The sequence below is a fragment of the Canis lupus genome, chromosome 21 (genome assembly GCF_048164855.1).
Source record: "Canis lupus baileyi chromosome 21, mCanLup2.hap1, whole genome shotgun sequence".
In the NCBI taxonomy this organism is placed as follows: Eukaryota; Metazoa; Chordata; class Mammalia; order Carnivora; family Canidae; genus Canis; species Canis lupus.
In genome coordinates, this window is record NC_132858.1 from 35,800,027 (window position 1) to 36,061,458 (window position 261,432).

At 37.6% G+C, this 261,432-nt stretch overlaps 1 protein-coding gene across 2 annotated transcripts; it reads left to right on the forward strand.

Moving 5' to 3' along the window:
* Positions 1–8,773: 8,773 nt before the first annotated feature.
* On the forward strand, positions 8,774–190,462 carry SEMA3C (semaphorin 3C). 2 transcript variants are annotated; one of them, XM_072791375.1, is made up of 18 exons: positions 8,774–8,832; positions 12,589–12,730; positions 95,694–95,854; positions 96,982–97,044; positions 105,563–105,682; positions 112,264–112,354; positions 116,669–116,788; positions 118,194–118,336; positions 120,043–120,157; positions 122,450–122,519; positions 124,352–124,496; positions 133,786–134,008; positions 165,794–165,882; positions 169,613–169,654; positions 172,836–172,993; positions 181,581–181,648; positions 183,865–183,995; positions 187,666–190,462. In XM_072791375.1, exons 2-18 carry the CDS (start codon positions 12,628–12,630, stop codon positions 188,074–188,076), a joined length of 2,253 nt encoding a protein of 750 aa, XP_072647476.1. In that variant the 5' UTR covers positions 8,774–8,832; positions 12,589–12,627; the 3' UTR covers positions 188,077–190,462. The 2 variants fall into 2 exon arrangements, with proteins under 2 accessions (XP_072647476.1, XP_072647475.1); XM_072791374.1 differs by lacking the exon at positions 8,774–8,832 and adding an exon at positions 10,232–10,419.
* The last annotated feature ends 70,970 nt before the right edge of the window (positions 190,463–261,432 follow it).

Genomic DNA, 261,432 nt, shown 5'->3' on the forward strand with positions numbered 1-261,432 from the left:
GTAGCCTTGTGTATTCCTTGGCTTTTGGGAGCTTAATACTAATCTCTATCATCACATTCTCAAGGTCTTCTTCTTTTAAAGATACCAGTCATACTGGATCTAATGACCTCCTGATTTGGTTATCTGCAAGGAGTGTTTCCAAAAGGTCCCATTCACAGGTATAGGGGATGAGGACTTCAACATATCTTTTTGAGGAACACAATTCAGCCCACGATTCCTCCTGAGTGATGCTGATATAATTCAGAAAGCCACTGTAACTGTAGTCAAGACAATGTAATCATGGTCTGCATTGAGAGAGGACATCCCAGAGGATGGAGCAGGGCTAGATGGTGGTGACCTAAAAAGGGTGGGGAGGAATGGAGAGTCTGTATCTCCTGTATTTCATTCAGATTTATTTCCTTACCTAGCTTTCATTATTTTCAAATCTTGATTGAGGTATAGGAGGTAGGATATGCTAAAAATATAAGCTGTAAATGCTAAGAATTGTTCCTTGCAAAATTCTTCAGTACAATAGGATGCAAACTAAACTAATATAGCTGTTAGAAAGTGTCCGAGACAGGGAATAAAGTATTTCCCTGAACCTCCAACCTTCTTTGGAATTGTATGAAACAAAACTTTGATTCCCTAAATGCTTCCAGTGTTTCAGCAGCAGGCATGGGAGTTCTTGACTCTGAGATGAGGGAGAGATGTACACAGTACAAGAGGAAAGAGATGTGTGATGCCAGGGTAGTTGAGTCTATTTATTTGTAACACCACGTAAGAAACATTTCAAGAAATGCTATTATACTGTATATTATTTGGGTTAAACTATCGTACAAATGGCAAGTTGATAAAATATAGATCATAATAAATGTGATTTTATTAGTCACCAGGTTGTGATGCCCAAGGAAAGTAGATTTCCATTTAAGTTTATGTCAATCTGTGATGTCTTTGCCTAAAAATGGTGAAACTGAGCAGTGAAGAGATGATTTCTTTCAAGTCTATATATGAGGAAAACATTAAACTTTAAAAGCAAAGGCCATTTGTTTCCCATTCCAAATCTGAGAAGATTAAAACACGGCACATTCAAAGCTCCACTGAATGTTAACAGTGCATTGTTTAATGGCTCATTGTTTAAAGGTTACTTTCTCCATTAAAAGTCATTTCTTGTGTTTAATTTGTAAATACTCCCACCATATTTTGGTTTCATTCAAGTCATTACCATAAAAAAATTTATAAAAGGCTGGTAAGAGAGGGATTGAAAAAAAGAAAGAATGAAAAACGACAGACGATTATGAGTTTAGAGAGCTTCAAGTGAAAATGGAAGCCAAAAAGAATCAATTCTGCACATTTTGTTATAAATATGTCACATATCCAAGTTGTACCCTAGGATATACATAAAGTAAGGCATATAAAGAACATAAATTCCATGGAGAAACAAAGGGCTTATACACACTCAAGAGATAAATGGAATTCAAATAATAAAATATTTCCTACTATAAAAGACTATTGAACTGTAGAAACATTTCCAATGGTCTCTTTGTACAAACATAGGCAAATGACAACATTGACAAATGGATGCACAAGTCTAATTTGTACTGTCAAAATTGAGGTGATGTCTTTAGTATACTTATGTTGTAATAGAATTACAGTATATTTTCATGTTTGTTCTTGAACACTGCAGACCCAGAGTCACAATATTCCTAAAAATGTTTAATAGGACACTTTTTCAACATATATGCATGTGTATTGGGGATTTAGGGGTGGGCTTCTTAAAGTCAGGAAGAAAAATAGTTCATATTGGAAAGAGAATTTCTTTAGATAAAATCTTACCCATGCAGTGAATTTTCTGGGGTTACGGGTGCACATACTATGCCTTCTAAGGTATCAAGGAGAAAAAATATCCATTAATAACACTCGATTCTATGGTCACAGCTCATTGCTTCTCAATAAGGCTTACGTTTATAAAATTTTCATATTTTCTATAATTGTGAAGTACAAATGGGCTTTTCCTAGTTAATATGGATTTGCTGTAGATGAATACAGAGCATACCATATATTCCTGAAGTAATATGCTGATAGTTATGAAAGTTTTGCATGAATTTCTTCCACTGCATTTAAAACTGAATATTTAGTATTATTGATGATATGTATTATAACTATTTATTTATTTATTTATTTATTTATTTATTTATTTATTTAAGAGAGATCACGTGTAAGCAGGGGTGGGGGTTGGTAGAAAGAGAGGGAGACGGAATCTTAACCAAACTCCACGAGCAGAACAGAGCCCAACACAGGGCTCAATCTCACAATGCTGAGGTCACGACCTGAGCCTAAATCAAGAACCAGACACCTACCCGACTGAGCCACCCAGGCGCCCCTATAACTCTTTATTTTTAAATCATTGCTTTTTATGAAAATCAACGTATTTTTTAACTTGAATGTATTAAGGGAGCATGCTTATTAAAGGAATCTTTTGGATAAACTGAAGAATCCCTTGGTAAAGCAAGTTTTTAAAAAACCATGCTATTATTAATGCATTATTAACTCCAGATTTCTGATATATAATTTCAAATGATATATACTTTAAAAAGAAAGAAAGAAAGAAAGAAAGAAAGAAAGAAAGAAAGAAAGAAGAAAAGAGAAAGAAAGAAAGAAAGAAAGAAAGAAAGAAAGAAAGAAAGAAAGAAAGAAAGAAAGAAAGAAAGAAAGAAAAAGAAAGAAAGAAAGAAAAGAAAGAAAGAAAGAAAAGAAAGAAAGAAAGAAAGAAAGAAAGGAAAAAGAAAGATGGAACTCTATAAATTGATAGGCCAAAATATGAAAATACAATTAGAAAATTGATTTCTTAAAAGATGATATTCCTGTTGCTTCAGATGAAGAACTTGGTAGAAGAAAGCTGGAATGAAAGAGATCTAGAATGAAACATGAGAAGAAACAAAATTATATCCAATTTCGGGAAACAGATATTTTTTCTCCTTCTATGCCAAGAATTGCTGCTAATAGTTTCTTTTTAATCTGCTTTATTTTTACGTTTAATGTGACAAGATTTTCAGAGAATCTTGTTCTAAATTTTAAATGGAGAACTCAAAATATATTTTCTGAATTTTAATTTTAAAACTTAAATGAAAAAAGAATTTAAGATTAATTCATACCACCTGTTCCTGTAGCAGTTGATTATCAAGAATCAGCCAGATCAAATGTTCCCACAGGTTTTACAAACTCAAATGAAAATTAAAATATGGCCTAAAGGGGAAAATACAACATAATTACCATTGAAAGTAAAGTTATGAGCTTTGGAAAATGGTTACTTAAGCCTATAAGAAATTGCATGTGTTTGAAGGCAACACCAACAGTGACAATAAAATAGCTTTTTAAGGTCCACAGAACATCACTGAAAGAAAAATTTGGTTTAATTAATTGAGCGACCATTTGTCTAGCAGTCACTATGTGACAGGATTTGGCTTTGCTGCTGGCTACAAAACATCTAAGATTCCCACATCCTCCTCTGTAGAGGTTGGGCATCAACGGACAAAAATGTCCACACAACTACAACTTTGGCGATTCAGCAGAGGGATAAACAAATTTTGGGGAATACAGTAACGAAGGAGTAGGTGTTAACACATATTACGGCATCTAATTAACCAAGCAACCTAACAGTAGTTGTTACAATTCTCACTTTGCAAATAACAAAACACTGGCAATCAAGCAATGTTCAAAATGAGAAGAGTCAGCAAGTCAGGTATTATCAGAGATATAAGTAAAAATGTATTTGACATCAAAACTGAGAAGGTCACCAATCAATATGAAACATCCAGGGCTTAACTGCTTTTGCCTAGATTATAGAAAAAGGAACGTTCTACAGAAAGGACTTATTTGAGGTGAGTTTCAGTGAATAAGAAAGAATTTGCCAGGTGGGTGAGATGGAGAAAAACAGGGAAGATAGCACATGCAAAACCACAGAAGTGTGAGGAGGCATGGTGTGATCAGAGGATGGTAAGGCAAGGCATTTGATACAAACGGAGTCTGAGATGCCAGAGGAAGGAATGGGTAAGAGAGAGTGAGGGATTAACACCAACAAAGCAGTGAGTGGGAAAATAAGAGCCATGAAAATAAGCTGGGACTTTATCCTTCAGTAAATCAACAAAAGATTTTTCGATAGCCGTTGTGACAATCCCTGTAATGGGTAATCTCTGGCTTGTAATTTTAAAATCAGACTTGACCTTCCCTGATATTGATGAATTTCATGTTACTTAGGCTTGAATCCAGTGTGCAAATTTGTGTCTGGGTTAGCATTTACTAAATTTATGTGAGTAACAAACTAAACATCTGAAAGGAATAAAACCAACTTATATAACTATACAAGTGCTCGGATGGATGATGAAAGACTTTGCACGAATTTTTGTTTTATAATTATGTGGCCTTTTGCCTAGCCAATTCATTATTGATTCCCTCTTCTTCCGCCTATAGTCCCTAAATCCTCTTCCATCTAGGTGCTGATCTGTTCATTCATCATCAGAGTTGTAGCTATCCTAATAGATACCCAGGCACATTCGGCAGTGGTTCTGCTCTCAAGCTGTCTAGAATTTCGTGATGGAGATGGGATTGTCTGCATTCATCATTCAGATCTCTGGGATGAAGTGTTCAGTATTCAACAATAACAGAAAACATTCTTCGGGACCTGAATAGTTTAGAAGAGGTGGGGGTCTCCACTCCCCTTTCCTATTTATTGGACTATATTTTGATGCAGCAAAGGCAGTGAAAAACAGGAAGTACATGGACTCTGGAACGGCCAGATCTGAGGTCATCGCCTCGGGGTAGGCCCAGTAAGGGGAATGATGCCTCAAATGTCTCAACTGGCTTTCTTGTTCACACAATGGAAATCCTTACACCAACTTTCTAGACCATAGGATGTACTTTTTGTAAAATATTTATTAAATAATGCATGCTCTTTCAAGCACATCCCCACTGTAGTACACTTCTGCTCTGAAGTTCAGTGAACCCATTGCAATGGACGCAACCCATCAAGGAAAATTAGTTCATTGAAATGCACCCCGAGAGTTGCATATTTGAACATATGTTTGTTAAAAAAAATACAAAGTATAGGGGCACCAGGGTGGCTCAGTTGGTTAAGCATCTGCCTCTGCTCAGGTCATGAGCTCCGGGTCCTAGGATCTGGCCCCACATGGGCGGGGGGGGGGGGGGGGGGGGGGGAGGTGGTCCCTGCTCAGTGGGGAGTCTGCTTCTCCCTTCCCTTTCCCTCAGCCACTCCCTCTACTTGTGCTCTCCGTCTCTCTCCAGTAAATAAATACAATCTAAAAATATAAAATAAAAATTACATATTCTTCTTTAAAGTTATTAAATGTCATCTGAAATTTCAGAGCATTAAGTATCATGACAAATAATAAGTAAGTAAAATAAGGAGTTGATGCTTTTCAGATTTACTATACAGCTCTCTCTCCTGGAAACCACTGGTAAGAGAAGACAACTGAGTTTACCATACGATTTCCATCATGAGAAAGCCTCTGCTAGGATGTGAAAGTTGCTGTTTACACAATTTAATTTCTCTACTTTCTAGCCAACCATTTAAAGTCCACAAAGAGTAGAAAAATGGTAAAATCTGAAGATTACACGGAAAAGGCCTTTGACCATGCTGAAGGGCTGTAGATGGAAGTCAATTAGCCGGAACTAACAGTCCTGAATTCATTACTCCAGCTGGTTATTATTTTTGAGCCTCATTACACACATCTGACAATCAGAGGCACTTACACGTCCTGCTCCCGGCTCTCCTGTGAGAATAAATATGGAAAGGCTTTTATACTCCCAGGTGAAGAGAGAGCTTTAGATACAAGAGGTCCATAAATACAGTTTGCCTTTCTTTAAAGAAATCTGACTGGATGCATGGACGTATATATTCAACTCATAAACACTATCTATTAAATAATAGTTACTTTGCAACTGTAGTTGTACAAGGTTCGTCTTAAAGATATATATTCCCCTCATAGAGGTTTCACATGAAATATTACAATGAGGACAAAAAACAGAGTCTCCATTTAACCCCTGAGATGAAAGCATGAACTATCACAACACTCTTAGGACTTTGTCAGGTGCAAGTACTAAAACAGGAAAATCACTAAGAGACTTTTCTACTGAAATTCCCTACTTTTACATTTGAAAAACTGTAATATACAAACGTTAGAGATGATGTGCTCTTCTTTTGGTTAAGTTGGAAAATACGGCACTTTGTTATGTTCGAGATGCTGAAAGGCATTAAAAAATGATGAAGAATTAAACTTTTAATTTTGTTAAGACCTTATCCAATCACCTAGTTTAAAATTACAAAGGTAAAAAGAGGCAAACAATGAAAATTCTCTCTCTGGCCAGTTTTCCTCTCCAGGGCAAACCACTCTGACTGTTTAGTTTGTTTGCTTAGTGCCAGTGACCCTGCAGGTCGAGAAGCCCAGTCTAGTACCTAGAAACAGAAAAAGAGGTCAAGGGTCAGGATATAGATTAGCAATGTGTTAAGAATGAACGTAGAGATACACTCATCTTACTAAAAATTAAAGAAGGATTTTAATGAAGGAAATACTAAAGCCCGTCAACTCTGCAGAGAGTAATTGCACACACGGATTTCTAGGCCAGACCTGTTTGACCGGCTTGGTCCCAGAGCAGCTAAGGTAACCCGAGGAGAAGAAGGGCTGATGCAAACAAGTAAGTAGCATTTGAAGAAGAGACTTTCAAAGATATAGTTCAGGAAATTTAAAGGGTTAGCATCTGGAAGTCAAGAAGAGGAGAAAGATCCAGAGGGGAAGAAGCTAGTGTAACACTTGCTCAGGTTCATATTCAAGACCCTAAGGTGGCGAGTTAGTCACACTTGAGTTTCTCTTTCTATCCCAATATTTACCATCCAAGTGTGACTTCAGTGTACATCAGTGTTCTCATTTGTGAGATAGTAACGTCATTAAAGAATGCTGTTCATAGAGTACACAAGGCGCTCGGAATAGTTATGGTCTGTCTTGAGACAAATCTTAGTCATGACAAGAAGAAGACAACTGTCGCTCTCTGGAGGGTTGCGATTCTCTTATTAGATAAAGTTGATTCATATAGCTCATCTATATGATGGAGAAAGATCTGAGAACAGTCTATTTTCTTTAATTTTGAAATAAGAGAATTCATAGCTGCACAACTCATAAAGAAGACAAGGTTGGGTGGCTCCGGTGGCGCAGCGGCTTAGCGCTGTCTGCAGCCTGAGGTGTGATCCTGGAGACCTGGGATCGAGTCCCCTGTCGAGCTCCCCGCATGGAGCCTGCTTCTCCCTCTGCCTGTGGCTCTGCTTCTCTGTGTGTCTCTCATGAATAAATAAATAAAATCTTAAAAAAAAAAAAAAGAAGACAAGGTTATGTCCAGGAGCTTAAGGGAAATGGTTTTTTGCAGGATCACCAAAAATATACAAAATAAAAAGTAAGGCCACGAAGCAGAGAAACCTCAGTGTAGAAACCTCAGTGTAGATGTCACACCATTTCTTTGACATTTTCATGAAAGTGATTCAAAGTATTTTAACTTGGATGTTTTCCCCCAGACACCCTGATGAGGGCAAACTGTAATTAGTGGTCTCTACATTGAGTTCTATCATTACTTCTGTGGATTTTTTTTTAAGATTTATTTTATTCATGAGACACACACACACAGGCAGAGACACAGGCAGAGGGAGAAGCAGGCTCCTCCCTGCGGGGAGCCGATGTGGGCCTCGTCCGGGGACCCCAGGATCCCGCTCAGCCGCCGAGCCCCCCGGGCGCCCCCCTTCTCTGGACCTAGCGGCCTTCCCCAGACTAGCTTACTCAATCAGCTCCAACATTTCCCACCTATCAGGAAGGAATCAAAGACTCATCCTAGACAAGCGTCTTGTAAAGGTGCCGTTTTGTTAGGGTTGTTTCAGGTTTCTGAGCGGTTTGGAGAAATGGGGGCAGAGCTGAGTCTTCCTGGGTAGGGGCACCTATTGCCACCCCGAGGATGTCACTATGCGGCCTAGGTTGCGGGCAAGCGCGAGCACTCGATGCATCCCCGTGCTTGAGTCTGCCGCGGCGCCTGCCTGCCAGCAGCAACCTTACAGCGTCTTTGGGGGGAGGCCCACGGTGAATGTTCCAGGCCTAAGCAGACGCCCCGTAATGCCTCGGTATTGAACAGAGAGCATTCGGTTAAATACAAGGATACGTTTATTTAGACAAGATAGAGGGGGTCACAGCACAGGGTACACAGACTGCGGCTAATCCTAAGCTGTCACAGCTTCCAAAGCCGTGCGAGTATGTGTGAGCCGGAGGGTCCATTCCTGGGGTTCCTGGAGGCCGGGACAGGTGGCGGCCCTCCCTGTGGAACCGCCGTTTGACTTGCATTTCACCTTGCATCGGTTACCTTGGTTCCCTGGAACCTAAAGGTAAAACGCACGAGTACGTCGCCTGCCGTGGGTTGCAGGCCAGTGCCCGGTGGCTGCACGCTTCCAAGTGAAGGGTTCTGTGATTTGCGTGACTGATCCCAGCAACCTCAGGGACGCGTCCTCCGCCTCCCGGAGGGCGAAGCGCTGACTCCGGCCTCGGCCTCGGCCTCGGCAGGGAGACTGGTGCTCAGTCCGCAGGGTCTCGGGCGGTCCCAGAAGTAGCTCAGAGAAAGGTGTTCGGTGCTTCTCGCCGCCTGCAGCCGCTCGGTGAAGCTGTCAGGTGTTCTGTGGTGCAACTCGTTACTCTCAACTTAGGTCAGGAGCTGCTCACGTCTTCGCGGCGAGTCGTCCTGGAAGTAGTGCCGGGAACAAGCGGCTCGCGTCGCGCCCGGACGCCTCGAGCCCCGGCCCTGCGGGCGGTTCAGGTGCGGGCGGCGCGTCAGGTCCGGGACCAGGGCCCGCGAGGCGCCGGGGCAGGCGGGCGGGGCGGGCGGGGCGGGCGCGGGCTGCAGGGGCTGCGGCGGGAGGAGGTAGGTCCCGCCCGTCACGGCCGCGGCTCCCTCCCCCGCTGGGCGCCCGGCGTCCTCCCCGGAGCGCGCGCCCCGCCCGGGCTACCAGCCGCGCCCCCGCTCCCCGCCGCCCTCCCGCGCCGCGCGCTCCGGGTGGGGCCCGGCTGGGTGGGGGGAGGGCGCAGGGGTGCGGCGGGTGGTGGGCGGGGGTGCGGGGGGTGCTGGGCGGGGGTGCGAGGGGTGCTGGGCGGGAGTGCGGCGGGTGCTGGACGTGGGTGCTGGACGGGGGTGCTGGACGGGGGTGCGGGGGGTGCTGGGCGGGAGTGCGAGGGGTGCTGGACAGGGGTGCTGGGCAGGGGTGCGGCGGGTGCTGGACGTGGGTGCTGGGCGGGGGTGCGGCGGGTGCTGGACGGGAGTGCTGGACGGGGGGTGCAGCGGGTGCTGGGCGGGGGTGCTGGGCAGGGTGCTAGGGGTGCTGGACGGGGATGCCGGGCTGGTGCCGGGCGGGGGTGCGGCCGGCGGGGCGGGGGCAGGCGGGGCGGGGGTGCGGGGGGTGCTGGACGGGGGTGCGAGGGGTACTGGGCGGGGGTGCGGCCGGTGCTGGACGGGGGTGCTGGACGGGGGTGCTGGACGGGAGTGCGGGGGGTGCTGGGCGGGGATGCGGCGGGTGCTGGACGGGGGTACTGGGCGGGGGTGCGGCGGGTGCTGGACTGGGGTGCTGGGCGGGGGTGCTGGACGGGGGTGCGGGGGGTGCTGGACTGGGGTGCTGGGCAGGGGTGCGGCGGGTGCTGGACGGGGGTGCTGGACGGGGGTGCGGCGGGTGCTGGACGTGGGTGCTGGGCGGGGGTGCGGCGGGTGCTGGACTGGGGTGCTGGGGGGGGTGCGGCGGGTGCTGGACTGGGGTGCTGGGCGGGGGTGCGGCGGGTGCTGGACGTGGGTGCTGGGCGGGGGTGCTGGACGGGAGTGGTGGGCGGGGGTGCGGCGGGTGCTGGACGGGAGTGCTGGACGGGGGGGTGCAGCGGGTGCTGGGCGGGGGTGCTGGGCAGGGTGCTAGGGGTGCTGGACCGGGATGCCGGGCTGGTGCCGGGCGGGGGTGCAGCCGGGGGAGGCCGGGCCGGCGGGGCGGGGGCAGGCGGGGCTGGGGTGCGGCGGGTGCCGGGCGGGTGCCGGGCGGGGGTGCGGCCGGGGGGGGGGGGGCGGGCGGCGGGCCGGCGGGGCGGGTGCCGGGCGGGGGCCGGGGGGCGGGGGTGCTGGGCGGTGCGCCGGGGCCGCGGGAGCCGCGCGCCGCGTCGCTGTAACCGGACACCCGCGCGCCCGCCGCGGTGCCGGCCACTTTCCATTCACTGCGAGGGGCTTGGCGGAGCGGCGCCCAGTCCGCGAGTCCCCTACAAAGAGTCGCAGCGCCGGGAGGAGGCGCCGCCGGGACGCCGCGGACGGCGGGCCCTGTGCGGGAAGGGCTGGGCGGCGGCGGCCCCGGCTGAGCCCGGCGACCCGGCCTCCTCGGTAAGCGGGCGCCGCGCCCGGGACAACGGCCGTGCGGACCTCGGGGCGCCCGCCGGGACCTCGGGGTCGGGGCGCCGCACCTGCGGGGCGCGGGCGGGGGCTGCCGGGGGCGCGGCACCTGCGGGGCGGCGGGGTCGGGGCCCCCCGCGGAGACCGGGACCTCGGGGTCGGGGCGCCGCACCTGCGGGGCGCGGGCGGGGGCTGCCGGGGGCGCGGCACCTGCGGGGCGGCGGGGTCGGGGCCCCCCGCGGAGACCGGGACCTCGGGGTCGGGGCGCCGCACCTGCGGGGCGCGGGCGGGGGCTGCTCGGGCGCGGCACCTGCGGGGCGGCGGGGCCTCGGGGTCGGGGAGCAGCGCGGTGCCCTGGGCGCCGGGGCGGGGGACGGCCCCGCAGGGGCGCCCCGCCTTGCCCGTGGTCACTGGTGTGACCTGGAGGAGAGAACAAGCCGCGCGCCCCGGGGCCAGCTGCGGGGAAGCTGCGATGCTGGGGGGCACGTGCCGGACCCCGTCGGGCCACCCCGCTCTGCGGACTCCGCTCCTGCGACCTGTCAGTTCGCCTCCGCTGTTACTCTTGGCAGTTTTTAGCAAACGTTGCTTTGGGGGAGACCCGCCAGCTAGAATAGAACACCAGTGGTAGCAGGGTGTGTGTCAAAATTGTAGATATTGTCTGCCTGCTTAATAAGGGGACAAAGGTCAGGCATATTTAGAGGGTTTTTTTTTTTTTTTTTTTTTTTTTACTGTAAAGTCAACAAAACCAGGGAGCAAATTACTAAGAGACAGTAACCCCATAAAACCAATTTTCTTCTAAGTTAATTTAGAGATGACAAGGTGAAGAGGTTGTGGAAGCAGGAAGAAACTGTTTCGTTTGAAAATTACCAACACAAACATCTCCAGGGTTTCCTCCGTCTGTGTTGGGAAAGGCAAACAGTTTTGTCTCTATGTCTCATAACACGTGTACCACCCAGGAAGTCAACTGTTTAAAACGTGTAGATTGTTTAAAATGGCATGTTCCGTTTAGTTGCGCCTCTTCTTCTGCATTCATGAAGCAGCCTTTTCCGTTCTTCATGGCATCCCTTTATTGAATAAAATGTTAAGACTTTAACATTAAAAGACACATAACAGTGAAGATTAGCATTGCTGTAACCTGTAAAAACAGATTTCTAGCTTTAACTCTGTCATTTTATTGTAGAATAACATCACACTCAAAATGATATGATTTCTTTCACGGTCCGGGTGGGTTTATTTTGCATATTGTGGCCACTGGAGCCGCTGTAGATCTCCGGTTACCCCCTTACCTGGTCCTGCTTGGTACTCACACATTAGGTAATAGTACGTATCAATTTTATAGCCACAGTTTCCAAAGGTAATGCTTTTCTCTCTGATTTATCTCTTGGAATTTTGACAGCCTGCTTTCTGCTTGATTTATCTTAAATATGCATTGCGGGGTACATGGTTCACTGGATTGCTCACCACTAAGTCATTGGTTTGAATTTGGCACCCGTCCATGGTTACCTCATCTGCATCATTTAACAGCTGCATGGTCATCTGTGTAAATTGGCAGATAACTAATTTGAGTGATTTCAGTGGTCAAGGATTGAGCACACATATATTTATGTGCAGAAACACCATTTCAGACATGATTACCCCAAAAGAGCTAATGAGGATGGGAGTGAGTGGGTGTGCGTGAAAGTTCATATGGCGTTTTCCTGCTATTACTGTATTTATGGTAGAGAGAGAAGTTTTCAGCCACTCATGCGGATTGGTACCATTCTCAGGTCTTTTCAATGCTATGTGATCATTGGAGGATCAAGTTTAAATATCGGGTTTTCCTTTAGGAACACGTTTCCTGGCTGCTTCGTTCTGCTTTAATATTAGCATTATTTGCTGGAAGAGAAAGCAGTTTCTTTCTTTCTTTTTTTCTTTTTTCTTTTTTTTTTTTTTTTTTTGCAAAGACTTTCAGACACAAATGAATCAAATCCAAATTTTCACATCTAAGAAACAAAGTCAGAGCACCTCCTACTGTTTGCATGACTGTAAAAGTCTAGATATGTCTTTTGTGAATAGGTGCTCTGTGGATGGCTGGGTTTGTGTGTATCTGTGTGTATGTGAGGGGGTGTGCTCCTAAAATGTGAAATGATGTATCACAAACTTGTTACCTCTCTTTTAAAGGTATTCTCCCTTGGATATTAACTTGCAAATCTGGAGAAAATGGCCTTCCGGACAATTTTCACTTTGGTTGGAGTATTTGTTTGTTCTATCTGTGTAAAAGGATCATCTCAGCCCCAAGCAAGAGTTTATTTAACATTTGATGGTAAGAAAAGTTGATAAATACTCTGGGGGAAATGTCATTTGAAGTCTTTTTTAAAATTTCACATCCAGATCCAAACATTAATAACCAATTAAAGATAGTAAAATATTATCAACTGTTGATTAATTTTAAAAATTTTACTGGACTGCTTTTGGGATGACATGGCTATTTTAAATTATTGGTTTATAGGCAAAAACCCTCTGTTGCATTTGCTTATGAAAATGCTTGAAGTATATCCTGTCCCTTTGCAATTCTCTTCTGATGAGTCACCTGGTGTTTGAGAAATACCCTCTATGTGCTACTCCTCATTAGCAGACACGTCTATGCAGGTTTAATTTACTTAAAATTTTTCTTAATAAATTTTAGTCTTATCCTACAGACTGATTTCTCCATATGTTGTTCTGATGGTCCTTCTTCCATGTCCAAAAGGAGTTCCTGAGATTGGCAGAGTCTCCTACTTAATTGAAAAGGATCTAAAAGAATAGGTTGGGATTATGGTTTTGATTGCTGTTGTGTACAAATGTTATCTTCAGATGCTCAGGAAAATGGATGCGATTTCAAATTTGCACAGACATAAAAGGTGTAAGACGCTCTGAAGGAATGGTTTGCCAAATGTATGCATAAGCATTAGTATAGGTAGTTCGGTCAGTCATGTAACCCATGCTAACTGGACAGATAGAATAAGAAATGGATCAAGAAAGTCATCTTGCCAATTGGGGTTACTATATTTTTATGACTTCTTTCAACTTACTTTCTGTATAAACCTTAGTGTCATTGAGCATATTTTCATTTAACTTGAGAAACAGTACACTCTCAGACCTTTCTATAGCAAAGTGTCTTTGAAATCCTCTGTTGTCTTGAATTTCAAACAACAGTATGATGGACACTTATCAGTCAAATGGATATCTTTTTTTTTTTTCTTTTCTTTCCTTCTTAAGTCACCAAGGGATTTCCCCAAGGTTATCATAAGCACTGAAGGAACTTTATGTAGAACTTAGAGTGTGTGAGCTTCTAATTGCTTCCTTAGCTTCTAAGCCAGGCATTCTCCCTTAAGACCCATGGCTATTCAGTTAAGTAGTGGGAAAGGCCCCTGGAAGTGTCTTTTAAATACTGTGACATCTTGCAGTCTACTTATACCTCCTCTTCCAAGTTGAGAACTATGAAATATGTAATCAAATGAAAACTAAAGGCATTAGGTAGAAGTACAACTTGTCTCCTCTTTTCTATATTTCTCTCAATATATAGGAAGATGGAGTGGTCTCACAGATTAGTTATCTAAACTTGTTCTCTCTATTACATCAAACTAACCAACCTTGTTTTTAACCCAAACTTAACCCAAAATGTGTAAATTTTAAAGACAAGTATTTCACCAGAGATAATCAATCAAGTCCGTATTAGAAAAGACTTTTTTTTTTTTCAAAGATTTTACTTATTTATTCATGAGAGACACACAGAGAGAGGAAGGCAGAGACATAGGCAGAGGGAGAAGCAGGCTCCATACAGGGAGCCTCATGTGGGACTCGATCCCAGGACTCCAGGATCACGCCCTGGGCCAAAGGCAGACACTCAACCGCTGAGGCACTCAGAGATCCCTAGAAAAGACTTTTATAGAGGAAATTAAGTAGTATAATTTTTAAAAACCAAACTTCAATACTAAGTAAGACAGTAACTGCTATGTATAGAGTGACTAGAAGTTATGATGGACTTTTTAATATACTCTAATGCTTTCAAATTCAAAGCAGATTCTTGCAGAATAAGACTTATCTTAATTTATAACATGTGTAGAATACGGCAATGTAAGATAAACTATTGATCTGAGAGTTCTAAAATTTTATTCTTCCTAAAAGTCTTGCTAGAAAATAATCAGAAAATATCACTTAAGTTGTTTTAAAGAGATATATCACCTGGGAGAACAAATAATGAAATTCCATAATTTCTAAATTAATACAAAAAATTTCTACAGGCAACTATATTTTAGACATAGTAGCATAGGAAAAATGCCTTGGACAAAACAATTGTTCAAATGTATAAATTTTAATCATTACTTCATAATCATTTTCATAAGAAATTTGACAGTATAGTTGTTTTAGATGCCTTTTCTGAATTTCTTATTGTTTTAAGTTTCTCTTTGATTTTGTGATGATTTTTCTGTGTCACAATGAGTAAGTAGCTGCATTTCTTCCAAAATTATTTACTCTTGACATTACAATATAGAACTTTATACAAGGTTGACACATATATGAATATATATTAATTAAAATACATATTATATATACTCGCTTTCCTTTATTTCAAAATTTCTATCACTATTTCTCAGCCAAAAATTGTGAGTTGGAAAATGATCCTGAGGAAATTCAAGTAATATCAGGCTACATGACACAGAGGTCATTTGCATCTTTATATTCTTTCATAATGACCTTGCCTCCTGGCTCTTCTGTCTTGAATTCTTTTCCTTCACTATTACTTGGTCTTCCGCCAGTCTCTTTCTGGATGGGACATTAGAAGAATCCTCTCAGTGTTGTCTTACAGTCCAATTGACAATCAAAGTCAATTTAGAAATGTGTGAAACAAGAGATCTTTTCTCTCATCCAAGTTTTATCCCTTCTTCTTGTGGTAGAATGATGGAGTGATAACATTTGGGGAACAATGATTTACAGATTTGCCTTCCCTCTTGATCTAGTGCAAGGTCAACCAGATGGTCATCAGTCCTATAGGAGAATGCACTTCAGATGTTATTAATTAGTTACATTTGTACAAGCTAAATCTTGCATGTTAAAAGAACTGTGATTCCTATTAGATACTACATTTTGTAATTATTATCATTCTAATTTTAGGCCAAATAGCATTTTAAATAAATATAAAGTCATGCAAACACTTTTTGATTAAGTCAAATTTTTGTTGAAAAAAAAATCCAGTATTTTGACAGATTCACATTTCAAAGCATTATGGACGTTGTGTCATTTTTCTCAGAAAATCTTGGAATCTATAACAGTCATAAGGAAAATCAAGGCTACTTATGTACAATAGACAAATTGGTTTTGCTTGTTAATATAAAAGGAAATGAAATGATTTTGCCCTTATCCAGTAGAGACTTTAGCATGTAGTATTTTTATGAAGCCAGGAATAAATACTGTATAATTTGATAAAAGGTATTGGTTGATGTCATTTTACAAAAAGTTTTTGAGCTTGAGCAAAATGGAAATACTGTTTATATTTTAAGATATAAAATGTGATTACTGAGTTAAATGTGTTAAGTATTGTTTCTGTTTAAAAATGAGGTATATTCTTACAATAAGATTACTTTTTCACTTGGTAATTTAGCTTGTGAATCAAAGATATTCAATTTTTTGACATGAAGTTGTATAATATTTTCTCACTATCCTCACTATGTCTGTAGGATCTGTAGTAATGTTCTTTACTTCATTTATGATATTGATAATTTGTCTACTTCCTTTATGTTCTGACTGAACCATGTAGAGATCAGTATTTTCCTTTTTATTGATCTCTTTAATCAGCTTTTGGTTTTGTTGGTTTTTTATTATTATTATTATTCTGTTTAATATTTCTTTGGTTTATGCTCTAGAATGAAATTATCTTATTTCTTCTTGCTTTGGTTTAATTTGCTCTTCTATTTGAAAATTCTTAACATGGAACCTTAAGTCACTGATTTGAAAACTTTTTTTTCTTAATATAACCAGTGATGCTACAAATTTTCTTTGAAACACTGTGTAGCATTGCTTCACATATTTTAATAAAATGTATTCTGATTTTCAGTCAGTTCAAGGTGTCTTCTAATGCTCCCCTTATTTTTTCTTTTAGTCCCAAGTTATTTAGAAATATGTTGTGTAATGTGAAGATATTTGTGTATTTTTTATATATTTTTGTTGTAGGTCTTTGATTCAGTCTCTTGTCAAAGAACATACATAATATGCTTCTGATTCTTTAAAAAAACTATTAAAACTCTGGCACTGAAAATAGCCTACATAGAAAACAATGTATATTTTGCTTTTGTCACCTGCAATGTTTTATTAATGCCAATTAGATTCAGTAAGTCTGTTTTCTATATTCTTGCTGATTTTCTATTTGTTTTTTTTTTTTTTTTCAATTACTGACAGAAGAAATTGAACTCTCCAACTATAATTTTGGATTTGCCTATTTCTCTTTTCAGGTCTATCAGTTTTTACTTCATGTTTTTGAATTTCTGTTATTGGATAACTGACATATTTAGGAGTGTTATGCCTTCTAATGAACTGACCTCTTTTCCATTTTGAAATATCCCTGATTATTCTCAGTAATAATTATAGTTCTAAAATGTATTTTTGTCTGAATATAACACTTTTATCTTTTTTGTATAATGAAAAATACCAGCAAAATTTTAGTTATAAATAAGTGGGAGAAAATGTCTTGATTTCCAGTGGTCTCTAGAAGGTTTTTATTAAAATATTAGGAAATATGTTTAAATACATATATTTTTGATATATGTGAAAGTATGAATATTTGATCGGCAGTGTAGTGTAATGAGAACAGCATTTATGCGGACTATCAGGATTTTCAAACTTTCATTCCTTGCTAATTAACTCTGAAATTTTGTCAGACCTCAATTCTCCCAAACAGTTAAAATATTGGGGGGCTAACTTAATTCTTAAGATCCTTTATTAACTAAACTTATATGTTGTTTTTTAATATCATATCTTTTGAGGAGGTGTTCTATAATTATTCCTTTCAGTGCTTTCAAAAACATTTTGTAAAGGGCCTGGGTAAGGGAAAGAACAAAACTAAGCATTTTTTTTTTTTTTAATTCATGGATTTTGAATCCAGAGCTGCTTTTAAATCATAGTTGCCTGCTACATTCTAAGGATGCTACATTGGGTTATTACTTAATCCCCCCCAATCCAGAATTTTATCATCTGTAAAGTGAAAAATAACACTTCATAGAATTGTTTTGGAAATGAAATGAATTTCCCCCCCAATCCAGAATTTTATCATCTGTAAAGTGAAAAATAACACTTCATAGAATTGTTTTGGAAATGAAATGAATTAAGTTTGTAAAGTGTGTTATGAGGTATATAGTGTACCTCTTATTAAAATAGATGAAGACTTGCATTAAAATTAATATTTATAAATTCCTTTAGGATAGAATTATGATATTCTTTTGTACTATCATTACTTCCTTTCCACTTATGTAGAGACTTCCATTTGGTATTATTCAATAAATGTTGAATTAATATACATTTTGATGCTTCTTAACCACTCCACCTCCCCAACTAATACACTCTTAGTACCCTACAGTCACACTTCAGTGAACCTTGGTTTATTTAAAACAATGACAGTTACTAGCTAGAATGCAAAAAATTCTTCATTATAGCATTAAGACACAAATACTATGAGAGGAGTTTTTGTTACTTTTTGCACAGATACCTTTAAACTCATATCTGGTACATAGCTGATGGTCAAATATTTTCTATCTACTTTCAAACTTTTCCCATATTATACACTAAAGATTCAACATAGTCTGGGAATTCAACTTTTATATTTACTCTTTCTAGTTAATTCTCAAATCCCTTTATCTATTTTCTTCCCACATAGACATTTCATCTCTATAAATTTTAGATATTTTCTTCCAGAGAGTTTTTTTGTGTGTTTTGATTAGAAGCCCAATTTCCTATATTAAAGGGAAAAGACCTTATATATACACAGCTCTCACAGGGCCTTCAGTGCTGGCCTGGCAGGAATATTGCCTTATTAATCCTTGATACTGTTGGGGTGTGTGTGTGTGTATATATATATAAATATATATATATATATGTGTGTGTGTGTATATATATATATATAATGTCTAAATATATCTAGACTTTTAAAGTAATTCACAAATGCATTATTTTTTAAGATTCTGGTTTTATTTTATTTTATTTTTTAAAGTATACCACTTTTTTTTTTTTTAAGATTTTATTTATTCATTCATGATAGAGACAGAGATACAGGCAGAGGGAGAAGCAGGCTCCATCCCGGGAGCCCAACGCGGGACCCGATGATCCCGGGACTCCAGGATTGCGCCCCAGGCCAAAGGCAGGCGCCAAACCGCTGAGCCACCCAGGGATCCCCAAGATTCTGTTTTTTTAAAGTGCAATAAGCACGATAAGCTTGAACTTAATAGGAACCCTACCTACTGGGATAACTGGGTGGCTCAGTAGTTGAGCCATCTGCCTTTGGCTCAGGTCTTGATCCCAGGGTCCTGGGCTTGAGTCCCACATCAGGTTACCCACGGGGAGCCTGTTTCTCCCTCTGCCTGTGTCTCTGCCTCTCTCTGTGTCTCTCATGAATAAATAAACAACATCTTAAAAACAAAAAAGAACCCTATCTACTTAGTTTACTACTTATGATTATCATGGCATAGTGCATGGCTTGAAATTGTAGACAACTACTTACCTCTTTTGGGACATTTAAGAATACCATAAAACCTCAGGAATGTGGGGGCATGTAGGATAATTTCTGATCTACTTCTGTACCATGATATGAAATATATCTATAAAAATGTACCCATAAAATAAGACATATATATATATATATCCATATAAATATCAAATATAGGTTATATACATACTCCTAAACTGTTAAATAGTATATTAGATTTTTCCCCTTTTTCCTTTGGTGAGTAAATTGAAATTTATTCAGGAATATTTGGTCTTTGAATGCTTTTTCTGTGTGGAAATTATTAGATCCTAAAGTCAGTATTTTAATTGAGATTTATTTATTGAATTAGTTGATCTTTGAGCCTATGAGTATATATATTTTAGGTTATTTGAAATACAAAATTCCTTATTTGTTTAAGATTGGATGTCAACTATAATTCAGGAGTTAACCAAAATTATACAGTAGTACCACCTCTGTTACCATAAAGCCAATAATTCAGTCATGTGCATGTTTTATTTCTCCAGTACAAACCTCTAAGATATCAGACATTGTTTTTTTAAGTAATCCTGATAAACACTGGATTATCATTTGTATTTACATGGTTTTTGATCTAGAAACATAATATCCTGAAATAAAGAAGTAGGATGTCCCCCCATCTCTCATCACTTTGCTCTTAAATAAAGAAGCCTGGGACACACATCCACCCCCCCACACACACACACACCCACCCACACACAACACAACACAACACAAAATAAAATAAAATAAATAAAATAAAATAAAATAAAATAAAATAAAATAAATAAAATAAATAAATAAAGAAGTAGGATGCATTCAATATCCCATAGGTTTCAAAAGTCCTGAATATCATTATACTGAATAGGCAGCTGTCTGACTCTACTTCAAGTTTTCTTTTGCTTCAAAACTCATGAGTTATAAAGGTGTCTGTGTAAATATATAAAGCACTTATAAAGCTATGAATACTCAAAAATAAATTCACTGATAGGTGCATGGCAAAAAAGTCAGTTATTTGTGTTGGCTATTAATTTTCTGCTTGTGTTCGCTAAAACAATAAATATTCCATACTACTAAATGGCCCACCATCCATTGAAGCCTGGGAATAATTGCCTTAACCTCAAAAGGAAAATGACGATTAAAAGATTAAAACTATAAAAAATTTCTACTATTTGCATACATTTTTCCTTAGCTTATATTTTCCAATTTTCCAGCCCAGGGTTGAATTTTACATTTACATGTACATGACAATGGTTTAAAAACATAAACATGTCAGTTTGGGTTCTGTTGGGAAATAAGTATATTAAATGTAGAGACTAAGCTTGCATAGGATTATCAGTTCTTTCAGTTATTTGTGATTCTTTTTTGCCTTCTTTCACTGCTGAATTTTCCATTAATAAAATTGTCAAAGTCTCCAGGTCATCAATAGTACATAAGTGAAAGATGATGGAATTTTACAAAACATCTTTTATCTTTTAATATCTGCCTCATTTGACAAGAAGCTTAATTAAACAACAAATAAAAGGACCCCTGTGAACTAGTGAGCTAAACCTGAAAGCTGATGAATTGTTGTTGGACAATAAACTCAAAATAATAAATTGTCTCTTTATGAACTCTGGTAGCATTAACATTACAAGGCACATTTGTTGAAAACAGTTTGTCTTATGGTTGCCCAAGAGATAAAAATAAAGCCAATTGTTCTTGATTTCTCCATTAATCTTGGAGAATGTTCATTCTGGTTGTATTGAATCTTCTGAAATATTTAGTTCTTGGGAAAACTTGTGTTAAAGCAGTTTGTTTTCAGTCTCCTTCTGGTAGTTTCAGTTAAATGACAATTAAACATCTTTAATAACACCTTCATATTTTAACAAACCCAAACTCAACGAGGAATGCTGCATGAATAAGAAAGTCAGCATTCTTCCCCCTGTGAGAGTGTCTTTGAAATCAGGAAGGGATTGATGAATACAATTGTGAGTGGGACACTACCTAAATCATAAAGAGTTTTAAGTAGAGGAGCACTAAATTTGCGTTATAAAGAGCAAGTTAAAACTGTTTTAAATACAATGAGGACAGAAGATGAGAAGAAATCGCTATGAAATTTCATGTCTATTTTTCCTTAATATATGTTGATATAAGATTCTAGTAGTTAAAATAAAATAAAATCTCTTTTACTGGTTTTAATTACAGACGTTTTAAGTAGTACAAAGAATGCCCCTTGAGAACTATTAGGGTACATAGGTTACAATGATGTGCTCTGTTAACGATTTTTGGGAAAAAAAAAAGAAACTCTATTTTCTTGTCATAAAAAAGTAATTCCTATTCTCAATGAATTTTATCAGATTCTAATAAGCTTAGTTCGGTTGCCAAATGATGATGCTGTGATGTTAAGCCATTTCTAAAGGTACACGTTTCCCGCAACTGCGAACAAAGATGGGATGCTCCACTGATAAGAAATTAAAAGGGTGAACTTTGGCACTGTGTTTATGTTTATTCAGTCATGTCACCAAAGCAATTCCATGAAAAAAAAGAAAAAAAAAAAACCTGTGTTCTAGTCCATGATTATCCATAGATATGTGTAAACAATTATGATTGGACTCTATGTTGAATGAAGATAGCTTGAGTTATGAATGAAGATAGCTCAAAGAAGAATGAAGATAGCTCAAAATTTTTTGAGTTTGAGTGATGCTAGATGGCTTAACATATAATGTTATTGAAGTATATTTGATAAATTGATATACAATATTATATTAACTTCAGGTGTACAACATAGTGATTCTATAATTCTAAGCACTACTCATTGCTCACCATGATAAGTGTAGTCCCTATTTGTCACCACAAAACGTTATTATTGTATTATTTATTATATTCCCTACACCATACTTTTCATCTCTGTAACTTATTTTGTAACTGGAAGTTTGAACCTCTTCATCTCCTTCACCTGTTTTGCCCAACCCTCCATCTTCCTCCTCTCTGACAACCACCAGTTCTCTGTATTTATGAGTCTGTCTCTGTTTTTTGTTTGTTCACTTATTTTGTTTTATAGATTCTATATGTAAGTGAAATAATATGGATTTTGTCTTTTTCTGACTTCTTTCACTTAACATAATACCCTGTGAGTCTATTCATATTGTTGTGAATAGTCATATGTCATTTCTTTCCATGGCTAAGTAATACTCCAGTGTGTGTGTGTGTGTGTATGTGTGTGTGTGTGTGTGTCTGTCTATACCACATCTTCTTTATCCATTCATTTATTGATGAACATGTAGGTTGCTTTCATAGGTTGCTTTCATAGTCTGGCTATTGCAACTATTGTTGCAATAAACATGGGGTGCATGTATCTTTTCGAATTAGTGTTTTTGTTTTCTTTGGGTAAATACCCAGAAGTAGAATTACTGGGTCATATGATATTTCTATTTTTATTTTTTAGTGGACCCTCCATGCTGTTTTCCCTAATGGCTGCACCAATTTATATTCCCATCAGCAGTGCGTGAGGATTCCCTTTTCTGCACATCCTTGCCAATACCTACCTGTTATTTCTTGTCTTTTTGATAGTAGCCATTCTGACTGGTATGAGGTAATACCTCATTGTGATTTTGGTTTGTATTTCCAAGATGATTAAGTAACGTTGAACATCTTTTTGTATTGGCCATCTATCCATATGTGTTTGGAGAAATGTCTATCCAGGTCTTCTGCTCATTTTTTATTGGATTTTTTTTTTTTTTTTTTTTGGTGTTGAGTTATATGAGTGCTTTATATATTTTGGATATTAAGCTCTCATTGGATATGTCATTTGCAAACATATTCTCCCATTTAGTAGATTGCCTTTTCATTTTGTAGATGGCTTCCTTCATTGTGCAAAATTTTTTGAGTTTGAGAGGGTCCTAATTTTTTATTTTCGTTTTTGCTTCCCCTGCCCCAGGAGAAAAGCCCAGAAAAATATTGCTAAGACTAATGATGTTCAAGAGATTACTGCCCATGTTTTCTTCTAGGAATTTTATGGTTTCAGGTCTCACATCTAGTTCTTAATCCATTTTGAGTTTATTTTTGTGCATGGTGTCAGATAGTGGTCCAATGTTCATCTTTTGCATGTGGCTGTCTAGGTTCCGCAACACCATTTATTGAAGAGATTGTCTTTTCCTCACTGTGTATTCTTGCTTCCTTTGCACAGATTAATTGATCAATCTGGGTTTATTTCTGCATTCTCTATTCTGTTTCATTGATCTATGTGTCTAGTTTTGTGTCAGTTCCATTCTGTTTTGAAATCTAGGGTTATGATACTTACAGTTTTTTAATTCTTTTTCAAGATTTCTCTGGTTATTCAGGGTCTTTTGTGGTTCCATACTAATTTTAGGATTATTTGTTCTAGTTCTATGAGAAATACTATTGGTATTTTGATTGGGAAACATTATTATTGATATTTTGATAAGGGATTGTGTTGAATCTGTAGATTGCTTTAGATAGCTTATTTTAAATTCATTCACATGTTGATCAAATATTTTGATATGTTATTCACATAGATTAAAAGTATATGTTACATACCTTTCATTGCAATTTTTATTTTGGAGAATATACTTAGAACTAAAGATACATGTTTTTCCATTCTTCATAGATGTATGCTACTTTGTCTTCTGTGTTTCAAAAATACTTTGGTAACTTATTTGATTTTATTATAATAATCAGTAATGTTAATATTGCCTTTGTACCAGGCATTATTTTTAATTCTCTAAACAACACTGTGAATTGGGCGCTATTTTTATCCTCATAAAATGGAGATTCCAAGAAAGTAACTGCCTGAGGTCACAGGGATGGAAAAGGACATGATTAAAGCACAAGCAGTCAGACTCCAGAGCCAGAGCCATTTTGGTAGATGCTGCTAGAATTAGTTTTAAGACTCACAAAATCACAATTAAAAGAAAAGAACTTTTCTCTAAGAATGAAATGAAATAAAATTCATTCTTTATGCCATCCCTAATTACCCTTTCAATTCTGGATTCATCAGGGTGAGGATGAGGGAATTACTCCTATGGAACTTGCTTATTCCATTGAGGTAGGTAAGATCTCCTTTGTGGCTGTGGGAGTAAGTCTGAGCTCAGACAAAGGATAACTATAGAAAAATTTATTATTCATTCCCTTCAGCTCACTGTGCAGATATATCAGAGTAGTGTCTTCGTAAGTTCAATATAGCTTAGGTTTTCTTAAAGAAAAAAAATGACTCAAATGTTCTTTTTTATGGATACCATTGCAGCATTAACTAAATATAGCACTGGATATGCTCAATTTTTCCATTTCCTAGGTATCTTTTATATGACAAGGTATAAAAAAAACTATCATTTTGGTTTTAGTTCCATTACTGTCAAAAGTATGGAGAAAGAGAGCTGTGAGCTTTGGCAAATTCCAGCTTTCTTTTGCCTTCTGTGTTTTCATTTATATGTTCCTGAGGACCACTGTTGTTAATGAAAGCAAATTTAAAAGCAAGGAACAGAAAAGTTAGACATTTTCTAACACAGAGTATGAGTTGGCAAGAAGGGCACAAAAAAGCAGAGCTAAGTGCTGAGCCATGTGCTATTTTAGGGTAGCACTGGCCCTGAAACAATGTGCTGAGCTGTAAAAGATGGCAAGTCCATTCTACATTTCCAAGGTGCATGCTTCTCAAAAGCAATCTTTTCAACCTTCCCTTCTTATTCAGTGGGAATTAACTGCCTTGGAGAACTCAGTAGTGAAATGTCACTGTTGCAGAGTACTTTTAACTTTTTGGAGAATTTCCACTAGTTGTGTCATTTATTATAGAACACCTATGAAGTAGTTGGGCATGAGGGCCCAGAGAGGCTGTCGTGGCTGGGGACCTGTAGCTTGATGGTGCCAGAGACAAGACTAGAAGAGAGGGTATGAGAAGAGAAACGCTAATTATAGCAGTGCTTGTAGAGAATTCTACAAATGTGTATCATAAAATTTGCAAAAATACCAAGCCATTAATATGAATATTAACAAATTTGCCTCATGTTATTCGCTTCCCAAAGTATGTGCAACACTCTACCTTTAACACTCCCCAAATCTTCAATTAACTACTGTTTTTTTTTTAGCAATAAATTAAGGATTCTTATGTCAAACTTTCAATATATTTAACCCTATATTGGAATTGTTTCTGAATTCTCTTTGGAAAGATTGAGGCTATACATAAGTATCAAAAATTCAAATTTTTATTTGTGTCTAAGTCATGTAAATTGATGAACATACTTTGTCTTGCCTTTCCCAATTACGACTCCTATAGCGAAGAGTTTTGGTTGTTGCGCTGTGCATCAGGATACCGTTTTCCTCTTTCATCAGCCCCTGGAATAGAGAATTCTATTCTGCTCACTTACATGCTGCCTTAGAAGGAAAACAATGATTGATCTGATGTCCTAGTCTCAAGTGATGTCAGTGAAAATGCCTAATGTTTTTGCCTTTCTCAATTTTGACACTTGCTAGCATTTAAGATTCTTGATTAAAAAGTATGAAATATTTAACCTAGTTAATTCTTAAGTTACTAACTCACTGAAACTATTTTCTTATAAAAAAAATAAACAAGTACCAGACTTTGAATATAAGATTGTTCATATTTAACCTTCTATATAATGTAAGGGCTAATGTCCAGTCTCTAGTCTCCAAGGACTTGACAGACCAAAGGAGTAAAAGCAATATAATTTTGCAAAAGATAATTGTTATTCCTCTAAGAAATGGGTCAGACTGCTGATCTCAAAACAAAACAAAACAAAAAACACCTTGATTCTCTGCTGAAGTAAGAGCACTAGTGAAGCAGTTGCTAAATTCTTTCATGAAATACATCTTATTTCCCTAGGATGGAGTTTCACTTTCTATTTTTTTTTCTTTTTCTATTGTGTTTCACAACCGAGTAGGACCTTCCCAAGTGTACACTGTCTTGTAAATACACAAACAGAAATTGAAAAGTCAGGAAAAAAAGCTCTTGTATTCTTAGTGTCGTTTTAAATGTATTATTTATGTTTTCTTATGTTAAAGTTTCAAATACCACAAATTCATATTTATATAATAATTAGGTGGCTAGTTTGGTAAACACTTCAGTACTTAACATGTTGCTGCAACACAGGTGTCCATACAGTAACAGCTTGGTGTGACCGAGCTGAGGAGCAGAGCAAGAAACTCTGGTGACTTCAGTCTCTGAGCCTGGCCTCCTTCCCATCACTGATGGTTAGTCATGGTGAGAACAAAAGGACTTGCTGAACCTACCAGAAGGAGGCAATCCATTTGTACTGCAGATAACAGAAACGGGAACCTCTAAAAGGAATGAATGGGGCAAATCATATGTAAAGACACCACAAATACCTAAATTTGTTCCCTACGCTTGCTGCTTTTCCAGCCAGTAAAGTCTTGCAAGCCATGTTGCTAGTGTTACTATAGTTAGTGTGAATTGCCAGGCGTTAGCAGATTTCCAATCATAGCATGTGAAACATAATCTTTCATTATGGGCTTTGTTTTCTAAAATCTTCACAAAATTTAGATTAGAAAAGACCTCTTTTGGACATCATTTTGTCCAAACTGTGTGAAGTGTACCGAGCTGGTTCATTCATTGCTGAAATTTGATAGTGGACACAAGTCTGAAGGTTTTCAGACAGCACTAACAAAATTAGAAACCGAGAGTAAAGGGAGTCCAATACCCTCGTGTTCCTGACCTTCCTTATTTGGGTCAGGAAGGGGTGGTATGTGTTCTCTCAAGTGTTCGAGACCATTCCATGTAAAACACAATTCCAACAGAACTGTAATTCTTAACACAAGGACCTTTTTTGTTTAATGAATAAATGAATAGCACCAAAGTGATTATAAAGGTGGCTTGTGTAAAATAAATAATATTTGTATTGAGTTTCATTATGAAATTAGAGTTCTGTCTCTAGGTATACAAATCACTCAATAGACTAGCTTGAAAAGCTTTCAGTAATGAAACTTAAGATGATGACTAGGCATGTAAAAGTTCTGATAATATGATGCAGTGAGTATTTTGGAGCTCTTTTTATAACTTTCCAACCTCTTAAATACACGCTAGTAATTACAATTCAAGCAAAACCAAACCTCATGGCTTAAATTATCCCTTGATTTGAAAAGACTTACTGGATAATTTATTTTGTGTCAGTTGCTAGTAAGAGCCTTAAACATTCTCTAAATATTATCAGCCTGGCTCTGTATTTACATATAACTGCTATTATGCAATAATGATGCAAACAGTGGGAAGCCATTGGAGTCTCATTGGTATTATATACAAATCTAGGTCTAAATAGAAACTCTTTTTCTGGCATCAAAAACTTCCAACTTTTGCTGGTCCATCCAGCTAGATTGTTGCTACATAAATTCAGAATCATGAGCTTTCCCCCACCCTCCCAACAGTAATACAATATTCCAAGAGACCAGAACAGTAAGCTGGAATAAAACAATGGGTGTATTGTCATCACCAAAAGGAACATTTTGAATTTTATTAGAAGAAACCAATTAAGATGTTATTTTCAAGCACAGGGCTTGGCATGGCTTCAGAAAGTTACTTCCTGGAATCAGGCAGGGGTTTAGCTGGCACAGACAGAAGATCTTTAGCTTAACGTCTTGACAGGTTTAATGCACATGCAACTGGGATTTTTTTTTCTTTAAGCTTATTCTCTTAAAAGCATGCTTCCTGCCACTGTTCAACGTAATTGCATCAATTCCATTTTCCATTAGGACTCAAAACCTGCTGATATGACTGGAGTTGTAAAACCTTTGTGTGAAAATCTAATTATGCCTCATCTGTTTTTCCAGAGGATCTTATAATGCATATGTTGTAGGCAGTTGTATGTTTTTTATTTTGATATCTAAAGTAGGATAAGCAAAGAGACCTTTATGCCAGCATTACATACTTTCGTTACTTGTTTAACTGGATCAACAAGAGTGGTGTAAACAATTTTCTATTACAGGAGGAAAGGAACATTCAGTAGGCTATTTTTCGTGGAAGAAGAAAGAACACATTCTGATTTGTTACAGAATAATAAAATATGCTCATTTCAGGTGAAAGGAAATAAATGATAGCTTCTCTTCTCATTTATTCCTATCATAGCTATGTCTCTTTTACAATTTATTTCTTTTCAGCAGTTTGTCTTTAGAGAATCTTGTATGATCACCTGCATTCATTGATTTAGCTCATCTCATATCTGTCTACTTTCCTGATGTGTATCTGACCCTTTTCTATACGTATTCAGTTATGTGTAGACATTTCAGATATATTTTTTTTGACATTTCAGATATTACATTAGAAATTTAAAGGGCAAAATATACTCATTCATACAGCACTTTATCACCTGCTTTTGTTTTCCTCATGTCCCCTCTTTGGTTTTTCTTCTTCTTTAATTGAAGTAGAAAAAGATTACCAAGCTCAGCCTGAGAGTATTCACAGAATGGTGAAAGCCTCAGAGCCCAGGCTGCTGATGGAATGTGTAACAGGAATGGAGTTAAAGGTAGCCTAGAGTTAGGACATGTCATTTACTCATGCTTTGGAAATGAAATCCAGTGTCCTAAACACTGAGGTGAAATTGTCTTTAAAACAAATAACCAATAATAATAATAATAATAATAATAATAATAATAATAAATAACCATCTTTGGCTTCCAATTTTTACAATAAATATTTGATACTAAAATTAAATGTTAAAACCTTTTCTAAAATTGCTTCTGGATTTTAAAAAAATGGATTTTTTTATAACTAAAGCTAAACTTGATGAAGTCGGTTTTGAACTTAGATCTTTTCCAAGACATGCAGATATCTGTATTAAGTGCCCGCAGTCTAATTACATTCACCTGAAAGTGGAACCTGGGAGATCAACTGATTGTTGGCAAATTATGGGTCAAGAGGAGAAAAAGCTTTTAGGCTTTTATAAACTCTGTTGTGTCCATCTGTTTCTTCTTCCTTTGTTTCCCATCCATCCTCCTTACTTTAGGTAGATTCCATTAATACATCATTTTAAATTAAAAAAAAAAAAGACTCAAAGAACTGCGCCGAATTCCAGGAATATTTTCGAGCACCCACCTGCGTGGTGCTGTGTGCTGTAACTTTCTGTACAAAAAAGAAGGATGGCATGAATCCTCTCTTCGGCGACCACCTGTTCTGGTCAGCAGGCTTAGCCAACAATGTACAGAACTCCTATACCAGGTGCAGCAGGCCATCAAAGAGGCACAAACGACTCATAGAAGAGTCCAGTTTTTAAATAAAAACACGATCTTAAATTGTTTTAGAATATTGGCTCTAACCGCACTGTGGATATTATTCATTCTGCTCACAGGGGTTATAGTTTCATGGTTATAAACTAGACTGAGAGGGAAGTTCATAGGAACACCACAGAAGAGGTATTTGCCTTTGACTAAAGATCTCCAAGCCTCTGAGGCAAAGCACTTTTGCTTGATTTTATTTTGTTTTATTTTATTTTGTTTACCTCCGAACTCCCAATGTTGCCTGTAACTCTGCAGAATCATCATCACTGCCTGACTGATCCATTGGCAAACAGCTTGACTCCAGGTTGCCAGATTGTCTTTAAGCGCCGCGCATTGAAAATCTTCAACTGTCTATGGAGGTGGTAGGGATGGGGATTGATTTTATCCTCTCCATTTCTTGATTTCCAAATCTCTCCTTTGCTCACTGTCCAGCACACGTGGGCATGATCTCTCGCCTTTCCCCTTCTTCCCCTCTCCTCCCCAACACCCATCTTGGTCATATTCCAGGGATGAAGGAGCCTCTCTTAAAGACCGGAGGTCCAAAATAAGTAGGTCTTCAGGAACATCTTCCATGCCCCAAATGAATTCCATACCAGAGGTCATGCTTTCTCTGAGCTTTCATTCCCATCAGCAGTTTGCCACTACATCATTAGGCTACAAGACAGAAGAAATTAAGCCAGGGGGGAAAACCAATAATTCTGTATTTGGAGAATGATGGCTTGTGTTAAACGTAAGGCCTCAGAACAATGATTCTCAACATTGGCTACACATCAGAGTCATCTGGTAGCTTTAAAATCCTGATGTCCAGACCACAGCCTGATCAACTAAGTCAGTATATTTGGGGATAAGGCATAGAAACTAGTGTTTTTAAACTACCCGAGGAGATTCCAGGCTGTAGTCATGTTAGGAATCATTGTCTCCAAATCCTTATGGTTCACTTTCTGTGAGAGAACATGAACTCTCTGAGGAGTTTTTAACAATGAAAGAGAGCTGTATTCAACCGATTGTTCTAATGGTTTCCAGGATAATGCTCAACAATAACGTTTGGACCCTTTACCCAACGAAGATTTTCAATGCCAGAGAGATCATCGTTAGTGTAGCCATGATGCAGCTTGAGTGTTGACAACCCATTAAGAGTGAACAGCTATCCTTCACTTACTTCTATGTGAAATGCAAAGATCCATTTCAAAGCCATGACCTGGAAAATTAGGCTCTATTTTTATTTCCTTTATATTTTGAAGCATGGTGACATCCCAGTGAGGTTCTCGACAATCTAAGCTAGGACTTGATTTACGTTACATCCCTGGTCATAGAGTCTGCTGCTAAGAAGGTTAAATCAAGGTCTGTGCAATGGATACTCCCTCCTGGACAGTTTCATTTATATGTGCTTTGTGTCTAATTGCAGGATAACAGACCCTCTAGAAGGTGAAGAGCTTATAGTTGGTAATGATAGAGGTAGGGGGGAGGGTGAGAGTAGGTGTAAGAGAGAAAGAAGTTACCCATAGCAATGGGAACAGGTTCTATTGTTTTTTTCCTATATCCTTCTTTTTCAGCCTCTTCAATGAGCATGATGCATAATAGACGCTTAATAAATACTTGAAAACCAAAAAGCAAATGAATTATATCTGCATTAGCAACGTAGAGTACTGGAGGGAAGCAGAAGCAGGTCAGAAAGTACAAAAACTGAATCAAATTCTGTCTGACTCTGAGTTGCAGGATCATAAAGGGCCAATAATTCAGAGAGACCTTTCTTAATACACTTTTAACCTTCTTAGAAAATTATCTTGATTTAGGTCTCTGGGCTTAGTAGTGTCATCCTACTATTGTTATGAAGGCAGGAAGGACATGGCTTTTATTAGCTTAGGAAACATATCTACGTACTTACAAATAAAAATATTTCTGAAGCAAAATACCATGTATAAGGGTAATGAGAGAGAAATAAAGCAGTGTTATGAGCGTGTCAATAAACAACACAAAACAAGTACTGTACAAGTACAAGTCTGTATTGACTATAAAGGATATGTAATATTTACTTGTTTGTATTAAAACAACATGAGTTAAAAACTTGGCCAATGTCAAGAGCTCTACGGTGTATGTTTCAATGTGCCAATATGATGTCTTTCATTAAAGCGAGAAAACTTTGTGCCTTTGTGGAAGAGAGAAGTTTAACACTTACATAAAATGGACAAATTCCGGAAAGCACATTTTGCTCCTTGGATGCAGTTTAGGAAGAAGAGCATTAGCTATTTATTAAATGAAAGAGCAGCAAATGATATTCTGGGACATTGTGTGTTTTGAGGATTGAGTCACGTCAAACTAAGATACCATTTTTTTTTCCTAAGCTTCTACCTTAACTTTATTGACCTTTAATGGAAAGATATATATTTTGCCTTTAAAAGAAATGATTAGATTTGGTGTGCTCCTGTTATTTAGGACTTGGTAGCAAGTCTTGCAAAGTATATAAACAAAGCAAAGTAAATGAAGACCTAACAAATAATAAATCCTTAAGATATTTCCAGGAATAAAATATCAATATCTGGCTTAGTAGACTTTAAGAATACAACTTGATGTGTCAAAATGAAAATTTCACAAATGGAAACTACTTTTGTAAGATACTAAAATAGCCATATTGGTAAATTTTAGGGTTATGAATCAAAGGAATATTTCCCCTATTGCTTTTTTGTTTGAAAGTATCATTGATAAAAAAAATCATCATTTAATTCTAAAATGACAAATGGAAAAATTGCTTGACTTTTTTAATAATATTCAGGTTCCCTATTTATTTTTGGAGTTTATCCACCAAAATGAAGTGCAGTAATTCCTTGCAGCACTCTCTTTAACAGGTGAAACTGTGACTCATTTCCCCATCCAATTACGCCAGGTTGTTTAGTGCAAAGTACAAAATGAGGTATTATAGTGCAGTATTCTCCAATTTATTTTTAAGCCACTTAGGCAGTATATCCAACATCTTCTCTTACAGGGACCACATACTAAAATACAAATTGTACATTGTCCATATTTCATTCTTGTGTCTGTGTTATCTCAGTAGTAAAGAGGAAAAAGTGGTGGGGAATTTATAGGGTAATGAATGCAATGAACTAGTCATGAAAGAACTATATTTTATACTTTCACTTGTTACATAGAAGGATTTTATTTACTTACATTTAATGGACAATTTACAGGATAGTAGTCAATAGGCCCTATCATCTTTGTTTGTTTAAACCAAAATGGGACAACTGTTTCTGTTTCGTACCAGCTCTAGAGCTAAGGCAGGGATCCCTGGGTGGCGCAGCAGTTTGGCGCCTGCCTTTGGCCCAGGGCGCGATCCTGGAGACCCGGGATCGAATCCCACGTTGGGCTCCCGGTGCATGGAGCCTGCTTCTCCCTCTGCCTGTGTCTCTGCCTCTCTCTCTCTCTCTGTGACTATCATAAATAAATAAAAATTTAAAAAAAAATTTAGAGCTAAGGCAAATAGGTCAGGCTTAGGAGCAGAGCCTGGGCTTGAAATATTCCTCCTCCACTTAGGAGCCATGTAAGTCATGGCAATTCCCTCAACTTCCCTAGACTTTATTTACTAGGCTATAAAATAATGATAAATTAGTTATTGCCTAATACTTTCATTATGAATATTAAATGTGGTAATGTATGCAAAACACTTAGCAAGACATGACACACAGTAAAAATATACTAAGTGTTAGATGTTATTTTTATAATTTTGTATAAAGCTGAGGGAACTAAAAGATGACTAGCATATACTCCACACCCTTAAGAAATATGTTGCCTATTTATATTAAGAAACATTATTCTAGATGTGGAAAACTTGTGGGTCCCTGGCCTGAAAAAGAATGTTCTTGGCTCCATAATATTTAAAAAAGAATTAGCTGCTAACATTGACGAGTCAGATTTTAGCTGATGGTATGTATTTCTCACTGTTCTTGAAAAGTCAGAGGATTTAGCAAGGATAGATGGGCGCTGAGTAGGGCTGTCCCCTTCTAGCCTGGTTTCCTTTATTCATTTATGTTCTCCTGTCTAAACTTTGCCAACATTAAATTTTCTACTCTTGTTCTAGAGTTGGGCACAATGACAAATAAAAAATCATTGCTAGGCAAAGCAAGAGGTCTTTATAAGAATGCTGTCTCCTTGGTGGCATTGGGTATAAAAGAGAAAAAATAGAACTCTTTCTTTCAAGAATATACAATTAGAATAAAAGGAAGTAAAAATAATAAAACAGAGTTTGTATCATATCTTCCTAAAAAATACATACCATGTTCCTGATACTGAATATGAATGGATCCAAACTGAACAAAATAATGCATTTACTTTTGTTCTTATGAAAATACTAGTTATGAAAAAGAATGTTGTGAAAGGCACGTAAGAAAGTTTAGTGAAAGAAATCAAAAACAGTACAACTTTTTTTTCATAAATATGTAGGTATATATGCATGTGTTGAAGTTTCCAGGAAGGCACAAATTGTCTGTAAAATAACATAGGCTATGTGGGCAGGCTCTGGGATAGAATTCATCAAGGCACTATGATCAGCAGAGGAAGTTAGGGGAGTTATAGGCAAGATGTGGTTAATGATGTGATCATATAGGCTATTATTTTGTATCTAAAAAAGTTCATTAAACTTTTTATTCAGCCATTTCATTGAAAATCTAGTGCCAGATATCCCAGCTTCATACATATTTATTTAGGGAGAGAGATATCTGACACTCAACACAGTGTTATTAGGGAAGTATGACCCCAAGTACAAGCTGCAGGACTGATGTGATTTTGTTCTGCCCATATTTTGCTAAATATTGACAGAAAACATTACCTGGAGCATATATATACTAATAATAATTCTTATTTTATTTTTATGATACATATCTCTTTGTTTCTATTATTCTTATACATGGAACTCAATGTTACTCATCTTTAATGGGAATTCTTTCATAGTGAATCCCTGGGTTCATATATTTTTCATTTTTTAAATCTGGGAAATTATTTAGAAAAATGAATCTTCTGGATATGGTCTACATAAACTATATCTAAATTCTCTGTTGTTATTCTTTGTGTCATTTTATTGACAATTATGTCAAGATATAAGCACAAAGAAAAAAATATTTCCAAGTTCATAGTTTAGAAATTTATATTATGTATTCATTTCAACATAGTTAATGATCCATTGTCCTGTGCTTTCTGACTGTACCATCAATTGATAAAGGTACTGCATAACAAACTAAAAAAAAACAAAAACCTTAATTTAAAAATTATAGTTAAGCCAAATAGCACAATAGCTTTAATTTTTGAACTGTCAATGCAACCTTATTCTCAATCTTCTTGGACTAAATTTCCATTCAATTCTTTGTTTTCCCCAGTATCAAATCTTGCACTTAGTTCAACAGCTTCAGACCGTTGTCCTGCATTTTTCCTCAGCTGGTTACCTTTCTGCTCTTCGGGTTTTTGATTCTCCTTCTTTCCTCTTCTGCACCTCTGAGCACTCTTTTGTATCTATGTGCCCTACACGCACACCTCCTCTTTTTTTCATTTAACTTTCCCTTTGAATGGAGGCCAGAATTGACTTGGACAGGTCTGAAGATTGTGGTCTTCCCTAAGCACCCCTTTTACTGCTAACCATTTCCTACAGTTCCCAACCTTAAAAGAAGACACTTCTTCTCTCTAGAGATCTGCTTATCCCATAAGGAACAAAAGAAAAGTGTATGGAGTTTTACTGGACTTTCTGTTGTTTTATGTTTTGTTGGAAATTCCCAAATTTATTATTTCTAGTCACTGCCCCACAGCCCAGAAGACAAGAAGGAATAGTTTTGTCTAGCTCTAGTTCATTTTAGATGCTTATTTTCCTAATAATTACCAAAAGGAAAGTTGGAGAAGAAATGAACAGAATTACTGATTTCCAGGACATGTAGTGGATTAGGCAGGCCATGCACGCTGCTGGACAGTTCCACAGCCCCATGCTGTCCTAAGGGGTTGTGTGGTTCTCTCACTGCCCTCTCTTTCCCAGGGTGGTGCTGCATGAGCCCTACCACCCTGCCACACACAGTCTCATCAGCTTTCCTTTATTGGGAGTTTGATTCAAGAAGCAGAATATTTAAAAAGTTGGCACAGAAGGAAGAGAAGCTAAGATGCAGGTTAGCTGAGTTGTGAGATGGCAGGACTAGAATAGAGCTCAACAGACAACCATGTGACAGCCACTTGTGAAGGAACAACCCCTATGGTTAAAGGAGCATCATTTGAGATCCTATTTGACCATTGGAGGTACTGGTGTACACCAGCTGAGGTTCCAGTTCAGGAATTAGGCTGATCTAGGTGGCTGCTAAGATGGCTTTTTGTTTCCCTTTTTAACTTTTTTTTGTTGTTGTTTACTTTTTTAAGTAAACCCTTTTATGAAGATATACCTGTTCTTGATAATGCGCGTATGATTGAGGCTTAGTTAATTGATGGTTTTGGGAGACAGTAAACTGAGGAAGAACTCCCACAGTTGGTATGACCAAAGGTCAGATGACAAGAGTTTTTACCGTTACCTTGATGATACCAATGGGTACCTTGAGGGGTCACTTTTAGATGCTGATTTTATTGTGGTTTGAAGCATTTTCAAGTTCTCCACAATTGCATTGTTACTATAGATTAATGAATGAATCTAATGTTTGTAGTTGTAGGAATATTTAAAATACGATTTAAAAATCATAATGTGAATTGTAATGTGATTATGCTAAAAATTGTGTGGGAAATACTGAGTATGATCGATATAAAAAGCTAAACACAATTCTTATAATCACCTTATTGTAGTCTCTGTGTTTTTATTTCATAGTATTTTAGAAAATATTATGAAAAGTATTAATTACAGAGTGCCTCCAAATTTATTCATATAGTAGTATCATATGCCTAAAGATCAGTCAGTCAATGTTAAGTATGGATTGTAGGGGGAAAAAAACTCTTAAAAATGAGAACAGTTGACATAACTAATTTATGTAGGATAAAGGTTATTTTAGACAGACCTAAATTGAATCATCAACTTGATTTTTCCAGATCACAGAAATATTTTAGAAAATGAGGTAACTGTTTGGATGATTCCTAAGCAATTTTTGGAAGCCTTCTCCTCTGTGTGTTTTTAAAGTAATCATTATTTCTACGTAGATGATTACTAGATTGCAAATATTACTGAGACCCTTTTATGTTTAAACTTACAAATCTCTGCAGTATTCTAATCATGCTATACTAATGTATAATTTGAGGTGTGTATTAGGAATTGAATTTGTTTTATTTATGAAGGCTTAGGGTTTCTGCAGATTTTCAGTCAACATTTTTATGAAATTTGGCCACTTTGTTAAGCATCGTCAAGAAATATATTTTAAAAATTAAAAGATTACTGTATCTCAACATTGGATTCAGGGAACACTGCCCTGCATTGTCAGTTTACATAGGGAAAACTAATGAGGCTATAAAGAAATACTATCTGTTTTATTAGAATTTCTTTTACCAGTGAAACAGCTGGAAAAACAGAGTTAGTCGGCTGGCTTCCATTTTCCATTGCTTTCTGCCCTTTAAATTCAGATTTCCTCTTGTTGGTGACCACATGCTCACCACACACAGACTCCTTGGTTTGTTACTTTAAGCCACATGGAGATTAAACACCATTAGTAAAGACTAGTTTAGGAAAAATTTTAACTAAAATAAATGGCACTTTCAGAGCATGGATTTATGGAGAGTATGTATGTGTGTGGGGGTGGGTAGATGGGGGGAATAAATCAATTAGGAAGAAATCAGGTGGTTGGGTTGGGTGCCATAAGCGATTGAGACATATTTTATGTTGCAGCCTCATTTCTAACAGTCTAATTGTAGTAAAATGCTAAGTGGCATTCTGGTAGCCAGAAAGAATATGCATCACTTTCCTATATTTAGAATCAGAATTCTGTTGCTGAAAGAAAAACTAGAGGTCATTTAATCTGGCCCTTTTATATTACAGCTGAGGCCTAAGAGATTAAGTGTCATGGCCACTAGGCAAATATAGAACTTGGGTATATTTGTTTCTTATCCACAGCATTCCCACATCATCATCACTCTCTTCCCTGCCTATCCACGTGAGGGGTATCTGGAGAAATTAGAAATGCAGTGTGAAGGCGAAGGGGGAAAGAATGGATCTAATCAGGCTTTAAAAAGACATAATTAATCATAAAAGATAAATTGAGTACTGTGAACTAGGAGAGTTTTTGGACCAAAAACATAAAAAATTTGTTGTTTTACACCTACAGTTTACAGTTGTCATCTAAAAAGAGAGAGAGAAAAAAGAAAGCACTTATAGTCATCTGCCTCAAAAACTCATGAAGTGCTACTTAACTAATATTGGAGAGGATCTAAATCCTTCTGCTTTGGAAGTGTGTTCTTTAGGGAAATAGGTGAATTTTGTTTAATAAAAATCATTGGTAGAAACATACATCCATAACCTCTATATTTCTACAGAGTGACCATAATCATTGTTGTAAGCAAATATTTAAAAAATACATCATGTAAGGATTAATTCCAATGAACATTCTACTAAGATGACAGTGAAATAATTGTGTAAGATATGAAGAAGGATTTATGTTCTACTTTATTAGGGAGGCAGAAGATGTTTAAATTGGACGTATGCAAATCTAATTCACTGGGTTTCTGGGTTTTTTTATACTCTTTAGCAATAGATACCTCATATTTAAATAAGAAAAAAGTAGTATATCCTAACACACTCTCTTATGCAGCTGCAACAGTTGAAGCTGTAATTCACTATATTCAGGGACTAGTTTGAAGTATTGTCTATCAAGGGAAGAATTATCTCATTGCACTATAAACTGGGTATTTATTTCAGGATAGTGACAGAAATAGTTTGGGCAGTGGTGTTAGTTTTGTCAGCATTCATGTGTGACAAAGTTTAAAACCGAAGCAAGTTATAGCAATATATTCAAAGAAGAGAATGTCTTCACTTACCCTTCAGTCATGACAGACACAGCATTAAAATCCTTGTTACTTTTAAGGTTCATTTGCATTTTTTAAATGCTTATCTGTTTCATAATGGCTGAAAGGCAATTTCAGTTAATTTTTTGGATAAGGTCTGTTCTTTTTTGTTTTCAGGAATTATTTGATATACCTTGGAAATATCCTTAATATAATTCCCTGCATTATTCATGTAATCTCGGAGCTAGAATCTACATAAACACAGGATGACAACTAATACAAAATACACAGTGCTACGTATCAGGGCAGTCCGGGTGGCTCAGTGGGTTAGCACCGCCTTCAGCCCAGGGCACGATCCTGGAGACCCAGGATCCAGTCCCACGTCAGGCTCCCTGCATGGAACCTGCTTCTCCCTCTGTCTGTGTCTCTGCCTCTCTGCCTCTCTCTCTCTCTCTCTCTCTCTCTGTCTCTCAGGAATAAATAAATAAAATCTTTTAAAAAATACACAATGCTACATATCAATACGACACCATCATTAACCTTTCAAGATATTTCCTAATTAAAAAGTTTTCTGATATTTCTGATTGAGAACCTACCACATTTAAGGCATCCTCTCCTGTATTGAGCAGAACAGTAAATGATGGACTTCTTGCTTTCCAGGGATATGCAATCCCATCAAGGAGATGAAGAGAATAATAACCATACAGCAGATGACACTATCAGTGATTAGTATGGAAGGGTAAAGAGATGAGGAAAAAAACCAAAGAGGTGGGGTGTAAAACCTGAGTTTTATCTGAAGAAAGAGTACAGTTTAAGAATATGCATCCAAGAAAGAAGGTAGAGTCTGTCTAATACAGCAATGACGTAAACATCAATTCTCCAACTCCATTTTGTTTGAGTTTAGACATTGTGTGATGGATTTGAACAATATTGATTATAGGGATTAGGATGAAATGAGTCTAGAGAAACTAATCTTGCTAATGTGTTTCCCAAATGTTGAGGCAAACTGATTGTCATGGCAAGGCAGTTGGTTGGAGAACAACATTAAGGAAAAGGGAGAGTCAGACAAGGAGACCAAAGTAAATAAACTACCAAAAGGGGATGATTATGATTTCAAACTAAATAGAAACTCTATCACATTTTCTGCCTCTTTTTCATTAATCATCCTCTGATGAAAGAGTTCAAGTACAAGAGGTTGAAGTACAACTCTAATTATCTAATACAGCACCATTCCTGACTTCCATTCTTTTCTAAAAAATAGGGATATACTCTAAGAATAGTCAATGTCCTATATTCTTTTAGAATAAAATCACAAGAAACAAAATATTTTCACACTAGAGCAATGAAAAATGGAGAAAAAAAGATCATAATACAACCACACATCCCAAATTTTAACAGAGGAGTCAGTTATTCAGAGTGGAAGTTTATTTAGGAACTTGAGTAGATCTGGAGCAAAATACTTACTCCTGAATCTTTAGAAACGGCTTGTAAAAAATAAATAAATGTGAGAGAACATGTTTTTGAAGAATCTGTATTTGTGAAAAATGACCTGATGGCTTATATTCTTCAATTCAAAAAATATGAGAGTGTCTACAGGATCTGTTAGCCAAAGGATGCTCGGTCTCTTTTTCCCCTCTGGTTTCAAAGCTTTTTAGTGCATCATTTTCCTATAAATGCCTGAGGCCTACCTCTGTCTCCTTTTTTAGGCAATGTACACACTGAACTTAATCACAGGTCTGTAATAATGAAGTAGAAAGCCCTATGAAAAGAAGAAAATATCATGATTGTCTTTGAAGTATTGTACGTGTAAGAATCTCTATAACTCTACAAATATAGAGGACCTTGGTATTAGAATAATTTAAAAAAAAGACCCCCATTAACTGATGAAGTGGACAATGGTCTCTTTGTAAATATATTTCAGTAATCTATGCTAAATATCCCATTAAAACGTTGGTATGTATTCAACCTTTAACTGTGAAAGATTACAGAGAACTGCAAGATAAATCAAATGTCACAGTGACCTTAGTCGATTTGTAAAACAATAGTTTATTGTCTCCTGTAAAGAGACACTATACAAGCCCATGATTTTGTATGTGATCCTAAGATTTTGACATTACGCAAAATTACCAAACTGTGTTTCTAAATGAAGCAGCCTATAACTAATAGAAATATAAATGGTGGAATATATGTTTTTTTAAAAGACACTTACTATTTCAAACTTTTGCAGAGGTTATTATCCTAAGTATATCCTAAGCAGGTATGCTTAGAAGAATCAGAGGGAAAAATTAAATTTTCCTAGATCATCATTCTTGTTTGAATCCCACGATTTAAAATGCTTTTTACATTTAAGAGTAAATGTCATAGTAATACAATTTTCTAGTTAGCATAGGAAAAAGAATCATGATTTAGGCAAAGTGTAATAGTTCCGTAGTCTGGAGAATGTATTTTAGTTAAGTGGGCAAAATTACTAGTCCTTGTAATTTTGTAGTTTCTAGTTTGATTTTGACTAAAAATATTTAGCAGAAAAGACAGAATATTTTTGCCCGGGACTCAAAATAATTTAAATTTTGTTTGTTCTTTAAAGAAATTTGGTATTTCCCCTTCAAAAATTTTAAATTAATCAATCATTCTCATGTATTCCATCATTTTAAACAAGAAAAAAGGTATGAAAGGCAGCATAGTGTCTTCTTACTTTTCAGTTCTCTTTCCCTCATTCTCATTCCTCTATATGGGCCCCGAATTATTTGAAAATTTTTGTGTGTATGCAATGCAATGGATAAAGTCCATTTATCAGAATTTAAGGGGGCCTGAAGAAGATGAACTGGCTTTATAGGCTATTTCTAGTACAGAAACAGTAGTGGTGTCTTGAGGAGGGGAGGACAGGGCTGGAGGGGGTTGGACCCACTGCAACAGATTGGTGAGGAGATTGTGCACATACCAGGAGTTTAGGCTCAAGAAGGGACATAGAGGAAAGATGGCAAAAGTGCCTTAGTGACTGATGAGACACTCCTGTCTCACTCATGGACCATCTTTAAATTAGTTGAGTGTCACCAAATGCTGAATGTGTGAAATTCCTGTGGAAATCAGCAGGAAGGTGGAACAGCCAAGCCCTATCTCACATGGGACAGTAGTATGTAGAAACAACAAGTGAAATAGGCTTTGAATCGCACCAGACCCAGAAGCGGGGTCTCGGGCAAGGTTCATTAAATCTTGTTAGTTTTGAGAGGCCTCACTCAACATACAGATTACACGTACATGTGCTTTGTAAGGAAACACACTACAGTACTCCAAAGGTCATAAAATAGTAGCATTATACCTGGATAATGCATTTATTTGATACAAAGGATATTTGTTGTTTGGGTTTTGGAGAAAATGATAATACGCTAGTAATATATGGTCCAGGACAGTATTTAGAAACAATACCAAAAACAACTCTGCTAGAATCTAAACTTTCTCTGTAGAGATATTACTAAGCTCTTGGTGCTCCTTTGGTGTTTTTGGAGTTCCCATGAATTGGACAGTTGGTTCATTTTGTGCCAGGCTAGTTGGGGGAAAGTCCAGTCACCACTGAACGTGTGTGTTTCAGCCTTCAGATCAACAGATTTAAAAAGTAGAAAGTATATATAATAAAATAACTCAGGCAAACCTCAAGTGAAAAGCAGCCTTGGTCATTTCTGAGCCTTTAGGTTTGGTTGTTTAGAAGTGGTTTCAGAAGTTTATTTTACCAGGTACCTTTTCAAGATTTTAAGCTTTCTGATGCTTTCATGTTCCTTTATACACTCTTCACCTTGTCAGGAGTCTTTGTATTGAGTTTTACAGTCCGTGTTGAAAGGGTGTGGCAGGTAGAGGGTACCTTTGGAACCTTGGAAGATCCTCAGCTTCCTTCCAGAAAAGTTTGCCCATATCAGCTGCTGAGGAGAGCAAAACTAAAAGTAAGCTTTCCTTTTTCTTGCCCTTGATTGAGCTATGGTAAAATTTTGTCCAAAAGCGAGAGCAATAAATGTTAAAGATTTACATATTGAAAATGTGATAGATTAAATTGGACAAGTGCCCAGACTGTCAAAGACAACAGACTTCTTAGCCACAATGTCAGTGCCTTCAATATGTTAGATTTCTGAAAACAAATGGTTTCTCTTAACACACATGTCTCTGATTCACTTCTACACATTTTAATTAGTGTCTTCAACCATGAGAACAATAGACAGCATAGGAGAACATTGAATATCCTAAAAGCTGGATAATATGGTTGCTGATTTGCCATCTCCCAATTCCATGGTTGACTTGACTGAATTAGTTATTTGTGACTGTGTAATTAAAAATGATCAGAGATGCAAAACTGTTTTTATCATTGGGTATTATTTAGGAGGGTGCCAGACAAATGAGTCCTTTTTTTTCTTTTTACAATGTATGATGTGTCATTATTTCTGTCATCACATTTATGCTTAAGATAACTACATCTCTACCTTTATAGCATACCTCTCTATTTGGAAATGTATACAATTACTTGATTTGTTGTATTTATCTAAAATAATACAAATTTTTAATAATAATGCTCAATTTGCTCAACCATACCTCTTTAATAAGAATGTTATTTTATTTTATTTATTTTTAAGAGATTTATTGGGATCCCTGGGTGGCTCAGCAGTTTAGCGCTGCCTTCCACCCAGAGCGTGATCCTGGAGACCAGGGATCAAGTCCCGCGTCAGGCTTCCGGCATGGAGCCTGCTTCTCCCTCTGCCCGTGTCTCTGCCTCTCTCTCTGTTTCTTGAATGAATAAATTTTAAAAAAAAAAAAAACTGTTTAAAAAAATCTTTAAAAAGAGATTTATTTATTTATTTATTTGTATTTATTTGAGAGAGAGAGAATAAGAGAAAGCATGAGAGCAGGGTGAGGGACAGAGGGAGAAGCAGACTTCCTGTTGACCAGGGAGCCTGATGTCAGGACTCTGGGAACACAACATGAGCTGAAGGCAGATGCTTAACCAACTTAGCCACCTTGGTGCTCCTAGGCCTCAATATTCCTAATCTTGTATACTTCTTCTGTCCCTCAAACTAATATAGACTATTTACTACTTATGTAGACTATCTACTATTGTTAAACTAAAGTCAAAATATACTCTTTGGGATGTCTAAGATAACATAAAAAGTCAATATTTATAAGGCCTCTATACTAGACTGTTAAATATTTCAGTATCACTTTAAAGAGATAAATATATTTGGAGTCTTCTAGGATTCTTTTCCATGATATGCAGGTTGATATCCAGTCTCAATTTTCTGTATACTAAGGATAGGCGGTGCTTTCAATTCATAGAGCAAATCTGTTATGATTAAGTTTAAGAACTATAAAACCTGTAACCATCCTCTCAAAACTGGTTTGGCAAATTGAAGGTAATATTCTTTAACCTGTGCCTTGAGGCTACTATATTTTTTTAATGCTGTAATTTGTTAGACATACTTCCAATGTTTTGATTCGAGAATTGATTCACCCATTTAATCTTGGTTTAGGGAGTTGAATCATCAATTTAATCTTTCTGCTTTATTTTAAATTCAATGTTTACCGAAAAGATAAAAACCTCAGTGAGAGGCATTCAGTCAGTGGGTCACTCTTCTCTACTTATTGACATTTGTTTTCTAAACCTATTTCTAGTATACCAAATTGAAATAATTGTTTTGGTTGCTATCTAAAAATTGGTAAGCTCAATCTGTTTAAACATTTAATGACTCTTTTCATTTAAAACTTCATCAACATGGTAAATAAGGATTCCATGTGAGAATGCATAAAGCTTCCTTGATTATGCCTTATTTTTGGATCTGCTCTATAAAACTACAGAGCTACATTAAAATAGAAGTCTTTTCATGGGATAATTTAGCTATCTAGTAACTGTATCTGTAAGCTAAGCACTAAGAAGCTGCAGAGATATGCCATAGTTTAATTAACATAACCTATTAGTGATTTTACACGTACATGGACACATTTAGGGATCTTGATGGAATGAGAGAAAAATTGACCAATATCTATTACCTAGAAATATCTTAATTCCTTTCCCATTGATCTTGTTATAAGTAAATACTGACCAGTGATATTTTTAAATGTTAATGTAAATTCAACCATATTATTCATCATTAAGGACTAAGACTACATGCTGGTTACTTTTTAGCACAAAGCCGACTTAATCAATTTTAGGGTATTACATCGACTAACTCCTAGAATTCTGAATCCTTGCTCACCAAGCAACTTTTAATAGTCACTTGCCATGGGTGACCTTGTGAATACAAGTAATCCCTTAGGAGTTTAATTTCTGACTGTACATACATGCTCAGCTGAGCCTTTTTTTCAAAAATACATGGACATATGAATATATACTGCATACACAGTGTATGTTTATTGCACAGATGTCAACTGAGAAGTACTTTACCTGATGTTAGAAATAAAATAAACTCATGAGAGTAAAAAGAGAAAAAGAGTGACTTGATATGTGTAAAGCTATAATGAATTAATTTGCTGATTAGTCTTTACTGTTAGCATCTTCAACAGGAGATGCATTCACCAGTGATTAACTATCCCTCTATTTGAATTACTTTGAATGGATAAAGTTGAGTATGCTTTGGGCTCAGTGGGATCTTACAAAAAACACAGCTGCTCTAAAGTCTCAAGGGAGACAACTGAAACTAAAAAATCAATGTCACCAGCAGGGTTGTTGTTGTAGATGCTTAGCACAGCAGGTTTATATAAACTAATGGCTCACTAGGCAGGACAAGACAGTTAGATTAAAAGACTGCAAAGGCAAATCACGGGGGCAGAAAGCATGCAGATACATAAATGCGGTATTTTTGGTGGTGTTGCAGGGGCAGCGTGGCTAGACGTCGTAGGTGCCTCTGCTGGGATAGAGTACTGAAAACAGATTTTAAATTTAACAAATTTACGTCATTGTAACACTTTTAATTGACTCATGAATTTAAAACTCATTATCAAAGAGCTGTTACATCTTTTTTACTTATTGGAATTTTATATGAATTCATCAATGTACAGGTTTTGTTTTTTTGGTAAAAAAAAGACAAAAATTATTCTTTACACAATTGACCTAAGCATTAAAGAAGGAAAAATGAGAAGAGTGATGCTCCCACTATCTGAAAACATAAAAAGAAACTATATTTACCTTTCAGACATCAGGTTATACCCTGCTTAAGAACTTAACTATAGGGGGAAATTCCAAGTTGCAAAACATTCAACAAGTCAACAAATTTAAACATAAGGATCATCTTCTTCTTTCATTCTAAAGAGAAATGTCACAAAACTGTAATCTTATGAAAGTTTGCAATGGAAATGACTTCATAAAATGAATGACTCCAACTGAACAGTAAAATATTTTACTTGTACCTGTGGGAACCAAAGATTTTCTTAGACTCTTTTTTTTTTTTTAATTTTAAAGAACATCTAATTTTTTTTAAACTCATATAGCAACCTTAATGTTTATTATTCTTTGGGTCTTTACACAGTTTTCCCCAACAGTCAACATATTATTACAACCTGGTTTGCGATGTGTCATCACAATCTTGTGACCTTTAGGCAGAAATTTATGATGTACATCAAAGCAGTAATAAACACTTGAAGAAATTCTTCTACAAAGAAACAGTCACTTCAGTACTTCTGCTGAACATGTGGCAGCAGCTCCCATCTCAGTCGTCTTGTACCAGCTTCCATGAAAAACAACGCCAGAGTCTGGATGAGAGTGGACAGCTTCTGTTGCTGCAGCCACTTTTCCTGTGAATCTGGAGTTTCTCTCTGCCTGGCTGTTTACTCTGCTGGATATTATTTGCTGCTCATCTTCACTGTGGCGTTGACCATACAATAATCTGGAAAACATGGGTTTCATTCATTTCTTTGCCATTTTGGAACATAGTGGTATTATTAAGATCAGTATTTGGGATTCCCTGGTGGATCAATGGTTGAGCACCTACCTCTGGCCCAGGGCATGATCCTGGAGTTGCAGGATCGAGTCCTGCATTGGGCTTCTCCCTCTGCCTATCTCTCTCTCTGTGTCTCTCATGAATAAATAAATAAAATCTTAAAAAAAAAAGTTTAAAAAAAGATCAAATATCCTTAGAGCCTCTCTCATATTTGAAAAGTTAGATAAAGAAGCCTTAAATTTTTGAAGCAATTAGATAGAGGCTAGTTATGTAGTTAAAAGTCTATGGTGGAGTCAAAAACCTTTACCTTGATTCTTTCTTTTAATAGCCTTTTGATCTTGAGCCAGTCTCCACTTTTTACCTGTAAAATGTAGAAATTCAATTGTATCTTTCTATCTAAAATATTTTAATTTTTAAAAATTTATTTATTTATGTGAGAGAGAGAGAGAGAGAGAGGAAAAAAAAAAAACAAGCAATGAGAAGGGGAAGAGGGAGAGAAAAGGAGAAGCAGACTCCCTTAATAAGCAGGAAGCCTAATGCAGGGCTCCATCCCAGGACCCTGGTATTATGACCTGAGCCGAGGGCAGACGCTTAACTGACTGAGCCACCCAGGCACCCCAAAATATTTTCTTAATATTTTAGGGGAAATGGGCTTGTCGTATATGAAATTTTACTGAGACATGTTCGTATATAAAATTAGAGATACATTTCTTTTGCTTAGAACTTTTTTATGTCTACTAATATATTAACTAAGCATTAAAATGCATTGAAGTGGGCAATGTAACATAGAAGATGTTTTTTACTGGACTGAAATTTCTGCTCACAAAGTGGCTGTGATACTAACTTTACCCCAGATGAGGTACAACCTCTTGCATTTACCCATGTGCCTCACACTTAGTGTGGACTCTGGAACATTTCTTGTAGGAAACCATGACTACCGAGTGAAAATGAAAGATGAGTGATGATTCTTGCAAACTATGGTTAATTGATGGTATGAATTCATTGTAATGACATCTTTGGTCTTTTCCTCATGATTTGAGTCTGTGCTTTGATACTCTGAACAGCCACAGAGCAGTGAATCACCGTAAAGCTGCTTCTGAAGCATGTTTTAGGGCGAATTGTGAGCCCTTATTTGTGTGCAGGGTGGGAGGAGCAGCAAGAAGCTGCTCATGCATGCATGAGTCATAGGACAAAAAGTCAAAAATGTCACTCCAAGGAGAGGGTCAGAGACCATATGTCTGAGTGTGCAAAGACTACTGGCCAAGTGAGCGGCCTGTTCTCAAAAGTTCCTGTAATGAGAGTAAAACCCAATTTTTCTTTTAGAAGTTTATTCCGTTGGGTCATACAATTACTTTTATTTGATTTTCCAAGTGAGTTGCCTCTGATTCAGTTTGAAACCCTCCCAGGTGAGGCAGAGCCCAGACACAGACCTGCCCGGGCCTAGTTCTGCTCTTCGTCATGATGTGGAACCAGGAGACCGACTGTAGGGCTGAGGTTTGGGCTCCTGCCCACTGAGATTTGGAACCGAATCTAAATTGCGCGGATGCTGTGATGTGATTGCACAGAATCAACCTGTCTTTTAATTTGGGAAAGACGTTGTTGATTTATTAGACTTACCATTTCTTAATTTGCACGTCTTGTATTGATCACAAAATAGTAAAAGCATTGCTTATAGAGTGGGTTGTGGCGTATTAACCAACATTTGAGAGAACATATATTTTTCTCTCGAGAGTATCAGAGTAGTAAAATGTGAAATAAGTCACTAAAGCTAACTTATACCTGATGGAAGAGACCTTCTTATTTCCTCAGAGGATCTGGTGTTATGGAATATCACGCCATGGAATCCTCTTTCTTTTCATCCATTCCTTCTGTTTTATACATGGCTTTAAGTGAATGTCACTGTCTCACAGGAGCCTCCGCTTCAGAACCTTCTCTTTTTTAAAAATTTTCATATGTGGGTATCCATTTTTTATGTAGAAACTCTCCAAATTAAACATTTGCGTCTAAAAATTTTCCAGATAACTCTGAGACTTCTATTGGATGTCCTTACTGTATTATAGGGCTTATACCAAAAAAAAAAAAAAAAAAAAGGAACAAAGAATATATCCAATTAAAACAAGGAAAGAACTCTTGAACTCAGCCATGCATACAAGAAAAATAAATTGTTTGAAGTGAGACATGAGGTAATCGTGGCTTCTCAAGGGGGAAGCCAATACTAATCTGGTTTCTAATGTGCCTGTTGGAGATGAAATGTTTCATTGACATTAGTGCTTAACAAGTCACCAAATGTTCAGTGAATGCCTACTATGAGTCAGGAGTTCTATTAAATGACTTTTTTTTTTTAAATATGATTGCGTTCTAGCAAATATGTAAATTATAGGAGGCCTAGTGGGCGTGTAAAATACCAGAAAAAAATGCATTTTTAAAAAAAAATTCCAGAATCTATTTTGAGGTTTCACTTAATGCTCTACAGTGATTCGAAGTTCTTGCTACAGTCCAGCCTCTGAGAAAACTGCCAGAAAGTATATTGCATTTCAGGCCAATAGCATACCTCCCAGGAAATAAGGACTGTGTTCATAGACAGGATTAACACATCTCATTTTATAAATCATTATTAATTGAGTTTTGGAGGTCTAATCCATACAGTATGGAATCATAGCATTTGGGGAATAGGGGTAGTAATCTATACTATCAGTTATAATGACTAAAGTCCATGGTAACTGGAGTTGCTTTTCATAGGATCATGGTAAATTTTATCCTGCATATATGACACTGAAAAAGAACCCAGGCCTTTCCTGTGTGTCTAATCTATTTGCTACTCTTTTCCTCTTACTGATATATTTATGTCTTATTGAAATAAGAGTGCATTCTAAAAATATTTATTATTAGGTTAAATCAATGGAATCCCATGAGTACTGTATTTCAGGATTTTTTTCCCTAATAAATGGCATTTGTATCCATATATGGATGAACTTCCTCAGCCATTTATGATTTTCAGCAAGCCTTCTTTGTCACTACAAACTCTATATGGCTTGACATTTTCTGCTCACACTGTCATCATGTTAATGCACTGACTGATTAGAGGATTTCAGCCCTAGTCATTGGTTATCTGCACAAGGAACAGTATGAATCTAATTCTCTAACCTTATTTCAACTCATTGCTGCTGCTGCTGCTGCTGTGAAGCCAATTGTAAATGCAGATAATAGTTTCCATGATTACTAAGATAAACACCATATGTAGGAGAGGTTTGATTTTTCCATATTACAAAAGATAAGCTCTGGGAAGAATGTAGCAATTGTAGCATTCAGTTTCCTAATCTATTACATATGCAAAACTCTTTCCATGGTGCCAAAACTAGTCTATTATTTCTTATAAGCACTGGATAAAACTCAGGGCGTGCTTAGAGGAAATATCAACCTACTTTCTTGGAAGCCAGTGCTCTTACGTTTGTGGTAAAAAAAAAAAAAAAATTACTTCATCATAAAGCACAGCATAAAGCATATCTTATAGGTTGCTTCTGAATATAAAAATGATACAAGATTAGCTAAGAAACTCTAGATAGAGCAATATTTAAATTTCCTTAAGAGGAATAATCATGTCAGTCTTGTTGACTTCTTGTGTAAAATGATTGATACACTTGAGTATCAATCAAGGGTAGGATGTGTGTCTCCTTCCCCAGGAAACAAGAATAACAGGCATGAAATTTTTGGTGGAGGATCATTCTGTATCAGAAACACCATTGCACAACATCTTAGCAATCAAATTAACTTTACCTGTTTGTCATCAAAATTATAATTCCATAACAGTGATTATTATTGAATATTTACAATGTAAGAAACTTCCCCAAAGGACATACTGATTTATTTCTCGTTGTAGTATGATCTACTTTTGGATAAGAGCATTGTTTATAAGTGCAGGTAAGATTGAACACTTCAATTGCATTTCTCCCCCCAATACACTAACGACACAGATCTTTGGGTGGGTTTCTGTCAATGATGTAGCATAAATTTTAGGATCAGAAACTATTATGGTTTTTAAGCATAATAGATTGCAATGTCATTCAAATTTACTTATTCATGTAACAAATACTTATTGATGCTTATTATGTGGCAGATACTATTCTAAGTGCTCAGAATATCATTGAAACGAACAAATGCCCCTACCATAGTGGAGCTTATATCCTTGTGGAAGAAGACATAAAAAACACTAAACATGATGAATAAATTATCAGTGTTTTAGACTGTGAGAAGTATTATGGAAAAGAAGACATAGGGTAGGATAATGGTGTTCCACAGGGCTGAGGCAGCACAGGCTGTGTGCAGTATCACAGTGGCAACCAGCGTAGGCCTTCTTGAGACTGAGACTGAGCAGAGATTTGAGGGAGATGTGGGATAATCAAGGGGACATCTGGGGGAAGAGCATTCCAGATGGAGCAAAGAACCAAGGCAAAGGGCCAGAGGTATGAGGGAGCATTCCTGGCACATTCCAGAAAGGCCAGTGTGGCTGAAATAGAGCGAGTGAGAGAGTAGCAGGGGATAAAGTCAAAGGGTGTTGGCTTGAGGCAGGCGCAGGGTTGGTGCGGATGCCCGTAGTGCAGTACCCTGCTGAGCCGCCTACAAGGAGGACAATTGGATGTTTGTAAGTTGGATAGAGACGCCTCGGAGCCTTCTGGCTCAAGGTCAACCTGGATTAGGTTTGGCTTCGTGTCCAAACTCATTTTATATACCAGTTAACCTCTCTGTGGTTTGTCTCTTTTATTCTTATCCCACATTTCTGTTTTATACTATGGATTTTGCTCAAAAAAAGGAAAAAGTAAAAGAAAACTATCTATACAAAAAGAACCCAAGGTAAGGAGTAGATAAAATTCCATGCATCACTTAATGCACGGCCTGAAAAGGGTTGTCCCTAAGCGTCACGCGTGTTTGGAATCTGTGCTCCTCGGCCTCCCCTGCCTCCCCTGCCTCCCCTGCCTGTGCAGCATCTCGAGGGCACACTCGGGTCCTTGCACTCTTGCCGCATCCATGTCTCTCTCTGCCTCTGGCCTCCTGACTGAAAAGAACCGAGTGGCCCCCCCTCAGTTGATTCCCTGTGCTCTGGATTCACATTCCTTGTCTCTGGAGGGACTGTAAGCATTACATCACTTACTGTCCCTGTCCTGTATCTCCAGCAAGTCCTGCTTAAATTACCATTTCCACGAATGCATGCTCATCATTAAAAAAAAAAAAAAAAAAAAAAAAAAAAAAATCCCTTTCTAGTTCCAGGCTTTTCAGCCCTGTCTGCTGCTGCTCTTGTTCAGTAGCAGGCTCTTTGGATGCATTTCTGTACTTGCTGTTCTCGCCCTGTCAGGCTTCAGATCTCTGCGGTTGGGACTCTTCTTCCTCACCTAACCCAAGGGTCACTGGTCTCTTTCCTGCTACATTAGGCGACTTTGCACTCATATCTGATTTGCTCTCTTTATAACATTTGATTCACACTTTGGGCTACTTTTCTCCTTAAATATTCTTTACTGACTGTATTCTTTCATTTCCCACTTCTATGGTAATTTCTTTCTAATCACTTCAAATTCCTCCTTTTGTGCCTACTTTATAAACATCAGTGTCCCTAAGGTCACACTCCATACTCTCGGCATTCTCACTCCCTGGCAGTTCTTCCTGTTACCATCTTCATGCTACAGTCCTTTCCAGATAGATCTCCAGTTGAGGTCCCTTTGAACCAGACACCTGTAGGAACATCCACATCCTATAGGTGCCCTGGAATCAAGATGTTTAACTCCGAACAATGATTCTTTCCCCCAGATTCCTTTCTCTTTCTTCTGTACCTCCTAAATGACAACCTGTATATCCCAGGGTCCAAGCTAGAATCCGGAGTCCCATTATTGTTGTTGTTGTTGTTATTGTTATTCGTATCATCAGCATCATTTTTTTTTTAATTTTTTTTTATTTATTTATGATAGTCACACAGAGAGAGAGAGAGGCAGAGACATAGGCAGAGGGAGAAGCAGGCTCCATGCACCGGGAGCCTGACGTGGGATTCGATCCCGGGTCTCCAGGATCGCGCCCTGGGCCAAAGGCAGGCGCTAAACCGCTGCGCCACCCAGGGATCCCTCATCAGCATCATTCTTAGAGCAGTTTTAGGTTCACAGCAAAATTGAGAGGAAGGCGCAGATTTCTCCGTAAACCTTCTACCCAACACGCACAGCCTCCTCCATTATCAACATCCCCCACTAAGGTGGCACATTTGTACATTGACCACCCTACATTGGCACATCATAATCACCCAAAATCCATGGTTTATGTTAAGGTTCACTCTTGATATTGTACATTCTATGAGTTTGTACAAATATGTGATAACATGAATCCATTAACCATAGTATCATATGGAAAATTTGCCATGGTGGGCACCATTCTTAATTCCTTTTTCATTCTCTCCATTCCTCTCATATAATCAATTACCCTGTCCTTCCTAGCTTACAACATAAATCTTCCTAAATTACCCCAGTGTTTCAATGTTGATTTTCTTGAAATTATATTCATTTTTATCCTATAGAACTTGAAGGAAACATAATAAATTCCATTGTGAAAATAAAATTCACAGTAATGGAAGAGGCTGTAATCACAAAAAGTTATTACATTTGAATGAAGATTATAAATTTTAAACTTGTCATTACAGAACTCTAACCAAAAGTGTGATTTAGGTTGAAAGAAATAATTTCACCCTGAATGGGAATTCAATACATAGGATCTATTGAGAGGAACTTTGCCTTCTTTATACTTAGACTGCTTCCAACTCTACTACATCAAATCTCACACATCATAAATTATCTCTTACATTTCAAAGTTTGCAGAAAAGTGAATTTGGGGAAATTTTTAAAAATACAAAATACTCCACTACAATCAATTTTCTAATCAATATAGAACAAAAGACTAAGACTAGATAGGGAAATATATATATTTAAATTATATACATACCAAAACTGCTTAAAGATGGAATTTAATTTTAAAAAAAGAGGAAAATGTCTGGTGAATATGATTTCTTTAGTTGCATCTCTCAACTAGTAAGTGTATTAAGGAGAAATGGAGTTACAATACTTTTTTGAAATAGCAATGGCTGTTATCACCAAATGGCAGGAAAACATCGACACAAAATTAGATGATGGAGCATAGGATAATTAAAATCACACTTCAGATTAATATTTACAGGGATCCAGAAAATAACCCTTCAGTCTGGAAGAGAGTATTCTGTTGAAGTTAAAGGACTTCAGCCTACAGAGAGTTTGGCAGTTGGAGGAGAATGAGGGAGACCATTCCAATTTTGAAGACTTTAGTAGGGTATGACTAGCAAATATCATATCTTGGAATACATAATAAATTAGGACATTGGTTTAAAATATATGGTAACCACCGTAAAGAAAGTGTGTAGTGTAATTAAGAGTGACCTATGCATGTTTCTTGCGACCCCGTGCTCTAAATTTTGTAACTGTGTTTTCAGTGCATACTCACAATCTTGCTATGGTCTTTTCCCAAAATGACTTTTAATTGCTTCAGACTTTACAAGGTTGGCTCAGAGGCAAACTGTAGCATGTCGGAGAAGTAATCGTCATCACTTATAGCTAGCTAGTGACCATGGAACATGACAGATGGCGCCCTGCCCATCCTCGGCAGCTTGTGGGACAAAGCTGAATGTCAACACCACTGGGATGTAATTATTGCCATCTCTTGGGTCTAGTTTGGCGTGACCCTGAAAGCAATTCCCCTGGAACTGCTGGGAGCAACGCAATGATGGAAAGAGCAAAGAAATGAGAGCTTATGGAGGCCAGCAGCATTTTCATTTTACTGACAAGTGTTTTCACGCTGCTTACGAATAAGTATTTTGCATGTGACAAATCACATTGACAAAGAGATCGAAAAAGTTGTGGGACTTTCATTGTGGCCTGTTTTAAATATTATCAAATGGCTTTCGCTTCTATTGCAGAAGGAGCTTTTTAAGGATCAAAATGATTTCACAAAGTATTTTTTAGCCATTAGCAGTATCATGTTTACTTAAATTGTTTACTAAATAATTTAATAATGCTCTCTTATATTTGGGGGCATAAATTATAAATTGCCACCCAAACTCATTTAATCTGAAACAGCCCTAAAGGTTAGATATTGTTATTAGCTCCAATTTATAGATGGGGTGAATGAGGCTCTAAGAGATGGAAAACAAGTGGTAGGTCCAGGACCCAAGCCAAGCCGTCGAGTTCCAGAGTCACTCTTCTTAATCATTTCACTTCCTCTGTGCTGCCTTATATATTTCTTTACAACACTCAACCCACTTGTGTAGGGCGGTAGCACCTATAAAGATTAAGGAGCTTGATGCTGGAAACAGATAATGTGAGAAAACCTGAAATTCCAAAGTTACTAAAAAACAATTAGAGAAATTATTAACATATAAATTGAGTAATCATAAATTTCTTCCCAGAAAGGTGTCTTTTAAGTAATGTATGTAATAGAAGTATACTAATGTATAGTGACATACATTAAACAATCAGATAATATATGTGATACACAATACATAAAGCATATTATAGTAATGTACATATTTTGAGGGTGCTAAAATGTTTTTTAGTAATAAAGAAATTAGTATCGTGAAAGAACGCATTCTTCTGTATGCCATTAAGTGGGGGGTACTTTGTAAAAATGTCAGATTTTTTTCTGACTTATGAATAGCACAGGCATTTCTCTTATGTTTAAGGACAAGCATCAGGAAGCGATGCTGCTATGATAGTTAATAAGAAATGAGCATGGGGTAGGTGTTATCCCATTTAATCTTCATAACAGCCCACGAAGGAGGTGCTATTTATTATTTCTCCAATTTATAGATGAGGAAACTAAAAGAGAAGTTAAAAAGCTTGCCCATGGTCTTTCAAACGATACATAGAACAAGGGAGTACCTGTGATGTAAAAGCAGCTGCTTGTAATGTAGCTAGAATTCTGGTCCTTTCTCACAGGCCTGCCTATCCTGACCAGGAGATACTGAGAGTCTAGACAACATGAGGAAAGCACCTCCGGAATTGCAAATGTCATAAACCCCACTGCTAGCTGTGAGTTCTCTTGTTGGGGTTGGTAGGAGTGGTTGTTCTAGAGAGTAGGAGGAGTACAGACATAAGTTCAGGCCCTCAAGGAATTCAGTCTCATTGATAAGAATGTTCTGATTGTGAGGAGGTCAAAAACCTCTTATTTATTATGGATTATAATATCTTAGGGTAAACAAGGGGTGCCATGAGAGCCTCAGGGGGTGACTGTGGTCTGGGGAAACCTCCTACCCCCATCCCCACTCTGAGAAGGGGGCCCTGAGGTGGATCTTGGGGGAAGAAAAGGTGAGGTGAGTGGCCAGTGTGGGAAAGGACCTCTTGTTGGGGAAGGCAAGAGGAAAGACAAAATTTGTGATGCACCTGAGGGCTAGAAGAGGAGCAAATGGTGAGCATTTCCACAGGAGCTTCTGTTCTTGACCCCTGCAACCTGTTTTCCAGAGAACAGCTGGTTGTCTTTTATAAACATAAATGAGAGTATGTTACACACCGTAAGTCTGGGATTCCCATCTCACTTGGAATTAAACACCAGTGCAGGGTGCCTGTGGGGCTCAGTGGTCAGGCTCAGGGCGTGATCCCGGGGTCCTGCGATCGAGTCCGGAAAGGGGCTCCCTCTGCCTCTCTCTGTCTCTCTCAGGAATAAATAAATAAAAATCTTAAACACACACACACACACACACACACACACACACCAAATGCTACAAAGCCAATGCATCCTTCCTTAGAAGTCTCACATATGGGACATGTCCGAGGCACGTGGGAGATGACTGTATTAAGTGAAACAGGCCCAGATGAGTGGACGCAGAGAGGACTTCACCTCTGAGGAAACAGGAGGGAGCGGTGGGGACTGCGACCTCTCGAGTGCAGTAGAGTGCTGCCCCCCACGGAAGTAGCCTTGCTATTGCCCGTCTGCTGGTCTATTTAAGAGAACCCAGAAATACAATCTGTTATGTGCAATTCCCATTTAAAAATATTCGTCTCAATAAGAATAGGGGAAAAAAAAAAAAAGCACTGCACAGACAAAATACATCTGTAAGACAGATGTCCCAACCAGAACTGCAGGCCACTCGACTGTGACCTCTGCCCTGTTCAGTCTGGCGGTGCTTTGCTCTGCAGCCACAGTCCACAGCACCCTCTCCCCACTCACCACATTCTCACCACAGTGACCTCCTTTCAGGTTCTCACATTTTTTTAGCCCTTCCATACTCTGGGTCCTTTGTGTGTCTTGTTTTCTATCTCCTTTACTGTTGTTTCGGATCCTTCTCGTTCTTCAGACCTCAGCTCTGCTTTCACTTCCTTCAGAAAAGAAAGGGTGACCTGACCGCTCTCTAAAATTCCTACCCTACCGCTTGCCCTTTGTTTCCTGCCCTTATACCAATGGTTCTCAAAGTGTAGTCCGGGAACCCCCAAGGCCCCAAGATCCACCAGGGGATCCACAAGGTCACAATTAGTTTTGTTACAGAAAAGATACAGCTTTCTTTTTTTTTTTTTTCACTTTCATTATTTCATGACTGTATAGTGAAGTTTTCTAGAAATGGCATGATACGTGGTCTTGCAGACTGAATGCAGAAGACAGGAAAATTCCTATCTCTTCCATTAGGCCAGACACTAGAAAGATCTAAAAAAGATTCTAAAATATTGCCATTCTTCTCTAAATTTTTGCTTTGAAAATACAAGTATTTTCATAAAATCACCTCATTTGTGTTTTATGGTTATTTTTAATATGTTAATGCATATTTAAAATTTGCCTCCATTTTAATTTCTATTATGGCAACTATCAATAAACATAAAACCAAGACGGGTTCTTTGAGACACATAATAATTTGTGCAAAGTGGTCTTAGGACCCTAAATTTTGAGAGTTGTTTTTAAGATATGCATGAAACACTAAATTACGTCTCTTATTTCCTTGTTTCTTTTTTACTAAAATATAAGCACCATGTGGGCAGGGACTTGCTACCTTCACCACTTTAACAGCCTTCAGCACAGGAACAGTACCTGAAGCACCAGAGACGGTCGACGTGAGAACAAGTGAAAATGTGTGAACAAAGGAGGTTGAAGGGGAGCAACTTAGGATAGGTCTGAGCCAGCTCTGTTAGAAGCTTTGTGCACAAGGCAGCATCATAAAACTGATCATGCAGCTAACGCAGAAAAAAATTAAAGTTTCCAAATGGGAAAGTAATGGGATAAAAGCTGGGTACTAGAAAAATGATTCTATAGTGACAGGTAAATTTGTCTTCCTTTTCCCATACATCATTACCAAACGCTTCACCTGACTCCCCCCTTGGCTTTGGGGCGGGGAGAAGTTTGTGAAACTGTCCTATGTTTCTTACAGCTATAAATACATTCGTGCTAATGAATGAGGTCACATCAATTTAAATGGAACACGGACAGAAAACACAATTTAGTTCCTTAGAAAGGCATGACAAATTTACAGCCAGAAACTCATGTTGACTTTTATAGAGCAACATAAATTAAAGGTGGCCAGTATTAAAACCTGAGCTCACTCAGGCAAAAACACACATATCCCTCCAAGGCAAGCCGTTAATATAAAGCAAGGCAGTGTGGTATCTGCGGTGTGATTTGAAGGGCTTTAGGGGAGGTCTTTCTCTCTCCCACCCAGGGGTGCGAGTGTCTAAACTCTACCACTGAAGAGACATTCTTTAAAGTGACTCTCTGCTGTGCTTTTTTAAAAGACAAATCCCATCAAGAACATTAAGAATTGGGGCTCTGTTAACCAAACTCTTGTATTTAATTCTGGCTTCGTGCTACATGATCTTGCACAATAAGTTGAACATCTCTTTGCTTCAGTTTATGTTTGTAAAATAGAGATTTCTAGAGTGCTGTGAGAATTAAATAACACATGTAAAAATAATTCAAACAGCCCCTGACCCATGGTGTGTCCTCTGGCAGCATTAGTGTTTATTGTTATGGCATAGTGGGTAGCATAGCAAGCTGGGTGTCAAGGAAGACTAGCTTTACAGCTACATGGCCAAGAAACTCCAATTAAGTCACTTGGCATGTCCAAGCGTTGGATTCCCAATCTAAAAATAAGAAAAGTCTTGCTTTTGTTCAATTAAAAGGGAGAGAATCTATTTTACAAATGCATGTGCTGAGTGAAAGGAATAAATAATGACTTCTAAAAAATCAGTAAGATTCTTAGTCTCAGTCAGCTTCCAGTCTAATGGGAAAAGAAAATATACTATAAGCTCTGCAGGGAGCTTTAACGGAGGCGTCTCCAAAGGTGCTATGGACTAACGCAAGAGGAAGATGACAGTTCCGATTAGTGGCATCAAACAAGACATGGAGAGAAAGGAGCTTTTGGCTGGACTTTGGGCGCATCGGAACAGTGCTGTCATGCCACTCAGATGGAGCAAGGTAATTCCAAATAGGAAAAGAAGGCACTGATTGAGCCTGTTTCCATGATGAAGAGTGCACGGTGCTCAGTACCCGAGAAGAGGTGGCGTAGTAATGGCATAGTACGGGAGAAACAGTTCAGAAACAGCATGCAGAGCACAGACCTCTACAAGGTAGAGGCTGGGCTTTGCCTCTGCAAGAGAGAGCAGGGACATTTTTGAGCATGGGAGTTTTGGATCATCTGTTATCTCTTCTATAAGAAAATCATCTTTGGTGATAAAGTAAAGGAAGAATTGGTGCAAAGACAGGGTCAAGTTTGAGAAAGCAGCTGGGAAGGGGAGGAACCAGAATTGGGAGTTAAAGATGAGGAGCCCCCAGGATTGGATCCCAGAGGACACAGGTTCTTTCTGAGTTGAGGAATGAGGGAACCAAGGGGTCAAGGATGATACTGAGGGCTGCGTCCCAGAAACTAGGAAGAGGCTATTAAATGAATAGTGCTTTAAGGAAAAGGAGACACTGCTTTGGGGAGGAAAATAATACATCTAGCAATAAATTCTCTGATTTTTAAATACCAACAGGAGGAAAACATATTAATCAAAAACATATTTGAGGTGCTTGCAGCTCTTCTGATTCCCTTTCCTCCTGCCGCAGTGCCTGGCACAGAGAAGGTCAATAAATACAAATCCTGCCCTGCTGGATGGGCCCTGGTGTGGGGTCTGGAGAGGCGAAGAAGGTAGAAATGAGAATGAGAAATGGTTGTGTAGAAAAACATCACCTACTGCACATTTTTACTTCTGTGAGGCTTTTTATGTGGCTATAAATGTTAAAAGTCACACAAAAAATTTGTGCTTTTAACATTTAAGAACTGATCTCTGAACAAGTGGGTTAATACATCAAACGCTCTCTGCTGGCCTTGTAATGAGATGCTGATTTTCTCTGCTGCTAAAATGCATACTTTCATTAACATTTTGCTAGCTAATTATGGTTAATTATGAACATTAAATTCATATGTGATTACTGACAGCATTGCCAAATCTGTGTGAGAGGAGGAGGGCGGCATTCTAGTTCATTCATCTAAGTTACTAAAAATTGCACTGAGTTGTAGTACCAGGATTTTATACGGCAGCACCCTTTTGACAAATCTCCACTCTCCTTGTTGTAGTTGCAATTGTGGTTGCTCATAATGTATTCCATTGAAATAAGGCAGGGCATTTTATGCTCTTAAAAATCCAGTTAGGTTTGGGGAAGATAAATAGTCTTTCCTAATTATAGATGTCTATGTTAGTGTTATAATACGGCTTTGCTTTGACAAGGCGAGCTCCTTATGTCTTGAATTGGGTAATTCCCAATTTACTGATAAACTGTCTTCCAAAATGTTGTTGATTGTATGCTCCAGTTCCTTTCATGACACCTGGTATGGCCGCAATAGCAGGCTGTGGAATCACACAGACATCAGCTGGAAGTTTCTGCAATCTGCTTGCTATGTGTGGAATTTCTCTAGATATCCAGATTACAGTGACCTCGCCTCCCTCTAACCTAAGTAACAAATTTTGACATCATCCTATAAATTTCAGGAATAGTCTTTGCCTCCAGAGAAAGGAAAGTATATGGGCATCAGCTGGTTACAAATACATGACGAATGAATACATATATTAATACTCAGCATCCCATTTTAAAATATAAGGGAGGGAGCTAGGAAGGGAAGGAGTATTTACTGCTTCAGGTGCTGCTTCAAGTCTGTCATTTGTTTTGTTTGTCTTCACTGGAAGAGAGGAGTGCAGCATTTTCTATTTCAGAAGTCACAAATTGCTGCCTACAGGCCAGATTGACCTATAGGCACGTATAGCTTGACCTACACACACAGTGTTACGAAAATAGAATAGTTGTCAATGTTTTTAAATTGCAAGATTTCATAATAAAAAATGAAATTGTCTGTTTCTCTTGCAAAATTGGAAAATCTGGCTGTAGAGAGACCATCAGTAGCTGAGAAAGAGCAACCCCCTTCAGACAGGGCACGCGCTTCTCTATGCTTACTGCTCTTTTCATGGCTCACTGTTCTCCTAGCACTGATTCCAACAATTTAATATCTCCTGGCCTGCTTCAATCCTTTGCATTATATACTTAGTCTCTAAAGGTGTGGAGTGCTTCCCTTTCATGATGTCTTCTACAGGGAGAAGGTTAACGTGTGTGTGTGTGTGTGTGTGTGTGTGTGTGTGTGTGTGATTATATATATGGATATATAGAGAAATGATAAATATGCTCCCAACATTATAATGCTTCTTTACTCCCTCATTTTCCTCCCTGGTTTCAGCATCACCACATGACTCCTACCTACACTTAGCAATTCATGAAATTTCACAAAGTACCTGAGATGAGACAGAGAAACATTAGGAAGTCGGTTGATTCAACACGTAGACCAAAGAGAGAACATGGATAACTTCACAAAATCATTTTTCTTACTGATTTTCATACTGTAATCTTTTGAAATATCACCACTTTTATTAGAAGGTGGGTCCCAATATTTAAAAATTGCCTTATGTATACACCAACATAAATGTATCTTCTCTTTGCTTGAAAAGATATGTTATTTATTTCAAAATATTTTCCTACAACCACTAATCAGAAGGTACTATTATGGATTCCCATAATGATAAATTGGTAATTGTTTGTTTATTTCAAGTATTAACAAGCAAATGCTTTCCAAATAGGCATTCCTCCAATAGGCATCCCAACAGGACTCCTTCCCTGGAATTCTCTCACTTTTTTCTGCTTATCTAATACTTGCTCATCTTTGTTGGTTTATGAGCTTCATTGTTTCCACAATTTCAGCTTCACAGTGCTCTCTGCATTCTCGCCAAGCCTATCTAGTTGGCAAATATGTCAGCTTTTAAACTACATAAACATGAGAACTTATTTTTATGCAAAGTTTATATTCTTGTTTAATATTTCTACCATAGAAAAGTTATGTTAGAAACGTAGTGTCTACAAGTGCAAGTGAAGGTTCCATATATTTTAATGCTTCATATTTTGAGTATTTAAAACAAGTAAAATTACTACGAAGTCATAAAAAGCTCTCAGAATGAGGTCCTTCAACACCAAGTTAATATTTGTTTCCTCAAAATGCACAGATAGTTTTCAGTAAAAACAAACACCTTCTCCAGCTTCCCTAGCACCTTGCAGGAGTGTTGATTATAATTATGCACAGACATCATCATGGAAGTCACTGATAAGCCAGGCTTTAACCAGGTGACATGACTCCTCCTTAAACAACTGTGAAAAATGAGAAGTAAAAATAATTGTGTTAGAAGATTTCATTCTGGATCTTTTCTTAAACCAAGAAACTTCTTAAAGTGTGCTTTTCATTGTCCAAATAAACTTTTTTTAATTTTAATTTTGACCATATTATTATAGACAAAACACTGACCTCCTCAGAAGACAGTGTTTCTTTTCATCTCGGGCCTGAGTATCCCCATCTAGTTATATAACCTTGACAAATTACTTAATTTGCCTGAGAATCAATTTCCTTATATGCAAATTAAATCTTTGATCTACATCATAGAGTCTTATGCAAATTATTGAGGAAATGTATCTGAAAACACTTTAGAATCTTTAGTCTGTTATAATACTGTAAATTAATGCATTCTAATTGTTAGGTAGATATTATTAAGAAGATATTCACTTAGTACTTACTATATGCAAAACGCTAAATTAGGCAATATAGGAAATAGAACGAGTAGCAAAATATAGTACCTCCTCTTAATACATTTGTAGTTGGGAACTATAATGTGTGGAATTATCTCCTCACAGAGCAAGTAAAGCAATAGGAGTCTAAGTGGACATTGAAAAGAGAGAAATCAGAAAAATCTGGATGCTTGATATGAAAGAAGAACTTTGGAAAAGAATATTCTAAATAACAAAGAGAACAAAGCCGGGACACAGAGATAGAATGATTGATTGGAGTATGTGTGTGGCATAAGAAGTAGACCAACAGGACAGAGTGGAAGATACGTTTAGAGGTGTCATGGGTGATAGGGGCAGAGAGATTAATTATTATAGGGTCTAAGTATATATTTAGAATAGGTGAAAATGAGGCCTTTTAAAAGATAGATATTTGTGTGTTTCTGTCTCTTTTAGATATCATTTAATTTCACACATTAGTTTTCAGAGAGCTTATGTGACCTGTTTAGGATCACAAGGCTAATTAATAACAAATTTATAGAAATGTGATGTAAAGAAGATTCATATGATCTCAGAACATATGTAAATGCTACAAATGATTAAGATAGTAAGAAACATTTAAGGAATCACTTCAATATCCAGATGATGCGGGGTTGCCTGGGTGGCCCAGCGTTTGAGGGTCTGCCTTCAGCTCAGGGCGTGATCCCAGAATCCTGGGATGGAGTCCCACGTCAGGCTCCTTGCGTGGAGCCTGCTTCTCCCTCTGCCTGTGTCTCTCTCTGTGTGTCTCTCATGAATAAATAAATAAAATCTAATATATATATATACATATATATATGTATATATGTATATATATATATATATATATATATATATATATATCCAGATGATGAAAAGAAACATTCAATATGTGGTGTTGGATGGTATCAAATCCTACAAAAAGGACTCAGTGAGAGCTGGGGAAACAAGAGAAAATGAAAGATGCTGATGGAAAGTGTCCGGGACAATCACAGTACCTTTAACAGCAGAAAGTAGACAAGGCAAAGGCTGGCTTGAAGGAAAGATAATGAGTTCTGATAAACATGTTGAGTTGGGGTTCTATTTATAAAAATCAGAAGAAGATGTTTAATAGACATTTAAGAAAGTGACATTTTTGTAGGTCAGGAAAGAAATAGAATCTAGAGTAAGAGTCGTAAGAACATTATGTGACTCTAAGAGAATAAAAACTATTTCATCTGATAATATTTTGGAGACTCTAATGTGTCTATGGGTTTTTTGGTGTGTCTTTCTTGACTATTATATTTATTAATCTCCTACATTATACCCAATCTTTCTTGATATTTTTCTCTAATCACTGGATAATTAAAGATTATGTTAGTAACAACATAATGACCATGTAGTGTTAAGTTAAACATTAAATATAAACTCCATGAGGAGAGAGAGATGGTGTTTAATGCAATATTCTTAGAGCCTAATGATTGGCAGAAAACACACTCAAAGAACATTTTTGAAAGAATGAATGAAGCAATTTAATAATAGTTATATTTTTTCAACTTTGAAATCATTTTTAAAGGCTTTAACTACTTAAATTTGTAGCTACTTAATTTGTATGAACAGAGTAGCTTCTGGCTTGATATGTATTTGACTTGATAAATTGCCACAAATATTTCTTATAAAATGTGATGTAGCTGTAAAGTGAAGTAACTTATAAAATTTGGGTATTTTATTGGATAATCAAAGCAGGCATGTAATATTGAAAACCAATGCAAGTAAATATGTGACATGCTATTTGGTGAAAGGTTAACTGCAAATTACATTTATTACATTATTACAAATGAAGACTGGATTATTTCTCATGTGTTTCTACTAAGTTTTCAGAACTAACTGATCTGGAAGCAATGCCTTTTAAAAACACTTTTTTCCCCTGTGGTTTTGGAATAACAGATGGATGAATAGATTTAAAAATCAAAGTTTTGCAAATATAGGAGAAAAACAACTTCTCAATGCACCCTGTATTCAAAACCTGTTGTAGTATTAACGGGGGGCGGGGGGAGACAAAGTAATGATCTTACTGGTATGTTCCCATTTTTTTTTGTTTGGTCAACTGGATAAAGGTCTTTGTTAATTAAGTGAAAATCCATATTATTTCTTCTTGTCTTTGACTTAAAGTCACATATAAAGCTATGTCCATGTTACTGACACTAAATAAACTATAATTAAAGGAGAAATGCAAAAGTATGCTCCAAAGGTACCTATGGAAGAAAAAGCACTCACCAAGAATCAGGTCTCCCCAAATAGAACTTTCCAAGCCCCACAGCACCTGTCTTCATGGTATTTCTTGAAAAGAACCAAGCCAACAAAGCCTTGTGTGGGTGGCCTCCTACTCACTGTTCATCCCCTTTGATTGAATGCACTTGCTAGTTCTGTTTCTGCCACTGTTGGAAGAATAATGAGTGTGGGTCATTGACCCCTGCACTCTTGGATCTCAAACCTCCACTCTGGGTTTCTGCCAATTAAACTTAGATCAGGCTTTTAATGGAGCTTATTTTCATAACTATCAAATGGAAACAGGAAAACGCCTCTGTTAACAACCAGGGTGTTGGACAGAGCTCAGGCTATATGTATAGGTTTTACCATCCCATGTCAGTTTTCTCTGCCATTTCGTAGCGGCATTTTAAGGGCCACAATTGGACCTATTGTAGGACCAGAGCCTCATGTTAGCAGAAATACAGTGGTACTCCACTCTGAAAAGTAGCTACAATCGTGGTGTTGAAGAATCCTGGGAAGAAATAGCACTGTTCATGTATTCCCAAAATATTAATGAGAAGTCAGAAAATAGTTGGCCAACGAGGAAGATTCATAATCTTTTAAAAAATTGATTTTTATGATTATAAGCTTAATGCTGCTGGGCCATAGTTATAGTTTCCTTTATTTTGTAAAAAACTGGACAATAGTTAATTTCCTCTAGGAAATAGTTTTATTGTTGAATGGTAAGTGGGATAAAAATACTGGCCTATATGCATTTGCTGGGCATATATTTAATCACAAGGATTATTACAGAAAAATTAAGACTTATTTAAAGAAAAGCTAAGTGGGTATTGTATAAATATCCTTTAATATTTTATTCCTCTTCATTAAAATATTGTTTCCCAAGTTTATATATGAATTTGTAGCCCAACAGATGAGACATTCCTGAGACCGATTATTAAAACATAAATTATGTTTGGCAGACTTAAAAAGGGACTCCTAAACCAAAGCATATGTGAAAGGTGTTGGAGATTTCTAAATTTCAGTTCAGCTCAGAAACATTTTCTGTGCCAGCCACTGAGCTGGGAGCTGAACTATCATCACCAAATAAGGCCGCGTGCCTTGTCTCAGAGAGGAGCTTACCATCCAGTGAACCCAAGAGACACCCAAACAGAGGCTGTCAACAGACGGTGGCAATGGTTTCAGTTTCAAAATTTGTGTCCCTGAACAATTGTTAACGTAGAAAACACACACTCCAAAAATCAAGTCAGCTGTATATTTGATTTAAGTCTCCCTTTTGGTTGTTTTCAACATATGGAATTCAGTTCATGCAGGTCCATAGCCATGATTGAGGGACTGGCTGCTACCTACCCTGCTACCACTTAGAGTGGCTCTTTTGTCCATTTGTAAGCTTACTAGATCCACCTGAGGCTTTATGTAAATCTTTAGGATGAACTTGGAAATGATTGATCAGATGTCCCGTCTGTGGATGTGTTGAGTACTTTTCCAAAGCAACCAAGTAAAACTCTAATACAGGCATGCCAAAACTTAGCAATATACTTGCTATTAACAGCAATAAAAGTGATTTCTAGACCGGCAAACATGAAAGGGAAAAATTACTGAAATATTTATGGCTGACTGTGTAACTAGGATAAACCATTATAATGCCCCATTTATATATTTAAAATAAATACAATTTTCACATATAGAAAAAAAAATGAGGAATTATCTAGAGTTTTTACCACTCTTTAGTTCTCTTGGATATATGGTCTCAGAGTTTAAAGTATGATGAATGTCTCTTCTCGGAAGGAATTTCAGACAAAAGTTTCAAATGATGAGGGTTTCAAACAATGAAAGGTAAAAGAAAGGGAGAAAAAATAAGCCCCCAAACCCAAAGCTCTTATAAAGGCTGAGAGTGTTGAGACTTTATAGCCTGGGTGGCTCAGTGGTTGAGTGTCTGCCTTTGGCTCAGGGGCAAGATCCCAAATTCCCGGGTTCGACTCCCACATCAGCCTCCCTGCATGGAGCCTGTTTCTCTCTCTGCCTGTGTCTCTGCCTCTCTTTCTCTCTCTCTCTTTCATGAATAAATAAATACAAATATTTTTTAAAAATTAAAAAATAAAGTCTGAGTGTTGCAGTGAAAGGAACAAATAATGTAACTCTAAGGAAGGAGTCCAAACTTCATCCTTTTTAGATACCACTCGGTTCTAACTTGTCTAGGATTCAGTTATATTCCAATTTAACTTGACGTGGAGAGATTTGTTTCCTCCCTAAACTAAGATTCTTAAAATAAATGGAAAAGGAGATTGTACAGTTACCTCTATTTCAAGGCTAGACCCTGTCTCGAGGCTAAAATGCATTTGATCTAATTAAATGTCCTCGGGCCGTGTGGGAGGTTATAAAAAGAAGGGTCTCTGATCTACAGCTAGCAGCTTCATGAATTGGATGGCTCAACCACTTGCAACTTAATCTTGTTTCTACTAATCTTACGCATTTGAAACATTTCCTGTTCATTTTGTGCCCTCTTATTTGAGCATATGATATTTGTAAATGCTGATATTTGATGCCATCATCTACTTTATTCAGTGGTTTCCTCATCTATACAAATAGAGACTGAAAATCCACCTTAAAAGTTCTGTGGTTTTATGTATTTACAACATAAAACTCATCTCAAACTATCTTAAGAACAGTACTCTAGTTTACTGTACATTATTCACAGAGGTTTTCTAGTTTGGAATATATCTGGACATCTACATAACTCAACATTTTCCTCTGGGGTCTAGTGTCGGCCATCAGTTAAACCAGATGGAAGCCCTACAGGCAAACATCTTTGTTCTGTCTTGATGTAGATCAGTTGGTCTCAAACCTGCTTGAGATTCAGTATTGTCAGGAAGATTTATTTGCAGTATACATTATTGAGCCCCACCCAAAGGAATTGTGATCCAATGGTTTACAGTAGGGTTCAGGCTACATATTCTTGTAAGACTCTCCTGAAAGCCTTCCTCATATACAGAGTTAGTAGTCTACACCATCTAGGGCAGCAAATGTCTAATGGTATTTTTAAGATGTCAGTACTTTAAGTGTAGTCACGTCCTACAGACATATGAGAAATAAGGTGAAAGTAAAACAATATCTTAGGTAACCCAATATCCAAACACTATGGAAGTTTCAGGGGAGGAGATTCAGTTTTCTATTTTGTGAACATGGGATATCTTTGGTCATATTTAGAAACATCACATTTCATAAAGATATTAATAAACTTGTCTTGCAACTAAGACACTAGTAAATAAATGCTTAGCTGTTAAAAATGTTTGAGCTGGGGTAGGGGATTCCTGGGGGGTTCAGTTAGTTAAGCATTGGACTCTTGATTTCAGCTCAGGCTGTGATCTCAGGGTCATGAGATGGAGCCAAATGTTTGAGCAGGTCAAAATTCTTAGTTTGCTTAATTAGCAAAGAGCTTTTAGTTTCTTTATGTAGTCTTCATGCTAACTGCAAGCTGTAACTGGTCTGATCAAAATATTGCTCTCGGGATGCCTGTGTGGCTCAGTGTTAAACACCTGCCTTCGGCCCAGGGTGTGACCCTAGAGTCCCGGGATCAAGTCCCACATCAGGCTCCCTGAGGCAGCCTGCTTCTCCCTCTGCCTGTGTCTCTATCTCTCTCTCTGTCTCTCATGAATACATAAATAAATAAATCTTAAAAAAAAAATATTGCTCTCAACGTCACTGTCAAGTGGTCAGGGGTCTAGAGAAAGGGAAGAGCTGACCATAATATCTAGAAAATTTTTGATAACTTTAAATATTTATAATAATGTGATTTTAATTATTTAAATGTATTCTTCGAGAGAAAAATCTTCCTATCATGTTACGGCTACTAATTTAAAAAAAATACACCTTAAACCAAAAATTAATATACCTTAAGCAAATATTTTATCTAGTTAGTAATAAGCAATTCTGAGATGTCCATCTGGTTGGAAATAAAATATGTAAACAATTTTTCCTTTTATTCTTTTGTTTTTACTAGCTTTTTCCTTTCCTTCTTTAACTGCTGAACATTTATGAAATTATTATTTTATTGTGTAATTTGTTGTGTTGGAGAATATCAGGCATGTGAGTGTGTTCTGATAGTTCACTAAAGGGCCCCCATGGCACTGCTACCAAAGCCAGTGTCATTTGAAGCATTGATATTCTCTTCTTGGAAGGCAGGAATTTGTCATTTAAAGAAAAGATGCACCAATATGAGAAGACAAAACGAAATGAAAATAGATTAAACTTAGGTATTAATTTAATGGAAGGCGTAGATGGAGGTGAAGAGAGGTGTTTTTCATTAACGCATATTGATGATGAAATTTGGAAGGTTAGGGCCTCAGTGATTGCTCCTCCCGAGCCCATTATCCAGTGGCATGTGGTTGTTAGAATGAAATAAGAGGGAGGAAGAGGGAGGAAAGGGAGGATGGGGGTAATGTTGACTTTTGCTTCAAACTCAATCCCAAGGACTGTAATTTTCATTCCACAGCACAGGGGAGGCAAATGGAGCGACCACTAAGGTTGATAACACGCTTGAATTTCTGCCGTACTTGGAGGGGGTGGGAGTTCCTCTTGGTTTGCACCAAGGGCCAAAGGCCCAGATGAAGGATCAGGTCCATTTTCTTTCCAGCAGTGGAGACATGTAAGTGAACGAGTTTTACCCAGTAACAGAAGTGTCAATAAAAGAATAAGATAATGTATGTAACTTATTTTTCCAGAAAAGAATTCATATGCACAATGCTTCTTTGTTTATTAATCCTTAAACTCTAAGCCTAAAGTACACAGTTTTATCGGCATAAATTCCACTTCTGACCTACTTTCCCAAACAGGATTATGTGCCCTTTGAAAGTCTCTGGTGGGGGTGTCACCATTCTTTTGAATGTTGTGCAGCATGGCAGTGCCAGCCTCTTCCTGCTGGTGCTAATCCTTGTTTCTTCCAGGTTAATCATATTGTTACTTCACCACGAATTCATGTTCCTGGGTATTTTTCGTGTTTGGGTGTGGATGTTCCATCGTGTATCACAAGCATACACACCTGACCCGTCCCACATAGGAGACCGCTGTCTTGATGTGCAGCCTCAAGGGGTCACTTATTAAATTCAGATTAGCTACCAAATCCACTGTCATCCTGACACCTTTATGAAATTGGAAGAACAGTGAATTTTTGCCTGCGTATTCATGGGGAGCCCTTCAAGGAATAGTAACAATTTTAAAAGTCTAAAAAAACTAGTAATCCTATTTAATTAAGAACTCTTTTACTAATTTATGAAGGACTATTAAAACCCATATTGCCTGAATACACTACATCCAAATATCTCCTCACATGCAATCCCTTTTTTAGGAGCAAGCAATAAATTCATACACGCTTATCTTTTATATAAAAATCCTCGATAATTGAGATTGCTTAAATACAAGCCCAGTCTAGGTAAAACAACCTGAGTGATTGAGAAAAGTTTATTTTTTTTGAAGAACTTCATGCTGAACTGAAATCTAAACACCAGCAAAATAAGTAATCTCCCCAGCTCACACCGGCGTTAACAACCAAATATCAATGAAGGTAAATTGTTAACATGATAATCTCCTTTTATTGCTCTCAGTACCCTTGAGTTTACTTCTGTGGATTCGATGATAGGCGTCCAAGCTTGTGATTAAGGTCAAGGACTCTGGAATCAGACTGCTCTGGGGGGTCAGTCCTGATTCCGTCACTTCACAGATGTTGTGAGTGTGAGGACGTGTTTTTTGTTGTTGTTTTGAGATTTTTTTAAACAAATTGTTTATTTATTTGAGAGAGAGTACAGCAGCAGGAGGGGCAGAGGGAGAGGGAGAGAGAATCCAAGCAGACCCTTCAGTGAGCATGGAGCCCAACACCGGGCTCGATCTCCCCCACCTCAAGATCATGACCTGAGCTGAAACAAGAATCGGTCACTTAACCCACTGAGCCACCAGGCACACTGTGGGCATGTATTTGAAACATCTGTACCACAGATTCTTCACCTACATAAGGATAAAAATTGTTCTCATAAGTACGGTAGCCGTCCCTCTTAGTTGGCCAAGGACAGCCCCCATTCAAACCAGTCATCCTAAAGTAATTATTACTATTTCCCCCTTTTACATTCAGAAGTTTTCCATTTTAGGGGCACCTGGGCGGCTCAGTCAGTTAACCATCTGCCTTCGACTCTCAGGTCATGATCCCGGGGTCCTGGGATCGAGGCCCACATCAGGCTCCCTGCTCAGCAAGGAGTCTGCTTCTTCCTCTGCCTCCGCCCCTCCTGTCCTGCTCCTGCTCATGCTCTCTTCCTCTCTCTCTCTCTTTCAAATAAATAAATAACATCTTTAAAAGAAAGTTCCACTTTATTTTTTTTTAATTTTTATTTATGATGGTCACAGAGAGAGAGAGAGAGGGGCAGAGACACAAGCAGAGGGAGAAGCAGGCTCCATGCAGGGAGCCCGACGTGGGATTCGATCCCGGGTCTCCAGAATCGCGCCCTGGGCCAAAGGCAGGCGCCAAACCGCTGCGCCACCCAGGGATCCCAAGAAAGTTCCACTTTAAATGATAAATTATAATGTCCTCTCTTATAGAGCTACTGTGAAGATTAAATGGGCTGATCCAAATTCTGTAAAGCACTTAGAGAAATGTTTCTTATTAATACAAGCTTATCATAGTTCTTATCGATTTTAATCCCAATATAAAGAAACAGAATTGACAACGGAAATCCGAAAGAGCTGCATATGCCCTTATATAGTAACATGAGGGAAAATGGGGGAGGGCACAGCTCCCCGAACATCTGAAAATGTCTATTTTCAAAAGATCTGGCTGTTTCTTTTCTTACATCTAAATATCAAAACAATTTGTTCTATCAGAGGGTCCACATTTCAATAATTTCAAATCATTAGAATAACAAAATACAAAAACTGGGAATAATGTTATTGGTAGAAAACAGATATGGAAGTTAGTTAGTCTTGGTCTTTCAGGCAGCTATTTATTATTTTAGGCAAATAATAGGTTATATATTAGCCATAAAGTAATGGGCTTTAATTGTTGGATAATATCTTCTCCAAGAAGGTATAAAAGAGCACCGACGGCCACTCATTAACACAATGGATGCAGGCCTGAGGTTCAGCTGATAAGTATCAATATGCCTGTACTGTTATTAAAAATATCAAAAAACCCAGGTGACTTTTTTTCTACGTTGATCACCTCAGCCCTAGCCAAAATCCTTGGTCCCATCCAGGAGCCAACAACTAAGAGGGTCCTTTCTGGCCCAACAGTGGGTCCAGCTTTAGGCTGTGACCCTTCCAGTGGGACATCCCTGTGCTGTTGCTCTAATGACTCTCCAAGGTCCCTCTCTCCATGTAGGCTCATAAGCTGGATTCTCAGGCAAATTCCTGTGGAGTCTGCTCTAGAGTTCGCTTCAAACAAAGAAAAACAGATGGGAAGCCTTGGAAAGGCTTTCTGTCATCTTCTTTGATGACAGCATTTTTTGGTGGAGCAGATGATTTTCCAGAATTACAAGAATAACGTCAGCAACCTCTCTTAAAATACATGACATTTTCTGGATCGTCTGAATGTCTAATTTGTAATCACACTGTATTAGTTAGAGCAAAAGCATTTTCGAAGATGGCACGACCACCTGACTTTTCATTGTGGAGCGTAAGACAGTGAAATTGTTTCATTTTCTTTGAAAGGATGTCAGGAAAGAATACCATTTTCTTTGGAAGAGCTTTGCGAATAACAAGTGACAGTAGCTACCGTTCGCGGGCACGCACATGCTTTACCAGCCAGTGACAGTGAGAGGGTCAGTGATAAGGTCAGGGAGGAAGAGGCGCTCCTAACAGTAATGCAGCAATAGTGGGCGGTGGCCGAGGGTCTCGAAACTTTCTGCAAGATTGCTGCCACCCATCTGACCCGGAACGTGATGAACCGGTTCTTCTGCTTCCAAGAACCTGTGCCTGCGTCCTAGTGTAGCGCCAGGGGGAGGGGGACATGCCGGGGAGGGGGGGGGGGGGGGACGGGCCGTGCTTCCTCCCAGCATCGCGCCTGCCTCAGCATCCTGAGTAACCGCATCACACAGAGGTGACCGAGGGTCCCTAAGTGTGGGAAAAACCCCAAACCAACCAAAGTCGTCCATGGTTTTCACCTGCCAATCATGTTTTTATCAGGCTGAAATGAGTATTTTGACTGGTGATTTTGACTGGTGTGATTTTTGAGGCCTAAGAACAGCTAAAATTAATGTTTTCTATTTTTGTAAAAATGTACCCCATTTTAGGCACATTCTACTTTTTTTTTTTTTTTTTTTCCTTTAACTAGTAGCGGCTTCTAGTGCATTTTCCCCCTTCATTGCTTGGTGTCCCCTGCGGTCATTTTGGGCCCCGACTACCTCGTGTGTTACCTGCCGCTGCCCTGGCGGTGGATGCGCTCCCCTCCTCGGCGGGCGCTCGGGCTCCGCGCGGGGGAGGGGCGGGGTCGGGGGAGGGGGTCGGGGCCAGTGCGTCTGCATTGGAGGCAAGCTGGCGCTGTGAGGCCGCACCCCCCGCAGCCACGCACCCCTGCAGTCTTGCAGCCCCGTGCCCTCGCACCCCCGCGGCCCTGCAACCCCGCAGCCCCGCACCCCCCGCAGCCCGGCGCCCCCGCACCCCCGCAGTCTTGCAGCCCCGTGCCCCCGCACCCCCGCGCCCCCGCACCCCCGCGCCCCTGCACCCCCCGCAGCCCGGCGCCCCCGCACCCCCGCACCCCCGCAGCCCCACAGCCCAGCGCCCCCGCACCCCCCGCACTCCCGCAGCCCCGCACCCCCGCGCCCCCGCAGCTCGGCGCCCCCGCAGCCCTAGAGCCCCGCACCCCGCACCCCCGGAGCCTGCGGATGTCGCCCAAGACGGCCAATCGCCTTCCCGGCGTGGCCACAACGCAGACTCCCGGGATGCGGAGATGCCGCGACCGCCCAGGTGAGCCTGGGTCCCCCCGAGCCGCGTCCCGGGCGGGGCACAGACCTTGAAACCCGCCGGGGAGAGGCGGGGCGGGGGAGGCCGAGGGCGGGCGGGGGCTCCCGCGGGGCGGGGCGGGGCGGACCTCGCGCTCCGGGCCCCCCAGGGCAGGACGCGCTTCCGCTGATTCGGACCCGAGGCTCGGCCACGTGCCGGCCTCGCGGGGACTAGCGCAGCCTCCGGGGCATCCCCTGCTTCTCCGCGGACCGAGCTCAGGTGCACGCAGGGGGCGGAGACCCCCACGTAGAGGCGGCTGCCGTGTGAGCCAGCGCAGAGCAACCCTACCTTCACCTTCACCCAGGTTGGAAAACGTCCTCTTTTGTCCCTCTCATTCCCTCCGAATGGGACCAGTGTCCTAACTTCTAACACCGCAGTGCCATTTTTGCCCGATTTTGAACTGTTTATAGATGGAATTGCACAGTGTATTTCATTTCTGTCTGACTTATTTTGCTTAATGTTTTGTTCGGGAGATGCACTGACATTCCTATGAGTAGAAGCGGTTCAACTTTTGGTCCGGTTTTTGTTTTGTCTTGTTTTGTTTGATTGCTGAGTGCTCCCCCTTGTAGGAAAATGTGTTTATCCATTTTCCTGTTCATAGACATTTATGTCATTTCCAGGTCGGAGCTCTGATGAATAAAGCCGCGGTGAACATTCATATACGTGTGTCCTGGCACATACCTAAGAACTGAATTGCTGGATCCTATAGTAGCCATATGTTCAGATGGAGTAGGCCAAGCCAAATTATTTTCCAAAGTGGTTATTACAAAGTTATATTCCTTCCAGAAGTATATGGAAGCTCCATTTGTTGTAGATCCTTGGCAAATCTTGGAAATTACCGTCTTTAATTTTTTTTTTTATTAAAACAAAAGACTTAGTTAATGGAATACTGTGGAATCTCATTGTAGTTTTGATTTCTATTCTCTGCACGACACTTTTTTCAAATGTTTGTTATTTATTTGGATATCTTCTGGGGCAATTATTTCAAGATACTGCACATTTGATTTTAGATTATGTTTTTCTTACTGATTTTTAGGGGTTCTTTGCACATTCCAGATATCAGCCCTATGTAGGTTATAAGAGTTTACAAATATTCTTACATCAGTAGACTTACTGTTGCATAAGTGGAGATTCCAATTTTTAACATATTCCAATTCATTATTCTTTTCTTTTGGTTTATACTTATTTGCCCTATTTAAAAAAATCTTTACGTATTCCAAGGCCATGACGATAGTCACTCATATTATGCCCCACGGGGATTTTGTCTAACTTTTCAATCTCTAATTGACCTGCCTTTCAGAAATAGTATACAAATTTATATTTGTACCATTTGAAATTGAGAGTATCTGTTACTCTGTACCCTCATCTATAGTGTTTATTTTCTTTTCCTTTGCAAAACTATTATGAAAATCTACATTATTATCCACTATATTCAGCAGCATTCCCATTTAAGAAAATGTATTTTTATGAATATATTTTTTATTATATATGGAGTAGAGACCTTGATAAAAGTAACATATAGCCTATCAATTTAAAAATATATATGTTGGGATCCCTGGGTGGCGCAGCGGTTTGGCGCCTGCCTTTGGCCCAGGGCGCGATCCTGGAGACACGGGATCGAATCCCACATCAGGCTCCCGGTGCATGGAGCCTGCTTCTCCCTCTGCCTCTCTCTCTCTCTCTCTCTCTGTGTGACTATCATAAATAAATAAAAATTAAATATATATGTGTGTATATATATATATATATGTCAAGGCTTTAGAATCAGGAAAAAGTATTTTTTCAGCTATAGTAATTTTTCTTTTTGTGTCTGTTTAACGAAAGCATCAAAAATTCTTTAACTGCCACCATCAGTAAAATTTAGTCTTGCTACTTCTCTGGTTTGAAATTTTAGGTGGAAAAGCTATTTATAAGTGATATAAAATGAAGGTTAAATAAATATCCTTATATTATTTTTTCATGGAAAATAGTAACTGTAGGAGATTAAGCAATTATCTGCCCATAGTGGAATTAGATAGATATTCTTAAGGCTAAATTTGGAAACTTATTTGCAAAAGGATGTTTTGTATGACATTCAAATGTTGGGTTAAAGAGGCAGTAAAACTCTTCAGATTAAGAAACATATGTTGCTGTTGAACATGGTAAGGGAAGGGTCCTGAAGTGGGTTTGTGAATGATCTTATCATTTCTTCTGCAAGAGACTGTGTTCAGTTTCAAGAGGGATTCCAGAGTCAGAAAAAGAATTCCTTGTTCTAGATCCCACAGCAAAATCATTATAAATAGAAACCTCATAAAGAATGATTTTACAGACTACATAGGCTGCAGAAATGACATGTAAGGAAGAAATATTAAATTAAATTAAATTAAATATTAATATTAAATTAAATATTAAATTAAATTAAATATTAAATTAAATTGGAGTATTTTGGCTATTTTCTAAATATACTTACCAGAGGAATAGGGAGAGTAGAAAACCTCTGAGGAATAAAACATCAAAAACAGTAAAAAGGTTGGGACTAAGAAGTTGGTTTAGACTTTTCCAATGCAAGCTATCTTTTCTTTATTTTTTTCAAATGTATTAAGAGAAGAAACATTTGACAGTGACCCATGCCCTGACCTTGAACCCTAATCTGTGTCCAAGCTAATGGAGACATGAAGGCAGTAAAGTTATCATCTAATAAATAATAATTTTTCAATTTCTTGACTTTATGCATGAGTGTGTACTAGATAGGAAAAGGGTCTTTTCATAGATGGAGGATTTTAATCAAGAGAATATATGACTTCCAAAAAGAGAGAGAGAGAGAAAGAGAGAATTTATGACTTGCTAAGGTCAAAAATTAGAGCTTTAAGGTAAATTATGAGACTAAACAGGGGGCCTAGTTCTAGTCAAAATCCAAAAAGGAAATATTACAGAATGTTTTTTTTATGTCCCCAAACATTAGTTATGTTTTTATTCTCAGCATCAAATCAGAGGAAACTAGAAATATACAAATTGAAATTTATTTTAAGTGCACATCCTTGAGCATTGTTCAGAATTTTTGTACCTGCTTCTTAGACACGAGGATTAGTTGCATGTGTAGCAGTGGAAATAATATCAGGAAAGAAGAAAAAGCAAGTGATAGGTAAAATTGGAAAGAATTCAGTTTCTGCTTGGGGTAGGGCCTAGGGGTAGTTTCAGAAAGTCTTCGAATTGGAAAAGACCGATGCTAAAAAGGACTTGTTATTTGGGTCAACTCTTACAGTTGCAACAACTGAGGCTGCTTTAGATGATACGTGTAAGAGTCAAAAGCTGATTATAAGAACAAGATTATTGTTTGCCTGCTGCTGACTCTTTTTCCAGTAAATGCCTTCCACTATGCCACCTGGCTGTTGGCAGCAACCGTAGCTCTCCTGCCTGCTGCCTGCTGCCTGCTGCCTCAGTAAGCCCTGTGTAGATCGCTAAGTGTTTGGAGCTCTTGTTGACTAATTACATTGTTGACTCATTCATTGTTTGTCCTAATTGTTGCACAAGCAAAATGAGAATGACAAGTGAATTTGCTCTTACTACTTTTAGAAAAGGAAAAAACAAAAACAAAACACACAAACTCATTTGTACCAGTGCTGTTCAAGCGGGGTCCTCCCTAACTGGCAGAGAATGGGAACAGTTGTTCCCAGTCTACGACTGGGTAAATACAGAAAATCATAATACAGCCATTTAACAGAGCACTTTCTTTAATGGCTGCTGAATCTAATGTTAAGAAACCTAAGCTTAATTCTGTCTGGTTGAATTGTTAATTTTCATTTGCCTAAAGTTTACTTTTATTATATGTCAAAATTTTTTTTTTAAAGAATCAAAAACACTTGTCCTTCACCACTGATTGTTTGAGGTTTAGTCTATGGCAAATAGACTCGCTCAAATTCCCTCCCTGGTATATGACAAATACTTTAAGTCAGGCCACACCACCTACTGAGACAATCCTTTCTCTTCTCTTCTCCTTCCCCTCTCCCAAATTGGGTTGAAAAATAAAGGACTTTTACAGATTAATTCAAATAATTTTCACTGAATAGGTACAGTTTACCAGTCTCTTAAAGGCATTCTGGAAGTTTCTAAAAGAAGTAGTACAAATTTTAAGAAGTGCCTAGATTTGTGGAACAAGTGAGTCTGGGTAGGCCTAATATATATAAGAATGGATAGTACTCACAGCATTAAAATGGAAAGAACTTTAAAGTCAAGCTTTCCTGGATTCTGGATTCTAATCCCGACTCTCCTACTCTGTAGCTATAGTAGATCAGCACATACTTAACTGCTCTAAGAGTAGTTTCTTTATAAGACATGGAGCATGATCTACAAATCTCATGGTGCAAGGGTTAAATATAGGTAATTAAAACACTTCTCAGCGCCAGTGAAATCATGTTAACAATAAAGGTAAGTGATTGAGATGCCTGTGTGGTTCAGTAGTTGAGCGTCTGCCTTTGGCTCAGGGCATGATTCTGGGTCCAAGGATCGAGTCCTGCATTGGGCTCTCTCCGAGGAATCTGCTTCTCCCTCTGCCTATGTCTCTGCCTCTCTCTCTCTCTCTCTCTCTCTGTGCCTCTCATGAATAAATAAATAAAACATTTAAAAATAAATAAGGGTAAGTCATTATTCTCATTTCTCAGAAAAGAAAGCAATAATTAGGAAAGACTATAGAAATTATATGATTAGTTAAGCCTTCAAAACATGGAAAAGTTAGCCAGACAGATAAAGCAAAGAAGACTAATACAAGCATAGCTGAGAAGCAGGAGGTAGTACGATGTTTTGTCCGACATTACAAGTAGCTCGACTGTAGGAACAAAAAGATCAAGGAGGAAATACGAAGTGTCAGGGCTGAGGAAGTAAGAAAGGGTTAAGTCATGAAAAACCTTACCTAGCAAACTTGTAGGCATGGGATTTTCCCTTTAAATGGGACATTTATAACCTCGGTGCATGGACTCTCCTCATTGAAATTGGAGGGATATTTAAATGAATTCCAAGGTATCAGTGACATCCTGAAGTTGTGTGCAACATTTTATGACTATAATCGCATATGAAATTTTTGAGAAAAAGAAAGGCCCTAGGAATTCCTAGATTCTTAAAGTGCCCCACAGCTTCTAATAGGCTCAGAACAATCAAGTTAGGAAAGCAAAGTCACTGAATAGACTTAGACTTGAAGTGGGCCAGGAGTGCCATGTGTGTAAAAAACGTGGTCATGCTTAACTTTTGGATGGTAGTTGACTCTGGTAGAAACATGAAGTGAGAATTCCACTTGATTTGTAGGTTAGAGCCACACAGTCTTTGTGTCCCTAGCACCCAGAACACAGAATGCCTCGTAGTGCCCATGTTTTCTCAATTTTCAGTAAATATTTGAACAAGAGATAAGACTAATGACAGGAAGAGAAATTAGCTATTTCGTGTAATTACCCAGTCAGAGACAACATGACAAGGCTGTAGAATTAAAGGGTGATAATTGGGATGGAGAAGAAAGGACAGATTTGAGAGACATTTTAGAGGTAAATCAGCAAACTTGGCAGCTGATTGATTGGCTGTGAGGGAGGAATTGAGAATGATATCCTGGTTTATAGGTTGGATGATGGATTCCTGTGTCATTCATTCTATGCCAGTCTTTAAAGACTGTTATTTTCTACTGCTTTGTATTATATTACTATAAACATATGCTATCTCCTCTTGAAGACTATAGGTTACGAGGCGACATGATTTATTTTTTTTAAATTTTTATGGTATTTGCAATAGCAGTTGGTTTAGTGATGTCCAACTAAGACTCAGGAAGCACATGTTTTAAAAAAGTTTAAGGTGCCATAAAGGATGTTGTCCACTTTTCTGTGCCTACAGGAATGATTACTATGATTACTTTTTGTTTTCCATTTTCAAGCTTCCTGACAGTTTTTGCCTCACAATAGTTTTCAATTTATGTGAAGGAACAGTTGTGATGTGGAAATCTCTCATGGACGGGAAGTAAAGAGTAGAGTAGTACTTCTGTGCTTTGTGAACAGTGAAGTAGGAGAGGTTGGACAGGCAGGGTTCAGGAGCTGCTACTGGAGACTCAAGAACAATTTCTCACTGATCTGTTGTTGAGTTTCTGATTTCATTTGGTGAGCTCTGCTCCTTAAGCAGGTAAGGAGTGAAATTCTTTGACAAAAAGAAGGATGTTTATATAAAACAGAGATTGAGAGTGATATTTTCATGATGGCTATATTGCATAATTATATATATTGACAATTATTACAGCGATGTGCTCAATTAGCACTCTGCATTCATTTCCTTAAAAAGACTTGGTCCATTGACAGTCAGGTAGAGTTCACAGGGTGGTGCCTGTTAATGTAGAAAGATGGTATGGTGAGTTGGAAAGGACAGGGTCTCTAGGGACAGAAAGACCTAGTTTTGGTTTTCTCACATTGGTCATTTTTCATATATCACTTGGAAAAAGAGGTCTGACTTTCCTGGAGGCTATTACTATTATTCCCTGAAAATAAGAAAATAATAGCAGCCACTATATGATGAGCAAAATAATGTGCCTGTAACTGTCTAACTACTTTAATTTCTTAACTTATCCTAATAAACCCATTAGATATGATTTCATCACAGATTAACATACTTAGGCTCCAAAGAATTAAGTAATTTTGCTAGATGACACAAGATGTGGCAAGGAGGGTATATACCCTGATGCCCTGACCACACACCAAAAAAAATTGGGGAGAAAAATTGGGGAGAAAGCTTTTCTGCACAGATGTTGCAGCTGTTTCCATCTCATGCATTTTTTAAAAAAGATTTTACTTATTTGAGAGAGAGCTAGAGAGAGGAAGAGAGAGCACAAGTAGGGGGAGAGGAGAGGGAGAAGCAGGCTCCCCACTAAGCAGGGAGCCCAAAGTGGGACTCCATCCCAGGGCCCAAGGGATCATGACCTGAGCCCAAGGCGGATGCTTAACCCAGGTGCCCCTTGTTTCATGCATTTTTAAGACTCTCCTTAAATTCTTTGTGGAAAGAAGAGAATTGAGCCAAAGTATAAATTATTTCTAATCTTCATGCAAATCTTTGTGAAGAAAAACAGTTTCATTTTTTGGAAGATCTTGAGTTCTTTATGAGATGATTTTCTAAAAAGGCTTGTCAAAAATTCACATATAAATGTGTAGACTCTAAACCATTCTACTAGTCACACAGTTTTATTAATTCTATCCCAAACAGTATAATATTTAAAATAAATTTGAGACTTAAGGCCAGAAACAATTTTAAAAACTTGAAGATAATAGAATATGACTACAACATAGAGAATAACAGGGGTGGCCATTCTTTTGTTTTTAAGATCTATATCTATCTATTTATTTGAGAGAGACAGAAAGAGAGAACGAGAGTATGAATAGGAGGAAAGGCAGAGGGAGAGGGACAAGCAGACTCCCTACTGAATGGGGAGCCCAGTGTGGGGCTCAATCCCAGGATCTGAGACCATAACTCAAGCTGAAGGCAGACACTTAACCAATGAACCAGCCAGGTGCCCCTGGGAGGGCTTTCTTTAGGTAAAGTGAGGACAGATATCCCTCAGACTAGGTGCCAGTTAAGATCTGAATCATAAAAATGAGGCAACCATAGGAAGATCTTGGTCAATCTCTTTGGCAATCACCCTGGTACTACAATAAGTTTGATGTGTTCAACGGAGAGATCTGAGAAGACTCTTTGAATAAGTATTTCTGGAAGGAACTATTTTTATTCCCATGGATTTTTATTTTTAATAAGCAATTTACATATTTCTCTTCCATATATTAAAACTTGAAAAACACTGCTATCCCCAGAGAAAAGTGAAGGAGACCCTATCCTCCTTTGAGTGTGTTCTCATCCTCCAGGAAGGGCTAGGAACCATGGACTGTGAGTCATATAGACTTACATCCAAAACTAGGGAAGTTACCCAAGATTCATCCACATTTTTTTCATATATTAATGCAGAAAACAGTAGGACCTAGTTAGTAGGATGCTGTGAAGATTAAATAAGACAGTGCAAACTTTTTTTAGTAAGTTGATAGGTCCTTCATGTCTTCTCAATATGTGGAAGGTAGCATGAGTGGTAATTCAAGAGTGACAGACTGGAAAAAGATGAAGAAAAGTTGTATTGTTAAAAAAATCATTTGTTTTTTGTGATGGAATTTGAGAATTATTTTTGCTAGAACTTGGAAACATCTTTTTTATTGGTACACAAATTATACTTCAATATAAATTGGATATTAATTCACAGACTTTAGCTAAATTAGCTCAGAAGACAATTGCAGAGTAATGGCCTAAAGCTAAGACAGTGCCCAAATATCCTGTTTAAAAATTGAAACTTTCATCTTGGCACAGAGATCAACAATTAACAAGTGATAGATAGCTACTGTGCTTGAGGTGTTTCACAAATTTTCTCTTTCTGTTATATTTGTCCCACTAGGTAGGTATTACTTTCATCATTCAGGTGGGAGCACTTAGGCACCGATAATTTAAATAACTTGCCTAAAGCCACATAGCTGGTCAGATGCAGTGCCAAGATTTGAGCATAGATATCTCTGCCTTCGAACATCAGACTTACTCCAGAAATGCATTAGGTGAAACACACACACACACAAAAAAAACAAAAGAATTTCATTTCAGTTATCTCTAGGTGTTAGGCTAATATGATTTTTGGAATTGAATTGTACTAACTCAAATTAATTTTCCACTTGGATGTTAAAAGACAATCTTGGTTATTCTTACATTACTTATTTATGAGTAATAAAATTTGCAAAGTTCTAAAATTATGGAGGCACAGCTTTGTGTGTCTCTTTGATGAAGAAGAACCAAAGGCAAATGCCTAACTAGAAACCTGTTTATCTACTCTTCTGGTTTTAGGGCATAAAGTGCCTTGCTTGACTTAATCTTGCTAAGTCACTCGAACTGTGTAATGTGAAATCCCTCAAATAGCACCATCCCAACTATCTACACCTGTCACTTTGCCTAGTAAAATATGTTTTGCTTTTTGAAATTCAGGAGAAAAACGGGCTATAAATCAGGGGAATGAAACTTCACTCCACGTTAAAAAGACAACCGTGAGCTGTTAATACTTGGGTCAAACTTTTGGTTTCCCATAGCTTGTCAGTTCCTCTTTTAAGTGTGCCTTATTTCCACAAAAAGATTGTACTTGTCCCCTGAAAATTAAAGAGACAGTCTTGGCTAATGCTTACCTCATGGAGGCAATGGCATTTTATAAAATAAATACACTCGGGGTCCGTATTGTGCTATTCTCCTTGAAGTGCCTCCAGGAAGGATAAATATATTGTTTCCAGAGCAAAAGTGGAAAAGTGCAACGCTGATCTTCTCTTTTGAAAGACTGAATGATGCCTCACCCACCCCATCTCCAAATACCATCATGTGAAGTTTGGAATCAGATGGTTTCCCAGTGGAGGATGAAGAAAAGAGAAATGTGCTGCGTATACATTGTATGTGCGTACATACTGTACGTATGATGAGTCTGAGGCTTTTCAAAGCTGCAGGAAACGTAGTCAGGTCCTTTGTGTTTCTCTTGAAAAGAATCAAAGGGGAGCTGTGTTGCTATGTAGAGGCACACGCCCAAGGACCCCTCCCAAGACTCTTCTCTAGCGGCCAAGCACTGAGAGCCACTGACCTTGTATTTTCCACAATGTCCAGAGAGATAGAAGAAGAAAGGAGGAGAGGAGGCTTCTGCACTGACAGGAGACTGAGTTTCAAGTGAAATGAACGTGTCTCCACTGTCCTCCACATTTCTCCAACTTGTTTCTCTGTTTTGAAGCCAAGTGCAGTAACTTGGCTAAACAGTGAGTCACATTGAATTCAATAATGTTTAGTTAAAATAGCTGTCTCTTTAGGAAAACATCTCTGTATTTCTTTGTTCATGAAGCCCAGGTCTTTAGATTTGAGAGTTTATTGTATACAGTTTATGATACTTTTCTGTGTGTAAATGAAATGGGTTTAAGAATGCATCAAGTGAGAGCAGAGTTTAAGAATTTTGACTGGTGGGGGAGCTGGGTTATTAAAGTCCAAATAGTTTGTCTTTGTCTTACTAAAAGTTGTGGGTGGGTGGTCCATCCTGAAAGGATCTAGAGACCAAAAAATTTTGGCAATATATAGCAGTTTTCTGGTTAGTGATAACTGGTATTTCTTTCTTTGTGTGGTTCAGCATTTCGTTAGGTGCCGTGCAACCAGATCCTGCATGAGAGGTTATTTAAAACATAGAGGTCTGTAGACAAAGTCTGCGCTGCCTGACTTGATTAAAGAGTAATTATAATTTTTTAAACTGACAGAAGGTTAAATTGAGCCATCAGTATTATCAGACTCTTATTTTTAACTGAGCACGTCATAAAGAAGAATGTTAACAAGTTGAAGATTTTCCAAGACGTTTGTCCATGCGTATTTATTTCTATGCAGACATCTTGTAGTTTAGTTACGCAAATATTTTTATCCTGCTTTACTCACTCAATATTGTATCATAAAATAATCTTGCTCTTATGAACTCTTTAGTAGCAGAATTTATCTTTTTAACATACTTTTTTTTTTTTTTTTTTTTTAACAAACGTGTAAGTGATCATGTCCTGCACTTTCTCAGAATTTTTTTCCGCTGGCACCTTTGGCAACTTTGGAAAACTCCAACCACTTTGGTTTGAGACACAAGGAGTTTGCATTGTTGCCTGTTGCTTGTGTGATATCCAAGAAGTTTGTGTTTTTGCATATTGGTTGACTCCTTACTTCTGCTTGACAAAGCCTACCCAAATCCTCCTCTTTATCAGTTCCAGAAACTTCTCATCATCATGGAATCTCCCATCTCAGGCTTTCTAGTTAAGTTCTTTCCACTCTCTGGAAACTGTTTGTCAACTCATATTTATTCCTCAGGTCACACCTTATATGACATTTACCCACAGAGGCTTTTTCTGACTCTTGATGTAAAGCAGCTGCTCTTGCCTTAAACACTTATCCTGTCTTTTACCATACTTTGTTGGTGTTTGGTAAATGTTGGCATTTACACTGTGATTATTGGTTTAATAGGTAAAGTGGCTCAACTAATACTTTTTAAATGAAGAAATAAGGTCAAGCATTTCCTTCTGTTTAAGACTTTCTTATTTCCAGGAAGCCTTAACCTTCTGTCAGTTCTCTCTTATTTCCTGAGTTATCTTTTTTTTTTCTTTCTAAAGATTTCTTTATTTATTTTAGAGAGAGAAAGAGAGAGCACAAGCAGAAGGGTCAGGGAGAGGAGAGATAGAATCTCAAGCAGACTCTGTGCTGAGCCCACAGGTGGCTCCACCTCATGACCATGAGATCATAAGCTGAGCCAAAACCAAGAGACCCATGCTTAACTGACTGAGTCACCCAGGTGCCCCGAGGCATCTGCTTGTACTATAGTTGCTTGTGTCCCCCTCCAGTCTTCACTATCTACTTTGAGGAGAGAGACCAAGAATTTTTATCTTTCCACCTAGCCCTGGCTTATATACTATCTATTGGGTGACTAAATAAATACATACCACAAAGAATAATTTAATTTTGTGTAGAACCTACTATATTATAAAAAGGTAAGGTTTGTGTCATAGAGTGCTGTGGCATGAAGGTCACAGAACCTTATGGGGGTGGTGATGTGACAAGGGACCTCACCCAACACATGGAATCTCCTCCTACTCTTGCTATAATCAAAGGTGTTGACTGGAAGTTTCCACTAGAAGGCTACAAGATAGCCAAAGGAAGTTTTGTTTCAAAGTGTGGAAAACCAATAAACAGTTCAAATTCTGTGATAGGCAAGTGTAAATGCTACTGTAAGAATCGTTCCATATGATGGATCCAGTGTGGTCACTTTGGGGTCATCGTGGAGGAGTGGGGTCCATTGTATTTATTCTGTGTGCTCTGGGGTTTTGCTGGTATAATATTCCATGTCAGCTCTTCCCCCCTGTCCATTGTACACGTGTTGGTTTGAGGTATTGTCTTCTTGTCTTTACGTTTCTATGTCTGACCACCAAAAGACTTTTAGTGCTAATATTTTAAAATAGTTCCTCTTACTCTTATTTTCTGTGAATAATGTTACTCATTGTTTTCATATTGAATAGTCTTCTTTTAAAACTAAATAGCCTGAAAAATGTTTTCCATATCTTCAAATCTCTACATAAATAATTATAATGAAAGCACAATATTATATTTGGTAGAGATATATTAAAGTACACCATTCTCCAATTGTTATTACATTCTCCATAGTTGTTTTTTGTTTTGTTTTGTTTTGTTTTGTTTTTGGCTTTCTGTTGTTATGTTTCTGCTTTCATTTTGCTAACTACCTTGGATCTACTCAATGCTTTTTTTTTTTCCCCAATGCTTTTGAACACCTTGCTCCAAGGCAGCTTTTCCATAAGTGTCAAGAGTTTTAGAAAGAAGGTGTCAGATGAAGTGTTTCCTCCTCCCCAAGTTTATCTCCTTTGTTTGTGTCTCAAGTGGACACTCCGAAACTGAGGCCTTCCTGACGATAGGAACACCAATGATAATGATGGCTCAGCTCATCCATGCTGTCCTCCACAGCTTAACAAGGGATTCAGATTAGGTTCTACTTTCTAGAAGTTACTTCCTTCCAGTTCAGAGACTCTCAAGACATCTTAGCTATTTCCCAATTGTATATTCTTCATACCCTGAGATACAATTTAGCCACTTCCCATACAAGGAGCCAGAGATAGACACCTAACATTCTAGAAGTGTGCTTTCATGTCTCTCAAGTGAGGTTAGAGGAAGAGAAGTCAGAATTTGTAATTCTCCAATTGATTGAACTACACAACACAGATAGATTGTGCTTTAGGTAGGGAACAGAATGCCTTAGGTTTTGATTTAGCTTCATTTTTCCAGAAAAGATACAGTTGTATTTCTTTGGTCATATTTCTAAGCCAGATTTTTAAACATAACCTTTCTTCCTGTCAGATTTATAGTAATGTGAAAGATTACATTAGTTTTACAGATATTCTACAATAGTAGATACTTCTTATAAACAGTGGTAAAGGGATTATTTTCACGGACCCTTTTCTTAAAAAAGAAAATATTTATTTATTTATTTGACAGAGAGAGAGCATAAGCAAGGGAAGGGAGGAACAGAGGGAGAGGGAGAAGTAGGCTCTCCAGTGAGCAGAAAGCCTGACCCTCAACCCTTGATTCTCCACTATCTCAGGCTCCATCCCAGGACACTGGGATCATGACCTGAGCCAAAGGCCATTTACACGGCTCAGGTCATTTACACAGCTGAGCCACCTAGGCTCTCCCTGATGGACACTTTATTGCTGCAAGAGAACATCAGAGATCAGTCTCGTTTATAAATAATCTCTCATTCTTCTTTGTCTTTAGTAAATATTAGGCCTAAGGTTGAGGAGGTTAGAAGGGAGTGATTGAGGGAAGGGGAAGCAAATCAAGCCCTGTGTCAACAAATGATGAGACTAGAACTTTAGTTTCAGTTGGCTAATTCCAAAATGACCCTCCTCTCTTCCCCCCATACACCTTACCTTTTAGTAGGAATAAATTATAATCATGTAAGCCTGAATTTTTGAAATTTAATAGCATTTTTTCTTATTTTATTGGCTCATGCTCATAGTTTGTTTTTGTTTTTAGAGAGAGGGCACAAGTTGGGGGAGAAGTAGAGAGAAAGGGAGAGAGAATTTTTTGTTTGTTTGTTTTTTTGAGAGAGACTGCATAAGCAGGGGAGGGGAGGGTGGAAGCACAGAGGGAAAGAAAGAGAGAGAATCTCAAGCAGGCTCCATGGAGCCTGATGCAGAGTTCAGTCTTGCGATCCTGAGATCATGACCTGAGGTGAAATCAAGAGTCAGGAACTAAACTGACTGAGCTACCCCGGCACCCTTCATGCTCATAATTTTTAATTCACCAAGATTAAAAGATCCTAGGACTCAATGTAGCAGAAAAAGTGTAGAATTGAATGGACAAAGAACTTTGTCTTGTATTCAGAGGCAGTTTCATCTGTAAAACTGTAAAGGAGACAGAGAGGGTCTTAGCAAGTCATAGGGCTTAGTCCCTCACCCTCTACTCCGTGGTATTTTAGAACATTTCAAGTAATCTTCCAGGCAGGCTTTAAGAGAAAACCACAAAGAGAAGTTGAGCAAATATCGACAGACCTAGGACCTGACCTCATCTAGAGGATCAAGGAAGCCTTTATGAGGCATCCAATTTAACTTCCGTCGAAATTGCTACTTGAGTTATGAGTAGGGGTTAGAAAACAGCAAGAGGAATCTTGTCAGAAGGAGGAAGAGCACATGCAAAGGCCCTGAGGCAGAAAGGAGGAAGGGGTGTTTAGAAGTGTGAAAAGAAAAGAAAACCAGAAGGGTGATAACACAGAGAAAATAGGTAAGAAGTGATGATTGAGATTTTTTAGTGAAGTAATCTCCAACCAGATCAAGTAAGGACATGAAGAATATTAGATGTTGTTCTAAAAGTAATGGAAAGCCATGCCAAACAAGAAAGGGGGCTTAAAAGTGAAGTGACCGTGTAATTTAACATCCAAATCTTGACTCCTTTCAGAGTGTGAAAGAGGCACTATTGATAATTTTGCTGGGAAAACAGCCACAAGCTGGACGATCTGGGGCAAACTAGAATGAGAGCCGTCCTTCTTCAAGGCTTCTGTGTATTGGCTAATTTTCCCTCTGACACAACTCCTGGGAGATATTCTGTATTCACTGTTACCCTTCCCAGGCCAGGCTCACTGAAAAGAACTGTTTCCCTTAGTCCTTCTTTCATCCATTTGGCATTTTGCTTCCACTTAGCTAATCATACCCACCCACCAAAAACCACAGAAAAGGAGAACTTTTTACCTTTATGTGAGGTTATGTTTGACTCTATCATCTCACTTTCACAGTAGACTTTCTCAGACTTGGCTATGATGGTTTAGTAAGAACAGCATCCCTGATAATTTTTTTATTGTTCTCAAGTTGTTTGGAGTGTAGACACCCCTCCCCCGACCCCCTGCCACACTCTACAACTAGCAAGGAAAATTGAAGAGCAGAGGCATTTCTTATATTACATTTGATAACTGCACAGACTCATGTGCAGGGCGAACATGCTAGAAGCCCAACATGTAGTGTTAAATAAAGTCTGATTTGAAAAACAAGAGGGTATTTAGTTAAATTCATGGATTAAGGTACTCACCTTGCCTTGAGTCCTGGCTCTAGACTCTTCTACTCATTACTTTGTGACCTTGGTTAGATTGCTCAAATTTTCTGAAGTTTAGTTTCATTATGTGTGGAAAGGAAAAATATTAAGGCCTAACACAAAGGCTTTGAATGCCAATTAAATGAAATGAGTTTATAAAGCACCTAGAACCATTACTCCTACTGGTAAGCCCACAGGTGGTGGCTATTTGGAGCTATTATTTTTTAGCAAATGTGGTTTCAACAAGATGCCTTCTAGCCTCTCTTCGCTGTAGGAATTAGGAGCCATCTGTTCATTCTGGTTTCACTGCTCTGGTCTTTAACTGCCTGTTTGTCTTTTTTTTTTTTTTTTTTTTTTTTTTTTTAAGATTTTATTTATTTATTCGTGATAGTCACACAGAGAGAGACAGAGAGGCAGAGACACAGGCAGAGGGAGAAGCAGGCTCCATGCACCGGGAGCCCGACGTGGGATTCGATCCCGGGTCTCCAGAATCACGCCCCGGGCCAAAGGCAGGCGCCAAACCGCTGCGCCACCCGGGGATCCCTAACTGCCTGTTTGTCTTAAAGGGACTGGTGAAGTTCAGTTTTTTTGTTTTGTTTTGTTTTTTGTTTGTTTGTTTTTTAAGATTTTATTTATTTATTCAAAAGAGACACACAGAAAGGCAGAGAGAGAAGCTGGCTTCCTGCAGGAAGCCCGATGCGGGACTTGATCCCAGGATCCCAACCTGAGCCAAAGGCCGACCCTCAACCACTGAGTCACCCAGGCGTTCAGTTTCTAACCCAGTTTCAAAATAGTGAGCCTCAGGGAGAGGATGGGTCATTTAAGCCCACTCTACTTAAAATTCTTCTGAGATAAGACATTCTGGAGAGGAAATTATCCTGTCAGTAGCAATGTCTCTGAAGTAAAAGATGTCCTAAGGATTTACTTTGAAATCTGTAGATGTGCATTTTGCCCCGGGGGAGAGCTAACATTTATGGTGAGAGGTCAAGGTGGGCGAGCCAAACAGAATAACACAACGTAAGATAAGATTTGGAATTGTCGTAAGGGCATGAGATCTTCATATTTGTGTCCTCTTATTTGAGCAGTGTCTAGGCGGCTGCAATAGGGGCTCAATATGTATGTATCGAAAACAGAACTATTAACACATCATGAACTTTATTTTTTTAATAATAAATTTATTTTTTATTGGTGTTCAATTTGCCAACATACAGAATAACACCCAGTGCTCATCCTGTCAAGTGCCCCCCTCAGCATGAACTTTAAATATAATTAATAAGTGACCATAGCTTAGGCTTCTAATAGAGAGACCCTGGGAATTGATTTTCAGTCAAGTGATCTTCTACTTGGTAATTTATAAAGGGCCAAAGATAATGTAGTATTCTGGGTGAGTGAGTTCCCCTACTTAATAGCTTAACAGATATATATTGCTCATGAAAGGGAGACTCTCCACACCCCTCCCCCGAGATCACATTTCTGAGCACATGAATGAATTTTTATTGATTTAGTCACCAGAGATATGTTGAGATATCCGACTAGTTAAACAGAACAAATGTTAGTTCTTATGTGGCTAAAGATAGTGTTATTTATAGATAGAATATATTACTGTATATTACATTATATTACAAGATATTGCCACAGCAATATCTTGACTATAGTCAGGTGAACCCAGAAGTTTATAGTGCTAAGGTTTATATTTTGGGGGAATGTGTTGTTCTCCCAACCTTGGTTAAAATCTCAAGGCTCATAGTAGTTTCTATTACAAAGGAAAATCCGTGTCAATACATGAATTTCAGGTAAGCATCTTGTGCTGCAAATTTTCCCTCAGGGAGGATTGGCATGGAAGGCATTACAGTAATTTTCCATCATAGAACTCTACAATAATGCGGATTTCAGGGCAGAAGCATGCAGTACTCTTCTTCTTCTTCTTCTTCTTCTTCTTTTTTTTTTAAATACTGTTTCCCAGGAGATTTTCCCAGGGACTTAGACCTGCACTGCCTTTTGTGGGGCACTGCATTTTTAACACTACATACTCTCAGCCAAAGTTCCTTCTCAATCAGTTGAGCATGTTCTGAGAAACAACACAACTCGTTGTATGTCCAACCCTATAAAAATGATGACACATTGTTAAGATTTAAAGAAATAAAGGGCAGTGCTATTCTCTGACTTGCTGATGAAAGACCAGTAACTGTGACTTCCTTCTCTCACCACACAAGTCATTCAATCAGTCATTTTCTCTCCGTGTGACCAAATCATCGAATCATTCATTTGACTTAACATTGGCTCTACATTAAACCAAAATGATGGATTGTTCAGTCAATCTTTTTATGGATAAAAATCCTCAATGCTTTTTATTCTAAATGCTCTAAATGCTCTTTCTTCCAAAAAAAAAAAAAAAAAAAGAAAAGAAAAGTTTATTTTTTATTTTTATTTTTTTTTCCCAAGCTCCAGAGTTCAATTATTGCTCACTAACAGCAATTTAAATAGCATTTAAACAAAATAACCTTGGCTTCTAGGTTTCTAACAGGGCACTTCCTAAGTAAATCTTCCTTGGTTAACAGCTGTCAACTGTCAATGGGAGGCAGGTAATTAAATTTGAAGATAGCTTTATGGCTCAGAAAAATAGATAAAATCCTTGGACCAGAAAGGTCTCTAGTTAATGCAGTTATCGCCCCCTCTGGTATTTGAACTAATGCAAGAAATTGATTATTCTCTAATGAAACAGATAAAGAGGAAAACTGCCATTATTTGCTAATTGCAAGTAAAATTCAGTTGAGGCTGTTTTCCCAGCTGAGATCCCACTCTTGTTTTTATTTCAGTAGATATTTGGAAGAAAATGGAAAAAGAAAAAAGGCTATCTGGAAAAATACTGGAATGAAACAAACCATGATAGGATGAGAAGGTGGCAGGTAGGGGCTGTGAATACTTAGATGTGGCAATTAGGAGGGGTTTCAGCAGCAGGAAATGCAAAGATCAAGTATCTAAAAAAAAGTGTGGATTTTTTTTTATCATATATAACAGTAATCCAGTGATCGAGCAGTTCCACCATTACTTTAGAGCTTATCATTTCTTTAGGCAGTTTTTTTTTTTCCCCTAGATTTTTGCTTGCCATTCTCAGCAATCTTCTTGGTAAGCTACAAGTGCTGCACATATCATATCCTTACATACCAATATCCAGAGGCAGAAAAAGAAATCACCCCCTTTTTTGTGGTAGTCTTTAAGATGGAAGAAACCTCTTCCAATACCCTTGCAAAGGCTTCCCTTTAGATCTCACTGACCAGAACTCATCACATGTCACATTTTAACCACTCACTAGCTAGGGGTGGGTGGGACAACTATGGTAGGTATGGACCAGTTCTGCCTACAGGGAACAAAATGACAATTCTTTTATTAATTTAAATTTTTGTTTAAGATTTTGTTTACTTATTCATGAGAGACACACAGAGAGAGGCAGAGACACAGGCAGAGGGAGAAGCAGGATCCCCACAAGAAGCCTGATGTGAGACCCGATCCCAGGACCCCAGGATTACAACTTGAGCTGAAGGCAGCTGCTCAACCACTGAGCCACCCAGGTGCCCTGGAAAATTCTCTTTTAGATGGAAGGTCAACAATGTCTCTTGCTGAAAGGAGCACACGCTGGTCCTCTAGTGTGTGCTGGTGCAACATCCTTTGAGCTCTGTGTTGGCATCACCGATCTATACATGAGGAAATCAACACTGGGCAAACTGTGGTAGCTTTCTTAAAATAATATATGTAGTAAGTGATGAAGCTGGAATTTCAATTCAGGACTGTCTGACTCCGACTCTGTACTCCCACCACATCCCACTGTTGCCTATGCATCCCGATTCACTTTCAGTCTCAATCACGGAGCTGCTCTTTTAGGATAAAACAATCAGTGCATCTCTGTGCTTGCTTTTCACTTTAGAATTACTCTCCTTAGGGCTTCCTCAGAGCTGTCGACTCTTAAAGACTCACATAACCCATGAGAGGAATTGGAAAAACTCGACCTGCAGATTTGATATTTTCAGTGGCAAATTCATATTCTAATTTTACATGTTTGGGGGACATATCTGCTTTGATTAGAATTTAATCTGTCAACACTCACATAATCTCTCTACCAAAGAAATTCCCCTTTCAAATCCCTCAAAACTAGTCAAGGCATGTTCTTTCTCTTGTTCTTAGTTTTCAGCTTCCTTTTACCCCAGCTCAACTTCATCTAAAATCAGTTCCAAATCCTTTATTTTAAGCATTCTGCAGATCAACTCTTCCTTTCTATTTTTTTAGTGTATCAGGTCTTTATCAGCATCACATCTGGAATATTCTCATCTCTTAGTTTTCCAGCCTCACATACTTTAAAATGATCTGCCACACAAATTATTTTCCTTTAAAACTACTTATTTTATTATTTTACTGTCCTCTTCAAATAATTTGAGTTCATTCTACATGTGAAAAAATGAAGTATTAAATATAGTAATAAATTAAAATCAGGGAATCTGATTTTTCCCTCCATGTGTAAGGAATTGTTCTTATCTTGATGGCTGAAGCTCGACGTCTTTTCCAAGTCATAGCAATGTAACCCCAGTAACTACAGGATAGACACTCTTTTAAGCACTCGGTGTATATCAACAATTTAAACCTCACAACACCCCCTATGAGGTAGGCACCGTTATTCTTATTCTGACTTTACACATGAGGCCACTGGAGTGCAGAGGGATAAAGGCACCTGCCAAGAATACATAGAAATGAAATGGCAAAGCTCGAATTCACACCCCAGTGGTTGGGGCCCCGGAGGCCACAAACTCAGTCACATTTTACTTTTCTAGTTTATGTATTTCACTGGAGAGTTATGAAGAGGTATGTGTTGAACTTTTATTCTTCACCCCCAAGCTGTACCTTTCTCCTGATGTTTTTATAGAAAAACTATACAACCCTGAGTCTCCTCCATCTGATGAAAAGTAAGCTTTATATAACACCTTGAATTTTAGGCAAAATCAAAGCAGCCTTTGTCTTTGCAACCTTTGATTGGCATTTACGGGATTCTATATTCTTTCTCATGTTCTGAGCTCTTGGGTCTTTTTTTTTCCTCCCCTATTTCAGCAATAACCTCTGAAGTCTGGCAGGGGCTCGCTTTTTTTCCTGAATGACATCCCTTTCCTCTGTCTTGCTCAGCCAGTGACACCACTGCTGCCAACGTCATCACCTGTCTGTGATGCCTACTGAGGCTCAGTAACCTCTAACTAGGTTCACGTACCACACAGCACTCTGCATCCCAAGTCTCCGATTTCCAGATCTGTCATATATTCTCTTGTTTAAATCCTCTTTCAATGTCTTTTGTTCCTGTCTTCTCTCATAACTTGCTTCTTGACTCTTCTGAAGTATTTTTTATTACTTTTTAATGGTTTCTTCCACATAAAAAGAATCCTACACTTTACTGTCATGTTATGTCATAACATACTGTTATGTTTTATGATCATGCGTTAGTAATTTTAGGAATCTAGTTCCTTAAATTAAAAGAAAATGAAAAAAGAAAATGTGTATCTAGTAATTCAAATTTGATAATACTATACTAACAGTAATAATTATTAAAATTTATTAAATGCTTTTTCTGTCTTCATTTCAAATATTCACATGTAGTAATTCAATTGATTTCCATGGAACTCTGAGTAGAGGTGATATCGTTGCTTTTTTGCACGTGAGAAAATTAAAGCCCAAGGAGGTTAAGTAACTTGTTCAATGTCACAGGAAGTTTGGTGCCACAGCCTGGCTTCATAATCACTTTGCTACTCCCATAACATTTTCAGTGTATTGACTAGATGTAGAACTGCTTACAGAATATAATGCCAAACATTCTGAACTGATATGCCTGGGAAATAGGTTAAATTTGTGACTTCTCTATCTTTCCACATGGCCCAAGAGCTCACAGAATGTAGTTCAAGGCTTTCTGTAAGAATTTTTATTATTTCAGATTTTGGGTTAAGTCACATCACAGCCTATGAGAATTTCTAGAAGTGCATTTGCAATTCAATGTCTAAAATTCAGAAATAATCCATCATTGAAACACAGTAAACTGTGAAAGCAAACTCCTTTGTAAAGTTGTCACTCTTTTAAGATCATAATCCCAAGAATAAAGAATTACTGAACCATTTGAATGGAAAGTTATAAATTGTATGAAGAAGCATTTTGACTAGAAAGAAAATTGAATCTGCTATACTGATTATTGATCTTTTAATTGTCATGGAGCATTCATTGTCTTCAAAGTTTAGCTGTACAGGCACATATTTTACACATAATATAATTCAAAAGACCATGATCATTGAGATACTGAAAATCTAAATATTCAGATCATCTGAATATTTGTGCTCTACTGTTAGATATATATATTGGTAGACTGTCATTTAAACAACATTGCCTTCTGCACGAGGTGTAACGGAGAGAGTAGATTTGTTTTCAAGTAATTTATAGAAAAAAAGATCAAATTAGTTAGAATTATGTTAAGGAGGTAAATATTTAAAGTAGGAAAATACCAATCCTAAAATGATGAATGTATTGATTACAACCATAAAACATTGAGAGAAGCTAAGAAGACATCACACTGTCATTGCTTTTGGGTTTTTTTGTCCAGTCTGCTCACTTACTGTATTTTTTTGGTTGATCTAGTTTCATTTTGAGGGGATGATAGCCAGTGATAAAACTGAGTTGAGATTCTTACAAAATGTGAATAATTTTGCAATAAGATAGTATTACAAACTTCAACATTGGATTTATTGATTTATTTGTCTTTTATTTCAACATAGAGACAATAAATAAAAATAACCACTAACATAATTCTGTTTTTAAATTAATGTATTATTGTAGGAGGAAAATTATATTTTAACTTTTTGGGTAAATATTTCTATAAAATAATTTTCATTAAGATAATAGAATCGTGAAACCAAGATACTCTATTGCCATTGTGCTGTTCACTATTTCAGAGCTCCGAGAAACCAAGACCTCTGAATACTTCAGCCTGTCCCACCACCCTTTGGACTACAGGATATTATTGATGGATGAAGATCAGGACCGGATATATGTGGGCAGCAAAGATCACATTCTTTCCTTGAATATTAACAATATAAGTCAAGAACCTTTGAGTGTAAGTTTGTCATTTCCATGAGGGCCATGTTGACTTTGTTAGATGCCTTTTTCTTTAAAAATTTCAAATACGATTAAAAAATTATATATTCCTCTAGAACTATAGAAAATGCTGCTGTATGTCAATAAATAACTGGAAGTTCATACTTATTTCATGTACTGAAAATATAATCAGTTCAATTCTCACTGTCTAGCTTCATAGATTTTAACATTTTAAAACCTGAAAGGAAATACTTCCTGTGTATGTATTTGCATACAAGTATGTGTGTGTATGTACAGGGAGAGGGAGAGACAGACAGAAAGAACCATACAGTATAGCCTGAAAAAATGAGCAGACGAAAGGAAGATCTATCTTGTCATCTGCATGTAATCCAAGAAGGCCTTAAAAGCAACACAGTTATTAAGTGCACTGGTTTGTGAACAAGTGTGACCTACATTTATCATTCTATTTCGCAAGAAGGAAATAAATTGATCTTCACTGTAGTAAAGAAATAAAAGTAAATTGATTATAAGTTCATTACAACAAGGAGACTTCTAAATTTATTATCTTAACAAGGGTCAGTGGGCTGACAATTAAAAAAAAAAATAATCGTCACCGTCAGACTTGACCTAAGGCTACAGTGACTTAGAACACTAGCTGAGTATTTCAGAGATGGGAATCTCTTGGATTCAATCCAAGTGATTTTAGTTGTTGAAGTACGTAGGGGCATGTTTTAAGTAAATCTACCAGTCTGGCTATGTAGTTTACCAGAAACAATATTAAACCAAATAGCAATATAAATGTAAATTCATTGTGGTGTAAGCAGTTGAGAAAAGTATACTATTAAAGGAGGGAAATATACATTTTAAAGTATACATTAATGACTTCATTTTAATATTATGTCATTGGGAAATAGGCACATATAATTGAAAGACTTCTATTAATGAAAAAATTGATGGGCGAAATAAAAACAATTATTACAATAAAGTAGTAAAATCTTTATGAATTTGAGTTCATAACCAAAAATGTCTTAACATATAAATACAGAAATGCCTTAAAGAAATGCATTAGCATCAAGTAAATGAAGAGGACTGAGCTGTCCTATGTATAAGTTGGATTATGCAACACTTATTTTCCTTTCTGAGCAGGTTTTCTGGCCAGCATCTACAATCAAAGTCGAAGAGTGCAAAATGGCTGGCAAAGATCCCACAGTGAGTGCCTAAGAAAACTCTAAAACTTAAATATTTGGTCTTTGAATCCATGTATCTTGAGTGCAGCCCAAGAGTAAGACAAAGGGTGTTGGAATTTTAAATCCTCTGCTGGACACATGGTAAAAAATGTAAATGCAAAGAAATTGGAACTCTTAAACACTGTAACTTAGGAATTCCTGACTGGGTAAAAATTTCTTGCCTTGCTTTCATTATTGCATTCTGACATTTTTCATGATGGATTTCAGTAATAACCCCTGTTCTAGTGGATCCAACCTGCGGAATTCTCAGCAGGCCACTGAAATAATGATAATGCAAGTGTCTGGAGAAGCTCCCAGATACCATGTGGGGTTTTCCAAAGAAAGATCTCGGCAAAAGGGTACTGGTGAGCCAGCACATTCCAGAGGCATAAATCACCAATGATTACCGGTATCTTTGTTAGTTAAAAATAGCCACAGAAAGAAAAAACAAGGCAGATATGAATATCAATAAGTGTTCAGTGGGCAACGTTTATACAAATTGTATATATTTAGGTAAAATTCCATACAATGAGTTAAGAAATAAATCTATATGGATTCCTGCAAACAGTTTGCTGAAACTTGAAATTATTCTCAAATATTATAAAACAAAGACATGAAACCGATCTTTAATGTATATATTATTTAATTTTATAATGAAGCATTTGTGTCATTTTACCTTCTTGTCTCAAACTGTGAAAAATGTCATAATGGGACCATATATCAGAGTTACCCATTCTTACACAAATAATTTGAGGAAGAAGTTTTATTATGCACTTACTCACTTTTTAAAAAAAGACTTTATTTATTTTATTCACGAGAGCTAGAGAGAGAGAGGCAGAGACATAGGCAGAGGGAGAAGCAGGCTCCCCATGGGGAGCCTGATGTGGGACTTGATCCCGGGACTCTAGGATCACGCCTTGGGCCAGAGGCAGATGCTTAACCACTGAGCAACCCAGGTGTCCCCATTTATTCACTTCTTTAGTCATTCATTCAGCCAGTATTGATTGAGGCCCTATTCTGTGTCTGGCATAGTGTTTACTGGTACAGAGGTAATGTACACCAAAATAGTTTGACTCTCCTCAACTTTATGATCCTGCTGGAGAATTCAACATTAATCAAATGAGCATGGAAATATGTGCTTATGCAGATATGAAGTTGAAATATGGTGGTTGGGCAGAAAAACTAGCCTTTGTACACACACACACACAATCATATCTGAGGTCATAAGAAATAACAGCTTTGACTTCACGTAAAAAATGTTGACTAAACACTCATTGTAAGTGTAGAGGTAAGAAATGCTGATTTCAGGGTCCAAGGCTATGCACTGAGCTTTGATAGTGAAAGTTTCAGAAATTCATCACGGAGGTTCAAGGAAAAGACTAATCTTTGTGGAAAGAGGAACTGTGGAATTTAAACTTTTGTTTTCATTGACTCTTAACTGTCCAGGTATGAGGTTCAGAAAAGGTCTGGTGCAACACAGGGCCGTGGAAGACTGGCGTGTACTATTTCTGGGTCCCCCGGAGGGTGTTGTTGAGAGTTCACCAGGAGTGACTCAGCTCTGGGTCTCATGTTTTCAGTCTTAAAATTCACCGTTTAAGAGAAATTTTAAAATGGGCAGAAGGAGCTTTCAGAGGCATATTTGCTCCCCACGTGATCTGCTGAGCCTTACAAAGTCTATAGGAAAAAAATCCAGAAAACTGTGTAAGAAACACTCAAAAGAATACAGTATGCTTGTCTTCTAAGGGACAAATAGTAGAAAGTATAATGTTGTAGGGAAGTCTTTTTTTTTTTTTTTTGTCCCATGAAGCTATTATTTCAGTAAGTGTGCATGAATTTAAATGTTTTCTTTCATTCTCTAATGTAGAGATTTGTCCCACTGATGGATATCCTATTATAGTTTTGCCTTTTGCCACAAGAATATCCTGTGGCTATAATTACTGGATTTTGTTGTCCTCTTTGTTCAAAAAGATTTTCATTTCCCATTCATAGGAACTGTCACAGGTAGAATATGTAGGATTTAGATACCATCATACATTCTCTTTCCAAAGACTGGTGTTGATTTTCAGAAGAATCTTAGCCACGTCATTTGATATCTTTCTCCCTTTGGCAAAAAACAACTGCACTCATTTGCTTTCTTATAATTAAGAGTCATTAGATGAAATCTTCAATACATGCTTACATTTTCCCATAGTTTTATCATGCTGTAATATCATCCATGGATACCTTTAAATTCTGCTATGCAGCCAATTAGTATACATAATAGAAGTAACTGCTGGAACATTCTGTTCTAGTACAACCAACAGTGTTGGATCCTGGGAAATAATCAAACTAACTCTTCCGAATACATGTTCTGTCTATACAGGAGAAGAGAATGTCTGACAAATATATTTGAAGAAGTACTTCCAATACTTCCAGAGAAGTGTCCCTTAATCAGGCTACAGGAAAAGACCAGCAGCAGAAAAAGGATCCAAAATAGACTTTAGAAACTCTACAGAACATCATATTTTTATTACATTCATTAATGAAACTAAACATTTAAGCATCTCTTTATTCTGTTAGAATAAATATCATCTAATACTTAATATTTTATTTAAAAACAGAGGAATTTTAATGTGTATAAATCAGTTAGCTATTGTGAAGGAACCAAAGATGAATAAGATGGAGTCTCTATCTTTAAGAGTTTTTACAATATACTAGAAATGATGAGACATATATGCAATGACTATCAAATAATAATGGCGGACATTTAATGGAATGGGCCAGGCACTGTTCTAGTCTTTCTTTTAATCCTCACAATAATCCAGTAAGATGGACATTATTGTCACCATTCACAGTTTTATGATAAAGAAACCAATCACTAAGAGAATGAGGAACTTACTAAAGCCACCTTGCTAGCAGAGGGGTGGGAGATCGCTGTCTGTTTTATGTAAAACATGCCTTCTCACTGGGAAGAATTTGGTAAATTCTAAGGATATACACAAAAGACAAACAACAACAACAACAACAACAAACACTGCAGCTGGGATATTTAGGAAAGGTTTGATAGATTTGTTGGCAACACTTTATGTCAATCTTTTTCTTTATTTCATTTCAGTGATACTGAAATTCAAGTAAGTTATACTCTTCCTTTTTCAGCCTTTGACACAAAGTACACGTGATTCCCTTCTTATTCAATTATCTTCCCATCTTTTAAGCCTGGCAGTCATCTACTCATCCTCTCAAGTTACAGTGCAGATGTCACTTCTCTGGAAAGTCATGTCTGCCCACCCAGGACTGAGCTAGCTATCCCTCTGTTTACACCTGAAACACTCTGGCACAATGTTGCACTGTGTAACTGTAACTCTCACCTTACTATTTGGAAATACAGTGTAGTGTCATTATTCTTTGTGCTCAGATCTGTATCTAGGCTCTTAATAAAGTTAAACAAGATCTGAAAAAATTCAAAGCAAGCATGGGAATCTGCTCCAAGTGATTGTCAGAAGTTGGGGTAGGACACGGTGGATGGTGAGTTTATTAATGCCTTCAAGTTAATATTTGTAGTAAATTCATTATGCACATATTTTAGAAGTTCATTTTGGTTAAATTAAAATATTTTGATTTTATATTATATTAATCATCTACTTCAGAAAAACATAAACTAGTGACAATTAAAGTCCATACTGCAGTAAGCAACTGAAAGAAAATATACAGCATGGACGCAAGCATCTCTTAGTTCTTTGGATTCTTAACATACCAAATTTTAATTAAGAAAGTTAGAAAAAAATAACACTTAGGTATTAGAAAATAATTCAATGTAAGCTAAAATTTGATTCCAGTAATCATATGTCATAATATCATAATAAACAAATGTTTATAAAGAAAATACATGATCACGGTGGGAATATAGCTAATTTTCTGCCTAGCTAAAGAGACTATAACCTGCCTCCCATTTCCCTCTCTACCCCTATGAATTCACATTACTACATGCTCAATTTATTCCTAAATGTTGATATTTTATTCATACTCTAAATAAATTGAGCTTAAACAGTAGCACATGCTGTCAAACATATCCAATGAGATAGGACATAATTAACGCACTAAGTAAATACTGTAAGAGATTGTTGGAAAATTAAGCAGGATTACATATATTTAGACATGTGCATTACATGCACACAATGTCAAACTTTATTTATTAATTGAGGAATATCAGTTTCCCTATTTATGTGACCAAAGGATCTCAAACTACTGGAAAATATATTTTCTTTAGAAATACATTTATCAAAATACCTTGAATTATTGCCCACACCGAAGAAGTGTAGGCCAAGAAGAAAAGAATAAGAGGGACTTTTTTCCCCATTGCTTAGTAGGGGACATGAAAAGTCAATATTTTTATAGCCTTATGCATCTGTGCTCCAGGATATATTTTCAAAAACACTTATGTTAAAATTATATAACAAGTACATGTTCAATACAGAAATCTTTGAAGACCTAGAAAAGCTTGTAAAAAGCAATAGAAAACAATCTCTTCTTAGCTCTTTGACCCTAGGGACTTACCTCTCTGTGCCTCAATATTCTTGTCTACATGATGGGTATTCTCATGGTACCTACCATATTGGGTTGTTATGAGGATTCATGAATTACTATTTGAAGAGAGCTTAGAACAGTACATAGCATATAGTATATGGTATCGTACTATTAAATCAATACAATAAATTCCACTGCCTAAATATAATCACTTAAGAATTGTGCATATATTTTTCCAGCACTGTATTGTCTGAGGGTTATAGGAATATAAATAAAATGGTATTATATTCTGCATACTATTAACAGCCTGATTTTTCATTTAGCTTTGTACCAGGAAGCAATTTTGAAAAAGAAGTAAACAATAAAACAAAAGTAAAAAAAAAAAAAAAAAAAAAAAGCATTCACGGGATTGCACTTTATTGAAGGTTCATTCTCCAAGCCTGTCATAGATGTCTGCTATGGTCAGGACCTGAACTAAGCTCTGTTCAGGACACGAGGTTTTTTCTGACACTTAAAATAAAAAGTACATATGGAAGCATCCAATATCTGACACTGTGGGTATTTATCATGTGCAGACACTATTTCAAGTGCCTTATTAGTATATTGCCCACAACAAATGTTATCATCACCATTTTACAGATTAAAAGATTGAAGCACAGAGAGGCTAAGTAAATGTTCCAAGTTCAAACAGCTACTGAAAGGTAAAAATAGAGATTGAACCTAGGTCAGTTGGCTTTGAGATTTGTACACTTAAATCCACTGTCTACTGCCCATCTGAAGACTATGGCATGATGACAGACCAACTCTAATTGCCTCTCTGGTTTCATCACATAGGAATTCACTATCCCCTCTAGGCACCACTTCCCAAGTAAATCCTGCTCTGTCATGCCTCCATAATTTTGTTCATGCTCTTTTTTTTTTTTTCTGTCAGAAAGCCCTGCTCTTTGCTTACTCTTTTGCTTGTCAAAGTATCTAGCTTATTCTTCAAGTTCCAGCTCAAATGACATCCCCTTTCAAGCCCTTACACCCAGGTCGTCGTTATTCATTCTCTCTTCTCTCTTCCTACAGCATATTTTTGAAAAATATAACTCTATATAGCATCAATAGAGCCTCATGTATTATGGCTTCCTTGCTTAAAAGGATAAATTGAACCTATTCATTTCAGTGTTGTTGGCACCAGATGCAGTGTTTACATAGAACGCTTTTAGTAAATATTTGCATTTGTAATATGGATAAAAACTATAGAAATGGAAGAGACCTAGAAAGTGATTTTCAGTAATTAACTGGTTTGTTTATTCTTTGTATTTTTCTCTGTGAGGAAGGTTGGAGGGGCACACTGGGCATCATCAGATAGTCTGGTATCGGTCTCATGGTTAATCCACCCCTTTCTTTCGAAAACCTGGATGGTGGAGGGTAGTCATGGTTCAAGACCCAGCTCAGTAACTTATTAAAGCTAAAACACTTCATTTAACCTCTTTGGGGCTCAATTTCCTCATCACTAAAATGGAACTAATACTTTAATTGGAACATTGCTTTGAAGATTAAAAATAATAACATCAAAGGATTAAGAGCTCTATAAACATTAATAAATTATAAAAACTCTCCTCTACCAACTGTGGATTCCTCACCCATTGACAAATTATAAAGTGATTAAAAATACAAGATTCGATGTTAGACACATTTGTGTTTGAAAGTCTCTTTTACTTTTTCTAGCTCAGTGATGTCAAGCAAATTAACTGAAAAAAAGCTCTAAGCTCTATTCTCTAAAAAGAGTTGAGTTGTACAAAAATGAAGAAATGTGAAGTGCCCACATGGCATAAGGAAATTCAATAAGTGTGAGCTATCAGGGTGAAAGAAATCAAACCTCCTGGGAAGTAAAACTGGTTAAATGTATAAAATGATCATTCCAAAGTCTAGCATATAATAAATTCTCAACAAATGTTGACCATAATAAGTAGATAGAAAGTAGAGAGAGACAGAAACATATACATTAAACAAGTATAATCTGTATTTGAAATATAGAACACATTAGTGATGTCTTTCTTTTTATCAACAGTCATTCATGACAGTAAACTGTCTGCAAAACTCAAGACAACATATAATCTATTATTAATAGAATTGAAGTCTTGTCTTATAAGAGGAAATAGTATATACAGGATCCCAGAGTGACTAAACTTGGATGTGAAAAAAATAAACCCAAGTCTCATTGCTCATAGGTACCCTTAACATAGACGTATTACATAAACACCGTACTTCATCTATTCTTTTTCTACAGAGAAACACATTGTCATTTGCAGTTACATAGTCAATTTCCAGGTACCTCTATAAACAGGTGTCAAGGTACAGCGACACTATATATTAACAAAAATTCTTGATGTCTTAAAATAAAAATAAACTGTATAGTCTCGTCTGTAAGGATTAATTTCTTTGACAGCATAGCTAATGATTGATTACTTCATAATAAAATCCATAATAGAAACATGTATAAAATTTCTACATATAAAAATAAGCATGTATTTGCTGGCAAGTAATAATATAAAAGGAAAAAATTATGAGAGAATATAAAATAATATTGATTATAAATTAAACTTGACTTCTACTAAAAAAATTAACTTCCACTTTAACAGAATTGGCTATTGGTTTTACTTTCCTAATAACATAAATATTAAATGTGCTTATAAAAATTAGTAATATGGTACCTAAAAGAGAAGAAAATAAATATATGCTGTCTGACACCCATGGGAAATCAGTTACCTTTTAATATATGTATTTATTTTTAAAATGGTCTTTAATTTATAACATTATTTTAATTTGTGGGGTTTTTTTTAAAGATTTTATTTATTTAAGAGAGAGAGAGCACAAGCAAGGGGAAGGGCAGAGGGAGAGGGACACACAGACTCCCTGCTGAGTAGGGAGTCCAATGCAGGGCTTGAGCCCAGGACCCTGGGACCATTACCTGAGCTGAAATCAGACACAACCCACTGAACCACCCAGGCAACTCTATGGCATCATTTTTAATGATGTTCTTTGGGGACAAAAATGACCAAAGAAAAACAACATACAATCTCAGGCTTGCTTAATTTGTAGTCAGTGAGGGATAGCAAACATGCAATGATTAATTCAGGTACAGAGATCTACCTTTGATGCTGACTGTTTACATACTTCTGCAAGATCATAGTCAACTTATAATTACAGTGATTATTTTGCATTTCATTGAGTGAACAATTGACAACTTTTCCAACAGTGGGACTAGAAGCAGGTGAAAAAGAAAATTGGGGAAGAATGTATTTTTTGGAGATGAAGGCCAGAGAGGTCATGATTGTATCAAGCACTGGGATTTGTTTAGTCTGTTTATTCACCAGCTATAAAAGCCCATAGTGTTGGGGACACCTGGGTGGCTCAGTCGTTGAGCGTCTGCCTTCGGCTCAGGGCCTCATGCTAGGGTCTGGATATCTAGTCCCCCATCTGGCTCCCTGAGAGGAGCCTGCTTCTCCCTCTGCCTGTGTCTCATGAATAAATAAATAAAATATTTTTTAAAAATAAATAAATAAAATAAAAGCCCATAGTGTTTGCCATTGTGTACTAATGATGACATTGACCTCGTATAAGCACAGTTTCATTCCAAATATGTTTCTATAACATGTGTGTATGTGTGCATGTAACATTTTGAGGAAAATTTAAGGAGACAATTGGGTGTACTTTCCAATTTCTCAACTTTCTCAGATAAAGAGTAAGCTCATAAATATTCAGAGTGCAAAAACTTACACAGTGTAGAAAATATTGAATTCTGAGAAAGACATGCCTCTTACTCTTTTCTAAGCTACCTTCTTCATGAAGTAGACCAGCAGAACCAACCATGTTGTTCTCTTGTCCTCTCTTAACAACAAGAAAAAGGTGAGAGCAGAAAGGAAAATTTATAGCGGGGTTATGACCATTCTACTTAGAAACAGCAATAAAAGTCATCATATCACTAACCACATCTTCATCTGTCCCTTTAGCATGGCTGTGGAAACTTCGTCCGGGTCATTCAGGCTTTCAACCGAACTCACTTGTATGTCTGTGGGAGTGGTGCTTTCAGCCCCGTGTGTACTTACTTGAATAGAGGGAGGAGATCAGAGGTAAGTGTAACCATTTTTCATCGTTAGTTTTGGTGTTACTGTCAAAGATTTCTTAAAACTCTATTGGAGGCTAAAAAGTTGGAAACATCATCAATAGTCATGAAGAAGTTTCTAGTCCTTTGAACTCAAAATATATCACATTTGCTTACTGTCACCCAAGTTACTTAAAGTGTAACTTTTGCTTTCAGCTAAATATATAGATATATGAATATAAATATGAATAAATATTCAAATATACAAATATGAATAAACATATGCGTGAATATTCATATCTATGAATAAAATGGCTGCAAAAGATAAAGGAAAGAAAAATGTTGTAATTTTATGATTATTTAGAAAGGAAGGTATTGATACTGTTTGCTTCACATTATGGAATATTGTAGTATAAACTCTTTCTTAAAGTTATTTTAAGTAATTTCTTATTTAACTTTCAAATTTGGTAAACTTGAATAAGATACATAAAAGGGATTGATAAAGCAGGATGCCAGGTGACTTTGCTGGAAAGAACTTTCTGTAATTAATAGATCATACTTTCATTTTAAACCAACATTAGTCTACACTGGGTTTTTCTAGCTTTATTCTTACATTGGTTAAAACGATTTGGGGTTCTGTGAACAACAAAAAAATTGCTACTCACTAAGTATATACCTAATGTGAAGACAAATACAAGGTTTGTTGAACTTCACCTATGGTATATAAAACCATGTTTATCTCAGTTTACAGTTATTTACTAAGGAGAATATGCAGTAGATCACAAGAGTTTTTCCTCCTTCCTTTAATTGAGCATGTTGAGCATGTTGTTTTACTAAATAGAAGCATTTTAAAAACCTGTTTCAAATTACCTTGCTTTGTTTTCCTTATGCAACTTAAATCTAGAATGTTCAGTACATAAATAATATCTTAATTCAATTTTAGAGATTAGAACTCTAAAAAAGATTAAATATTGCTACTGATATACCTTATTAAGTTTATTTTCCTTTAACAAAGATTAATGTACTCTTAATACAAATATAATTAAACAATGATTCTCTTTATATTACTTTATTTTTTTTCAGACGTGTAATTTATACACACATATCTTTCGGTAATTAAAAAGTCACTTAAAAATAACTGAGTAATTATAAGTTGACCCCAAAATTAGGCAATTCCAAGTGGTTCAGGATGATATGAAATATTACAATTCTTAAAGAAAAGTAGAGCTATGCTTCTTGGAAGAGTACAGTTGGCTGCATTGAGCTTGTCATTAGAACCACATGCCTGTGATCAATTGATTAAATAAACTACTGCCCCAGACGTCTGCAATCTGTCAGACACTCCACTGAAGGCTGTGCAGTCACTGTACAGGCCAACAATAGCATAGCAGTTTTCAGAGCACAGATTTCAAATAAAATCATTTTCCCATGTACAAATTGCCCACTATGCACTTTAAGGCTTAATTGGAAAGTCAGTCTAAAAAATAATCTCCTTTGGAAAGCCAGCATGGAATAAAAATTTAATCACTTTACTATAAATGAACTACTGTAGTCTCACTTCAAAAGGTATATTTCAAAGGGGAAGCATTTCCATTAATTAATCTCTTTAAATAATCTGTGAACATCTTAAGAGCCAATTTAAGTATGAAAAGGGTTATGAATTTAAACTTTGTATATAGTCAATTCAAGTCAAAGGGTTTCACCATAACATCATTTTTTATATTTCTGTTTATATAATAACATAAATATAGAGGATAATCTATCAAACATCTACTCTATTTATTTTCTGTAGTTGAAGATACAAAATCGCCAAGCATAAAATGACCACATGATACAGAGAGTTGTATTTTGAGTTAATTTTCCTCATCCAAAATAACGTTGTTGTTTTGCAATGACCAGAGGTAGTACTTACTGGTAACACCATGTGCTTATACTAAGATAAGGCATTTTTCCTGTATTTCAAACCAGTTTTAGGGTGGCACAATCATCACTTACTTTTATTTCTGAGACACTATGTACCACCTTCTCTCTGTTTGTCAGAGCTTTTCCAGAGCATTTCAATGTTGCCCACCCAAAGAGCCTACGAATCCTTGCTGCATCAATTCCTAACCATGGTTCTTCTCTATCTTTGTTCTCTGTCTTCTGTTCCTAGAAAAAGATAAAGCAACACAAGTAAATAGTGACTTGAAATAATAAATAAAACGTTAATTTAAAAACTATAATTGATTAATTTTGCTGCACATTCTTGGAATATTACTTCATTTCATTTCTGGTTGATTTTATCAGATGTCTCCATCTATTGGTTCCAGCAGTTGAATATTTAAGTCCCTGACTCTGTTGATCATCAAGCAGATAACCTTACCTTTGAACAACCAAGAATATCACAGGCATTCAAATTATTTCCTGTGCCTTTTGAAGCAAATTAGTCACCATACTTTTCTGCGTATGCATCTTTTCCTAGCTTTCCTCTTGTCAGAAGAAAAGTTGTGCATTTTCCTTATCAATAAAGTTTTTGATCAATAACTTTCATTATTCTGTTTTATATCTTTGTTTTCTTTCTTCTCATTTACTGCCTTTCCTGTTTTAAAATAAGAGGTTTCTTTTCCTTAAAATCGTTATCTCAGATCTTTGACTTTTTCAACTCATTCTTTTTCTCTCTTTTACTTATCACAAAACTTCTCAAACTAGTAGACTATATTTTCAGCTTTTATATTCTCATTTTTCATGTCATTATCAAACATTTCTGATATTACTTTCATTACCACCTGTGAACTACAACTATTTCCTGGTGACCAAGATTCCTTAATGATCAAACTGACTCCCCTAATCAGTCCTTTCTTCTAGACCAATCTCTATAACATGTTGGTCATGCCCTCTATTTTTCAATGCCTTCATTGACATCTACAACCATGGGACGTTTTGCTGTGCTTTCTTTCCTAGTTTTTCGCCACCTACTCTCTTTCTTTCCTACTTGTTCTCCCATTGATACAATCTACAAATGTGTATTTATTTAATGAGAATAATGGCAGAAACGAAATTATGTCAGAACTTGTAAGCTACCTTTAAGATGTTGGTCTTTATCTTGTGGTTAAAGGAGAAGCAACTGTAATGATCTTAAGCAGAACATGGCATAGGAAGCATTGTGTTGTCACTTCGGTATTAGGTTACAAATGATTTAGGGTGGGAAGGGGATGAGACGGCTGTATGAGAACAGTTAGTGAATATAATAGACCAAGAAATAAACTATTTTAATAGGCCAAGAAAGAAAGAGAGTGGCAATAAAGACAGAAAAATAGCCATTAAGTATAGAATAGTATAGTTAATACTGGTAGATTTAGCTGCAGAAAAGGAAATTTGCAATGATACAGATATTGATATTTTTGCTGTTTGTTTTTTTTTTATTTTTGGCCTTTTCAGTTATATATTTGTCATGAACTGAGATGATAAAAAACAAAGAGAATCAGGTGTGAGTTTAAGATTTTAAGCCTGGGCTTTGTTCTTTTGAGTTTGAGTTGCTGTTGAAAGATCCAATAGAAAGGTCAAGTAGGCCATTGAATATAAAATTGGCTATATAAATATTTGATTTATTCTTTTATAAGAGTACTGAAATCCAGGCAATGCTTGGGTTTAATCATGATTCAGAAAGGGTGTAGTATGAAAAGAGAGGTGTGACTGTGGTTGAGACTTAAGGGTGTCTTAATTTAATGACAAGATGGAAGACAAGGGACCTTCAAACATGACTAAGAAGAAATAGCCAGGAAAAAAGAAACTCTCAAGCAGGGGGGAAGAAACCAAAATGTGTTCATTCTGGGAGTAAAAATAAGTCTTTAAAAAGATAGAAATGGTCAACAATCTCAAGTATCATTGAGAATCTAAAATGAAGTCTAAAAAATTAACACTAAATTGTGTAGCGTGGTTGCCATTAGGATATGGCAAAGGGCTTCAATAGAACAATTGAAGTTGAATGCCCAATTGAAATGGATTGAGAAAAAAGTGGAAAGTCAGGAAATGGTGATGAGTATAGGTAATTCTTGAAGAAAGAATTGTGATTCTCAAAGAGAGTAATGTATAGGAGCTGAACGGGTTGTTTAAAGGATGATGTAAAAGTTCCAGTTAATAAGATCCAAGAGAGAGGATAACAAAAAGTATAAGTTGCCTAAGAAGACTGGATATGACGAGGCCCAAGACATTGGTGGAATGATTGGCCTCAAAGTAAGAGAAAGAGTTCCTCTCAGGTGCTAGTGGATATATCCGTTTATATTTATTTATGTGTTTGGTAGTGAGAAGTTGAAGATGTTCATTTAAAGGCTTCACTTATTCTACAGTCATATGCTCAATCATTTGTTAATCATTTGAATTGAGAACAAGTTAGGTGATTTGACTATAGTGCATTGGTTTGAAATTATTAATGGAAGAACCAGTTGATAAGAGTGCCCATGAAAGTTTACTGAGCAGTACAGAGGATACATTTTGTGTTGGTGATCACAGATCTATATTATGCTGAATCTACCTTGTTGGATGACCTTCTGCAAAATACTTAGATATTTGGACACAAGTATGGAGAATGTGTAGATAGACATGCCCTTCTGGGCTGTGGTTTCAATGAAAAAAATCACAGATTCAAGGAACTTAATATTTCTGCAAAAAATTTAATGGAATTAAATAGCACAGAATCTAAACAAAGAAAGTCAAGAAGAGAGAAGGCTGATGAGGTTGTTATGGTTCTTGGGAGATGAAATTGGAGAATTATTGCTACATGCTGGAATTAGTGATTATTCAGGTAGACCACACTCTTCCTGGGGACAAGATCTAGACTCTGTGTGAAAAAATATGCTGTACAATGGAGGAATAGGTCAATGGAGAGCAAGTGGTACCTAAGCAATTTCATCAATTCTTGCAATGCCAACTCACTTTTTAGTAAAATATATGTACATCACTGGCTAAATAATCACAACTAGCCTTACTAAATGTTATTATTTTTCCTCAATTATTTCTTTAGTTTAGTCATTGTATAAATACTGACTTTTTGGAAAACAGACATAATGAGTTAGGAGACTGAATTTTAGTTTTACTTTTGTCATTATTTAGCTACATGATCTTGGTGGGCAAGTTATATTTTCCTCATCTATAGAGTTAATTCATAGAAGAGGATCATTTTTGAAAGACCTTTCCAAGCTAAAGGACCATGTTTCTTTTTAAGTAAGCTCTTTGATTCCCTATCATCTCAAGGATGTCCTGCCAACACATCAAACTCAATATAACAAAAAGGAACTAACTTTATTTTCCTTAAGGAGTCAAAACTTCAGAATCATCTTTGTTTTCTTCATTTTTCTTAAGTACATCCAATTTGTAATTGATTGCCAAGCTCTATTGATTTTTATTTGACAACCTCTCTTGCATTTTTACTGCTCTTACCATGATCAGTGAGATCCTGGCATGCCAAATTATTATTACCTAATTCCTGGACTATTGCAATTGAAAACAAATCTACTTCTTCAGTCCAGTGTCTGTTTTTAAAACTGCCATTCTCAATCTTCTTAAAACACCAAGGTAAGGCCCAATCTTCTTAAAGCAGTGTTTAGATCTTTTCATTTCCATACTCAAAAATATTGAGCCTGAATTTCTCTCAGGAAAATTTTCAAAAACCTTAGCTTGATGATTAAGATCTGTCATCTAATGAAATCTACAAAAGTGAAAACTTTTGTCTTTCAATTTTAGTAGTAGCTTTTACTAACTTTATTTAAGAAAAAAGGGTAAGTATACCAACAAAATATTCCCTTCCTGTTAGGCTACACTGACCATCATATTTCAAATTGGATCATTGCCTCCAATCCCTGGAGTTTCCAACTTCTGTTCTCTGCTTAATTTTTCTCCTAATGACTGAGCACCATCTAACATATTATATATTTTGTGCATTTATTATTTTTATACTTACATTCTCTATCTTAATATTAAAAATTACTTGAGGATAAAGATTTTTGTCTGTATTCCTAATGTTTTGTTGGTACCTGGCATATATAGTAAATGCTCAATAAATTTTTGTTAAATAAATAAATAAATGAATTAATTAATAGAATTTCATAATTTCAATTTCAATCTAAATTATGAATTCAACTTCACTGAATTTAGCATAATGCTTATATAACAAAATTAAGTGATAATATAAATTTTATATTTTAGAAATATCTTGATTATTCTAGAAATAATATAATCCTTATATACATTATTCCTCTGTGCACAGTTTTCTTCTTTGGGCCAATTTTTTGACATATCTAGTTCAGGTTTACAATGACCCTTGATTCCCAGGTGGTTTGTGCTGATACTGAATTTTTTTTTCTTTCTTTCTGATAATTGATTTGAGGAGAACTTGTTGGATCAGCTTTACGGGGATGGTAGTAGGATGAGAACTTCAACCTGCTGAAGTTTGCTTATAATCTACAGATGTTTTCTTCATACCGGCCAAAAAGTCTTAATAAAGTAAATCGAGAAGTCATAAGGAAACAAATAGGAAGCATGTTCAGATTATGCTTTGTTTTACTAAAGAACAAATTGGTTAACTAAATATACAGTTATTTATTATTCTACATTTGTATCTTATCTCTAATAAAGGACCAAGTGTTTGTGATTGACTCCAAGTGTGAATCCGGAAAAGGACGCTGCTCTTTCAACCCCAATGTGAACACAGTGTCTGTTATGATCAGTAAGTGGAAAATAAAAGAGGGAGGGGGAAATACAAAATAAAAAGGAAATTAAAGAAAATAAATTCATGACACAATATACCCATCTGGATAGTAGCATGAATGATAGTCTGAGCAAGGTAACAGAAAGAAAGTTGTGAGCCGACAAATTGTAGTTTGGCAGTTGCAAGAATTCATGATTACATGATAAGTATGGATTTTTTTTCATTCACTATCATGATGCTGTCATTTCTAGAGCAGGTTAACTATTTACAAACAAGTATGTATTCATATACATGTAATAATATATATTATAAAGTATTTTTTAATATTTTCTGTAGTTGTTTTTCTAGTATTATGTGTGCCCATTTTCCCTCATATTTTAGTAATGTTTGACAAATATTTAAAGTGGTATTTCTTTCAAATGAAAGAATAACATAGTGCATGTACTAGCCAAGTACATTCTCTGGGACTTTCCAGAAGTTGCTATAATAAAAAGAGGTGGTGGTAAAATCATTCCCCCTCCCTCGTCATTTTCTACAAAATATATCAGTTAAGAAGCAGGCCCAATTGCTTGCTGCTACATCCATTAACAAATCGTTGGATGCCTTTCTATAATGCAGTTAAAGACATTCTTTGCTGGTTAATTAAGACACTTCCAGTATATGTCTGACTTAACATGAGTTGATGGTGGAGACAAATCTTGGATTTCAGTGTGTTTCAGTGCTTTTTCCCCTTTGCTTTCTCTATGTATTGCCAGTGGAAACTTGTATTATTTGACAATAGAACAGGTGACAAGATAATTATTGTTTTGGGAGCACTTTGCTTTTATTCATTTAATGAAGCAACCCATCTTTCTCATATTTGTTTTTTTTTCTTTCTCATATTTGGAAACTAAATTAAGACAGGTACATCCAGCACTGACTAAATTGTGAACTTGGAAGTTCTCCAGTGAGTTATTTCCATATGGTCATTTCAAATTAGAGAGGAGGTGAAAGTATACCATTGGGACCAAAAATTAGAAAGCTCTGAAATTGCAAGACATTCAATTATGTCTGATGCAGGAACTTTTCAGATAAGCTTCTGAATATTATTTAATAAAAGCAATATCTTGGAAAGTATTTCCATTAGGAAGAAAATTGTATTCACCTATCAAAATGGTATGATATATATAATACTAATACTAGCTAAATATGTAGAGTTTTCACTTATTTCAGGTTAAATGCTGTGAAAATAAGCTTCAAAGATCTGTGAACACTAATAGTCATCAAATATCATTTAGACAAGAAAGGTTTAAAACAGGACTTTATAAATGTTCCTGTTAAACTGTGATAAGCCTTTAGTTTTGTCCTTAGAGAATTGGATTTGTTTATAAAATTAAAGTTAGTTATTGACTTTCATTTTTCAAGGATTTGGAATTTCAGTTTCCATACTTACATTCTTTTTTTAAAGATTTTATTATTTATTTATTTATTTATTTATTTATTTATTTATTTATTTAAGAGATAGAGAGAGAAAGAGGGGAGGAGCTGAAGGAGAGGGGACAAACAGATTCTGCACTGAACTTGGAGCTCCTTGCAGGGCTTGATTTCATGACCTTGAGATCATGACCTGAGCCAAAATCAAGAATCAGTCACACAACTGACTGAGCCACCCAGGAGCCCCCATCTTTTAATATTTTGATTAATATTAGGACTTAAACTATCAAAGAGTCATTATACTATTTGCCTACCTTAAAAACTGAAACTAAAAGGAGGAATAAGTTTAGTAACTTGTATCTGTCATTTTATTTGTTCTACTGATTATCCCTCTAAAATTATCTCCAACCTTATCTCCAATATTGGCACAGTGAACTTGTGTAGTCATCTCACTTTGCCATGCGACTTTTTCATTTCTGTTCTATTGCAAGGCACTAAATAACACAGATTGTTTTAAAGTATTTCTATATGTTAAAGTACCAAGAAACAGAGAATAGAGGAATTCCAAATTTCATAATATACAGTGGCTCTAGGCCCATGTTCAAGTTTAGTGTTTTTTGCTATTTTTCATGTCATTGTTGTAGCACAGCAAGAAGTTGGATGATATTAAAGATCCTATTAAGAACTTCATGAAAAAAAAAAAGCTTCATGAGGTTCTTCTGGTCAGTGGAAGTAAAATTGGAAGGCAAAAGGATTTTTGGATTAAAGTTAAAAGGCACAAGTTTATTTTTGCATAAGTCAACACATTCTGAAAAAACATCCTTACTCAAAATTCTGCTTAAAATGATACTAATTATTATACAAAATAAAGCAAAAACTTCATTATTCCCAACTTGCTATTGAAATTAATAAGAGGAGTACCTGACTGTCTCTGTTGGTTAAGCATCTCCAGCTCAGCAGGAAGTCGTCCTCTCCCCACCCCTGCTCTAGTGCTCTCACTCTCGCTCTCTCTTCCTCTCAAACAATAAATCTTTAGACAAATTTTAAAAAATGAAATTAATGACAATTTAAGCCAGAATATGAAGCCAATTAGACAAGTAGGCTTTTATAGTGGTTAAGACATAATTAATGAGGTGGTGTGCAGTAGGATTGGAATCAGCCCTCTTGGCCATACACCGTCCTCTGAGTGTCCTTTGTCCTTCTCGTCCTGGAAACAGATCTGATAATGGAGAGCTATGCTAATCAATCTACTGAATAGCGAGAATTTATAACCCACCATTTTGGGGGTAATCTGGTATAATTAAATGTGAGACAATTAATTACAAAGTTATATTAATTTAATAACCACTGCCTTGGCAGATTGCTTGTGCAGATGCTTCACAGATGTTCACAGAATTTTAAAGAAGCTAAATTGCTCAAAATGTTTTCATGAACATTTATTATCTTCCCATAATCCGTTCCCATGGGCACCAGAGCCCTACTAGGAAGCAGAATTGGGCAACACAGTGCTTGCCATACCCACTTGCTGACTGGTAAGGGTCCAGTTCATCACCTTGTGAGCACATGTTAAGAACATTTCATTCTCCATTCTGTCCTGGGTTAACTGGTATTGCTTCTTACTAACCAGTGGATTTGGAATGCTTCAAAATATTCCAGTCCTGCCAAAATGACCATGATCTGAAGACAGCCAGGGGAGTCATTATAGAACATCAGTCAAAGAAAAAAGCAGCATAGTGGTTTAGTGGGTCAGACCTGATACATTTTATTCCTTTTTTAAATTGACTTGTAACTACGTTTTTTTTGTTCCTAGGGTCACACATACCAATTCAATGCTTACTGTCCTTACCAGGATAGAAATTAATGTGGACCTTAAGAAATAAGTCCAATGTTTAATGTTATGCAAATACGGATTAAAATATCCTAGTTTGCCATTAATGATGATAATTATATTTAAAATATATTTTCTTTCTTACATCTACTTTCTATTTTTTATGGCTTAATATGTTAAACTACATGTGGCTTATTCACGTACTATTTTTAGCATAATGGTAATATATTGTGTGCTACAATTGAAAAAGTAGCACTTTGTTTACCTTATAGAAAATTTCTAGCACTACAAATTAAATTTTACTTTTAATGATACAATAGCTTTACCATAGGGATGGCTGGGTGGCTCAGCACTTGAGCCTCTGCCTTTGGGCCAGTGCATGATCCTGGGATCTGGGATCGAGTCCCGTGTCGGGTTCCCTGCGTGGAGCCTGCTTCTCCCTCTGCCTGTGTCTCTGCCTGTCTCTCTCACTGTGTCTCTCATGAATAAATAAATAAAAATCTTTAAAAAATAACTTTATCATTAATAATATTTTGAGAATAAAAACTAATATTTTCAATCTATTTAGTGAAATCATGGAATTTTTTGTACGTGGCAAAAAATTTTGAGATCATAAAGATCATTCCCATGTTTTACAAATAAGAAGGTAGAGAGAGATTCAGAGTGCTAAACGACTTAGCCCTAATTTCCACTTACTTAATTCTTGTCAAAATTAGAAACTGAGCATTCTCTTACTGTATTTTTTATTTATTAAAAGAAAGTAATAATTAATGAAGCCATTTTGTTATCTTTTATGCACATATTATTTCTGCCATTCTTGATACACATTGTATCACCTTAGGTTTTTAGTATAATTAAGTATAGGCAGAGGAATTTTTATTTTTATGTAGAATAAAACTCTTGATAATAATACAGGCAAAAATGAGACTAGATTAAATTTTATTCAATTATTTTATTTAATGAACAATGGAAACCAACAATTAAGCACTCCGTCACGTGGGTGATTACCTAATAAGCGAGTTCTCCTTGATTTTTAAAAGAACCTTAAAAAACATTTAAAATTGTGTTGACATTTTCTTACTTTATCATAGATGAGGAGCTATTCTCTGGAATGTATATAGATTTCATGGGCACAGATGCTGCTATTTTTCGAAGTTTAACCAAGAGGAATGCAGTCAGAACTGATCAACACAATTCCAAATGGCTAAGTGGTAAGAAACAGTTTATGCACCCTGAGAATCGTGCTTTAAACTAATTTAATTCTATAATAAAGAAAGATTAAAAAATTAGCTGTGATGTAACAATTCTGTACTCTATGATTTTAAATATTTAGGATAAATAAATAATTGAAGAAGTCCATAGTTCATATTCTAACTCTTTGTTAACCATCATGTAATTATCATAAATATATTAAAAAATAAAAATGACAATGATGTTTATTATACAGGTTCATATGCAAGAATCTTCTCCAGTTGTTTAATTGTAGCATATCACAATTAAGTATGCTATTTATTTATTTAGTCTGTTTGAATTTGTCGATTTTAATTATGTCAAATCTTAAAATCTTCCTAAATTTATAACAGATATTATGACTAGGACTTTTTTAGGAACGCCTCACATTTGTTTTATACTTAGATTCTTAAATTATAAAACTGGTATATATGATTTTTAATAATTTTATTTAGTACCTAATAGAAATCATAGATATGATAACTATGATTAACACTATTCACTTGTTTCTAATTTTGGGTGGAATCACATGAAATTCACATCATGAAAGATGTTCATTTGACTTTAATGTACAGTTTCAATCAGTTCCTGCTATTTAGAAGAAGAAGAAACCACTAAGATCTTTGTCATTTCACCCTGGGGAAGATTTCTAGCTGACCCTGAATTTGGCAATTCACTTAACATTGCACAGTGAAGCATGAATCACCCAGTTTAGCGTCTTAGTTCACTGATAGACAAGCACAAGAAAGCATTGATTGTCCATTTACTTCTGCAATTTATGAGTCGAGTACATCTGGAAATGGAGTATTCTAAAACTTGTTTTGTTCTTGAAATAAGGAATCCCTCTATGTCTTCAAATGACTGCATTTTTTTTCCTTGAAAAATTTCCCCTTCATTTCATATGCTGTATTTTAAGGAAAACTGTTTTTCAGATCTTGGACTCCTGACTGCACATTCTGCTTCAATGAATTTGAGTTTTTATTCACTAAATTGAAAGCTATACTTTGAAAGACAACCTTTTTTTTTTTTATTTTTCCTATAAAGTGACCATTAGATTTCATGGGAAATAACTGGTAGAAACGCTTTCTAATTTTTAGAACTTCTCAGTGCATAAAGAATTTTTGCATTTACTGAGCTTTCAGAATGTATTGCAGACAGGGAAAGAAATAGTTTAAGCTGTTAAGTTAACGGATATATTTTGTGCCACTTGACACTGCAAACACAGTATGTTGTGTGAATACAATTCCTGCAGTTAGACTGTGCCTTTGAAAATGCAATTGTGCTTCTGTACTAAAATGGAGAAGGCATATGCCTGTGGTCTACTTAGATGAACAGTAGGTGCATCTCCATCATGAGTATAAATATAGTCTTTGTATTTTTTTCCAGAACCTATGTTTGTGGATGCACATGTCATCCCAGATGGCACAGATCCAAATGATGCTAAGGTGTACTTCTTCTTCAAAGAGAAACTGACTGACAATAGCAGAAGCACAAAACAGATTCATTCCATGATTGCTAGGATATGTCCGGTAAGTATTAAACTTGTCCTAATTTTAAAAATTCAAAATTGAATTATATGGATATGGGTTTTTTTTGTTTTTGTTTTTCTTGTTTTTTGTTTGTTTTTTTTTTTTTTTGCCAATAGTTTATTTTCCTACTTTTATCTATGGTTACAAATGAATGAAATATTGAGAGGAGACATTTTATTTTAATGTTTATTCACATCAATCATATGAGATAAGCTTAATTCAAGGAAAGATAGTGGTCATGGTTTTACACAAAAAAAATGGTTTTGTGTAATTTTTGTTTTTCCATTTAATGCATTTGCATTAAAAACAGCTAACTTAATTGTATGTTACAAAAGAAACAGAACAATTCTTGTGAATAAAATACAGCAAAACCTCAATAAAGACAATCATTGAGAAACTGCAACAGTGAAAAGTAGGAAATGCATTAGTAAAATACAGTCCTAATTAGAAACAGTAAACAAAATGTTCTTGTATGTAAACAGTAAGCATATGTAGCAACTCAAGAAAACTCATGGTGCCCTCTCATAAAGGAGTTTTATAGGTTTGCCCTGACTTGTTTATGGCCACCATACTTTGTGCAAAAGTGCTTCTTAAAGTGCCCAGTGTTCAAAATAGTTTATTTTTAAATATTGCAATATTCCACTGATTGTGGAGCTCATCTGCTTCTCAGTCATTTGGAACAAGGCAGGAAAGTCTTCAGAAGGGTTCCTGAAACACTTGGGTATACAGGGAAAAAAATCAATAGAGACTATTTGTGAATGATCCAAATGCCTTTTTCCTGGCCCTGGCCAGGAAAATATATATATTTAAGCATCTGATTGGAAATACTGAGGATTAAATGAATAATAGCAGAGAAATGAAGGATAGAAAATAGAACTATTAGGATACCTGGGTGGCTCAGTGGTTGAGCCTCTGCCGTTGGCTCATGTCATGACCCCGGAGTCCTAGGATCGAGTCCTGCATCCGGCCCCCCGCAGGGAGCCTGCTTCTCCCTCTGCCTGTGTCTCTGCCTCTCTCTGTGTCTCTCATGAACAAATAAATCTTAAAAATTAAAAAAAAAAGAAGTATTGAAGACCATTTGGTATAGGTATAAACCCACTTTCCTGACCACAGTAGAATCTGCAAGCTTCGCTGTATATAGTAAATTATGTTCATATTGAAGACAATGAGTTATTAAGGCAAATTAAATTATGTGTTCTTCAGAACATTTTCCAGGTACTTTCATCACATACTGTTAAATTTAGAAAGCTTTAGGGCATATAAATTTCAAAACATTTTCTGTTATTATCCTACTGTAGAGAATTAATAGTATAGCTATCGCTGTTTTATAAAATGCTTTTGATCTTAAATATTCCTCCTTGTTGCTGTGCAGATATAGTTAACATTTCCACCCTCCAGATTATAACAAATCCTCAAGTAATACACATCTAAGCTGAGGTTTTTTTTTAAAGATTTGATTTATTTCAGAGGGAAAGAGAGAGAGAGAGATCACAAGCAGGGGGGCAGGCAGAGGGAGAAGCAGACTCCCTACTGAGCAGGGAGCCTGATGCAGGTGCAGGTTGGATCCCAGGACCCTGGGATCATGACCTGAGCCAGAGGCAGATGCTTAACCGACCAAGTCACCCAGTTGCCCCACTAAGCTGAATTTTTAATACACTTTAATATTTCTTTAAGCAATCTGAAGTGTGTTTTCAAAATGGTTTCAGAATGACACTGGGGGACTGCGCAGCCTTGTCAACAAGTGGACAACCTTTTTGAAAGCGAGGCTGGTGTGCTCTGTGACTGACGAAGACGGGCCTGAAACACACTTTGATGAATTAGGTACATCGATGTGAGACTGCGAAATGTTTTTGGAAAAAAAGCTTGTAAAGTTTATTTTAATAACCTCTCAGAAGAAGGTGTTTTTTCCATGAATGTTTTCAGCATCAGTAATGTGCCAATGTGAAACGATCTGGATACTGTTCATAAATTCCCTTAAGTGTTTTTTAAATGTATTTTGCCCCTGAGTGCACTACGCAAACTTTTCATTCATTGAATTCACCATGATATATGAATGAGTGTATGTACATCCGTGTGAGAGAGAGCTGCTTGCATAATTTACATGAGTAATGATACATTTGTGCTTATCTAAAAGAACGTGCATTGCATGTATATTTAAATTCTAATATTCTGACTTGAAATCAATTTGTATGACAATCCGGCTATATATTTTTATTATTAATAGTTCATGAGTATGGGGCACCTGGGTGGCTCAGTGGGTTAAGCTTATGCCTCTGGCTTAGGTCATGATCTCGGGGTCCTGGGATTGAGTCAGGCTCCTTGCTCAGCGGAGAATCTGCTTCTCTCTCTCTCCCTCTGCCCTCCTCCTCATGCTCTTGCTCTCTCTCACTTTTGCTCTAAAATAAATTAATTAATTAATTAAAAAAAAAAACATTGTTAATGAACAGAATCGAGGTTAGATGGGAAAGCATCAGGGTAGAAATGAGGCTTGTGCTCCAGTCTCAGTCCTCCTTGGTGACCCTGGGATTAAGTATCTCAGCATGTGTGACATGAGGAGGGTTATATTTTCGAGGTCAAATAAGGGCTAACAATCTGATTTCTTTCTACCGTGGCATAGTTCTCTTTATTAGAATAACTTGATACAGATTAGAGTGTCATGTTTACTAAATGCCATTTAGAAATGACTTTTATTTTGCTTTAATCCATTAAAATACAAACTGCTGGCTCTTCTCAGATTTTGAGGCAGGTGATGAGGTAAGCAATAAAAATGTATTACAATAAAGAAAAATCTACTGGTTCTAGCCATCATGGACACTGAAATGGTAGCTGATCTCTTCAAAAGCCAGCCTGTGTGCTGATCATAGAAACAGAAGTTTTTAATATCAGCTTTTCTAGAAGAAAGTTCTAAGTGTGAGTTTTGTGTTATAAGTTAGTTACACATTATTTCCCCCAAATTCTTTGCAAATATGTTTATGTTCTAATGACTTAGGATATTTTAGTCTTTCTGATTTTTTTAGGGAGAGCCAGACAGTTCAGCCTTTTGTTCACATATGGAAAGGCTACTCATTATTAATTTATTGCCTAAGAGGTCCTAAATTCATTGTGAATTTAAAATAAATACATCTTTCTTTGTATTTCCCAGCAAGAAACTTATTTGCAAAAATATCACTAAATTCAGATTTTTCCTGTAACAATTGATTATTAACCAGGCTTTCCTACCGGAGATCTACTTCCACATTCTGTTATGTATTAATGAGCCTTACTACCTATACCTTTGTCTTTGCCTTAATATACTTTAAACTTTTTGTCATTGAGGGAATTATCAATTAAATAAAAACATCACTAGCAATTTTGACCATAAGCTAAAAAAGTGTTATTTCATGTAAAGAAAAAAAGTCACCTTGAAAGAGTTTTCTTCCACATTCCAACTTCTAACCCCAGGTCAAAAAGAAATTGTGATTTGTAATACTTTTTGAATTTAAAAAAGTAATATATTGTCATTAAAGTATATTTAGAAAATGCAGGGAAAAGGGGCTCCTGGATGTCTCAGTCGGCTGTGTCCGACTTGTGATTTTGGCTCAGGTCGTGATCTCATAGGTCCTGAGATGGAGCCCCCATTGGGTTCCATGCTGAACAGGGAATCTGCTTGATATTCTCTCTCTCCCCCTCCCTCTGTCCCCTCTCTCTCTCTCCCTAAAATAAATACATAAATCTTAGAAAAAAAAAAAAAGGGAAATGCAGAAAAAAGAAGACATCTTTCTAGAACTCTGCTAACCAGAGACACTCACTGGTAAGCTTATTGTATCCTGGCGTACAGTTTCACAGTTCACGTGGTTTTAGTCTATAATATATACCTTTGTGCCTTTTCCACTTAATAGTACTTCATTAGCATGAGTTCCGTAAGTTTGCAGTCTTTATAAGTCCCTTTAGTGTTTGTATAATATTTTATTGCCTGTCACGGAGTTCATGGAGTTGTTTCCAGATTATAATGATGCTGCGAGAATACCTTACTCAATAATACTTTCCATAGTTGAATTTATTTTATTAGGATAAATTTTTAAATATACAGTTAATATCTGGGAACTTTAAAAGAATGACATCTTCCTTTTTTAGAGGATGTGTTTCTGCTGGAAACTGATAACCCAAGGACAACACTAGTGTATGGCATTTTTACAACATCAAGGTAATTATTAAACAATTACAGCTTATGGGTTAAACAATAAACCTTATTGAGTAATAGTAATTATTATAAAACATTCTTTTGAACTTTTAATTTTACATAGCATTCAGAGTGTAACTGTCCTGTTTTATTACTTTTGCCTGATTACCAAAATATATTTAAGCTGAACTAACATTTTCAAAATAGTTTTGAACAGAGTGTTTATAATGATTATATCCTATCTTTCTCAAAGAAAGGAAGATATGAATTAAAATGCAGGAATAAAGTATATAAGGTATTTTGTTTTAAGGAAGTAATATGAGGATTCATGTTTCACCTAAAACTTTTGATATTTCTGTTGAAATAAGTTTTACTTCTGGAGTGATCTAAAATGATGATCATTTAGAAACTAATAGAATATCGCACCAGTTTTCACATTCCATATGATAGTATTTCATTTATCTGAAAATAGGTTTAATATTTTCTAACTTCTCTGGGATGTCCAATCTCAACTGTCATGTATTTCAAGAAAACTTGCCAAATTCTCACCCTTTCCTACCCATATTTCTGTTTACTCATGTTACACTGGGAATGTTACTCAGAATGCAACACAATACTCAAGCTGGGGCATGGCCAATGCAGAATGTAATGGGTCCCCTTTATTAGACAATCAATTATAAGGCCAAAACTTGGAGCTTTTAGCATTCTCTTCTAGTGGGGCAAGCACAGCATAATTGTAAACTGTAATGGGCCATTCACAGTAAAATAAAATGGCAGGGATATTGATTATAAATCATATTTACACTTGCCCTATAAAATCTGTAAAAAGATGCCTTTCAGGATGAACAATTTAACTCCTGTTCTAATAGAGAAAGTAGTCCTGATTTAACTCACAAAGAATTGAACAAACTGAAATGAACCAAATTCTTTAAAAAGTTGTTTCAAAAAACCATTTCTATAATGTTTGTTTTCCCCAATAGCATTTTGAAAAATCAGAATTGTCATTTTTGACCAGTGATGCTAATGATTAATTAATATATCTTGCTTTTCTCAATGGGCATCTAAGTTTTCCATTAGGCATCTAATTTAGGAGATACATATAAATCAGAACTGTTTCTGTCAATCTGCCTTATTGACAATAGTCGTAGTTTTTAATAAGGATCTAAACAAATTCTATGAGAAAAAAAAAAAACAAATTCTATGAGATTTTATTGACAATATAATGAATCTCTTTTGTACCTTATTGGGTTTGGTTTTTTTTTTTCTGTCATAGCAGGGAAAATACATAAAACTATGATAACAGATTTTTCTAGTTACTATTTAGGACACATGTAAGAACATTCTCACATTAAAATCATCTTAAGACAAAGAGATTCCATTTCTCTTAATGAGACTTATTTCTCTGAGTTAAATTATGATAGATTGTACTGACAGTGACTTAGAATTCAAATTCATATTTTTTAATAAATCATCAATTGATTTTTTGTTGTTAAGATAAACTAGTTAAAAACTTTTTTGACTTGTCCTATATTTTGGAAACAATAACTCTATTTTTTTATTTTTATTTTTTAAATATCTTAAATTTTTTTATGATAACTCTTCTATAACTTATTACTATGTACTACCTCCATGGATGACTTAAATGTTTTAATGCTGTGTGTACCAATGGTTTATTTCAAAATAATAGAAGTTTTTTGGCTTTGCAGTGTGCACTGTAACATTCAACTTTTCCATGATGACTTATATCAACTTTTTATCACAAACTTTACCATCTATTTTTTTAAAATTGTATTTAAAAGTAAAAAAAAAAAAAAAAAAAGTAAGATAATGGATCTCTTTCTGTTTTGTTTTTTTAGCTCAGTTTTTAAAGGCTCGGCAGTGTGTGTGTATCATTTATCTGATATACAGACTGTGTTTAATGGGCCTTTTGCCCACAAAGAAGGGCCAAATCATCAGCTGATTTCCTATCAGGGTAGAATTCCATATCCTCGCCCTGGAACTGTAAGTATCTAGGAAAGTTTCTTTGTTATTTTGCTTTTTAAAAAAATATATATGTAATTTAATAAGAAATGAATGACATATTGATATTTATTAAATATGCCATAGACCTACTGATATACTCATTTTAATTTTTCAGGTCATGGTTTCTCACATTTGGGATTTTACAGATAGATCCTCTACAATTTTTTCTAAGTACTATTACTAATAAAATCTCCCAGATTTCAAGACAACTGTATATGTTAAACACAACAGAGATATTTCCTAATTTTATTGGCATAAAAGCCATAGCTTAGAAAGTGTTAACATTTTGGTCGCAGCCTAAAAGAATTTGAAAGCTAGTTGCTTTTTACAACCCTTCCTAATATTAATGAGTCTCACCTGTTTTAATAAAGAAGTAATCATACAAAAAATAATTTAGCAATAAAACATATATAGATCTTTCAATTTTAAGGTATATACTCAGGGATATATTAAAAATTATATACTGTATATTTCTCAAACAAAGTAGTATGTGTAGACAAACACAATGGGGATCCCTGGGTGACTCCGCAGTTTAACGCAGCCTTCAGCCCAGGGCGTGACCTTGGGGTCCTGGGATAGAGTCCCACTTCGGGCTCCCTGCATGGAGCCTGCTTCTCCCTCTGCCTGTGTCTTGGCCTCTCTCTCTCTCTCTCTCTCTCTGTGTGTGTCTCTCATGAATAAATAAATAAAATCTTAAAAAAATATATAATGAAAGTGATGTTATAATTCAATAAAATATTTATGAACTATAAAGTTTTCAGGTATACAGGATACCCATGTTTCATAACATTAGCAGTATTAAGAAGTACTTTGAAAACTAACTTTTCCAGCTGAAGTTGTAGGTAGTGCACTGACAGATTGGACTTGAAGTTTTTCTAGGACTACAATAATCATAGTCCTACTATATGTTTTTTATTTGGCCCATTATGATGCTTTATTGAATTCTAGAATATTGATTAGTTTTGATCTCTATAAAATGTCTTATGGTACGCTGAGAAGAGACAATCAAGAGGAATATAATTTTCTTATATTTTTGCATTTCATAGAATATGTTATGTTTATAAAATGGGGTGGATGTGAATAAAAAGAATGGTATTATGAAAAATAATCAAAAGATAGTTAAAATATTGTTTTCTTGAAATGTCTCTTTTTCCTTTTTCCTTAAATACGAAATTCCCTCTACCCATGTGCTTTCAGATATTCACCCTATGTAATTTTTATTGTTAATTCCTTTTATTTTTGTCTTATTATCAGAGTTTATTTGCAGTGTATTATTCAGTCCTTTATTTTCTCCTCATCTTAAATATACTGCTGTCAATTTTCTTTAAAAAATAGGAAAAATAGTTTGCTAAACCTCTAAACCTATTTATTCAAAATTGAAAGAGATCAAATTTGGTTCCCTGGCTAGGAAGCACAAAGATTAATCATTGATACATCTTTTATAGGAATAATTAAAATTTAATTAGCTGGAAAGATTATCATAATTGCTCTTTACCTATGAAACAATTAAATTTGAAAAAGCCACACTTAATCATGGCTGGGGACAAAGTCCTATCATACAATTCACAGTCTCCTTTTACATGATCTCCCTTTGATACAGCTCAACAGAAAGTGGAAAAATACTTAATTATTTTGGGCAACACAAGCAAAACATCAACAGATATATTGATGCTAGGGCACCTCAACTTGGAGTGTGTCGGATAAGAAGCAGAGATTACATAAAAGAAGTGAAAGTGAAGAGGAACATGAACAATTTTCAGATTCCATTATAACTCACAGCTCTCATTAATTCATCCAGTGTAGTTCATGCATTCCCAGGTGACTCACTGATAACCTATTCAAGAATAAATCTGATTTTTGAGAATTACTTGCTACTTGAAGTTGACCAAGTCATTACATCATCTTAATACAGAAAATTTACAAGTGATTGTGACTGTGTATGCTTTCATTAATTATTCTTTTTAACAACATACATTTGGGATTAGTATAGGGATAGTTTGTTTGTAAACTCAACAAAATTCTATTTCCCAAGTATTACCTTAAGAGAAATTTCCCAGATTAAAAAACAAACCAACAAAAAAACGGATAAAAGAGAGCCACCCTAATAGAATCAGGTTTGAGGCCTTAGAGCCTCAACGAGTATGTGTGGAGCGAGTTTATACCCAGCTTATAAGAGTAGATTCTGTGCACCTCATCTCAAGTAAGGATTCACAGTAGTGACTTGAGAGCACCATGGTGACAGTAGTTACAGTTTGAAGTTGACAAGTATTACAAATCATTGTAATAGGGCAGCGCAGGTGGCTCAGTGGTTTAGCGCCGCCTTCAGCCCAGGGTGCGATTCCTAAAGACCTGGGTTCGAGTCCCACATTGGGCTCCCTGCATGGAGCCTGCTTCTCCCTCTGCCTGTGTCTCTGCCTCTCTCTCTCTGTCTCTCATGAATAAATAAAATCTTTAACAAAACAAACAAAAAAAACAAATCATTATAATAAATTGACAAAAAATTACATTTTTTTTTTCCTGAAGAAAGCCACCACCCCTGTTCTCAATGCTAGTCAGACTCTTCACCCAAATAAATGACAGTTCAAAAAGACTCTCAGGAATCATATTGAGAAAACCACTCATGTCAAATAGCAATTATTCTACATAAAATGTGAGAATAGATAAACCCCTTTTAGTAAAACAAAATAAACCAATGTTAAATTAGAAAATTCTGCTAATAGTCCCACTTTTCACTATTTCCAAGTTCCTAAGAATAAGCATGTTTTTTTCCTGCTGTAAAGCAGTGTGGTATAAGCCAGGGCTTAGTAATACACATCTGGAGCTGACTCCATGAAATAAAGGGAGTAGTCAGTACTTGAGACATATTTCTATAATGTGGTTTCTTACATCTGGTGCTGAGACCAGAGCAGCTCCCTTCAATAAAAAAATTGTCAAATGAGTGATCCTTAGGGAGTGAAATAGGCAGGGTGGAGGAAGACCTCTGGAACTCCTTCTGGAAAGCATACCTCCCAGAAAATTTGGTCCCTCCACCCTTCGCTGAGCAACACACCATGAAGGCTCAGCTGTCTGACTCAGATGGCCAGGCTTCCAGGGTTTAATATCCCACCGATATAGCAGGAAGACCTACAGCCAAGTGACCCAAAGCATTCCCTCTTTTCTGGGTTAAAAATGTTGCTTCTGAAGTCTTCTTGTGAAGAATTAACTGTGACTGCTGTACTTTATTTCCCTACACAGTAGTCCAGTTGCCCGGTCAACCTCATAAATACATGGCTGGATTCTTAAAAAAAAAATGACAGGGCCAGAAATTGTATACCCTCACTCTAATGTTTCCGTAGGTGATTCTTTTAAAGCAGAGTTGATAGCTTTGTTAGCAAACTGCCCCAACTAGCAAGCCCAAGTCAGTGGGAAGAAGCCTGCCAATTGTGTCATAATGTTTTTCCATAAGTAATTCAAGTTTGTGGAAGAAACAAGACACCTTTGGTATGTTGCAAAGGGCAGCCAAAGACTGCAGATTCTCTCTGTGGCTGAGCTAACATATTACATTATTCTGTTGCAATGTGTATAAAGCTTCTGTAGAAAGTTGTTTTGCTTATACTATCCTGCTTAAAGCAGAACCTGATTAAAGTGTTCTGTTTTAATATCTATTTATAAGTGGACCAGAACCATCTGCCTTAATCTTGCTTTGAACAGTTCTGATACTTCTTCACAGCAAACAAATACAGAAAATTCATGACCCACATAGTTAGTGGTGGCATGAAAAAGAGAACTTTATTGCTGGCACTTCTGTTGATTCCACACATCTTTGGGAGGTTCTTACATTAGAAGTATTTCTAGTCTTCATAGACGTTTAAAGCATTGTTAGGGAAGTTTACAGTAAAATTAAGTAAGACATGTAGACATGAAAAGTTCCTTACATGTTTCATATTATTCGAGACATGAATAAAATAGACAATAAATACTATCGAAGTCTAGATGAGACAGAGACTTTTGTAGGATAGCCTTGTCCTGAGAAGGCATATAAAAATATGAGATTGAGTTGGCCCTGAAGACAGTCAGATTTGAATAATTTGGGTGGGGAAAGAATGCTCTTCTAGACAAAGGTTACAGCTTACATTATAAGGCAAAGATGGAAATTAACAAGGGAGTTCTAGAAGCTCCCCCTGAGCTAGTAGGACTGGAGCAGAGCACTCTTGTCAGCAGTGAGGGATAAATGAAAGTAAAATATGGACCAAGTGGTGCATAAGTACATGTCCTCAGCTATATAACTCTTTGGGCTTTAAATAAAGGGCCTAGATTACTAAGGGTTTAAGCATGAGCTCAGTTTCTCTCAGAATACGAGTTTCAAAGACCAATGCCAGAAACTAACCCAGATTCTGGAATGCCATTTATTCATGTCCGTGTATTTATTCATACACCACTCATCTTTCAAGTGTTAGGTCAAGCTCCCCTTGACCATGTCAGTCACTCCTTCTCTGACTAGTTTTGCTTTGCTTTGCTGCAGTTTTTAACCTCAACTCCTACCTTTCTTTCACTCTGAGCATTATGACCCAGCAATGCCCCACATTATAGTTTCCTAGGTATTCCAAATTTTTGTTCTATCTCTAAGCCTTTCCACCAACTCAGAGAGCCTTAAGTTCTCTGCTCTATTCTGAATTCATTTAAAAAATATTGGCTCTTAACCATATATGGCAATTGATCATGAATCAAGATTTGATATTTATTTTATATTTGTCCTAAATTATCATTATATGCCTTGTTATTTTGCTTTGAATATGCCCATCTTTCAAGAATCTTATGTCTACAAGATAATGGTGGCTTCTTATACTTGTGTCTTCTATTGGACACATCAAAATGCTTTTTGAATAAAAAAATGCACAAGGAGGGATGCCTGGGTGCTCAGCAGTTGGGTGTCTGCCTTTGGCTCAGGGTGTGGTCCCGGCGTCCTGGGATCAAGTCGCACGTCGGGCTCCTTGCGTGGAGCCTGCTTCTCCCTCTGCCTATATCTCTGCCTCTCTGTGTGTGTGTATCTTTCAGGGAGAAATACATAAAATCTTAAAAAAAAAAGTGTCCAAGGTATAGCTACATGAATTAAGATATGAGTATATTAATACTGAAAACTAAGATCATGGATGTGAGATTTAGGAGCATCGGAGGATGGCAGGTGTCAAGAATAGCTAAAAATAGGGAAGAAATTAGGTTGAGGGCAACAATTGCTGATACTTCCTTAACATGGCATTGTTATTGTTCCTAGCATTTCACCCAACACTTTAGTAATCAAAACACTTAAAATGTCTTTACTCAAAAAAGGAGTGCTTATCACTGCCCGATAAACAGAAAGCTAGAACTGGAAAAAAAAAAAAAAAAACCCAGCTTAAAGGAGAAGTTTAACCCAAACTACTTAATGACTATTTGTAGAGTTCAACCTTCTGAAGAATGAGACACCAGCCTCATTCAGGGACAGAGGCTTTATTTTATGATAGTTGGTGGATGTTCTATTATCTTGAGATCTCAGTACACAAGTTTTCACATATCACAAGATGAGGGATAAGTCCATGAATTTTATTTATACTTGGCAATGTTACACTGAGCAAACTCACAAGTCCAGAGAGAGAATCTGCAAAGGGTAATCCATTTTTATTCTTGTCACCATCATTGTCATTCATCCTGTGTCTTATCTGCAAAGTTTATGCCATGAATCAATTGAAAAAATTAATTCTTGTCAAAAAGATTTATTTTGTGATTTTGAAAATACTCCTACCAGGAAACATTTGTTTCTAAGCAAGTAGTTCATAAAACTAAAGTCCCTAATGGGGGACATTTGAATGAACATAAAATAACTGATTTGAGTTGATCTGTTTGGGTTACCTATTTAATAAGTATACTTTTGTGCACATGAGACATAATTTTTAACTGAATTTAAATTAAGTAAAGCCCAGAAACTAGACACTTATAATTTAATAACCTTATCACACCTGAAAGTAATTGCTAACTGGAAATTATATAAATTGCCTGGTAATATATGCTAACTTTGGATCTTTGGCACTTACAAATGAGAATGTTTGCAAATATTTAAGGGGACTTCTCAGCTTAGCAAACCATAATTAGTGGTGTTTTATGAGGAGCTGGGTTGCCTATGCATTTGTTCTTTCCATTTTTTCATTCAGTGAGCAATGCGTTTCCCTTTTTCCACTTTGTGTGAAGAATGAGGGTAGAGAACACCCATAATTCTACACTTTCCCGAAGTATGGAACACATCCATCATTTTAGAATACCATCAAATGAAATTCTTTTTCCCCATTTGGTCTTTTTTTGTGGGCAATTTATAAACATGTATATTTAAAGATAATGCTTTTTCCTAAAAGAAAAGCATATGAGCCCCAGATGAAAGTCGCTTGATTGGATAATGAATCAGAGGCTTAGTTTTATTACTTGTCTCATTATCTCTCCTTAGTGAAGTCATTTAATTGCTCCCTGTGCCTTTCAATAAAAAGAGAACTATATTTACTGGTCCTGAAAAAAGTTCTAGTAATGTTAACTGGTCAAAGTGAGTCTAAAAATTGCCTTCAGTATCATACAGTCTAAGTGAGTGAGGCAATATTAATAATTTGCTGAGAGTTATTTGCAAACGTGGGTCTGCCCAACGATACTGGTCCAGGGGCACTAACCTTGTGGGATAATTGTTGCAAGGATTTAACCTACAAGTCACCATGTCTTTTGGGTCCCTAACGTTGCTTTTCTCTTTTTACATTGAGTTAACATTGTAATTTTGGCAGATTTCACATAAAATTCCACATTTCTACCTTCCGTTGAAATCTGGCCACACTAGGCTTATATTCCTGCATAGGAGCAATAGCTAGAAATGAGTATTCATTGCCGGTTTGGAATAAGGCACAACTTTCCAGTTTATTACTGTCCCCATTACACCCTACAGTTTGCTACAGATGCTGTATCCTTTGCTATTGATCAGAAAGTTGGCTTTGTTGCTTTCCTTTACCTTTTACCTCTCATAAGAGAATAAATGAAAACTAGAACAGAAGTGCTTTTCTTTCAAGAAAATATGGCATTAAATACCTGAGTATTTTTGCTTTTGAAACTTGAAATATTGTCAGGTATTTAATAGGATTACACAAATAGTGTGTGTATATGTTAAAGATTATACCCAACAGTTTTGCTTGTATAACTTAACACAGATCCTATTAATGGATAAGTTTGCATTCCAAGCTCCAGCAGCTCCCAGCCTACCCCTGAGCTTGGCCTCAGATGCCCTATAAATGGAATCCTCTCCCCAGAAGCCCTTGTTATACCTTCTTTCCAGAACTACTGAAGCTGTCCAGCAGGCCTTTTTCAGATCTTATTATTGCTTTCTAGTTGCCTCTTTGAACTTGAAGCTCTGAATCTTTCCTCTCCTGGCCAGAATCGAGGCTCCTGTTTCATACAGCCCTGAACCAAAATTGAATGCCAGCGGTAATAGAGTAAATCACTAGTTAAATTATCCTTTGTTGAATATCTACTATCTGTCAGCTTTGTTATATATAGGCCCCAGAGTGAAACGATGAACAAAATATAACCAGTCAAGGTCAACATGTAGCTTACATTCTAGAGGGAGAAACAGGCAGTAAACACACAAGCAACTAATACGTAATATACAGCTAGGTAAATAGAGCTGTGAAAAAAATAATCAAGCAGGTTAAGGAGATAGAGAGTGGAGATAGAGATGGGGAACTATTTTTATGTGTGTCGCCACTTTTAAAGAAGTGACTTGAACTGAGAGCTGAATGAGGTAACAGGGAAAACCATGGAGTTATCTGGAGAAGCATATTTCAAATGGGGAATATAGCAAGTGCCAAGGTCCTGGAGGGGGAGCATGCTTGAGCCTCAAGAACAGTGAGAACTGGGGATCCCTAGGTGGCTCAGCGGATTAGCGCCTGCCTTTGGCCCAGGGTGTGCTCCTGGAGTCCCAGGATCGGGTCCCGCATGGGGTTCCCTGCACGGAGCCTGCTTCTCCCTCTGCCTGTATCTCTGCCTCTCTCTCTCTTTCTCTCTCTCTGTGTGTGTGTGTGTGTGTGTGTGTGTCTCATGAATAAATAAATGAAATCTTAAAAAAAAAAATACAGTGAGAACTACTAGGGCAATGGTAGATGCAGACCAGATATGCAGGGATCGGTAGGCCATGCTAAGCTGTTGTAATTTTATTCCAAAGATAATGAAAGTCACAGAAGTCTTGTCTAGAGGGGAATGGTCAGGTCTAATTTACCACACCAAAGCCAAGCTCCAACTCCAGAGATCCCTCTTGGGAGGAGGGAATCAGATGGAATAAAAACTCTTGCCCATTAGAGTTCTGATTGAATTTGATAACGATTAGCTATGTTAGCCAGTAACAGCATTAGATTTTATCCACAAGATTTTTTTTTTTTTTACCCTAACAACACTGTTTCTGGCACAAAATAAGAATAGAAAAGAGAGGGGTGGAAAGGTAAGAAGTTATAGACAGAATGGCATCAACTGCTCTCTGAAAACAACTGGAGCAGGACAAGTGGACTTAGCCTTGCTCAAATGGTCAAATTGGGTATATTTTTAATTCGGTTTCTATAGATAGTTGTATATACAGTCTTGCTGTTTTCTCCTCAATGGAGAGCAAATAGAGATGGTCCCCACTTGGGATGGTTCATCTCGTGTTTTTTGTTTTTTTTTTGACTTTATGATGGCTGGTGCAAAAACAGTACACATTAAGCAGAAACTGTACTTTGAATACTTAATCTTGCTCTTTTCCCAGGCTAGTGATTTGTGACACGATCCCCTCTCATGATGCTGGGTTAGGCAGAGAGCTGCAACTCCTAGACAGCTATATGATCACAAAGGTCAACAGCTCCTATTCTTAAATCATTCTGTTTTCCACTATTAATACAGTATTTCAAAAAATTGCATGAGTTATTCAACACTTTATTATAAAATAGCATTTGTGTTACATGATTTCTGTCTAATTGTAGGCTAATACAAGTGCTCTGAGTGTATTTAAGGTGGGCTCAGCTAAGCTATGATGTTAGGTAGGTTAAGGGTATCACATGCATTTTTAACTTATGGTATTTCCAATTTACAACAAATTTATCAGGATTTAAACCCATCATAAGTCAAGGAGGAGCTGCACTTAAAACAACTTAAGCTTCTAAGTATTTTGAAAAGTAGGACTTTTAGTGATAACCTTTGAAAAGTTATCACTAAAGTGAAGTAACTATTTACTAACTTGGTTCTTTTTAAAATGTTTTATTAGTGCCCAGGAGGAGCATTTACACCCAACATGCGGACTACTAAGGAGTTTCCAGATGATGTTGTCACTTTTATCCGAAACCATCCCCTCATGTATAATTCTGTATACCCAATCCACAGAAGGCCTTTGATTGTTCGCATAGGCACCGATTACAAGTACACAAAGATAGCTGTGGATCGAGTGAATGCTGCTGACGGTAGATACCATGTCTTGTTTCTTGGCACAGGTAAGCATTTGAGCTCAAACTATCCTTCAATGTGCAGCAAAGGAGTTTAATAAGTAAGGACCATAACATTGGAACCAGAGAGACTCCAATGTTGATTTCTTCAAAACCCTTTCTTCATAGGGTTATTGTGAGGAACAAATGGGTTAATATATGTAAAGCACCTAGAACAGTCGCTGGCACATATAATAGAGAAAGATAATAATTATGAGCTGAAAGAAAAGATGGGAAGAAATCTTAAGCATGTAAGTGTGTCTCTCAACTGAAGCAAATTCTGCAACTTCTTAACAAATACATGGAGCCATTCTCTAAGCGATCATGATAATGATAGACAGTTCTAGATGACACTTAAATTTAATAACAAATACAAATAACTTTTTTGAAAATATTAACGGTGGTATTTTAATATATTCACAACCATAGTTTGCCAATTTTAATAGACTAACTGAGTGAAAAATACTCTTGTTTATAAATCTATATGAATGTGAAATGACTGGCTCTATAGCAGGGGTCCTCAAAATGTGTTCCCCAGACCAACAAAATCAGTATTACCCAAGAACTTATTAGAAATGCAAAGTTTAGGTCCCCAGTCCAGGAACTCTAGGGGTAAGACCCAGCCATCTGTGTTTCGGCAAGCCCGCCAAGTAACTCAATACACAGTAAAGTTTGAGAACCACTCCTCGAGAGGAAAAAGCTCTAGTTTGCCATTAGACAGTAATTAACATCTTTCAAACATTCCTGACTATGTTGCAGGAAGTGATGAAGTCTTTTTATTTATAATATCAAAACTACTTCATGAAATTAGGCAATTCCTCTACTAGCTTAAGAAAGAGATACGGAAAAAAAATAAATAAATAAAAGAAAGAGATACAAAACGTGTCTATAAATCTCATTATAAGCTATGCAGCGGTGCAACACGTATTCTGAACTAAGAAATGAATTGCACTCACACTTCACTCAATTTAAGATGTGGGTATTTAGCCAAGAAAAAATACCCACAAAGTGTGACTTTCCTATAAAATTCTTATTTTGTTCTTACACTGAAACCCCCAGATCTGAATCTTTCACTCTCATATAATTTCAGCTTGTATGGGTCGGAGGTTGAGAAACTGTTGGCAGGCATATTTGGCATCATCTTTCACACTTAGACATACGGGTGTTTTCACTGGTCCTCTCTTTGTTTGCCCCATACCTGAGAAATAATTCCTCCTTCCCAGACTAACCATTCTCTAGTCTGTTCTCAATTTTATCCTTTCCTGCAATTTCCAGGAACTTTATCAGTTATCTTCTCATTCACTTTGTTTGTTCATTCATTCTCTACTGTATCCTTGGCTAGAAACCTTACACCAGGATACAAAACTAGACTACACCTTCACTCTTGGCCACTTCTGCTGTACTGCTGGTTTTGCCAAGGTCTTCAATGTCCTCCTGATAAGAAAACCCAATGAATCACCGAGCACCTTTAGTCACTGAGGCATTTCCATCTCCTCTTTGCACCATTTGGTATTGTAGAGTCTCTCTTTACCTGTTGCTTCGGCCACAAGTAGTAGAAGTTCCTTCTCAGTTTCCTTCATAAGCCTAGCTTCTTCCTGCTTGTGAGCGTAGGTATTCCCCAAGGTTCTGTCCACAGTCCTCTTCTTTTTACATATTCTTTGGCCATTTCATTTATTCATTTGGTTTTAATCTATTATGTGCAAACAAATCCTAAATCCCTCGTCACTGTCATATCCTGAGCTCAATATTTGCATTTACATCTTCCCTTTTTTTGTATTTTATTTTATGATTTTAGTTTTTTTAAGTTTTTATTTTAATTCCAGTTACTTAACATACAGTGTTATATAATATAGATGTACAATATGGCGATTCAACACTTCCATGCATCCCTAGTGCTCATCACAATAAGTACGCTCCTTAATCCCCATGCCCCACCTACCTCTCCACTGGTAACCATCAGACTGTACTCTATAATTAAAAGTCTGTTTTTAGCTTTGACTCTCTCATTTGTTTCCTTTGCTTTTTTCTTGTTTCTTAAATCCCACATATGAGTGAGATCCTATGTTTTTGTCTTTCTCTGATTTATTTCACTTAGGATTATATTCCCTAGCTCCATCCACATTGTTGCAAATGGCAAGATTGCATTCTCTTTTTTACAGCTGAGTGATATTCCATGTATATATACCATCTCTTCTTCATCCATTCATTAGTCGAGGGACACTCAGACTGCTTCCATATCTTGGCTGTTGTAAATAACGCTGTTATAAACATAGGGGTGCATATAATTGGTGCTTTTGTATTATTTTGGTAAATACCCTGTAGTGCAATTACTGGATCATAAGGCGGTTCTATTTTTAGCTTTTGAGGAAACTCCACACTGTTTTCTACTGTGGCAGCATCAGTGTGCATTCTCACCCAAGAGCACAGAGTGTTCCTTTCTCTCCACATCCCTGCCAACATCTGTGTTGTTGATTTACATCTTACTTTTAGATCGCACACAATGTGTAACTCCTTAACATTTCAAACAGCATGCTTCAAGCTTAATTTATCCACTCCTGAGACTCTGGAACCAATGCTTAATCCAGTCTCCCATATTGGTATTCTTACCACACCTTCCTTCCAATGTTCTATTTCTCCTTGATATGTAATTTCTCTGTAGGCATATCACTGTGCCTGGTAAACTTGACAAATGCCAAGATGATTTGAATATCATGACTATATCCATTGCTACTCATATAACAAAGTGAATTCATAACTATTTGCAAAAGTTCATCTTCATTTGCATACAAGCTCTGTTCTCCCAAGATGTAACCTCCATATGGATGACTTTGAAGAGTTGCGTTTAGCCTTGGCTTGGACCATCTGGCATGGAGTTTGCATTAAAAAAAAAAAAATCCTTGAGGTGAAGTGATAATTTTAGAGTCATACATCTTCTCAATATCTCATACTACTCATAAAGAGTAACTGTTTTCTTTTCTTTTCTTTTTCTCTTTTGGAACTTGTGTTAAATGTGAACTCTGATGTCACAGGATGTCTCAGGAAAGTTTGCATAAAATACGTAGATTTAATGGAGGAAATTTTCAAGTCTTTATACACTGTGTAGCAGTGTTTATTCAGATAGACGTCAGTAAGAAACATACTTTTGCACAAATTCTTTGGCTTTTCTTGCCACATAAGTATCTGGCACCTTTACATGGACTTTTTATGTTGGTATTTAAACATTTGTGTCATTTTGAAAAACAGTATTTAGGCATATGTTTTTAATTGTACTGGGAAGCTTCCCTAATGATTGCTTACAAAGCCACATGAGTCTCTGAAAGACTCTAATAGGAAAGCACATGCTATGACACTCCCTCTGCCAACAGCATCTTTCTGAAGAGATGATAGCTCACTGAACCGTTGGATCTTATCCTCATGGTTATATCAGACTGTATTCGAATTTAGAAATTGTGATTTCTGTTTGCCTGAAACTCTTAACAGCCAGTATATTTGTATAAGATCGTTGTTGCCCAAGTAGTTCTTGGATTGTTGGTGAAATTTCTTCAAAAGGGAGAGTTCTCAGTGCTTGTTTGCTACTAAAAGTGAATAGAATAGCCTTTTCTGAAATGGAACTTGGAAGAATTACAGGTCACCGCTCCCAAGGATTTCTTAGCTTTGGGCATCTAAATGTCTTAGGAAGGGTATAATATGTCATGGTGTTGCCAAATTCCTCATTACCAGAGAGCTTTTCAGCTGTTTAAAGTAAATAATAATGTTCCAATTAATGCCATGAGTCAAGCTTCTCTCCAGGCTTTCCTTTCTCTCTACCATAATGGAAATTTTAGAGGAATTTAATGAAGACCTTAGTTGTCAAAGAAGGTATCATTAAAAAAAAAACCAAACAACTTACATGACAGTTAATTGGAATGCAAATAGGATCTTATGTAACTATTCACTTTGAATATTATGAATGATTTGTAGCTCCCAGAATCTCTATGGTACTTATGTGAGCTCAATGCCTAGTAACCCTTACAATTAGCCCCTTACAGTGGACTACTACACCAGCTGAGTTTGAGAGACTGGTAATCTGACCCTCCACTCTCCTGGTACTACTTCATTATGCTTTGTGTACTGCAAGATGCAAAGACAGGCAGACAGATAGATAGACAATAAATAAGAAAAAAGAAGGGGAAGGAGAGAGGAAAGAAGAAAGAAGGAAAGAAAGAAAGATAATTTGAGCTTTGTCTTCTCATCGTTTATTTCTTACAGCTTGCATTATCGATATCTAATCTAGGGTTCAGCAAACTGCAACCTGGACCAAATCTAGCCCACGGCATGTACGGTACATAAGCTAGGAATGTTGTTTTTACATTTTTCAATGATTGAAATAAATTAACAAGGAGAAGATCTCACGAGCACTGAAAACAACAAGATACATAGATTACCCTGTTCAAAAATAAAGTTTATTAGAATATGGCCACATTCATTCTCTTCCGTTTTGTCTGTGGCTGCTTTTGAGCTACAGTGCCAGGGTTGAGTATCCTCCACAGAGACTGCTTAGCTCACAGAGCCTAAAATATTTGTTATTTGGCCTTTTAGAGAAAAAAAGAGTTTTGTCTGGTAGTTGGATAATTTTAGAAAAATGAAGACTTCTTAAGAAGCTATTTTCTAATATGTAGATATAATACAGGAATTCATAATGTTGCCCAAAATAAATATTTCTTCTTTTATCTTGAGTAAAAAATATTCTGCTGTTCTATTAAAATTTAAACTAGAAACTAAGTTCACTAAATATGTTCCCATTCATTCCTGCTACCACCCCTCTAAAAATGATCTCATGTTGGGAAAAAAAAAAAAGTGTTTTCAGGTCAGTGCTTTTGTTTTATTCTGTAGCATTTGTTGATATTGGTAGTATCTTTGTTTTCTGGCTTTTTTTGTATGTGTCGTTTTGTTTTTTGTTTTAAATTCTTAGTTCTGTGGGTATTTCTGTGATCCTTACTTCCCTGCCCCCCTTTTTTCTTAATCTTTAGGAAAGGCTGTAAAACAGCAGGCAAGAGCTCTCATAGGATTAACATTTCTATTTTACTTTGCCACCTACTGCTTACATCCAGGCCATTGGTTCAAAGCTGACGGTATTGCACCAGTGAAGACATTTTTGCCTGTTTTCCTTCTGCCTCTGGAGTTATGAAAATATTTAAGTGTCTGGGTCAGGTTTAGACACATTCTATCAAATTTATATTTTTAGCGCTATATATGAATCAGAATGACATGTGGTTTCTGATGAAAGAACGATAGTATTCTTGTGAATGGGTGTTAGCGGTTTAGGATGATTTAATGGCATTATGATTTTTTTATGTAGGGTCGATACATGTGGTGTTCTGCCAAAATTCTTATATAGTATGGACTGTTTCATGCTTCTTATTAGCTTCCGTTTCACTGGATGAGTACTAAGTTGGAATGTTGGCTCCAGGAAGTCCTTTGAAAGTGTGGAGTTTTGAAGTGTGTGCCACATATGTGACTAAAGCCTTAATATGTTTGCCTTGCAGCATTACAGGATAACTACCTTCATAGTAATGAACCAGTTTTGGCAGTCGCATCTCTTGGAATGGCACACTTAATGAACCGCAGGGCCAGGCATTTTGATTTTTAAATAACTCCCTAAAATACTGCATTTAAATTTGATAGCTGGAGCAGTGTTTTGAGCTCAGGAAAGACTACCATCAGTTGGAAGCTGTGCATGAATGTCACTCTAAGGATAATGCCTGGACTTCCCCTCTGCTTACGAGTAGGAACAAATCCCTTTATAAGTCACTGGTTTTTAATAACATTGTGGTTCACTGCTTTCCAAAGCAGAATCTGAAAACTTCTGAGAGTTTTCCTAGGATTCTACTGGGATTTTCACAGCAGGAAAAACTAATAGAACAGAGTGGAATGATGGCTGAATTGACAGGAGAAGATGATAAATTGTGGTGTGATGACTGCTTGATCATGTAGAAGAGTAGCAGAAAGGGTGTCGGTGAACAGAGAGAGAGAGAGAGAGAGAGAGAGAGAGAAGAGAAGGAAGGTAGCCAGCCCATGGAGTGATTGCTAATCCAGAGATGAATGTTCTCATTTACATTTTACCTCCAAAAGACAGTTTATTCAAAATACATCCATGGCTAATTGCTGAAACTTTTTTATGCAAAAAGCAGATTTTTTTTCCATTTAAGCTACTTTTCAGAGATATATTCTTTTTTAAAGATTATACAATCTCATGTAGTGATCATGTAAATTTTAGTATTCTTAGTTTACCTGAAGAACCCATTTGTTTATTTTGTATTCTACTTATTATGCAAGAAAGTATACTTTTTCAGGTTTCTGAAATATTTTCTTCCTGTTATAATGATGCTAATTAAATTTATAGTACTTACTTTTGCCAGACATGTTACTGACTCTCATCCAACTCTTATCATTAGTCAGGAATTGTAAGAATGCAGTCTCCATGGGGGCAAGCGTACATGTCAGACTTCTTCATTGCTGTCTCTTCAGTACTTAACAATAGTGTGTCACTCTGAGTTGCCCCTCAATAGATATTTGAATCAAGGAATAAATGAGTTGCACTTATCCTCCATCCTGTCTGGACAGAAGCTCAGATGAGTTAAGATCACATAGATATTTGGTATATGATACAAGTAGAATATAAACTCTTACTGTCTGATTTCACATCCTGAGCATTTATTCTCTTCACTTACTACTTCATTTACTATCACCACTAGATATTATTTACCTCTTATGAAGTTAAGGTAATTTCATTTATAGTTTCTCATTTTATATATATATATATATATATATATATATATATATATATATAGTGAATTAAGTGTTTCATCCACATAAGTCAAGGTGATGTTGATGTGCTGACATTCAACATTAGCATCAGATTTGTTTGGTTTGAGTGACATCACTCACTTTTGCCCATCCACATGTGTCACCAAGCCTTACATGTGACCAAGATACATCTTACAAGGTGACAGAGAAGACATGCAACAGACTGTATTTGTGTGTAAATGAACTTAACTCTGCTAGAATTTAACCTGTGAATCTGATATCTTTCTGTGTCAGTTTCCATATACTCAAGAATGAAAAAGATTGTATTTTTCGGGGAGGGGAGGTTGCAGAAATGGAATGGGTCTTCTCCTTAATTTTTGATAGATCACTAAATCTTTGCACATCTCAAGTTTTTTTGTTGTTTTTTTTTTTTAAGTGGGGCTTATATCTGTCTTCAGTATGCCTTACAAACTCACCAAGACACATGCAAATCTCTTTGGCATGCTTCTATTACTTAATTAAAATGGATCCTGCATATTCAATGGATATATTTGGAGGATTTCAGAATATCATGTTAGGAGAATGTGCCTCTCAACAGGAGAGATGGTGAGGGTTTGCTCTGTGACACTGACTGACTCTTTACTATTTGATCACTGATATTTTCCTAGATGACTTGAAAACAACTACAGCCAAACCTTATCCCCACACATTGCCTTCATTTAACCCTTTACACTAAATGTACATAAGAAACTTTTCTACCACAAAGACAATTTAAAATCTTTTGTCTCTGTGTTAAGAAAAAATAACCACACTATGTTTTTGTTCTTGATGTGCTGCCAAGTTTCTCCCAGGCAGACTTGGCAGCTTTTGTCCCGAGGAGAAGAATTTGCAGCCTTAGACTCAGCGAGGCCAAGCCTTCTCGATGTGATTACCCAAAGGAGGTCTGAGCTACCTCTCAGTTGTGGAGGTGGTTTCTGTGGTTTTCCAGCTTTACAAGTTTTTGTTGTTGTTTTTATGGAACTGAAAAGAATTCAAATTTTGTAGAAAATGGAAAGAAAAGTTTCATTTTAGAAGATGAAGCATAGTGTAAGTAGGAATAAAAAGATTTAAAATTGGATTTTCTGAGGCAAATCTGTGGTATTAGAGTCAGAAATGCTTACTTAGTTGTATGTCTATTTTCCTCTTCCACTAACGTGGTAGGTAGACTAGTAGCCCCCCAGCGGTTACAACACAGTATCTGGAACCTGCGGATGTGTTACCTTACATGGCAGGCTGTGTTATAGACCTTGAGAGGAGGAGATTTTCCTGAATTGTCTGAGTGTGCTCAATCAAATTACCTGACTGTGTGAGAGCAGACCTTTCCCGGCTGTCATCAGGGGGAGATGTGACAGTGGAAGAAGTGTCAGAGAGTTGTGATTCTGCTAGCCTTGAAGATGGAGGAAACAGAAGAGTGTGGCAAAGAATTTGGTTGCGTTGGGACACCTGGGTAGCTCAGAGGTTGAGCATCTGCCTTCAGCCCAGAGTGTGATCCTGGGGTCCTGGGATTGAGTCCCACGTCAGGCTCCTTGCATGGAGCCTGCTTCTCCCTCTGCCTGTGTCTCTGCCTCTCTCTCTCTGTGTCTCTCATGAATAAAAAAATAAAATATTTTAAAAAAGAACCTGGTTGGGTTCTAGAAGCTGGAAAACTCAAGGAAGCAGTTGGTTCCTAGACTCTCTAGAAAAGAATACAATTCTCTGACACCTTGATGTTAGCCTGGTGAGACCCATGTGAGACTTCGAGTCTACAGAACTATAAGGCAACAAGTATGTTTTGTTTTAAGACACAAAATTGGTGTTAATTTGTTATAGCAGCAACAGGAAGCTATTGCAACTGGGTTTTGAACTCTAGCTTCATTGAAAGACTACACTAAAACTATTTGATGTTTCTCTTCAGAATTTCTAAAATGAAAATAATCAATCCGATGTTTTAAAACTCTGGCAGAGCCTTTGCTAATTAATCCACAAAGATAATATGTTTTGTTCTATAGCTCCTTTTCAACTAGTACAGAATAACATAGTAATACATCAGAAAGATATTATTTATTCACTCATTAGAATTTAGTGATATTATTGCATGCCAGGGCTTATGATCTATAAAGAAAAATAGCAACAGCACTTACCTTTAAGGAGCTCATGACCCAGTGGAGGAGACAATTCAATCTATTTCAGTTAATATTATTGAGCACCTGTTACCTGTTGTGTGGCAGGCACTTGCACAGGTCCTTGGAATACACCAGTGAACCAAAGAGACTAAGATCTCTGCCCTTGTGGACCTTACATTCTACTGGAAGAGAAAATGACCATAATACATAAACAAATTATATAACCTATTTGAAATGAAACACAGACACACCCTGGAGAGATCTGTGGTCAGGGTTTGCCTCATTGGGATGGTTAGAGTTTAGCAAAGACTTAAAAAAATAAAAGAATATTTAAGGAAAGAGCATTGTAAACTCTTCGTAGGGCCCAGTGTGTTAAGATCTATAATGTGAGGATCTGTAGAGTCCTGAAAGGAAGTGGCAGGCAATACACACTTGAGACAGTTTCCTATTGCTACTTATCAAATTACCAAAAGATTAGTGGCTTAAAACTATACACATTTGTTATTTCAGTCAGTAGATGAATGCTTGGCTGGACTCTCTGCTCAGGGTCTCACAAGTCTGCAAAGTGTAAGCCAGGCTGCATTACTTTCTGGAGTTGAGCATCTCTTCCAAACTCACATGATTTCTGAAAAAAAAAAAATAAAATAATGACATTCTTCAATTTTGATGCAGAATTGAGGCTACAGCAGTTCCCTGACACATAGATCTCCCTATTGGTCATTAAAATCATAGTTGTTTGCACCTTCAGAATTAGCAGTCTCTCCCTTCAATCTGCCAAAATGGGGTTTCATATAATGTGGCACAGTCATGAGATTCACATGCTATCAGCTTAGCATTGTTCTGTTGGTTACAAGCAAGCCACACCTTTCACCTGCACTCCAGGGGAGAGGGTATACGGACACATGACTCATTAGGGATCACCTAAGAGTGGGTCAGCCACTGCCTACATACGTCGTAGATAGATCACTTGGACAATGACGTGGCACATACAGTACAGACAGAAAAGAAAGCCAGTTGGCAGACTTTTTGTTTATCACCAGCAAGAAAGGATGAGAGCCTAAATTAAGACAGGTGTCAGAAGTTGGAGGTTGAGAGGGATTACCGGGTTCGAGAGATATTTTGGAGGTGATAAGGACTTTATGATAACAAATTGATTTGGGAAAGGTGGAAGGGTGAAAACAGTGTTTAGTGTTTTATAGATTTATGACTTGGCAAATAGATGGGAAGAAGTACCGTTCACTGATCAAGGGAGTATAGAATCAGCAAGCAGATTTAGAGAGTAGTGAATTCCTTTTTCTATGGCACACCTACACTTGGCTATGACCTGTTGTGTATCAGAGACTGAGTTTTTCATCGAAAATACATTATCTTGTCAAAATCTCATAGCCACCCTATGAGATAGTATCAGTAGCCTCATTTTACAGTTGTGTAAACTGAAGCTTTGAGAGGTTAAATGGCTTTCTTAGGGTTGTGATGCCTGTGTGTAACCGTAATTAAATTCAAATCCAAGTCTGTCCCACACTGAGTTAACAATTTGGTGGACCATCCGGAGGAATAAGTCAGAGAGTGTTGTTGTAGATACACTTCAGCAGAGAGGGCTGTGCTAGAGATGAAGATACGGGAGTCACAGCGATGTAGGTGTTAGCTGAATCCGTGACAATCCTTGAGGCCCCACTAGGAGACTAATTCAGATAAGAATTTAACTCTGAGGAGCTCATCTAAGGTTAGGAAAATAAAGAGTATTTGCCAAGGAAATGGAGAAGGAGCGATCGGGAAAGTTAACCGAGGAAGAAGAAGTACCATGTGGTCTAGAGCAAAGAGAGTAGCGGCCGGTAAGGAAGCAGTCGTGGACAGCCTGAGACGTGGCACGGCTGTGTCGGGGCGACCTCGTCATACATTCCTTTCCTCATTGCCCTGTCTCCTTTCATACCAGCAAAATTTGAGAGGGAAATGGCCATTCTAGTTGAAAAAAAAGGAAATGTGAACAGGAGGAAGTAGGAAGAGGTCAAGGGGGCAAGGAAACGGTGGGTTGAGAGACAACAGAGCTGAATGAAAGGGGAAAGCTCCTCTGCAGCCCAGCATCCAGAAACCTAGGTTGAAAGTCCAGGCCGTGGAGCATCTACCTGCGGTTTAAACGCTGACAATGAACGCACAGCAGCCTATCTTACAGTGAAAACGGTGCAGGAAATAGATTAATTAACGCCCATATAATTTATGAATCTCAGACGAGTAATTCTTTCCCTAGATGTTGAAGGACCAAATAGAAAGACTTAGCCCCAGTTTTGCATCTTTGGAAATTTAGTTGTTGCATTCTACGTAAGATTAGACCTACATGTTAGACCTTATATAGAATGTACACCTGCATTATTCAAAGTGAGTCTGTTTGCTTTAAATTCGATATAAATATCATTCATGATATAACGCGATAGGGATATTAAAATGTGATATGTATGTTTTAGCGGTTTCCAGCATCCTCAGATGTTAATTTTGGTTATTTCTGAGACCCTATTTGAGAATTCCTTAGTTGTATCACTGGGAAACGATAATAATGCACATATTGATGGATTATCACATGGACTGATACTACCTTAAAAATTTTTTTCTAACCCTCACAGAGAAAATTAGCTTCTAGGATCAGAGGAAACATATTGTATTATGAACTTATTAAACATTTTCATACATGGGATATAGCAGATGTTTTTCATGAGAACACACACCTTAGTTAAATAAGTTAAATTTTTCAAATGGCGCATTTTTCTGTTTTCTGATTTTTTGGTGAGCCTTAACCAGATCAAAACTGATAATTCAGTCACTTTTTATAGAATTGCTAATTTAATAAAATTACTGATATTAAGATTTGTCTTTCAGCTTTGCCCCAGAAGAGTACTTTTCAATCAAGTTATCCAAAAGTACGTAACCCTGAAACATTACACAGCAGTAATGGATACAAGCATGTGTGTGCTTACCTGTGATAGCGTAGATTACATATGGCAGCATGATACGACGAATAAAAATCTCCAGAGATTTTTCTTATAATGACCAAATCTATTTTTTTTCTTTTCCAAATCTAATTTTGGTTGGGATTTTTCCAAAACCTTGTTAAATACAGAACATGTTAGAATAAGTATAATCAGTTATCCTTGTGATGTAGTTGTTTTGTTTGGGTTTGGTTTTTTTTTTTTTTTTTTTTTTTTTATGTAGTTTTTTTTTGAGTAATGTTGTTGGGGTCCAGAGCCGACAGCCAAGAAGGAATTCTTGAGATGTCTTTGGTGCAAAAGGTGGTTTTACTAAAGCCTGAGGACATGACCTGTGCGCAGAAAGAGCTGCTAGTACTGCCCCGGGATTGTGGGGAGCAAGTGATCCTATACCTTGCAATGGGGAGAAGTAAGGATAAGGAAAGTTGCAAAAGGACTTTCATATGCTAAAGAAGACTCATGGGATCCTGAAGGCCTTGCTATTGTCAAGCTAAGGTTGTTTTCCCTTTAGCAAAGCGTTGATGTTAAGATAGCTGGGGGTTTCCTGGAGGAATGTTACAATCTGCCTATCTCAAGTATTTGTCAATGGGCTGTCAAGTGACTGAATTTCTCATTTAATTTTATCTATATTTCCTTCTGCCTTTGTTTCTCATGTCACTTGGATGATTCTAGACTAAGAATTAGGGAACAGGCTTTGACTTCAAAGGATCTAGGTTTAAATCCTGCCTTCTTTCACTTGTTGGTGTTATGACCTCAAGCAAATTCTATAACATCTCTAAACCTTAGTTTCTTAATTGTTCCTACTTTATGAACATATATCAAAGATTGAGATGATATATGTAAAACCCTGAATGTACCGCCTAGCAGTTAGTAAATATTCAGCAGGTACTTGAATACTTGTATCTACATAGTAGATATATATTTATTGAAATCAATCATATATGGCTATGAATATAAATATATACAAGTATATATGTCTACACATAAATATTCTTGAATTCCTATTATGAATCCTGATACTCTCCTATTCACTAGACATAAGCAGTGAACAAAGCACAAAAAGGCCTCTCTTTTCATAGACTTACTACCTTTGTGGGAGGAAACAGTCAAGAGAATAATATGTGTATAATTGTTTTCAGTATTTCTTAAATTTGAGTACACTGCATTGGAAAAAGAAGAGAGAGGAAAAAAATCTAACTAAGGTAATAGGTGAAGCTGCTCATGTAGATGGCATTTCTTTTGTATGGAAATTATAGATAAAAGCAAAATACTGGTATATAAGAATAGTAAATAATATATGTCACGAAGAGTGGGAATAACGAAAGATAATTTCAGAGCATGGAGAGTAAAATTAGTTATATTCTCTGTAGAGTTTACAAGGAAGGTTCACAGAGGCTCTCTCCTTTGATCTTGAACAGCCTTGTCAGGTATATAAGGTATGACCACATTTTATAGAGAAATAAAGAGGATTACACGAAGCAGATTTGCTCGTTTATCCCAATGGCAAGTGTAAAACCAGAATGGATACAATGGAAACAGAGATGCTTCTGCAGGTTGGTGGAAGCAGGTTGGTGTATTTTCTTTCTCAATAGTGATGTGGGAACTGCCATTAACTGGGCTGTTAAGAGCAACACTCATGAGAGCTCAGTGCAGAAAGAGAACCATCAGACGGCACAGCTTTGCTTCATGATACCTCTTAAATTATTCTTTCATAGCTCAACTTACATATGCTTATTTTTAATCAAGAAACCAATGAACAGAAAAAGAAAAAAGAAAAAACCATTCTAATTTATATTCTCTACTTGAAACCAACTGTATTTCAGCCTTCAGAAGTACTTGAATAGAAAAAGGTAATTTTTGCCTATGTATTAGGCAAAATGGCTTGCAGAACCTTGGACCACACCCCGTGAAACACATAGTACTGTCTCTGCAGTGAGACAGGAATCTTCAAACAAAGTGTAATAAATAAAAAAACCATAAATAGCCTGAAGTAAGTGCAGGTCAGGATTTGTGACCAAATTAGTTCAAGTCAGGACAGATTTTACCACCAAAGGAATTTAAAGAAAAAAATAAATTGAAAATTAGAGTTGCAGAAAAAAGAGAATGGGCCTCCATTAAAAATAGAGTGTATTCTCCTGCTGATATAAAGGGTTCATACCATAGACACATACTATGTTTTCACTCAGTAAGATATCACCAATGGCTCTGTCTGGCTTATTGGGGGGAGGGGAGCATTTTATTTTACTGGCACTTAAGATTCTAAGAAATATTGTTTGCTTTCGAGTAAAGATTTATTGGTTCACAAAACTGAAAAACAATGGTAGGGTGGCTTTAGATGTGGTTTCACTTGGGCTCTAGCTTCTTTCTTTGGAGTGTTGGGCTCTGTTCTCCTTAGCAGGGAGCAGGAATCCTTTTTGTCCTTCTGTCAACTATTGTCCAATTCACAAATGGCAACTGAAGTTCAAAAAGATATTTGCACCTCAATCAGCTCTGCTAGATTGAGGGTCATATCTGGTTGTCTTTGTTCTTCCTATAAACCTGAGTTTCCATTTTGTATTATTTCCCTTTAGACTAAAATACATTCTTTAATATTTCTTCAAATACAGGAGGTCTGCAGGCAACAACTTCTCACAGATTTTATTTATCTAAAGAATGGCTGATTTTGTCTTCATTTTTAAAGAATATTTTCACTGGATGTAGAATGCTGGGTTAACTCCTTTTAATTTTATTTTATTTTTCCTTTTGGCATTTAAAAAAGTCATCCCATTTATCTTCTGGCCTTCATGATTCCTAATAAAATATCGTCAATTTTGATGTTTCTTGTTCTTGTGACATAAACATCTTTTTTCTCTGTTGGTTTTTTTTTTCTCCCTGTTTTTTTCTATAGCTTTTGTTGTCAAGTTTAAATATAATGAGCCTGGGGTGGATCTTTTTATCTCTTTTTATCCTGGATCTCACTGCATTCCTATATATGCAACATAATGTTTTTCATCAAACTTGGGAAATTTTCAGGCATTATTTCTTCATATATGTGTTCTTCCCCAATCCCTCCCTGCTCTCCTTTCAGAGCTCTACTTGGCACATATATTAGACTGACTGATAATGCCATACATGTCCAAAAGAATTTGTTCACTTTCTTCAATTATTTTTTCTTTTTTCTGTGTTCTTGCAACTGGATAATGTCTATTGCTCTGGTTTCAAGTCGTGGCCTCTCTTTCAATCCCAACGACTAAGTCTATTTTATTTTAGTTGTCAACTATCCATTTATATCATTTTTATTTCTTTGCTGAGTTTTTCTATTAATTCATTAAGACCCTATTTTCCTTTCATTTCTGAATTTCTTTTTTTTTTATTTATTTTTTATTGGTGTTCAATTTCTGAATTTCTTTTCAATATTTTCAACATATTTCTGTAGCTATAATAGCTACTTTCAAGTTGTCATTTGCAAGGTTTAAAACATCTGAATTTTTCTTTTTCTTGTTGACAATTAACCACACATTTTCTCACCATCTCTCTCTCTATGTATGATAATTTTGTTGTTGTTGAATACTGGACCATATACAGATAATACCTTGGCTTTACTTTAAGTTCTGTTATCTTCCCCTGAAGAGTGTTCATTCTTGTTATAGCAGACAGTTATGAGCTGTTCATGTAGAACGTGTTTAGACTTGTTTTACTCTTTGTTAAAGTCTTGTGGTCAAGGTAAGTCACCCTAATTTAGCAGGACTCAAACTCTAAACCCTCTCCCTTGTGTGTCTTATCAGGTCTTGGCTACAAGTTTCCTTAGGACAGCCCTAAAGTTAAATCTTATTCTAAAACATGGCACTTAATCTTATAGGCTCAGGCTTTTCATGTCAGCGGAATGCCAGGAGTTTTAACAAGGTGTTAATGAGATGTGTGTGCTCTGTTGTGCCAGAACTCCCACTTCACCTAGAATTGCTCTTCCCCACAACTGTTGAAACTATAATTTATCTATCCTATTCTCCCTGTAGCAGCTGCATCTGTTAGGCCTTGGGTGGTCCTATCCTGCAAATATGTATCCCAGGAATCAGCAACAGATTCACAGGGGATTTCCACATGGACTTCCTTTTCTGGAAGAGACATCTTTGTCTCTCTGATACTATATGACACTCAATTAATTTGTTTCTGTTGCCCCCAATTCTCACATCTGTCTTCTCATCTCAGTGGGACCACCATGTGCTACTTGGACAGCACCTCTTTGCACCTCTGTTAGGGAATTGTGCCAGGCAGAAAGTGGGGCAATCATGGAGCTTACCTTGTAAGTTTTTCTTCTTTTAGTCATGTGCTATTATCCATTATCTAGAAAGAATTACTTCACGTAGTTTGTCAGTTTTAGAGTTGTTTACTGCAGGAAGGCTGTTCCAGTATTAGCTACTTCATCATGGCCAACTGCCACATTGCCCTCCAGAAAGATGTTTTGGAATGAATTTTCCACCAAGTGTTTGAAAACCGCTATATCTATATAACCATGCCACCTAGGTTTTATCATTATTTTAAGATTTGCAGAGTAAGTGGGTATTTTTGTGATTTCATATATAATATATATATACACATAAATATACACACACACATATATTTTTTTTCTTTTGCCTCAAAAAGTAACATTTATTCAAAGAAAAAAAAAGGAAAAAATGACAAGATGTCCATCCCTTGGCTCCCTTCCCTCCCCCCATATACTTTAAAATATATATGTAGTTTTCATATAAACACAAATCATACGTGTGATTTATATATATATATTAATATATATAATATATATAATATATAATACAATTCTTATAATGTCTGAAACTGTTTGTTATACTTTTGCTTGGAGACTCTCCCAAAGTATTTTAGTACATTCCAAATCAGTTATTGGTTTTATACATTAGTAGAAAACATTATTTTAGTTAACTTAAGCAGAAAGAAAATTTAAAATTAACAGATATATAAAAACCTGATTTTGTAATCTCTTCTTTGACAAATATAAATAACTACTGGGAAACAAAATAGTTTACAAAGAATCATTATAATTCATCTGTGATATTAAAATATGTGAGCAGAATTGTATTTCTTCTGTAAAGTTTATTTAAAAATAACCCTTTAGGGATCCCTGGGTGGCGCAGCGGTTTGGCGCCTGCCTTTGGCCCGGGGCTGATCCTGGAGACCCGGGATCGAATCCCACATCGGGCTCCTGGTGCATGGAGCCTGCTTCTCCCTCTGCCTGTGTCTCTGCCTCTCTGTCTCTCTCTGTGTGACTATCATGAATAAATAAATAAAATCTTAAAAAAAAAAATAAAAAAAAATAAAAATAACCCTTTAAAATTTTTAAGTCTGTGGTCTGACATGGAACCCCAACACCTAAATTTTAACTCCCTAGGTGATATTGAGTGACATAGTTTGAACACCTCATTTTGAGAAATGTTCAATAGAACATGATCTCTAAATAAAGATGGATGTTATTAGGCTCTTGGGAGTGAAATGAAATGAATGGTATCAGCAAATAAACTTGAAAGTCCCTGAATTCTATATTTTCTTCACAATACAGAAAAGTATTTTAACAACTCTGACAGGCTCTTCAGCAAACAGCACAGAAACCTCTTTAACTTAGGTTAACCTAGTACTATTCAAATTTACTTGACCCTACAAACTTTTTAACACTATCACACTTCAGGAGATGCTGAATAGATAGCATTTGTTGATACTGCCCTTCCAAGGGCCTCCCCTCAAATAGAGACACTGAGATGCCTTTGATGGCCAAGTGGGGCTCTAACTACCCTGAAGGGTGAAGCTGAGGGTTGTCAACATCACAGCCCTTAAATTACTTACTGAGTGTGAAAAGCTCTGCTAAGTGTGAGAAATTGTGCTAACTGACCTCTTTTAGAAATATTTCTTTTGTTGTTGTTAAAAGGCAACATTCATGAATAGAATTACCACCTTTTAAAAGTATATTTGGTAAACCATTAATGAACATTATAAATTTATTATTAAGTTTTATTCTTAAATTAAAAAAATACATTTAAAAGAATGTAGCAGCAGTTTGATAAACTAACAGGAAAAATGTTTTGAATACATATTTTAACTAACATGAAACGAGGCAGCCAACTGGAAAGATCTAATTTTAGAAACTTATCATGTAGGATGTCCATTCTTCCCTCATTTATCTATAAAGCCTTCATGCATTCATTTGTCACACAGAGTTATTGCAGGGGTTTGGTGGTTTGTTTGCTTGTTTTGGCTTTAATTATATTGTTCTATTTTAATAAATTGGTTCAGAAAATTACAATGAAGGAAAAATTGTCACTTAACAAATATACTGATTTTATCTTTTTTAATACTAATTTTATTAATAAATACTACAACTGACTTTCCCACAATAATTTGCCTCTGAAATCCTAGTTAGTGCTGCTTAGGTGACATCTAGGGGCACCATGGTGAAGACAGAGGGAAAAAGAAGAATGTGTTGAGTACATGACTTTGAAGTTTATGTTTTTGTTTTTACTAAGTTGAATAAGGCCACTTGTTAGCTGGTAAAATTTCCTATTAATTACCAAAACCTAGGATCAGATTGACTACATAATTTGCAGAGCCTGGTGCAAGCTGAAAATTCAGAGTCACTTGTTTAAAGTTACTAAGAATTTCCAAGAGGTAACAATAGAGAAGGAAACTGAGCACGGGTCTCTTACTGCAGGAACTTGTGTGATTGCACAGGTCTTAGGCCTACGAAGCCACCCCTGACTAGAATATTTTTACAGATTAGCAACTGGAGGAAGGCTCTGACTAGATCTAATTAAGAAGGCAGTGTTCCCCTACGTCCCCAGGTGACCAGTGGCAAGCAGACAATTTGGCACAGCAATGTCCAGTGAAACCCCCTAAGGATTATAGTTTAAATGAGACTCAGCTGACAGATATACCGATGACTATTCTAATGAACTGGGGGTGATGAGCTCCATTTGATCACCTGCTTGAGGCAGCCAACATTTACTGTGCTATAAACGCAAGCTGTTTTGTCTGGAGACCATGGAAAGGGTTAAGGATAATATTGCTATGATTCCTTGTATTAGAAAAAAAATACTGGGTGGTATAAAATGTATAAGGCAGGAAAGAAAGCTTGTCTGGGGATTTTCTTTAAAGATTCAATGAAACAAACAAAACTGAAATTACTAATGTAGGTTAGGGAGTCTACTATGCCATCTTTGTATATAGGCTTATAGCACGCAAAGCACTTATAAAACTTACCCTTCTCCATTCATGTCTTAGTGCTACAATATACTCAAGATATAACTCTTTTTTATATCTCACAGATGAGAAAATTGGGGTCCAAAAAAATGATGATTCCAATAATGTCAAAATTTTAGTAGGGCAGCCCAGGGGGCTCAGTGGTTTAGCGCCGCCTTCAGCCCAGGGCCTGATCCTGGAGACCTGGGATCGAGTCCCACGTCGGGCTCCCTGCATGGAGCCTGCTTCTCCCTCTGCCTGTGTCTCTGCCTCTGTGTGTGTGTGTCTCTCATGAATAAATAAAATCTTTCTAAAAAAATTTAGTAGGGATCCCTGGGTGGCGCAGCAGTTTGGCGCCTGCCTTTGGCCCAGGGCACGATCCTGGAGACCCGGGATCGAATCCCACGACGGGCTCCCGGTGCATGGAGCCTGCTTCTCCCTCTGCCTATGTCTCTGCCTCTCTTTCTCTCTCTGTGACTATCATAAATAAATTAAAAAAAAATTTAGTAGATGGTCGAGCTATAAATAAAAAAATACAACTTGAGGGTGTACTATGTATCAGACATCATGCTAAGCAATTTCCATATATTACTCATTTAGTTTTTATTAGTCAGAACTCTTTTACCTGGAAGTGAACATACACCTTTCTTAATCTAGTTTTAAAAAAATAATATTTAGTGTGTGCGTTCAACTGGGAAATGTAGGAGGAGGCAGCCTCAGGCATAGCTGAATTTGTGCTAAAATGATGTCAGAAATTTATCTCACTATCAGTTCAGTTTTCCTCTGTATTATTGATTCTCAAAGAAAGTGTCTGCATGTGCTGGGAGGGATGGTCCTGCTCATTGGGATTTACTTTCATAGCCCTGATCTCAGAAAGAAGGAGGCTCCCAAATATCTAATTCCCGGGGAAGGCTGGGCCCTGATTTGTTTTTGTGCCCATGCAGGCATGAATCACCAGGGCAAAGGGATGCTCTTAGTGCACAGGCCTAAGTCATGGTATCTCCCTGGAGCTAGAAGAGCGATGCAAACGGTTTCTTAACCATATAGAGTGAGAATGAGAGACATGTTTCCAAAAGACGTCCTCAGGGTGTTATTACCAAAAGAATGGGACGTGATTCGGGTAGGCCTTGGAAAATGATATCCATTACAAAAGATACAATTATTATTTATATTTACACATAAGCAAACTGAGGCTTAAGGGAAAGAGAAGGATACTTGGCTTCACTGTGAATATGTTGTGGGTGTAGGGCTTATCCCAAGGAAATAAAAGCAATACCCCAAATTCTACAAAACAATAAAAAGATGTGGGTGCGTGGGTCACTCAGTGATTGAACATCTGGCTCCAGCTCAGGTCATGATCCCAGGGCCCTGGGATCGAGTCCTGCATCGGGTTCCCTGCAGGGAGGCTGCTTCTCTCTCTGCCTCTGTGTGTGTGTGTGTGTGTGTGTGTGTGTGTGTGTGTGTGTGTTTGTCTCATGAATAAATAAATAAAATCTTAAAAAAAAGAAAGGATTTATATATTGAGTACATGTAAGGAATGCCAGTCTCACTACCCTCAGAAGGAAGACATTTGGTAACTGTATTATCATCTTCAAACTAAAAGGTACAGAGATTGCTTTATGTGGACATAACTACTCAGGAGCTTTATGGACATTCTGGAATGTATATCTTTCAATGACTAACATTTTAATGGGAACACACTACTCAAAAAGCCATAAATTCTAGACTGTAAACTCTTGAGTGCTGTGCCTATTTATTTTTGCATCCGTACTGGATATACTGCCTGACACACTGCAGGCATTCAGTGACTTCTAGTTGAATCAGGGAGTGAAAATGTGTGGGAAACAACCTGAGTCAACTTAGTCACTTAGCAGTGAATGATACAGCCCAGGGATACCTCAGGAGTATTTTCTATATGAGAAAGAGAAGGATTCGTATGTCTTGAAAAAAAAAAAAAAAAAAAGCTACAGGTGTCTACCATGACAGCATTTTGAGAGTGACTATCCCATTAACATGGGCCACTTAGGGAGCAGCAGCAACCTATATATTGGCTCTTTCCTGGTGCCACAACTGATGGAAATGATGCTTATGCATTGACAATTGATCAATCTTAAAGTACTAGTATATGCCGTGCCTTAGTCGTGATTAAATTGGATCAGATTTAACCTATGTCTTCAAAATCTGGACTGAAGTATGCTATGTGAGAATCAGCAGTTTATAACAAAAGCAGAAATATAGAGACATGCAGAGTACAGCCTTGTAAATGAGTGGTGTACACTAGTGTGATATTGGTTCCTGAGCCCCCAAGTACTACAGATCCTGAACAATCACCTAAATTGTTGATCAAATACTAGAACTATCCTTTTTACTGTTTAACTCCAGTCTAGTTAACATGCAGGGTTATATTAAAGTGTACAGTAGTCTATAGTAATCAGTCATCCTCTGCATTACTCGATGCTTATCGTGATATGTGTACTCTTTATTCCGCATCCCCTATTTCAACCCATCCCCCCTCCCCCAACCTCCCCTCTGGTAACCAAGAGTTTATTTTCTGTAGTTAAGAGTCTGTTTCTTGGTTTGCTTCCCTCTTTTTATCCCCCCCAGTGCTCGTTTGTTTTGTTTCTTAAATTCCACATATGAGTGAAATCATATGGTGTTTGTCTTTCTCTGACTGGCTTATTTCACTTAGCACAATACTTTCTAGCTCCATCTATGTCGTGGCAAATGGCAAGATTTCATTCCCTTTTATGGCTGAGTAATATTCCATTGTATATATACACCACCTCATCTTTACCCATTTATTACTTGATGGACCCTTGGCTCCTTCCATATCTTGGCTATTGTAAATAATGCTGCAATAAACATAGGGGTGAATGTATCTCTTTGAATTAGTGTTTTTGTATTTTTTGGGTAAATGCCCAGTAGTGTGATTGCTGGATCATAGGGTAGTTTTATTTTTAACTTTTCGGGAACCTCCATACTATTTTCCACAGTGGCTGCACCAGTTGCATTCCTGCCAACTACATGAGGTTTTGTTTTTTTCCATGTGCTTGCCAACACTTTTTTCTTGTGTTTTTGATTGTAGCCATTCTGACATGTGTGAGGTCAATTGCTAGAACTATTGCCGTGTCTTTTAAATAGTCCAGTTTCAGTGAGGCCTGGCATTTGGTAAAATAAGAGCATAATCATCTACAATTCTGTCCACATTTTAAATAGGATAATGCCAAATTGCACACTTTCCAGAGAATGGCAGGCAAAATGTTTGGTTTTGAATTTTAATAAATATACTTGAAGAGAATGCTGATGCTTAGACCACAGGAAGAGATTATAAAGGTAAACATTAAGGAATGTAAAAAAGAGACTCAATATATTTTTGGTAGCTATAGAAGAAAGGCCAATCAATACAAGAGACAGGGAGGTAGATTTAACTGAAAAAGAAAGTTTTCAACCTTTTGCTGACTTGTGAATGATCTCAGATAATAAAATTGTAGTGATATTATAGATGAGATTATGTTAGATTGAGATTCTTCTTCAATGTAAGGAGTGTGTTGTCCATTTTTTAGACAATTATCTTTTTTTCAGAAAACTAGGCTAATTATTAGAGGTGGTCTTAGCACAAAATTGAGAATTCCTCATTTGTAATCGTTTGAGGAAGACACAAACAACTCTGTTTTTTGTATTTACAAATTATTTGAACAAAAAAAGCTTCCAAAATTCATAAATTCAATGTCTCATAAAACCTAAATTAACCATGGTTAAAAGTGATGATTGACAATGCCACAAAGATTTAAGGCTATTGTATTCATATTTAAATCCACATATTTGAATGACTATTCTAATCATGCATATAAAAACTTTAGTACATGGAATTCTAATAAGAACATATAGGGGATCCCTGGGTGGCTCAGTGGTTTGGCACCTGCCTTTGGCCCAGGTCACGATCCTGGAGTCCCGGGATCAAATCCCACATCGGGCTCCCTGTGTGGGGCCTGCTTCTCCCTCCTCCTGTGTGTCTACCTCTCTCTCTCTCTCTCTCTCTCTCTATCATGAATAAGTAAATAAATCTTTAAAAAAAGAACATATATATAAGTGATGCACTGATGAAAATTAAACCAGTGTAATGAAGAGCTCTGCAGAAATACTAGCTCATAAAGTACTAGTACATGCCTAAATGTGGAAGAGTAAAGGATTAAAGTGGATATTTATTTTCTTGAAAGTCAGAATTTTTTTGTATATTTTTTATGAAGTTCGATTTGCCAACATAATATTATAACACCCAGTGCTCATCCTGTCAAGTGCCCCCCCTCAGTGCCCATCACCCAGGCACCCCAACCCCTCGCCCACCTCCCTTCCACTACCCCTTGTTCGTTTCCCAGAGTTAGGAGTCTCTCATGTTCTGTCTCCCTTTCTGATATTTCGCACTCATTTTCTCTCCTTTCCCCTATAATCCCTTTCACTATTTCTTATATTCCCCGTATGAGTGAAACCATATGATGATTGTCCTTCTCCAATTGACTTATTTCACTCAGCATAATCCAGGTCCATCCATGTCGAAGCAAATGGTGGGGAATTGTCGTTTCTAATGGCTGAGGAATATCCCACTGTATGCATAGACCACATCTTCCTTATCCATTCATCTGTCGCTGGACACCAAGGCTCCTCCCACAGTTTGGCTATTGTGGACATTGCTGCTATAAACATTGGGGTGCAGGTGTCCCAGTATTTCACTGCATCTCTCTCTTTGGGGTAAATCCCCAGCAGTACAATTGCTGGGTCATAGGGTAGCTCTATTTTTTTAACTCTTTCAGGAACCTCCACACAGTTTTCCAGAGTGGCTGCACCAGGTCACATTCCCACCAACAGTGCAGAGGGTTCCCCTTTCTCCACATCCTCTCCAACACTTGTTGTTTCCTGTCTTGTTAATTTTCCCCATTCTCACTGGTGTGAGGTGGGATCTCACTGTGGTTTTGATTTGTACTTCCTTGATGGCCAGTGATGCGGAGCATTTCCTCATGTGCTTATTGGCCACGTGTAGGTCTGCTTTGGTGAAATGTCTGTTCATGTCTTCTGCCCATTTCATGACTGGATTGTTTGTTTCTTGGGTGTTGAGTTTAATAAGTTCTTTATAGATCGTGGATCCTAGCCCTTTATCTGATATATCATTACAAATATGTTCTCCCATTCTGTCTTTTAGTTTTGTTGACTGTTTCTTTGCTGTGCAGAAGCTTTTTATCCTAAGGCCCAATAATTCATTTTTGCTTTTGTTTCCCTTGCCTTCATGGATGTATCTTGCAAGAAGTTGCTGTGGCTAAGCTCAAAAAGGGTGTTGCCTGTGTTCTCCTCTAGGATTTTGATGGATTCTTGTCTCACATTTAGATCTTTCATCCATTTGGAGTTTATCTTTGTGTCTGGTGTAGGAGAATGGTCTAGTTTCATTCTTCTGCATGTGGCTGTGCAATTTTCCCAGCACCATTTATTGAGGAGACTGTCCTTTTTCCAGTGGATAGTCTTTCCGGCTGTGTCGAATATTAGCTGACCATAGAGCTGAGGGCCCATTTCTGGATTCTCTATTCTGTTCCATTGATCTATGTGTTTGTGCCAGTACCACACTGTCTTGATGACCACAGTTTGTAGTACAACCTGAAATCTGGCATTGTGGTGCCCCCGGCTCTGGTTTTCTTTTTCGATATTCCCCTGGCTATTCAGGTCTTTTCTGGTTCCACACAAATCTTAAGATGATTTGTTCCAACTCTATGAAGAAACTCCATGGTATTGCATTGAATGTGTACATTGCCCTGGGTAGCATTGACATTTTCACAATGTTAATTCTTTCATCCATGAGCATGGGATATTTTTTCATCTCTTTGTGTCTTCCTCAATTTCTTTTAGAAGCGTTCTGTAGTTTTTAGGGTATAGATCCTTTACCTCTTTGGTTAGGTTTATTCCTAGGTATCTTACGCTTTTGGGTGCAATTATAAATGGGATTGACTCCTTAATTTCTCTTTCTTCAGTCTCATTGTTAGTATATAGAAATGCCACTGATTTCTGGGCATTGATTTTTGTATCCTGCCACACTGCTGCATGGCTGGATGAGTTCTAGCAATCTTGGGGTGGAGTCTTTGGGTTTTCTTTTTTTTTTTTTTTTTTTTTAATTTTTTTTTTTTGATTTTTTTTTTTTTTTGGGTTTTCTATGTACAGTGTCATGTCATCTGCGAAGAGGGAGAGTTTGACTTCTTCTTTGCTAATATGAATGCTTTTTTATTTTTTTGTTGCCTGATTGCTGAGGCTAGGACTTCCAGTACTATGTTGAACAGCAGTGGTGAGAGTGGACATCCTTGTCGTGTTCCTGATCTTAGGGGAAAGGCTCCCAGTGTTTCCCCATTGAGAATGATATTTGCTGTGGGCTTTTCATAGATGGTTTTGAGGTGCTGAGGAATGTTCCCTCTATCCCTATGCTCTGAAGAGTTTTGATCAGGAATGGATGCCGTATTTTGTCAAATGCTTTCTCTGCATCCATTGAGAGGATCCTATGGTTCTTGTTTTTTTCTCTTATTGATATGATCTATCACATTGATTGCTTTACGAGTGTTGAACCAACCTTTCATCCCGGGGATAAATCCCACTTGGTCATGGTGGATAATCTTCTTAATGTACTGATGGATCCTACTGGCTAGTATCTTGGTGAGAATTTTTGCATCTGTTTTCATCAGGGATATTTGTCTATAATTCTCCTTTTTGATGGGGCCTTGTCTGGTTTTGGAATTAAGGTGATGGTGGCCTCATAGAATGAGTTTGGAAATATTCCATCCTTTTCTATATTTCGGAACAGCTTTAGTAGAATAGGTGTTGTTTCTTCTCTAAATGTTGATAGAATTCCCCTGGAAAGCCATCTGACCCTGGACTTTTGTGTCTGGGAGGTTTTTGATGACTGCTTCAATTTCCTCCCTGGTTATTGGCCTGTTCAGGCTTTCTATGTCTTCCTGTTCCAATTGTGGTAGTTTGTGGTTTTCCAGAAATGCATCCATTTCTTCTAGATTGTCTAATTTATTCTCATATAGCTGCTCATAATATGTTTTTAAAATTGTTTGTATTTCCTTGGTATTGGTTGTGATCTCTCCTTTTTCATTCATGATTTTATTCATTTGAGTCTTTTTTTCTTTTTAATAAGGCTGGCTAATGATTTGTCTATCTTACTCATCCTTTCAAAGAACCAACTTCTGGTTTTATTGATCTGTTCCACAGTTCTTCTGGTCTCTATTTCATTGAGTCCTGCTTGAATCTTTATTAACTCTCTTATTCTGCTTAGTGTAGGTTTTTTTTTTTAAGATTTTATTTATTTATTCATGAGAGAGAGAGAGAGAGAGAAAGAGAGAGAGGCACAGACACAGGCAGAGGGAGAAGCAGGCTCCATGCAGGGAGCCCGAAGTGGGACTCGATCCCGGACTCCGGGATCATGCCCTGGGCTGAAGGCAGTGCTAAACCACTGAGCCACCCAGGCTGCCCATTGGTATAGGTTTTACTTGCTGTTCTTTCTCCAGTTCCTTTAGGTGGGAGGTTAGCTTGTGTATTTGAAGTTTTTCCAACTTTTTGAGGGAGGCTTGTATTGTGATGTATTTCCCTCTTAGGACTGCTTTTGCTGTATCCCAAAGATTTCAAATGGTTGTATCTTCATTCTCATTAGTTTCCATGAATCTTTTTAATTCTTCTCTAATTTGCTGGTTGACCCATTCATTTTTTATCAGGATGCTCTTTAACCCCCACGTGTTTGAGTTTCTTCCAAATGTCTTCTTGTGACTGAGTTCTAGTTTCAAAGCATTGTGGCCTCAAAATATGCAGGGAACAATCCCAATCTTTTGGTATCAGTTGAGACCTGATTTGTGACCCAGTATGTGGTCTATTCTGGAGAAAGTTCAATGTGCACTTGAGAAGAATGTGTATTCAATTGTATTTGGATGCAAAGTTCTGTAAATACCCGTAAAATCCATCCAGTCCAGTGTACCATTTAAAGCTCTTGTTTCTTTGGTGATATTGTGCTTAGAATATCAGTCATTTGCAGAAAGTGCCATGTTGAAGTCTCCCAGTATTAGTGTATTATTATCCAAGTATGTCTTTACTTTGGTTATTAATTGATTGATATACTTGGCATCTCCCACATTAGGGGCATAAATATTCATGATTATTAGGTCCTTTTGTTGGACAGATCCTTTAAGTATGATATAGTGTCCCACTTCATCTCTTACTACAGTCTTTGGAATAAACTTTAATTTACCTGTTATGAGGATTGCTACCCCAGCTTTCTTTTGAGGACCATTTGAATGGTAAATGGTTCTCCAACCTTTCATTTTCAGGCTGGTGGTGTCCTTAGGTCTAAAATGAGTCTCTTTTAGACAGCATATAGATGGGTCTTGCTGTTTATCCAGTCTGAAACCCTGAGCCTTTTTTTCTCCTTTTTTTTCTTTTTTTTTTTTCTTTTTTCTCTTCTTCTTTGGGATTCTTGGCCTTTTAGAATGGGAAGGGAGAGAGAATATAATTTCCCATAGTGACCCAGAACAGTGTTCCCCTGGGTTCCGGGTGTGTGCTGGTCGTGTTTTAGAAGGTACTAACTTCGCCATTGAAGAACAAATGAGACAGAGAAAACAGAAAACACAAAACAAAGAAAACATATCTCGCATATCTCCCAAAATTGAGTATGTTGAAGGGAATCCAGATGTGGAAAATATATCTAAGACCTGTAGTTGTAGAAATATGAAAGTCAAAAAGGAAGAATCTTAAAAATAAAGAGCTGGTAAAATATTCTAGTTAAGGTGGGAAAAGAGAAAAAACAATTGGAAATTTACAGTCTGATAGAAAAGCGAGTTGTACTGAAAAAAGGAAAAAGAAAGAGGGGGACCCTCTGGTTCTATAAACTATAAATCCCTCGCCTTCCCCTGGAGCTTTCTAGCGCTTCTGGGTCCACATCTGGCTCTTCCCCTGTCTTTCTAGCGGGTCTTGCGGGGGGGGGGGGGGGGGTGGAGGCTGCTGTACTGACTCTCAGGTGTGTGCACCTGGGGAGATGCCCCGCCTCCCACCCGGCCTGGTGCTGGGCTCAGGGGGAGCTCTGGACCCCGCAGGCCCCTGTCCCCCCCACCGAACGCCCCTGCCCTCCCCCTTGGTGACCCCAGGACCTGGGGGCGCCCCCCCCCCCCCCCCGCGCCCGCGTCCTGCCAGGCTCCCCGCTGAGCGCGGCTCCCGCTGCCTGGGCCTCGGGGCGGGGCTTTCCCGTCCCCGGCTCCGCCCCCGTAGCCCGGCTCCTCCCGCCCCCCCCCCCCAATTCATTTGCAGCCTCCGAGCTGGTTGGGCCGCAGCAGGTGCGTGTCCCCCGGGCGGCCCGGCAGGTGTGCAGGCGGCGTGGCCCGAGGGCGGGGGTGGGGTGGGGGGCTGAGCTGAGGCCCCTGCCCCGCACCTGCTTGCCCCGCCCCGCGAAAGTCAGAATTCAATGACACATTTTTTATTGTAGAACCAGGCACATGCTAGGCATTCAACACTTATGTGTTCCAATTTGGGGATTTTGCATTTCTATGGTTTTATTTAAACTTGACTTTCAAGTAGAAGTGTCACCAATACTGAAAGTAACATATTTTTGCAAGAGTTTCAGATAAGTTGACATCCAGTTTTACTAGGTAGAAAAATATATTTTTATCCTTGATGGTCTTAAAATAAAGGGGAATCTAGTCATCGTTACCAGAAAAAACAAAACAAAACAAAACAAAATAACTGAATAGAAAGACAAGCAATAAATAAAAGGAGTGTTCTTGCTTTTTTTGCAATGAGTCAAAATCAAGTAATGCATTATCTTTTTATTAGTCCATTTTTATAGCTGCTTTGGGGGGTAATATTTCATAAATGGCATGAATAAAGTATGTTTGTTGTTGCTTCTTTCAAAAGAAATGATGATTTGTGTGAAATACTGCTCTCATAGTTAAGTTAAAACATTAGGTTAAAAACAGGAGCCTGTTGTCTAATTTGAGAATACTTTTTTTTTTTTTTTCCCAGAGCTGATAGCTTTATCTTTGGGAATCCCTGTAGTCAAGATTCCTTTTCTTGCAGTTTTATTTTAACTGATCATACACAGTTTCTGCTCATTCTCTGCTCAAGACACAGGTCACCGCTGTCACGGAGAGTGCTGGTGATCCTTACAAACTGCAGCAGGGAACCATAAAACTCTGTTGTGACCTCTTAAAAGAAATGAAAAGAATATAATGTTTATGATAACATGACCTAAGACAAAGATGGTTTTATGCCCTCGTTCTTCACACACACGCACACAGGCGCGCACACACACAGTGCACACACAATAAGACACAGATCTTGCCCTAGCTGTCATAATTTCAAAGCTTTCAATGTAAGGCTTTTCATGTATTTTATTTCCTTAGACGTTTCCAAGGTTCTTGGTGATGAATTGCTAATAGAAATTAGGGAACACCTGCAACCACATTCATCCATTTTAACTGTGACGTGTCTTGCACAACATCCCCAAATGTTTTTTTCCCTTCAAATTTATACATGCATTACTTATCTTACAAGAAAAATAGTACAAATTGTTACCTGGGCTGATCCTAAGGAAGCTGATCAGTAAAAAAGAGACATTTCAAAGCGTTTTAATTATACCTAGCGCTTTCAATACTGAGATTCTTATTTACTTTTGAATAGGGGATAAGAAATGCATTTTAAGTTACAGAGCATAGTTTGAAACTTCTAATATCAGATACGCACTTTTTATCCTCATAGGGTTTAGGAATTGTTCTGGCAAAAAATCTAAGTCTTGTTCTTCTGTTTATTATTATTTAGTAGGTTTTAATTTTTTAGTTGGTGACATTTTAAAGTAGAGTTTATTTTTTATTAGGAATTATTTTGAGGGACACCTGGCTGGCTTAGTTAGTAACACATCTGACTCTTAATCTCGGGGTCATAAGTTCAAGCCCTATGTTAGATGTAGAAGTTACTTTGAAAATAAGAATTATTTTGAATCTTTCAGTTAGGCTCATACATTTACAAAATGTAAACATGAAATAGGCTTTCTTTCTTTCTTTCTTTCTTTCTTTCTTTCTTTCTTTCTTTCTTTCTTTTCTTCCTTTTTTTTCATTTTAGAGAGGAATTAAGAAGGGGGCAGGGGGTAGGGGCAGAGAGAAATCAGAGAATCCCAAGCAGAATCCATGCTCAGCATAGAGCCCAACATGGGTCTCATTCTCACAACCCTGAGATCAAGACCCGAGTGGAAATCAAGAGGCTGTTGCTTAATCCACTAAGCCGCCCAGGCATCTCTCAAATGAACTCTTATTGACATTTCTTAACAGAATTTAACCATGGTCCAGTATCTGTTGATGATAATGCATCTTTCCAAATTATATACTCATAGTTACATGCTCATACTTAAAAGTAATGACTTGATATTTATGGTAGAGCTTGTTAATTATTATAATAGAAACATATTTTGGTGAGGAAATATATTTTTACTTTATCAAATAATTTACACATTTACTTTAACCCCACATCATCAATTCTCAACTAGTTTCCTTTAAGCCTAAAATGTACGTGGTTGGTAGAGTGGCAAAATTACATGCCTAGAAGATAGATGTTCATGTGACATGTAAAACTATCTTAATTAAAAATACTGGCATAAATTATATTTTCCGCTTGTATTTCATTTATTGGGCATCTCTGTTTTTGGCAATCTCATTGGAACTATAAGTAAATTTTTGTGTTTGCTTAAGTTTATTTGGACCATCTAATTTTATATTTTTCCCTGAATTTTAAGAATATCCAAAAAAATTTCCCAAGTGAGTGTGTATAGATGTAAAAACAGTGGAATTATTCTTGAATAGGTGTCCACAATTGATCTGAGACCATAGTTATATTTCTACTTTGAAAATTATTTCAAATTGTGGGTAAAACATTTTACTTTGAAATCTCTCACAGCTACAGATCGAATCTAAGTTTCTAATTCTAGTGTTTGTAATACAATTACCATAAATATTCATTTGTAATAATATTTTTTCTCAGATAATCAAATCATCATGTGCCAAGGTTAACCAAAACATGAGAGTGTCACTTTATAATGTTGGTTTGGAGATTTAAGTAATATTCTTAAGGGCCAAACTTAAAATTATGTATTAATATTTGAAGGATACACATATAGTTCAGAAACAGAACTTATGACTTTATAAGGCAATTGGACAAGGGCACCCGGCTGGCTCAGTAGCTGAGCATCTGCCTTCGGCCCAGGGCATGACCCTAGAGTCCTGAGATTGAGTCGCACATCAGGCTCACTGCAGGGAGCCTGCTTCTCCCTCTGCCTGTGTCTCTGCCTCTCTCTGTGTCTCTTATGAATAAATAAATAAAATCTTAAAAAAAAAAGACACTTGGACATACTCGTCTTCTCCTTCTTCTCTCATAGTTATGACTGTACCAAATAATTACAAAATATAAGATGTTCCTGCTAGTTCATTTTGAATTATATATAATCTCAATTTAAACATATGAGATTTGGAATATAGCTAAATATATAGTCTCTTTTTAATGACTAAATAGTACATAAGTAGTATTCTAAATGCTAAGTCAGTGGTCATATGTTTAAATATCTTTCTTTCCTGCGTCTTATTGTTTTTTGTTTTTTGTTTTTTTTTCTTTTGGTTTAGATCGAGGCACTGTGCAAAAGGTGGTTGTCCTTCCTGCTAACAGCTCTGCCAGGGGTGAGCTCATTCTGGAGGAGTTAGAAGTCTTTAAGGTTTGAACATCTCTTCTGTTAATCTTAGAACGTGCATGATAGATGGAAATCTTTAATCTTAGGGCCACTTGGGAGGAAAAAATATTTGATAAAAGATCAAATAAATATCCTAAGTTTTTGAGGGTAGGAAACACCAGATAAAATGAGAAATACAGAACAAATAATTTCTGAAGTTTTCCTTTTTTAACATTTCAAGTTATCTTAACATTAAAAGATTCATTTTTTTCAGCTATTATCACAACTCGAAGAATTTTGGTCATCATTATTTTTATAAATGAGTTCTTATGGTCAAGGTCTAAAAGATTTGCCGGCGAAGGGCTTTCATCATTTGCTTCACAACCCACTGAAGCCCAAATGCTTTACATTATTGATTGTTAGATAAACTTTCTCATATTTTTTTTTGTGCAAGAATTTTAAGAAAAACTGCTTTGTTTTTTCTTGTTTTATTGCTTTCAACTCAAATGTCACTCAAGTTACATAAAACAAATGTCTCTTTACCACTCAAAATTTCATGTTCTGCTGAGCTTCAGATTTCCTTGTTCTTCCCTTTGTTCTTAAATTTGGGTTTAACAAAAAGAAGAAGAAAGCTAAACAATGCACAATACCAACAAAAAGGCACACAGGGCAGTTCAGTCCTGTAAGGCATCACCTGCTCAGTGCCGAGTGCCTATTCCTCATGTGTCTATAACCTGGGGGGAAGGGGGGAAGCAGATCTGTGGTGTCATGCACACCCTTCTCTCCTTAAGATGTAAGCCATTGTAGTTCAAGTGATTTCTCTGATAAACATTTGGAAAGAGGATAAAACACAGCCAGAGGAGCCACTAGAGTTGCAAACATACTTTGGCATGGAATCAATCCTATTCCAGACTATTTCCAACTAAATCAATTAAGAAGAAATGGCCCAAGGGCAGACGCGCGGCCCTTGGTCAAAAGCACTGGGTTCTTTGACGTCATGATGAACCCTGAGCCCTTGGGCTGCATCTTCTTCAAGCTGTTTGCAAAGTTCCAAAAGCAGCAGAGAACTTGAGTGCTCTGAGCACTGGGGAGAAAGGATTTGGTTATAAAGATGGCCGCTTTTTCAGGATTATTCCAGGATTTATGTGCCAGCGTGGGTGGCTTCACACACCATGATGGCACTGGCAGCAAGTCCATCTATGGGGAAAAGTTTGATGATGAGAATTTCATCTGAAGCACATGGGTCCTGGCACCTTGTCTGTGGCAAATACTAGGCCCAACACAAACGGTTTCCAGTTTTTCATCTGCACAGACAAGACTCAGCGGTTGCATGACAGGCATGTGGTCTTTGGCAAGGTGAGAGAGGGCAGGAATATGAGGGAAGCCGTGGACCACTTTAGGTCCAAGAACGGCAAGACCAACAGGAAGATCACCATTGCTGATGGTGGGCAAATCTACTAAATTTGACTCCTGTTTTCTCTGAACTACTAGGCTCTTCCTTCTGTAGCTCAGGGGAGCACCCCTTTACCCCAGTCTGCTCGAAAGATCCTGTAGTCTTGATGCTTTGGCTGCAGTTCTGTGGGTTCTGTATTTTCCTTATTCCTTTCCAAGTCTAGCTAGATTGCAGAGTTAAGTTTCTGATTATGAAATAAAAACTAAAAACAACAAAACAAAACAAACAAACAAAATGACCCAGGGACATCAAAAGACCAGAGTCAGCCTTTATCTGAGTAAAATTAGCACTTGAGGACTCCCAGGAGCAGACTATTGCTTGTTCAGTAAGTTGCTTTGCTTAGGTCCCACATGTTCCCACAGTCACCAAAATTATTGAATTTATAAGCATATAAGTGATCAAGATGCATTTTTTCAGATTATGCGAATACATTTTAAATGTAAAGAAATATTTTTTAAATGTAACCAAATGAAATCTGAGGAACTCTGGAAAATTTTCCAATATGTTATTACATTTGCAATTTTTAATGCTAGACTCACTTTGGCATAAGGTTTTGTGATTAGTGTGTTAATATTGTGCTTATAAGATGTTAACTATGTACATTCAAATGCTTTTTCTATGCCTTCCTTTATCAAGGAATTGATGGTTTCACTAGATTAACTGAAATTGCATTATATACAAAATAGTTTTTCCTCATTCAATTCAATACAGACAACTTGGCTGGCCAAAATAACATAAAGTACCTTATTCTGGAGTTCGCTTGAAGAGAGCAAAAATGCTATATTGTACAACTTCATTTTTAAAGCTGAAATGTCATTTTTTGATAATCAGAAAACATTAAGTGAGTTTGACACAAACCCAAACATGTAAGTTATGGAAAGCTCTTAAAGAAATGTGAGTCACTCTGATCATGTGCTAACTACTTATGGTCTGTTACGTGAGTTATGCTAGTGTTATCATCAAGAAGAGTAAACTCTCCGTGGAAAAACAGAGTCAGTCCAAATGCTCGTAGGGGACGTCAGCCCAAGAGAGAGGCTAAAAAAGTTGAGGCTTTCTTGAGGACACGTGTGCCAGTGATTGATACGGCTGAACTGAGAGACACAGTTGCCAAATAATCACTTACTGTCTTCAACATGGTGTTTATGTCATATTTTCTGAAGTGAGATAAAAATAACTGGGTGTGTATGATACACTGTGATTAGCACCTGAGGAAATAATGCATTTGAATGGAAACAGATTCCTTAGGAAGTGTCACACTGATACATATTGCGGAAATCACAAGGTCACTTTTAAAAACCAGACACTTTGTTTTTATAGAGTGCAGAGCCTTAATCTCTTCTTTTAATCCTCTGGATTAAAAGAAATTCAGAATATTTCCTGAAAAGACTTCCAGCTTCCTCCACCTTTACTTGAATTGAAGGTACAGCTATCAGTAATAGCCCAGGTGGATATAAATTGCAATACTTTTTATTTTTTCGTGTGTGTGTGTGTATTTCTAAGCAGTGATCAAAACCTGTTGTAAGTGAGTGTTTAGACAATATCAGTATTTTCTCTTTTAAATGTGTGTAAGAACACACACTTGCAGAACATGAAATGATTGTAGGTAGAGTTAATTTTGAGAGCTTGCTCTCACTTGAGTTATTCGAATAAAACTTCACAGGTTTTGATCAGGTTGTCACAAGTCTGATTTTTAAAAGGAACTAATGATATTTAAGAAGTAAAGTTTATGAATAGAGTGACTTTCAAAAAAGATCACTATTTCAGAAAATTCATAAATGCTTTTACTAATTCACATTTATCAAAGAGGACATTTTCTAACAATATTTCTTTGTTTGCAGCAGGAGAATTAATAAGTGTATTTCAGGCTAATACATCTTTCCAAAGCAACATTTGGCAGGTGCACGGTAGCATCTTATGCATAGTGCTTGTGTTGTGGAAGCATAACCTGGGGTACGTTCCACAGCATCTTACCCCCAGCCAAGCCTAAGTTTTATTCATTGGATTCCATATACCAAGATACAATTTTTTCAGTTCTTCCAAATTTCTCAGGTTTTCATTTTTTCCCTAATGACTGTATTGATAATGTGTTATAATTACTACTTTAAAAAACAAATGGGCATATATTTGTATGACAAGCCATCCTTACTCCCAACAGAGGAAATGTACTTTAGGGACAAGTATTGCTAAACCTTGAAAGTATATGTGCATATATAGAGAGATGACGATTTCCAGAATTTTAACAGAAAAGAGAACATTTTTAATGCAAATATTTTTAAAGGATTATTTGAACAGCTAACAATGTTTTTTTTTTTTATTTTTCAGAATCATGCTCCTATAACAACAATGAAAATTTCATCCAAAAAGGTAAGACAACCGCATTTTTGTTTCCTTTACCTATTAAAATTTTTGCTATATGAAAAATGTATTTTGTAATTTTAGAAAAATTGATTTTTGTATTAGAAAAATAATTAATATGACTTACTATATACCACAAAATCACCTTTAATTTTTATGCGTAATTTACAAGCTATTAATCGAAGACAAAATAGGTCTATTTTGTAAAAAAACCCAGAAGAGCCGAATATTTAAATACATACAGCAAGATCTTCCAACATTTTGTATATCATATATTCTCAAATATTACAGTGTGTGAAGCCAACCAAAATAAAAATGATCTTTTTTGAATGAAGAATTTGGTGTAATGTTCGGCTTACTGCTGTAGCATCACCAACATTCTCAGGGGCTTGGAATGACTAATCAGTCTTCTTCTGAGTTCCTGTTGCTCTCACATGTTTGAAATGTGCAATGCATTCTTTTATGCTTATTTCTAAGGAAGTACTATTTCTTAGAGTTTATACATGTCATTAAAAAAAATCTGAATGTCTCAAATCTAAGCCTTATAAGGATTCGGGTTTGAGGAAAGAAATGTTTGGCCGTGATTATCAGAAATGTTTCATCTTCTAATTCGTGCCTGCACGTGCAAATACACAGGGATCACAAAAAGGAAAAGCCTAAACCCAATCTCTACCTGTGCAGCACATATGCCTCTCCAGCCCCCACGGTCTTCTCTCTGGAAGAAAGTTCTAAGGGGTGGAGCCGTAGGCTTCAGAGCTGAAGGGACATCCATTTGAATCCCGACTTGTCCATAAATTATGAATAAATCATTAAATTTCACTGACCTAAGATTCTGCTTCTACAAGGTAATGCTTTTCTCACAAATGAGTTAATTTATATAAATTGCCTAGGATAAAGCACGTCCTTGGTAACTGCTGTGTAAAGAGCCCAAGACTTATTTTTCTTGGAATATGGAATAAAGGTTTTAAGTGTTAGCACAACTGATGACATAACGTTATTGTTCCTTACCTTATTTGGTCTGTTACAGATGAAGAAGTATTCCACAGTCAGTCTCGTACTCTTTTCACTTGACTCAATTTTATGAAGAAAAATAAATAGGGTACAATGGAGCTAACGATCTCATCTGTAAAAATGTTTGTATGGTGCATAACAAACATTTTCCCAAGTAACAAGAAGCCATTCGTCATTTCCCCCAATGTCCTAGGGAGCTGATCCCAAGTCAGAATAGTCTTTGAAGTCAGCAGGGAAGCTCCTTGTTTACAGTAGTTTAATGAAAAGAGAAAGTATAGGAGCAAAATTAAAAATGGACACAGAGCCATTTGTGTGGCCGAGTAGTCCAGTATACGATTACAGTGATACATGTCACAATTCAAGTTGTAATCCAGCTGGAGTGCTCAGAGCTCATAATCCATTCCATTAATTTGCAATATGCAACACACATATACACACAGGAGACTGAATATTAAATCTGTCTTCAACAACTTATATTGTAATTAAATATGTTACTTTCAATCATTAGATTCAAGGTAGGTAATTATTTGAGTTTTGGGGAACTCATTCGCATAACTGCATACTACATTATTCCTGCAGCGAGAAAGAAGTACAAATTGCCAGTGGCATTCTAAGTATATTAAATGCCATGAATTTAGTATCTTCCCTAGTGTTCAAATTATTTTATTTTCTATTTTGTGCTTTTTTATTCCCTAATTTATTCTTGCATTCCATACAGCAGAAAATAGTTAGATTAATAAAAGGTAATTTCTAGAGTGAAATTACCTGTTTTCTTCCCTTAAATAACAGATTCCTTATTTAATGTAGCTGATGCATTCATTATATTATTTATGTACTCAACAAACACTTATTAGAAATGTTCCTAAAGAAATGATTATTGTCAAAATGTGCAGGGGTTTTTTTTATATAGTTTGAATGTCTCAACTGGGGATCAATCATTTTCAGCCCAATTTCCGAAAAATTAATTGATCGGAATAAAATATTTTTTGTTAAACAGTAGACTGAGATGTGATTCAAATGATTAATTAGAATTGGCAATGCATAAGCTGATAGTTTGTTAATTGGTAATTTATTCTACTATATTATTTAACATTCATTGAGTGTTTAGGAGTCAGAAACTATTCTAAGCATTTAATGTGGAGTTAGCCCTTACATTTAGTTCTTAAAACAACTCAGTGGGGTAGGTACTACATTATCCCAGTTTCACCAAAAAGGAAGCTGAGATTCAGAAAAGTTACACAGCATATTGAGCTGGGAATGCCCGAGGTCTGCCTCCAGAACCCGGTGGACCAATGGTGCTCGTATTCATTTGAATTTTAAGTTGTATATAGGTGAATATGTATAGGTGTCTGTGTGTGTGTGTGTGTGTGCACATGTGAATATATTCAACTTCCAGCTAAGAGATTCTCCACTAACCTGAATTATACAGTATCACTTCTTTCTAAAATAAGCATCAGTTAGAAACTTACCCTTTCAACTCCTGAGAACCAATCTAAGCATGGATAAGAGAATTGGAGCAGTATCATAAGAAGTTCTTGATACTCTACAAATGAAAGAGAGCGAAATCTTTATTATGACTCAGGACGCTGAAGACCACTTGATCACGCAGAAAGTTTAAGACATGCCTAAATATAAATACGGATATTCTTCTAAGTAATTTAAAAATTACTCTAATGAGTAATATGTCACTTTCAAAGGCATGTGAAAAATGTTTTTTTTTAAATTTTATCTAATACTAAGTGTGCCTTTTTTTCTAAACTTAAAAATGCCCTTTATTTAAGACTTGACTTTTTCAAATTTACAAGGTGGTGGGTTGCCAAATTTGAAGAAAAAGAAAGCTGCCTTGTGCATTCAGAAAATAAAGCAAACATCATAATTTAAATCTGTAATATATTAGCTCAAATCTGAGAGAACAATAAATCCCACTGTCTCAAATGTATTGCCATTCTACATAGGGCTCCAATATTTTTTTTAACAGGAAAGTGGTAATATTATAGGCATATTAACATTAGGAAATTCTATTTATTTTGGCTTTCATACCCTCTGTACTTTGCTTCTTGTTTTTAGTCCATTTTAAAATGAATCTAAGAGTGTGTAGACATATATTACAATGTGTTCCTGCTGAAAGTCCTCTTTTAACGTCCACATCTGAAATAAATCATAATCATTCCTCCAACAGCAACAGTTGTATGTGAGCTCCAATGAAGGGGTTTCCCAAGTGTCTCTGCATCGATGCCACATCTACGGTACAGCCTGTGCTGACTGCTGCCTGGCAAGGGACCCTTACTGTGCCTGGGATGGCCACTCTTGCTCTAGGTTCTACCCAACTGGAAAGCGGTAAGTACCAAATGTTCAGCTGAAAATCAAAATTGATGTCACCAGACAATCGGGCAGGGCTCCACAATATTAGAAAAAAAAAATTCTGTTGCAGTATTCTTTAAAAATGGTGCTAGAAGTAGTAGATTTATTTAGCATCATCTGTAGTCATTGAATGAAGTAAATGGCTGTGCTTTATAACTTGAGATTCTCACAGATATGTGGGAATACTGTACTTTCAAAAAATTTGTTTCTCCTCTTAAAGCTTCTCTAGCAACACAACTCCCCCCTGTGACCCATCAAATATTTCAAGCAGCATTTAACATTCTTCACATTGCCTGATTTTTTTTTTAAATGCTTCTATATCTCATTAAATCCTCCCTTCCTAGGGTTTCCCTGTGCCGTTTAATTCTCCTATATTCAGGTGTTTGTCCTAGTTCAGGCAACTGAAACATTGCTCCAAAATAGGTAGGCTGAATTGCTTTCAGAATCTCGATGACATGCTCTTGCTTGTTAAAATGGTGAGGGCATATTTGCTGGTCAGATTGAGAGAGTAAGGCAGCCTGAGGCTGAGTGCCCTTTATTCAAGCAGAGACTTAGATGAGAAACTCTGAACCAACTTCCACCAATTGGAAGGGACCACCAGTAGTGACACAGATTATAGAACAAAGGAAATGCAGACTTTAGGGGCAGCCAGGATCACAGCCAGACTCAGCCATCTACAGTCATGACGGCTGGCAGGGCCGAAATCTAACAAAATTAGAATCCACAGGAGAAGGCAAATAGGACCAGCCAGAAGCACTACTGATTTTCAAATAAAATCATGAGGGTGCTGGTGTTTATAGCTTCTTTATGCTCTGTTAGAGATATTGGCCTTTAAGGACCTTAACAGATTAAAGCAACCGTAGCACTTCTGCATGTCAAGATGGTACTTGGTACTGGTACTCTTATCTATAAGTTCAACAGTTTTTTATCATGGGACAATTATTTGCCAGGCAATGTTCTAGATAGAGCTAGGCATATAACATGAAAAATAACCACAAAAAGACAAAAATTTCTACCCCGAGGGATAATAAATTCTAGAGGGAGAAGACAGAAAATAAATAAGGAAACCTAGTATATGAAATAATGATAAAATCTATGAATTTTAAAAAGGGTAAAGAAGGGAGATAGGGGATGCTGGGAAGCAGGGAATAGCAATGGTAAATGGGTTGGCCAGGGGAGGTCCTTCTGAGGGTGTGATATTTGAACAAGGACTTGAGCATGATGAGGAATGGCACCAAGGCATTATCTGGAGAATAACATTCCAGAGAAAAGAACCAGCAGTCCTTAAGGCCGGAGTGTGGAGTGTGTCAAGATTATTCAAGAAACATCACCAAGACTATTGGAGCTGTCATGGAATGAGAAAAAAGAAGGGGAGGAAGAAATGAGGTCAGAATGACAGTTGACTTCGGCCTTAGTAAATCATTGAAGGCTTTTTTTTTAAAGATTTTATTTATTTATTCATGAGAGACAGAGAGAGAGGCAGAGACAGAGGCAGAGAGAGAAGCAGGCTCCTCACAGGGAGCCTGATGCGGGACTCGATCCGGGAAACCCGGGATCACACCCTGGGCCAAAGACTGACGCTCAACCGCTGAGCCACCCAGGCGTCCCTGAAGGCTTTTATTTAGAGTGAAATGGAAAACTACTGAGGGCCTTTGAGCACGTGAGTGATATTATTTGACTTTGGTTCTGAAAAGCCCATCTGGTTTGGTTTGGCCTAGATGGCAGCCCTGGGTAGGAAGTGGCTGAGGAGAGAGGAGAGAGGAGTCGCAAGGCAGTGAGGGCATTGCACGTTCCAGGTGAGATAGGACGGCTCGCACAGGAAGGCAGGGGTGGAGGTGGCAGCATGAGTGGTCTGATTCCGGAGGGAGCTCACAGAATGCACTGGTGTATTACGTGTAGGACGTTAGAGAAATAGCAGACTCAGGCATGAGCCAGGTTCTCAGAACCGAGCATATGCAGATGTGACTTCCTGAGAAAGGTAAGACTGTGCGAGGAGCAGGTACGTGGAGGGAAAGATGATGCCAACAGTGCCCGTGAGGTAGACATTCAAGTGGGGAGGTTGAGTAAACAAAAATGTGAATTTGGAGCACACAGGTGAGGCCTGGGCTGGATAATTCGAAAGTCTTTTTGTTTTTTGTTTTTAAAGACATGAAATGTGAAGAGAACTCACATTCTTTATTTTTTTTTCTTTAAAAGAGTATTTTTTAGTATCTGTGTTCAAAGATTCATGTCCTTCTTTGTCATTTTAAGATCTAGGCAGGAAGTCTAGAGGCTCTTTTGATTTTCACATAAAATTTATGGACCTCGTTACCCTGAGATCTTTTGCTTGTACTGGAGATCTGAACCTGGACGCAAAGGATGAGGAAAGCAAATTCCAAATGTAATCTCAACTAAATGGTTTTTGTAGCCATTGCTGGCAACTTTTAACCATACTTGTGTTACGCTCCTAATTACAACAGCAGTGATATTTACAAATTATTACCATAACTGCTTGTAAGGCAACACATTTTTCTTGGGAAAGAGTTCTAAAAGTTGGCATATCTAACACCCGGAATGCAATATTCTATCTATTAAACAGATTTAATGCTAAACGCAGCCAAAGCACCACACTTTCTAAGAAAGAAAGTGATATGAACATCACAGAGTGAACACTACCATGGTCCTTTAGGCTTACCAGCCTCTTCTATAACGTGGAGGAATTGGAGATTAGTACTCCTTCCCTGCAGAACTTCCAGACCTTGGCTTTGGTGAACAAGCATTTTTATTCAACAAACAAAGAATATTTCTCAAGTAAAATTCCCTACTATATATAGACTATCATTGCATATTTGAGATATTTTTACATTTTAGACATTTCTGCTAAAATATGAGTTGACTCATTTGTCCTCATAGTCTCCCTCTAACTACAAGCCCAGTTATCCTTTCTAATACGCATATTTAAAGGTAGATTCCAGGGGATCCCTGGTTGGTTTAGCGCCTACCTTCATCCCAGGTTGTGATCCTGGAGTCCCGAGATTGAGTCCCACATTGGGCTCCCTGCGTAGAGCCTGCTTCTCCCTCTGCCTGTGTCTCTGCTTCTCTCTCTCTCTCTCTGTATCTCTCATGAATAAATAAATAAAATCTTAAAAAACAATAAAGGTAGATTTCACATTGTCATCCTAATGCCACAAATCATGATTTTTTTTTTACATTCATTTTTTTTTTATTTATTCATGAGACACACACACACACACACACACACACAGAGAGAGAGAGAGAGAGAGGCAGAGACACAGACAGAGAGAGAAGCAGGCTCCATGCAGGGAGCCCGACGTGGGAGTCGATCCCGGGTCTCCAGAATCACGCCCTAGGCTGCAGGCAGGTGCTAAACCGTTAAGCCACCCAGGCTGCCCTACAAATCATGATATTAATCACAATAATCACATTCTTACAATCAACAAAGAGCTGAAACTATGAAATATCATGCCTTGTATGAAACCAAGTATCATTGGCTTGGTGTTAGAACTAATAAATGAATTCAGTGATGTTGCAGGATACAAAGTGAGTACACAAAAATCTGTTGGATTTCTATACATGAATAATGAGCTATCAGAAAGAGAATTTAAGAAAACAATCCCATTTACAATTGCATCAAGAGAATAAAATACCTAGGAATAAATTTAGCCAAGGAGGTGAAAGACCTGTACACTGAAACTACAAGACATTGATGAAATTGAAGACACACATAAATGGAAAGATAAATCACATTCATGGAGTAGTAAAATGAGTATTATTATAATGGCCATACTACCCAAAGCAACCTGCAGATTCAATACAATCCCCACCAAAACTCTAATGACATTTTTCACTGGATTAGAATATCCTAAAATTTGTATGGAATCACAAAATAGCCAAAGCAATATTGAGGAAGAAGAACAAAGCTGGAAGCATCAGGGACCTTGATTTCAAACTATATTACAAAGTTATAATAATCAAAACAGTATGCTATTGTCATAAAAACAGACACATAGATCAACAGAGCAGATTTGAGAGCCTAGAAATAAATCTATACATATATGGTCAAATAATTTACAACAAAAAAGGCAAAAATGTACAACAAGGAAGGACAGTCTCTTCAAGAAATGATGCTAGGAAAACTGAACAGCCACATGCAAAAGAAAGAAACTAGACTATTATCTTACATTATTGGCAAAACTTAACTCAAAATGTTTTAAAGACTTGAATGTAAGACCTGAAACCATAAAACTCCTAGAAGAAAACATAGGCATTAACCTCCTTGATGTAGGTCTTGATAATGAGTTTTTAGGTATGACTACAGAGCAAAGAGAATATATAAGACATAAATTTTGGAGAGGATGTGGAAAAAGTTTTGGTGAGAAAACTTGGTGCAGCCACTATGAAAAACAGTATGGAGGTTCCTCAAAAAGTTAAATATAGGGGATCCCTGGGTGGCTCAGCGGTTTAGCACCGCCTTCAGGCCGGGGCATGATCCTGGAGACCTGGGACCGAGTCCCATGTCTGGCTCCCTGCATGGAGCCTGCTTCTCCCTCTGCCTGTGTCTCTGCCTCTCTCTCTGTCTCTCATGAATAAATAAATAAAATCTTAAAAAAAAAGTTAAATATAGAACTACCGTATGATTCAGCAATTCCACTTCTGAGTATTTATCTGAAAAAAACAAAAACACTAATTTGAAAAGATATCTGCACCCCCATGTTCATTGCAGCATTATTTTCAATACCCAAGACATGGAAACAACTGTGTCCTTCAACAGATGACTGAGTAAGGGTACACACACACACACACACACACACACATACACACATGCCGGAATACTATTCAACCATAAAATGGAATAAATCATGCCATCTGTAAAACGGATGGACCTTGAGGGTGTATGCTGAGTGAAATAAGTCAGAGAAAGACATACTCTGTATAATCTCACTTATATGTGGAATTTTAAAAGTAACAACAAACCAAGCTCATGGAGATTGTGGTGGCCAAAGGCAGGGTAGGGGGTGGAAGAAATGAACAAAAGGGATCAAAAGGCACAGGCTTCCAGTTATAGAATAATTAAGTCATGGGGATGCAATGTACAGCATAAAGACTGTATTACATATTTGAAAGTTGATAATAGAGTAGATCTTAAAAGTACTCATCACAAGAAAAAAAGATTGTGACTATGTATGGGGACAGATGTTATCTAGACTTACTGTGGTCATTTCACTGATAAATATATATTTTTAATTGAGAAATAATTCACATATATGATATTATGTTAGTTTCAGGTGGTGTATCCTCTCATCATGTTGTACACCTGAAATTTTTTAAAAAAGCATAACAGGGAAAAAATAACATGGGTTGAAAGAGGAGGCAGTTATCATTTGAAGCGCAATCTGAATCTCTAGCAGTATCTTAATTCTATCATAAAAAGCTGAAAAATATTCTATCTTTCTATCTATTTACTTATCATCTATCTTCTATCTATCATCTATCAATCATCTATCTATATATCCATCATCTATGTGTCATCTATCTTATTTGTGGCCTATTCACACCCATCTTTGGCCATCACATTGAAAGTTTCATTACAAATATTTATACTATTTAATTTCTACAAATTATTTTAAAACCTAAACATATAGTGAATGTAAAACATGTTTGCTGAATTATTTCCTAAATTCTCATATATAATATTTTTAATGATTAAACAATAATAATAAAAAATTGCTTGTATTTTCCACACTGATTTTCTTTAATAGTGTTAACTTACCTAGTTTTATGTTGATAGCACTGTCTATCTATCTGGAACACAAAGAGTACCTGGAAGAATTCATTGGAATGAAAACCAAAAACATGTTCTTTGTATGGTAACAGAATTACAGTGATACTTGGAAATCAATGAGTTTATGCTTTGATATAATAAAGTTGTTAAATATCATTGACTCAGTGGTTTCTCTCTTTTTTAATTTTGTTTATAGCAAATAATGCAAGCAATTTTCCTTTTCATTCTCAAGTATCTTAAATATTTGTGCATTTGTACCAAATATTGCAGTTTAATCTCAAATGGTACTTTTCCTGGATTCAGATGCACAGTTTTAAATTTTATTCTAAGACAAGATAATCAGTTCAATTTTCAAGTAGATATCTGTTTTATATACAAGAACAAAATGACTTCATTGTTTATCCAAAAGATTATATACCATAAGGAAGAAAATGTTGGTAACTTGAGCTCAAATTGCAAATTCTACATGCAATATAATATTACTGTGCATACCAGCTTTCACAGTGGTAGATGAATATCCTAAAGGGAATCAACAAATACAAAAAATCTCAGATAGCTGTCTTGCTGCTCTCATCATTTAGGCCAAGCCATAATGTTTTTCTGTATTGGAAGGTCTGGAAGCTGTGTGGTACTGTAAATTCAGGTTGCCCAGCTATGTAAAACGTAACATAGTGCTGGTCACAGGACAATTAATTTAGCCATTGGGAATGATAGTGCTTCTCTGGATGGCTGAAAAGTGACTGCTTCAGCCACAAGAACTCTCACGTGGTGTTCAAAAATATAGTGCACTCACAAGTTGATTGGTAGTAAATAGCGCTGTGGCTTGGAAATATAGCAAATGCAATGCAGTAAAAACCTGATTGATATAGGAGCTGTTCTAGAGTACAGCATTAATTGTATTTCCTGAGACAGGAGTAACTTCCACTAGTTTGTGTGTGTATTGTATTAGAAATATAAGATTGAATAAGGATTATGTGACTTTTTTGGGAAAATAATACATAAATGACACAAAATTTTATACTGCTGTTTCCATAAATAGATGTATATAAGCCATTGAACACACACAATACTATTTGCTATGACCTTAAAATGATTTTTTTTTCGCTATTGATGACTTTGAGATTAGTTTCTCTTTGTAAATTAGATAATTCCTGTGTGGTTTTAATATTTCTGCTTTTCAAAAAAAAATATTTCTGCTTTTCTTACTGAATATTTTAATTTATCTGTAAGGGTAAAAATGTTGAGACTTAACAGCTAGCCCAATTAAGTAATATACTTATTTATATATACTCAGCCTTGATAGTAAACAATTTATCCCTATATTCTCAATATTTAAGGAGAGGATCTTTTCCTTCTCTCTCTTTTTTAAAGACTTTATTTATTTATTTATTTATTTATTTATTTATTTATTTAGAGAGTGAGTGTGTGCATGACTTGGGGAGGGGCAGAGGGGGAGGGAATCCGAAGCAGACTCCAAACTGTGCCACAGGGATTGATATTACCACGGGGAGACCATGACCTGAGCCGAAACCAAGAGTCAGAAGGTGTACTGACTCAGCCACCCAAGCACCTCAGTTTTCCTTCTCTCTTATAGCAATCTTCATATCTATGATTTATTGCTAAGAGAATTTCAGTTGCTCTGTTTTGATTTGTTTCACTGTGTCATACAAGAGTAACATATATATATATATATATATATTTTAATTTAAGACTCAGAAATTAATTAGTATTCAAATAATTTAAAAGTTTGATTTAAATAATGACCAACTTACAAAGACTGTAACTAAATTTTGAAATGCTTAACTTGGTGATACATACCAACTAAACTGCAATGAGTGACTTTCAATCCCGAATAAACTTTTAAAAATCCATGAGGGATATTTCAGAGGTAATTAAGGGAATTTTAATATAAAGTATGTATTGTGTGATATTACCGAATAGTCATATTTAGTAAGAGAGTGATACTGTCTTTATGTAGAGAAATTAGAAGGTTCATGCTGAAGTATTTAAGAATGAAGCATTATCATGTCTGCAACTTATCTTCTAAAGATTTTCATACATGTGAATAAAGAGTATATTCTATATATATACTCAACATAATACTTGCATGTGAGAAAAAAAATAAACGTGGCAAACTTTAACACTTTACGAATCTCAGTATACCAGTAGTTATTGTACTCATGTTTCCACTCCTTCTGTAGGCTTGGTATATTTCATAGTAAAAAATTGAAGGAAAATTCTTATTCTAGTAAATGAACAATTTTGCTTAACTTTATATTAAATGTCCATATTCTATCACTTATTTCAGAAAATTTTTAATATATTAGGAAAATGTTAGGAAATGTTGACTTTTGTAAGAAAGCTATGTTTGTTCAAGAAAAAATTGTAAGAAAGAAGATGGTAGTGAGTTTATGCTCTAGATGTTTCCATCTTAGAAAGTTTTTGCTGAATATCTCTGAACTAAAATTTACACTGTTAATTTGGAATCTAGCATTTACCCCAGAAATGCACTTAATAGGAATTTCATAGCCATTCTATCTCCAGTAGTAGAGATAGGGAGGGACAGAATTAATTGATAATGAAAACAAGGTGAAATACCCATCCTATCATGGAAGTCTTGAACAAGAAATGCCAGATAGTTGTGTTGTATATCAGACCTCTTTTCCTTCTGAAACCTTAAACAATTAAAAAACTGTAAAATTAAAAATACAATCTTTTAACTGTGGTGTAATTGGCGATATTAATTCTGAGCCAGTTTTATATATGTCTCTGTACCTATAGGAGGAGCCGAAGACAAGACGTGAGACATGGAAATCCATTGACTCAATGCAGAGGATTTAATCTAAAAGGTATTAAGACTGAGCAAGGCTCAGACTTGGTAAAGAGTAGCCATGCTCCACATCACATTTAAGGGAGGAAAACCTCATAATAAATTCACATCTTATGTTTTAAAGAAAGATTCACTATGAAGATTCTTGGTGTTCATATGGAAATTAAAAATTAAATGTTATTTATATATATAGTAGGAAAAACAAATGTCTGTGAATACAGGTACCTTGGAGATGTTAGTTGCCTCGGTCTTTCATGTAGATGTCAGTTATAGATTTTCCTAACTATTTTCTTTTTGAAGAAACAAAGCTATTATCTTCTTTCTTAAGAAAAAAATGTGCTTTTTCAAAAATTTACTACTGAAGAACAAATAGAATTGTGCCTTGTTTGTTTTTTGTTATTGTGGTAAATATAAACAACACAAAGTTTACCATTTTAACAATTTTAAAATGTCCAGTTCTGTGGCATTAAGTACATCCACATTGTTGTGCAATCAGTACAACCATTCATCTCTAGAACCTCTTCATGTTTTCCAAGTGAAACTATACCCATTAAATACCAACTCTGTCTTCCCCAGCCTCTGGACACCACCATTCTACTTTCTGTCTCTATGAATTGGACTACTAAATACCTCTCTCTTATCAATGGAATCACACAATATTTATCCTTTTGTAACGGGCTTATTTCAGAGCTTCTTTGGGGTTCATTCCTGTTGTAACATGTGTCAGGATTTCTTTTCTGTTGAAAATGGGAAAACATTCTATTGTATGTATATATCACATTTTGTTTATTTATTCATCTACCACTAGACACTTGGATTGCTTCTACTTTGGGATTGCTTCTACTAGACACTTGGAATGCTTCTACTTTGGGCTACAGTAAATAATCCTGCTCTGAACATGGCTGTATTACAGTGCCCGGGTTTTATAATTTATAACCATTGCAATACTTTTGACAATCTTGCCTTGTGTCTTACAGTGAATCTAACCCATTTCTTCCCATCCTGACATGAAGATACCACATTATTATACTTTCTCCACTAATATTCTCCCCTCCACCTCAACCCCACCAACAAAATATCTTTGGGCAGAGCTCTCTGGGTTCATGAAGGAGCTACAAATGCACTGTTGCTAATAATTAACACCAAGACTGCTATTGCTAATATGTTTGAGTCTGGGTCTTTCTTTAATAAAGACTGACAATCATTACCAACTACACTAACTATAAGGAGAAAATTGTAACATCTTGCTTAGTTCCATGCATCTAATTAAGGGAATAATCCAGGTTACCATTTATATGTTTACTGAATATTTTATAAATATGTGTGCAAGTTCTACTAACACTAGTAGCTATAGTAGTAGAGCTGTCAGTGGGGGGTGATGATGAACAAACATGGATGTTGACTTTGTGTCAGAACCTCAGTTAAAAAAAAAAAAAGAACCTGAGTCAAGTGCTTTTTTTAATGGATTATCTTATTTAAATGCTTAAGACATTGTACTAAAGTCAGGTCTATTATCTATCCCCATTTTATGAATGAAGATTCTGTTCACGTCTAAGCAACCACATGATTATACTAAATGATCTTCCTGAATTAAGAATTTCGGTAAAGAACCTGGATGAAGACATAATCCATGTTTTAGAGCCAAGTAAAACTGAGACACAGAAAGCTCAAGTAAATTATTTAAGGTTACACAGCCAGTGTTGGTGAAGTCAGAATTTTGCCTCCAGTACCTCTGATTCCAAAGACTGTGTTCTCAACCACTACTTCCCGCTACAGCCACACTTTGCTTTCTGACTTTTCCTGATGCTTCTGAATTCCATCTGTACTACCTTGAGTATGGATGAACCTGGTTTTATAATGCCTGGCACTTACTAACTCTTCAAGTAGGGTATATTTCCTAATAGTTCACAGCCTCAGTTTGTTCAGCTCTGAAAAGCAGAGAAAAACTAATTTGTAAGGATATTGTAATAATTAAATGTTCAATGTGATGTTAAGGACAGTCTTTGGTATAGAGTACTTCTCGAATAAACATCAATTCCCTATGTCTTTCTCTCCTTTCCCTTTAGGTTAAACACAACCAGTAAACAATGTGTAATCGTCTGCTTGTTAACTGAGCAAAGATTGCCTTTGCGGGGGACTTCTGTAGGTGATGATAATTTTATAGAGAAATAAGCATTCATATAAGACAATATATTCTAAATTCTCTTCTCTCTCTTTCTGCTTTTTGCTTTCCAGCATATAGAAATGCAGCTGAAATTGTTCAGTATGGAGTAAAAAATAACACCACTTTCCTCGAGTGTGCTCCTAAGTCTCCACAGGCATCTATCAAGTGGCTGTTACAGAAAGACAAAGATAGGAGGAAAGAGGTGAGTAACACACATAAGCAGTAATCAATCAGGGCTTTAGAAAGACATTGAATCACCATCCCTCAGTGAGGTTCAGATCAAACATAAAAAAAAAAAAGCATATGAACATCTTTTTATGTCTTTGGGATGACGAGTGCCACTTTCTTTAAAATCCTTTGTCTGTAAAGCTGATGAATTAATTCAAAATCCTTGCTGCCTCTTCACCTCTGTAACTCGGTGATTGAAACAAGAGCTTGGACACTCCAGACGGAACTATTGATAGGAGGAAGCATTTGTAAAAGAAACAAGATGTGTGCAAAACCAGAAGCCAAGTTCTTGCACAGCAGCACCTTTGTGTGATTCACAAGATAAAAGGGGGCTTTAAAAAAGTTCAATTTTCCTCAGCAAGAAATTACACTAAACCATAACTTTTATGGTTAAAGAGCATATTTCTGCTATGTGGTAATCTGTTTCCTCTGCTTTATTATCCATTACTCTAGGGTTTTGGTTAGGTAATATATGGAATCATTGTTTATGGGACCATTGACTTTATTCAGTGATATGGAAAAACAGTTTTTCAAATAAAAGGACACTGACATTAACCTTTCCACTGATCAGAAAGGGCTGTTTTAAAGGGGAAGCATTGTAAAATGGCATTGGGTGAAATATTATAGATAATGAACTCCATAATGTTGATGTCAGGTTGTTCTGACAACCTGAGAAAGAAGAAAGAAAATCTGTATGTATATATAAAGCCTTAGGGTAGTCTAAGATGTGATGCTATTAGGAGTGGCATAAAGTCTGATGGAGCAAAGCAGCCTTCTGCATTAGGGTATATTCTTCAGTTGTGGGCATTTTGGGGACTACGTATTAAATAATATTTTGGGGATATTTACAGTGGATACAATCCCAAGCTATAGAACACAGACGCTGCATCAAAGTTGCCGAAATGCATGTTGGCTCCATATGAGAAAATACTTTACAAGTCAGACCTGCCTGTTTGAAGACAGTATGAGCTGTTTAGGAAATTGTATGCCCCCCATCACTAGAATATAAAACCATAGGCTGATGACCCCTTCAATAAGAGATGGAACCATTGGGAGGAAAGAGGAGCTAGCTGAACTTCTGGCCCCTTCTTGGCCCAGAATTTTATGATACTAAAAACATCTTTTAAAAAATTTTTATTAAGAACAAATTATTGTTTATTTGAGATCTGTTTTCTTTGCCACAAGAATCTGTCATCAAAGAGGTCTTGAAATTTCTACAGTCCAATTAATTTTCAACTCTTTGGCATGGATGTAAATGGTAATCATAGTTGCCTTACAAAGTAACCTAGGGTAGAAGTCATAATGTGACTTGTATGATGATTATCATACAGATATGATAGGCCATATGCCAGAGCTCCTTCCAGAACTCCTTCCTGAGGAGTTTTGTGTGTTCATATGTGAGTTGGAAATCTAAAACTCAAACAGGGATTGCATAACATGAAGAAAATGTTTTTCTTTAGTTCACTAAAAAGTTAAATAGAATAACATGCAGTAAGTGAATGCATTTTCTATTATTTGAATTACAGACAATGAGGACACACAAGCTTGAATACATGCCACAGAAATTAATAAACGCAGTTAAAAATGGAATGAGTAATAGATTTAATGATTGAATCTCCTTTGCAATATTTCTAGTGTTTTATTTCAGAATGCTTGAGAAGGTAGAGACTCAATTATTACTGTCTTGCTTTTTCTCCCAATTTTGAACATATAATAATGCTATAAGACTATGGAAAAATTAACTGTAATACAACTATGTGAATCTACTTATCCAGAATTTAGAGAACACAATTCCACTCATTCTAAATTTAGTTGAACAAATTATTACTATCTTATTAAATTTATCCTAATTTGTCCTTAGTAGTTTAGGCAAACACATGCTCATTTCTCATGTTAATGATATGCAAATATTGAACTTTAAAAAAACTGTAGGACAGATGGTAAAAGCTCACAAATATGTAAATACTTCATACTGATTTACATAAAGTGAAAACTAAAAGATCTCACCTCCACTTCAATATTTACTCATACTTCCTAGAGTATAGAGCTACCAAGAATTATATATTCAATCATAATGTATTCCTCCAAATACTCTCTATAATTTTCCTATTTTTGTCTTTGTCTCTCTCTCTGATGTACACACATACACTTTAATATCAGTATATATATCAGTATATATATAGCTAACATTTTTCTTGGCTACATAGTGTTCCACTCTATGAATATATCCTTTTTTTTTAAGCTATCTACTGCTTAAGGTTGTTTTTCTTCTTATCAAAAACATCATGTAAATGAACATTTGCACACTTCTGAGTATAGCTTCTGTACAAATTCCTAGAAATGAAATTTTGTGTCAAGTACTATATATGTGTTAGATGGATTTGTAAACCTGGTCTCCAAAATCTTTCCTAATCTTGCACAAATAGAAAAGCTTTCCTTCCTTTTGTTTCTGAATGCATTTCTACATGATTGAAACTATTGTTGAGGCACACTTAAACTTTAAAAGTCAAATTAACACCAAAACTTTGCCTCATATATTTCAGTCCCTCTTTCTGAATTCCCTTTTCTAGATCTGTTCTATTATCTGTATCTCAATACTGTACTTTGCCTTTTTGTGCTTTTGTGGAGGGGTTACTTTTCATTTAAAACAATCTATCTTTGATTTTGTTTCATTAATAATTAGATTCATATTTACACAGAAATTTACCATTTATAAAAACATCTTCCATACCTTATTTTGATTCGGGTCTGTTTTTTTCCCCCTCAGTGAAAGAGCATTCCAGAGTACCCACCCTTGGCAAGGAACTTCTCACCACTTAGGTTTCTAGTCTGTTTGTGAATAGTACTATAGCTGGAACTTTAAGAAAGATGGATTTCATGCATGTAACTAATATCCAACATATGATAGTTTTTCCAGGATAAGGCTGTAAAATAATTAAATATTAACCTCATAGCTTTTTATTACCTTTCCTTGGAAAGTAAAACCACTCAGAAGATTTGGAAGATGATGGCATGTCAGCTTATTTTTAGTTATTCTTTAGCTTGGGATAATAGGAAAAACCTTTGATAGTTTACAGAACTCTGCCTCTGTTTATATGATTTTTTTCGAGTTCTCTTACTTCTTTAATAAAGTAATGAATTATTTCAATTTTTATTTAGGAGAATATCCATTCATCATTGAAAAATGGTAAAATTCAACCATTTAACTGTGGCTTTATGATTTTACTAGTAAAAGAGCTTTTTTGCTGCAATTAAAAGCAAGAGCTCCAGGACAAAATAGATATTTTAAATTATCCATGAATTTTGTTTATGTATGTTGACTGTGATTCACATTCCGAATCCAACCAAAACTCTATGTTTATATGTGCAGAAGCCATGTCCAAAGGGAATGGTTAAGGTATATTTGGCAACATGGGTGATAACTTCACCCTCTCTTTAATAGAATCAGTGCTCTTAAAACGAGATCTCCTCTGCAAACCAGTCAATGGAACGGGCCAAAAATTTATGTTCACTAAGAGGGAAACTAATCAGTATTCAATGCTTTTGCCAAATTTGAAAGTTCAGAGATACTCTGTATATGTTGCTCATATCTTTTTAGAAGACATAGAGTCAGATTTTGGGTCTTTGACAAGTCTCTCTTTTAGGTCAAGTTGAATGAACGAATCATAGCCACTTCACAAGGACTTCTAATCCGCTCCGTTCAAGATTCTGACCAAGGACTGTATCACTGCATTGCAACAGAAAACAGCTTCAAGCAGACCATAGCCAAGATCAACTTTAAAGTTTTAGATTCTGAAATGGTGGCTGTTGTGACAGACAAATGGTCCCCATGGACCTGGGCCAGCTCTGTGAGGGCTTTACCTTTCCACACAAAGGACATCATGGGGGCATTTAGCCACTCAGAAATGCAGATGATTAATCAATACTGCAAAGACACTCGGCAGCATCATCAACACGAAGAGTCACAGAAGATAAGAGGGGACTATGGCAAGTTAAAAGCGCTCATCAATAGCCGGAAAAGCAGAAACAGGAGGAATCAGTTGCCAGAGTCATAATGTTCTCTTCCTTGGGGCTTAGGCTTCCAGGAAAGAATGGTCTGTCTTCAGTGATCCAATTTTGAGCAAAGAACCTGTGCTTTACCCATGGAAATTCCCGAGGAAGGTGTTACTCACTCCTAAAGTGAATATTACGTGAACTGAAATGAGCATGCATTTTCTTGTATGATATTGACTAGCACTAGACATGTCATGGTCCTCATGGTGCATATAAATATTTAACTTAACCCAGATTTTATTTATGTATTTACTTTTTCTTCAAAATCAATATGGCGGCTATAAAACTAAAATTCCTATATCCCTTAATTGAATGAGGGCCATAACCCTATGAGCTTTCTTCTTTGCTTTAGGGGCTTAGATTTGGAATTGTCAGTGATTTTATATATGAAAACAAATGTCAAGTTCACAACTTTTATGTTGTAAAAGTTGTGTAAGTACATGTCAAAAGAAATGTAGAATAGATACAAGTCAAGAAAGAGGGCATCTAAAAGTTGTATAAAACATGAGTGATTCATCCAGAAAAGTGAACAGTTTATATGCTTCCAGTGAAAGATATTAATGTTTTTTATAGAAAATGGTCAATTGCTGATATTTGTTATTGATATTTGTTTCCTTCTTTTAGGAAGATAAAGTGAATGACCCTCACCATAAACATCTTTGATTAGAGTTATGTCAGCAAAACATTTAAGTTTATATTCTTATGCTATCATCTTCCAAACAAAAGCACTTTTTTTTGGAAGTTATTTAAGTTATTATAGACTCAGAGAATATAATCTTACACTGTTTAATTACTGTATTTGTTCTAATTTTCTAGTCTGTGTGGCAAAGTAAACAATATAAGAAGAAAAAAATGAAATATCGAACTTGTATATGAGAGGTGAAACTATCAAAATGGGGAAAAATAAAGAAATGCATTTTTATTGAAAGCTGTTTATTAAAAATATGACTAGTTTTTAACATCAGTAATTAATTTCAATAATTAACTCACATTTTTTTTGGTTTATCAACCTCAGATATCATAAGATTTTTAAGACACCAATTCATTTTTTTAGATGATGTTTAGTGTGTGCTGGAGAGGTGCGCCTTTTGTGGAGAAATGAAAAAAATTCGAATATGAACAAAAATTGACATACTTTTTTTTTAAAGAATGCTGGTGTATTATGTTCACTAGCATATAAATACAAATGTGCTAAATTTTGTAATGAATAAATAATTTTCTTCTAATTGTTTAAAGATTGGGTCATTTTATTAGAAAAAAATTTATTATAGAACCTTTTATTCCAAATAGCAATTAGATGGAATAGGAAAAATTTCTTGGTGTTGTTATAGTTCCTTCAAAAACACAATTTTTGCTTTTTCACTTTATTTACTTTTTAAAAAATTTTCATGCTTCCAGGTGCAAACAGAAATTGCATCATATACTTACTCAAAATCCAGCATAAAATTTTATTTGTAGTTAACAGTCCACAAAGAAGGCAAGGTAGACTTAATTACCTTTTTATGCACCACAGCATTTAAGCTTCAAGAACTAAAATCACTGTCAAAATGAATGTAATCATTGCTCAGAATCTAAGAATATGATTTATTATTTAAGTGGTGGTAAGTTATGGTATTATAAGAGGAGGCCTCAGTGCAGGGCAAACATAGCAGTTAAAATAGACAATATAAATAATGTTCATGCAAAAATAAGCTAATGAATAAAAGCTATTGTTCCAAATGTGCACGATTCCAAAGTATTCTCAAAAGCAGTTTATTATACAAATATTTTGCCTGCTAGGTGCACAAATAAAAATGTGTATCGATGGAAGGCCAAAACCATGTTCAGGGTTTATGGCCAATCTATTCTATGTAAAGAGTTTAAAGTACAATTGTTTTAGAGTCAGAGAATAGCATAAACTACACAGGTCCCCTTGCTTCGTGTACACACACACTGATAGACAATAAGGGTGTTTAGTTTTGTAATATTATTTGTGCTATTTAATAACTTCTTTAAATATTATTCAATTGTATATACTTTTATTACTTTTCTTTTAAAATTATAGAAATTCTTCTTCAACATGACTGCCAAATGTAAAGAAAATTTTCTTTCTCCAAAATAATGTCAACGTATACTGAATATTGGTGGTTAATTAGTTTTGTTTTGTGTAGTTTGACATTTTGATGATTTACTATGTTTTCCATTTGTATTGTACATAAAATTTCCTAGGAATGCACTTTTTTTCAAAGTGTAGGTTTGTGGATAGATTTTAGCATGATGAAACTGTCATTACGGTGAATGTTTGCTCCATGAGAAAATAAACTAAATGTAGTTAGTGTATTAATATTTAATTGGATATTGAGGAAATCATTTGCCTGGCAAAATAAAACATGTTGAATTCCCCAAGAATGTCTTCAAGTTTTCTTTTCAATGTTGTATATATATAATTGCTTGTTGACATGATAAAACTTTTAAAAATTCTATTTATTCTTTTATTTATCTATTCATTTTTGTGAAAATAATGTGTCTGAGTATTTCAAAGTTCAAAACTTCCAGAAGAGGATCCATGGAAAACTCTCCTTGTACCGTTATCCCTCATTCATTCAAGTCCCAACCCCAGAAGCATCCAGGATTGTCAATTTCTATATGTGTTTCTGTGATATTTTACATACATGTGAGCAAATTCATATTTGTTTTCTCTTTAAGCGGCCTTGTACATTCAGTTATCCAGACTGTGTTGTGTCTGACAGTGAGGTGGGGCGGGGAGACATGGGTATAGTGTAGGAACGCTTGGGCTTTGGAGCCCGACTATCTGGATTTGAATCCAAGTGTAATGTCTCGGAAAAGTTACTGAATTTCTCTTTGCCTTAGTTGTCTGCCCAAGTTCATACCAGTGGAGTATTAGAATAGAACATATGACATGATAACTATCCAATAGATGTCGTAATATTTTCCTTATTTAGAAAGTGTTGTCTTGAGAGAACAGGAAGAAATCTTTCCGTTGTGTTCTTTGCCCAGTTAAATGTCAGTGACCCGGGATCCCTGGGTGGCACAGCGGTTTAGCGCCTGCCTTTGGCCCAAGGCGCGATCCTGGAGACCCGGGATCGAATCCCACATCAGGCTCCTGGTGCATGGAGCCTGCTTCTCCCTCTGCCTATGTCTCTGCCTCTCTCTCTCTCTCTCTGTGACTATCATAAATAAATAATAAATTTTAAAAAAAATTTTAAAAAAAATGTCAGTGACCCAGGTTGGGGCACCTGCAGCCAGTGGATCACTTGATCCTCGCCAGGTAAAATCAGCCTTTATAAAATTGAGGAGAAGGAAGCCACAACTTAACTCATAATTCTCCTACTGCATTTGAAAGAACTGTAGACATTTCACCTATTTCTGGGCTTTAACTCTGTAATAAATGTGAGTGCAGAAAAAGTGAACAAAAAATATTAAGTTATTATCTCAAGGAATCTTCCACCTTAATGATTCGGCACTACTCCCTAATTATTTTTCAGTATTTCCCTTGTCTACATTTCATCTTAACTTAGTTTAAAGAATTTTAATATATTTCTTATCATTTTAATGTGTTTTTAAGGCTTTATGCCTCCTGCCTAAGGGGAAAATATTTAAGAAAGAGATAATGGTTTCCTACGTCTATCTATTCTTATAGCTAAAATCATGAGAGACATTGCAGCTTTGTTTTAGAGCAGAGCTAAGCCTGTAAGAAACAAATCTAGACAAGGAAATAATCAGACTAAGTAAAAATGTTTACTTACCCAGAAGCATTGAGAATTTCATTGAACTTTATGCATGATGACAAACCTATGGAAGGCTGAATTTTTATTTTTTCCCTTAAGACTTTATTCTACATCATTTTACCCAGTAATCTTTTGCACAAGAATACCAGTGTTTCTGCAAAATCAAAATCAACTGCTATAAATTCTATGTGTGTGCCATTCAGTGAACTTCATTGTCAATAAATTGTTTTTCCTAAGGGGCTTGTGATATATATCTCAATTTTTATAGTTTCATAAGAATATTACTTTCATAGTGCTTAACTATTGAGAATTGGAAGAACTAGCTTCAAGACAAGAAAATGTCATCCTCACTGTAGTGACTAATGTATTTGTCTCTTCACCTCATAAAATAATACTTCCCACACAGTTTGAATTGTGTATTTCTCAGGGCTATAACGTTGCCATGCCTGAGTGCTACTTACATAAAGAGCTATTAAAGAATGGCATTATAACAAACACATTAAAACTGTTTATTCTATATAAGGGTACCTTTGTGTTCACCCAAGAACAAAAGCAGGACAACGTCTGTTCCTTAAGAGTTTCTCTGACTTAACGTATATAAAAATGTCATTCAAACATTTTATGCGACCAAACACCATAATGACTTCTGCATGGCGGAATGGATATATGATACAATTATTAGGAAGGGACGCCTGGGTGGCTCAGGGGTTGAGCGTCTGCCTTCGGCTCAGGTCGTAATCCCGGAGTCCTGGGATCAAGTCCCATGTCGGGCTCTTCGCAGGGAGCCTGCCTCTCCCTCTGCCTGTGTCTCTGCTTCTCTCTCTGTGTCTGTCATGAATAAATAAATAAAATATTAAAAAAAAATTTTTTTAAAAGTCATTCCCATTGTTTCTTGGGGTACTTTTCAATATACATGTGTGATCCATGGCTCATGAGGGGGTACAATGACATGAAAGGAATTTCCAATTTTCTTAAGTCTTTTCAGCATGTTATTTCTACAATTCTATATAGGAAAAAGGAGTTGACACTTGCCATTTTATTTTTTTTCTGTTACCGATTTGTGCTGGTGTCTTGGATGCGGGAGGTTACAGTCACCTTCCTTCTTCTGCAACATCATGGGTTGTCAGAGAAACTGGACCTTCAGGGTATCTTATTTGAGTTGATATGATTTGGCAGTTTAAATTGTGGTTTGATATTGAGAGTCAGCTTGACTCATAAATGGGAAAAGCATCTATGATGCTTCCCACTATAGCTGGACACTCTTGGGAGAGGAATATTTCTGCTATTTCTGCATCATTCTGGGAGACACGCACCTCCCCTGAGAGCTCCTCCCACCAAAAATTACTGGAGTGTATGTGCGTGTGTGTGTTCTTGTCCTCTCCAAGATCCTGTACCTTCTCAAGACACAAACTTGGAAGTGAGGTGGAAATACAGGACCCATAACCCCTATTCTCATCACGCTTCTCCCCTCAGTCCACCCTCCACTGTTATGATCTCGGACGGTGAGAATCATTCATTAAGCATCCCCCATGAGCTTCAGCAGTGGATTCCACACCTTGGCCCTCAAGTACCCTCTAAGAAGATGTTGAAAAGATGTGTAGCCCCTATTGCATTTCTAAGTTAACATCTAAATTTTTTATTCTAAGTGTAAGTACTTGCAAATTACTTCTGGTATGATATAAATTGACATTTTAAAGCTTACACAATTTTTTTTTTTGTTCCATGGTTTATCTCAAGTACATTGATAAATTTCCAAATTCTTAGGGATTTTTTTCGGATACCTTATTATCTATTAATTTCTAATTAAAAAATCGCTGTGGTCAGATGATATAAACTGAATGATTTCAAGCTTTCAATATTTATTAAGATATGTTTTGGTAACCAATCTGTAGTCCAGGCTAATAAACATCCCATGTATATTTGTTAGCTGTGGTATTTAGTGTCAACTAGATCATATTGGTCAATAATGCTTTTGAAATCATTTATATTTTAATTTTCACTTTTTGGGGGTCTGTTTTGTCAAATCATGAGAGAATCTTGCTAAATTCCAAACTATAGGGATCCCTGGGTGGCTCAGCGGCTGAGCACCTGCCTTTGGCCCAGGGCGTGATCCTGGAGACCTGGGATCGAGTCCCACATTGGGCTCCCCGCATGGAGCCTGCTTCTCTTTCTGCCTGTGTCTCTGCCTCTCTCTGTGTGTCTCTCATGAATAAGTAAAATCTTAAAAAAAAATATCCAAACTATAATGTGTATTTGTTTATTTCCCCTTTATTGCTGCCAGTTTCCCTTACGTATATGGCAGCTTTCAAGTGCATACACATTTAATACTGTTATTGCTCTTGATGAACTTGATCCTTTCAACATTATGAAAGGTTTTTTTGGTACTAGTTTCTCAAAGCTTACTTAGTGTAATATTAGATAGCCACACCATGGTACAGATCTTTCTCAAGAGAGTATTCAACTACGTACCGCTAGCTCGGGGAAAGATCAAAAATCAACGTGTGGTTTCTACTGAATGAATTTTGCTTCTTCACCATCCTTGAAAGACTGTTGAGTTGAAAAACCGTAAGTTAAACCATCATAAATCATTTAGCTATATTTTTTGCTTTTTTAATGATCATTCTAGGATTACATTATTTATCTTTAAATATGCATGACCTATTTTCAAATAATAATATAGTATTTCAAAAGCAATGTAAGAGCCATACAACTACATAATCCAACTTACCTTTGTCTCACTTTTAATTCTCCTGTTTTCTTATATTTTATTGTTGTATATGTTATAGTTCCTACAATATATTATTATTATTACTGCTTTCTAAAATGACAGCAATGGAATTAAAATATAGAAATTGGGCACCCACTGTCATATTTTAAATAATAAAGAACAATCTCTTTTTTAACATAAAATATTTTTCTAACAGAAAAAATATATATATATATTATATAATATATAATTCCTGTTTCTCCTTATCCATATACCTCTTCTTGCTCTACAAAATTTTATCCTGTTATTTTAAAGACATTGGCTACTCTCAAACAATCTTGCAAAAAAAGATGTATATTCATTTATATATGAAGCCTGAGCAAATTGTACTCACATAATTTGATGGAGATAGAAATTTCATTATAGTGCTGCTATTCAAATATTTAGATATGTTTTAAAGGATGTCTCACATCATTATTGTCAGAATTTATTTATTTACTTGTTTATTTTATTTTATTTTTCCCAAATCAAGAGCAGGCTCTTGACTCACTGCATCCTCAGGCTGAATTCCTTCACTGTTCACCTGGTAACCTTGGAATTACTGTGAGAAGCTGGCTTTCCTGGAGCTTAAACATATTCCTCCTGGAAGTTAGCTGTCAACTACAGTGTTACAAACTTGACCTTTTCCCCAAGGCTCCTTGCTATCCCCTTTCTACTGCCTCCTGTCATTCCTGCCCTGGCTCCCCTCCAGGTGTAGTTAATCTCATCTGAATTCATACTGGGGAAGAAACAATACTATGTTCTGGGCAACTCACAGCATCAACAGTTACAGCACCATCAGAATTCCATTATTGTCTTCATAAACATAATCATTTATTGGGCATTTTCTGTGAACTTTCCTATATAAAGGCATACACAATACATCATTATCTGCTTCCTTTTCAGGAATCTGTTTTGTAAATGGCAAAACTGAGAGTCTTTTACATTTAGAGACTTGTTCTGAATTAAATAACTTGCTAAAGCCCCCAAAAGTATGAAATACAAAATCTAGCTCTAAGTTTTAAGCATCTTCCATATTTCATCTCACTAAAGAACATCCACTACAAAAATATTAGTATATGGCAGCCTTTGTATTATGATTTCTAAGGCTCTAGGTAACCTGTAGCTTGGGCCATGGAGTCAGAATGCCTAGATTTGACATTCTATCTTACTAGTGTTGAATTTTCCAAGTCTGGCATTACCATGATAACATCAATCTTATGGGACTGTCAAGGTTGAGATAATTCATGTAAAGCACTTAGAACTTACATAATGTAAAATGGATATCAAATAAACATTGGTGATTTTATTACTATGCCTCTGATGCTGGAAATACTATTTATTAATTCTTTCAACCACTATTTATTGAGCACTTAACTATATGTCCCAGACAGTATTTTAGGCATTGAGTTTATGGCAAGGAATATATCAGCATCTGTTGTGAAACTTACTTTCTACAGGGAATGGAAAGAAATAAGCAAATAATTATGTGTTAGCTTGGGTTGAGATAAGTGCTGCGAAGAAAACTAGAGAAAGAGAAAGAAGTCATGCAAAGATGAGGGAAAAAGAGCATTCCAGGCAGAGAGACAAGCCAGGAAAGGGTTCTAAGTTGAACACAATTTTGGTGGATAGGAGGAAGAGGAAAGAAAACCCTTGTGGCTGGATCTAGTTAAAAGAGGAAAATCCAGGGGCCCTGGGTGGCCCAGTCGGCTAAGAGGCTGCCTTTGGCTCATGTCATGATCTCCCAGTCCTGGAATGGAGCCCTGCATCGGAGTTCCTGCTCAGCAGGGAGTTTGCTTCTCAATCCTTCTCCCTCTGCCCCTCGCACTGCTCCTTTTCTCTGTCTCTCTCTCTCAAATAAATAAATAAAAATCTTTTAAAAAAAAAAAAGAGGAAAATCTAAGTTGAAGATGATATCCAAAAGGTAGAGAGACCAAGTCACTTATGTCCTGATAAGAAATTTAGGTTTGATTCTAAGGTTTACAAAAGCTACCAGAGACCGATGATGTCACATGAGTGATTTGCCTTCAATCAGAGATATTCCTGATTATATTTCAGAGGACTTTGAGAGCCACAACACAAAGAAAACAAAAGACCAACTAGGAGTCCAGGCTATTTCTTTAAAGCACATAACTCTGGTAGATTTAAGTATTGACTTGTATTCACATGGCGATGTAAACAACCAAAAGTAGACCCATCCTGGAGTTTACTTTTGAAATAGGGGAAGGGTTCATATGAGATAGTACTTACTCTGTGATCGAGGAAGAATTGTTGATGTGGTTGGTGTGCCCAGAAAGGTGAGAGGGACACCAAAAGATGTTAAAAAGTAGTTTCATAAAAGCCCTAGAGGTGATCCTGAAACTAGAATATGCAGAAACTGCCAGAACGAGGGATTTATTACCTAGTAATGTCCAGAAGAGTAAATGGCTTAGGTTTCAAAATACGGAACCAAAATAATCATGGATAAAAATCTAAGGGTCATCAAAGACAATGTTGGGTGGATGTTTTAAGACAGGCCGGAGTCACATGGACAGTGGCCGTAAATAACAGGATGCAAACGGCCATTATGATGAGAGTCCATAATAAATAACCTTACTGAAGATACAATGCAACATGATTAATGGAGCAACTATTTGCCAAGGCCAGCTGCGTTAATGGCCCCTTAGTTAATCCTGAATTTATTTACCAGGAGTGATGTACTTTTATCTTATATTTAGAAACAAGCTGTCTAAGTGAATGGGGACAGCTTGGAGAATGGAGCATGTGGTGAAATAGCATATTTCAGAAGGGTGAAATTATCGTGCAGCTTATATAAGAACTCGTATCTTTAATTAGGGCACCAGGGTCAGCATTGAAACAGTGATTCCGTGACTGTCACTACCCCTCACAGTAGACTCTCCTACCCCAGATTACTGCTTTCCTCTGCCCTGTAGAAAAGAGAAACAAAGCGTTTCTAGAAAGACGGTCTCTAACCAACTGCTTTGAGATAATTTCATCAGAGGCTGGTACTGAGGTTTAGAAGATGGAGTTAAGTCCAGGTTTCTTCTTGGCAACAGAATAATTATGGACATTCCTGGATAAAAATATTCATGGGAGATGGATTTGAGGAAAGGAAGAGGAATAAAAGACTGATTCATTTCTTTACCTCTCTGTAAAGAGCATTACCCTGCACCACCCTTGCCACTACCAAAACCCTTAGCTTAGGTCAAGAAATAACTATTTATAGACAGAGAATAGCAAGGGAAGTGCTTAACGTGTTCTGAGATTATTAGCATTTCTCTTTAATTCATCAAGAGAAATCATAAAAAATATATTTCAGACTTCCTTGAAATACTGTCATTTAGAAAAAAAGCACAGCTTTGTGAAGCCTTTTCCTGCTTCCTCAGGTTAGTTTATCCTTGCTGTTTCCACAAGGAACTGCTCATATTATATTCTAATATTCACCCTGTTTATTACATTTAACCTCTTATTTTCATCTCTTCCCAGCTACTTTCTTCCTAGTGTCTAGGGTGTTGTTGACCATATACTAGGTGCTTAGAAAAACATACAGGGGTCTTCCCTGTTTAATAATATATAGTAAATCCTTTTAAACTCTTCTCTCTAACAAATAGGTGATCAGTAATATTATACAATGTAATACAGATTTCAGAACAGGAACAGCTGTTGGTTTGAAAGTGCATAGGTTTTTCCTTATGGTAATTAGAGCACTCACTACTAAAGCTTACCATTAACAAACAATTAAAAACCTACCATAGAGAAAATGAATAAGACCATCGCAATTCTCCAAAAGAAGGCAAAGACAAATATAAAATGTTCATTGATAAAAGAGAATGCTTAAACCACTGTCAAATGATTTATATTACCAGAGCAACAAGAGAACATGATTTAAATACTTGGCTTTGCTCTATCAGTGTCCTATGCCCTATAAGAATCCTATTGATTCAGGGGCTTATCTAATTCCCACAACAGTACTTATTTGGTAGGCATTATTATATGAATTTTATAGGTGGAAAAACGAGCTCTGAGGATCCACAGCTCACAAATTGGTGGACTAGGATTGGAAACTACTCCTTCTTTTTGTTCCCTACCTCCCAGGGAGTAAGAGTTGAGAAAACAGAGACCTCACTGTCGTAATCAGAGATCAATTTACATTGCAGAGGGTCTTGGGATGGACTGTGCAATACTGAATTCATATAGATGAATGAGGAGGAAGGACATTGCTGTAGGTTTGCAAGTGAGAAACATAATACACAAAAGAGAATCTGCTGGTTGATTCTGAGAGTTGAATTTTATGAAGAACAAAGATGAAGTTAGATGTATGTGCAAGTGAATGGAGTAAATAATGAAATATGTGATCTGCTCTTTGTGTTTGTTTTTAAAAAATTCATTTATTTATTTGAGAAAGAGTGAGTGAGAGGGAGCAGGAATGGCGGGAGGGGCAGAGGGAGAAGCAGACTCCCCACTGAGCAGGAAGCCCAACGCAGGATTCCACCCCAGGACTCTGAGGCAAAGGCAGATGCTTAACTGACCGAGCCACCCAGGTGCTCTGCTCTTTGTTTTGAGAAGGATATATTTTTGAGAAGGGAGAAACGAGAGGCAGACATTTACTCTCATTGATGGCTGAATGCCCCAGCTGCTTCTCTAAGGAAATCCAAGTGAGAAGATACCATTAGAAGTCAATAAGGTTAAAGTGATAGAAGGATAAGGAGCACTTATGTGTTCTTAGTAACTCAGTGGGCATGCTGAGAACTCAGTTTTCCTTACACGTATGTGTCAAAACATAGAAGGCCCTTGATATTTATATTTGGGTTAGTTGAATAATTATTGAATAGACTGGGATATTGTCAACTTTGTGCATTCAGTTTCAGTAAAAGAAGTACTACTACTACTAATGACAATATAGCTAATATTAATAGGATTTTTCTAATTGCCAGGCATTTAGATATGCACATTATCTTGTTTGATTCTCATTTTCAAACCTGGCAACTACATACTCTTATGATTTACCTTTTCACAGAAGATGACACCAAGGAGAATAATATTAAGAAATTTAACATTAATCAGAGAATTAATAAGTAGAATATTCTAAACTATAATGTCCTATAATGTCATAATTAGTTTTCCACAGGTGTCCTATGAGAAAAAAGTGATTTTTAATGTTGGTGATAAGTTTTGGTAAGAAATATTAGAGTAATTCCTATGAATGGGAACTTTTAGATTTATCTTCCTTTTATTAGACATTTGTCTCTGCAGATACTATGATTTCATCACATCAGAATTTCTAATAACTTCCAATTGTGCCAACAACAATTGTAGTGTCTCAGAACATCAACAACAATTGTAATGTCTCAGAACATCACACTTATCAAAAGAAAAATCAATGACTAAAATGAGGTTAAAATACCCCCCATCTATAGAATTATTCACTGTATGCACAAATTAGTTGGGAAAATCTTTCAGACAAATTTAGCAAATGGAGAGCTTAAGAATTCAAAAAATCCAGGACAAAGGGCACACATTGTCAGGACACACTGAAACAGCCAGAGCTGAAGAACAAAGTGTTTTGGTTAAAAGGCTCTTACAGATCAGAATATTTAGGGTGAAAAGTGTGAGGACAGGTAAGAAAACCAGGGTAGTCCCAAGAACTGTCCCATACAACCATTATACGGTTCGTTAAACTGAGAACCATAAACAAGGCAACAACATATTTTGTGATTAAGCCAGTTCTATTTCTCAATGCAGTGCTTTTTCTATTCATATATAAGTGAACTGGAGATATGGTTATATAATGCAGAAAAGTGAACACAAAACCAAAAAATCATTCATTTTGGCTATCAGCAAAAAAAATAAGATCTTGAGTTCCTGGGATTCCAGTTTATTGCCTGGCTGCTGTTAAATTGTACTAACTAGACCAGATTTTTTTGGTCAGTCTCATTTGGCTTTGCTCAGCTTACACATGGCGTTGGTGAAAAACAGGGCCAAAATGAAACAAGAATATGCTTTTCCTTAATCCACATTTTCTGCCTGGTGAAAACATGAGGAGCATTACCCTCAGGGTCACAATGACAACTTTCTCCAATTTTCTCAGCAGTAGTTGAGAATTATCTTGTCAGCATCACTGTTTTTGTTTTTTAAACAGCGGCTGAGAATAAGACAAACAACCACAGGTACTGGGGATAAAAAAAAAAAAAAAAATCCCAAAAAAAGTCATTAAAAAACCCAAGTTATCCTCTGCTTTGCCTCTCTTTTGTAGAGAAGCCAGTCTACTATGGCCTGACAACTGATGGCTGTACTTCTGACCTAACCCAACATCATCTGCTCCCAAGCGACCTTCCTTTCCTTATTTCCCCCATCACTCTATCTCCTCCATTCCAGTGCTTCTTAAAATCTAGTGTGTATATAAATCACCTCCAAAACTTATTAAAACATAGATTTTCATCCAGTAGGTGTAAGATGATCTGGAGATTGTGTATTTCTAACAAGCTTCTAGAAAATGCCCATGCTGCTGGTCTTTCGAGTGGTAAGGCTCCATTTTACTTTTATAATTGATAGTTGGAAGGATGAAGGTAGATTTTGGAGGGAGAGAATAATTTATTTCTCCTTTTTTTCCCATTCTTCATAGAGAAATGAGTATGCCTTTTATTTGCACAATTAGAAGCAATTTTGCTCACCTGTGATTTTTAAGAAAGCACAGTATTTCTTAAAATATGGTTATTCTAAGGAAATTTCTAAGACTAAAGTAATTCCATCTAACATTGTGAAGCAGATCTCCAGATTTCAGTTGGAAGAAAGGTGAGCAGCAGAGTCCTGAGGGAGGCAACAGGTAGTGAGGATGTGTTTATTAACAGTTTAATCTAGTTGAGGAAGCAGAAAACAGGTCATGGAACTTGCTTTAGGAGTTAAGGAAATAGAGTTATATAAGGATTTGGGATTTTGCTTCAGGTAATTTAAGTTTATAGACAACTAAAAGAATCAGTGACTGTGAAGAAGAAATATTGAGATAAAAGTGGTGTTTATAAGTCGGAGTAACCAAATGTGTGGAATATACATAGGAGGCTTCTGGGTAAAATAATTTTAAAATTAAAGAACAAAATTACATATTAATCTTTTCTAAGCTGGATGTTTTTTTGAACTGTAGAATGTCAATGGTCTACCTACATGTAGGTGCACACACATGCATGCAAAACACTAATACTTCATCATTTTATTTTTATTTTATTTTTTTTTACCTCATCATTTTAAATGATTTCTTGAGTGTTGTGATGTGACTGATTTATCACACAGGATTGCTGGAAATGTTATGAAATGTTCTGTGCTGTTAAGGCCAAGGCTATGTTCTGAAGAGTCTATCCAATAATTTTGTTACACCAGGATATGCAGATATCATTATTTTAGAATGATAAAGTATAGCTTTAAATGATCTATTCTCTTCCATATTCTGCACCTCATTGGCCATCACAGGACACAAGTAGAAAAGTAGGTTCATGATATTGTGTAGAAGTAGGATTATTTGCTTTGCCATTAGAGCCACAATTGAGCTACACTTACAAATATATAGATTTGCGTATTTAACATCTGCTTCTCCAGTAACAGTTACGCAGAGGTGTAGCCTTAGATCTTTCTTGAGATAAGCAACTAAAATATTTTCTTAACTAATGGTTGGATAATGATGCTATCAATTTTGTCACTTCGGCAATTTCATCTTTGGACACCGTATTCAGATTACCTTCGACTGTGCATTTAAGTATCAGATACCACCTAAATGTCAGAGGGGGAAAAACTAGACTAATCTTGACAGTCTAGAAGAGCAATGTTGCCAAAGGTCATCAACAAGTCTGACAAAACAGTCCTCATTAACCGTGTCTGTCAGCACCTCCATTTGGAAGTAATTTGGATATTTGCAGTGACCCCATCAGTTCTGATTGGCTGGGCAGTGACCTTGACCAGGGTGAAACCTGTTCAGTGTAAGCTCATACAATGCACTGTAGGTGGAATCCAGGATGACAGATGGCAGTGGGGTCAGTGAAGAGGAACTTGTCCATCACTGCTATTGAAGACAAAGCCACTCAACAGCGTAGTTCAACAGGCACAGGAGCTGTGGTTTGCAAATGCCACAAGAGAATTGTCAAGTTCCTTTATTTTTAAAGAAATGCTATAGTCTCATAATCTCAGAGTTCATGAGACTGATGAATAAGTGGGGGAAGAAAGGTTAGCTGTTGGAGTTTAGCAATACACTAGACATTTCAAAACTTGTCTTTGACTCTAACAAAGATCTGAAAATTCATGCTAGCTGTATCTTCCTTGTGGGTAAATTCCTGATCAAAAACTCGTTCCTGTAATATTTTTCTTCATTCTACTAAGAAACTGGATTAGTAAGAGTCATTACTTTGCTCTTCTGCTAGACACATCTCTTCTTTTTACCTCCCTCACATATCACAGAATCAATATGAAATAAACTATGATAATAGAATATATTATACTTTCTAAGTACTATACTATAAAAGCAATTATAACATATTCTTGAAGTAATTAACTTTTGATAGAACAATCTGGATCTGTTTTTTTTTGTAGTTACAGTAGCACTTCTTTTTAATATAAAAATTAGGGATGGGTCAGATATTGAATGCCATACTACACAGCATTTTGATTCTGTGCTCTGAGTCTGTCACTCAAAAAACACAAGGCATGTTAAAAGGCTAAGGACCTAATGGAAACACACATGATGCCAACTAGTATAAAATCATTAAGAAAATACACATAACTTTCATTGACTCATGGAATTTTTAACAATCTAGAAAACCTTTTGGAATTTAAGATCTTTCTTCCCCATTGGCTGCTCAGGAATTTCTTCCAAATCTTCATTGTTGACTTCTTCCTTGTAATGTTTTTGGAACAAGAAGCCAATCAGTCCCAAACAAAAATGAACAAAAAAATGACAAATTAATTTATTTCATAGAAAAATAAATTATTAAAACCAGAAGGAAATAGATGATGTAATTGATTTCCTGCCTTGTGGATTATTCAGTGTCCACATCTTGCATTTATTTGTTTATTTGAGGTATAATAGACATACAACATTATATTAGGGCCAAGTGTCCAATACAATGAGTTGATATCTGTGTATTGTGCAGTGTTGTGAATGAACACTGCAATAAGTTCAGTATTCCCCTGTTGCCATATAAAGTTATATATTATGCCATATAATATTATTGACTATAGTCACCATATTGTACGGTATCTCTTCATGATTATTTATTTCACAGCTGGAAGTTTGTACCTCTTGACTATTTTCTCCAATTTCATCTCTCCCCCTTTCCCTCTGGCAACCACCAATTTGTTCCCTCCATTTCGGTTTTGTTTTTTTTGTTTCATTTGTTTCATTTTTTTAGATTCCGCACATGAGTGAAATCATACAGTACTTGTCTTTCTCTGTCTGACTTATTTCATGGTCCATCTGTGTGTCACACCTAGCAAGATTTCATTCTTTTTTTATAGCTGAGTAGTATTCCATTGTATAGATAGCACGTGTTCTTTATCCATTCATCTATTGATGGATACTTGGGTTGTTTGCATATCTTTGCTATTATGAATAGTGCTATATTGAACATAAATATTTTTCAAATTGGTATTTTCACCTTCTTGGGATAAATACCCAGAAATAAAACTGCTGGAGCAAATGAAAGTTCTATTTCTAGTTTTTAAAGGAGGCTTCATACTCTTTTCCACAGTGGTTTGACATTCCCAAATTTACATCCCTAAAAACAGTGCACAAGTGTTCCCTTTTCTCCACATTCTATCCCACACTTGCTATTTTCGGGCTTTTTCATGATAGTCAATTTTTTGTTATTCAGCTCTATGAGTTTTTACTTATCTTGGCTACTAATCCCTTATTGGACATACAATTTGATATATCTTCTCCCATTCAGTAGGTCATCTCTATTTTGTTGATTTTTTTTCACTGTGCAGAAGCATTTTATTTTGATGTAATCTCATTTGTTTACTTCTGCTTTTGTGTCCACTATGTTTAGAGGCAGATCCAAAACCATACCTCCAAGAGCAATGTCAAGGAGCTTACCACCTATATTTTCTTCTAGGAATTTTATGGTTTTAGGTATTACGTTCATGTTTTCAACCATTTTGAGTTAATTTTTGTGTATGGTATTAACTACTGGTCCAGGTTCATTCTTTTGTATGTAGCTGTGCAGTTTTTCCAACACAGTTTATTGAAGAGACTATCCTTTCCCTGTTGTATATTCTTGTCTCTTTTATCATAAACTAATTGACCATATACATGTGGGTTTATTTCTGGGCTATTCTGTTACATTGATATATGTATGTTTTTATGTCCATATAATACTGTTTTGATTACTATAGCTTTAAAAAGATGTTTTAAAAGATTGTATTTATTTATTCATTAGAGACACAGAAAGAGGTAGAGACATAAGCGGAGGGCGAAGCAGGCTCCATGCAGAGCCTGATGCAGGACTCGATCCCAGGTCCCCAGGATCACATCCTGAGTTGAAGGTAGGCGCTCAACCTTGAGCCACCCAGGTGTCCCTGATTACTATAGCTTTTAATATAGTTTTAAATTAGGCATGATGCCTCCAGCTTTGTGCCTGTATATCAAGATTGCTTTGGCTCTTTGAAGTTTTTTGCAGTTCCACATAAATTTTAGGGATGTTTTGCTCTATTTCTATGAAAAATGCCATTGGAATTTTGACAAGGATTGCAGCAATCTGTAGATTGTTTTGGGTAGTATGGACATTTAAAAATATTAATTCTTCTAATCCATGAGCGTGGAATACCTTTCTATTCATTTCAGTCTCCTTTATTTTCTTTCATTTCATTGGTTATCCCTTTAATGCAATTGTAAATGGGATTATTTTCTTAATTTCTCTTTCTGCTAATTTGTTATAGTGTATAGAAACACCACAGATTTCTGTATATTAATTTTGTATCCTGTAACTTTACTGAATTTATTTATTAGTTTTAATAGTTTTTTGGTGGAGCCTCTAGGATTTTCTGTATATGATATCATGTCATCTGTCAATAGTGACAGTTTTACTTCTTTCCAGTTTGGATGTCTTTTCTTTCTTTTGCCTAATTGATCTGTCTAGAACTTCCAATAGTATGTTGAGTAAAAATGGCAAGAGTATGTAGGCTTTCTTGTCTTATTCCTGATCGTAGAGAAAACACTTTCAGTTTTTCACTGTTAAGTATGATTTTAGATGTGGGCTTTTCATAAATAGCCTTTCTTATGTTGAGGTACATTTCTTCTATGCCGATTTTGTTGAAAGTTCTGATCATAAATGGGTGTTGATTTTGACATATGCTTTTTCTGCATCCATTGAGATGATCATATGATTTTTATCCTTTGTTTTATTGATTTAGTGTTTCACACTGATTGGTTTGTGGATATTTAACCATTTTTGTATCCCTGACCTTTGCTATTCCTTCCTTCTACTAAATTTGGGCTTTCTTTTTCTTTTTCTAGTTCCTTGATATGTCATGTTAGGTTGTTTATTTGAGATGTTTTTGTTTCTTGAAGTAGGCATTTATTGCTATGAGCCACCCTCTTAAAATTTCTTTTGCTGCACACCATAAGTTTAGGTATGTTTTGTTTTCATTTTCATTTGTCTCTTGGTATTTTCTTTATTTCTCTTTGATTTCTTCTTTGATCCATTGGCTTTCAGTAGCATGTTTTTAATCTCCACACATATGTGAATTTTCCAGTTTTTACTTTTTTTTCTTTTTCTTAAGGAGAATGCTAACTTTATTTTAATCAGATTAAGCTTCTATGAATTTTCAATATGTAAAATATCAAGACTTTTACATATCAAATAAAAATCAGGAATGTTCACCTTCATATACAAAAAAAAAATGTTCAAATAGAAGTTCAACAAGAATGTTATAAAATCTGGGATCCCTGGGTGGCGCAGCGGTTTGGCGCCTGCCTTTGGCCCAGGGCGCGATCCTGGAGACCCGGGATCGAATCCCACATCGGGCTCCCTGCATGGAGCCTGCTTCTCCCTCTGCCTATGTCTCTGCCTCTCAATCTCTCTCTGTGTGACTATCATGAATAAATAAATAAAATCTTTAAAAAAAATTTATAAAAAAAAGAATGTTATAAAATCTGAAATGAATGGCCAAAATTTTAAATTATCAGTAAACAGCTCTTTTTTTTATAAAATCTTTTTTTTTTTTTTTTAGATTTTATTTATTTATTCATGAGAGGCACAGAGAGAGAGAGAGAGAGGCAGAGACACAGGCAGAGGGAGAAGCAGGTTCCATGCAGGGAGCCCGATGTGGGACTTGATCCTGAGAGTCCAGGATCATGCCTTGAGCCAAAGGCAGACGCTCAACCACTGAGCCACGCAGGCATCCCAGTAAACAGCTCTTCAATGTTAAGGATTCCTCAGTATACTTTGGTTTGAAACAATAAAAAAGGGCTATTTCTTAAAGCCTGAATAATACTTCCAGAAAATTATCCAATTTGGAAAATGAAAAATGTAACCCATGATAAGTAAGAAAAATACAAATCATACACTGAACAGAGGGGAACAAAAAAGGTAACCAACCTTTATAGGAATCAAGACACCACCACGGCCTTATATAAAAACTTTCTAAATTAGTAGCATATCCTGTATCACCATAATATTACTATTAATATTCATCCACTTTTTTCAAAGGTTGAAAAGGTACTGGCAATAATTTTTTTTTTTTTTTTTTTTGGAATGGTATGGCCTGGTCCTCAACTTTTTGAAGGAAAAAGGCAGTCTGCCACAAATATCATACAGAGTCCCAAAGATAGTTCTGAAAGCAGTGCTGCTAAATAAAACTGTATATTACCCCCAAACTGGTAATCCAGGTTCTTCAATAGAAAAGTTATGGCAAGTCCTGACTCACATAGATAGCTGCAAGAATGCTGACATACTACTCATCAGAACGGAACTTGGACCAAACCACGATGAATTGGGTTCAATACTCTCCCACTCTTGCTCACTTATAAAGTTCATGAAGTCCTTCTTAGTCCTTGAGCCCTGATAGCACCTAAATTCACCATTTTTACATGATAAATAGTAGGAAGAGCAGTTATGGTAAATCATCCGCTCAGTCCTGCCTGCTGTGTGACATCATTCCCCTCAAGATCTTCTCCCCATTCAGTAAAACTTTCCCATTCTGGTTGAAGATTCTGAAAGATAGGACACCATGGAGCGTAAAATTCTATCATCCTCTCTCATTCCAGCAACTCTTTTGAGTTCTTGCCATGATGAAGGGCATGTCACTCCACTGTTCTTGGGTCCAGGGAGCCCTGCAAAACAACAACAGCAGCACTGCCACAGGAATCACGAGACTCCTGAGGGCATCGTGTCTGGTGCTTGCCCACCCCACAGCCCAGTTTTTACTTGTAGTTGACTTCTAGTTTTATACCATTGTGGTCAGAAAAGATACTTGATATAATTCCAATCTTCTTAAGTTTATGAAGACTTGTCTTGTGGCCTAACATATGATCTATCCCGAAGAATGTTCTGTGTGCACCAGAGAAGTATGTGTATTAGGTTACTTTTGGATGAAACGTTCTATATATCTGTTGTCTATCTGGTCTAACATGTAGTTTAAGGTCAATGTTTCCTTATTTATTTTATGTCTGGATGATCTATCTATTAATGCAGGAGGGGTATTAAAGTCCCCTACTATTATTGTATTGCTGTCTTTTTCTTCATTTAGGTCTGTTAATATATTGGCTTTATATTTTTAGGTGTTCCTATATTTGGATGCATAAATATTTACAAATGTTATATCCACTTGTTGGATTGACCTCTTTATCATGATATAATTCCCAGTTTTCAGTTTCCCTACTTTATTTATTTATTTATTTATTTATTTATTTATTTATTTATTCTTGTATATTTTTTTATTGGAGTTTGATTTGCCAACATATAGTGTAACGCCCAGGGCTTATCCCGTCAAGTGCCCCCCTCACTGCCCGTCTGAAAATAAAGCTTAAAATTTGAAAAAAAAAAAAAACGATATAATTCCCTTCTTTGTCTCTTATTATGGTCTTTGTCTTAACATCCGTTTTGTCTGATTAAGTATGGGCATCCCAACTTCCTTTTGGTTTTCATTTGTATGAAATATCTTTTCCATATCTCCATGTATCTTTACTTCTGAGGTGAGTCTCTTGTAGGCAGCTTATAGATGGTATTTTTTTAATCCATGAAGCATTCTCTGTCTTTTGATTGAAGAAATACTCCATTGATGTTTAAAATAATTATTGTTATGTATTTGTCGCCATTTTGTTCATTGTCTGATGGTTGTCTTGTAGTTTCTCCCTATTCCTTTCTATTCCTTTTGCTCTTCTTCCCATGAGGTTGATGAATTTCTTTAGTGCTATGTCTATGTCTAGATTCCATTCTCATTATCTCTTGTGTACTTTAAGTTTTTGGTTTGTGGTTATAATGTGGTTCACATGTATCAGCCCATATGTATAACAGTCTATCTTAAGTTGATAAAAGTTAAGTTTGAACACCCTCTACTACTTTACATGTTTACTGCCTCATGTTTTTGATGCCACATTTTGCATACTTTCATTTGTATATACGTTAACTAATTGTTGTAATTCTTCTTTTAAGATTTTATTTATTTATTTATTTATTTATTTATTTATTTATTTATTTATGATAAACCCAGAGAGAGAGGCAGAGACATAGGCAGAGGGAGAAGCAGGCTCCCTGCGGGGAGCCCAATGTGGAACTTGATCCCAGGACCCCTGAATCAGACCCAGAGCTGAAGGCAGATGCTCAACCACTGGGCCACCCAGGGGCCCCCTAATTGTTGTAATTATACTTATCTTTACTACTTTTGTCTCTTAACCTTCATGCTAGCTTTGTAAGTGATGAGTTTACTACCTTTACTATATATTTACCTTTACCAGTGAGATTTTAGTTCCATGTGCTTTCTTGTTAGTAATTAGTGACCCTTCTTTTTAGCTTAAAAAGTCATTTCTTTTAAAAGTCAACATTTATCTTAAGGATAGTCTACTGGTGGTGAATGACTTTAGCTTTTGCTTGTCTGGAACACTCTATTTCTCCTTCAATTCTGAATGATAATCTTGCCAGAAAGGGTATTCCTGGTTGGAAGCTTTTTGCTTTCAACATTCTGTATATATCATGCCACTCCCTTCTGGCCAGTAAATTCTCTTGAAAAAAAATTTGTTGATTGTCTTATTGGGGTTGTTAGTTTGTAACAAGTTATTTTCTCTTGCTAGCCGGAAGATTCTCTCTTTAATTTTGACATTTTAAGTATAGTGTGCATGGTGTGTGTTTCTTTGGGTTCATCTTAGTAAGAACTCTCTGGATTTCCTGAATTTGGATATCTGTTTCCTTCTCCAAGTTGGCAGAGTTTTCAGCCCTTATTTCTTCAAATAAGAAGAATTCTCTCTCTTTTCCTTCTGAGACCCCTACAATGTGAATATCTCCACTTGATGTTGTCCCATATGTCCCTTAAGCTATCTCCACTTTTTTCATTCTTTTTCCTTTTTTGGTTCTGATTGATAAGTTCCATTCTCTTGGAGGTCAAGAGAATGCTTGTGCTTCATCCAGTCTGCCGTTGAGCCCCTCCAATGTATTTTTCAGTTCAGTTAGTATATGGCAAGGCCACAGGGTCGTGCTAGGCTGTGGTATGGCCACCTAACAGTTTAGTGGGTCGTTGAGTCAAGGGGATACGTGGCCAGGGTAAGCCTGCCTGGCATGCTTAGCAGGGCTGCACCACAGGTGGGTGGTGAGCCAGCACAAGCCTCCCTCATCAGGTTTAGTGCAGGGGGCATGGGGGAATGTAAGGATGTGGTAAGTGCTACTGTTAACATATGGGGATAGTGCAAAAATGGCACCTACCAGCAGGACCATCTCCCAAGAAAATTCCAACAAACCCCTGTTCCTCTGGCAGACACTTTATGAATAAATCCCCTTCACATACGGTCTAAGCACTTTCAACCTGCTGCTTTTTCACTGAGTCCTGGGCACAATGGGTCCGTGCATGATTCTTTAAGAGCACAGTCTTAATTTTCTATGTTCCTTTGTGTCTCCAGTACATAAGCTCTGTTGATTTTCAAAGTCAGATATTTTAGGGGATTGTCTCTGGACAGGTCCCAAAGGTTGGCATGCCTGATGTGGGGTTCAAACCCCTTACTTCTCAGAGATGTTGTGATTTGTGAAATTCCTTCTGCTTGTGGGTTACCTGCCAGGGGAAAGGTTTTGGTCAAGACCATATATCTGCCTCTCCCACCCCATCTCAACGTGGCCTTTTTATCCTTTGTTATGGAGGATTTGTTGAGCTAGTTTTCAGTTTGTTCCAGAGAGAAGTGTTTTATACATAGCTGTAGATTCAGTATGTCTATGGGAATTGAGTTCAGGGTCTTCCTATGCTGTCATCTTGAACTACCTTGCCCATATCTGGCATTTAGAATGCCTCACACATAATTAGAACAAAGTGAGGGTCCTTAAACTGAACTCTGCTCAGTAATCACACATCCGCATTCTTCCCTATTCTGTTTGAAAAGGAGCTTACTCAAGGCAAAATATCACCCAGACCATCCAGATCACAGTTTACAGACATTTATGGTTCAGTTATCAATTTAATTTTTTCATTTGGTCATTTTATACATAACAGGTGACATCATCCAAATGGCTTTTAGGATAATGCTTCATTTTCACTGAAACACTTTGCCTAACTGAATTTGAGATACTTCCTATTTGGGTACAGCAGCTTTTATAAAAATTGCCTCAACCAGGCTCATTACAGCTAAATTTACACCACCTGTTTTAATGTGCATATTGTCATGACCCGCAGAAACTGCATTAAGTAATTAAGAGATAGACCACATAGTGTCATTTGCTGTAACTGAATCTGTGGATTCAATCAATAGCCACCTGAAAGTGCCTGGGGCTACAGAATTAGGGCACAACCTGCTGAGTCAAGCCCTGGGGGGCCCAAATGGGAGTGCATTAATCTCTGACACCATCCTGCTGTTTTCAGCCCCGTTTTAATTAGTCATAAAACATAGCGTAAGCCAAGTTGTCAACAAAACCATCCAAGACAGATTCTTCCTTTCCTTAGAAGAGATTTGAAATAGAGCTAAAGATAAAAGAAGATTGCCAATTGAGGAGACATCAATCTTATCTGCCTTTTTAAGATGCAGTTTACTCCCAAAGAAGAGCTGAACCCTGTGACTTGCTGCAGGTTTTCTCCTTCTCTAAAGACTGACCGGGACAGCCATTTTGAAGTGCTAATGCAACTGTAAACACAATTCATTTTATTTGAGTTTTTATAGTTCCACTGGTGAAAGGGCCGCGCAGCTGTTGTTTGCTAAATTGTCATTTGTTGGGTTAAAAGTTCGTCACACTCATCCAAAGTATGGTCACTGCTCAGGAATCAGATGACCACACCAGAGCGACATACTATATGGATCATATAATTTCTTTTGGATCAGCTTCTTTCCAGATGCTAAAATCTGGTGTATTTATTAAGAATTGGCTTCAGCCCTGATTCACTCTGGGATTCAACTGACACAGACTAATTGAATGGGATTCATCCCAACACATATCTCCTCCAAGCCGAAAGTGATTTAGGGTTTTGATGGCACTTAGTGACCATTGAGTAGATTTGTGCTCATTCTAAGCAAATCACATGCCACAGTGTTTCCACCTTACAAGGTATCTTGAGGTGAATATTTTCCAGATGGCTTTTTCAGACAAAGGTCTCTTACAAAAGAAGAAAAGAACACTTTTGCAAGGTCCAAAGAACAGTTCATTTTTAAGAATTTTTGATGGACAAATTCAGGAGCTTTTTCAAACTCCACAGGGTGCTTTTGGAATATGTTTGGAAAATAAACACATCCTTGCACATTGCCCAGCTGCCACCTGGCCTAGAGTATGACCTTTCATAGAATTTTGGTATTTTGAAGCAAAAAGGAATCTTGGTGGTCATCGGGGTCAGACTGTCCCTTTACAGAAAAGAAAAATGGGACCAACATAAGTTAGTAATACACTTACATGAACTCAATCTCCGTCCAAGGCTCCACATTCTCTCCCACTCCAGGGAGCATCAGGGCTCTGTGGAATGAACGCAAATCAGCAGCATGGCACTTACTGGTGCCATTCTCTCTCTCCTGCTTTTAGATTCACTTTTCTCCCTTTTGCTTCTGTTTTCTGTTCTTTTCTTTTTAATTTTTTTTTTTTTTGCTTTCCCCTCGTGTACTCTTGCTCTCCCACTCCTTTTTTTGCTATCTCTTTTTTAAAAATTAATTATTTATTTATTTTTGCTATCTCTCTTTATAAGAACATCTTCCAATTCTATCTCTCAGTTTTAGTTATCATATCAATAAGAATAGTCTATGAAGACAAAACAAATTTTAAAAATCCTGATCAGTAATTGCTCATATAATTTCTGACTCAAGTTTCAAATGAGAGTGTTTATTGTCTATAGCATTTGTCTGAAAACGAATACCTTAGGACATCTGAAGTTTTATTGTAATATATTTTTACTTTTCATGTGTATATGTAGACACAGAGACCTCAGATTACTCTGAATCCCCCAGAGTACCTCGTACAGTGTTAGACTATCTGATCGTTTAAAGAGGTTGCTTTTCTATTGGGATCTTTTAGATCAGTGGCTTTGATTTTAGAAAATGTATCCAGTAGATCAAATGGTTGCTTACAGCCAGTTTAGGGGGAGAGAACACTTCCAAAATGCAGATTTACCTATGCACCTTGAATGGAACCCTCATTTCAATGCTCCATTTCAGAGTAAGGTGAGCCAATCCTGGTATTTAACTTAGGCATTTAAAAATTTTAGGAATTTAGCTTCCCTATTCAGTTGAGAAACTATCTCAACTCTTTAATTAAATCTTTGCTTACACCACACATACACAGGCAAACCTCATTATACCTGGAGTGAAAATGGACAAAATAAATAAGAAGTTAATTTTAATCATAAAAGTTCATTAACTTCATCTTCAGGCTCCAATGTTCAGGATTTGTGTGATCGCTACAGCCGAACGAATGTTAGAAATGCCAGAATCATAGTGATGTGGGACAGCTTGGTCTCTGGTGTCACGGAATCAAGAATGAACCTCGGGGACAACAGAGAGTGAGCAAAGCGACAGGAGTTTATTAAGCAGAGATGCAGAGGAAGCTCTCAGGAGCGGGAGGGGTGCCCACAGGGTTGCCCCTGAGGGCTTGTCTGGTCTTTTACAGGAAACTGACCAGGGAACTTGGTCAATTTCTTATCAATATCAGGGTGGATATTTAGAACAAACATGGTGAACGTGTAACTATCAAAATAACAAAGTGGTGTTTTTGTAAATATCATGAGCCCAAAAAAGGTGTTCCCTTCTCTCTGGTTAATAACTCCTCTATAATATTTCCTACATCTGGGGTTTCTGTGATCACTTAGTAGCCATTAAAGGGGGATACTCCCTAACACTGTGGAACTGGGGAGCCAGGTTTTTTTTTTTTTTTTTTTTCTGTTCTTAACTGTCTTTGTCCTGTTTTCTTGGGATGGGTAGGAGCCTGACTCTGGGGCCTTTCTGCATCTTGGGGTTTATGGGAGCCCAGCTTCCTGGGAGCCTTTCCCTTATTCTTCTTTGCCTCGCCCCTTCCACCCCTAACTTGTTCCTACATCAATAGAAATGTGTTGCAATCCTGATCCTTAATCATAATGAAAGTGTAGCATGAAGGAAGTGAGAATAACCGAGGACAACAAAAAGAGCTTATGGGAGAGCAACAGAAAACATTGATAATGAGGCACAGACGGGAAGTGGGTCACGGGGACTGCCAGCATGACTAACGGAAGGCCTGGTGGCCCAGGAGGGCCTGGGGAGGCCAGGAAGGCAGAGGCCAGGGTGCAGGAAGCCAGGCGCACTCAGGCCTGCTGTGGATGGCTCGACCCACGGCGAATCATCATCGCTGCTCACCAACCTGGGTCACGGGAATGTGAAAGGTCTAGGAGCAGCAGATTGGATGGCAAAGCTTGTCCCATAGGATTGCTGAGAGCTAAAGTGTGTGTGTGTGTGCGCGCGCGCACGTGTATATGTGACAGAGAGAGACGTGGACAGGATAGATTATTAAGATAATTTGTTTTGCTCTCATGGTGTTTGTTCTCTTCCTACTCAGCACTCTTACTTCAAAGCAGGTCACCAGGCCTTGGTGTTCTCTTGCCCCTGAGGAGGTTTGTGGGGCTTGAAATTTGAAAATCAAAATTGCCTTGGAAATAATTGGCTCTTTAAGATACATTATGTATTCTTCATATTATGTTAATTCATTTTATATAAACTTTGTTTCCTAAATTATTGCATTTTTTTAAATGATTTTATTTATTTATTCATGAGAGACACACAGAAAGAGGCAGAGACACAGGCAGAGGGAGAAGCAGGCCCCTCACAGGAAGCCCGAGGTGGGATTTGATCCTGGCACTTCGGGATCACGCCCTGAACAGAAGGTAGACGCTCAACCACTGAGCCACCCAGGTGTCTCTCAATCACTGCATTTAAAAGTATGCTTAAAAAAATAAATAAAAATATGCTTAAAGTTTATATTTCTATTAATTTCCCAGTTTTATTGAGATAAAATTGACACATAGCCCCATGCAAGTTTCAGGTTATAGCATAATGATTTAGCTTACATATATCATGAAATGATTACTACAATATGTTTGGTTAATATCCATCATCTTATATAGATGTTAAAAAAAGAAAGAAATTGTTTTTTTTTTTTTCTTTGTGATGAGAACTTTTGGGATTTACTCTCTTAACAACTTTCAGATATCCCATACTCATACAACTTTCAGCAGTGTTAATTATAATCATTATGTTGTACATTTTATCTATTACTTATTTATTTTATAACTGGAAGTTTGCACTTTTGACCACTTTTATCCAATTCTTCTTCTCCCATATTTTGACTCTAGTGGACACACGTTTGATCTCCTTTTCTGTGAGTTCCTTCCTTCCTTCCTCCCTCCCTCCCTCCCTCCTTCTCTCTCTCTTTTTCCTTTCTTTTTTTTTTTTTTTGATAGAGAACAGGCCCAGAAATGAGTTACTATATTGGTGGACATGATCCTGAATACCATGAAGAAGGTTATGGTAGCACAGTGTGGAAGAACAGGAGTCTGTCTAGAACCCAGGGCTCTCCTGGAGCATCTCTTGGTGTTTTCATGCCTACTGATGAGTCTAATGGGCAATTGCAATAAACCCAAAATTGGCAACCATAAAGCAGGGAGCTCCAAACTCTCATGAAGCAAGCCCTGTAGACTTAAGTTCTAGCCAATGGTGAGAAAAGCATAAAAAGGATGATAGAGGGAGGAGCAAATAAATATCACTTGTACCTTCTGGACTCATCGGAGCAGTGGAGACAGCACCCTATTTATTAGCTTTTGCATATTAAATAGTGTTGTGTATCCCAGAAAATTTTTGAAAAATAAACATATTATGTTTTTATTTTCTAATTGTTGCTACTGTAAATTTCACGTGCTTGTATATATTTGTTCTTCCGTATGCATGCCCTAGCCAAGCTGGTCTGCTCACTGATACGCCCTGTGTATTCCTTTCTCTAATCTTTTCCATCCATAGACCCACATGCCTTCCACAGCCTCTACTCAATGGCATCATTTCCTTTCCAGCCCTTGCCCTAAATGTTTTTCTTTCATTAATTTTCTATATATTTATTCCTTCTCTGTGCCTATTTTGCTCTTTTGATAAGATAGGAATATTAATATCAAACTCAGTATTTGTGTACATTAAGTGAGGTCAATGTAGGGAAATAGTGAATAAGTGATAAAGCACTACAAAATATAAATATCATTAATATTTTCTTATATTTGTCAACATCTTATCATACTTATTATCATTATTTCCTGTGCTATTATTTATTGTGTCACTGTTACATTAGTTACCACGTTTTTGTGCCTCCTGTCTGTGTACATATTGCCTTTTTACTACATTTTTAGGGCTTTTGAGAAGCAGTCACTATTTATTTATGGATCTTCCACCAGCACAAAGCTGGCACCTTGTACATGAGAGATTCTCAGTGATGTCGATGGGATAAATAAATGCTATTACATAATTGATCCTAATATTTGGATATTGGGTTATAAACTATTCCACAGAGAATTTTAAAATTAAAACAGCAGAGTATAAATGATGGTCCAGACCATGTATATGCTTTATTAAGAAAAATGCTCAACCAAAGGGCACATCCCTCTTGCACCGATATGCTCCATTCCCCAGCAACTCCTATAAATACACATTTTGAAGGAGTCTGTTGAATCTGCTACATATAAAACGCAGTTCAGATCCAAACTTCTCTAAGAGACCTCTAGACCCCTCAGACACATTTCATCACATTTTCTGACTTTCTGTGTCATCTATTTCAGCTATAGACTCTGCTTCACCCGTTGTCCTGCATGCAATTTTATTTACATAGCTTTTCTTCTGGCATATGATGACCCGTGAGAACAGTGATCATGATTTTTCACGATTTTTCACGATGCCTGGTGCCCCACATGCTTTGTCTACAATGGTCAATACACTGGAATGAATTAAAATTAATTAGAGGAAATTAATCATTTATATTGCTTTATAATTGCAAAAAATGAAAAGTCTTTTTTTGCAAAAATGAAAAGTCTTGAGATGAAAATTTGATCTGGGAAAAAATTATATATATACATATGTCATTATGTAAGTTTCATCATAATAATTTTGGTAATCTTAAGGAGAACAAGAATACCCAAACATGATATATTACTGTCAAGCATAGAGTTGAAAAAAAAAAAAAGAATTGCAAGGTGTCTACTAAATATAGTTCAGTCAATATCTGTTTGTGATGCCATTAGTTACTACCTACTGGCTGGTGTTCAACCATAATCAGCAAATTAATAGATTGTATTCCTGATGATACTTTTGTTTTGTGCCTAATGGCATATTAAATTAGCTCACATTGGGTGTCCTGATTAGAATCAATTGGCACATTAGGACATTGTTTATTGAGCATGGCAAATATTTACCTAAATTCTTTTGCTTTCTCATGTTAAAAAATAATAAAAAGTATGCTAAGGAGGCCTACCAGGTAAAGAAAACTGAAGTGTTCTGTTGAGAATAGGAGCATCCCAGCCCTGCAAGTCTTGATTTTCAAATCACTAGGGTCACACCAACTGAGGATAATAAGGGTCTTGGACAGACCTCTGAGTAAAACTAAGTTCTAAGGGGTAGGCAGAGAAAGAGAACCTGCAATAGATGCTGAGCTGTGGCCAAATAATGAAACACGGAGATTCTAGTGCTCAAGTAATCATCTCAGGGAAGCCAGATAAAGAGAGTTTTAAGAAGAGGGTTTTAACCACAGAATATGATGCTGGGATAAAATCAAGTTAATTTAAAATCTGAAAAGCGTTCATTAGTTTGGACAGCAAGGACGGCAGAGTTTCAGTGCAGCAGTGGGGAGGAATAAAGGGCTCCACCCAGATCCCTCCTCCAGGGCATAAACATCTATCCCCTCCATGCTCCAAATATCTGTGGTTATTAGCTCTCAGTTGTGGTCCTCAGTGGGGTTTGCAGCAGCCACTGGGAACTGCCTCACTCAGAATCACATCTTCCCCATGGGTGGATCATGACCGAGCACTCCCTGATACAAGAAAACAAAGACCTCCTGTTTTAATTTAGGATAATTCTAAAGGGCCATGTCAGTTCCATAGCTCTTACGGTTTGGGCTGAGGTCAACAAATTTTCTGCTCATGATTCTTCATTTCAAAGTCCATTTGAGGAAATCCAATCTAAGACAGTTAGTACCAGAATGATCCTACCAAGTGGATTTTAAATTGAATTTTGAAGATGGCTCTCCCACCGACCAGCTGGCAATGGGACCCCATCATTGGCAGTGGTTGGAGCATGAATAGCCCCTGGCATGCTAGGATAGCACACTTGCTGAAAATTTTACTGATGGTGAACTGGGATGGAATATCAGTAGATAAGCATGTGCCGACTGCGGAATGTCTCTGGCATTTTTGAGGAGTGAGTGAAAATACATTCTTGGATTGAGTGGGTATTGCCAATCAATATCGAAGAGAGATCAAGATGGTCTTAAGGTCATAAATAATTAAATAGAGCCAAAATGTGAGAGTCAGAGAGCATCCCCGGCGTGCTTCTAAAAGTCCCAATCTCCTGCAGCTGGAGGGCAGAAAGAGGAGGGGACTAGGTTTACAATTTATTTATAATAGAGGAACTTCACAGAGGTGGACTTCTCAGCTGGGCAAGTTCTTCTATACCATGGTGGGACCCTAACAGGGGAAGAGTAGGTGCTGCTGAGAGCCCTGAACTCCCACAGTCCCCTGGAACCACCGAGCCTGAAGACATGGCCCATTCCCTGTTACTAAAAGATAGCGGCTGCCCCTTTGCTTGAAGGTCACACTGAGGACGCAAAGGAGGCAAGTGCCTCCCAATATAGCGGGTCCCCTCCTCAGCATCTCCTCTGCCCCCCTCCGCCCCGTGTCGGCTACGTATGAAGGGTTAAACCCAAACACAGCTCAGTGGGGGTGTGGGGGGCAGGGCCTGCTGGGGGCGGGGAGCTACCCACTAGGGAAGCCGCACGATGGGAAGATGCGTCCTGGCAGGAAGCAGGGCTGTGTTGCAGACTGGAGCCTGCCGGCGCTGGATCACGGGAACCTAACGCGAAGCTGCTCGGAGGAACGTGATCGGGATGGACTTTACCAGAAGCCCCAGACAGAGCATCTGATTCTGACCGTCGAGGGCCTCTGTGGCTGGAGTTCCCCTCATAAGACGTAATCCCCAAGTCATAAGCGGGGGCAGGGGCGGGGGCAGGGGCAGCCGAAGTCCCTCGTAAGATGGAAGCGTCCCATGTGGAAGCAGGCGTGAGCCGCGCCGGGAACCCCCAGGGAACCCCCAGGGAACCCCCAGGGAACCCCCTGAGCCCGCCCGCTTCTCACCCCGTCCTGCTGCGCGGGCCGCTCGGGCTTCCCCAGGGAGGCGAGCCCGGGCGGTGGGGCGGCTGGTACCGGCGCAGCGATGAAAGATGCGGGGCTCTGTGCGCAAGGAACACCCTCCGGCCGAGAAGAAACTGCAGGAAGAAGTCCCCCCAAGGGCAGGCTTCCCCGGCGGACCCAGCCCCCCTCTGTGCGACAGGCTTGGCCTGAGTCAAGACGCCCCTGAGACCCAGCAGTTCCTTCCCTCCCTTTCCCCTTTCTCTTTCTTCTCCCTTCCTTCCTTCCCTTTTTTTTTTTGGGGGGGGGCAGGGGAGAGGGGGAGAGAGGGGGGCGGGAGAAGGGCGTGGGGCAGGGGGGAGGGAGAGGGAGCCCCACGCAGCCTCGCCCCCCGCCCCCTGCCCCCCGAGGTCGCGACCTGAGCGGGGCTGGGGTAGGAGGCGGGCCACGGCCACGGCCACGGCCACGCAGGCCCCTCCGGTGAGCCGCTCCCTTCCGCGCCGGGCCCCGCGGCCGTCGCCCCCTCGAGGTCGAGGTCAGGCCCTCGCCGCTCCTATCCCCACTCAGCCCGGAGGCAGGCGCGGGGGCCCGGGCGGCCTGGCCCCGCCGAGCGCAGCTGCCCGCAGGGGAGCCGGGAGGGGCCGCCCGGGAGCCCCGCGCACCCGCAGCGCAGCGGCTCTGCCCCCCCCCTCCCCGGCGCCCCCGGCCCCGGCACGAGCGTGTGCTTCTGGCCCTGCGGTGTTGGAGCCCCGGCCTAGAGCTTCGGGTCCCGGGCACCTGCTGCGCCCCCCCTTCCAGGGCCCCGGGGGAGCACGGGCCGCGGTCCCGGGGGGGGGGTCGTCGTCAGGGGGGCCCGGAGCTGCCCGGGGAGGGCGGCCCGGTGACCGCGGCTCCCCCAGGGACGGCGCCCCCGCGGGTGCACAGGCCGGCTGCTGGGGGGGGCTCCGGGAGGTCGGCGGGGGGCCTTTGGGAGGTGGGGGTAGCGGGGCGCCGGGGGGGCTCCGGGAGGCCGGGGGGGCGGGGCGCCGGCGGCGGGTCCCCGGGGGGCGGGGGGGCTCGGTGCGCCCGGGGGTCCGCCCAGGTGCACGGCAGCGCCCGGGGACGGCCCACCGTCAATCTCCCGTAAGCTCCCCGGGGAAGCGGGCCGGCGGGGACCCTGGTAGGGCGCTTCCCGCGGGGGCCGAGCCCCGAAGCAGCACGTGGACGTGCGCCCCGCGAGGGCACAGGCAGGGGGTCCCCGGGAAGCCGCACTCTCAGTCCGGGGCCGGGGTCCCACCACCTGCCCCGGGCACCTGCCCCGGGCCGCAGGGCACCGTCGCACGAGGCAGCGAGGCCGGGCCGCCCGTGGGGCATCGAGAGAGGCCCCCGCCGCGGCCCGAGGACTCTGGGGCTCCCCCCGTGCGGGCCTGAGCGGGGGGCGGGAAGCGCGGCGGGGCGCGGGGTGCACCTGCCCGGGGCGGGGCCTGGGTGAGAAGGAGGCGGCGAGGCCAAGGCACGCCCTGCAGAGAACCTTCGAGAAGGGCGGAGCTGGGCCCGCGCCCCGAGAACGGGCGGTGCGCATTCCGACGCCATTCACAACTAGCTCGTTTTTCACAAAAAAAGTGCCACCGCTTTTTATCACAAACTAAATCCTCATATATTCATCAGCCTGATTTTAAACTCACCATTGCAAAACCTCTTTATTTCTCATCCAATATTAAAATAAAATTACTCTACTTTTTATGTTACATTTTGAGAATTGATAGGATAAAACATTTCCTTCTCATTCCTCTTTTTATTTTTAATTTCAAAATTTGTTTCTTATATATGATGTGCTTTACTTCTTCGGTTTATCTTCAGGACTTTTTCTTTTCATTGCAAATCAATCTTTACATTTTTCAAATGTCTGTCAAGACGGAAAGACCTGTATATTTTATTGTATCGATCATTTAATGATCCCCGTACGGAATTTTTATAGGCATTTTCCATTTATTCATTTTCCTTGGTGTTTTTTAGATAGCAGATTTTCTCTTTTCAATAATTTATATCTACTTTACTTCTTGTTAACCTTATTAGCTAGACCCCACTGTACTGTCCTCCAAGGTAGAGATTGGAGTGGGGAAGATTCGGGGGCGTGCTCATGGATGGACACCTGTGGGAAGGGGGACAAGAAAGCATGTTTGGGCACATCGGGAGGGTGGGTTGTTATAGGAAGCTCAGCCCACCTTTCAGAGTTGTGGCAGGGGACCCCAGGGGCTCATTCACTGGAGCTGGCTCTCCCTGAAGGGGGAGGGCATGACTTTAAACCAGGTGACTCACATCAAATGGTTCAATTCCTGAAGACAGCTGAGCACTAATTGCTGTGTTGGTTTGTGGGCCCCTGGGGAGCTTCCCAGGTGTGATGTGAAACTGGCTCCTGTGCTCAGAGGGCAGGGAGAGGGTGGAGAAAGAGGCAGGCCATCCAGGTTGGTAGGTGACAGTTTTAGTAAGCAAAGGGGACTTACATAGGAGGCTTGTCCTGGGAGGCATCAAGAGGAATGGATCACCACATCTGCCCACCGTGTCTTAAAAGTGTATGTAGAGGCCTTTCGTGGGATCGACCACAGGTTCCGCATAGGTGGTCCCAAAAGCACATCCCTGCCTCAAGGCTTTGTCCTTGGAGAAGCCTCTAGAAGCAGGAATGGCAAGCAGAACCCATGGCCCAGGGACAGGAGGGAGGGTGCAGGGCCTCTGATCACCCCGTCCAGCTCACAAGTCAGCAGGTGGTCATGACTTCCGAATGACCTTCTCCCAGCAGGCTGTTGACCAGGCTGTACTCCTGGCAGCCTGCAAGGCCCGGGAAGTGTGTGCCAGGCCTGGAGGGGCCCTGGGTAGCCCATCAGAGCATCCCCTACACTCCTTACGTGAGAGATGTATTGTGTTATGTTTTGAATAGGGTCAGGGATTAACTGACGCCCATAGTTGGGACAAACTGCTAAAATTTACCTGGTGTTTGCGATACCCTTTGTGTCGGCGATGTAACTCGGTTTCCCCCTTCTAGCTTCCCCTTCCCCGTCGTGGCCCCCCTCCCTGGCTGCACCCCCGTGGTGCAACAGCCAGAAGCCTGGGAGCTGCATTTTTTTGGAGTCTTTACCAGGAGGGTCCATGAATCAGAAACACCTGCTTGAGGTTTGGAGCCAAGAAAAGCAGCAGAGGCCGAGTTACTGCCCTTCAGGCCACAAGGGGCACAGGCCCGGGCTTGGGCAGAAATGCTGGGGCGGCCTCGGGGGGTTTCTAAAAGGTGTCTGCCGCAGGTTGCACGGCCCAAAATTACTGACTTTCCAAACCTCATCAGCGTCATCTGGGAACTTCCAACAATGCGAATTCTTGGGCCTGTCCCGAACCTACACATTCAGAAACCCTGGAGGTAAGCGTTGCGCTGAGCTCCCCGGTTGATTCCATACACCGAAGCCCAGAACTGCCCAAGTCTGTTTTCATACAACGGATCACGGCTGGGTTGGTTATCAGGGTTACCGGGAGTGGTTCTAAAATCTGCAGATTCCTGGGTACCACGAGATACCTCCACCCAAATAAGACTCTTCAGAAAAAGGGCCTATGACTCCATATGCTCACAGGGAGCCCCAGGAGATTCTGATCGTTGACGGAGTGAGAAGTTGATGGAGTACAGCTCTGTGGTCCTCCCAGTACCTTGTTCCAATCGTATTCCCTTTTTCCTTTTAATTACCAAGGGAGGAAAAAGTATTTATATGAAAAAGCTATGACATGTTTGGAACAGTGTGCTCAATTAGCAAAAAAAAAAAAAACAAAACAAAAACTTTTGAAATTTCCATTCTACAGTTAGGCATTGCTCGCATCCAAGACTGACTCGCATCAGCACAGTGATGATCTCACCATCCCTGGTGAAACTGCAGCCACCTGGGCTCCGGTCCATAGTGAACTGCATCCCTGGGCCTGGGGCATGTTTAACAACAAACACAGCAGCCACCAAAAGCTTGAGAGCCACCGGGCAATTTTCCATGGTTTATATATCCACTATGCCAGAACGTACCACCAGAGGTGCCGTCTGTGCTTCATGGGTCGGTGAGGGTGTGGAAACAGACTACCTCTAATTTCTCATAAAGTGGTAGGACTAGACTGCGTATTCTCAACCTATACACACAGCCACTTCAAAGAACCATAAATAACGTGATATGGTTTTCCATGGGCATCCTGCTTGACCACGTCATTTATTGCATTAGCTAGAGGGAAATATTTAGTTTTATTGCCCTGTTCAAAATGAAGAGAAAAGAGAGAGGTGTCTCTAAGTATTTTGTTCATATTTTGATCGATTTCTTGTAAATTTGTTATTTCTTTTTTACTCGAAATATCTAAAATGCTGATAATCTTGGACAATCTTAAGGTGACTGAATTAGATATTACTACTAAATGAAAATATTAAATACTTAAGTAGCACAAAGTCAGTAATATCCAAAAGTATCACATTTTATCTCCGTGTTTAATTTTAGGCATAGCTGTTCTGTATTAGAAAAATATAATCCACACATATTTTGCTAGCTAGCAGCTAACAATGACTACATGTTTAACTAGTCAGGCTTTTTATGATTGTTTTTAGTTAAAAATGTGAGTTTTAGCCTGTAAATTAGGTAATGATAATCTATACGCTCATAGTGAAACTAAACCCACGTTGAGAAGCATCCAGCACATGTCTTGAATTGGTATTTAGTAAATGTGTTTTGCATGGTGTGTACTCCCCAAAATATTTTTGACACAAACAATAATTCTTAAAAACACCTTCTGCATAATTTGAATAATGATTACTAAGTCTTTCTTTGGGCTTACAGAGGCTTTGGTTTTCTTTGTCTCCGATTTTAGTGTATCTTAAGATAATTTCCTATTGCCCTGAAATTACTCTGAATAAATTAAAAGTGCTAAAGGGCATGGCAACTGCAGACACCACAGCATTTCTTCTGTAATGGAATTTTGGTGTGTTCAGGGACCATCTTATTGAAGAAAGATGAATCAGGAACCATTTGTGTGAAGGTAAAATTGAGCAACCCTACAAAATTGATTTAAAGTTCTCAAGTTGTTTGGTGATTTAATCTTAAATTAAATAAAGAGTGTTGGTTTGCTGGCTTTTACTTACTAAGATGCTCCCCAAAACTAATTTAATAGTCATCTTATTTCTGGAATATTCCAGTCTGGTAAAGTGCTATGAGTTAATGACCAGGAAAGGGCTCAGCCATGGCTAATCGTCATGGTCCAATAAAGCCAAGACTGTTTACCTTCAGGGCTCAGTTCAGGATCTGTTTAGCCAGATTTTTCCTAATTGAGGAGAAACCAGCCAGATCCTTAGTTTCAAAATTGCATCATTTCCCCTTTTTTTTTCTTGATGGCTTGGCTTTTATATTCATGGTTCTTATGATGTTTATTATTGGTACATTTTTAGAAATAAAAGTGTTGAGTGATTATTATGTTTTTGGCCTGAGCGTAGATTTCATTTTATATAACTGGTAAAAAATAGTACTGGTGCAATAAAATGTATAGTTTGTATAAAACATACCAAAATTATTTTAAAGCATTAAATTATTGAATATGAAAATTTCTTACTATTCATCATTTGGCATGAGAAATGTTATTATGCTGAGCAGAAAGGCCAATGTTAATATCTTTGACATTGAGGGACTCCGTCTTTGAAAGAATGAAGTTTATTTTATATTTTAAAAAACCATCAGATTCCTAAGTTATATTTGATCTGATTAAACTACACGCAGTTAAAGAAAAAGTCAATTTACTTTTAATAAGAATTTTGAAATGATTTGTGTGCATTTGAGAAACATCAGACTTGGCAAAATTGAATTTTCCTTAGTAATATTTTGCTGTAAGAAAAAGAGCCTTCTGTGAACTAACCAAAGTTCCTAGAGATTAAAAGAACAATAATGCTGCATAAAGAATAATGAATTAGCATAATCAGAGTAAGATGTACTTGATTCTGAGTTCTAAGATAGCCAGCCAGCCCCAGATACTAGACTTTGTCAAACTTCTAGTAACTCACTTTAGACAGAAACATAGGCCAGAAATACCAGTCATGATAATACTGGACAAGCTTCTTCTAAACTGTGAACAGTAGACTGTTAGAGTACTATACATTCTATTATGTATGACATAGTCTAAAAACATGGCTTTCCCTCCCTTGTTAGAATAAAATTCTAAAGAGCAGAAGAATCTGCATAGTAAGTATTTTGAGATTTTTCAAGCTCTGTATTTACTTCTCATGTCGGTAATAAAATAAAAGCATACCGTGGTTTCCTAATCTTTGATCCTGTAATAGACAAGGTATAAAACTAAAAGGATTGCTTATATATAAATAAAAGAATAAAGAGGCACCTGGGTGGCTCAGTTGGTTAAGAGGTTGACTTCTGTCTGGTCATGATCTCTGGGATCCAGCTCCCTGTTCAGCAGCAAGTCTGCGCACCCCTCTCCCTCCCTCTCTGTCCCTCCCCTAGCTCCTGTGCATGCCTGTGCACACCTCTCTCTCAAATAAATGGATAAAATATTTAATAAATAAGAGAATAAAGAAAAACCGGTTCCTCTAGCAAAAAAGATAAATTCTTTTTAAAAGTTTCATCTCCAAAATGATTATCCAAGACTAGCGGTTCTCAAAGTGTGGTGTCTGGACCCGCAGCAGCATCACCTTCGTGCTCTATAAATGCAGATTCTCAGGGGTCACCCACAGCTACTGAATCAGAAACTTTGAAAGTAGAGCCCATCTGTCTGAGTTTTGACAAGCTCTCCATGCAATTCTATATCCACTGCAGTTTGAGAACACTTACCTTAGACCAAAGAACCTAAGTTAACAAAACTAAAATATTTAGATCTGCATTGCTGGGTTGACTCTTTGGTTCTCGCTGAATCTCAGTCTTGCCCACCCATCCTGCTTGGAAATGTTTTCAAGACCCCAACCCACATCCAATGAATCAGAATCTCTGCCTTAGCATCAGCATTTAAAAACGTCTCTGGTGGTTCTGTTGAGCAGCAGGATGGAGCGACCCGGTTATTAGCTCCAGGTGCCTGCTGTCTGGCTCAACCACTGGCTGCATGTTCAGCATAGACTACTGTGTGGTGATTCTTGTTGCCCCTTTCCGTCGATCCTGAATCCCTGTTTTTCCTTGCAACCCCATTAGCTGAAGATACGGAGAGCCAAAGAGAGCATGGCTCAGCTACCAACCCAGCTTATATGGGAGTTGTTCCCATTTGAAGAACTTTTATGTTCAGTTTAAAAATCAGCCCACTATCTCTCGGATTACGAAATAGGCTTCACTACTACTGTTATTCCTGCTCTGTATTATCTTTTCAATCTCTTCTCCACATAATGCTGTAGCCAGCATTTTCTTTCTAAAATATAAATCTGATCATATCCAGTTCTCAAAAAATGGCTTTCAGGGCCGCCCATAGAGGGGGTCCCGGCTTCCTCCACCGCCGTTTCCCTCCCCAAATTTCTTCTATGCTGCAGTCACACAAAATGTGTAGTTTAGTTTGTCAGTTTGAATGCAGCCCATTTTCTCTCAACAGGAGACATGTTCCTCTCCCTGCTTGGAGCACTGCTCTCTGACAGACAGGTGGTCACCTCACCATCACTCATTCATCCAAGACTTCCATATGATTTCTTTCAACTTAAAGGATCTCAAAGCTTGAGGTAACACTCTGAGGTTCCTTAGAATCTCCCTTATGACTTTTTGTGATAGAACTTGCTTACTTACGTGGAATTCCCAGTGGACTTAAAAAATTAAAGAAGGGGTTGTTCATGTATTTCTTGTTAATTTTTCATCTCCTACAGCTCCTCATCTAACACAGAGCTAATACATAACCGTTTTCAATAAGCTTTTATTGAGTAAACGAAAAGATGAATTTGAAACCACCAAAAGACAGGTAATACAACCAAATAGCAAGTTAGAAGTAACCAAGAAATGCACCAAAGGCAAAACAAAAAGACATTATAGAGTCAGGAGTGAAAGCTGTGCATAAATTGTGTGGCGATAGACATAGGGCCCAGATGGCTGAGCTCCAAGGCAAATGACCTTTTGCCTACACCAGCCTGGCACTTTAGTCCTTTCCCTTCCATCTTGCATGAAGTAACTGTCTTCTGGCAAAACATTTCAGACATGCCACTGTTTATTATAGAGAAATGCATTTCTCTTAACCGATCAGCATTTCCCATTCTGTGTTCCTCAAGCACTAGATATACAAGATTTTCATAGATATTCCATATAAAAATGTTCTCTGGCCAAATAAGTTTGGGAGGTATTAGATTAAATTAAGCAGCTTTCTTTAGTAGAGATGTACTCAGAATCTTTATTGTGCTAACCTGTTTTGTTAATCCCCAAAAGAGAAAAATAGTAAGCATTTGTTTGGATTTATTTTTTCTGAGATACTTCTTGCAGAAGTAATTGTCACTTAATTGAAATAGTTTGAGAAACGGTAGTTGAAAGGTATCAGGAAATTTTCTGCCCTAAGAAAGTTGAGGGGGAAAAGGAGGACAGCATTACGGACAGGTTCCTCCATCCTTCAGGAAATTAATCGATCAGAATTATTTTCTGAAACATGGGAACTTTGTGAGCTTACGAAAATAAAATCTATGTGTAGAAATGGTGATTGATTTCTATATTTTCAATGCTATTTAAAAGTATGCATTAAATATATAAATATACTGCATACAGTATATGATAAGTGCAAAATATTCATCTTTCTATAACTACACATTCATGTTGAACATAAATTCACTGTGGTGAATAGATTTTTCTGAAATGTAAAAAGTATAATTGCGTAACAGTTCAGAGAAAAAGAATAGTAATTATGCCAGTTGCAATAGACAGAAAAATATTCAGGCCCCTAAAGGGGCCCTGAGGGAAATAATATGGGACCTTTTTGGAGTCTTGGAATTTGGGTTTCAGATTATATTGAACAGTGGAGTGAGGCACCATTCAATTCCAAAGTCAGGCTTTGGGTGTCTGTGGGTAGCATTAGTGGGCACCTCTACTCTGTGTATGCATTTATACTTAGGAGGCTCCCAGGAGGAAAGGCACACCTTGATTGCTGAGACTTAAAGGCATAAAAGCCTAACTGACTAGAGTGGGGCCAACTGAGTGAATCTTGCCCTTCTCAAACTCCCTTCAGTAAGGGAAGCTGGACTAGTGAAGAACACTTAGTACCAAGGTCTAAGTTATCTGAGGAGGGTGACTTTTCAGGCACATTGTACACTTAATTCCAGAACTTCTCTAAATGACCATTGTGGCACTGAGGGGAAACTTAAAGATGGATAGTTTGACAGGTTCATGTCCTAAGAGCCATTGCAAGTCTCTCTTCTACATTGAGACATGGAAGTCATTACTGTAGGATCCCTAATTGGGATTATTTTACAGGGGCCTAGTGGACAGCGTGTGTGTGTGTGTAGGTGATTATATGCACACATGAGTCTATTTCCCCTGAGGAAATGTTCCTCTTCCTTTTATAGCGGTTCTGAGGGGGCCTGTCACATAGTCCTAGCCTCTTCTAGCCATAGGACTGGGCCCCAGTTTGGCCTCTCTCATCTGGATAACTTATATCCCCAATCAATGAGTGTGGTATTCCAGCAGGTGGACATGGAACCCCAGCAGGACTTGAGTCCTTCCTGAGATTAGATAAACCCTGGGAAAGAGAGAGGCTTGCTTTCTTTTTATTCATAAAGCACGGGCATAATGAGTTGAGGTTCTCTTTCCTGCCATATGGAAAAGCTTGTATTGACAATGAAGTTGTCCCAAAGAGGGAAGCAGAGTCCAGAGACAGAGAAACTGAGACAGCTTTGTTAGAGACCTGGATCGAAATGTGCTCCAAGTCTACCCCACGCTTTGACTACCTAATGTGTATAAATCAATACTTAATTTACTTACTTATTCAATACTTAAGCTAGCTTGAATTTGCTTTGGTCTCTTCTAAAGAGAGGCTTTTACTAATGGCGAGACCTTTTCAGAAGGAGGAGGCAGGAAATGGATGAGGCCCCTGGCAGAAGTTTTCATCAGGAGCATGGCATGGACTCAGGAAGAGGGGTTTGGTGCTCAGGTGAGCCACAGACTTGGAGAAGTGCTCCGGCTTCCAGCAAAGCTAGCAGTGCTGTTCTATGTCCAGTTGCACCACCAGAAAGAACGGCCATCGGTCACTGTGTCAGTGTCACAGGGCCATGCTCAGCTAATGCTGGGAAGGGGTTTGGAAATGGAGTTTGACCTCTGGGAGCCTTACTTGAGGTTTTGCTCCCTTGGAGTCTGAAGGGTAAGTCCAATGACACATATTTCATAATCCAGCACAAGCATGTGTTTGAAATTTCTAGAAAAACAGAAGTCCCTACAAATACTATGATTTCTGTAAGCAAGATTGGTGGAGGTTCATAGGATAGTGGCTTAAGGTACACTTTTAAGTGAATCTCAGACTTCTTACATGGAAAAGAAATGAGAAGCAGTCATTCCACAGAAAGGGAAATCTTGACAATGAAACCTTGGCAGATTTATAAGGCTTGTAAAGAACATCAGACTGATGAGACAAAGTGAAATTTTGGAGGGGGGTGTGAGAAATAAGACTGGCTAGTTAGAAGGCTGGGTTCCAGTGCAGCTTGTCAGAGAAGTTTAAATTGAGTTTAATAGGAAATAGTGGGTAAAAAGAGGGTCTTCTATCTCCAAATAATACAAATTTAGCATCATTTATTTAACTTGGTTTCTTTTTTTTTTATTTAACTTGGTTTCAATGTAAATACAATTACACTTATTTCTAGTTAGTTGTTTGAATTTTCAGTTTTCCTTCTATAGCAAAGATCCTCTCCAAGATGTCCTACTGTATTCTAACTCCAACGCCACACTAAATTGTCCAAGAACCAAGGAGCTTACTCTTAAAGGAGATTAGTTGTGCTTCCAAACACTGGATAGGAAGAGGAGACTATAAAAATCCCATTAGCCCATTACCAGCATTGGTTTGGTCATGAGCGTCTCCTACAATTAGATGATGTTTCTCTCCTTGAGACGTGCACCTGCCCAGGAGGGAGTGGTGACCGTCTTTCGGCTTCAAGGATACAGACCTTAACTAAACATTTATCTCTAGAGGCTGTTTCCAAAAACAGGATACAGTACCACAGAGGCTGGGTCCGAACTCCTGCCTCACAGGGAAGCCAGAGCGCAGGGATGTTCTTAGAGCATAAAATCAAAATTTCACAAACTCTGCCTCCCAGCAGCTGATCCTGGAGTACATTTTGCTGTCCTGCTGCAAACTGGCTGCGAGTTGAACAATGCCAAGTGTTAAGAATGTGGATAAACTGCAAGTCTTAGAAAATGCTGCTGGGAGGACAAATTGCTACACCCACCTTGAAACACAATTCCACATTTAGCAGCATTCAAGTTATGAATATGCTTATACACAGTAATTTTCCCTAAATATAAGCTCAAGATGAGCATGTTCATGGCTGTATTGACAAAAGAAGGGGAATTGATTGAAATGTTTGGCAATGGGGAACGACTGCATAAACTATGATATGGTCATACGATTGATTAAAATTCAGCAGTGAAAATAAATAAGAGCTATACACATCAACGTGGATAAGTCTCACAGTGTTGTGCAACAGTAGCAAAAGCACGTTGTAGAAGAACACGTGTAGTTTGAGGCCATATATCATTTCAAAAACATGTAAAACTAACCATATATAGTTAAGGACCATGTTTGTTCCATTGATAAACACAGGAGAATGATAAACACAAACTTCAGGACCCAGGTTAGCTCTGGGGGGGATGGCGAGAGCTGCGGTCAGTTAGCCGTGTAGGGGCCCCAAAGATACTATACCTAATACAGAAAACACAAGTTTTTTTCTCTCAACCATATACACACACTGTGTATGTTGTGCACACCACCCATCTACATACAAACGTAGATATGATTTCATAATTAAAAATTTTTAAAGGGTCATTTTAGTGGACTCTGTAGTTATATAAGTGCAAATCCAGTCAAAAAATCTTGGTCTCTGGCTCCACAAAGCTGTAGGGAGCTGAGGCACCATTTGCATGAAAGTCTCCCGGGCTTTCTGAGAGAGGAAAGACCAAACTACTGACCCCGCCGGAGCTGTTCTCTGCAAACAACCAGATACTTGTGACCAGACCATGAAACACTGGGAGAGTTTAATTACACAAAAGGCTTCCTGTGGACGGTGACCCCTCACAGCTTCCAGCGGTTTTACCTACAGGTCTCCCCCATCCAGGCACCTGTGCCTGCAGGTGAGCCTCCTGTGCACCCATCTACTCTACGTGTGTTCAACATTTCTACTCTTGCAACGCCTTCTCTCTCTTCCTTTCTTACCTACTTTCCTGGGTTTTGTTTGTTTGTTTTACCTTCATTATCTACTTTCCAAATTCTTAAAGTTCAAAATAATAGGAAGAGATGGGGTGGAAGAGAGAAAAATAGGAGATACTTCTAAAAAAATGTTCCAAGGGCATCTGGGGGGCTCAGTGGTTGAGCATCTGCTTTCAGCCCAGGGCGTGATCCTGGGGTCCCGGGATCGAGTCCCACATCGGGCTCCCTGCATGGGGCCTGCTTCTCCCTCTGCCTGTGTCTCTGCCTCTCTCTCTCTCTGTCTCTCATGAATAAATAAATAAAATCTTTTAAAAAAATATATGTTCTAAATCTACTCCTTGTGTCCTTGTAGGCATTCGAGGGAGTCAGTTCCTCCCTTATTCAGTAAGTATAACAAGTGTTGTAAAAATGTTTTGCTCTGTATTAGGACTTATCAGAGGCTTTAAAAGTCTAGAAAGAGGAGCTAGGTATGCTGTTAATTTCCAAATTTTTTTTAACAAACTATTTCCCTCTTTTTCAAATGCCTATCCTGAATAATACTGTGTTCAATGAAGTAATGATGGGAAATACTGAGTTTGAATTAACGACCATGAATGTTTCATAGTAAAAGCCGAAGAAGTTAAATATTACACTTTCCTACAGTAAATGTTGGTAATAAAGTATTTTACCGAATTCTCCTTTTTTTAAAGATTTTTAACTCCAATTAGTTAACATACAGCGTTATATTGGTTTCAGGTGTACAATGTAGAGATTCAACAATTTGCCACATCACCCAATGTTCATCACAAGTGCCCTCCTTAAAAAAAAAATGTCCTCCTTAATTTCCATCACTTATTTCACCCATCCCCTCACCCACCTTCCCTCTGATAAACCATCAGTTGAGAGTCTGTTCCTTGGTTTTTCTTTCTTTCTCATTTTTTCCCCTTTGCTCATTTGTTTTGCTTCTTAAATTCCACATATGAGTGAAATCATATGGTATTTGTCTTTCTTTGACTTACTTCACTTAGCATTATACTCTCTAGCTCCACCCGTGCCATGGCAAATGGCAAGATTTCCTTTTTTTTTCTTTTTTTTTTAGCTTAATAATATTCCAGTAAATATCCAATAGTGCTGTTCTTGAACCAGAGGGTAGCTCTATTTTTAACTTTTTGAGGGACCTCTAGACTGTCTTCCACAGTGGCTGCAGCAGTTTACATTCCCATGAAAAGTGTAAGAGGGTTCCCCTTTCTCATTGCCAGCACCTGTTGTTTCTTGTGCTATTGATTTTAGCCACTCTGACAGGTGTGAGGTAATAGCTCCTTGTAGTACTTTTGTTTTTCCATAGTGATAAGTGATGATGAGCATCTTTTAATGTGTCTCTTGGCCATCTATCTGTGTGTCTTCTTTGGAGAAATGTCTGTTCATGTCTTCTGCTGATTTTTAAGTGGATTATTTGGTGTTCAGTGGTGTAAGTTTTTTTTAATTTTTTTTTTGAAACTAACCCTTTATTTGATGTTATTTGTGAATATCTTCCCCATTCAGTCAGGTTGTTGTTCAGTTTTGCTGATTGCTTCCTTTGCTGTACAGAAGGTTTTTGTTTTGATGTATTCTCAATGGTTTATTTTTTCTTTTGTTTTCCTTGCCTCAGGGAAGCTATCTAGAAACAAGTTGCTATGGCCCATGTCAAAGAAGTCACTGCCTATGCTCTTTTCTAAGATTTTTATGGTTTCAGTTCTCACGTTTATGTCTTTCATCCATGTGGGATTTATTTTTGTGTATGGTGGAAGAAAGCGGTCAGATTTCAATATTTTGTAGTTAGCTGTCCAGTTTTCCAAAACCATTTTGTAAAACAACTGTCTTTAACCCATTGCACATTGTTTTTTGCTTTGGTAAAGTTAAATTGACCATGTAATTGTGGGTTTTGGGTTTTCTATTCATTCTATAGATCTATATGTCTACTTTTGTGCCAGAACCATACTTTTTTGATTACTACAGCCATGTAATATAACCTGAAGTTATAATCTGAACTGTTGCTATTCAGGTTCTTTTGTGGTTCCATAAACTTTAGGATTGTTTGTTCTAGTTTTTTGAAAAATGCTGTTAGTATTTTGATACAGATTGCATTAAATCTGTAGATTGCTTTGGATAGTATAGACATTTTTTTAAAGATTTTATTTATTTATTCATGAGAGACCAGAGAGAAAGAGGCAGAGACACAGGCAGAAGGAGAAGCAGGCTCCACACAGGGAGCCTGACGAGGGACTCGATCCCGGGTCCCTGAGATCACACCCTGGACCAAAGGTGGTGCTAAACCACTGAGCCACCCGAGCTGCCCTGGATAGTATAGACATTTTAACAGTATTTGTTCTTCCTATCCATGAGCATGGAATGCCTTTCCATTTCTTTGTGTCCTCTTCAATGTCTTTCATCAGTGTTTTATAGCTTTCAGAATACAGGTCTTTCACCTCTTTGGTTAGGTTTGTTCCTTGGTATCTTATTGTTTTTAGTGCAGTTGTAAATGGGGCTGATTCCTTAATTTCTCTTTCTGCTGCTTCATTATTGGTGTTTAGAAATGCAACAGATAAAAAAAATTAAAAAAAAAGAAATGCAACAGATTTCTGCATATTAATTTTGTATCCTGTAACTTTACTGAATTCATTGATCAGTTTTAGCAGATTTTTGGAGGAGTCTTTCAGGTTTTCTATATGTAATATCTATCATGTCATCTGCAAATAGTGAAAGTTTTACTTTTTCCTTACTGATTGAGATGCCTTTATTTCTTTTCCTCCTCTAACTGCCATGGCTAGCATTTCTAGTACCATGTTGACTAAAAGTGATGAGAGTAGACATCCTTGTCTTATTGCTGACCTTAGTGGAAAATCTCTCAGTTTTTTTCCAATTAAGGACAATGTTAGCTGTGGGTTTTTCATTTTTGCCCTTAATTATGTTGAGGTGTATTCCCTCTAAACCTACTTTGTTGGGATTTTTTTACCATGAATGCATATTGTACTTTGTCAAATGCTTTTTCTGCATCTATTGAAATGATCATAAGGTTCTTACCTTTTGCCTCGTTGATGTAATGCATCATGTTGATTGATTTGCAAGTATTAAACCACCCTTGCAACCCAGAAAAAAATCCCACTTGATCGTGGTGGTGATTTTTTTTTTAAATATATTGTTGGATTTGGTTTACTATTTTGTTAAGGATTTTTGCATCTGTGTTCATCAGAGGAATTGGCCTGTATTTCTCTTTTTTGTGTGTAGTGTCTTTATCAGAATAATGTTGGCCTCAAAGAATGAATTTGGAAACTTTCCTTCCTGTTCTATTTATTGGCATAGTTTGAGAAGAATAGGTATTAGCTCCTCTTTAAGTGTTTGGTAGAAATCACCTGTGAGGCCCTCTAGTCTTGGACTTTTATTTATTGGGAGATTTTGATTACTGGGTCAATGTTTTTTTAATAGGTTTGTTCAAATTTTCTTTCTTGGGACACCTGGGTGGCTTAGCAGTTGAGTGTCTACCTTCGGCCTAGGGTGTGATCCTGGAGACCCAGGACCGAGTCCCACGTCGGGCTCCCTACATCGAACCTGATTCTCCCTCTGCTGTGTCTCTCATGAATAAATAAATAAAATGTTAAACAAATTTTTTTTCTTTCTTTCTGACTCGGTTTTTGGAGATTATGTGTTTCTAGGAATTTATCCATTTCTTCTAGGTTGTTCAGTTTGTTGTACGTAGGTTTTCATAATATTCTCTTACCATTCTGTATGTTTCTATAGTGTCGATTGTTATTTCTCCTTTCTCATTTGTAATTTTGAGTCCTTTCTCTTTTCTTGATATGTCTGACTAGAGGTTTATCAATTTTATTTTATTATTTTCTTTTTTCAAAGAAACAGCTCCTAGGTTCATTAATCTGTTTTACTGGCATTTTGTTTTGTTTTGTTTTAGTTTCTTTATCATTTACTTCTGCTCTGATCTTTACTATTTCTCTCTTTTCCTCTGGTTTTAGGTTTTATTGTTTTTTTTTTTTTTTTTGGTTTGTTTGTTTTTTTCTGTCTCCTTTAGGTACAAAATTAGGTTGTTTATTTGAAATTTCTCTTGCCTCTTGAGGTAGGCCTGTATTGCTATAAACTTCCCTCTTAGAACTGCTTTTGCTGCATTCCAAAGCTTTTAAACCATTGTGTTTTCATTTTCCTATATCTCTATGTATTTTTTATTTCCTCTTTGATTTCTTGGTTGACTCATTCATTGTTTATTAGCATGTTTTTTAACCTCCATGTATTTGTGCTTTTTCCAAATTTTTTCCTGTGGTTGATTTCCAGTTTCATAGTGTTGTGGTCACAAAAGATGCATGGTATGACTCCAGTCTCTTTTAATTTCTTGATACTTATTTTATGGCCTAATATGTCAGCTGTTCTGGAGAATGTTCCATGGGCACTTGAAAAGAACATCCATTCTGCTGTTTTAGGATGGAATGTTCTGAATAATATATGAAGTCCATCTGGTCCAGTGTGTCGTTCAAAGCTATTGTTTCCATGTTGGTTTTCTGTTTGGATGATTTGTCCATTGATGTAATGTTAAAGTCTCATATTATTATTGTATTACTGTTGATTAGTTACTTTATGTTTGTTATTAACTCTTTATCACTCCTCTTATTTTTGAATGATACTCTTGTGGGAAAGACCTCCAGATTTTAGGAGAATATATTTGTATTAGTTTGAACCACTAATTTGGTGGTAATTTGATGCAAGAGAAAACCAATACAGTTTTGTTTCAAATTTTTCTGCATTTTGCTTTATGAAAACAGAAGGAAAACTTAATTTTCCCTTACTCAGTTTCCTTTTAGGAGGAGGTGGGCAAGGAATAAGAGAAATGGCTTTCTTTTTCTAACTGTTCCAGTTATGGGTCAGTTCAAATGTCTTTCCTTCACTAGGCCTTAAGTCCATCCCCTGGCCTCATACCAGGAGGCTTTTATTTACAGTGACCAAAAGTCAGTTCTAAAGGTGTAGTGGGTGAAATTAATAACTATCCTGGGGAAATAGAGATAAACTGGAATGGTCCTGGGACAGGTGGTCATCTTCCTTATATTTTCACTGCAGTGCTCATTGTAGTTTGCTTTGAAGTACAATTAAACACTCACTTGTCTGTCCTCTCTACCTTCTTTTTCCTTCTGCCAGAAAGAAGGAAAGTTTTCCTCTTTATTGTCCATATATATTCATTGTCATCAACATTATCATCATCATTACCATCAGTATCATCATTATAATGCTAATAAAGCTAAAACCACCCTCATACTTACTTGTGCTGGGTACATTGTGCATATCATGTATAATAATAACTCAATATTTGCAATAATTATGGAGAACAGCACTATTGTTATCCTTGGTGCATAGAGATTTTATTGAGGCATGGGAGAGACTAAGTGATATGCTCAAGATCACACAATGAAAGGGGTTAAGACCAGGATTCAGGTATAGACAGTTTGGCTTCTTTATCATTATCATGTCCCCAAGTGGGATTTTTCACTGACAAAGCATATGTAGTCATTTGAAAACTGAAAGTCGCCTAGGTTTACACACTTCTACCTCTAATTCTAAATATTAATGGAAAAGGGGGCTTAAGAAATAAACAATACTTTTAACATAGTAATTAATGTTCTATCTAATCCTTTATGGCAATTTTTTTAAAGAAGCTATTCAAGCAAAATGTTGTCCTTGGCCTACTGAGACCTAAATTAAAATTACTAGAATTGATTTGGGGAAATAAGGGTAATTGGAAAACATGCGTTAATTTTTTTCCAGTTTTATTGAAATGCATATGATGAAGTTTTGGAATACAGGTGAGGTCCGGAGCTGACCACCAAGAAAGAATTCCTAAGGCGTCTTTGGTGCAAAATGGTCATTTAATTAAAGCACAGGCACAAGGGCAGCCCGGGTGGCTCAGCGGTTTAGTGCCCACCTTCAGCCCAGGGCATGATCCTGAAGACCCGGGATCGGGTCCCACACCGGGCTCCCTGCATAGAGCCTGCTTCTCCCTCTGGCTGTGTCTTTGTCTCTCTCTCTTTCTCTCTGTTGCTCATGAATAAATAAAATTTTTTAAAATATAAATAAATAAATAAAGCACGGCGGGGTGAGGGGACAGGACATGTGGGCAGGAAGGTGGCTGCCCAGAACCTGGGAGGGGCGGCTGATTACATACCTGCAGAGTTGGGGGAGGTAAGCAAAAAGGGAGATTTCAAAAGGATTTTCATATTCTAAGGAGGACCTACAGGTTACTGGAGGCCTTGCCATGGTCAGTTAAAAATTGTTTTTCCCTCTAGCAAGGCATTAACATTAACACAATTGGAAACTTCCTGAAGAATGTCACACATATCCCACCCTGGGTGGGGGTCGTTTGTGAAATATCAGCTATGCTTTGTGCAGCTAACCCTGTTCCCTCACCATATATAATTAACATATAGCATTGCACAAGTTTAATGTGTACAACATAATCATTTACTTCATATGTTGTGTAGTGGTTACCGCGATAAGTTTAGGTAACACCTGTCATTTCATAGTGATGCAAACAAGATCAAGAAAGGTTTTTTCCTTGTGATTAGAAGTCTTAGGAAAACTCAAACATACCCTATTTTCATAGTATTTTTAACTATCAAAAATACCCAGCAGTATTAACTATAGTATCACATTATATACCTAGTAATTATTTATCTTCTAACTGGAAATTTATATCTTTAGACTGTCTTACTCTAATTTCTACTCCTCCTACCCCCATCTCTGGTAACTGCAAAACTCATCTCTTTTTCTATGATTGTTTTTTTCCTTTGAATCCCATATGTAAATAAGATCATAGTTTATTTGTATTTCCCAGTCCGACCTGTTTCACTTAGCTATAATGCCTTTAAGATCCATCTATGTTGTCACAAAGACAAGATCGTATTTTTTTTTAATGAATAACATTCGTGTGTGTGTGTGTGTGTGTGTGTGTGTGTGTGTGTGTGTGTGTGTATGTAGATTCCATAGCTTGGCTATTATAAAGAAACATGTAGGTGCAGATATCTTTTCAAGAGAATACTTTCAGTTTCCTCAGTGAAATACCCAGAAGTGTGATTGCAGGGTCATTTGTACCTCTATTTTTACATTTTTGAGAACCCTCCTTGCTGGTTTCCATGGAGGCTGCACTGATTTACAGTCCCACCAACTGTGTGTGAGGGTTGTCTTTTCTCCACACCCTCACCAGCATTTGTTATCTTTTGTTTTTTTGATAATAGCCATCTGACAAGTGTGAAGTGATAGCTGACTGTGACTTTGCTTTGCATTTTCTTTTGATTAGTGGTATTGAGTGCCTTTTTATTTATCTCTTGACCATTAATTTATCTTCTTTGGAAAAATGACTATTCAGGGCCTTTGCTTATTTTTTAGTTAGATTCTTTGTTTTTTTCTTGTGATTGTTTTTACTGTTGTGTTGTATAAGTTCTTTATGTATTTTGGATATTGATTGCCTATAAGATACATGATTTGCAAACACTTTTTCTCATTCCGTAGATTGACTTTTTATTTCGTTGATCTTTTTTTTTTTTTTTTTTTTTTTTTGCTGTGTAGAAGTTCTTTTGTTTGATGTAGTCCTACTTGTTTATTTTTATTTTATTTTTTTTATTTTGTTGCTTGTGCTTTAGCTGTTGTATCTTAAAAAATCATTGCCAAGACCCATGTCAAGGAATTTTTTCCCTTTGTTTTCCTGTAGGAGTGTTATTGTTTCTAATCTTATTCTTAAGTCATTGATCCATTTGGAATTAATTTTTCTGTATGATGTAAGATAGTGATCCAGTTTCAATCTTTTGCATGTGGTTTTCCAGTTTTACTAACAGTATTTATTGAAGAGATTGTCTATCCCTATTTTTATTCTTGGTTCCTTTGTTGTTAATTAATTGACCATATATGTGTATGGTTATTTTCGGGCTCTTTATTCTGTTCTATTGATATATGTGTCTATTCTTCTGCCAATATGATACTCTTTGATTGATTTAGATTTATAATGTAGTTTGAAATCAGGGAGTGTGATGCTTCCAGCTTTGCTCTTGTCAAGATTGCTTTGGCCATTCAAAGTCTTTTGAAGTTCAATACAAATTATAGGATTTTTTTTCTCTTTTTCTCTGAAAAATAGCTTTGGAATTTTGATAGGGATTGCATTGAATCTGTAGATTGCTTTGGGTAGTATGACCGTTTTAACAATACTAACTCTTCCAATACAAAAGCATGGAATACCTTGCAATGTCCCCCTCATTTTCCCTCATTAATGTTCTATAGCTTCTGGTGTACTGTTCTTTCATCTCCTTGGTTAAAATTATTCCTTGGTATTTTGTTCTTTTTTTTATGCAATTATAAATTGGATTATTTTCTTAACTTTTCTGTTAGTTTATTATTAGTGTATAAAAATGTGACATATTTTAATTTTTGGAAAGCTTTTACTTTGAAATAATGATGTGACATATTTTTATATATTGATTATGCATTCTGCAAGATTACTGAAATTGTTGATAAGTTCTAACATTTTTTTAGTGGAGCCTTTAGGATTTTCTATATATAACATCATGTCATCTGCAAATAGTGACAATTTTACTTCTTGCTTTCTACTTTTCATATCTTTTATGTCTTTCTCTTGCTTAATTGCCCTGGCTAGAACTTCCAACACCATTTTGAATAAAAGTGTAATAGTGAGCACACTTGTCTTGTTCCTGATCTTAAAGGAAAAGCTTTCAGCTTTTCACAGTTGAATATGATTATTAGCTGTGGACTTGTCATATCTGGCATTTATTGCATTGAGATACATTCCTTCTGTATGCAGTTTGTTAAGACTGAACAGACGTTGAATTTTGTCCATTGTTTTTTCTGCAACTAATGAGGCGATCATACTCTTTTTTTTCATTCTATTTATGTGATGTATCACGTTGTATGGAAATCATGCTTGCATCCCAGATATAAATGCTGCTTGATCTAAAGGTAAATGACCTTTTCGATGAGCTGCTGAATTCATTTTAGTATTTTATTGAGTTGTTTTGCATCTGTATATACCAGGAATACTGACTTGTAATTTTCTTTTTCTTGCAGTGTTCTTTTCTGACTTTGGTGTCAGGGTAATGCTGGCATCATTAAATGAATTTGGTAGTGTTCCCCTCTCCAGTTTTTTGGAAGAGTCTTAGAAAGATTGGCATTAATTCTTTTTTAAAATGATTGGTTAAAGTAAAGCTGTCTGGTCCTGGGCTTTTCTTCATTGGGAGATTTTTGATTCCTGATTTAGTCTCCTTAATAATAATTAATCTATTCAGGACTTCTGGGGAAGTTGGTGGACTAGGAGGAAACTAAGCTTATTACCTTTTCCCAGAGATGCAACTAGATAACACCCATATCAGTATAAATAATCCAGAAAATGACCCAAAGACTGGAAAAAATGACTCTCCACAGTTAAATGTAAAGAAGAGGCCCCATTAAATAGAGTAGGAAAGGTGGAGACATGATCGTATGGGACTGTCTAGAAAGAGGGATAGGACAAGCATGGAGAGAGGAGAGAAACAGACCCTTATACCCGGCACCCCAGGTGCAGGGACCCTGTACCGGGAAGATGAAGCCCCATAACATTTAGTTTTGAAACCTAGAAGGGCATAATTTCATGAGTTCTTATAATCAGTGGGGCTTAACACCAAGAACTTGAAAAATCAGCAGTCTAGGCTCTGGAAAATCTAGGAGGGTGATGGGAAGCTGAGTCCCAGCCCTTAAAGGGAAAACACAATGACTAGCACTACTGAGATACAGCATAGAAGCAGCAGTTTGAAAAATGCTTTGGGGTATATGGGGCATATGGGATGGAGACTTGTTTACTAATCTCAGAGCCTGTCTTGGAGGGGCAGGGATCATTGGGAGACTTCTCTAAGAACAAAAGAGCTTGCTGACACCATTTTCTTCTCCTGCCCTTCAGTATAGACACATAGACACTTGCAGGTACCAGTTTAGTGTCAACACTCTCCACCTGGCTTGCTGAGAGTACCCTCATCTCTGTGTTTCTGCAGACCCACGCCTTCCAGCCCTGCAGCAGGAATTTTTTAAAGCAGCTCTGGGTGCCACCCCATTGGAGGGACCCTGCTCCTGTTCTCCTGCAGGCCTGCCTATTCCAATACACCCTTGGCTAGAGCCTATCAAAAGCAATGCCACAGGCCTAGCAGTGTACAAGCAGCCCCAACGAGGGGCCAATATGACACCAAAGTGACTCCTGCACCAGGGTGAGGGGAAAACTACCACACATACTAGTCTGACTGCAGCCCCAGTAGTGGGCTGGGGACAGGCATCTGGTCTGACTGCAGGTCCTGCCGACCAATGACTCTCCACCGAGCAGGGAGCCCAATGTGGGGTTTGATCCCAGGACCTGGAGATTATGACCTGAGCCAAGGGAAGATGCTTAACTGACTGAGCCACACATGCACCCTGGAAGGCCACTGCTTTTAGGAGCAGGAGATGCAGCTGACTCTCCTAACACATGGAAACAGAAACAAAATAGGGAGACAGAGGAATATATCCCAAATAAAAGAATAGGACAAAATCATAACAAGATCTAAATGAAATGGAGATAAGTAATATAAGAAAGAATGTAATGATCATAAATATATTCACTGAACTTCAGAGAAGAGTGGAAGATTTCAGCAACACCCTTAATAAAGAGAGAATATAAAACAATCTGAGATGAAGAACTTAGTAACTGAAATTAAAAATACACTGGGTGGAATATATGAACTAGAGGAAGCAGAACAAATCAGCGACCTGGAGAACAGAGTAATGGAAGGCAATTAAACTGAACAGGAGAGAGACAAAATCATAAAAAATGTAAATGTAAAAAATGTAAATGTAAAAAAATGTAAATCATAAAAAAATGTAAGCTTAGGGAACTCAGCCACACCATCAAGCATAATAACATTTGCCTTAGAGGGATCTCAGAGGCAGAAGAGAAATGGGGGCAGAAAGTTTATTTGAAGAAATAATAGATGAAATCTTCCTGAATCTGGGGAAAGAAACAGAAATCCAGATGTAGGAGGCACAGAGAGTCCCTGAGAAAATCATCACAAGGAGGTCCTCACCAAGCACATAGTAATTAAATTAAAACGAGGTTTCCTGGCTGGGCAGGGTGGAGGAGCATGCTTCAAGCTTACCCAGACCCTCTGTGCTCTTGACTTAAATCAACCCACTCCCTGTGTTCCCTGGCTGAACTGTGCACTGGCTGGCTTTGCAATTAGTTCTACCTGCCAGACTCTTTTCTCAAGTGTTGCTGCGCATCCATCATGTTCCCAGTCAGGCTTTCTTGTCAGGGTATACTGGGAGGTAAGCTCAGCAGCAATTTGGGCTACAACTCAGCTCCCCAAAGCCCAGGCAAAGGCAGGTTAGGCTCCGAGATTGGTAAAGCTGAATTAGGCAGACTTGCATCCTGCTCTGTTCCCTGGTCTGGTCAATGGCACCAGCATCTTGGCTCTGCAAGTAAGCAAAACTGCTTGTTGGGCCTACAAGTTGGCTACGGTGAGAACTTGGTCTACCATCATCTGAGTGCTGATTATTGCAAGCCCTTCTCTGCTTCTCCATTACAATTCCTAGCGGTCAAGTCCCACAGATTCCCATGTAGTCTCCAATGGGACAAGACTAGTTGGGGCTCCCGAGAGGCAAACCATAACACTGAAGGAGCTGAATGTCCATCCTAGGCTGTTCCTCCCCGCTCCTCTCCCTTCCTCTCCCTTCCTCTCTCCCCTCCTCTCCTCTTTCCACTGGAGGAGCTATAGACTCACAGAAAGTTTCTAAGCATGGTGCTGCACACCGGTCGGGGAGGGGCAATGTCGTCAGTGTGGAGCCACTCGTACCCTTCTGATGTGGTCTGTGTTGGTCTCTATCATTCAGGGGGATGCTTCAGCTTCAGCCCAGTGCCCTATGGTTTTCTTGGTGGTGTCTTGTACATGAATAATTGTTACTTATTTTTCTTTTGAGGGGGAGCAAAGCCAGGAACAACCTATGTCACGTCCTGGTGACAACATTCCTAATTTACATTTTTATTTAATGTTTTATTTTGTGAAATATTTAATAAATATATAAAAATTGTATAATACATTCTATAATGTATAATATAGATATTAATTTATATTATGTGCATTATATTTTAAACATCTGTCAAATTGATTAATATTTAGTGTATTACTATAGCCGGTAGTCCAGTTCATCCATCCATAAATTTTCCAGACAAGAAAACCACTCTTTGTGATTGTTGAGTCTGAGAGCTTTCAGTTTCTATCTCTTTGATATTTTGCCCTCTAAATTTGGAAGGAGAAAATTAGACCCCTTGTCGCTGGGCTTTAAGGAACTGTGGATACCCTGGTCTATTTGTAGCAGTAGATCCTGTTTTGAGGCACATCGTTAAATAACACCAGTGCTTAGAGTGTGGCAATTCCTTAGGACCAGCACACCAGAGTTTGAAATGGTGGTATCCATGGGGCCCAAGATAACACGATTGCTCGAGCATATGAAAGGAACAGAATCTTCTCGAAACCATCTTTTAAAACCTTAGGTTAATGTGATGCCCTTCTTTCTAAGAACTTTTTTTTAATAATAAATTTATTTTTTATTGTTGTTCAACTTGCCAACATACAGAATAACACCCAGTGCCCATCCCGCCAAATGCCCCCCCACCAGTGCCCACCACCCATTCACCCCCACCCCGCCCTCCTCCCCTTCCACCACCCCTAGTTCGTTTCCCAGAGTTAGCAGTCTTTACGTTCTGTCTCCCTCTCTGATATTTCCCACACATTTCTTCTCCCTTCCCTTCTATTCCCTTTCACTATTATTTATATTCCCCAAATGAATGAGACCATATAATGTTTGTCCTTCTCTGATTGACTTATTTCACTCAACATAATACCCTCCAGTTCCATCCACGTTGAGGTAAATGGTGGGTATTTGTCGTTTCTAATGGCTGAGGAATATTCCATTGTATACAAAACCTTTTCACCTATAGATAAGAGAATCGGATATTCTGCTTCAGGACATAGTACAGCACTGGGAGCCAGAAAAGACAGATGCTTGCCTCAGCTTCTCTCCCCACATCAAGAATGGCAGTGGAATCTTTTTACCTCTTGTGGCTCCATCAGATGACTTATTCTCAGCTGTATTACTGAAAGGCGATAGTTTATGATCTAATTTTGTGCTTTCAACATTCTTTGTCGTACTATTAGATTCAGGAAATACATACAGAAAATCTGGTCACTAGGTGAGAAATCAGCTTTTTATTTTTATTTATTTAAAAGATTTTATTTATTTATTCATGATGGAGGGGGGCTGCAGAGACACAGGCAGAGGGAGAAGCAGGCTCCATACAGGGAGCCCAATGCGGGACTCAATCCCGACACTCCAGGATCGCGCCCTGGGCCAAAGGCAGGTGCCAAACCCCTGAGCCACCCAGGGATCCCCTATTTTTATTTTTAAGGGATACTATACTGGCCTAGATAGAACTTCTTTTTTTATTTTTTAAAGCTTCTTTTTAAAATTTCCTATTTATATAGATTTATGAGGAATAATGCTAACTAGCTAAAATGCTAGCTAGGGCCAAGGAGATGATTAACTTTGCTCTACGTTCAGTCTGAGTAGAAGCTGGAAGTAGAAATTGATGCCAACATTATTAGCTGATTGATGCCTTTGGTACCCATGACCTAAAGCAGTCAATCAACCGCTTCGTTAATCTGTTCTACCCAGAGTCCACAAGAGCACCAGAGAGCAATGTGGATGATGGTCCTTCCCAGTCCTGGAGCTAAAGCAAATTCAAAACCACCAGTGATTTGGTAGCTCATGTATATGCATGACCTGTGTGAGCCTGTGAGTAGTTGATGCCCTTAGAGGAGCATTTGTTTTTCTAACCATGATGCATGGAACACTACTAACCCAAGAAACTCCAGCAAGAAGTGCTGTGCACTGCATTCCTGTCTTCTTAAGAGTTCATACTGCACAATTATTTACTAACAGCTGAAGAATTTTGCAATAAAGCAGACTGTTTAATGTTGTATACTCCATCCAGCTTTGCTCAGGTTTATTCTCAGTCTGCTCCCCTCTCTTTCTTTTTTTTTCTTTTAGTAAATACCATTAACAATGTTTGGAAATAGTATTCCAAAATCCTGCTTTGGAAAACAGCACTCTTGATCATTTAAAAGTTAGTCACATCCGAAGTAAAATAGGCCTTGCCGACTTAGAAACTTCTACATTGCTTTAAAATTATTTTACCTTGCCTTTTTAATTCTTTGACAAGATAAAGTTTTTAAAAATTACACTAAGTATTATTAATACATAATAGAATAAAGGAGAAAATGGGAGTGTCCTAGTACAATAGAATGAGGGATAAAAATTAGGAATCCCAAACCCTGGCTGTATGCTAAAGAAGGCTTAACCTTTGCTTGGGGATTTAAGACTTGGTCAGCTGTCATGCTGGACACGTGTAGGTTTACTGCGCTCCTCTGTTCATAGAAACTGAAAGCATGGTTAGTTTAACCCAAATGTTAATCCCAGTTGGCAGTAAGAAATATCCAGGAATTCTGGGCCTGACTCCTGGTTTTCAAAGTCCCTGGGCCAGATGTAAGACCACCGGGGAATACTGACTCGAGAAGATGATGAAGAGGTTGGCAGTATCACATGTAAATCGGGAGAAGGAGTCCAGGTGGGTGTGCCTGACAATGAGATGTGCAATGTGCTGAGCACACCATGGAGGGACTATGTGTGAACAGCGAGCCAAGAGGTCCCCCAGGGACTCTGAGAAGCCAAGCTGAGTCAATTATGTGTACAAGAACACTGGTCACAAGGAGAATTCAATTGTAGGCTAGAGCTATTTGGTAATAATAAATATAAATTTATAACAGACATGACAGCAGTATTTATCACACTTTCAACATTTTGAAATGCTTGCCATTAGCATGAAATTACAGCTCTGACCAGAAATTACCACTATTTGCATGCGGTGCAGTTTATAAAGTTGTAGTCGTCTTGCAACACTTCCTTCTTTATTGTCTTCTTTGGCATGCAGTTAGAGAACTTCTTGGTTCTAATTCTCCAAACTCATTTAGACTTTCGTTCTTAGGAAGCAAATTAAAATGAGCAAACTCTTCTTTACAAACTACCATGTGCAAACAAACATGCCAGACAACGCAGGGGAGAGAACAATGTGGAAATAATTCTGATCTTGAGGTGTTTATCCTCGTGAGCTTCAATCTGGATGCCACCTAAGCCTATCATGGTTATGAAATTTTTACTTTGTTTAACAAATACTTATTTATCACTTAGTGTGCACTGTGGAGAGTACTACATACTATGTACCATCATAAGTTTGTTAATAATATCACCTTATTTGATCTTTCTAATAATCCAGCGTGGCAGATTCTATTAATATCTGCATTTTACAGTTGGAGGAACTGAGGAATAGAATAGAAAACTAATTCGCCCAAAGTCACATGACTAATAAGAGATGGAGATAGGACATGAACCCAGGCATTCTGGCTCAAGAATCTATGCTCTAAATCATAGTGTGCTATCGCTCCTTTAAAAGATATGAAATATGTGTTAATTCTGGTGGATCCCTTTGTCCCAGTGACTTAGGCCAGATCGGAAAAGTTTTCAAGTGGGGAAGTGACCTTCATACAAGCATAGCTGGATATCTGATTATACAGCGTCCACCAAAAGTCGTGGGAACTTGGCTGCTTGTTGAAGAAATTAGGATATTGTAACTCAACCTCAAATTAGATTCATTTTCCATTTCCTTGAAATATCAAGTCCTTGTCCTATCTGCAAGCAGATTGATCATTTTAAATCCGGTGGCTTTTTCTTCTCTGGATGAAAGGCCAGTGTAGGCAGTCATTTCAATAAAAACAATTTGAATGCATTCACAGAAACAGGCAAGGAGCTGGTCAGGCTTATCCTGGTGATAGGTTATCCTGAGTGATTATAATATTGAAACCCATTATGACTGACAAGTAGCTTTGCCTTCATCACAACCAGAAGAGGAAGTGAATAGGATCCTCAGTTGGGGAAGCTCTTGACATGGAGATAGCAGCTTTCATAGTCACTTTTATACTCACAAGACTTATAAAAAGAGCCTGTACTCAATTTAATTGGCAGACGTCTTGAGACTCCTCAAGAGAGCACCTCCCCAGGTGTAGACTCCAGCTTCCACAGTACTGAAATGCCATAAAAGGCTGGCCAAATTAAGGTCTATTTCTTCTGCCCCTGAGGTCACAAAGTAGATTTCATTAAAGTCTCAGTTCTTTCTAAATTGTACCACGAGAGGGAAAAGGAAAGACTGTCATCCCTAGCTTGAGTGACCTCTTACACATACCATGCCTTCCCCGAACCAGTGACAGAGCCAATGTTTGGTTGATGATGGATGGAAGAAGAAAAGCCAAGGGCTTTGGAACTGCAACTTCAGTTAGTGAGGTTACCTTCATGTGGAATTGCATTTTATAGGCTTCTAAAACTCTCTAAGATAAACAGCTTGCAGAGAAAACAGTGTGCTCACTACACCATTCTAGCTACCTTCTTTTAATTTTTTGATTAATGTATACGATGAGATTTAGTTGACGGCCTCTTTTTTTCTCAGCTTTTGAAAGATTGTGTATATTTTTTTATACTTCTTAATACTCCACTCACTCTTGGGACTCTGGTATCCACTATCACCACTCCAAGGTCCCTGCTGCCCTCCAAAGTTCAGCATAAGGTTGGAGGCTGCTAACCACTGATCCTTCCTTTCTACAGCACACTTTTTTCTTAGCTTCCACAGTGGTTCTCCTTCTACTATTCTCAGCATTCCTGGTAGGTTAGGTTTCTTTGGAAATACTCCCCCTCCTACATGGTCCTTTAATAAAGTTAGGTTTCTCAGAATTTTGTCCAGGATTATCTTGTTACTTTATAAATCTATTTTGGATGAATCTATTCACTTTCATGGCTTTAATTATAGCCCCTTCCAGTTCGATCTCTCAAGTTCTACCTATAAGCTGTATATGCATCTGAAAAAAATCAGCACTTAACCAAAACCATGTCTAATTTTGTGTTGCCTATATCAGAGATTGGTATATCCATCCATCAAGTTGCTTAACTACCTAAATAAAATTGCCTTACTTTCCACAAAGTAATCAATAATTCCTGCCAACTTAATCCACTCAATATTTCTTGAATGCTTTCCATATCATTGCAAACTTTAACTACCTTAGCTCTGATCACTGATATCTTTTGCTAAGCTTGTTATACCATCCTTCAATCGATTCTATACACAGTAGCCATAGTGATCTTTCTGAAAGATCACTGGTCATGTTACTCTCTAAACCTTCATGGTCTCCACCTTGCCCTCCTATGTCCGTTACTCCTTAGCCTGCTTTCCAGATACTTCCCTGCTCACCTATTGTTCGTGTGTTCAGCCCTATTCCTGCCAATCCCCAACTTGCACTTGAAACTGTAGCCATGTAAAACTTGTGTTTGCTCCTTCAAGTAAATCCCCCTTCCACTCTAGATCTTTTTGTAGGGCATTAATTCTGCTTAGAACTCTCCCTCTTTTGACTTAACAATTAGGTTTTTTTTTTTTTTCTCATTTTTCTCAGTCTGATTGTTCTGTTGTCTTTTCTTCTGCCCTGCTTAACAGTGCATTATACTTCTCTATTTATTGTATCCCCACTAAACGGAAAGTTACATATGTTCATTTTCCTTACAACTGCATAAATGATGGAGCCATTCACTAGTGTAGAGAAGAAAGGAAAAGAACAGGATAGGGAAATGTAATTAGTTTAACACATTTCTATCTGCTTTTTCAAAACTCTCCAATATGTATCCAGTATTTTTTTTCTGATTTTGCTTTTATGTTAACTTATTATGCGTAAAACTAAAAACAGTATAATTTTTGTTGAGAAAAATTCTTTTAAGTTGAGCCTCAAAAGAATAAATAATAATCACTTGGAATGGGAGTTATGAGTTTCAGGGAAAACAGTGAGAAATGTTCATATATTTCTTGATGGCCTGAATCAGATTTGGCAAAATGCTTTCCCCTATGAAAAATTCTGAAAATGTTGAGGCCTTAAGAACACCAGAGAGAAATCTAGAAGTATCCTTTAAATACAAAGTTGAAAGTGGAAAATCATTAAGTAAATGTGCTTGTTGTTAGATTCCCTAGGAGAACACTTCCATTTTCTTAATCATAAAATTCAATAAAGAGTTCATTTGGCATATCTTCGTTTTTTAAAATAATTGTGGTATTAATAAAATAAGTAAATATAAGCAATCTCTTTTGTGTTTCAGCTTGGTATAGCTCATTTTCCTAAATTTTAAATGTCCCAATTTTGAAAAATATTTTTGAACATAGCATTGGTCACTTACACAAATCATTTCCGGCTGGGTTGTATTAGATCTTAATATGCTCAAATAAGCCATATATCTCATCTGTTATTAAATTTATTTTGTGTTTATATCTTATCTCACCAATTACGTAATTACTCCCTTGAAGTCCTCCTTATAATTCCCTCATTTCTCCCATAGCTAATGAGATAGTTGTAAATATATAGCAGACATTCGATAAATATGCTTTGATTAATTGAGTACATTTGGATCTTTCCTCTATTTAATGTTTGCAATGTTAGTCACCATCTGTGGTTCTCTTTAACCATTCATATATAATTATATCAAAAACAAGCTTGCTACTTCTGGTAATACTCTCCTCTGTGTCTGTGCCTTCCTAAAAATTCAACCAAACTCCAATACACACACACACACACACACACACTCACACACACAATTATTGAGGGAGAGAAGATGAAGGGTAAAACTAATGCATTTTCTTGAGGAGTAATATCTAATTGTTCCTGCCACATCTTTTTCTGCCCCTAATTCCTCTCTACCTGCAAGTGTACTGTTCAGAGATATCATATGAACATGGATTTGTAATGTTTATCTTTTCAACGTGTTTTTTTTTTTAAGATTTTATTTATTAGAGACACACAGAGAGAGGCAGAGACACAGGCAGAGGGAGAAGCAGGCTCCCTGAAGGGAGCCCGATGTGGGATTCAATCCCGGGACCCCCAGGATTATGACCTGAGCTGGAGGCAGACATTCAACCACTGAGCCACTCAGGCGTCCCTTTTCAACATGTTTTTAGAACTTCTGTATTGCCTTCAGAGACTCTCATGGGGGACACAGACAATTTGACTCATTTGTGGTAAATGCCATATTAAAGTGAAATAAGTGATTTGGGGGAGCACACAGGAGGTATAGCTACCCTGCGCCTGGGTAGGAGAAATGAATAGTACAGAAAATTTTTCTCCATGAAACAAGTGATAGAGACCTATTATATTAAAGAGGAGTCACCCAGTGTTCTGTCACTCACTATATATCAAATTATCTCTCTTGTAGTGACATGAGACAGTAACAATTATTTGATATTCTTTCTCATGGTTCTGGTGTGGACCAGCCTCAAGTAGGCATTCCAGATCAGGGTCTCTGTTATGGACTGAATGTTTGTATCCCCTTAAAATTCACATGTTGAAGCCCTAATCCCTAGTTTGATGGTATTTGGAGATGGAGCCTTCAGAAGGTAATTAGGACTAGATGAGGTCATGAGGGTGGAGCTCTCATAGTGAGATTAGTGCAAATACACCGGATATCTTGCTGTCTTTCCCTACCATGTCAGGACCCAGTGAGGTCGTGGCTATCTCCAAACTAGGGAGGTGGTTCTCACCAGAAACCCACCAGGCTGGCAGCCTAATTTCAGTCTTGCTATCTCCAGTCTGTAAGCTTCTGTTGTTTAATCTCCCCAATCTATGGTGTTTTATTATGTCAGCCCAGTATGATTAATGTAGGTCTGTATCATTGTTATTGTCAGATGGGGTTGGATGCTGAAGTCCTTTCAAAAGCTTCCTTATTCCCCTGTTGGAGTTGGCTGAAAAGACTCAAACAGCTGGAGGCTGAAGTGTTGGGGTCCCACAGCATTTCCTTATCTCCGTGTGTTTTACTCAGCACGGTGTTTTAAGAGCAGCCAGCCTTATTTACATGTTGGCATTGTGCTCCAAAGGGATATGTGTCAATAGTGTGACCAGGCCAAGCAGCAGCTGCATCACCTTGTATGACTTCTCTTCCGCAGCCACGAAAGCTGGTGGAAAGCATCACTTTCGCCACATTCCACTGATTGGAAATGAGTCACTAAAGCCAACCCATATTCCAGGGGAGAAGAATTTGACTCCACCTCTGGATTGAAGAAACACCAAACAATTTGTGTGTATGCTTTAAAACCACCATGAATAAACAACTATGCATTTGTATGCGTGCTGCGTAGATTTGTGTGTATATGTGTTCACAGAAAGAAGGAAAAGGCTTGTCTGATGAGAAGCAATACAGTGCAAAAGTAATCAGAGACCGTTTGTGGAGTTATAGCAAATATATGCTCACAGAATTTATCCTGGATTATATCCAATAGAATTTTTTTTTGTTTTTATCTTAATATTCTCTAGTATTCTCCTTTTCCCAGGAAGAGTTCGTTCTTTGCCTCCTTATGTCCCCATGCTCTTGGCTTTTTCTGTTTGCCTCTTCTCAAGCTCCTCTAAGAGGCCATTCTCTGACTCCCCAATCCTGACATTTCCATCTCCTACATGTTGCTCGAATCTATGCATTCTCTCCATCCTAACTACCAATTCTCATAGTCCATACTGGCATGGCCATTTCTTTCATTTAACATATATTTCCTGAGCAGAAATGGAGGGACTAGAGGTAGAATACAAAGTTCAATAAGGCAATTAGGAAAGACCTCAGAGGAAAGTGATTTTTTAAAAAGATTTTACTTATTTATTTGATACATAGAGCACGAGCAGGGGGAGAGACATAGGGAGAGGGAAAAGCAGACCCCCCACTGAGCAGGGAGCCCGGTGGGGGACTCTATCCCAGGACTCTAAGGTCAGAGTGAGAGGTGGATGGTGGACTGATCACCTGGAATCTTGGAGGCCAATTCATGAGCTTTGGCTTACATTCTGTGCATTTTAGGCAGAGGAGTAACATGGATCAAAATTTGAACGGGGACACTCTGACTACTGGGTTAAGAACAGACCAGTAGTAGGGGGTAGAGAGAGTGGCAAGAGTGGAAGCTTTGTTTCCCGTTAGGAAAGACAATGGTGGCTTTGACCACTTGCCTAGAATATTGCACTTGCAAAGAAATTATTGTGTGTTTCAGTTTAAAGGTAGGAAATATTTTGGCATACTTATATGCTCAGATGGGCATATAAGAAAAAGCAAATACTTCCTGCACTTTTACAGAAATAGATGTAGATGGCAAGATATGCAAATAATCATGTTGGTGGGTTGAGGAAAGCAATCTAAGAACCCTCTGACACATTGGCCTGTGACCTTCGTGAATTAGAAGGTGAAGTCATTGATTGCCTAAGCAAGACGTGGTAGGATGTGATCAGAATATGCTAGTGTTGGCAATTTAATAGAAATAATTCCACACTGCTTTAGACCCTTTCATAGATACTCTCTATTATTCCAGGAGTATTTTTCTGATGTGAACTTAGTGTTTTAAGAGATAAGGTTATTAATATATGTTTATATGTATTCACTACCTTCTCTCCTTCATGTTGCTTGGTCTATGTAAGTAATTTAGTTGCCGCTCACTCTGGAGTTGCTTGAGTGAAAAGCTGTTTAAGAATCTATCATATTAGCACCCGTATTTTGGATGATCTGTCCTTCCCACTTTCAACTAAGGGACTTTGAATTCAAAGCGTTGTGTGTTTTCTCTATATAGAGTATTCCAATTTGTACAGGACACTGTATGGTTTGAACTTAGACGGGCCTCTAGTACACCCGTTACCTCTGCTCTGCAGGCTGCTCACGGATATCTTTGAGAGATGTTCTTGTGAAGACTGACCCATTTCAAGTCAAATCATTCTAAGCATAATCTTCCAGTTTGTTACAACTCTGTCAGCTATTTGTCTCTGGTCATTAACAAAAAGACAGAAATTAGTATGTTTATATAGACTAGTAAAGGATGCTAGAGATGTCCGTCTTGGGGAATTTGCACCAGTTAGAATCTCAGCCATTCTTGCTGCTTTGTCCCATTCTGATTTCTTTGAAATGTGAAAGCTTTGGAAAGAGTATTTAATTTATTCAGATTTTATCAAGTATTTACAGTTCTGTGTAAATGCAACCCAGGGAGGGTAGGACATGATGGGTGGAAAAAGATGAAAGCTTAAACGTAGGGGCATTTCTGGGAAGTGGTAGGGACATTTGTGGAAGCGGGAGTGACGTGTTCCCAGAAAGAAATCACAGTGAATCCATTTCACCTCCTTCACAAATGAAAACAAGCAGATCTTGATAACAGTGTTACCAGCTGAGAAGTTTGGTTTATTGTGAAAATTATTAACGAAAAGGACAGAGGGACCCACCTTTCTGACAGCCTGCTTTGTTACTTGGAATCTAGTTTATTACTTAGAAGTTTTGCATATTGTTCAAAGACTCCCACTGTTCCTGCACTGAATGGCTAGTTCACCCCCGGTAAATGCCATGGGGTCACACTCTCCAATAATGGCTTGGCAACAACCTTCATGGGGGAATATTTTACCACCTATTGTGCTAACCAGCTGCAGATCTGACAAAGTCACCTTTTATTTCCTCTCACATATTAAATAGCACGATTGTCTTCAGTATTGGCTGCTGTAGAGTTTTGAGTCCTATTTCATGTAACCTCGGGGTGTATTAATTAATTTGAGTCTTAAATTAGGCTTTATTGTTGGGATGTGGTTTACAAGTGGGAATCGGTGCCATTGTAAAGCATTCTGAGGAGGAAGTTGGGCTGTTGCTGAGTCTGAATGACTGGAATTGGGACAGTACCCGGAGAGGAACAAAACCTCTGCAGAAGGGCAGAGGGAATGGAGGGGACAAGTGTGACATCATCTGGCTTCTGTCTGGTAGGTTTGAAAACTCAATGACTCTAGAAATGTGACTCTGAAGTTTCCTGTTTTTTTCTCATGAGAGCCAGCTCAGGGCTTTAATTCCCAGGAGCAGGATCAAGAGTCTTGTGTTTAACCAGTAGAATGTTTTACCTGGAGTAGACAACCTTGGAAATGTCCAGAGCAGTCTGGGAGCCAAACACAGAAGCCAGCCGGAGCCTGTGAAGACTGATGTTTCCTGGAGCCTGAGCATCCTCATCCTCAGTGAGGCTGATACCGGAGTGGGGGTTGGTCACAGGGGCCAGCCTGACTTGAGGTTCTCAGTTCCTCCCATCCAGTCAAAAAAGAGGGAAAAGACTGAAATAACGTTAATCAACCCTTGAGTACTATTCTATAGTTCAAAGGCAATTTCCCCTACAACCTACAGCCCTCCAGTTAGGTAGTGCTTTATTATTTGTTATCCATAATTTATGGGTAAGAATGTGAGATTCAGAGAGGTTGGGTATCTTCATACAATTCCTTCATTTAGTGTCAAAACTATGACCAGGCTCCAAGCTTCACTTTATGTTCTTTCCATGATACAAAATACTCTTCTCTGTGTAGCCAATTAATTCAGTGTTAAATAACATATAGGAAGTATATCTCTGCATATTAGTGGTAAGATTTGTATTAGTAAATTGAATAGACATATTAAAATCAGAGGCCCGGTGTTTCAATAAAGAAGTAGTTGCTAAAGGAAAAATATTTGCGTAGCCATTCCTCCCTCTTCACTGGGTTTTGTCTGCCATCTAGTGGAATTTTGACAAACCCACATGTAAAAGCTAAGGAATCATTCCGGCGGTAGGTTATTCAATCTTTTTGGTTTTGAAATTTAATCAAAGTCTTTATTTAACACTTTTAAAGCACTTTTGTGTGCAGATTATTTTTATCTCATGTATTAGTAGATTGTCTGCCATCTTGAATTTTTTGTATAATCTAGTTTTTGGCTACTAACAATAATATTTTCTTCTTTTATTCATCCTCCTCAATCTCCATTTACTCCTCCACAAACTGAGGTTAAAATCTCTTTTAACTGTAAAATTCTATGGTACTATACTAAATCTTGACTTAATAATAGAAAAATCACAATTTTTACTGATACTCTTCTCCTATCTTCAAACCTTACTTACACAGATCATTCATATGTATTAGTTATTAGAAGACCAGAATTATGTGGAAAATCAATGAATGAGGTTTTAAAAGATAATTAACATAAGTCACATATGTTATAGGAAAGAGGATAAAAAATACCCATGGGGGAACCATTGAATCAATCCCTAGCCTTATGGATAGAATATTTTAAAATTTTGTCCAATCACTACATAAAACCTCAATAACAATAAACTCTGGGTGGCCTCTAGAGCAAGTTTTGTTACTACTATTTGCCAGTGAGCAAACAGGAACAGAAATACTTAGTTGATGAATCTCACAAAGGCTGACAATTATAGAAAATGTATTAAAACTCAAGTGTGTGCTACTGCCTGCAGAAAAACAGCCTTCAATCACATTTGGAGCTGGGGAGAAATGCAGCAGCTCAGACCCCATCCAAGACCTATGGAATCAGTCTGCCTTCTAACAAGATTTCTAGGTGATCTGATGCCCATTAAAGTTTCAGAAGCACCAAAAGCCCATGAACCATTTATAGACCAAGATGTTTTTCCAGGATGATAAGGTAGCCACGTGGTCTTTGAGGAGTGTTTACATCACTTTTAATCTGAAAAACAAAACACAAACCCTTAAATATGGGAAAATGTTATCTTAAGTGAGAGGACAAATTTCCAAGTAAATCTCATCAGACATATCAAATATTAAGATGTTTCAAATAATTTCAATAAATTTATTTTGGAAATCTAACCAGACTGATTCTAGAGTAACAATAGCAATTTTCTTGTGTGTGTTCCGTGTTCCTGTGCAGCATATTATAACTAGCATAAGCTTTTTTAAAAAAAATCTAGAATTTTCAAGATAAAAAGCACTTAGTTTAGTCCAAGTCCTTCAATTTATAGATGAAGCAAATGAAATTTACTGAGAATGTTATTGACAGGACTGAATGTGGAGCTCCTGTCTGCTGGTCTATTTATTACTCTTCAGCCAAAACATTTTACCCTTCACAAATATGGATTATAATTTGTCTGGATGACTGTTTCCCAGAGCTAGTCCTGCGAAGATGCTCTGAAAAAATATGTTTGAGAAATACTGCATTAACTTGGCTTGTTCTTCGTAATTCTTGGTACCTTCTCATGAGGAGGTTCTATCCTACAGAAATCAATCTAACTCTTCACCTCCATTTACCAAGACCTGAATGAAGGAAACATGCTTGCCTCTTCTTTGATGTCCTTCTGCTGCATTTCTTTTTCCTCCAGGCAGAAAAAAAATTTTGTACTTTGATGGGCTCATGTGATTTATTTCGACCCATGTGTATAACACAGAATAATCTCCCAATTGAACTCTGTCACTTGAATTATAGCTCTGAAGTCCCTTTGCCATGTAACAAAATAAAGTCTCAGCTTTTGGGGATTAGGGCATAGACATTTTGGGAGGGCCAATCTTCTTACTCCAAATGTCAAATCCTTACAGAGATCATTGCTGATTCCCCAGTATTAAGGGACTGTTCAGCACTTTATTGTATCACCTTCCTTCATTTAATTATTTATCCCTATCTTTTAAAAAACTGTGAGAGCTGATGATCCTGGAATAGTGTTTGGCACATAACGGATGCTCAGTAAATATTTGCTCTCTGAATTTTGTCTAAGCCACTAGCCTTTCCAAATTTATTGTTCATAAAATTCAGGGTATGGGTTTATCCATGAAACAAGGCCATCTTTATGTTCTTCTATATGCACATACATGCACACACGTATACAATCTGCATGTGAGCATATGTGTGCATACACAGATACCCTGTATTTTCCCTTTTGGTCTGTTTTTAAACTTTATATGAAACACGAATTTTTGACCTGAGAAGTTAAGGTTCAGGTGCTTTAGGCACCCCACCAGATAATCTATTGGAGCTTTTGGAGCTGCCAGCTAAAACTCAGTGTTGTCCTTACTTATTTATATCCAAGCACTTCTGTAGGAGTCAAGAGGCTTTCTTTTTGAGTCAACATTGATCTTCTTTATCTTCCTTATATCATACCCATTTATCGTGGAGTTCTTAAGCAATATGGAATATGCATAATCCCTCTATTACATAGCAGCCTGAGTGAGAAGACTTATTAAACATTTCTCTACAATGGTATTCCTAGATTGGAATTCCGTAAGTTATAACCACAGATATTTGGTGGAAAAAACTGTATTCCATGCTTAAGTTCAGAAAACATTGGTTTAGGGACACCTGTGTGGCTCAGGTCGTGATCCCGGAGTCCCGAGTCCTACATGGGGCTCCCTGCTTCTCCCTTTGCCTGTGTATCTGTCTCTCTCTCATGAATAAATAAATAACAATCTTTAAAAAAACTTAATAAAAGGAAAACATTGCATTAAAGGAATCAATGGTATCTTGGAACATATGTCGTGCTTATATGACCTGTGACTAAGAGGGCTATTTAGTTTGCAATATTTTCCAAATATTTCACCAGAGGACCAATTTTTCCTGTAGAGTATCATATCCAAGAATTAGTGTGCTAGGGACACCACTTAATAAACATTACTACAGGATACCTTCATTCTCAATATAAGGTCTTCAAGGTTTCCAAATTTATTAACAGTGTTCATGGATCCAAAAATAACTTAAAGAAACAAGTTTTGAGGAATCCTTTTGAGGGATCTTTGTTATTCAAAATTGGTTTTGTTTTTATCATAACATAACTGAAAAAATCTTTATGGCATAACACAACAGCTTATTTCCCATGCCACATGTCTCAAAGTTGCTGGTGGCTGTGTGGCACTCAGGAAGCCAAGCTTTATCTGTGTTGTCACCTGTAGCAATAGGTAACAGTGATCTAAAAGTGCTTCAGCGCTTCTGAGGATGTATTGCACGGCCCTTCTGTCTGTAGACATTTGGCCAGAATTTATTGCACGACTCTGGAATTTGGGGGTCTGAGAGATGCAGGGAAGTGGACAAAATGTTTAGGGACACTACTTTCTCTGTTGCTACTAACAATGCTGCTTAATTTCTTTTTGTGACTGGAATTTCTATGCCATTAATAGATCAATGTCTCCTGAAAGCCTTGAGAGATTCATAAACATGTTGTGAGATGGTAAATAGAGTTTGTCACAGAAGGAGGAAGTACGGGGTAGAAGAGAAGATTAAAGCATTAGTAAGACATGTGTCATGTACTAGCAAGAGATGAATTTCAGAAAGTCTTGGCAAGGAACGTTTGGCATTTGCTTAGAAAGGGTAGCTATGTAGTCCAAGAATGTGTCATGTGGCACAAAAAGTTATATAACAATACAGTCACCGCCCTGATCAGATGATTAAGGTTAGCACATCATTGAAAGCCACAGAGTAGGGGAAGACCACGGTTTTCAATACTGAGCACTTTATATGTGCTCTTTTTTGTCCTAAGCACTTTATATTCTATTAATATAGATTAAAGGTTATTTTACAGAGACAAAAAAAAAAAAAGACCAAGAAATAAATTGTGAGAAACAGGCAAAATAGGAATAGCCAACCATTTTTAAAGAATGTACTTAGCATTCATAAGTAATTACTCTTAAGCAAAAGGAATTCAGAGTCATAAAACTTTGGGATACACTGAACAGTAATTTTTCCTCTTGGAGATTTATAGCACTTTTAAAGCCTCTGAGAAGCTTTCCAGGAAGAAATCAGTTTAACATTACTTATCCACATATATCAAACTGTCATATAGCTAATAGGAGCAAAGAAAAATTAACCTAGCACAAAGCATTTGGCCTTGCACACTACTGATAGAGATAGTGCTCATCAGGCTTCTTGTTTTCCTATGTGTCTTGCTGGATGTGCCAAGAAAGAAAGGCTCTCGCTGTTTCTCCCGTGGTCCTTCTCGAAGGTTTATGTTTGTTTGCAGTGGTCAATCAGGAGAGATAAAGGAATGTCTCACTCCCACCCCCAAACCAAAAGCAGCCTTGCTTACTGTTTACTCTCTAAGTAGTAGGTTCCTACAACTCAGTGTTCCTCAGCTGAGATACAAACCCACTGTGTGCACAGCATCCTTCTGGGACCTATCGCGTCACCCTTGAGGCTTGAGGTCCAGAGCAGCTGACAGCTTATTTGCTGATGCTTGAGCTTCCGTGTGTTGTAAGCGACAAAGTCTTTTGTGTCTTTCCCAGGAGTATCATGTGTCTGCTGCCCACATCCATGAACAGTATGGGCTAAAGTATTAGCTTGTAAAAGTAGAGTAAATTCAAATATAGGAGACAACAGTACAATGGGGGTAATAAACTTTCAGCTCTTTCCAAAGGTTGATTTGAATAACTTTTCCAGGCTTATGAATTTTACTTGACAGAGGAGAAATACGAGTTAGTAGACAATCCTCTCAATAGTTGCTGGGATCTACCAAATTTACATATTCTTAATTAATATTTGAGGACATTTGAGTGCTTACTCTGCTTCATTAACTGTTGAAAGCACTTTATTTTTTTTTAAAGATTCTATTTATTTGTGTGTGTGTGTGTGTGTGTGTGCACGCGCGCGTGCGCACAAGCAGAGGGGAGGGGCAGAGGGAGACAGAGAAGCAGTCTCCCTGCCCAGCAGGGAGCAGGGAGCCCAGTGCAGGCTCCATCCCAGGACCCTGGGATCATGACCTGAGCCAAAGGCAGATGCTAAACCCACTGGACCACCCAGGTGTCCCTTGAAAGCACTCTATATGCACTGGCCGCCTTAATCCTCAGAACCACTCCATCAGTGCCTTCCTCTTACAGATGAGGAAACTGAGACATAGAGGGGTTAGTTTTCCCAAGGCCATACCCTAAGTGGTGGGCCTGGAATTCAAACCTAGGCACCAGAACCTAATTTCTGACTATCAAACTGAGAAAAAAGAGATAAAGAATTTTAGATTTAGTCACAGTAGAAACCAAAACTATCAGAACAAAAGTAAAAATAAAAAACCTAATCAAAGAAAGATTTTCTGAAATATGAAATTGCTAAATTTGCAAATATCTTCCCATAAAAATAAAATCAAAATTTTATTGTCCAACAAGTATACAGATTATCTGAAAAAGAGCAAATGAGGGCAGCCCGGGTGACTCAGTGGTTTAGCGCCGCCTTCAGCCCAGGGCCTGATCTGGAGACCTGGGATCGAGTCCCACCTCGGGCTCCCTGCGTGGAGCCTGCTTCTCCCTCTGCCTGTGTCTCTGCCTCTCTCTCTCTCTGATGAATAAATAAATAAAGTCTTTAAGAAAAAAAAACAAAACTCATTTGCTCTTTTTTTTTTAATATTTTATTTATTTATTCATGAGAGACACAGAGAGAAACAGAGAGGCTGAGACACAGGCAGAGGGAGAAACAGGCTCCATGCAGGGAGCGCGTTGTGGGACTTGATCCCAGGTCCCCAGGATCACACCCTGGGCTGAAGGTGGCACTAAACCTTTGAGCCACCTGGGCTGCCCATAACTTTCATGTTTAGAGGCAAAGCCTACAATTACTAAAACTTTGAGAATTTTTATTTATAAATATTT

Bases quoted from the DNA above. Each gene is read 5' to 3' on its own strand.
- SEMA3C (XM_072791375.1), top strand. From the start codon at position 12,628: ATGGCCTTCCGGACAATTTTCACTTTGGTTGGAGTATTTGTTTGTTCT. The intron at 120,158-122,449 runs GTACATCGATGT...TTCCTTTTTTAG, and splicing joins AACACACTTTGATGAATTAG to AGGATGTGTTTCTGCTGGAA. The intron at 134,009-165,793 runs GTAAGCATTTGA...CTTTTGGTTTAG, and splicing joins TGTCTTGTTTCTTGGCACAG to ATCGAGGCACTGTGCAAAAG.